This window comes from Apodemus sylvaticus, chromosome 16, assembly GCF_947179515.1.
Source record: "Apodemus sylvaticus chromosome 16, mApoSyl1.1, whole genome shotgun sequence".
Taxonomy (NCBI): domain Eukaryota; kingdom Metazoa; phylum Chordata; class Mammalia; order Rodentia; family Muridae; genus Apodemus; species Apodemus sylvaticus.
This window is the reverse complement of record NC_067487.1, coordinates 44,224,110-44,512,467: the sequence shown is the minus strand read 5'-3', so window position 1 is coordinate 44,512,467 and position 288,358 is coordinate 44,224,110.

The window sequence follows — 288,358 nt, the reverse complement described above, 5'->3', positions numbered from 1 at the left end:
TCAGTCTGGCGATTCCTCTGAAAACTGGGCACCTCACTTCCAGAAGATCCTGCTATACCACTCTTGGGCATATACCCAAAAGATTCCCCAGCATGTAATAAGGATACATGTTCTACTATGTTCATAGCAGCCCTATTTATAATTGCCAGAAGTTGGAAAGAACCCAGGTATCCCTCAACAGAACTGTGGATGCAAAAAAATGTGGTATATCTACACAATGGAGTACTATTCAGCCATTAGAAACAATGAATTCATGAAATTCTTAGGCAAATGGATGGAGCTGGAGAACATCATACTAAGTGAGGTAACCCAGACTCAAAAGATGAATCATGGTATGCACTCACTAATAAGTGGATATTAACCTAGAAAACTGGAATACCCAAAACATAATCCACACATCAAATGAGGTACAAGAAGAAAGGAGGAGTGGCCCCCTGTTCTGGAAAGACTCAGTGAAGCAGTATTCGGCAAAACCAGAATGGGGAAGTTGGAAGGGGTGGGTGGGAGGACAGGGGGAGAGAAGGGGGCTTAAGGGACTTTCAGGGAGTGGGGGTCCAGAAAAGGGGAAATCATTTGAAATGTAAATAAATATATCAATAAATTAAAAAAATTAACCTTTCTAATTTTCTCCAATCATTCTTTATTTCATTATCTAAATATTGGATACTCTTAGCTCTAAAACATCCATACAATGCATTTTCCTCCAAAAAGCATCTTAGCAACACTAACCTTTCTTAGACTCAAATGAAGAATGGAAGTGAGTCTTCATTGCTGGAAGGCAACCCTGGCATTACTGATAAATCATTCATGAGCACTGTTATTTCCTTTCCTCTAAATACAATAATAAACATAGTACCAAGTGAAGAAAACTCATCATTAAGATTTATATATAATAAAACAAAGGTACAAAAATGTGGGGCAAGGTGGAGATAAAACTTCGAAGACTTACCTATGGAACAATTTTATAAAATGCATACACACAGACCACAGACCTCCCACTACATACACACACACACACACACACACACACACAAACACATACACAAAACACAAGAGAAACAGAGATAACAGCACCTCTAAATTTTCAAAGCCCTCAATAATAGGCAACAAAATAAAGAGACAATTGAAGTACTAAAGATAGACTTCAGATTCCCACTTTGAAAGACCATAGAAAGGACTCAAATACCAAGAGAAACCAGGACAGGAAATCAATTTAGGACCTAGATAAGAAAATTACAAAGGTGAGTGTAAAAATGAGGTCAATAACTTGGAGTACAAATTCAATACTTGGAAGGGACTCATTAAAGAAGCTAGACTTTGATAAATAACCAAACAGAAATGATGGAAAGACTTATAAAGGCCAATAAAAAGTATAGTAGGAAGCATTATCAACAGACAAGATATAGCAGAAGGAGGAAACTTAGCAATGTAGGTCAAGGTGACAATGATCACATATTCTGGTATATATAAAAGAATACAATTATGGAAATTAGAAATTTAATGTCAATAAAATGTTCAGGTTAGAGCGTCACAAATAAAATGGATTTCATTCTTAATATTCCTGTACATATGTAATAAACATTAGTCTGTGACAACATATTGACTAATTTCTTATTTTACGTATATATGTCCAAACTATTGAACATATTTTAAGGAAATTATCAAAATGCAATGGTCAAGCTTCCAGTTTTGACGTCACACTGTCAGTACTTGAGCTTTATTTTGATCAATTTCTTTTTCTTTTTTTTTTCCGAGACAGGGTTTCTCTGTGTAGCCCTGGCTGTCCTGGAACTCACTCTGTAGACCAGACTGGCCTCGAACTCAGAAATCTGCCTGCCTCTGCCTCCCAGAGTGCTGGGTTTACAGGCGTGCGCCACCACCACCTGGCCTGACCAATTTCTTTTTGTCTTAATTTTCTTCAGTATAACAGTGTGACTTTGATGTACTTCGTATGTCTGTCCTCATTTATAGCTTGATAAACATTCCATTTTTTCATAGTGAAAACATCTAAATGATAGATTATGTAGCAATTATTACCAAAAGCATGTAAGGAAGAAGAAATAGAGTGGGAATTTCAGAAATTAAAAGTGTTTTATCTGATACCTTTATCACATTAGCCAGTCAAGAAAATTTGTAATATTCTTGTGTATTTTTCCATCTGAAAGATTGAAATAGCATCTTCATTTACAACAATATAATTCAGATGTGTTTGGTTGGCAGAAAATAAAATTAGAATTGCAAAATTTTGCAATAATTCCTAGGAAATTCATAATAAATATACAATTTAATGCTAAACATTTTGACTGAAGTTTACATGCCAGGAACTTCCCTTCCTGTTATGATTTTTATTCAAATATTTAATGTATTATATATCATTGTCCAAAATATAAACAGAAGGTCACATATTTTGGGCTGTGGATGCTCCTCAGACTCCAATTTATGCAGATAAAGTTCTTTCTAGACTAAATCATCGACATTGGATAGTTTCTGTTATAACACCATCATTTCATTTGCATAATGCATATATTTATTCTGAGTTTACTCCATTTTATTAGCATATGAAAATGGATTCTGGAAAGCTTTACAATGTACATTATTCCCTTAAGAAATCCGAGATAGAAAAGTGCAAAAACATCCACTTATCACAAGATAAGTACATATTGTGTAACTTTCTGATTATAATTCTAAAACATTGTTCCCAGATTCATGTACATATTTATATAAAATAGCCAAACATTTATTATGTATATCTTAAATGGGAGAAATACCATTACAGTACATGGAGTAAATATGTAGTTAAATTATTTATCCAGAAATCTCAAGAGCTCTTAAGTTGTTTCATCTGTCAGTTAAATTTGTTTTAGTGGTATAAGTAATAGTTATCTGATCTTATTGTGTAAAATAGCCATGGAAGTATGTGCAATTTGCTTTCAGGCATGATCAAATAAATAAAGATATACGTGTATATACTGTCTTGATCAACACCTATAACTTCATAATAATCAGATGTTTCTTTATTTTGACAGTACACTATTTATTCATTTCTAAAAAGTAAATTGCCTGTCATATTTTTAATGATTAATATATTTACACATTGCATTTAAGGGAAACAAGGCACCTGAAACAAATTATTGTTAATGCATGGTAAAAAATGCTACGATAATCTAAAGATAATCTATTAATTTCTTACAGCACACCAAAAAATAAAATATAGAGAAGTCATGTAGTACCAATGTTTTAAGAATAAAGAAACAACTATTTTTTCTTTAGTCAGCATATCTACTTAATAATAGTTCTAAAATTAGTGTTTTAAATATATTTTCCTCCTGAAATATATTTCCAGAATAACCTAGGTTATACAGAAAAACCCTGTCTCAAAAAATCAAAAGCTACAACAACAACAACAACAAAAACAACAAAAGAAATATATTTCCCTTTTAAAGATACAAAATTAGGGAATACTAAATAAAAACCTAATACTTTTTCTATAGGCATGTTACAAATATGTTACAAAATGACCTAAATATTTTCCAATGTAAAAGTTTTCCACTAAATAAGATGTATTGGACATACAGTTGCCCCAAACTAAACACTGGTTATAACAATATGATGGATTTTAAAATATTTAAGGACATGCAATTTAGCGAAATTAGCTATAATTAACAATCAGAGGTCAGATTGTATTTTACCTAAATAACTGAAGAGAGTATAAAAGAGGAATAAAATTTGGAAGGGTAGAAGATGGAAGTCAGAATTGACTTGAGCTACTATTTGGGTGGCTCACAGACACGCTGTAAAAATAAAACAATAGGGAGTAGACTCTGAGACAAAAAAAAAAAAAGGGAAATAATGACACACTGGCACCCAAGCAAACACGAATTATTTCAAAGGCCGAGGAATATCACTGTTAGGTAGTCATGAAAGGCTGAGGAAGATGTATGAATAGAAAACTGGGATCTAACAAGATGGGACTCAGTAATAAAATTGACAAGATCAATTCCAACAGAAGCGAAGACTATAGAAATACAAATAGTGTGGCTGCCTGGCTGGTATGAAATACATATCAGACATAAATTAAATGTTCTATAGGATGCAGTATACAATTGACTTTTGTGAGTTATTTTTACCTGATTAAGTAAAACTACATGCACTATATTTTTAGGGATGCCATCAACGAAACTTTCCGGCCTGTGTAGTTTTAGATCACAGGAATTTGTTCTAACACTTTTGCAATCTTAGATTGCTTAGATCTAAAAAGATTAGATCAAACTGTTGGGAAGGTTTTTTTTTCATCTTCTGATGCTTCTCTCTTTGACTAGCCACAAAAGCTTTTTCCAATTTCATCAAAAGGTTATAAGCTTCTCATCTCTGTTCAAATAAATAAATAAATAAATAAATAAATAAATAAATAAATAAAAACTTGATGTAAAAAGCTTAAGTAGAAAAAGTAATTTTATTAGCACATGGTCTCAGAGCTTCAAGTCTATATATTTCAGTCCCAGACACTTGGGTAGAACATTATGACTGCAAGTGAACAGTGTCATGGAAGACCGAGAAACAGGAGTGGTCCAGGAGTCAAATAGCCAAAGAATCGTTCTCAGTGAGGAAGATCCACCAGGTAGAACGTGCCTTCTAATGTGTATGTGGCTCCACAGAGCAGCTAAGGACCAAGAGTCAAACATGAGCCTGGGGAGAGGCAGTGCTATTTAGATTCAAACAATAATGCCTGTCTTTTTCAGGTTTCATTAAGCTAAAACAACAAGTTTTAGGAAAATGTGTAGAGGACATGACTGACAACTGAAACAGAAGAGTGGAGCAGAGACTGAAGGAAAGGCCATCCAGAAATTGTCCCACCTAGGGATCCATCCCATATTCAGACACCAAATCCAGACACTATTGCTGATGTGAAGAAGTGCTAGTTGACAGGTGCCTGGTATAGTTGTCTCTTCAGAGGCTCTTACAGAACCTGACCAACACAGATGCAGATGTATGCAGCCTAATATTGGACTGAGCATGAGGACAGCAATTGAGGATATAGTTCAAGGACTATAGGAGCTAAAGGGGATTGCAACCCCATAGGAAGAACAACAATATTAACCAACCAGAGCCCCAGAGCTCCCAGAAACTAAACCACCAATTAAAGAGTACACATAGAGGGGACCATGGTTCCAGCTGTATATGCAGCGGAGGATTGTCTAATTGGCATCCATGGGAGGGGAGACCCTAGATCATGTGGTGGCTCGATGCACCAGTGTAGGGGACTACAAGGGCGGTGTGGCATGTGTGGGTGGATGGGTGTGTGGGAAAGCATCCTCATAGAAGCAGGAGGGAGGAAGGAGAGGATGGTGGTTTGCACAGGGGAAATTGGGAAGGAGGGTAATATTTGAAATGTAAATAAATTAAATAACCTATAAAAAAACAAAAGCAAATATAACCAGTCAACTTGAAAATGTTTCATCTTTATAACCATCATTATATTAGCTTGAGTTTGTGGAAACACTATAGGTCTTTCTCTGGAGCATTGTTTCATACTCCCCAATATTGCTTTTGTTATATTGTATTTGTTGCAGCCCCATCTCTTCAATTTCTCAGGTTTTCTTAATCTCATAAACCACCCTGTTTATCAAGAAGTGGAATGGTGTTTTTGCTGTGCTTTAGTTTGTTTTTGTACTTTGTTTTGTTGTTTTGTTATTTAGAATTCATAATTTTCATTTTTCCTTTTCCTTTTTTGTATACCTTGTGGTCTTAAAAGAAGGCAAAGATTTTTGTTATTTGTTGACATGTAATTCTAATTATTTATTTCTTCTTCAACATCTTCTTTTCCCCCCTCCTCCTCTTCCTCTTCCTCCTCCTTTTCTTCCTCCTCTTATTCCACCTATTCCGTTTCTCTGTCTCCTCCTCTTTCTCCTTCTCTTCTTCCTTATCTTCATAAGTATTCATATAGCTTCTGAAATCTGCAGTTTGCAATCTAATATCTGTCATCATTTTGGAGATTGATGTATGTAACTGCAAGTGGGTTTGTAGTCCTAGCTATTCTTAGTCAGTGTAAGTTTCTGGGGTCAGAGATCTTACTTATGGTGTTTATGATTTTAATCATTTGGAATTTCTAATACCTTCCTGGGGGGTTCTAGATTGTTTGTTTGGAATTAAATCCTCAAGAGTTCCCAAGAAATGTCATCAATAATTTCCCCCTATGTATAAAGATACTAGTTAGACATTAAGTTTTGACTAGAATATGTGGAGAAGTATAACATTATCATAGGACATGTGATGACTCATCAGATGTTTCTGGTTCAAGTAACAGACTCAAAACAGTTCTATGGTCAGTCTTCTTGTTCTTTAGTTTGGTTCTAACACTCTCAGCATCCAAAGCATCCCCTAGAATATTAGCATCTCTGCAGTCACACCTTATGTTGTGCTATGAATAGTTCCTTTCCTCTAAGTGCTCCCCAGACCAAGCTCTACCATTAGTGTAGTTTCACAGACATGTTTAGCGCTTTTCTACAATTGAGTTCTGGCCCCACTGTTCTCTTTCATTTTAGGGCACTGTCAGCTTGCGAAAGTCTGCAGGCTCATATGCTAGAGCGTTTTATGTTTCTCCCAATGAAGCAATGTGAACATCTCAGCATCTAGACATAAAGGGAAAGTACCAAATTTCAAAACACAAGTGACATGAACATCCGTTTCCTTGATATTTTCTTAGGGGACTACCAACCAGCTATACTAGGTTGAATGTGACAGCGTTGATTGTCAATTTCATGTAGAGAGTAAAGTACCCTGTTTTTATTTCTGTCTTGCAAACAGTCCTTTAATATTTCAGTAACTTTTGCCCAAGCCTGTTTCATTGTTTTGGTTTTGCTTGTTTATTACCTAGTCCATGTGTTCCTTCTTAAAGTTTTTCAGAGTTGGAGAGGGGATAATTTAATAGCATTCCAGCTCAAGTAGATGTCTGCTTTCACTCTCTTCATCTTGTGTTTTTCTGCTGGCCAGCTTAAAATAATCTTTTATTTTTCTCTGGTAAGTGGAAGTCAAATCAAGTCCTTGTGATGAAAACAGAAAGAAAAAAAGTCTGTTCTTTCCAGTGCTTTAGACTTGTTCCATACGCCAGTGACTTTCTGTTCCTTAAATTATTTTGTACTCTGTAGATTTTTCCCATTAGACTAAAGAACCCTGGTACAAAGGTCTTTCTCGAGAAGCTATTGAAGTGTATTAGACCAAGTAGGATGCTCAACTTCACTCACATGGTTTTTTAAATCTTACATTGTCAAGATCCACAGTTTTGTGCACTTGAGATATTTTTTGCTTATTCCATTCTTTCAATTTTTCATTCAAAAAGAAAACAAAGGAAATAAGAATAAAGGAAGCATATCACCTTGACCCACTCTTTACAAGAATTCTATCTTCACTTAACATTTATCCATCCTCTCACCTTGTATAGCTGCTATCTCTGCATCTGTAGAACTACCATGCTCATGTCTGCATATGTGTGTTAATGATCATGTTAACATTTTCTACTGCTAGGATGAGGAGACTACCACTAGTCACTAGTAAATAAAGGACTCTTCTCTGATTGACAATGCTCACTGCTGGATAGATTTTAGACTCACTTATGTGACAATGACGTGGTTTGGACCTCACCTTCACTCCACCCACCATTAAGATGATTTGTCCTTTGTCCTTTCATTTCATTTAATGATTTATTAGTTATGTTTTGTAAGATGTAGTATTACCAACTACTAATGAGAAGGCAAAATTATTTATTTTTAAGATGAGTTCTAAATATGTGGCTGGATTTTTAACTTAGCAGATATGCTTTCTCCTTTGACTGTCTTTACCCACACATATCTTGTTGTCCATGAACATAGTACTGGCACGCGCTTCTGCTGTTTGCAATATGTCAGGACTCTTACATTCATTTCTTCAAATTTGGAGTTCATTGGTCAATTTTCCTCATTTGGGTATTTTATGTTATACATATTTTTCTTTTGATTTGATTATGATGGAGAGATTTTTTTCTCCATATCAGAGTCATTTGTTTTACTATTGTATAAGTGTCTGGAGAGAGAGAAAAGCCAACAAAAATGCTTGGCATTATCTGCAGGGTTGTAAGTGCTTAAACAAAAGAAGAAATTATGCACTTTTCTTCATAAAGCTCAATAAGAATTGTGACTGCTGAAGTATTGAACAAGAGGATACAAAGCCTTTGTAGGTGATAAGATTGCCTGTTCCTTATTTATACCTAAATGACAGAGATGTGGCAGAAGAGTGTTACCTCACTGAGACCTTTTTCAGAAAAATGTATCACAGAATTATTAAAATATCATGGGAATAGCACAATCCCTTATACCAAACATTAGAGTTGTTAATAACTAAACCCAAGGGCAGTATTCCTACTGGTGCATTGTAAGGAAAAAAAAAACTTCTTTGTGTTTAGAAGCAAATATTCATAATGCCATAAGTGAATTTTTTAAGTAGCTACCTTAAAATCGATTGCATAAAGAATAGGAAGGTTAGCATATTTGTGCTGAACAACAAACACTTACACATTTGTGATATTAGTGTTGAAGATGCCCTATGTAAACTTAAAGCTATTATTATCTGCTTGTGTCAGATTGAAGCTTAAGAATCCAATGAACATACAATGAGTTATAATAAAACCTTGATAAACAAGAGCCTGATGCATGAACTTTTAGTACAAAACTATAACCAGGACTTTCATTGTTTCATAGAATGAGATTATTATTCTCCCAAAACACTTACCTTTTCCACTATTCCATTTCACCTCTATGGCTTCTATTCAAATTAAATGGAAAAACAGTCACTCATATTTTTCTTTTGCAAGTCTACTAATTGTTTAATAAGGACAGGTGGTAGTTTCTTTGTGGAGATAATTGACTGTCTTGCTGTGAACACAGAACTGCACTGTAGTAACAAGTTATCGATAAACAATGGCAGTTCTTTAAGTGTCTCCAAGTGTACTTTCAAATGATGCTGGCACATATTAAAAATTATGCAATGTATAGTCTCACCTGCTCTTTAAAATGTTAAATGCATGTTCAGGAAACATTACTATACAGTGTCTTAGAGTAAGGCTAGCACATGGTATTATAATTTATTTAAATATACTTTTAATATTCAATTTATATTTGGATTCAGAAAATAAGAGTCATGGTCAAGAAAAATATAACAATTAATACAGTAAATTTTAGAAATGATAACCTGACTAACATAACTTATCTACTAAGATTTTTTCACTGTGTATAAGTAGTGGTGTTATATTTGCCATAAGACATGAGCTACAAAGGAATATAGATAATGGAATATGGAAGTTGGGGAATTGTTTAGCAATTACTGTGAACACTATTTTATTTATTTTTTTTATTTTTTTATAGTCCAGTCATTGTTCCCCTCTAGGTCTGCCCTCTGACAGTTCCTCTTCCCTCTGTCCCAAGAAGATGTCATTCCCCAACCTGATCAAATGCCCAGACCCCCTGGGGCCTCAAAGCTCTTGAGGGTTAGGCACATCTCTCACTGAGGCCAAATTAGGCAGTCCCCTGCTGTTGCGCATCTCAGGGGAAAACTGGAGATGAAGACTATATTTTATTCAGGTAAAAAAAAGCATATTTAACAATGTTTCATTTAAAAAAATTGAAAAACCAAGGACATAAAGAATTTGGCCTATTTGGAATGCTTACTAGGATGAATATCTTGATGCTAGATGCATCTACCTTCCTCAACAGGATAAATATGAGACTACAAGCACAACGTGATTGTCACTAGGTAAGTATCTAGAGAAAGAATTTGAAATTAAGCATTTTTATGTTATTTAAACTTTACAAAAATATAAATGATTAGCAAGTACAGTTCAGAATGTATGTAATTATTTGAAGACAATACAGATAGATAACTAAATGTACTTAACAAAAATTGCTTGCTAGTATACACACACACATATGTCTCTTAGTAATGCTGTACAATTTTAATGCTAATGTTAAATCAGAAATAAAAATAACTCCATTGTTCTTATGCACATCAGGGGAACAACTTGTTAATGTTTGTAGGCTTAGATTTTTTTCAAACTCTACTTTTTAAATAAGGGTTTTCAAATGCTTCAATCCCCCTTCTACCTTTCCACCCAAAGGTAAGGGAGAAAAGGTTATAAATAGACAATGGGCCTGTTCAGATGTAATTCTTTTGTGTGATTCCAATATCCATTTGTTAGGATACCAGCAGTCAAGTTCAGTAGTCTTAGTGATGGCGCAACTGAGCAGAAACCACCAGGCCTTTGCCAAATCAGCCTGAACCAGCCAGAATGCCAGGAGTATGCTGTTGTGCCTCTCTCAAGATCAGTGAAGAAGAAAGATCAATGAAATGTTGCACAGCTAGCTATGAAAATGTCCTGTCACTGTCTGTTGATACCTATTTCTACTCTCTCCAAATATAAAGTATCCTCTCAGGGGTCTTGCCTCAGCAAAATATCACGTAAGTCTGCTTCAGGAAAAAAATTTATGAATCTGCCTCATTACCGATGGACTTGTGATTTTGTGCTGGAATGACAATGCTGTCCTCCTTTCTGAATCTTCAGAGATCCAAAGCTTTACAGAATGCTTCCTCATTATTAACCTCCAGCATGTTGGAGACTCTCACATGTACTGTGATTCTCATGTGTGAAATATAGTATCTAATCTGTATAAATGCTGCATTCAGTCTTCCAAATGCAATATCTGAACTTTTTTATATTAATGTTCTCTTTGTCAAGGAATGGAAGAATATCATAAACTGTTAACAAATATTATGGTAGCTTTCTCCAGGTTATGTCTCTCAATATTTATTTTGCATTTACCTTGAGAACATCAGAGGCTTAAATCCTCTTATGGCAAGCTTAAAGCAGTGTCTGAGCCAAATAATTTATCTTAGCATATTTTGAAAATTATTTACTTAAAAATTTAAAAAAACCCATTGTTAAGAGCAAGCCATTTCTTGAGGAAGAACTTTCTTTCTTTCTTTCTTTCTTTCTTTCTTTCTTTCTATACTCTTTGTTTACATTCCGAATGCTTTCCTCTTTCCCTGTTCCCCCCTCCCCATCGGTCTCATAAGCCCTCTTCCCTCTGCCCATTTCCCAATCACCCCTCCCATTTCCCTGTCTTGGTACTCCCCTACAATGCTGGACCAACTCTTTTCAGAACCAGGGCCCTCTCTTTCCCTCTTCTTGGGTATCATTTGAATGCTAACTTTGTCTGGAGAATTCAGAGCATCTGGGCTAATTAATATCCACTTATCAGTGATTGCATTTCATGTGTATTCTTTTGTGGTTGGGTTACCTCACTTAGGAAGATATTTTCCAGTTCCAAACTTTTGCCTACGAATTTCATGAATTCATTGTTTCTAATGGCTGAATAGTACTCCATTGTGTAAATATACCACATTTTCTGTATCCATTCCTCCATTGAGGGACATCTGGGTTCTTTCAAGCTTCTGGCTATTATAAATAAGGCTGCTATGAACATAGTGGAGCATGTGCGCCTATTGCACGCCGGGGAATCCTCTGGGTATATGCCCAGGAGAGGTATAGCAGGGTCCTCTAGAAGTGTCATGTCCAGTTTTCTGAGGAACTGCCAGACTGATTTCCAAAGTGGTTGTACCAGCTTGCAATCCCACCAGCAGTGGAGGAGTGTTCCTCTTTCTCCACATCCTTGCCAATACCTGCTGTCTCCTGAGTTTTTAACCTTAGCCATTCTGACTGGTGTGAGGTGAAATCTCAGGGTTGTTTTGATTTGCATTTTCCTAATGATTAATGATGTTGAACATTTCTTAAGGTGCTTCTCAGCCATCTGAAGTTCTTCAGGTAAAAATTCTTTGTTTAGCTCTGTACCCCATTTTTAATAGGATTATTTGGTTCTCTAGGGTCTAACTTCTTGAGTTCTTTGTATATATTGGATATTAGCCCTCTGTTGGATTTAGGGTTCGTGAAGATCCATGGCCAATATGTTGGTTGTTGCTTTGTCCTTTTGACAGTGTCCCTTGCCTTACAAAAACTTTGTGCTTTTATGAGGTCCCATTTGTCAATTCTTGATCTCAGAGCATAAGCTATTGGTGTTCTGTTCAGGAACTTTCCCCCTGTGCCCATGTCCTCCAGGGTCTTCCCCAGTTTCTTTTCTATTAGTTTCAGTGTGTCTGGTTTTATGTGGAGGTCCTTGATCCACTTGGAGTTGAGCTTAGAACTAGGAGATAAGAATGGGTCAATTCACATTCTTCTGCATGCTGACCTCTAGTTGAACCAGGACCATTTGTTGAAAAGACTATCTTTTTTCCACTGGATGCTTTCAGCTCCTTTGTCGAAGATCAAGTGACCCTAGGTGTGTGGGTTCATTTCTGGGTCTTCAATCCTATTCCATTGATCCACGTGCCTGTCGGTATACCAATACCATGCAGGTTTTTTTTTTTTTTATCACTATTGCTCTGTAGTAATGTTTGAGGTCTGTGATACTGATTCCCCCAGAATTTCTGTTAACTGTTGAGAATAGTTTTAGCTATCCTGGGTTTTTTGTTATTCCAGATGAATTTGAGAATTGCTCTTTCTAACTCAATGAAGAACTGAGTTGGTGTTTTGATGGGAGTTGCGTTGAATCTGTAGATTGCTTTTGGCAAGATGGCCATTTTAACTATATTGATCCTGCCAATCCACAAGCATGGAAGATTTTTCCATTTTCTGAGGTCTTCTTCGATTTCCTTCTTCAGAGATCTGATGTTCTTGTCATAGAGGTCTTTCACTTGTTTGGTTAAAGTCACCCCAAGATACTTTATGCTGTTTGTGGCTATTGTGAAGGGTGTCATTTCCCTAATTTCTTTCTCAGCCTATTTATCCTTTGAGTATAGAAAGGCTACTGATTTGTTTGAGTGGACTTTGTAACCAGCCACTTTGCTGAAGTTGTTATCAGCTGTAGGAGTTCTCTGGTAGAGTTTTTGGGTCACTTAAGTATACTATCATAGCATGTGCAAATAGTGATAGTTTGACTTCCTCCTTTCCAATTTGTATCCCTTTGACTACCTTATGTTGTCTAATTGCTTTAGCTAGAATTTCAAGAACTATATTGAAAAGATATGGAGAGAGGGGGTAGCCTTGTCTAGTTCCTCATTTTAGTGGGATTGCTTCAAGTTTCTCTTCATTTAGTTTGATGTTGGCTACTGGTTTGCGGTATATTGCTTTTACTATGCTTAGATATGGGCCTTGAATTCCTGTTCTTTCCAAGAGTTTTAGCATGAAAGGATTCTGAATTTTGTCAAATGCTTTTCAGCATCTAATGAAATGATCATGTGTTTTTTCCCTTTGAGGTTGTTTATGTAGTGGATAGCATTGATGGTTTTCCATATATTGAACCAACCCTGCATCCCTGGGATGAAGCCTACTTGATCATGGTGGATGATCACTTTAATGTGTTATTGGATTCAGTGGGCAAGAATTTTATCGAGTATTTTTGCATCGATATTCATAAGGAAGATTGGCCTGAAGTTCTCTTTCTTTGTTGGATCTTGTATGGTTTTAGTATCAACGTAATTGAGGCTTCGTAGAATGAGTTGAGTAGTTTTGCTTCTGTTTCTATTTTGTGGAATAGTTATTGGGAGAATCACATGAAGACCAAGCTATGCTTTTGCTAAATATGTGAGGGAAGTGGACCCAGGTCCAGCACATGCTTGCTCTTTGGTTGGTGGTTCAGTCTCAGGGAGCCCCCAAGTGTCTAGGCTAATTTATTCTGTTGGTGTTTCCTTGGAATCCCTGAAGCCAAAGCCATACAATAGAAAAGGAAGAGTATCTTCAACAAATGGTGCTGGTCTAACTGGATGTCTACATGTAGAAGAATGCAAATAGATCCATATTTATCACCTGAAGATGAAACTGGGGTTTTTTTTTGTTTGTTTGTTTTTTGTTTTTTGAGATTCAGTTGTATCATGTGATGGTTTGTTTTTTGTTTTGGGTTTTTTATTCCTGTGAACTGTCTTGTGATAGGGTGTTTTTGCTGAAGCAGACATGTGAGAGGATGGTTTTGCTGAGCCAGATATGTGGTAGAATATTTTACTGAGAACAGACATATAGTGTTTTTTTGGGAAGTTGCCTGGAAAAAGAGCATGTGATGTTTTACTGGAGCAGATACATGAGAGAACATGTGATGTCTAGAAAGGGTATAAATATAACCAAGACAACAGTAGGCAGTGCTGTGGCATTGCTTCTCCTTGCCTTCTTTGCTGATCATCATTTCTCTTAATTTAATAGAGAGTTAAATGTACCAAAGAACTTCACATGATATTCTGACCTTGTTTTTTGACACTTTTGAGCTGACTTAGGCCAATTGGCAGATTGGCAGGGCCTCATATAATTTGGAGTTGTTTTTGTTTGTTTTATTAAATATTGCCAATTGGTGAATGGTGCTTATAAGTGTATCAACTTACTCCTGTGGATTTGTATAAACGTATCTGCTCATATACTGACAATAAAGATTGAAATCACTGCAAAGAACTATTCTAAACAGGTCAACATTCTCAGTTTTCCTATTAACCTTTGCTTTTCACTACCTCTGGTTGGTGATGGACTAGAAGGGGAGTTAAAATGTTTAAGAGCCATTATTAAAGTAGGTTTTGACTAATATATGCCTCCAATCGCTCCATGCAAACCTCAAGTCCAAGTGTATCAAAGACCTCACCTTAAAACCAGATTCACTATATGTAATAGAGCAAGGTATGGGGAATAGCCTTGAACTCATTGGTGCATGAGACAAAGTTAGCCTTGAACTCATTGTTATAGGAGACAAAGTCATCAGCCGAACACCAGTGTTCAGGCACTAATCTCAACAACTAATGAGTGGGACCTCAGGAACTAAACAATTTCTGTAGGGCAAATGAAACCTTCAGTCGACAGGACAAAAATGACAGACTACAGATTAGGGAAAGATCTTCGCCAACCCTACATCTGACAGAGGGCTAATATACATAATATATAAAGAAATCAAGAAGTTGCACACCAACAACTCAAACAACCCAATAAAAATATGAGGTTCAGAGCTAAACAAAGAATTTTAAGCAGGCAAATCTCAAATGACTGAGAAGCACTTTAAAAAAAGCTGAATATACTTATTCATCAGGAAAATATAAATCACCTTATATCCAACAGAATGGCTAAAATAAAAATGTCAAGAAAAACACATGCTGGCAGGGGTGTAGAGCAAGGGGAACACTCCTATACTGCTGATGGGATTGTAAACTGGTACAATTGCTCTAACTTATATTTGTAAATTCAATGGTGATAGCGCTTTTTAAAATGTATCATTTAGACCCCATAAGATATGCCCCCTTAACTCCTACAATCTCTCAATATATTTCTTTCTATTAGTCTCTTTTGTTTGCTTAAGATACAGAAGTTTAGAATAAGGTAAAATCTAATCATTTGAGCCTATAAAAAACCAAAGAAGATTTCTTCTTTTTCAATTTGTATCACTTTGACCTCATTTTGTTGTCTAATTGCTCTGTCTAGGACTTTGACTACTATATTGAATAGACAGGGAGAGAGTGGGCAGCCTTGTCTAATCCCTGATTTTAGTGGGATTGCTTCAAGTTTCTCTCCATTTAGATTGACATTGGCTACTGCTTTGCTGTATATTGCTTTTAGTATGTTAGGTATGCACCTTGAATTCCAGATCTTTCCAAAGTGTTTATCATAAAGGGGTGTTGGATGTATATCAAATGATTTCTCAGCATCTAATGAAATGAACATGTGGCTTTTGTCTTTGAGTTTGTTTATATAGTGGATTATCTTATTGGATTGGTGTATATTGCGCCATCCCTGCATTCCTCAGATGAAGGCTATTTGATCACAATGGATGATTGTTTCTATGTGTTCTTAAATTCCGTTTGTGAGAATTTTATTGAGTATTTTTGCATTGATATTCATAAGGGAAATTAGTTTGAAGTTCTCTTTCTTTGTGGGGTCCTTGAGTGGCTTAGGTGTAAGCATAATTGTGGCTTCACAGAACAAATTGGGTAGTGTTCTCTCATTTGTATTTTGAAGAATAGTTTCAAGAAGTATTTTGAGAAGTATTGGTATTAGGTCTTCTTTGAAAGTCTGATAAAATTCTGTACTAAGCCTATCTTGTTCTGGGCTTTTTTTTTGTTGGGAAACTGTTAATGACTGCTCTTTATCATGAAGTGGTGTTGGATGTATTTAAAATGATTTCTCATCATCTAATGAAGTGATCATGTGGCTTTTGTCTTTGAGTTTCTTTATATAGGGATATGGGACTGTTTAGATGGTCTATCTGATCCTGATTTAACTTTGGTCATGAAATTTTTAGGCAAATGGTTGGAACTGGAAAATATCATCCTAAGTGAGGTAACTCATTCACAAAATAGCATACATGGAATGCAGTCACTGATAAGCTGATATTAGCCCAGAAGCTCTGAAACCCAAGACACAACTCACATATTAAATCATTCTCAAGAAGATGGAAGGAGAGGTCCCTGATCTGGGAAAGGCTTGATCCCACGTTGTAGGAGAGTACCAGGACAGAGAAAATGGAGGGAGGTGATTGGAGAATGGGTGGAGAGAAGAAGGCTTATGGGACATATAGGGAGGGGGGAACCAGGAAATGGGAAATTATTTGGAATGTAAACAAAGAATATAGAAAATAAAAAAAGAAAAGAAAAGAAAATAGTTGGAAAAGCTAAAAAAAAAAAAAAAAGGAGTTGGGGTATCTGAAGACTGCTTTGCCATCAGACATGTTGATGCAGAGTTTGGACTTTTCCCAGCTGGGTTCCTGTCTTGGTTGGGGAATTACGTTAAGTGACTGAATGAATATCAGAAGAGATCTTGAACTTTGGACTTTTACCACTTGAGACTGCAATAGACTACAGGGACTTTTGAAGTTGGACTAAATGTATTTTGCATTATGCTATGTTTAAGTATGGCCCCCATAGACTCATGTTTGAAAAAGCCTATGAGGGCCAGGGAATGGAATGTGATGGTTCGTATATGATTAACCCAGGAAGTGACCCTATTAGGAGGTGTGGCCTTGTTGGAGTAGGTGTGTCACTGAGGGTGTGGGCTTAAGACCCTTATCCTAGCTGCCTGAAAACCAGTATTCTGCTAGCAGCCTTCAGATGAAGATGTAGAACTCTCAGCTCTTCCTGCACCATATCTGCCTGGATGCTGCCATGTTTCTGCCTTGATGACAATGGACTGAACCTCTGAGCCTGTAAACCAGTCCCAATTAAATGTTGTTGTTTATATAAAAAACCTTTGGTATTTGATATCTGTCTAGAAAATTGTCCATTTCATCCAGATTTCCCTGTTTTGTTGAGAATGAGATTTTGTAGTAGGATCTGATTATTTTCTGGATTTCTTCAGTTTCTGTTGTTATGTCTCCCTTTTCATTTCTGATATTGTTTATTTGGATACTTTCTCTGTGCCCTCTGGCTAGGCTGGCTAAGGATTTATCCATCTTGTTCATTTTCTCAGAGAACTCTCTCCTGGTTTTGTTGACTCTTTGTATAGTTCTTTTTATTTCAACTTGATTTATTTCAGGCCTGATTTTGATTATTTCCTACTATCTACTCTTCTTGGGTATATTTGCTTCTTTTTTCTAAAGCTTTCAGATGTGCTGTCAAGCTACTAGTATTTTCTCTCTCCAGTTTCTTTTTGGAGGCACACAGAGCTATGAGTTTTCCTCTTAGCATGGTTTTCATTGCATCCCATAAGTTTGGGAATGCATTTACACTGAATTCTAAAAAGGTTTTATTTTATTTCTTCCTTGACCAAGCTATAATTGAGTACAATGCTGTTCAGCTTTCAAGTGTACATGGGCTTCCTATTGTTTTTATTGTTATTGAAAACCATCCTTAGCCTATAGTGATATGATAGGATGCATTGGGTTATTGCAATCTTCTTGTATCTCTTGAGGCCTGTTTTGTGACTTGTTATATGGTCAATTGGAAAAAGTACCATGATGTGCTGAGAAGAATGAATCTTTTTTGTTTTAGAATGAAATGCTCTATAGATATCTGTTAAATCCATTTGGTTCATAGGCGTCTGTTAGTTTCTCTGTGTGTCTGTTTAGTTTCTGTTTCCATCATCTGATCATTAATGAGAGTGGAGTATTGAAGTTTCCCACTATTATTATGTGAAGTGCAATGTATGCTTTGAGCTTTAGTAAAGTTTCTCTTATGAGTGAGGTTGTTCTTGCATTTGGAGCATAGATGTTCAGAAGTGAGAGATCATCTTGGTATATTTTACCTTTGATGAGTATCAAGTGTCCTTCCTTATCTTTTTTGATAACTTTTGGCTGAGAGTTGATTTTATTCGACATTAAAATGGATATTCCAGCTTGTTTCCTGGGACCCTGATGTAGTGTCTGTCTTTGTTACTGATGCCATTTTATTGGGGAATTGAGTTCATGGATATTAAGAGATATTATGGAAAAGTTATTGTTGCTTCCATTATTTTTGTTGCTAGAGGTGGAATTATGTTCATGTGGCTATCTTCTTTTGGGTTTGTTAAAAGAAGATTTATTTTCTTGCTTTTTCTAGGGCATAGTTTCAATTGTTGTGTTGGAGTTTTCCATTTTTTATCCTTTGTAGGACTGGATTTGTGGAAATATATTATGTAAATGTGTTTTTGTAATGGAATATTTTGATTTCTCCATCTGTGGTAACTGAGAGTTATGCTGGGTATAATAGCATGGTCTGGCATTTGTGTTCTCTCAGGTTCCATATGAAATCTGCCTAGGATCTTCTGGCTGTTATAGTCTGTGGTGGGAAAGAAGTCTGGTGTAATTCAGATAGGTATGGCTTTATGTATTATTTTACGTTTTCCCCTTACTGTTTTTAATACTCTTTCTTTGCTTTGTGCATTTGGTGTTTTGATTATTATGTGACAAGAGGAATTTCTTTCCTGTTCCAATCTATGTGAGTTCTGTTGGCTTCTTACATATTCATGGACATCTCTTTCATTAGCTTAAGGAAGTTTTCTTCTATAATTTTGTTGAAGGTATTTATTGGCACATTAGGTTGGGAATCTCTACTCTCTTCTCTACCTATTATCCTTAGGTTTGGTCTTCTAATTGTGTTCTGTACTTGCTGTATGTTTTGGGTTAGGAGCTTTTTACATTTTACATTTTCTCTGACAGCTTCATCACTGTTTTATATGGTATTTTCTGCCCCTGAGATTCTCTCTTCTATCACTTGTTTTCTGTTGCTGATGCTTGCATCTGTGACTCCTGATCTCTTTCTTAGTTTTTTTCAATCTCAAAGCATGTCAGTGAAAATATCACTATTTGCAGATGACATGATAGTATACTTAAGTGACCCCAAAAATTCTGCCAGAGAACTCTTAAATCTGGTAATCAATTTCAGCAAAGTAGCTGGATATAAAATTAACTCAAACATATCATTAACCTTCGTCTACTCAAAACGATAAACAGACTGAGAAAGAAATTAGGGCAATAACACCCTTCCCAATAGTCACAAGTAATATAAAATACTTTGGTGTGACTCTTACAAAGCAAGTGAAAGAGCTATATGACAAGAATGTATAGTCTATGAAGAAAGAAATCCCCAATGCTCATGGATTGGCATGATTAATATAGTAAAAATAGCCATCTTGACAGATACAATCCCCATCAAAATTCCAACTCAATTCTTCATAGAGTTGCACATTTATCTGCAATAACAAAACAACAACAACAAAAACAAAGATAGCAAAATCTATACTCAACAATAAAAGAACTTCTGGTGGAATCACCATCCTTGACCTCAACCTGTACTACAGATCAGTCATAATAAAAACTGCATGGTATTGGTACAGTGACAGGCAGGTAGATCAATGGAATAGAATTGTGGATGCATAAATGAATCCACACACCTCTGGTCACTTGATTTTTGACAAAGGGGCTAAAACCATCTAGTGGAAAAAAGACAGCATTTTCAACAAATGGTGCTGGTTCACCTGGAAGTCAGCAATTGTACAAAGCTCAAGCTCAACTACCTTCACATAAAACCATATACACTGAAACTTATAGAAGTGAACGTGGAGAAGAGCCGTGGACACATGTGCATAGGGGAAATTTTCCTGAACAGAACACCAATGGCTTATGCTCTAAGATCAAGAATTGACAAATGGGACCTCATAAAATTGGAAAGCTTCTATCAGTCAAAGGACACTGTCAATAGGACAAAATAGCAACTAACAGGGTGGGAAAGATATTGACCAATCCTACATCTGATAGAGGGATAATATCCAATATGTACAAGGAATTCAAGATGTTCAACTCCAGAGAGCCAAATGACCCTATTAAAAATGAGGAACAGAGCTAAACAAAATTCTCAACAGAGGAAAATCGGATGGCTGAGAAGCACCTAAAGAAATGTTCAACATCCTTAGTTATCAGGGAAATTCAAATCTAAACAACACTGAGATTCCACCTCACACCAGTCAGAATGGGTAAGATAAAAAACTCAGGTGACAGCAGATGCTGGCGAGGATGCAGAGGAAAAGGAACACTTCTTCATTGTTGGTGGGATTGCATTCTGTAAATCAGTCTGGTGGATCCTTAGAAAATTGCATATAATATTACCTGAGGATCCAGCTATACCATTCCTGGGCATATACCCAAAAGGTACTCCTAAATATAAGAAGGACACATGCTCCACTATGTTTGTAGCAGCCTTATTTATAATAGCCAGAAGTTGAAAAGAACCTAGATGTCCCTCAACAGAAGAATGGATACAGAAAATTTGGAACCTTTACCCAACAATGTAATTGATATAAAAATGAAAAACCCATTAAATTTTTTAGGCCAATGGATGGAACTAGAAAATGTGATTTAGGTAGCCCAATCACAAAAGAACACACATGGTATGCACTCACTGATAAGGGTATATTAGCCCCAAAGCTCGAAATACCCAAGATAACAATACATAGATCACATGAAGCTCAAGAAGAAGCAAGGCCAAAGTGTGGATACTTTGGTCCTTCTTAGAAGGTGGAAGAAATTACCCACAGGAGTAGATAGATACAAAGTGTGGAGCATAGACTGAAGGAAAGACCATCCATGAACTGCTGTACCTAGGAATTCCTCCCATATACAGTTACCAAAGGCAGACACAATTGTTCATACCAAGAAGCACTTGCTGACAGGAGGCTGATATTGCTGTCTCCTGAGAGGCCCTGCCAGAGCATGACAAGTACAGAGGTATATGCTCACAGCCAACCACTGGACTGAGCACAGGGTTCTCAACAGAGGAGTTAGAGAAAGGACTGAAGGAGCTGAAGGATTTTGTACTCCCATACGAGGAACAATAATATGAATCAAACAGTTCCAGGGACTGAACTCCCAACCAATTTGTACTCAGGAACAGACCTATGGCTCTAGCCTCATATGTAGCAGAGGATGGTCTTATTGGACACCAAGGGAGCACCTTGGTCCTGTGAAGGTTGGATACAGCAGTGTAAGGAAATACCAATACAGGGGAGCAGAAGTAGGTGGATGAGTAGGGAAAGCCCTCATAGAAACAGGGGGAGGGGAGATGTGATGGGGGTTTTGAAGGGAAATCTGGAAAAGGGAGAACATTTAAAATATAAGTAAAGAAATACCTAATAAAAATTTCAAACAAAACAAAACAAAAAGGAAAACTGAAGGAGAGAAGTATTAAAGAACACATCATACTTTTGCTGACTCAATAGATATGGATTTTCATGTGACAAAACAGTTCAAGTTGGCAAAATTCACCCTTAGCTGGGGGTCTTTTGTCTATTGCAAGCTGCAGAGAAAGGGGAAGTACATTTTCTCTAAGAGTGTTGCTCTAGGTAGGCAAACCAGGCTCTGCCATATGCATGAAGATACGGGCAACACAAAATGGACTTCATGACTTTACAAAAAAGGAAAGGAAGAAAGGAAGAAAGGGAAAAAGGAATGTTAAAGAAAATAAAGGAAAAGAAAAGAAAGCAATTAAAAGAGGACATAAAGAAAGTATGGCAGGTAGAGGGAGCCCCATGATCTGAGGTCGCCACCATCTTGACTCCTGTGACCAAGCAGCCAGCTCAGCCAGGTATGCAGGGAACAACAGAGTGAACAATCACTCTAGATACAGTCTGCCTGGGTTCCTTCTGCACATAGGAGCTGGGCAGCTCTACAGCTGTCTGGGCACATATCCTGCAAGGGAGCATCTGACCTGCAGGGAGTCCAGCAGTTAGAGGGAGTCCTGCTCTCAGAGTCCTGTGCCACATCCGACACTAGGAAGATCCCACTTCCTGATACTCTCTAGAGAACTGGCAGAAGCAGGTTAATCACCACTGCCTCATCCATTGGATGTGATAGACCTGTGCCACATCTGACATGGGGAAGATCCTGCTTCCTGATACTCTCTGGAGAACTGGCAGGAGCCGGTTATTTGACCTGTGCCCCTTAAGACACAGCCTACTTCCTGATACTCTCTAGAGAACGGTCAGGAGCAAGGCCTTCAAGAACTTGCAGGAACAGGTCATTCAAGAACTGGCACCAGAAGGTGCATTTGAACTGGTAGAAGCGGGACATTTGAGAACTGGCATCAGCTGAAATCTGGCAGCAGCAGAACATTTGAGAAATAGCAGCCTGCAGGGCATTTGGCCCTTGACAAGTCTGCCACAGGAGAGACCCCATCACCTGTTACTTCCTCGAGAACCAGCTATTTGCAGGGCATTAGTAAGAAAAGAAATCCCACGAGTACAGAAACACAGGCCAGCAGGACAGAGAAGATAGGACAGCAAGACCAGCTAACATGAGATGGCCAAAGGCAAACTCAGAGGATGGAAAGATCTCCCATGTTCATGGATTAGCAGGATCAATATAGTAAAAATGGCCATCTTGCTGAAAGCAATCTACAAATTCAATGCAATCCCCATCAAAATCCCAAATTAATTCTTCATAGATCTAGAAAAAGCAATTCTCAAATTCATCTGGAATAACAAAAAAAAAAAAAAAAAAAAAAAAACCATAGCAAAAACTATTCTCCACAACAGAAGATCTTCTGGGGAAATCACCATCCCTGACCTCAAGCTCTACTACAGAGAAGTAGTTATAAAAACTCATTGGTATTGGTAGGCAGACAGGCAGGAAAATCAATGGAATAGAATTGAAGACCCAGAAATGAACCCACACATGTACAGTCACTTGATATTTGACAAAGGAGCTAAAAACATCCAGTGGAAAAAAGATAGCATTTTTAACAAACAGTGCTGGATCAGCTGGAGATCTGCATGCAGAAAAATGCAAATTGACCCATTCTTATCTCCTTGTACAAAGCTCAAGTCTAAGTCGATTAAGGATCTACACATAAAACCAGACACACTGAAGCTTATAGAGGAGAAAGTGGGGATGAATCTTGAACACGTGGGCACAGGGAAAAAGTTCCTGAACAGAACACCAGTGGCTTTTGCTCTAAGAACGAGATTTGACAAATGAGACCTCATAAGGAAGGGGAAGGGGGATATCTGGAAAGGTTTTACCATTGGCAATGTAAATGAAGACAATATTCAACAAAAAATGAAAGTATGGCAGATCAGGGAGGAGCAAGATGCTGGTGAATATGAACAAAATACATTGGATAAAATCCTCGAAGATCTAATAAAAATAAGGAAAAATTCTAACCGGTAGATATAAAATGAGCAAACATCAAAAGTCTTAGGTGTAGCTTACTCTAAAGCAATAATAATAATAATAATAATAATTAATAATAATAATAGTGAACTGCTATAAGATACATCCACCCTTTTAATTATCATTAACAACTATGATATTCTTTTGGAAGCTGGATGATCTGTTGAGCAAGGGTCAACCATACCAAAAAAACATTGTGAAGGAGAAAAATAGCAGATGCATTTCAAAGCACTAAATAATAATATTATAAGGATCTTCCACTGCTGACCACAAAGTGATATGAGAAAAGGGAAAAAGACATAATGCAATGTCAAGAAAAGAAATAAAACACTACAGCCTGTCAAAAGTACTCAGAAATTCACAGTGTGAAAGAGGCAGCCTCTATTGAAGCAAACAATCTATTAGAACTGTGGCCTTAGGACAGTCATCTTATCTATGTGACATAAAAAAATTAAATTATATCTCTAATTCCTATCACACATATAAATTAGTTGAGGCATTTCAAAGATCTAAATATCTAATGAACTTCAAACTCTGAACTGAAATTATAAACTGAAATAGCTACCTATGCAAAAGGGTGGGTTTATCAAAGAACAGTATGAAATACTGCAAGTAAAAACTGAAAAACAAATAATTGTATCAACAATAAAATGATTCATGTTCTAAGATTTCAAAAACAGGGTTTTAAATAAAAATTATCAAGGTAAATGCAAATTTTACCTTCTAAAATGTACAAAGACCTTCCACAAATAAAGAAGGAAAAGATTACAGACAATCTAGAAAATAGCAATATGGCAAAAATAAAAAAACAAACACAAGTAGAAAAGGCTCTAATGGCTAAAGCCAGGAAAATATAATCAACCTTCCTAGAAAGCAAATAGATTTAGACATACCATATTTTCAACCAACACTCGTACAAAAATACATAGTCTAAAATAATATAGTTGAATGCAATAGAGCATTGTTAAGGCTCTTGAGGGGCCAGTAGAATCAACTGTCTTTGACATTGGAGATGATATCAGGGAATAATATTTAAAGACTTACTTGACAATGTTCAGCATGTCTGAACACAGGATGTATCCTTCATCTCGTTCACAGAAGAGGCTGTAAGGTAAAAGCTTCATAGATGTTGCACATAGAAATTATATTTAAAAAATTCTTACTATTTTCTAAAGACCTATCAATTATTTCATGTATGAATAAGATATGATATGAAACATTTAAAAACACAATAATGGAATCACCTACATATATTTCTAGGTATTTTTAGAATAGTAGTAGACAATATATTTTTTCATGTTTAGGGTAATAAAACATAAAACATATGCTATCAAAGTATTGCTTTGAATTGCAGCAAGCCAAATTCAACATCGTGCTGCCTTTTCAAAGAAAAGGAAATATAAAACCTTGTGAAAATATGGGTTCTATTGCTGTTATTACATGGCTTAGATTTGACTTTTTATAAAAGTGTCTAAGGATATCTGGTGAACATATACCATATCTTTGATTATTTTGTAGATAGTTGTTTTCACATTACTATTATTGTATTTTTTCCACATTAACAGTAGAGTCATTTTTGCACCATTTTTTTTTTCAGTAAAATATGCTTGAAGTGAAGTTTGTTGCTTCCATTGGACAGTTGAAGGATTGCTTACAGGCAGTTTTTTTTGTTTGCTTGCTTGCTTGTTTTGTTTTGTTGTTTTTTTTTTAAACAGTGATAACTAGGTAATACACAAAAATTGTGAGGCAGCCACAGTTTCAACTAGAATATAAAGACTGTGGAACTTAAATAAGTGTGGACCCATACATACCTTCAGATAGGAGGTCAGTGGACATACAATTCTCTCTACAGACGCACGCCAGGGTTATGAAGACATACCGTGATTTGCATTAAGAAAAGAATCACCACCATTCTTGGAGGCAGAAAGCAAGTCACATCAGCTACCTTTATGCAACTGACAGGAACTCGATAATACACACCAACACTCTAGTAATTAGCTCAGGCTGAGGGAGCACCATAGATGGGATAAAGGTTTTTATTCCACACCAATCAAGAAGCAGTATGCCCCACAGTGAAGGGAGAATTGCACTGTCAGATTTGTAGGTTCTTGAGAAAGGATCCAAATGTATGTCCTTGGAGAATTCCAAGCCCTTTATCCTACCTTTTCTTTCACTGACACCAGAATGCTGTCTTTGTCCCAATTTCAATCTGAATAATTATGAATGAATTTCAGGCCAAAGTGGCGGTGGAATTTCTGATTTATTGAATTCTAAAAGAACCCAATACTCTGTCATAGTACTGAATAGGCAAGAAATTAATTCTTTGATGAATAGAATGGCTGTTTAGGGCTTTGTTTTTCCTTAAAATATAACCTAAATTGGAGTAATTATCATTGGAAGTCAGGAACCTAAAGTAGCCTCAATTAAATTTCTTGTTCAATTCAGTAATTGTACTTGTATTAATAACAGCATTTGTCTGCAGAGCTCCAGACATTTCAGTTTGTTAGGAATTGTTTAAGCTAATCACGTCATTAATGCATGCACCAAAACAAAAGGGTAAAGACTTTTTGAACAGAAGGATCAAATGGGAGAGATTCAGGAGAAAACAATTCCACAGATTCTTTGAAGAAAATGTAATGAGGGAAATGAGTTATTGTTTTTGTTTTGTTTTTAACCCAATTTTGGCTTCCTCTTCATTCTGAAAAAATAATCCGCAGAACTTTTTCACTAACACTCTATACCATATGATTTCGCATGTAATTTCTTTTATATTTCTGAAACAAGCTCAGCTGACATATGGAAGTGTGACCCACAGAAAGGTCTGGCAGCTTCTTGGCTGATGTGTGTAATTAAAAAAAAAGGAAAAAAAGAAATAAAAGCAATGAAATACTGTTGAGTTCAGAACCACAGATTTTCTCCTGTGCTGAGAAATCCTTTGCTTCCCTCTCATTACTTCAGTCAACATACAAATTTTAAAGGTGTATGTTTACAAATATTTTGTTGTGTTTCTCATGCTATTAGTGTTCTCAAGCCCTCTCCTTCCAGGTTTCTATGGCAACCAGGGTACCACACATTCATTAGAAAGAAGTTCTGTTTAATTGATCTACTAATGTGTTGCTTAATAGTAACTGTTTAGCAGTCTTTTGTTTCCAGGTCATATTTAGGGTTCACGTATTTGCATAAAGACATTTCATTAGCTCAAACCAATTATTAATAGTAATTTTCTCTCTTTAGTTTTAAATAACCAAATGCTCATGGGGTTGCTGAATAGCAAATATTTGTAGCTTTCAGACTACTTGCTATATTAGGCTTGGCTTGCTTTGTTTCTGTGAGCAATAAGAAAATTATACAGCTTGAAATGTTTGATCTGAGAGAAAAAATAAAGTGTCTCTCATTGCAAGTTAAATTTAGACAAGCAGGAAATCCATTCTAGGTCATAATGTGCATTTTACAACAACAGTAGTTAGATGTTGCTTCAATGGCAAAGTAGATGGGATGCAAATATTAAATTCCTACTAGAACATTTTTAGTTCTCAAAAGAGATTCTGGTACTCTCTCTCTCTCTCTCTCTCTCTCTCTCTCTCTCTCTCTCTCTCTGTCTCTCTTTCTTTCTTCTCTCTCTTTATATATATAAAGAGAGAGTGTGTATTATATATATATATATACATATATATATTTGAGAAATTATAGTTAACTATGAAACTATTTTTAAGTGAAATAAAAATATCATTCCATTTAAGTTTGTGTGATAATTTATCTTATAAATGCATGGCAGAGCACTTAGAAATGATAATATTCTTTGAATTTAATGTGGTTACAGTGTTTTGTGCATGACCTCATATATATGGGAATGACTGTATACATATACAGCTTTTAAACGTATGGACTTGTTTATATGTTAAGTAATTTAATATACATAGTCTATATCTCTAGCAAATATTAATTCTAATGCCTTTAATGAAAATTCATTCTTAATACATTTATTACTGCTATAATTTTTTAAAATAAATATTTGCTATTAGAAATAAAATGGAGAAAAAAATGAATACTAAATATTCACATTGTTGGCCAAAGCCCTTCTTCAATATACGAATCCAGTTTAATTATATTAATTTCAAAATTTCAAGTCTATAAATATGGTCCTTTAAATTTACTTTTGGCTCACTTACATCCAGCTCAATTCTTGAATCTTATATGCAAATCACCCTTTTAACAAGGTCACATGCTTATAAATACCACATAGCACACTTTACAAAAAACATTCACATCATCCTATCAAACTCCAAAAAAAAAACCGTAATAAATATTTACTTTATCTTTCTTTCTCCCCGAATCCTTGACCTCTGTGTATCTTTGCAGAAACATTAATAGCATCAACGTTATGCTGTGATTAAAAATCTGTATGTAACAACAATGCTGCTTGACAAGATATTTTTACAATTCTTTTTGATGTCAATTCAGTTAAGGATGAATATCCTCTGAGCTTTTGCAAATTCAAGGAATGTTCATTGGCTGCATTTTTCTATCAACATTCTCTTAGAGACATCTGATAGCTGTCTCTGTTATACAGGGTGAAACATTAGTTTAAATTCGTACCACTATACCTATAATTTTGCTAAGTAATCATCATGCACTTATTGCAAAGACTTCAAAGTTAATTTAGAAAGTAAAAAGAAAATATATCTGAAAGGCATGAAAGTTACATTTTAGATTTTTTTTGCAGATGATGGCAGCAAACCTGATTAATGAAGAATGCAACATCTTTTTCACTCTGCTTGATTAAAAATATTTTGATACATAACCATCTGACATAGCTGAATAAATGAAAACAAAAATATTAGTTACTAATTATATTAAATGCAAAATATAAATCCTCTAAACCTGGAGGTGCATTGTCATATGTGAATATGTACAAGGTAAAAATGGCATAAGTATAACTTAATGTGGAATACTGAGCATAGTCTTAGTATCACTTGGGAACATTTTCACTTGTGGAAAACAAATGCTGAGCTTGATAAGATTCAAAATTTGAATTTGAATCATAATTACTACTTAGCTTATCATAGTTAGGGTTAGCTAACTGCATAGTATTAATAGAAAATAACACACATTGAATATTTATGACTTTGAGATTCACAGTTCTGAATGATTTATGATCTTTGTAATTGATCATTTATTTTTATCTGAAAAATTGCTTTCAGTACATATTAACTTGATGTGTAGGTGAGAGGGGAAGGGATAATCTAAAGGAAGCATGTATGAAAAAATATATGTAAAGATAGTATTTTCCACCTAGTTAAAAATATAATACTTTAAAAAATATTACTTTACTTATTCCTCCAATGTGGTGGGAAAGAGGAGTTAGGAGAGATTGAAAGTTAAAATATCAAACAGGAATTGGTACAATGGAAAAGGAAGAGGGAGAGAGAGGGAATTTGTGGGAACAAAGAATGTATGAAACACATCATGGGAATCCATTAGTTTTGAAGCTAATTTCAAAATATAATTTTTAAAAGTTTGAACTATCATGAGTGGATAATGCTATTCTCTGAAAACATAGGTTATTAAACAGAAATCATTGTCAGGCATGGGATCCCTTCTTATAGATTATTGGTTAGTGAGGTACCAGAGATCTCAAAACAACACAGACTATTACCATTGCTGTTACTGCCCACTATAACGACAGGGTAAGACCCTATTGCTGAAGACACCACACACTTAGGCTGCAGAATATAGAGAAATCAATCTTGAACTGGCGGGGAAACTTCCGTGATGGTTAGCTTTCACAATTCTCCAAGGTATTATAGGGCTGCCGGAGGGGAAAAGACACAAAATTTCTTACCTAGCTCTAAACCTGTATACTACCATACTGGCTAGACAATCAAGATGTGCCCAATAGTGCAAAGGTAATATGAGTGTTATGAGATAACCAACTACTTTCTGATTGGGTTTGAGAACTGTTCCACAGGATAGAATTTTATGCCCATTACAATCGTCCTGATCAAAAGCTGAGGCTGGGGAGATCACAGGCCAATGGACGAGTCTACTATTGTTCTGCTAAATAAACAGGTAGGATTCTCAATCCGTTCATACTCAAAGAACTTAGATGCCATCACTTTTGTCAGATTATATTTTTTCAGAGATTCATAACTGGCCAAAGTGGTAAGACTAAGCAACTGTGAGTTCTCAGACCTAAGTGGGGCAGATATCAACTACTCTGCAAACCGAAAACACATCACAGAAGGAGAGGCAGAAAGAATACAAAAGTCAGAAGTTGGAAAAATATGCTGCAAAAAAAAGGCATAGTTGTTTCAGAATATCCGGTGGCTATTGCTCTCATATGCTCATATCATCAATCCAGTCAAAATTCTAGCTCTGTGAGGGAAGAGATGGGGCCATTGAGGCCCCATGCCTTTGGAAGGAGATGTTGGCTTTGAGGGGATAGTGCTATAAACAAGGGACTAATTCTTCCAGGGTTTTGTCTTTAGTAGGTCTTCCTTTTGCAGTGGATGGGCTGAAGTCTATGCACATATAGACAGCACTACTTAGTAGGTTATTTAAAAACAATAATAAGCGATAAAAATTGTGAAAATATATAAAGTTTTAAATATTAAAAATATAAGTTCAAAACTATAAACTAAAAAAAAGAAATCTGTTCATACTATGAAACAAGTTAATTTTATAGGTAGCTAAATTTTTATAAAAGTTAAAGCATAGAACAAAGAGACTTAAGTAGTCTTAGCTTTATGATTCACCTTTTTGTAAAATTCTACATCTTCTCACTTTACAACTAGTTATTAAGCCATATTATGCATCGAGTATTGCCATAAATATAGAAATGAACCTCCACACAGAAATATACATCCCCTCGTTGATGTTTTGATGGTTACTAGCTTAACCGAGGTTTGCAAGCCTGAAACCAACTAACCCTCTGCTTGAAATTTATCATCTGGATTTTTGATCATTTTATTTCATAGACCAATGTGGAGCTATGCTCGTTACAAAGCTTCACTGAGCATTACAAGAGTATTTAGCTCTCAGTGCACCATCTCTAAGCAGTGCAGAAAGCCAGCAATACACCCAGCAGCCAGTGAGGAAGAGACAGCCCGCACAGCCTGCATCCAGAACTGATTGGGGCCACAGAGGAACATATCAAAATTCAACTACAAGAGAGTGGGTCTCAGCTGTCATCTTTGCTTCTGTGACTGTGCAACAGATTGGTAGGCAGGTTTCACCAGAGTAGAGGATCACTTGGAACACACTGCACCAGGACTCCACCTGCACCCAAGAACTCTGCAGCAACACAGCAATTTGTGCCAAGAGAAATCAGCTCACCCAAGGTTGCTGAGATAGGCCTACAGGCAGACACACACAGGAGGGGCAAGCTCCTGCCAGTGACAGCAGGCCCAACTAACACCAGAGACAACCAGTTGGCAAAAGGCAAAGGTGGGAACGTTAACAGAAATCAAGGCAATATGGCACCATCTCAACCCAATTCTCCCACAACAGCAAGTCCCAGGTAGCCCAACACACCAGGAAAGCAAGATTTAGATTTAAAATCACAGGTCATGATGCTGATGGATGGCACCATGGAGGGCTTCAAGAAGGACATAAATAACTCCCTTAAACAAATACAAGAGAACACAAGTAAACAGCAAGAAGCTCTTGAAGAACTAAGGGAAAACACAACAAAACAGGTGAAGGAATTAAACAAAGCCATCCAGTATCTAAAGAAGGAGGCAGAAACAATAATGAAATCACAAAGGGAGACAACTCGGGAAATAGAGAACTTAGGACAGAAGTCAGGAGTCATGGATCCAAGCATCAACAACACAAGACAAGAGATGGAAGAGAGAATCTCAGATGCAGAAGATACCATAGAAAGCACTGATACAAAAGTCAAAGAAAATGAAAAATGCAAAAAGCTCCTGACCCAAAATATTCAGGAAATCCAGGGCAAAAGGAGAAGGACAAACCTATGGATTATAGGCATAGAAGAGAGTGAAGATCTCCAACTGAAAGGGCCAGTAAATGTCTTCAACAAAATTATAGAAAAGAACTTCCCTAACCTAAAGAAAGACATGCCCATGAGCATACAAGAAGCCTACAAAACTCCAAATAGATTTGACCAGAAAAGAAATTCATCCCGTTATATAATAATTAAAACATCAAATGTACTAAACAAAGAAAGGATATTAAAAGCAGTAAGGGAAAAGGTCAAGTAACATATAAAGGTAGACCTATCAGAATTACACCGGATTTCTCATCAGAGACTATGAAAGTCAGAAGAGCCTGGACTGATGTCATGCAGACCCTAAGGGAACAAAAATGCCAACCCAAACTGCTATATCCAGCAAATCTCTCAATTACCATAAATGGAGAAAACAGGTTTTTTCATGACAAAAACAAATTTACACTGTATCTTTCCACAAATCCAGCCCTTCAAAGGAACTTTGAATGAATGGAAAACACCAACAAACGGAGGGAAACTACACACAAGAAAAAGCAAGAAAGTAATCTCTTTTCAACAAACCCAAAAGAAGATAACCGCAAAAACATAAAAAATATATCAAAAACAGCATGAAGCAACAATCACTATTCCTTAATATCTCATAACATTAATGGATTCAATTACTCAATAAAAAGACATAGACTAACAGACTGGATTTGTAAATAAGACCCAACAATTTGCTGCACAGAGGAAATGCATCTCAGTGTCAAAACCTAAGAGTAAAAGGCTGGAAAACATTCCTCCAAGCAAGTAGTCCCAGGAAAAAAAAGATGGATTAGCCATTCTAATATCAGATAAAATAGACTTTCAACAAAAAGTCATCAAAAAAGATATAGAAGGCCACTTTATACTCATCTAAGGAAAAATCTTCCAGGAAGAACTCTCAATTTTGAGCATCTATGCCCCAAGTACAAGGGCATCTGCATTCATAAAGGAAACCTTACTAAAGCTTAAAGCACACATCACACCCCACACAATAATTGTGGGGGACTTAAACACCCCACTCTCATCAATGGACAGATCAATGAAACACAAACTAAACGGAGTCACAGTGAAACTAACAGAAGTTTTGGAGCAAATGGACTTAATAGATATCTATAGAACATTTCATCCTAAATCAAAGGGATATACCTTCTTCTCAGAACTTCATGGTACCTTCTCCAAAATTGACCATATAATTGGTCACAAAACACTCCTCGACATATATAAGATGATAGACCTAATTCCATGCCTCTTATCAGATCACTATGGAATAAGTCTTCAATAGCAACAAAAACAACAAAAAGCCCACATACACATGGAAGCTGAACAATTCTGTACTCAATGATACCTTGGTCAAGGAAGAAATAAGGAAAGAAATCAAAGACCTTTTAGAATTTAATGAAAATGAAGGCACAACATACCCAAATTTATTGGTCACAATGAAAGCAGTGCTAAGAGGAAAACTCATAGCTCTGAGTGCCTACAAAAAGAAGCTGGAGAGAGCATACACTAGCAGTTTAACAGAACACCTGAAAGCTTTAGAACAAAAAGAAGCTAATACACCCAAGAGGAGTAGAAGGCAGGAAATCATGAAACTCAGGGCTGAAATCAACCAAGTTGAAATAAAAAGAACTATACAAAGAATCAACAAAAGTAGGAGCTGGTTCTTTGAGAAAATCAGGGTTGAAATCAACCAAGTTGAAACAAAAAGAACTATACAAAGAATCAACAAAAGTAGGAGCTGGTTCTTTGAGAAAATCAACAAGATAGATAAACCTTTAGCCAGACTAAGCAGAGGGCACAGAGACAGTACCCAAATTAACAAAATCAGAAATGAAAACTGTGATATAACAGTTTTCAACAAAAACTGAGGAAATCCATAAAATTATCATATCCTACTATAAAAGCCTATACTCAACAAAATTGGAAAATCTGAAGGAAATGGACAATTTCCTAGACAGATACCAACTACCAAAATTTAATCAGGATCAGATAGACCATCTAAACGGACCTATAATCCCTAAAGAAATAGAAGGAGTCATTGACAGTCTCCCAACCAAAAAATAGCACAGGACCAGATGGCTTTAGTCCAGAATTCTATCAGACATTCAAAGGAGACCTAATGCCAATACTCTTCAAGCAGTTCCACAAAATAGAAACAGAAGGAACATTACCCAACTCATTCTATGAAGCCACAATTTAGCTAATACCAAAACCACACAAAGATCCAACAAAAAAAGAGAACCTTAGAACAATTTCCCTTATGAATATCAATGCAAAAACACTCAATAAAATTCTTGCCAAACAAATCCAAGAACACATCAAAACAATCATTCACCATGGTCAGGTAGGCTTTATCCCAGGGATGCAGGGATGGTCAATATATGGAAATGCATCAATGTAATCCACTACATAAACAAACTCAAAGAAAAAAACCACATGGTCATTTCATTAGATGCTGAAAAAGCATTTGACAAAATTCAGCATCCTTTCATGTTAAAGGTCTTGGAAAGAACAGGAATTCAAGGCCCATACCTAAACAAATTAAAAGAAATATACAGCAAACCAGTAGCCAACATCAGACTAAATGGAGAGAAACTTGAAGCAATCACACTAAAATCAGGGACTAGACAAGGCTGCCCTCTCTCTCCATATTTATTCAATATAGTACTTGATGTTCTAACTAGAGCAATTAGACAACACAAGGAGGTCAAAGGGACACAAATTGGAAAGGAAGAAGCAAAACTATCACTATTTGCAGATGATATGATAGTCTACTTAGGTGACCCAAAAAACTCCACCAGAGAACTCCTACAGCTGATAAACAACTTCAGCAAAGTGGCAGGTTATAAAGTCAACTCAAGCAAATCAGTAGCCTTCCTATACTCAAAGGATAAACAGGCTGAGAAAGAAATTAGGGAAATGACTCCCTTCACAATAGCCACAAACAATATAAAGTATCTTGGTGTGACTCTAACCAAACAAGTGAAAAATCTGTATGACAGGAACTTCAAGTCTTTGAAGAAAGAAATCGAAGAAGACCTCAGAAGATGGAAAAATCTTCCTTGCTCTTGGATTGGCAGGATTAATATAGTAAAAATTGCCATCTTGCCAAAAGCAATCTACAGATTCAATGCAATCCCAACTCAAAATTCCAACTCAATTCTTCATAGACATAGAAAGAGCAATTCTCAAATTTATCTGGAATAACAAAAAACCCATGATAACTATAACTAGGCTCTGTCCATGTGTACTCTTTGACTGATGTCTAAGTCCCTGGGAACTCTGGGTGATCTGGTTGGTTGATACTGTTGTTCTTCCTATGGGGTTGCAAACCCTATCACCTCCTTCAGTCATTTCTCTAATTCCTCCATTGGGGACCCTGTACTCAGTCCAATGATTGGCTACAAGCATCTATCTCTGTATTTATCTGCTCTGGCAGAGCCTCTCAGGAGACTGCTATAACAGGCTCCTGTCAGTGAGCACTTCTTGGCATCTACAATAGTGTGTGGGTTTGGTGTCTGTATATGAGATGGATCCCCAGGTATGGCCTTCCCTTCCGTCTCTGCTTTATACTTTGTCCCCATATTTCCTTTAGACAAGAGCCCTCCTGGGTTTAGAATTTGGAGATGAGAAAGATTTAAGTCTTAAGCTCCTTAAGTCGAGCTTACAGATAAAAACATGGTCAGAAGAATAGAGAGTGAACAGGATAAATAATAAGAGTCTTTCAACCATGTGATCTCTATGCAAGTAGACATGTTTATTCAATAGTGAGAAAATATGAACCATGACGATGTTCAGCTATTTCCCTTCCAGTGAACAGATCTCATTCCCATCATTGAACAGTAGTGATGAAGATCCGTCTCAGATGATTATTCTGTCATTGCAAGTGTTGATTAGGTAGTGGTGGTTTCTCCTGTTGTGCTTCCTGAGATGCAGCCTTATTTATAACAGCCAGAAGCTGGAAAGAACCCAGATGTCCATCAGTGGAGGAATGGATACAGAAAATGTGGTATATTTACACAATGGAATACTACCCAGCAATTAAAAACAATGAATTCATGAAATTTTTAGGCAAATGGGTGGAACTGGAAAATATCATCCTAAGTGAGGTAACCCAATCACAAAAGAACACACATGGAATGTAGTTACTGATAAGTGGATATTAACTAGCTCAGAAGCTCTGTATACTCAAGACACAACTGGCATATCAAATGATTCCCAAGAAGAATGAAGGAGAGGGCCCTGGTCCTGGAAAGGCTTGATCCAGCATGGTAGGGGAGTACTGGGACAGAGAAATGGGAGGGGTGATTGGGCAATGGGCAGAGGGAAGAGGGCTTAAGGGACTTATGGGGTGAGGGGATCCAGGAAAGGGGAAGTCATTTGGAATGTAAACAAAGAATATAGAAAAAAAAAGAATTCTGTTCCAATTCATGTGCCAAACATTCCCAAATTTCTCTGAATCCCCTATCTTTCCCTCCCTCTTTCCCTCCCTCCTTCCCTCCCTCCCTCTCTTCCTTCTTCCTTTCTCTCCCCCTTCTCTCTGTTCCTTACTGTCTGTCTATATCTCTTTATGTGCATCTATGTGTATATCTGTGTCTTTCTGTGTCTCTGTCTTTCCATCTCTGACTCTTTGTGTTTCTCTCGGTCTGTCTTTCTCTGTCTGTCTGTCTGTCTGTCTGTCTGTCTCTCCTTCCCTTTCTCTTGACCTCATTATTCCCTCTTTCCCTCTCCACTGTGTTTCATCTTGATGACTCTGAGTAAGTCATTTGTTAGGAGGAGTTTCAGTCAACTATCACACCTTTTGCACTGAACAAAATCTTTATCTTGGGAAATATCTTAATTCACTCAGAGGTGGTAACAAGCCTTGTAGGAACATTACCATAAACTTGATTATTCTTCAAAGACTACATTCTCATTAGCATGTGCTAGTCACCCACAATCTGAACGTTAATTTCTATTGGCTAATGTCAATAATTGGGTGCCATTTCCTACTTCACAAGTAGGTACTACAAACATTCACTTTCAGACATGTTTGCATATCAGTCCTTTTTACTTGATTTCCTTTGTTTTTTTCTAGCAATATTTATTCAGTGTAGACAACAATAACGAATTCTAGATCTCAATATTTTTCTAAATCTTACACAAAACCTTATAAGAACTTTAACTGGTCAGGTGGTGGTGGCACACTCCTGCAATCCCTGCACTCTGGGAGGCAGGGGCAGGAGGATTTCTGAGTTCGAGGCCAGCCTGTTCTACAGAGTAAGTTCCAGGACAGCCAGGGCTATACAGAGAAACTGTGTCTGGCAAAAACCAAATCCAAGAAACAAAACAAAACAAAACAAAACAAAACAAAACAAAACAAAAGAACTTTAACTGTCTTTCAGGTAATCACAAGTGGTAAAGTTGCCAATACTTCAAGATAACATAGCATGAAGGATTAATTTACTGTCATATTTCTCTCGACATATCTTACTACCTTAACGCCTTTGGTACACATTTTATCTTTTACCCCCTCCTAAATATATTCCCTTATGCTTCGTTATAGGCTGGATGTATTGTGATATCAAATAACTCAAAAGCTTATATATGCAATGTCATTTATCACCTATCATTCATGCATGGACTTACCAAGGTGGCTGAGTTTAATTAGAACAAACAATTTTTTCTTTGTTCTCATGGCCATCCTCTCACTCTGGTGCATGAATTGAATCTTAATTTGTTCATACAAATAAACCAAACATGCTATATCTCAAAGATTTTGCTTTGAAATAATCTACATCTCTTTTCATGATACTTCAGGAAATCAAGTTACAAAGCCAGACTAATTACAGTAAAATAGAGAAGTTTGTTATTTACTTTGCGACCAGAATGAAGGAAGTATGTTTTGAATAGCTTTAGCAATAAGGGAGAATTTGTTTTTCAATCCTATTTTTTATACAATGAATGTCTTTTCTTATCTTGTTGCGTTTTGTGTTTCCTATTTACTTATTGCTAATCAAAACTGTAGCAGAATTGTTGGATGTCTAGATTTCTAAACTTTTAGGATGTATCCTACTGATTTTATTTTCTTCTCAAAACTTCCTCAGGAGCCAATAATGCTCCAGTTTGCATGTTACTTTTACTATTATTATGACTAACTGATCTGGAAGTCTTTTGGCATTATTACTATTTTTTTGTTCTTTATTTCTTGGGTTCACATAATTCTTATTCTTTGTTGGCTTTCTTGTTTTCTTGATCTTGTCCAATAGGAAGATGGTACATATGAAGAAATTATTGAGGTAGGACAAGTATGAAAATATCTTTGTTCTATCATCAGTCATGATTGTTATTTAGTTAGTTTTACAATTTTAGGGTTGAAGATCTTTTGTTTTAGACTATTGAAGTATTGTCTCAGTGGATTTTATTTTTTCTTTTTATTGTATTTTTTTAAAGTCTGACATCAATATAACTTCTTATTCTAAAAAGTGTTGAAAGTTCTCCCCATTACATCTTGGTGCTATGAATTCATTGTATACACTTCCAATCTAGAAACATAAGTTTGTTTTTTATTTTTATTTTTGTGAAAACAAATTTTCTTCTATGATCTCCTTTTGGGGCCTAATTGCTCTGGGGAAACCAGGAAAGGGCGATATCATTTGAACTGTAAACAAATAAAATTATTTAAAAAATGAAAAAAAAAGAAATAAGTAAATAAATAAAAATAAAAACAAACTCTATCAATGTGCCACCATCAATTTACATATTATTTCTTTAGAAATTCTTATTATATATTTATTAGGTTTTCTAAAGTTCTTTTTCTGTGTCTTTTTTTATTCGATATATTTTTTATTTGCATTTCAAATGATTTCCCATTTTCTGGCTCCCCACTCCCCAAAAAGTCACATAATCCCACTTCCTTCCCCCTGTTCTCCCATCCACCCCTTCCCACTTCCCTGTTCTGATTCAGCCCTATACTGCTACACTGAGTCTTTCCAGAACCAGGGGCCACTCCTCCGTTCTTCTTGTACCTCATTTGATGTGTGGATTAGGTTTTGGGTATTCCAATTTTCTAGGCTAATATTCACTTATTAGTAAGTGCATACCATGATTGATCTTTTGAGACTGGGTTACCTCACTTAGTATGATGTTTTCCAGCTCCATCCATTTGTCTAAGAAATTCATGAATTCATTGTTTCTAATGGCTGAATAGAACCCCACTGTGTTTATATACCACATTTTTTGCATCCATTCTTCCATTGAGGGATACCTGGGTTCTTTCCAGCTTCTGGCTATTATAAATAGGGCTTCTATGAACATAGTGGAGCATGTATCCTTATTACATGCTGGGGAATCCTCTGGGTATATGCCCAGGAGTGGTATAGCAGGATCCTCCCGAAGTGACTTGCCCAGTTTTCTGCTTTCCAGAGTGCTTGCACCAATTTGCAACCCCACCAGCAGTGGAGGAGTGTTCCCCTTTCTCTAAATCCTCACCAACACCTGCTGTCTGCTGAATTTTTAATCTTAGTCATTCTGATTGGTGTAAGGTGAAATTTCAGGGTTGTTTTGATTTGCATTTCCCTGATGACTAATGAAGTCCCGCATTTTTTAAGATGCTTCTCAGCCATCTGAAGTTCTTCAGGTGAAAATTCTTTGTTTAGCTCTGTACCCCATTTTTAATAGGGTTATTTGGTTTTCTGGGGTCTAAGTTCTTTGTATATATTGGATATTAGCCCTCTATCTGATGTAGGGTTGTTGAAGATCTTTCCCCAATTTGTTGGTTGCCAATTTGTCCTTTTGATGGTGTCAGAAACTTTGCTTTACAGAAACTTTGTAATTTTATGAGGTCCCATTTGTCGATTCTTGATCTTAGAGCATACACTATTGATTCTGTTCAGGAACTTTCCCCCTATACTGATGTCCTCAAGGGTCTTCCCCAGTTTCTTTTATATTAGTTTCAGAGTGTCTGGCTTTATGTGGAGGCCCTTGATCCATTTGGAGTTGAGCTTAGTACAAGGAGAAAAGGATGGATCAATTCTCATTCTTCTGCATGTTCATCCAGTTGAACTAGCACCATTTGTTGAAAAGGCTATCTTTTTTCCATTGGATGTTTTGAGCTCCTTTGTTGAGGATCAAGTGGGCATATGTGTATGGGTTCATTTCTGGATCTTCAATCCTGTTGCATTGATCCACCTGCCTGTCACTGTACCAATACCATGCAGTTTTTAACACTATTGCTCTGTAGTATTGCTTGAGGTCAGGGATACTGATTTCCCCAGAATTTGTTTTGTTGTTGAGAATAGTTTTAGCTATCCTGGGTTTTTTGTTATTCCAGATGAATTTGAGAATTGCTCTTTCTAGCTCTATAAAGAACTGAGTTGGGATTTTGATGGGTATTGCATTGAATTTGTATATTGCTTTTGGCAAAATGGCCATTTTAACTATATTAATCCTGCCGATCCATGACCATGGGGGATTTTTCTATTTTTTGAGGTCTTCTTCCATTTTTTTCTTCAGAGTCTTGAAGTTCTTTTCATATAAATCTTTCACATGTTTAGTAAGAGTCACTGCCAGGTACTTTATACTGTTTGTGGCTATTGTGAAGGGTGTCATTTCACGAAGAAGTCAAACTATCACTATTTGCAGTTGATATGATAGTCTACCTAAGTGACCCAAAAAACTCCACTAGAGAACTCCTACAGCTGATAAACAGCTTCAGTAAAGTGGCAGGTTATAAAATCAACTCAAGCAAATCGGTTGCCTTCCTATACTCAAAGGATAAGCAGGCTGAGAAAGAAATTAGGGAAATAACACCCTTCACAATAGCCACAAACAGTATAAAGTACCTGGGGGTGACTCTCACTAAAGTTTTTTTTTTTAACTGTCTTACCTAAAACTTTTCTATTAGGCATTTAAAAATTACTTGTATTATTATTAAGTGTGTGTGTGTGTGTGTGTGTGTGTGTGTGTGTGTTCTGTGTCTGTGTGTGTGTTTGTGTGTGTAGGTGCTTAGAGAGGCTAGAGGTAATGAAATCCCTTGGAAGTAAAGTTACAGGCAAAAGTATCATATGGTTGTGAATAGGTAGATATGGATGACGAGAACTGCTCTCAGCTCCTCTGAGGAAAAGTGTATATTCTTTTCCTTTTGTTTTCTTTTATTCAAGGACTGGTTTTCTCATGGGGTGGGACTAGTCATTACTTGGCCATTCCCTAGATCTCTGTTCCATATGTATCTTTGCATTACTTGTAAGCAGGATATATTTTGTGGGCAGATTATTGTCCCCCTACTCTAGTAAAAGTTGTGCCTGGCTACAGGCCCCTTGTGTCTCCATATCCCCTGCTGGTAGAAGTCTCAGATGAGGTCAGTCCCTTAGCTCCTGGAAGCCTCCCTTGTCCCAGGGATGCCTGCCCTGCACAGATTCCTGTTCCCTCTCTCCTCCTTCCTCCATACCCACTCCTTATCCCCATGCCTGTTCCCCTCTGAGTTTTCCCCAACTATCCTATTAAATCATTAAAACTTATACAACTATTTTAAGACTACTTTTTCTTTTAATTGCCATATACATGTTATATACACATATGATACTTGTTACTCGTACTTATATTCTCTAATATTTATAAGTTTTTCAAATAAAGGAGTACATTGTTATTTAAAGAACTTATGAGGAGGTTGCTATTTTGATGGCATTTATGATGCAAATAACAATACTCAGTATGGGTCTTTCTTTGAACTCAGGCATATCTTTCAATACATAAAGGAAAAATGACAAATAATGTGGAATTGAAAAGTAGCATCTGGGACATATCAGATAGTCTTCCTAGCTTTACCTACACTGAGGTAATATTCAAGGCCACATTCTATTAGTGAGAAACAGTTTTCAGATAGCTTTAAATCATCTGTCAGTTAATATTGCTAACAGAGTGGTTATATTTCTAATTTAAGTAGAAACAATTTTCTCTCCTGTGTTTTTACTTTAGATCCTTGCAAAATCCTCACCAAACATGCCCATATCTTCCCATTCTCAAGTTGTTAGATTCATACACACACAAACATGCACACACACACACAGACACACACCACAATAAATACAACTGGCTGGGTCCATTTTGCTGTTTGTGTATGTTTCACTTCAGGACTGACCACTCTGAAATTGGGCAACAAATATGTGGGCTCATACACTGGACTCTTCTCATGAAGATGGTAGAGGACTTTAAGAAGGACATAAATAACTTCCTTAAAGAAACACGGGAGAACACAGGTAAACAGGTAGAAGCCCTTAAAAAGGAAACGCAAAATCACTTAAAGAAATATAGGAAAACACGACCTAACAGAGGAAAAAAATTGAACAAAACCACCCAGGATCTAAAAATGGAAATAGAAAAAATAAAGACAAACACTATCAATTTAACAGCACATCTGAAAGCTCTAGAACAAAAAGAAGCAAATATACTCAAGAGGACTAGACAGCAGAAAATCATCAAAATCAGGGCTGAAATCAACTAAGTAGAAACAGAAGAACTATACAAAGAATCTATAGAACCAGGAGCTCGTTCTTAGAGAAAATCAACAAGATAGATAAAACCTTAGTTTGACTAACCAGAGGAGACAGAGACAGGATCCAAATTAACAAAATCAGAAATGAAAAGGGAGACATAACAACTGAAACTGAGAAAATCATCATATCCTGCTACCACAAAAGCCTATACTCAACAAAACTGGAAAATCTGGATGAAATGGACAATCAGGATCAGATAAACTATCTAAACCATACCCTAACCTCTGAAGAAATAAAAATCAGTCATTAAAAATCTCCCAACCAAGAAAAGCCCAGAATCCAGGGTTTAATGCAGCTTTCTATCAGGCGTTCAAAGAAGACCTAATACAAATACTCTTTGCACTATTTTACAGAATAGAAACAGAAGGAACACTGCCTAATTCATTCTATGAAGCCACTATTACACTTATACCTAAACCACACAAAGACACAAGAAAGAAAAAAGAACTTCAGACCAATTTTCTTTATGTATATTGATGCAAAAATACTCAATAAAATTCTCAAAAACTGAATCCAAGGATACATCAAAATGATCATTCACCAGAAGCAAGTAGGCTTCATCCCAGGGATGCAGAGATGGTTCAATATCTGGATATCCATCAACATAATCCATTATATAAACAAACTCAAAGAAAAAAAAACTACATAGTCATTTCATTAGATGCTGAGAAATCGTTTGGCAAAATTCAATATCCCTGCATGATATAAGTCTTGGAAAGATCAGGAATTCAAGGCCCATACCTAAACATAGTAAAAGTAATATACACCAAGCCAGTAGCCAACATCAAACTAAATGGAGAGAAAATTGAAACACTCCACCCTAAAATCAGGGAATAAACAAGGCTGCCCACTCTGTCCCAACCTTTTCAATATAGTTCTCAAAGTCTTTGCCAGAGCAATTAGACAACAAAAGGAGTGCAAAGGGATACAAATTGGAAATAAAGGAGTCAATATACCACTATTTGCAGATAATATAATAGTATACTTAAGTGACTCCAAAAATTCTACCAGAGAACTACTAAGCATGATAAACAACTTCTGGAAAGGGGGTGGATATAAAATTAACTCAACCAAATCAATAGCCTTCCTCTACTCAAATGATAAACAAGCTGAGAAAGAAAGTAGGGAAAAGACAGCCTTCAAGATACTCACAAATAATATTAAATACCTTGGTATGACTCTAACTAAGAAAGTGAAAGATCTGTATGATAAGAACTTCAAGTCTCTAAAGAAAGAAATCGAAGAAGATATCAGAAGACAGAGATTTCCCATACTCACTGATTGGCAGGATTAATATAGTAAAAATGGCCATCTTTCTGAAAGCAATCTACAGATTCAATGAAATTCCCATCGAAGTTCCAACACAATTCTTCATAGTTAGAAGGAACAATTTGCCAATACATTTGGAATAACCAAAAATACAAGATAGCAAAAAATATTCTCAACTCTAAAAGAACTTCTAGGAGAATCACCGATCCTGGCCCCAAGCTATATTATAGAACATTAGTGATTAAAACTGTATGGTATTGGTACAGAGACAGGCAGGTAGAAAAATGTAACAGAACTGAAGACCCAGAAATGAATCCTCACACCTCTGATCACTTGATCTTTGACAAAGGAGCTAAAACCACCCAATGGAAAAAAGACAACATTTTTCACCAATTGTTGATGATTCAGCTGATGGTCAGCATGTGGAAGAATGCAAATCAATCCATTCTTATCTCCTTGTACAAAGCTCAATTTTATGTGGATCAAGGACTTTCACATATAACCACATACACTGAAACTAATAGAAGTGAAAGAAGGGAAGAGCCTCAAACACACAGGCACAGGGGAAATTTTCCTGAACAGAACAACAATGGCTTATCAAGAATTGACAAATGGGACCTCACAAAATGGCCAAGCTTCTGTAAGGTAAGAGACACTGTCAAGAGACAAAATGACAACCAATATATTGGGAAAAGATCTTTAGCAACCCTACATCCAACTAACCTCAAACAATGAATGGCAACTAAGGAAATAACTTTGACTAACCTGACCAAAATCCAAAAGGAGGATTCTTGTACCTAATACTAAGGTTTTGTAAATCTATGATTTTTGAAGGGAGCATTGTTAGCTCTAGTGATTTATTTTCAGTGCATACACACACATACTTGTATATGCGTTATGTATAATGTTAGGTAAATATAAAATAATGACTCCCTTGAAGATTGATCAAACAACCTATTCTTACTCAAATTATTTTAAAACTATTTTGATGTGTATTTTTAAATTTTGTTTCATTAAATAAATATTCTATCTCTTCCACAGTTTTGTTTTTCTTCATGTTTGTCGTATTTAACATCCATTAGTTCATGGTTGCTATCTCTTTCTTTTAGTATCCTCCCTTATAGTTGTGAGCTTTTTTTGTTTTCAGGTAAATGGCTGTGCTTTGGTAATATTGCAGAATGTGAAGTATAAAAACAAATTAAAACCTCTGACCAAATAGGTGAGAGTTCTTAAGTCTCCATCTGAACCCTCTGCATCAGAACTAATGAACAATTAATCACATGAAACTTACAAGCTCTTAGGTTAGTAAGCGAATGCCAAACCATTTTCTGTATACCAGCAATAAACAGTAGAAAATAAAATTAATAAAAAGTAGAAAATAAAATTAATATACAATGTGATTTATATTGGAATCTAAAATGAAATATTAGGGCATAAGTCTATCTAATCAATTAGTACAAGATTATATACTAGAAAGCTTTGAGGAAAGATGGCCACATTCCTTATGCTTGAAGAAGGGTAAGTCACAGTTCTGCCTTCAGTTTTTCCCAACATTATCTATAGAAACATTATAATCTTAAGGGAAATCTCAAAAGGTTCATAAATACAACAAATTAATATGTTTATGCATAAAGAAAGAAAAAATAACAACTAACTAACTAAAAACAGAACAGCTAAATCTAAACAGAAGTAGAAAGCAAGGCTAAGCAGCAGAAACTTCTGTTAGGTCATCACTCCAATTTGCTAATGGTGTTTACTGCTAGATCTTCAGATAAGAAAATGATGACAATAAGTGATGGAAAGTGAACCAGAAGCTCTGGGCAGGGCCGTAAAATCAGATTATTCATAAATGTTCTTGGTTTCTGGCCATGAGTGCAAAAAAGCAGCTCTATTTCAGACTACCTATGAGGCTAGAGACTTGAACCCCAACCCAGATATTAATTCCTTCTAGTAAACAGCCCTGGAAGTACCCTTCTATACTTTCATGCTGAAAGTGGCTTATGTCTAGTCATTGATTTTTGGGGTTGCCATTTTGGCTTGGAAGAACGATGCCCCTCATGTAATCTCAGACATGGATGGAGACCTTTATTTCTAATCTGGAAGAGAGAATGACCTGTTTAAGAGAACACCCACAAGAACGAAGGATCACAGTAAGTTACAGTATATGAAAGACAAATAGTGTGCTATACATTTAACTAGATAAGATACTTTCCTCCTTTAGAATCCTACCCTCCTCACACAGTCCTATAAACTACAAGCATGTTAATCAATCTGCCTGCTTTTTTGATTATGCAAAAAAAAAAAAACCCTGTCACTTTCCATTTTCCTGTCTGTACTCAGCATTATTCTCCTAGCAGTGGGATTCCTCGACTGTTCTCCAAAGCTCTTCTCTGTCACATAGCTCTTGGCTACCATGTGTTTGAGCTCCATGCCAATCTAACTCAAAGGATTTATCTTTTTTCTATCTCCCATTTTTTCTCCTCATGGTGGCTGCATTTTTAGGGAACACCCTTGCCATCCTTTTATTGCTATGCTCAGAAAACACTTTTTTTCATTTAGTTATTTTAAATTGTTTTAATTCGAATAATCAATTGATAATCTACTTCCTTTCTAATGTCAATTGCATCAACTTTCTGGTGAAAATATGGTTTATAAAAAGGTGACTCTGGTCAACTGTGCTGTATCTTAGGTAGAATTAAAAATACAAGCCTACACTGAATGCATCTCTTTTCTTTTCATACTATAATTTATACCGTATTTGTAAAGAAGTACCATTGGTTTACTTATTTAATTAGAACAATATCATTCAATAGTAGTTAAATGAGAAGTAACCTCAACAGGCTTTTACTTGTCTAACTGCAAACCAATCTGAAAACCTCAATAAAGTAATAGTCATGTGGCCCCCCAGTTCCCTCCCTTCATCTGCCTCTAATGATTATTTTATTCCCCCTTCTAAGTGAATTAAAGACTCCTCAGTTAATGTGGGAAGAGAGGAATGGGGAGGTCAAGATGTGAGGAGAGACAGAAAGGATGGCCAGATGGCCATGAGAAATCTGCAATGATGGGGGTAGGATGGCAAGAGGCCTTTCCCAGGAGAGAGAGAGAGAGAGAGAGAGAGAGAGAGAGAGAGAGAGAGAGAGAGAGAGAGAGATGAATTATGGGAGTTACCTAAGAAACAAGGGGGTGTACTTTGCTGTAACTCACAGCACTGTGGTTATGGAACCTGAAGAGGCCACCTCCTGCAGCTAGGCCGGAACCTCAATGGAGCAATAGGAACACCCCAACCACATAAAAATGTATCCTGTCTGCAGTAATGCAGAGAGGAGAATGGAGCAGAGACTGAGGGAATAGCCAACCAATAACAGGCCCAGCTTGAGACCCATCCAATGGGCAAGCACTAATACATGACACTGTTAATGATACTCTGTTATGCTTGCAGACAAGAGTCTAGCAAGGCTGTCCTCTGAGAGGCTCCACCCAGTAGCTGAATGAGATAGATGAAGATACCCATAACCAAACAATGGATGGAGCTTGAGAACTATTATGGAAGAATGTGAGGAAGATTGTGGCCTCTAAGGGGATAGAAACTCCACAGAAATATCAACAAAGTCAGCTAATCTGGACCCTTGGGGATCTCAGAGGCTGAACCACCAACTAAAGAACATACACGGACTGGGCCTAGGCCTGCCAACACATACATAGCAGCTGTGTAACTTGGTCTTCATGCGAGTCCTGAACAACTGGAGTGGGCCCTTTCCTAAAAGCTGTTGCCTGCCTGTGGGGTATGTTCTTTTACCTGGGTTGCCTTGGATGGCCTCAGTAGGAGAGGATGCACCTATCCTCACAGAGATTAGATGTGACAGGTTTGGAGGGATACCCAGGGGACATGCACCATCTCAAGGAGAAGGGGAGGAGGGATGGAGGGAAGATTGTAGGTTAGGGTGACCAGGAGGTTGGCAATGAGTGGGATGTAAAATGAATAATAAAATAATAAATAAATAAATATATAAATCAATAATAAAAAGCAGTCTTGCCTAGACAGTTTGCATCTTTTCTCAATTATTCAGAATATTTCAACATTCATAGTCTAAACCAAGAAAAATCAGAACTAGACATATCTGTAGAGAGATAAATAACAGTAGATGAATTTTACAAATATTTTTTGAAACATTTAAGATGGTTCGATTGTCTTAATTATTAAATGAATTAGAATACATCATATGGCATTAATGTCACTTAATAAGCCCAGGGGATTAATCCTATGAAATTCTCATCCTGTTCTTTGCTTTGAATACACTCCTTTCCATGATAATCATAAATGAGCAGAATTAAAATAGAGGACTGTATTCGTCTACTCCACAAGGCTACATCTCTTTCAACCACCTTAGTTCCTAACCTGAGGACCCCAAGAATGAAATGGTTGTTATGAAAAGAATCTTTTTATACCTTCTTTGCATATCATTCTCTCTTCATCTCCCAGTACTTCAAAAGTTCCATCCCTTGAGATATGTGTTGTTTATTTATTCTTTTAAAAAATACAACCTAGGAAAGATATAAGAAATGGAAAGATGTCTTTTCTGTAATTTAACGTTAAGGTAAACTTTCACCAAGCTATTATTAACCTTATATTAGTATACCCAAAGGTAGAATCATATTAAAGAAATCTGATTGCTTTGGTCAGCTTAGTTTGCATTAATTAATAGTTGCCATACATAAAAGTTTAAGATACAGGAAGGTATGCAAGATTGCAAGAGCCAAAATAAAATTCATAAAACAGTTTTGGAAACATTCCAGAAGATTCTCAAGTCTTGCTTTTAGTAAGTTGGTTGGATGCTTAGTTAGTTAGTTGTTTGGGTGGTTGCTTGGCTTGTTAGTTGGTTCGCTTGTTAGTTTATTAGTTTGTTTCTTTATCTTAGAATATAAACCAAGCTAATGTACGTGCATTAGTTACTTTTTCATAACTGACAAAAAGCAATTTAAGAAAGGAAAGGGCTATTTTAGCTCACAGTTGGAAACATTATCCATCATAGCAACAGGCATGAGAACTGGCCCATGTATCTAGACAGGAGCAGAGAGATGAATGTTAATACTCAGCTTTCAGTCTGTGCTTTATATTTCATCACTGTAGCCCATAAGATAGAGCCCTTCTTCTCTTCCCAAATGCTATTCTAAATGACAGAGAAGAAAAAAAATATATATGTGCATATATGTATATATATAAATAGTGTGTGTGTGTGTGTGTACATGCTCATGTGTGTGTGTGTGTGTATGTGTGTGTGTGTGTGTTTGTGTGAAAGAAAAATACCAACAACATTATCCCATATTGTTATCCCATATCCATATCCCAGAACATTAATGAGTTCCTGAATAGGGTGTGGTACCGGCCTGGTAGAGAGACTGCACAGAACTGGGTGACTTACAGCCATGAGCAGAGAGCACATAAAGCCTCTCAGTAAATGGTGGTTCACAGCAAACAGATCGGGAACTACTCTGAGCAGTGAAGGGCAGGAACCGAGCTAGAGATCAACAAGGCAGCTCTCTGTTAAGAGCACATCTAAAGGCAGGGGAGCAGCTGCACAGAGATCTGTTTTCATGGTGGCTCTCATGGCATTTTCCTCAGAACCTGAGTCACAGATTTCCTCAAAAACAGTGGGGGATCTGCTGAGCAAAACTTGCAAAACTTGTCTAAGGGCAAAAAGGAAAGCAGAAGGGAATCAGCCATATTTATCTGCAGAGCTTCAAAAATCCCGGCTTTTATGATCAAAACCATTCACAGAGTGGTTGAGTATTCCTCTAAAATACTGTCCAGCCAACGGGAATAATTAATCTATTTAGAAGGAGAAATACACCAACACAGCAAATATAACCTTTTTAGGAGCATGTTGCCTGAATAAATGGAGGTCACCTCAAGCAAATAGTTTATAAAATTCACCAATATAGGTGTGGAATTTAGAATTATAATAGTCATAGCATAAAACAACTTAACAGTAACTAAAATCAAGCTGTCTGAAATCTCCATGCAAAATAATAAAGTCAGAGCAAATCTGAAACTTTAACGTTGCTATTCTAAAATACCTGAAGCAATTAACTTACTAAGACTAGAGTCCACAGTGAAATTTTCAAACTACTCCATCTATGATCATGTGATCTTATCATTTTGGGTCTCTGTTCAGAACATCACATCATGGTGGGGATATGTGGTGATACAGAGAAGCCAGGGTCCCACAGTCCTCAAATGCGTCACCCAAATGATCCAAGGATATTCTCACTCATCTAAATCACACTGGCAAAAAAGGAGAAATAGTGAGAATGATAACAATAATATTTATTATAAAATTATTAATAATAAAAGCATCACATGGAGGCACAACATAGGAAAATCCATATTAATATGATTGCTGAAATAAAAACCTCCAAAATTTGTTGAATAGCAAATCAATGACCTGACTGAATGGAAAGAATTGTTTTGATGACCATTATGACAGGCTCAGCTATCTGGGAGCTTTTCAGAGTGATCTATTTCCCCAGCTTGTAGCTGGTAACATGTAGCTACGAACACTGTTGTCTAGTATGTTCACAAAAGAAATGAAGTAGATCAGGGAACTCCAGGTAATGGAGGTAATAGAAGACAGGGAGTTCCTCATCCACTCAGCACAGTCCAGACACAAATGTATAGTTGTCCTCAAACTAGCAACAGATTTTTAATGCAAGAAGAGGGTGTTCTGGCAGTGCTGGAGGTTCTGATCCACCAACCCTTATGCAGTACCGAAGAGCCACTGTGCTCATAGCATTGTGGTATCATAGAACTAAGTTTTTCAGGATTACCGTTCTTTTTGTATGCAATTCTGAGAGACAAACCAGAGCTTTTTTTTCCCTCCTTTTTATTAGATATTTTCTTTATTTACATATCAAATGTTATTTCATTTCCTTATTGCTCCTCCAAACCCCCCTACCCCAACCCTCTTCCCCTTCTCACTAACCCACCCAATGCTGCTTCCCTGTCCTGGCATTCCCCTATACTGGGGCATTGAGCGTTCACAGGTCCAAGGGCCTCTCCTCTCATTGATGTACCACAAGTCCATCCTCTGCTACATATGTGGTTGAACCATGGGTCCTTTCATGTGTACTCTTTGGTTGGTGGTTTAGTCCCTGAGGGCTCTGGTGGTACTGGTTGGTTCATATTGTTCCTCCTATGGGGCTGCAACCTCCTTCAGCTACTTGGAACTCAGCTTTTAAGCAACATCTCGACCACTGATCTGCCACCTTACCATTGAGTGATTTGAGCAAAGTCACTGTAGCCCAAGCTAGCCTCAAATGGATGATTCAGATAATCTCATTCTTCAGAGTCAGAAATTCTTTTATAAATCCTTTCACTAAATAAGTTCAAGAGGAAAGAAACAGTCCTGTGTAATCCTCCACAAATGCCACAGCCTCGGTGCTTAGAAGAAGCAGTCCACTTTCTCTGAGCAGACGTGACCTACTGGCGGTTTCATAGAGAACTGGAAAACTGACTAATCCACTAGGTCGCCTCAGTTGTCCTGATGGTGATGCTGATGTGAAAGAAGGAGAATGCCAATCAGAGATTTGTATCTAGAGGAGCATGGGAACCACTAGGACATGGACTCCTACCAGAGTGTTCATGAAAATATCCCACACTAACTAGTTCCTCAGACACCTGCACCTGCCTTTGCACTCCTCAAAAAGAATTTTTGAGAGTTTCAAATGAAAACAAAATAAAATTTGAGAATAAAACTCACAGTTCTACACTTTAAAAAAGTAGAAATTTAATTTGAGTGATTATGTTAATATTTGGAAGATGTAAATATTCAGAATCAAACAATCTCTCTGTCTTGAATGTTCTTTATGTCTGTCTCTTTCTCAGCATCCCCCTTCCTCTTCTTACTCTCTTTTTTCTCCTTTCTCATCCACTCATCCTATCTGTCAGATTATTTCTTCTCTAAATTCACCTTCACTCTGCTTTTGGTTTATTCGGCCAAGCTCGATTTTCAGCTTGTATAAGAATATAAACAATTTAATATGCATAATAGAGTAATCAGCTTCCTAAATTTTGAGTAAGGAAATGTAGTAACAGACTTGCAGACAGAAAAAAAAATCTATTTGTTCATTCCACCTGTGAACACATTTTAAGAAAAGAAAATCACTTTAGACATGTCTTAATTTTAACTTAATTTCATTTTAACATCTTGTGTTTGCAAACATTTCTGAGATTCTTTCTGTAACGATTGGTTTCCATCAAATTTACCAGCAAAATGAGTGTGAAGACTTCGATTGCAGGTTCTGATTGAATCTGCATTTAGTTCACTGCACTAATTGACTGCAGATTAGAGTCAAGGCATTTTTGGGATGTGTTGTATTGCATCCATGGAGACATAGTATCAACTGACACTCTCTGTCAGGGTCCACCACACTTACAGAACACAATCTGACTGTGGAAAAGCAAAACATGATTTTGACAGTTGAAACACCTAAATATATTCATGTTCTTTAAGATCTAAATTCTCCAGGTGGGTCATTAGAAACAATACTTCAAAATCGAGACTGACAAGCCAAGGAATAGTAAGTATCACTTCATTGTTAAAGCTCAATATAGCTTCCATACCATTAAAAAATGGGGGTTTTAATCTGCTAACAAAGTGACGTTTTGATTTTTACTGTCTGTTCTCCAACTCACCTCACCTTGACAATTTGTAGCAAAGAAAGAACAAATCATGCAGATAATTTGAATATTGGCTTTTGTCTTCCTTTCTGTCTGCCTCTTCTAAAGAGATAAACTGACAAGGGATGCCTTGGTTTATCCAATCTCAACAATTTATCTTTCACTTGGCATCCTTCACAAGCTCATTTATGTTAGATACAGACCGTTTCTCTAGTTCCATTTTATATGAGACGAATACATTGTAATTAAAATGAAGCAAAGTAATGGTGATACCAAATCCTTTCTAGTTTCTTTATACTTTAAACAGCTGTGCTTTTATATTTTTAATTAAACTATGATATATAAATTTTCTTCTACAGAAATTCCTTCTCCCATAAATTACCAGTTATTTTTTTTTCTGGGTATGATTCTTTTTTTTTAAGTAGTTTTCAGTAGTATCTATGACCCCTTTATCATCCCTTTTATTGTTATTCTGCCCTTTAAATTTTTATTTGATAACTTTTTGATGTATATGTATCAAATATATATCTTTATAATAATAGTTAATATTTAGTTCCTCGTTTTAAATGAATATTCAAATTACTGGAAATTATGCCTTCATTATTGCACATTCCAGATGTTTCAAGTTTTTCTTTTTGATTTCAATATTCACCCCTGAGCATGCGCGAGCGCATGAACGCACACACACACACACACACACACACACACACACACACACACATGTATATGTATATGTATACATGTGTGGTTATTAATAAGAGTGCATTGTACTGTGTTTTTCAATTTTCCCAACCAAATTAAAAAAACTGCAACAAAGTAATGTTATTAACTTGAATAATCAAACTAAGTTAGTAGGAAAATACCTAAATATGGAGGATTTGCTGTTGAGGCCAAAGATGGGCAATCAAAGCAGTCAAGTCTGGTTCTGTTTATGCTGAGGTAGGTTGGAAAGCTTCTATGAGATGATTTCTGATCCTTCTTCCCCATGAGGAAGAATCCTGCTACTTTATTATTTACTATTTTATCTCAAAGATGAAAAAGTACAAGGTCTATATGACAGCGTCTCAAATGGAAAACAGATAAGGTAAAATCAACTGTACAGATATTCTGTCTCCTCATGCTCTCCTATGATATGTTAAAAAGATTTTTCTACCTGACCTAGTTGGTTCCATTACAGGCATGCAAGTCAATTTATTCAGTACACACAAATCAATAATATAACTCATCACAAATATAGATTTAACATCACTGATCAAGTGATCATCTTAATTGATGTGGAAAAATTCTTCTTAAAGTCTAACACCTGTTAATGGTATAAATATTGGGAAAAGACACTGTTAAAAGAACAAAACGGCAACCATCAAATTGGGAAAAGATATTCACCAACCCTACATCTAATAGCAGGCTAATATCCAATATATACAAAGAACTCAAGAAGTTAGACCCCAGGGAACCAAATAACCCTCTTAAAAAATGGGGTACAGATCTAAACAAAGAATTTTCACTCGAAGAAATTCAGATGGCCAAGAGGCACCTTAAGAAGTGCTCAACATCATTAGTCATTAGGGAAATGCAAATCAAAACAGCCCTGAGAGTTCACCTTACACCAGTCAGAATGGCTAAGGTCAAAAACTCAGGAGATAGCAGGTGTTGGCGAGGATGTGGAGAAAGAGGAACTGCTGGTGGGGCTGTAAGATGGTACAACCACTTTGGAAATCAGTCTGGCGGCTACTCAGAAAACTGGACATGACACTTCCGGAGGACCCTGCTATACCTCTCCTGGGCATATACCCAAAGGATTCGCCGGCATGCAATAAAGACACATGCTCCATTATGTTCATAGCAGCCTTATTTATAATAGCCAGAAGCTGGAAAGAACCCAGATGTCCCTCAAAGGAGGAACGGATACAGAAAATGTGGTATATTTTCACAATGGAATACTATTCAGCAATTAGAAACAATGAATTCACAAAGTTTTTAGGGAAATGGTTGGATCTGGAAAATATCATCCTCAATGAGGTAACCCAATCACAAAAGAATACACACGGAATGCAATCTCTGATACGTGGATATTAATTAGCCCAGAAGCTCTGAATACACAAGGCACAAATCGTATAACAAATGACTCCCATGAAGAAGTATGGAGAGGGTCTTGATTCTGGAAAGGATTGATCTAGCATTGGAGGAGAATATAAGGACAGAGAAAAAGGAGGGAGGTGGTTGGAGAGTGGGTGGAAAGAAGAAGATTTATGGGACATATGGGGAGGGGGGATCTGGGAAAGGGGAAATCATTTGGAATGTAAACAAAGAATATAGAAAATAAAAGTATTAAAAAAAAAGAGCATGTCATCACAAAATAAGGCTCAATGTGGCAGACCTGTTGTCAATACTCTATTAAAGAAGGAAGTAACATGACCATTTCCTATGTATTCTGCCACAAAACAAGTTTGTCCACTCTCTCCACACTTCCTCTCTATATAGATTGACACCATAGCTAGAATAATTAGATATGTAAATCAAAAGAGTGCCAAAAGTGTATTTCAAATTATTCCTATTTGCAAATCACATTTTCTTAGACCTAAAAGACCATATATGGAGTCCACTTGAAAACTCATGGTGTCCTTAGTCATTGCTTTCACCTACTTTCAGAAAAGTAGAGTAGAAAATCAACGAAGGTCTTCATGTGTGTCCCCTAACATTTGGGGACTGTCCCTGAACTTTTTGCCTGCCTTTGGATCCTCTTTGCTTTGGTGAGTTGCCTTGTCTAGCCTCATTGGGAAAGGCTATGCCTAATCCTGCAGTAGCTTGATTTCTCAGAATGGGTTGGTCCTCATGGGGGGCTTCCCCATCTCTAAGGAGAAGGAGATAGGTTAGTGGGGGAAGGGATTTGTGAGGGTGGGACCAAGAAGAGAAGAAGGGGGGGTGATTGTGATCAGGATCTAAGAAAAAGAAAAAAAAGCAAGCAAGCAAGAAAGGAAGCATGGAAGGAAAGAAAGATAGAAATGAAGAAAAAAAGAAAGAAAGAAAGAGAGAGAGAGAGAGAAAGAAAGAAAGAAAGAAAGAAAGAAAGAAAGAAAGAAAGAAAGAAAGAAAGAAAGAAAGAAAGAGAAAGGTGGAGGATGATAGGAAGGATTGAAGAACCAAACTTGTTAGCATGTATTTGTTCCAAAATCAACCTTACTCAGAAAACAAATGGGCAAGGGATGTCAGTTACAATAACTTCCTTTTTTAAATTACATATGAAAAAAATCACCAACAGACTATTCAGTGGAAAAACTTAAGATACCAATGTAGACACTCAAGTTACCATAGCAATTGTTACCAAAAAGAGAAATCCTGGAGAAATATTGCAATATCTAACTTCAAAACATATTATAGCACAGTACTGTCATAAAGGGCATTTAGAGTATTGTAATAGATTAGAGAATTTAGGAATGAACCACACAGACACAGACACTTATTTCTTAGGGAAAGCTGTCAAAAATACGTACAGCACAAATCATAAGTTCAACAAGTAGTGCTGGAAAAGCTGGATTTTTATGTGGGAACAATGAATCTAGATCCATAACTTTCAGCAAGACTAAAAGTCGATACAAAGTGAATCAAAACTTTAATGAAACACCCAAAACTTTGAGATGATAGAAAAAAATGTGTGTGTTTGTGTGCATGTGTGTGTGTATGCATGAGCATACATACTCACCTGAGTTAATATGTGTATGCATGTATATCTGTGTGTACTTTAGTCATGATACTAGAAAACCGATCATTAGTAAGAAGACCCTAAACAGTGAGGGAAAGTGTAAATACCTGTGAAATGAAAGCAGATGAGAAGCGAGGAAAACAGCCAGAGAAGGCTGGCCAATTTGGGAAGGAGGGCAATAGGAAACTAAATGAAATGGAGCAAAGTATAAAGACAAATATATTTGAAAATGGCTGCAAAAATCCATTAGATTGTAATAACTTAAATAATTAATGTATTCATAACAACAGGGTGTCCTTGCTAAGAAACTCTAGTCTCAATTTTCTCATTTGAAAGAAATTACTTAGACATGTTCAAATGGATAATATGAAGTAATAGTTCAGTACTTATTTCCATGGCTACCTTGAAGTAGTACCAACATTTGAGCTTAGTCTATAATTAGGATCTCAGTACTTATTTTCAATTAAATATTCAATGTACATACAGAACATAAGAGACCATGTAGTCAAGTCAACAAAACCCTCCTTATTTAAAATGACTATAACCTACTGGTAAAAAGGAAACAATAAAAATTTATACCAACAGCAACACTTAACAAGCCATGTACATCTATGGTCACTGTTATAAAAGTAAAAAAAAAATTAGAACCTTTTGCATATGAGTGCCCAGAGCATACAACCAAGAAACATTATCCATGTAAGGACAAGTTCTTGGAGTTTTAAAACGAATAATCATAATATATATATAATATATATTCTCTATATAATAGAATATATATTCTCTATATATACATTGGCATGTATATATATACCTATGTTCTTATATCTTTTACTAAAAATTAATATTCAATTCATCATTATGGTTATATTAATATATTATATAAGTTACACAAATCATCAGTTTAAGGCACACACAATAAATGACTTTAACAGATTCATCTTATGAAAAGGAGTATAGCAAGTGTTTGATACAAATGATAGTTTTCTACTTGACTTTTTTTCTGATAAAAATACCTTAGGGGAACTCCTTGGTGGTAAAGGATATAGAGGCTAAATGAATAAACATCTTAAGCCTATGATTGTGTGATTAGTCATGGAAACCATTTCCTATAAAAGGATTCACAATCCGGTCATGATGTGGGAGATTCTGTTCCCTGGGGGTTATGAGATGCAGAGTTCTCATCAGCATCGTGTCTCAGCCATATGGACACCTTATGGAGTTCCACCTGTTGTTACTTCTGGAATAGGAACTTGACCCCCACACTGCTTGAAGCCTTACATTTTTCCACATCCACCCATTTCTTTTAGTGAGAGGCAGTGTGTGCGTAGTTACAAGTCACCTGAAAAGCTTATTAATTTTAGGAACTACATTGCAGCTTCCCCATTTCTAATCATCATATCTATCTTATAAGTAAGCCCTAATGCATTTTTTAAAAGTATAAAATAAAAGAAATAGATGTCGGGTAGCCACCTGATGAATTTATTATATCTAGTCTCTTGATTGTGTACAAAGAAAGCATGTAGGGGACATATTCTCCCAAAGAGCATATCATACAATAAGAAAATGAGCATTCTACTGTGCTTAAATTCTTCCAAAGCATGGCGAACAACTTTCCAGACAGCTTAGGAGTAAGAGAAACTGAAAGACAATTTTACACGTATAAGTCCACACACATGCCCCCAGGGGACTTCAAAGAACATGACACTAATACTCTTCTGCTTAAGTCATTACAATGTTTCCTAAGAGTTAGTGATTACTTTAAGGTTTCTTTAGTTCTCCTTTTTTTTTTTTCAAGAACCAGAAAAGTCTATTCCACTTTTGTCAAGTGTCTAAGTGAGGTTACAGTTCAGGCCTGAGCTAAGTTATCAAACAATATTCTTTGCTTCCAAAGCACTTTGAATAGATCACTTTTAGAATGTGATCATATTAGTGAGTTTTTGAAGTATCAGTATTCAGGAGCTTAGCTTTATATCATGTAGCACTTGGTGCTCTGAGTGTAACACTTCTGGTTGTCACTTCCTTGGACTCCCTTAGACTGGGATTTAGCCATCCTTATGTCTCCTTCAAGATGATTTTCTGAATATTTTGCATACCTATTTCAATAAAATACCAAGCACTTATTCTTTATCACCAACCAATTTATGCTATCCCTCAAATTGCAGTATAATGAGAACAAAAAGCTTATTCATACTACTAGGAATTAATACAAATTTGATATGTGTTTAATGAAATACAGAATAAATTAGCTAACATTTCATAAACATAAAGGTTACCATGACACATTCAAATGTCTTAATATTACCAGCATAGGAATGCAATGTTCTTTTAAGTAAAATGCAGTTTTTAATTTAAATGAAGTTGAGCCTGTATTGATCTTCAGATTTCTTCTCTAGTGATGTATTTCACTGGGGTCTCAGTGCTCAGTTAATTTTGTTTCATTGCATGAGATGACACTTCCCCTGTGCCAGACATGACACACAATCTGTCGGAGTCAACTCATGTGGCTCTGAGAGCAGTCCTCAGGAAATGTTATTGTTTATCCTCAACCCTCTAAGGAAGAAAGTGGTGCAGAACAAATTCAGGTTTTACCTGTTGCTAATGCTGCAAGTGAGAAGAGCATTCCAGGCTTGCAATGTCTGTATGCAATTCCTGTATGCAATGACCATGCTCTTATACATTGTCGTAGGTTTTCTGCTTTCACAGAGACCTGGATCATCTGCAGGGGGACATTATACCTGAAGAAAAGACGAAGGATTGAGCCACCATTATTTGAAATGAAATCCTTAATGAAAATATTCTGATCAAATATACTATTTTTAATATATTACTAATAATTTCAAAAATGTGACTATACTATGAAAATCTTTAAATTGCTTGAGTGCTATGCTGAGATTTACAAAAAGTACATGTTATTTTATACATTATCTATTTTTTCTTTTGTTTCCTTTTTTTCTCTACTGTGAGAACAAAGGTAAAAGAAAGCTACAATTCCAAGTCATTTTGTTAGTGGTAATTATCATTTCTTACTGAAAGTTAAAGATTCAAGAGGAAGAAAAAGAAAAGACAATCATATGTCACGTGGCAACAACTTTTAAATCTCTAAATGCAGTATCCAAATGATAAGAATACTCAGGACAACTGGAAAAGGTTATATAGTGCACAATTTTAGTGTAATTTAATATGTACCTTTATAAAACCACCTTAGTGTATTTTCATATTCAGGCCATGTGAGAACTGTAATTTTTTCAAAATTATTTCAGTGATTAAATATTCAATCTGACAAATAAGTCATGAGAAATATCTGCAAAAGAATACATCTGTAAAACACTTGATCATGACAGAGAGTCACGTAGTTCAAACACTAGTTTGCATATTGTCTGAGTAGAAACCTACAATGAAATAATGTTTCTTAAACAATTACTTCTAAAGTAAACCCAAATTTCAAAACTCTGTGAAGCATGGCAGTGTCTACTGCTGGAATTTCTACTCCCAAAATTAATACTTTGCAAGTCAAAATTGGTGCAATATTTTTAAAGGATTGAGCTATAAACATGAAAGTTATTACACTCACCCCATCTGTAGCTGCTGCTTTCAGCTCTACAAAGACATGAAAATGAAACATTGAACTAAGCATTAGACTCAGAACATAATCCACACATCAAATGAGGTACAAGAAGAAAGGAGGAGTGGCCCCTGATTCTGGAAAGACTCAGCGAAACAGTATTCGGCAAAACCAGAACAGGGAAGTGGGAAGGGGTGGGTGGGAGGACAGGGGAAGAGAAGGGGGCTTACGGGACTTTTGGGGAGTGGGGGGCTAGAAAAGGGGAAATCATTTGAAATGTAAATAAATTATATCGAATAAAAAAAATTAAAAAAAAAGAAAGAAAGTAATATCAGAAGCTCCTGGGCTGATCATTTTGAGATTTAGAAGTCCTCAAGAGTATAACAAATTCGCTGTAAAATCTTTCCTTTGATGCACACATGTACAAGGATTCATGTGAATTTCCAAAGGGTTCAGGCTATTTGCTGAATATTATACTCTATCAAAATTCATATGTTGAAGCCCAGAACACAACACAACAGTGAGAACTTTGAGAAATACATAGTTGGAATGTGTGTAGTTTTATCCACTTGTGCCAATGCTCAACTTCCATGAAACAGAATCCATTCTGGAAAATTGGTTGAGTAATGAATGATCCAACATCACAACTTGGAGTAATACTCTCATTTAAAAAAAAAATCTCTAAATGAGGCTGTCTTTATATTCTTTCACAAAAATTCCAGTGTTAGGCACATCTGGAATGAGGGGCATACAATATCAACATGAAAGAAGAGAAGAAATCTCAACAACTACTGATCACTCTCACCTTGATCTTGGGCTTTGCATCTGCTCATGAAATAAATGTCAAATATTAATGCTTGCAAAGTCCTGGGTATTTTTCTGAAGTATCAGAAAGAAACTAGTATAAGAGGTAGTTAGGTTTGGAAGAGCTGAGTAGATAAGTGTCCTTGTAAAAATAGGAGGCTAAGAAGACTGGGGAGGTGGCTCAGTCAGTAAAGTGTTTTCATGCGATCACGATGACTCAAGTAAAAGCCACAGTGGTTTGTAAAAAGCTGAGGCGAGACACACTTCAAAATCCAGCCCTCTAGAGGGGGAAGCAGGGGGGATATTTGTGCTCTCTGGTCTGTCAATCTAGACAAATTGATGAGCTCCAGGTTCAGTAAGAGACTTGCAAAAAGTGAGGGGAATGGAATCTGCAACTGTCAGGGATAGGAGTGTTTGGGGAGCATCTTAAGGACAGACCAGAGATCTGGGATGGGAAAGGCTCCTAGCAATCAATGGGGGGTGACCTTAGCTTAGACTCCTGGCAGTGGGGATGTGAGACCTGAGAAGACTACCTCCTGTTAACAGATAGAAATCCCATTAGATTGATAGGGACACAAACCCACCCAAAATACTTTCCACCCAAAATGTATCCTTTATACAAGAAATGAAGGAACATGGATGGAGTATAGACTGAGGGAGTGCATACACGGGCTGGACCTAGGCTCCCTGCATATATGTAACATATGTGCAGACCTGTTTGCCTTCATGTGGGCTTCTCAACAACTGGAGAAAAGGGCTATCTGTAAAGCTGTTGCATATTATAAGATATGTGACCCTAACTGGGCCGTCTTATCTGGCCTCAGTGTGAGAGGATGTGCTTAGTCTTGAAAAGAATGGATGTAGCAGGGCAGAGGGATAGCTAGGGAGTGGTCACTCCACCCTCTCACTGGTGGAGGAGATGGAGGAGTTGGGAGAGGAACTGTGTTCGGCAATTTTAGTCATCAGGTTAATATGAATCACGACAACTCTGAGAGTCTATCTTTCTTAGACAGGGTTTGTATTCCTGAACAAACCAGCATAAATAAGAAGCAAGTGGGGGCGGAGAGCTTGGGGAAACCTGTGGAAGAAGGGAGGAAGAATTGAAGGAGCCACAGTGGTCAAAGACACCAAGGAAAATCCACAGAATCAACCAACCTAGGCACAGGGGTTCACAGGGACAGAACCAACTAGAGGACATGCATGGAACAGATGGAGGCACTCTGCACATATGTAAAAAGCCATGCAGCTTGGTCTTCATGTGAAAATCCTAACAATAGGATCTGGGGTTGTTCCTACCTTTGGGACACTTTCCCCCAACTGGGCTGCCTTACCTAGACTCAGGAGAAGAAGATGCTCCTAGTCTTACTGCAACTTCATATACCAAGGGTAATTGGTATCCAGAGAAGGCCTCCCCTTTTCTGATAGGAAGGCAAGGATGGGCTCATGGGGGAGGAAGGTGAAATGGGAGATGCTGGGCAGAAAGGAGAGAGGGTCAACTGAAACTTCAGTCAGAATATAATGTAAATAAGTAATTCAATTAATAAAAACACATAAAAGGCCCTCGAAGTAGGAAGGGGAAAAGGGGGCTTCAGGAAGAGAGGTTGGGAATGAGAATGTACAATAAAGGCTGAAAATGAGCAGTGTTCAGTAAGTATGTGTACATGTGTGTGTGAATCATCAAGAGTGAGACAGAGTATAAAGTATGTTTAAACAATAAAAAACTATATCGCCGTTCTTTTCCATATGTTCTGAAAAACAAATATGTTAAAACTGATTGATGAGTAGTTAATAATGTTTGAGGTTTATTACTTTTAAACACATATGATATGGAAACCTTTGTTTGACCTTGTGCAGTGATTCTTTTGTAAAATGACATTCCTATATTTAATTTTTATTTCCTATATCATTTGCTAAAAGCAATGCTTGTCTAAAGACAGAAAAAACTGATTCTCAAGGCCAAATACAATTTACCTCAACTCTGACAGCAGACTTAGAAGGGAAAAGTTCTTGTTTCCATATTTCAGAGTCCCATGGTTTAAGTACAGAATGGTGTAAATAGATCTCATTAGTATTTTTAATAAAACACGTTTTGTGCCACAATGTGGAACAGATTAAATGTTAATGTTCTCCTTAATTTATAAAACTCCAGTTTATACATTGTGCATCCCAAATAAGTTCACAGCATGACAAAACATATAAATATGCCAAGTGTCATATGATAGACTATTATTGCCACTGGAAATATTACTTTAGAAGTATTCATTTCCACATGATTTTTGATAAAGAAACCAAAACTGTTCAATGGAAAAAGGAGAGAATCTTCAACAAATGGTGCTGGTCTACCTGGATCTGGATCTGCATGTAGAAAAATAAAAATATATCCATAGTTATCACCCTGCACAAAGCTAAAGTGAAGAAGGACCAAAAACCTCAACATAACACCAGACATACTTAATCTAATTGAACAGAAAGTAGGGAATAGCCTTGAAGCCCTCAGTACAGGAGACAACTCCCTGAATAGAACAACAAAGGCTCAGTTACTAAGGTAAAGAATCAAGGGGGATAGGTGGGAGTGGGTTGGGTGGAGGGCCCTCTTCTTGGAGGCAGGGTGAGGGAGGATGGGTTGGGGTTTTTCTGGAAGGTGGAAAACAAGGAAAGGGTATAACGTTTGAAATATAAATGAGGAATATATTCAATTAAGAAAAAGAATTGATAAATGGTACCTCATGAAACTGAAAGGCTTCTGTGAGTCAAAAGACACTGTCATTAGGACAAAGCAACAGCTTATAGATTGGGAAAAGATCTTCCCTAACCCTACACTTATAGATAGATAGATAGGTAGGTAGATAGATAGATAGATAGATAGATAGATAGATAGATAGATAGATAGATAGATACATAGATACATAGATACATAGATACATAGATACATAGATAGATACATAGATACATAGATACATAGATACATAGATACATAGATACATAGATACATAGATACATAGATACATAGATACATAGATACATAGATACATAGATACATAGATACATAGATAGAGATGTAGATATGGATATTTAGAACTCAATAAGTTAGGCACCAATAACCCAAATAGCCCAATTAAAAAATTGTGTACAGAGCTAAACAGAGAATTCTCAGCAGAGAAACCTCTAATGGCCATGCAATACCTAAAGAAAATTTCAAAGTCCTTAAAGTCCTTAATGACACTTTAGTTATGCTGGATAGCAGATGGAGCAAGCCAGTGAGAAAGAGACAGCACTTCCTCTGGCTACTTGAGATCCAATGAGATGCTGGGAGAGGGGTATAAAGATCCAGAAGACCCTGCTATACCACTCCTGGGCATATACCCAGAAGATTCCCCAGCATGTAATAAGGATACATGTTCCACTATGTTCACAGCAGCCCTATTTATAATTGCCAGAAGTTGGAAAGAACCCAGGTATCCCTCAACAAAAGAGTGGATGCAAAAAATATGGTATATCTACACAATGGAGTACTATTCAGCCATTAGAAACAATGAATTCATGAAATTCTTAGACAAATGGATGGAGCTAGAGAACATCATACTAAGTGAGGTAACCCAGACTCAAAAGATCAATCATGGTATGCACTCACTAATAAGTGGATATTAACCTAGAAAACTGGAATACCAAAACCATAATCCACACATCAAATGAGGTACAAGAAGAATGGAGGAGTGGCCCCTTGTTCTGGAAAGATTCAGTGAAGCAGTATAGGGCAAAACCAGAACAGGGAAGTGGAAAGGGTTGGGTGGGAAAACAGGGGGAGGGAAGAGGGCTGATGGGACTTTTGGGGAGTGGGGATCTAGAAAAGAGGAAATCATTTGAAATGTAAATAAAAAATATATCAAATTAAAAAAAAGAAAAAAAAAGATTTGCCCAGTTCCTGCAATAAACAAGTCTGCTTTTCCCACTCATCTGACTCACAGAGTCTGTGTCATTGACTCTGCACCTTCTTACCTCCACGGCCAAGGGTCTTGGTTAAGGTCACTAACAACGGTTCAATTAATTAGAAAATGTGTACAGTTAAAATTTTCACAATAATAATTCTAATCCATTGAGTACTCACTACATGAAGGGAGACACACTTGTTTGGTTGTTTGGGTTACCACATTTTTTTCTCACATAACATAACACAAATATGATGGTAATATATTTTACAATCCTCAGAAGATGCTGCAGTAGAGGGTTGGGAAGATGGCTTGCTGAGCATATGTGAAAACTTTAGTTCAGGGCCTCAGCACTCACACATAAAATCCAGACATAAAGTTCAAATCTCTTTTGTGAGATAGAAGGAACAAAGACAATGGGATCCTTGCAGCTCAGGGCTGTCTGCACTAGCTGAAAAAGTGAGTTTCAATGAGAGAAATGCCTCACAATTCAAGCTTGAGAGGTGATTGAGGAGGACATCATAATTTCAACCTCTGGCACTCAATGTCTGGCCTCTTCGCACTCTCATGCAATGACATACATGTGCATACATGAATATAACACATGCAAGCACATACCCATGTTATCATTCAGTTAATAATCTGAACTGAAGTCTTCAGTTTAAGTAGTTTTAAGAGTTACTGCATTATGGTGATTAGGCGGCTGGCCTCCATAGCTTTACACACCCACAGCTGTGTTTCATTCGTATCTGCATTATAGCAATGGAAATTTTATAGAAATGTTCTAAGCCACAGTAGTTTAACATTCCTGTGCCTCAGTTTCCCCTCTAAAAGTTAGGGGTAGTACCAATTCATGAGTTTCTCTGAGTTACAAATGATCTATTACACTCGAGCACTTAAAATCATCTCCTGTCTCACTGTAAGCCCTGCCTGAGTGTTAGCATTTTTATGATCATAGATCACGTTCATAGGACAGTACACATTTAGCATTGTAAATTTCTATTGCCTAATTTACCACCTTGCTTTCAGTCGCAGAGTGCAGTGCATTGCGGGCTTGCTCTATGGTTCCCACTCTGCACTGTTTTCAGGGGCTCTAGTCACTTTCCCTTGAGATAAAAATCCCTTTATGTAACAAAGCTCAGGTCAAAACTGAGCAAGACCTTGCAGGTGTAACTTTGTGCTACCTAAATAAAATGGGTGAATAGAGGAGGTGCCTGGTTATTTCTAGGCAGAAACAGAATTAAAGAAATGAATGACCACAGGCATCATATGTCACACTATTACAAGGGCAATTTGTTAGTCTCCTAAACATGGTAGAATATTGGGTTTTGCGCAAACAAAGGAAATGATAAAGTAGCATTGACTAATTCTCTGCAAGCACTGCATTTATTGGGTTTAACACAGATTTAAATAATAGGATGCAAAGGGGGAAGGGGACACAGAGTTACATTTCAATGACATTGAATAGTAGCTCTGTTTGGGGAAGGTTATTTTATCTTTTAATGGTGCCAGGTGTAAGATACAAGGAAGGCATTCCTGAAGGACATTTCAAGAAACAATGGCAAGTCTCAAACAGAGAAATCTCTTGAACACCAGAAATAACCAGAATGATTTGTTGCCTTTCACTATACAATATCCATTTGTTAGCTACGAGGAAGAATCAGTTCCACCAGTAATTAGTGCAATAGCTTCCACTAATCGCGATCTGTCACACCCTACTCACTGCTCTTAATATCAAATAAAATATTAAAATGTGTGACTTTTTTATATCATCAGCCTTAAAAATCTCGCTAAGCTATTTTAATCAATATACTTGTTTTAAGTAAAAGCCATTTACTCTCCTGACTTCTACATTAACCTTCCATTAAGTATTGGTGAAGAAGTTAAATGTACCTTAGTCAATAATGCTAATGCAGGAGCTGTTGTATTACCTATGGAGAAATGCGTATTCATATTATGTTAAAGTGGCTGTTCTTAACGAGTAGCCATTATGTGTCAGGAAACTGATAATAAATTTGAAATATTCCATGAGACAATGAATTATAATGTTGAAACTAAGTTCTCTGTACTGTAATAATTTTGAAATGAGGTCATCTGCTTCTTCTGGTCAGTGCCTTTTAAGGCAATGATATTGAAGTGATGAAGACACCCTTGGTGACACTTGAACTTCACCTTGCAGTTTCACATCTTGGTGGGTAATAAATGGGTCTGCTAATTGAAACAGAGGAGCATGAATCTACTGTGCAGCAGAGTTTTTACAAGCACCCCTTTTAAGTAATGTGCCGTATCTCTGAGTTGCTTATGCTAATGTAGAAATTCTTCTACTTTGACACCTTGCTAAATATCTTTGCTTATCCAACCATCATGGAATGATATCCATTTTGAATTCCCTATTCCTGAATGATCTCATATGCCACGAAGATTCTGCAGATATCCTCTTAATTAAAGTGTTACTATAAAAGCAAAATTAGCAAAGTGAATTCTAATTGACTTGTAAAATCTTGCAATTGTATTTCATCTTCAGCGAAGGAAAACTAAAAACACAAAGCAACATCATAAAACCAGATGCTTAAAAGTCAAGCAAAACAAACAAAGAAAAAAGTGCTATGCAGTCTTTCTATAAAGTGATTTCTAAGCATCTCCTTCACTGTTGTAAAATGTCGTTATTCATTCCTGATCAGGCCGAATTATTTAAAAATATCCCTCCATGTTTGTAGGAGGAAATGTGGCAAAAACAGATTGAGAAAAGAGATGAATGTTAGGAGCCTGTCACAGGCCACGACTACTGAAAGGACTACATTTGTCTCTTCCAAGTGCATGCATGCTTACCCTATTTAAAATGTAGCATTTTAATATATGAATGCACAAATGTGTATGTCACATGTGTGTATGTATTTTTCACATATATGTTAGGTTCAAGAAAAAGTCTATATACTCCTAAATTTCCACAAAAAACATTAAAATTCTTGTGAACAGCCTTTGATTTGTTAGCATCATTCAAAAAAAAAAAAAAACAGACATTAATGCCTAACCTGACAGTTAATAAAATGTTCTAAATTCCATGGCATACATTTCTGCCAAACAAACCATATGAAATTCTCCTTTCCTGGTGCTGCTATTGACACAAAGGTAGTCTGATTCTACATGTTAACTCCTCAGATTCTCAGTTTGTAAGGTAAAGCGTGATGCCCATGCATCAGCTAAAGAAAAACATTGGTTTTAGTTACACTCTGCATGTTTTTAGCACTTGTTTGCTATATATTGTAATAAACATTACTCCATTATTCATATGTATTATTAAATCTAGACTCATTTTCTTTTTGGTTTTTTTGGATTTGGTTTTTTTGAGACAGGGTTTTTCTGTATATCCCTGGCTGTCCTAGAACTCACTCTGTAGACCAGGCTGGCCTTGAACTCAGATATCCGCCTGCCTCTGCCTCCCAGAGTGCTGGGATTACAGGTGTGTGCCACCACCACCTGGCTCCAAAATATTTTTATAATGCCAACACTCAGGATACTGAAGCAAGAGGATTGCTTCAAGCTTAGTGCCAGTTCTGGGCTAAATAGTGAGTATCAGGCTGTCTAAAGTTACATAGAAAGACTCTGTTTCTGTCTCTTACTCTGTCTCTCTCTCACACACACCCCTCCACACACACACACACACACACACATACACACACCTCTTTTTTATTGATTTTTTTGGATTCTCACATCATGAATACTAATTGTGATAGCTCACCTCCCAATTCTCCCATATACTTATCCCTCTCTGTTGATCCCCTCTCCTGTCCAAAGAAGAAGAAGAAGAAGAAGAAGAAGAAGAAGAAGAAGAAGAAGAAGAAGAAGAAGAAGAAGAAGAAGAAGAGGAGGAGGAGGAGGAGGAGGAGGAGGAGGAGGAGGAGGAGGAGGAGGAGGAGGAGGAGGAGGAAGAAAACGAAGGAGAAGATGAAGAAGAAGACAGGAGGAGGAGGAGGAGGAGGAGGAGGAGGAGGAGGAGGAGGAGGAGGAGGAGAAAGAGGAGGAGGAAAAGGAGGAGGAGGAGGAGGAGGAGGAGGAAGAGGAAGAGGAAGAGGAAGAGGAAGAAGAAGAGGAGGAGGAGGAAGAAGCGGAGGAGGAGGAAGAGGAAGAGGAAGAAGAGGAAGAAGAGGAAGAAGAAAAGGAAGAAGAAAAGGAAGAAGAACAAGAAGAAGAAGAAGAGGAGGAGGAGGAAGAAGAGGAGGAGGAGGAAGAGGAAGAGGAAGAAGAGGAAGAAGAGGAAGAAGAAAAGGAAGAAGAAAAGGAAGAAGAAAAGGAAGAAGAACAAGAAGAAGAAGAAGAAGAAGAAAAAGAAGAAGAAGGAAAAAATAAGAAAAAGAAAAGGTTAAAAAGAAAAGTCCATTTTGAGTTGTTCATAGTGCCCACGGGAGCATCCTAAGGGAAGGTGAGTCTTTCTCCACAGGCAGCCTTGCCAGACGCCATAATCTGAGGACAGCCTTGACACTAAGCTGGAAAGGGAGTGGGGTTAAGCTCTCCCATGCTCAAGCTACTACCACTGCTACTGTGCTATGGGGATGGCAAGGGGCAGAGCCAACTCTGGCTTACCCACTGATGTCAATACATGGCTTCAAGCTGCAGTCCACACCACAGACATCTTACATGGAAGCACAGGCCACACACATCAACACAGTCCCTGGCCATATAAGGACTACCAATGCTCATGGCCATCAGAAGCTGTAAGGACCAAGAGCCTCAACTTGGCCTCAGGTGGCTAAATGTGCCACTCATATGAACGTACCCCTCCCCCCACCACCGCCAGGCATCAAAGCCTGTGAATGATCACGAAGGCTTCAATCAGTGAATGGCACAGACTGCATTCCACGTGGATCTCAGATTTCATCACAGCCTGGACCACAGACAACAACATGGCCTCTGGTGGCATTTCAGACAACTGTGGTCCTTCCAGGAGGTCCAATACAGAAGGTGAGCCATTGCCCGTGGAATCCCATGGCACACCATCCTTTTAACCCTACCGAGCAATGAAAGCTTGTTGACCCCACCTGTCTCCCACCTGTCACCACCATCAAATCTCTGGCCGTGCCTCTTCACATAGTACACCCTCCTGCTCTAGTTTTCTCTCTTCTCCACCTCTCCATCTCATATTTGTTCATTGTGGTGGCACTGTGAGTCATGAGTCAGAGGCAGGCCTGGGGTCTCTTATGCCTGCCAGCATCACCATAAAAATTGTGTGGTATTATTTTGTTTTATAAGATGTGTATGAATGAACAAAGAATATATTTAAGGGAAATAATTTTCATCTCATTGTACTCATCAGTAAAACTGCTCTGAAAGACAAAGTTTCAAAAAAAGCAAATATTATTGCACTCTTCAAAAATGAAATGAGAAACCTGCCAGGATTTTTGGACCGATCAGGAAAACAGAAACTAAACAGGGACACAATGAAACTAATTGAAGCTTTGGACCAATTAGATTTAACAGATATATATAGAACATTCTATCCTAAAGCAAAAGAGTATACCTTTTTCTCAGCACCTCATGGTACCTTCTCCAAAATCGACCATATAATTGGTCACAAGACAGACCTCAACAAATATAAGAAGATTGAACTAATCCCATGCCTCGTATCAGATCACTATGCAGTAAAAGTGGTCTTCAATAGCAACAAAAACAACAGAAAACCCACATACACGTGGAAACTGAACAATATGATACCTTGGTCAAGGAAGAAATAAAGAAAGAAATTAAAGACTTTTTAGAACACAATGAAAATGAAGACACAACATACCCAAACCTATGGGACACAATGAAAGCAGTGCTAAGAGGAAAACTCATAGCCCTGAGTGCCTCCAAAAAGAAAATGGAGAGAGCATACATTACCAGCTTAATGACACACATGAAAGCCCTGGAACAAAAAGAAGCTATTTCACTCAGGAGGAGTAGAAGGCAGGAAATCATCAAACTCAGGGCCAAAATCAATCAAGTAGAAACAAAGAGAACCATACAAAGAATCAATAAAACCAGGAGCTGGTTCTTTGAGAAAATGAACAAGATAGATAAACCCTTAGCCAGACTGACCAAAGGGCACAAAGAAAGAATCCAAATTAACAAACCTAGAAATGAAAAGGGAGATATGACAACAGAAACTGGGGAAATCCAAAAAATCATCAGATCCTACTACAAGAGCCTGTACTCAACACAACTGGAGAATCTGGAGGAAATGGACAATTTCCTTGACAGATACCAAATACCAAAATTAAATCAGGAACAAATAGATCATCTAAGCAGTCCCATAACGCCAAAAGAAATAGAAGGAGTCATAGAAAGTCTTCCAACCAAAAAAAGCACAGGACCAGATGGTTTCAGTGCAGAATTCTATCAGACCTTCAAAGAAGAGTTAACACCAACACTCTTCAAACTATTCCACAAAATAGAAACAGAAGGAACACTACCCAATTCCTTCTACAAAGCCACAATTACGCTGATACCAAAACCACGCAAAGATCCAACAAAGAAAGAGAACTTCACCAATTTCACTTATGAACATCGATGCAAAAATACTCAATAAAATTCTTGCCAACCGAATCCAAGAACACATCAAAACGATCATCCACCATGATCAAGAAGGCTTTATCCCGGGAATGCAGGGTTGGTTCAATATACAGAAATCCATCAATGAAATCCACTACATAAAAAAACTCAAAGAAAAACACCACATGGTCATTTCATTGGATGCTGAAACGGCATTTGACAAAATTCAGCATCCTTTCATGCTTAAAGTCTTGGAAAGAACAGGAATTCAAGGCCCATACCTAAACATAGTAAAAGCAATATACAGCAAACCGGTAGCCAGCATCAAACTAAATGGAGAGAAACTTGAAGCAATCCCACTAAAATCAGGGACTAGACAGGGATGCCCCCTTTCTCCTTATCTTTTCAATATTGTACTTGAGGTACTAGCTCGAGCAATTCGACAGCATAAAGAGGTCAAAGGGATACAAATTTGAAAGGAAAAAGTCAAACTATCATTATTTGCAGATGACATGATAGTCTACCTAAGTGACCCAAAAAACTCCACTAGAGAACTCCTACAGCTGATAAACAACTTCAGCAAAGTGACAGGTTATAAAATCAACACAAGCAAATCAGTTGCCTTCCTATACTCAAAGGATAAGAAGGCTGAGAAAGAAATTGGGGAAATGACCCCCTTCACAATAGCCACAAACAGTATAAAGTATCTTGGGGTGACTCTTACCAAACATGTGAAAGATCTGTATGACAAGAACTTCAAGACTCTGAAGAAGGAAATGGAAGAAGACCTCAAAAAATGGGAAAACCTCCCATGCTCATGGATCTGGGAATCAATATAGTTAAAATGGCCATTTTGCCTAAAGCAATATACAGATTCAATGCAATACCCATCAAAATTCCAACTCAATTCTTCACAGAGTTAGAAAGAGCAATTATCAAATTCATCTGGAATAACAAAAAACCCAGGATAGCTAAAACTATTCTCAGCAACAAAAGAAAGTCTGGGGGAATCAGTATCCCTGACCTCAAGCAATACTACAGAGCAATAGTGTTAAAAACTGCATGATATTGGTATAGTGACAGGCAGGAGGATCAATGGAACAGGATTGAAGATCCAGAAATGAACCCACACACCTATGGCCACTTGATCCTCGACAAAGAGACTGAAAACATCCAATGGAAAAAAGATAGCCTTTTCAACAAATGGTGCTGGTTCAACTGGAGTTCAGCAAGCAGAAGAATGCGAATTGATCCATCCTTGTCTCCTTGTACTAAGCTCAAATCCAAATGGATCAAGGACCTCTACGTAAAGCCAGACACTCTGAAGCTAATAGAAAAGAAACTGGGGAAGAACCTTGATGACATCGGTACAGGGAGAAAGTTTCTGAACAGAACACCAATAGCGTATGCTCTAAGAGCAAGAATTGACAAATGGGACCTCATAAAATTACAAAGTTTCTGTAAGGCAAAGGATACCATCAAGAGGACAAATCGGCAACCAACAAATTAGGAAAAGTTCTTCACCAATCCTACATCAGATAGAGGGCTAATATCCAATATATATAAAGAACTCAAGAAGTTAGACTCCAGAAAACCAAGCAACCCTATTAAAAAATGGGGTACAGAGTTAAACAAAGAATTCTCACCTGAATAACTTCAGATGGCAGAGAAACACCTTAAAAAATGCTCAACTTCATTAGTCATTAGGGAAATGCAAATCAAAACAACCCTAAGATTTCACTTTACACCAGTCAGAATGGCTAAGATTAAAAATTCAGGAGACAGCAGGTGTTGGAGAGGGTGTGGAGAAAGAGGAACACTCCTCCACTGCTGGTGGGGCTACAAATTGGTACAACCACTCTGTAAATCAGTCTGGCGGTTCCTCCGAAAACTGGGCACCTCACTTCCAGAAGATCCTGCTATACCACTTCTGGGCATATACCCAGAGGATTCCCCACCATGTAATAAGGATACATGCTCTACTATGTTCATAACAGCCCTATTTATAATTGCCACATGCTGGAAAGAACCCAGGTATCCCTCAACAGAAGAGTGGATGCAAAAAATGTGGTATATCTACACAATGGAGTACTATTCAGCCATTAGAAACAATGAATTCATGAAATTCTTAGGCAAATGGATGGAGCTAGAGAACATCATACTAAGTGAGGTAACCCAGACTCAAAAGGTGAATCATGGTATGCACTCACTAATAAGTGATTGTTAACCTAGAAAACTGGAATACCCAAAACATAATCCACACATCAAATGAGGTACAAGAAGAAAGGAGGAGTGGCCCCTTGTTCTGGAAAGACTCAGTGAAGCAGTATTCGGCAAAACCAGAACGGGGAAGTGAGAAGGGGTGGGTGGGAGGACAGGGGGAGAGAAGGGGGCTTAAGGGACTTTCGGGGAGTGGGGGGCTAGAAAAGGGGAAATCATTTGAGTTATTACTAAAAGCTAAAGTAAAATTATCTCAAGTGTAAATACTTTTGTATTCATTTATTTTCATGAGGAATTGCTCACACAAGGGTCAATGCATGTATGTATATGGGACTGTGAAGGAAACTCACAACTTAGAAAAATATAAAATCATTTTCAGCAAAGAGCCACATAGGAATAGCTCATATTCTGGATAATACTTTTCAAAACACACATTCACCAAAAGGTCCTGAGAATGGAGTACCAGAGACTTTCTATTCCACAATGTCTTACTTGTCTCCTAATCACTCTGTGGTAGAAACCATAGTGTGGGTCCTGTCAGACAAGGGCTGCAAACTGATATATGGATGTAAGATAGACCAGAGTGCTTTACTTCTTTTCTATTGAATTTAAAAGATATAATGGATGTAAATCCTTTAAAACTTCTCTGGCAGAGTCAGCCTTCAATACTGGAAGAAGCTGTATATCATGAAGTTTAACTGCAGAGGTTCTGCAGCCAGACTGCCAGACTGTGAATCCCCCTTCTCCCACATTTCCTCATGTTGTTTGGCGCAAGTGTGCAACGTCTTTGTGTCTGCTGTGTTGAGGTTTCCATTTGTGAAGTGAGGATAGCAATCAGGTGACTTCACAGAGTAGGTGGGAAGAATAAAACAAGAAAGTCCTGTTGTGTATTCAGAACAGAACTACAAATGAGGCCTTGAATAATGTCAGTTGTTATCATCAACAATATATATGGTGCTTAATAAATATTAGCCACTTCCCTCACCTTTCCTCTTCTGGTTCTTACAAAGAGGTCTCACTTAATCATTTCTTGTCTTCTATTTTGAAATGTACTTGATATCATTTTTTTCTTTTTCATATACTGAACTTTTGTCTTATTACAATTAATACTATACTACTGTTATAATTAATATTTGAAAGAATAGTTAAAACTCCCTGTCTTTAAAAAAGAAACCTTTCAGGGTTTTAAGGAATGGATTTGCTTTTGAAATGACTTCTGCTTAGGGATGATGACATAGAGAATTCATTTTGAGCCTTTAGAGAATAAACAAAGGCACGATTCAAGTTTCATAAATTCTTTTAGCACACCAGATGTAAAATCAATTAGCTATAGTAGAAACACAGACTCATATTTTAAGTGCTATATGATTAGAATTGGCTGGTCTGCAGGTTTTGAAATATTAATATGAGGGGTGTGGCTCAAAACACTTTGCTGTTGCTGTTTATATTTTTTCTTTAAAATTTTTCTCTTTAATTTTTAACATTTCCCCCAGATAAATGCAGTGAAACACTCTTTTAGAAACTTTATAACATAACATTTTCATTTTCAAACTAATGTGTCAGAAAATTTGTTGTCAGGAAAACACCTAATTTACCCATTGTTGTCAGATAAACAACTAATTTACCCATTTACCATTAATCTCAGAAATGGGTTCATACATGCTGAGATTTCTTAAATTGGATGACATAAAACATACTGTGTATCCTGTCAGTGGCAAAAGAGAAGTGTACAGTGTGAAAAACTCTTGAAGATGAGACCAGGAAGAGGGACAGCACTTGGAATGTAAATAAATAAAACAATTAAAAAAAGATTCTATGGGCTGAATGTTTTTAATTATATATTTGTAAAAGAGAAAAGGAATAGAAAATGCTAAGCTTAGTTCCAAACTATAATACCAAGATAATAGACAGAAAAAAAATTCCAGAGGCCAATTCATGACTTTTGAGAGATGAGGTTAGCAGGCTTTACTTAATTTAGTTCCACATGTCAAGACTATGTGGTCCACAATCATATTGTAAGGAAATAAAATCTAGGGAAATTCCCTGAAGTATTTTGATTACTTGCAATCGAGTATTAGCAGAGTGTTCTAATGGGTAGCACTGTCAGCACAGGCTTCATTTTCGGTGTAATCATGTGCTGAAAATGTTTCCCACTGTTGGCCCTTTATCTATATATGTAATCTGGATAAAAAAGTAGGACATTAATTTTCCTCATTAAATTGTCTAATTTTATGTCAAATTTATTTGAAATTTTCTCTTTATGTGTTTTTAGGAATAGAATGTGATCAATATAGATCATTGATCTTATAATCAAAAGCATAAGTATAACATATATATGTATATATGTGAACTAAAATTTGTAAACCAGAGCATTTGTTTTGGAGGACATTTGAGATTGTTCATTTATAAAGAAGTTATTGTGGATTTATGATAGAAAAGAAGAAATTAAAAATTGTACCAGAAAAAGTATAATTTATATTTAATTATATTAGATTTATTTATTTATTTAGTAATAAGTGATATGTGATTGTACTTTATATTTCAGTACCCATTTTATTGACAGTAAGGACATATACCTGCCAAAAGAATTACGTTTGCATCTCTAAATGCTCTGAAAAGTCAATAGATGTGTTAGAAATGCTGGAAACACAACTCTTGAAAACAATAGACTATTTGCTTTACATGGTTATGACAAGATACTTAACATAAATAAGGCTAAGATTACGTAAGACAGCTGCTTTAGTAGAAAATTATTTAAATGGGTGAAATTAAGAACATAGGAAACATTGATACTGGAACCCTCATAAAATATAACCAAGATGCAATATTAGCAGACAAGCTATCATATTAATTTATAAATATGTTAAAGAATATCCAGAACAAAATAATTATAGTCTTTAATGAGATGGAGGGGCTTCTGAGAAGATGTAAAAATTACATAATAAAATAAAATGAAGATGCTGAAACTGGACAAAAGTACCATTTTGCTATGCAAGCATAAGGTCTGAAGTGTGATAGCCAGAACCCTTGTTAGAAAATTTAGGAACCCAATGTATATATTGATACTCCCAACACCCTGACACTCAGAGATGGAAATTCTTGAGGCTTAGACACAAAACAACCTCAGTCAATCAATGTTTCAAAAGATGCAGTGGCACAGCTCCTGAGAAATACCTCTGAAATTGATTTGTGACCTCCACACACATATGAACATTCATGCACACAAATTACAAATACTGTACCCATGTGGAAACATACATAGTATCACAACATATCATCTATCATTCTCAGTATGCCATCCAAATCTAGCAGCCAGAAACCAAAGTAATATATACTTATACAAATAGAAGAAATACAAAGATATTAAGCAGATATGATGAAAAAAGCAACTCTACAAAGAACACTGTATTTATAATTCTAAAAATATAGACCAATGTATGACTGTTGAAGGCTCCATCAGAAAAAAAAAAAAAAGAACAAACCAAAATTATCAAACAACCAAACAAAAAACATGTTGCATAAACAAAAGAAAAACCCATTAGGATAACAATTGTTACTTCAAAGAATACATTGGAAGGCAGAAGATTCTGGAATATCTCTCCAAATTCTAAAAGACCATGAGAGCCTAAATGGACTAATATACACAGCACAACTCTTTAACATATTTGAAGGAGAAATGCTTTCTAAAAGTATTCATGTCCACCACACCAGATTTAAACAAAAACACAAGAAACAAACCAACAAAACCCTAACTACTTGAAGCAATACTTTGTCCAAAAAAGAAGACTATGCACAGCCCAGGGTCTCTAAAGAGAAAACAAACTGAGCTACAATTACTGAAACACAAAGTATGATTAAGAACACAAAGAGAAAAAGTTAAAATTACATAACTACAAACATCATGTGTCTTTAAGTAATAACTTTAAATATTAATCACTTTAACTATGTAATCAAATGTCACAGTTTGGTTAAAATACTTTAAGAAATAGTATCCATTTCTGTGGTCTACAAAAATATCTCCTTATATATTTAAAGACAGGAAGCACGTTAAAGTGAAAGAAAAGAAAAAAAAAACATTTCAAGCAAAGGAAACAGAAAACAAGCAGGCATTGCTATTGCAGCATATGAAAAAGTCAACTTCAAATGAAAATTAATAAGTAGAGGAATAGAACACTTCATTCAAACCAAGCTAATCAAGAAAAATAATTAATTGAGAAGACATTACTTTCTTACATACATTTGGTACAAATACTGGTGCACCTAATATTGTGCAAGCATATTGATGGAGTTAAAGACACAGGTTAATATTCACAAATTAAGCATTGAACACGTTTCCAATACAAAGGTTATCTGCACAAAAAGAGAGAGAGAGAGACTAAATTAATAAATTAGAAATGAAGACAGAAACATTACCATCAAAATTCTGAATACTTTAAGGAAATTAATTGAATTAGAAATTCTCAAAAGAAATAGATGACTGTACAGATTCATTCAAACCATCCAAATTAAACTAAGAAAAGATCAACAATCCTATCAGACCCACAGCAATGTAGGAGAGTAGAACAGTAATAAAAAACCTTGAGACCAAAAAACAGTCCAGGGCCAGATGAATTCACAAAAGAATTCTAGAATGTATTCAATGAGGAGCTAGAGCCAATATTTAACTTAATTGTTTATAATGAAATAACAGGAAACAAATCCAAATTCTTCTTACAAAGTGAATTGAATGCTTACAAAGTGAGCATTACTTTGTAATCAAAAACCAAGGAAAGCCACAACAACAACAAAACAAACAAAACCAAAATTATAGATTAAAAGTCCAATATCTCTTTATGATATTGATTCTCATGGAGTTACTAATAACTCCTCATAATAATAGTTATTATTATTTTATATTTTGTATCATATATCATATCACATATATATCATAAGTCACACATATATCATACATTATACATCACATATCATTTATCATTCATACATCATATATTATTTATATAATTCATATTTATGTTTATATTAGTATATATTATAATAATTATTATTATCAGGTTAAGTATAGGAAAAAATCAAACTATTCCTTGTAAAATCTAGAATAAGACAAAGTCTCATGCTCCCAATGCCTATTCAATAGTGCTTGCAGCTAGAGCAGTAGGACAACAGAGTACCAGAAAGGGACACATCAGGAGAAGAGGAAATATATACATGCTGCAAATTACCTGATTCTATAAGGGACATGAAAGACTCTAGCACTATCCTAGAGCTGATAAACACTTTCAGCATAGTAACAAGATATATTAACACACAGAAGTCAGTAGCCTTCCTATATATGAATAACAAACATGAAAATGAAACCATTGTTGCTGTTCTTCACCAAAGAGTTTGTAAGACAATTCAGTGTGTCCCATGACTCTGGGGGTAGAAAAAGTAAGACCTGTTGTGAAGACCTTCAAGGCGGAAGAAGCTCACACACATGAGGAACAGGAGAGCAAACTTGACTCGAGAGCATGAGGGAAGGTGGAGAGAAAGTATTTAGTGGGGGCACAAATGTCGGTTTGGGTCAATCCAGGGATAGGAGGAGCTAGGAATTGTTTTTTTGTGTACAACAGAAATGGCTAAAAGCTTTTAATAAACGATTTGGTAACTGTTTACTATGCCATTCCATGCCATAATTTTTATCCTGTATTGGGTGCAGTAAGGGTATAGGAGAAGAAAATAGAAATATAAACCTGTTTATCAGACAGAATAAATGGGAATAAATTTATGTTGGGAAATAAAGAAAAACGAGGGTTAAAGGCTATATTTATGGATAGGATTAAGCACTTATGAGACAACAGATATAATTGAGATAGAGGCAACTGTGGATAAATCACTGGGCATAAAGGGAAGAGCTTTGGCTTTAACATGTTAAACGAAAGACATTCTATTCCAGGTTAAAAAAAAGATGAATCAAAAGACAGGAAGTGAATGAACAAACACCGCTGTTAGGAAGATGAGAAGAAACTGTGTCTCAGACCTAGTAGAGAAGACTGTTTGGCAGGGCATTCACAGGTATAATCACACAGCCCCTTAGCAGGATGAAAGTATAGAATCTAGGGTTGGTGGGAGTAGAAAGCTTGGGGAATAAAATGATAGCTTCTCCCATGAAAGCGAGCCCTTGTTTTGAGTTTACAAATATTCCTATTAGATGTCAGTTATTTTTTCCTTGGGTTTAAACTCAAGAAAAAAAGGAACACAACTCTAATTTTTTAAAAAAATGTATCTGCCTCATTATTCAGGTAGCAAAACATTAATGAAATTAGACATTTGTAGTAGCAGATACTTGCATCTAGATGTCAAAGTAGATCCTAATCAAAAAAGATTTTAGAATATTATCATATTTTAAAGCCTTCAATTTAATGAGTTTAACAAAGGGAGTCAATATGGCACTTACAATTTTAGAATTAAATCCTTTAGGAAATCTCAACTATCAACAGCAAGTAGAAAAACTTGAACTTTATAACATATAATGGTAACTAACACAACTCTTGCACATTCTGACTTATGTGGTTATAACTTCAAACACAAAAGGAAAAAAATCCACTAAGCTAGTAAGATATGAAACTATGGCAATGAGAGTAATAGTAATAGTAATTAGTAATAGTTCTTGTCAGCTTTCTGATGCTATATAAATAACTGAAGGTTTATTTTTCCTCATGAGGCTGGATGTCCATGTCTATGACTGATTGGCACCATTGCTTTAGACTGTCTTTGGTCAACAACAGGAGGAAAGGAAGGAAGAAGAAGCAGTTTTCCCCATGGTAAGGGAACAAAATAAAGGTAAGTAGCCAGGGTCCAACATTCTCCGTTAACATAGTTTCTGAATGAGCAACACCAAGACACCATCCCTCGATGTCTTCCACTCCATCATCTCCCATAAGTGTCTTGGGATCAGGACCAAATTTTTGACACCTGAGTCCTTGGGGTGTACTTTCAACCCAAACTCTGCCTTAATTATGTTTTTTTTCTTTTATTTGACTGGTTTTATTGGCTGTTGTTTTTATTTTTATTGGTTATTTTATTTATTTACATTTTAAATGTTGTCCCTTTCCCAGTTTTCCCCTTCACAAGCCCCCCATCCAAGCCCCCATCCCTACTGCCTATATTCAGGTGTCCTCCCATCCTCCCATCCATTCCTGCCTTGCTACTCTAGCATACACCTACACTGGGGTACCAAGCCTCCAGAGGACCAAGGGCCTCCTCTCCCATAAATGCCAGACTAGCCAATCTTCTGCTACATATGCATCTGGAGCCATGGGTCCCTCCTTGTGTACACTTTGGTTGATGATTTAGTCCCTGAATGCTCTGGGTGGTCCTCTTAGTTGAAATTGTTGTTTTTCCTATGGGGTTGCAATCCTATTCATCTCCTTCAGTCGTTCCATTGGGGTCCCTAGGCCCAGCCCAATGGTTTGCTGTGAGTATCTGCATCTGTGTTGGTCAGGTGCTGGTAAAGCCTTTCACTGGATGGCTAGCTATACCAAGCTCCTGTCAGCAAGCACTTCTTGGCATTAGTAATAGTATCTGGATTTGGTCTGAAGATGTGATGGATTACTAGGTGGGGAGTCTCTGAATGTTCTGTCCTTCAGTCTCTGGCTCCATTCTTTGTCCCTGCATTCCCTTGAGATAAGAACAATTCTGGGTGAAAATTTTGAGAAGGGTGGGTGGCCTCAACCCTCAACTGGGGACTGTGCCTATCTACTGGAGATGGTCTCTACAGGTTATATCTCCCCTATTATTGATGATGTCATCCCTGCTGTGTCCTGGGAAATTCTTGCTTCCCTGGAATCTGAGAATTTCTAGTGGCTACCCCCAGTTCCTCATCCCCCACTGCTACACGTTTCTGTTCAATTTTTCAATCATATTAACCAAGAAATTTTAGAGAAAAGATTTGAAGCTGGATGTTAGAATATTAGGGGCTGATAAGAAGTGGAGAAATGTAGTGACACTGGGATGACTCTATTCCAAGAATATGGACTGTCCACAGAGAAAATCAGAAAGTTAGATTGAATATTAGAAATGGACATAATGCCCTATGGCTTTATACAGTTTAAAGGTAGTAAGTGAAGCAGGTATATTCGCTATGCGCAAAGTATAAAGCTGTGTTTTGTAGCTGTAGAAGAGAAAACAATCAGAGAAACTGTGGACTATTAGAATACAGAGGTATGACAGTGACAGAAATTAACAGAACAAATCTAAGACAAATAAATATATTCACTTAGGAAATTTCATTTAAATTCAATGTTTTTAATATGTGAGGCAATGAAATTCAGAATACATGGAACAACAATATTAACTTAGACATCTATAAATTTGAAATACTCAATGAGATTGTGCTATAAAGGAAATAATTTTTTTTAGAAAATTTTTATTTTACAGCTGAAAATTCCTCCTCAAAATATAGCCTCCAGCACCTCTGTGTTGACACCTGAGTATCTTTTAAAGGAGTATGTGAACAGTTCAAGTCACATGATGAACCATGGGCTATCAGGAAATAAAATTGGCTCCTATGTAAACAAGTGACATCTTAATGGAGTTAAATCATAAGGAAAGAAGTTAGGGGTCTAAGGCTCTTACTGTTTGATTGGTTTTTGTTGTGTTAGGGGTGATAGACAAGTACTGTCCCACCCAACTGCATTCACAAACCTTACCACTTCCCTTGTAATATAATGAATGCTAGGGTTTGTAGAGTGACTAGCTTGTGAGAGATGACCTCGTGATTGACCTCATGTCCATGTATCTATGAGCAGGAATATTCAAACGCAGTGAGTGAATAAGTAAATAAATAAATATTAAACTATGAAGTTAAAGCAAGAGGTCTTAGGGAGATTGGAGAAGAGTAGGATGCATATAAGCTAGACTCAAAGCGTAGATGACATTTTAAAGGAATAAAGTAGAAACATATTTTTAAATCATATCAAATTAATGATTTTTCTGGTTTAAATCTAAAATACCTTAGACAGAATAATAGCCCAGACAATGCAAACAAAATATAGGCTTTTGATTAAGACTTTCATGATGTTCCTCTCGAACACTGAGGTAAATGTCATTTGATGAGTGATATATCTAGAAGAATTGGTTTCAAGTAACTGCCTGATATGGGTAGAATCAAATCCCTTAGTAGATTATTGAAGAGTGCCATTTACAAACCTGCTTACTGAGAACTTTTATCAATGAATTGGATCATATATCTATATCTATATCTATATCTATATCTATATCTATATCTATATCTAGATATATATCTATATCTATATATATATAATATGCATGTGTATATGCATATGCATAACTATATGTATATATAAAGTGTTTGTGTTTATGAAGAGGGGACAAATTATAAAATGTGTTAGTGTGTGTATAAAGAGAAATGAAGGAAGGAGGAAAAAGGGGGAAGAAGACAAAAGGACAATGACAGGTATGTCTAAATAAGGACATAGATAAAATCTGTGTGCACATCCTTACACTTCATCCACATGGCTATCATATGTATAACAGGGGCACAGCACCACCATTTTGTCCATATTCTATATCTAATATTTACAGTGTAACAATGCAGAGAAAATTAAGTTCGGATAGTAAATAGAAATAGGATGATAGTACCCAGTGATTGTGTGCCAATAGTCTGGATTCATGTACACATAATAGCCCTTGCCAATGACATATATGAACTTATAAACTTATATTTAGACTCTCAATTTACTATGCATGTGACTAGGTTCCCTTAATATTTCTGGGTCTCATTTTTCTCCTTTGTGTGTGATGGTTGTATCATTGAAACATCAGGATCAATACTATCTATATGTTTGTGTGTCACCCATACATAGACAATTTGTTCCTATTTGGGGAAATAGGAGGGGGGATGTGGGATAGGGGTGGGGTGTTGGTGGAGGCGGGTAACCAGGAAGTGGGATATCACTTGAGATGTAAACAAATAGAATGGGTAATAAAAATTGATATTATAGATAAATACCCACACACTTGTCATTAGCTTTGAAGGGAGAAATAATAACAGATAAGATAAATGTTAGTAACAATTATTCTAACACTTGAATACTTGCTATTTCAAATAACACATTTAAAACTTCACATATAAAAATCTTGATTGAGGTAAATGCTACTAGTCTGCAATAATGGTTGATATATCGCAAAATGAAGATACAGTATCACCTGAAAATTAGCTACCAACTAGAATTATGTGAACATAAGCATGCTGTCTAGGAAAAGCGTGAGGAGAAGATGGAAAACAGTGTGACCATGGTTCAGATTCTGATGAACAGAGTGAGAGACAGGGTGAGAGGTTATGGAATTATAATCTATAGCTTAATGCTTTTAAAAAAATGATTCTACAACTTTTGTAAAATTCTTCCCATTAATGTTAGAGCTTAAAATTTAAATTATTTTAGGCTCAAAATAATTGTGATATGGCTATGAATCTTAAATAAATTGACTGTGGGTGAGAACTGTGATTTAAACAAGGAACTTGAGTGAATCTTACTTTTTAGTTATTTTCTTATAGAGATATATTCAAACATATACATATTAAAGGAACTGTGTAACCTATTTGACACCTATAACTTCAGGAAGGAACGGGCTATTCATTGTATTACTAATAAAGTGACTTAACAAGCTTGGCTGTATTTTGTTTTTAGAAAAGCATTAAAATTAGCATTTATTTATGGTAGCTCTATATAGTCTTATCATCTGAATTTGACTAAATGCATCAAAGAAAACTTCTTTTGTTATTAGCTGGTAAATATGTATATCAATGAAAAATACCTACTCGTTTCTGTTTTGCTTTTTCCTAAAACATCATTGGTCTAAACTGGAAAACACTTCCATGCTCAGTATTTCTGCTGACTGAACTCTAAGTGAAAATTGTGTGCATTTCTTTTCCAAACTAAAGAGTAGAGAATCTATAGTTGTTTTCCTTCTGCTTCCCACCTCTCTTTTAGGACCAGATTATAGATAATAACCAAAGCATATGCAATATTTAAATGTTTTCAAAAGGTCGTCATATTTATATTATTTATGGATGCCACTGTTCATGGTGATTTAAAACTACATTAAAGTCAAACCTGGGAGGACATCATAAACAGCTCTTGTTTAAAGGGCATTGTGAAGGAGAGCCTTTAATCTGATTGATGAAATAAATGGAAAGTAATCTATCCTCTATTCAACAGCTTGTTGATGATATGAAAGAATTCCTACTCGAGCAAGCAAGGCTTTAAAGAGAAAGACCTCTTTCATCCTGTCAGCCTCTCATTTTTAGAAAAAAGTTAAGTTTTTCATCATGGTTCAGGGGAGTCCTTGTAAAACGTTCATTGAAAATTTAAGAGCAATTACAGTGTCAGACAGCGAGAAAAATTGCTTTTACTGAGTGAGAGTTCTCTGACAGATGCATTGTGGGAGAATTGATTCTTTCTAAGGGATAAGTGAATTGTCATTGTTAGGCTCTTCTGGTGACATCTAGCTAGATGGCATCTGCTTTGTAACAGAAGATTTGAATCAGACAACTGTACTCAACACTAGACAGTGTCTAGATTAGTTCTGCAAAGAAATGAGGTTTTGCTCTGCATGGCATCCACTGAGCTTTTAAAGATTACAGATGAGCAAGGGTTTCAAAAAAAAAGTTAGAAAAATCAAAAACAAAGCTTTATAGCCACTTCAGAAAGCCTGGATGTTTAACCTGTAAGGAAGTCTGTCAAATCCTGTGGAAACCACATAGAGTAAAGATCAATAGCATGACTACTGGCTCCATTAGCTTGGTGTGAAGGGGGGAGAGGGAACCTGCTCTTCTGCAAGAGAAACGACATTATTCCAGGGATTATGCGGGGATCAGTTCACTTTGCAGAGAAGAAGAAGAGAAAGTGAATGAAGATTCTTGGTGGGCCAAGACTGGAGAGAAAGGGCTTGCCAGGTAATATAGCTGGAGATAAGAAAGTGGCTGATTGACTGGGAGGTGTCACTAATTAGATGTTCATTTGCATAGGGGAATGTGTCAGTGCTAATCTGGAAGGAGGCATGAGAAAAGCAATTCAGAGAAAGAGATTCACAGAAACTGCTGTCACTCAAATCTGCTGCAAGCCCAGCTAACAGTTAATACTGGTGTACTGTTTATCCCTTTAGAGTGAAAGCATATTCTTGCCTGGGAAAAACTTGCATTTTAATCAAGAAACCCACTCCACGTCTCATAAACCTTTACAGCCATATCTGCACTAACTGCAGAAATAGTGCTAAGCATGTTGTTATGTATTATAATTGGTATTATAATTGGGAGACATTTGTAATCAATATTGTAGAAAGATTAATTTATAATATGAAATTACCTTTCTTATTTTATATTTGTTGTTTAGCATCGCTTTTGAAGGATCTAACATGAAAAACTGTTCACAAAATTAGTTTTTGAACATTTTTAGTTAAATTCAACACTGGGAAAAAAAACCTGTTAGACATGGGAAACAGTGAATAATTTCAGTTTAAACAAGGGGGTTTAAACTGTCCCAAATATATCTGGTATTGACGGAGTAGCACAAAAATTTTGTGTTATTTAATAATTGTGTTTGAAATTTGCAATAAAAGCTATATTCATAATAGTATATCGTAAATGCCAGCACGATCTTTGTAGGAAAGCATGTGTTCCCAAGAGTGTGGGCTTTATCCTGATACCTGCTCTGAGCATCCTTTTCAGGCCCGTGGAGCCCTTTATCACCATTTGCATGAATCCTGAAGTGAATTGACAGTGACTCAGAAAGGTAAATTTGAATCGCGCCAGTAGAGTGCAGATAAAATTAAACAACACATGAATCTCACTGCTTTCACTTCTGATACTTTTAATATCCATACACATTTGTTTCCCCCAGGTTAGCAAAAGTGCATTTAAGTACTTTCCTAGCAACTGAGTTATTCCATGCCTCTCTGCCATAAGAAGCAATACCTGACGGTGATTTTCACATGGGAAGAAAGTATAACCTAATCAAGGAGTTATAACTTAAAATGTTCAACATCATAAATATTACTATATACATTAAGTTTAAAAGAACTTACTTGATTGCGGAGAATTGCATAGCTATGAGTATTACCAGAGAGATTGATGCAGCTAAACTGGATGCAAAAAGAACAAAAATGCCACATCTTTCAGGTATTTAAAAGCTAATGGGCAAGAAAAATCAGGTCTTTTTGTAGCACAGGGGCATGGCTATGACTATTAGTGCAATAAGGTCTCTCTCTATTGGCATATGGAAACATCTTTAAAAAGTATTTTATAATGCATTATAAAAAGGCAAAACTCAAAATATCTAAATTGAGTCACTGTGCACAAATGCTTGTTTCTCTTTGTTTGTAAGCATTGCAAAGTATTCTCGATTGCAAAGCAAAGGCATTTGAGACACAGCGGGGGAAATGTGGTATCAGTGGTCTGAGCACACCTCAACACAGTGAAATATGAAATAATTGAGAGGCAGTTTCACTCGTCAACTCCTGTGAGAAGAAACGCATGGAATCATAAAATCTATCTAATGAGCACAGGGGTGAAGCAGGGTGCACACTTGGATTGTGCTAAATAAAATCTAGATAAGAGTTCTATTTTACATGTAGTCTCATTTTACCTAAAATCCATTATTTGACTACATAAATTTATATTTAACATTTGATAACATAGAAATGTATTTATATCATTATTAATATACATCTAAATATTGCCCCTTTAAGGTACATTTAGTAACATAAATATAAGGAAAACATAGGCATATTCAAAATGAAGTGATGATTTTAATAACCATAATTAAGTACTAAGGAACATGAGGGTCATCACTCCATAAAAAGAAAGAACCAGTTAAGTCTGGATGATAGAGTCCTGCTTCATGACTCATGCCCTCCAATAGCTACCATGGCCATCACAGCTGCTGCATGTTACCCTCCCACAATCACTAACCACCCATAGCATTCATATACGAAGGAGATTCTAAAATCCGCAAGAGAAACTAAAATGTCAAAAAATGATTCTGGTGACTACGGTGAATTCATATTTATGAGAGAGATGGAAATTAGCATGTGGTACTTATGTGGTTCTGAATGAAGGCTTTCCTCCCTCTCCAATTCTGTCACCTGAGTGGATCATTAAAAAAGACATGCAAATCTGTTTGTGTGACTTTGCCATCTGTGGCACCGTGCACTATCCAGTGATACTCTATGAAAGCTGTAGTATAACAGGCTCTTTTCTTTCCAATACACGCAGAAGAATTACTTTAATCTTTTCCCTCTGTGAGAAAAGATAAACGCTATCTGCTGTATATACCTGATGAGACACTTATCTATTTTGATAATGAATGAGTCCATTTTAAACACATGCTATACTATCCATCATTTGTGGTTCAAAAATGGATGACAGTATGATTATGTCTTCATAAGATAAGCAAATGTGTATATTCTTAGATCCTCTGGCTTTTAAAACACCAGCAAAGTACAACTGTGCAAATTAGTCATTTTTCCTAATGTTGACTTTAAATCTGGTAGTCTTTCTATCTTATTGAATGCTGTGTCACAGTTAATTTTAAGGAGATTACGTTACACTAGAGTAGAATATACTAATAATTTATCATACTTTTATGTAATCATTTTGTAAACTATGTACCATAAAACATTTCCATGACCAGGGTTGCCATAGATTGGAGAAAAATTTTAACAGCCTAATTTATTGGTCTGAGACCAGTGTTAAGGATGTGAGACACATAGGTTCCTCATATGCCATCTGGGCCACAAATTTTAACAAAGAATTATCACCATCCAGATATTTAAGAACACAGTCAACCAAGCAAATAGAACTAAAACTTCGAACTTAAGAAGCACAGGAAATGGTAACAGATAAGACATATTTTGTCCTGAAATTTAGAAAATTTAAAGATATTTTTAGGCTTATTTAATTTAATATATTTGGAGCATGTAGAAATATGCATGCTTAGGTACTAGAAGCTTAGTAATTACCTTCCTAACATATTAGCTAATCATGTCATATTAAGCACTGTCCTTTCTGAAGGACCCTTTCTGTGTCCATGAGGATCTGTCACTCTCCCATACATTGCCCTCTACCTGAAGATCTGGAGCTGCCAACAAGCAAAAGTACAGGATGTGACAAGTAAGCCTATGTCAAACACAACTCCAGACACCAAGATCTAAACAGCTTTTATTTCAATATGCCTTCACAAATTTAACTTTTCCTCACCTTCTATTTTACTGCATATTTAAAAAATTGACATTGCGTGGACCCAAACATACTGTAAGACCATCTGACTGTATCTGGTCACAGTGTATCATTCATCTAAACAGGTTGAAGGAAGAGACAAAAGGCAAAACACCCATGTTACTAGTGAACTTATAATAAAAACGGAAGCTGCAAAGACCTCTTATCAAAACATATTTTGTATAGGGAAGGGGAGAGGAGAAAATTCCTTAAAATACTCAGAGAATGACTCAATGTATTTTTTTTTTCACTTTTTCTGGTGAACATTAATTCTGTGGTTTAATTTTACCTAAAACAATGCATTCTTTCTCCTGGAAACTCTAGCCCCTGTTTGAGAATGGACTGGGAGATGATCAGACCAAAAATAGTTTAAACTTTGAGCTTTTATTTCACTCAAGTAGTTTTGTTATCATTGTGTGCTGGGACGGCATGCCACCAGGGGGATTTGCCTTCTCAAAGTGACTAAAGAAATGGGAAGATAGCGGACTGTGACTGGTAACACTGGTGATAACAGGGTGTCTCCATGAGTTATATTTAAAGTTGTGATGACACTGAATTGCTCCCTCAAAAGTACATTGTTCTCTGTGACATGCCTCGTACAGTAAAAGATTGACAAATTATGTGTAATGCTGAGAATTTTGAATTAATCTTTTTTCAATGAAGACATATTTAATTAGTGACAGTCTCTACACTTAAAATGATATACATTCTCACATTAGAGAAAGTCAACTATGTTTACGTGCTGATTCATAAAACCTGAGATTATTAAGAATTTCTCAGTCATTTTCCAATCCATAGTCAGTCTTTAATTCCATAGTTCAATTAAAATTATGTTGGAAAATGCTTTGTATTTTATTAGCAAATAAAAAAGTCTGTATTCAGAAACAAATTATATCCATGCAAATACATTATAGACAAAACCACCAAAGCATTATATTATCACTCAGATGGCTTTAAACATTTTACTTAGAAAATCAAAACAAAAGTTATTTCCAAGTTCTACAACCTACCATAGGAATGTTGTTACCAGGTTAGTTTTGAACAAGCTGGCGAGCGAAGTTTAATTTGAGTATCAAGAATTTCCTTAACACTGCTTCTCCCCCTGCTTCTACCTTCTTTCTCTTTATTACAAATTTAGCCCCATTTTTTAAAATACTGCATTTACCTTCATTTGTTCTCTCATTGAAAGTTATTTACCTCATATAATAGTTTCTGGGACTATTACTTTAAGTTAACATATAGTGAAAGAATCAAACTATTAATGAAGATCATACAACACCTTGGAAAACAGCAATTGGTGCCTTCTGAAAATCTTTCCTGATGAAACACGACAAGTCAAGCATATAAATTTTGAATTAAAGGCATGTCACAGTGAGGAACATGTTCAAGGCTATGTCTGGCAAGGAAGTAAGGACATATACTAAATTAGTGTCACAGTGTAACTACACTGTAGAGTTCCGAAGGTTCATGTTTCACTTACCAAAATCTGACTGGTGAAAACTGATGTTGACAATGAATGAAATGTCTTTACTCAATCTGTTGCCAAGTCCGCACGTGCTCAATATATTTCACGTTCTACATTAAAGAGATAGTAAACACATGTCTATTACATTCTTTTTCTTGTTGCCAGGGACAAAACACACAATAAAGGGATTCTTGACTCTCAAGTATATTAACACCTTGTCTGTTTTAAAACTATACTTTTCAATAGCCTTCACTAATGCAATCCAAAGCATTTTGCAAATTGAAGCATGAAAAGTATATTTCGGTAATATTTACTAGGAGAGATGTACAGAATGTTTTGTCTCTGAAATTGGTGTTGAAAAAGAATTTCCTTCATTAACACTTTTAAATAGCCTGTATGTTCTTCTCCTTGCTTGAGATGTTCTTGACGAACTATTTCTATCTTAGCATTGTGCCATTTTAGAATCACAGTAATATTTAATGAGCTATTGACAATTATATTGTGATAAATGAGGTATATCAATTAAGGTGGGTTGTTGTTTTTATTAATCAATGTAAATACATTTATACTTGAATAGTTTTCTAGTGCAGAGTGGTCAGACTTGAAACCATATACACACAAACAACAAAACTGAACTCAGCAGATTCTATTTCTATGACATAATAAATATGTAACAATAATAACCAAAGAATAGGAGGCTATCAAATGAGAATGAGATCATGAGAGGGACATGAGAGAGGATATCCAGAGGGACTGGAGGAACAAAAGAGAGGGGAAAGTGATCTCATGTATTTTAATAAAAATTATAATTTTAAGTCAGGAAAATCTCTGAATTTCCTTATTCTTGTATTATCATGCTCATCATTTACTACACAATCCTGTGTACAGATATGCACACATACATGTACACACACAGGCACACATACAAGCACACACATAGGCACACACATATGCACACACATACTTCTTGCTGTCTAATCTAGAAATTCTGCCAGGTTTCAAAAATTTGTCTTCTAAAATAACCCGAGTACTAAAGAATCCATTTGGCCTCCATCCCCAATAATTACAATAGAAATTCAGAAATGACCATATGACAGAGGCTGAATTTCATAAATTGAGATATATTTTGTATGGAATGATGGAGAACCTTACCTTAGATAATATATAGTTTAAGACAGAAGCTTCAACAAGCAGAAAACTAATGAAATTGTGGGGTGAGTAAGAGTTGAGACCCTGTAGTGGTAGCACTGACCACCATAACCATTATTTATTCTAGGGTCTATTGCAACAACTGTTTCTTATTCTAACCGGCACCAACAGTGACTTACAATGAGGACCATAAAACTGTTGATATGATATAAAGACACAACAGCTTGGCATTAACCTAGATAAGCAAATGCTGTGGACAAAATAAACTACAACCTAGTATGGAGTCCCTAGAGTCTTCTATGAGTCATCTGCAGGCCTTCCACTAACTTTAATCTCTGAGTCGTGAGATTCCTGTTCCTGTGGTCAAAGCAGCATGGTATTTTGCAACACAGTCCTGAATTTTGGAATTGGTTTAATATTTTTAAAACTGTACAAGAAGCATACACAGTTCTTTTTCTATATCTGTAACTAAAAAATAATAATGATGATGAGAATTACAGCTAGCACCTTGCAGATATTGATGGGAGCTTCAATTTCATTTAGGGGCTTAACAAAGTTTGAGTACCTAAAGTTTAGCTAACACTGAGGAAGGTGACTCTTGGAAAGACACACAAACTCTCGTCTAATTTAGAAGACAAATTTGACCTTTCTGAAGGCATCTCTTTAGTCAAGTGTATTTGAAGAATGACTTTGTTTCATTTGATGAAAACAAATTGACTGCCTCAAAAAAGATAGTTATTTTTTCCTATAGAAGGCATTTTTCCTACAGTATTTTAGAAATCACTAAGTACATATGTATTCTGCTCTTAGATGTGTTTTCTACCATTGAGAAGAACCAAAAACTGACAATAAAAATTCCAGCATGTGGTGATAGCACAGACAGTTGGGGGAGTTACATGATTTTTACAATATATCAGTTGACTATGGCTCCACAGAATGAAGAAACTGATGAATCTTTAACACTCTGTCTCATTGTGTACATACATGAAGTAATATTCTGTTGAGGTTTTAGACTCTACACCTGCTGCTTATAAAGAAAGGCCCTGTAATTTACATATCATTGTTAATAGGCTTATATAATACTTAAACTAGGCTCTACAGACTGGGCTAGCGTGGATGAATCATCTTAGGATTTTCTACTTTCTCAGGTATATCCCAAATATTCTTAGTAACATCATACAAGGACATCTTATTATGTCACTCTACTTTCATATCTTATGGAGATGACAAAGGATCCAGCAGGAGTGCATCACCTACATGCATGTCTTGCGCTGGTCTTTGTGGCTCTCCACACATCATGCATGCATGTGCTACACTGCTGTACTCAGTTACTGTCCAAGTGTCAGAGTTTCCCAGCACCATGGTAGAACTGCAAAACACATGCAGTTTTGTTTTCCTAGAATTCTCTTTCTCAACTATACTTCCTTTAAATCCCATTATACTCAGGTGCTATGTTCCCATTGATCTACAGTCCACATGTTCTTGACTTTAATTGAGATACCTACACCATATGCAGTATTTGTTTTGTGAAATAAATGTCTGTGAAAGAGCAAATCAAAAATATCTCCCTGTGAATGTAGTAATATTCCTTCATTTTTTATAATTTTAACACAATTTCTAAAACAAGTTCACATGGAAATTGCTGTCTAAATTTTGTATTTTATTTTATTTCTTTTTCTTTTTTTTATTCGATATATTTTTATTTATATTTCCAATGGTTTCCCCTTTTCTAGCCCCCCACTCCCCAAAAGTCCCATAAGCCCCCTTCTCTCCTGCTGTCCTCCCACCCACCCCTTCCCACTTCCCCGTTCTGCTTTTGCCCTATACTGCTTCACTAAGAAGTTTAGCAGATATTGTCTGAGGCTTTGCATGCACTCTCCTGTGTATCATATCAAATTCTCATTTTCAAAACTGTAATGGAGGTTCAAAGAGATGATTTCTGGTCTTTTCAGGGAGATCAGTGCTCATAATTCTGGGGAAACATACATTATATACACAAAAACAATCATGGCAAAAGAAATATAAAAATGTTTAATTATCTTAACCTTACAGTTAGCTCCTAATGAAGTAACTGATTTAAATAGTTGCATATACCTATACATCATTTTCTCTATTAAAATGATCTTTTAATGGGAAAGCATAATATCATATGCAGTCAAAAGTAGTAAAAAAAATAGCATTTACATGATTTTTGAATACTAATGGTACCAATTATTTTGGTAGATATCAAAATAATATGGCTTACTTTTGATGACACTTAAAAATAATTTTAATTTTTTAATTTTGACACAGATATATTACTTTACAATCAGTACTAAGAAAAAATGTGTATTGATATTTGAAATAATACTTTTAAACACTGAGGGGGAGCAAGACACACAGGCTTAGTGGAAGGCAGAAAGTGGAGTATATTCCATTTGCATAGCTATTACAAATTATTATAGAGTAGAGCAGGAGATTTCTGCAGACTTACTGTACCAGAATTCTTGCAATACATTTCCCCAAATCCATGAAGCTCTCTTCTTGGTCTCAAGCTATTTTGTGGTCTTGATGGCACAACACTTAAAAGGTTGAAAGTAGAACCATACTAAAATAGTGCTATTTGCAGTCATTCTCAGCATGGAGAATGTTATTTTATAAGAATCCATAATCAAACATGTCTACTCATAATCTTGGAATTGAGTTTAATGAGGTCCATTAATTTTCATTTCTGACACAACTTGTAACAATAAATTTGATATAAATTATATATATATATATAACATATATATACATTATATATATAATATTCTTCAATCTGAGAGGATAATGTTTGTGTGTAAGTAACAGGTATAAGAATAATGCTAACCATAGTAGCAGCCATGGAATTTTTCCTGATAGCTGTGACAACCACACATAGGCCATTTCTCATTTCCCATAAGAAATGAAAAGTCAGAGTCACTGTTAAATTTAATTCACATAACAAGAGCATTTTGGAAGTTATCTGAGTTTCCCTGGAACACACTGAGAGTGAGTCAGGATTTAAACACAGGAAGCCATGACTCAGACAGGACAATCAGGCTCAACTGGTGAACCCAAGCTGCACAGGCAGGGCAATTAGAGAAAATCAAAGCTGTTCAAGAAGGAATTCACTGTTGGCTCCAAGTAGGAAAAAATTTCGTGCCAGTAATCAGTTTGATACACTGGTCTTGTCTTTGCTGTCTATGATTTGATGAAGGAAAAAAAAATTGTCATAAGAAATAAAAGTGAACAAGATATATACTTGAGTAAAGCTGATCTCATTAGAAAGTCCTTTAACCTAAGCAGCTTAAAGGAAAAATGCTTAAGGAAAAGCTAACTAGAGGGCTTCATTGTAACTCAGTTGTGCATCAGTTGGTAGAGTGTTTCCCTAGTGTGCATATTTCCAGTCCTCAGCACTGCCAAAGCTAAAGGTGTGGTGACATGCCTGTGATCCTCCTCGCACTGGGACATTCACAGAGGGAGGATCAGAAGTCAAGCTCACCCTCTTTTATGCAGAGTTTGAGGCGAGCCTGGGGTATGTGGGACTTTGTTGGAAGAAAGAAAAGAAAAGAAAAGAAAAGAAAAGAAAAAGAAAAGAAAAGAAAGTGGGTTAGTGGGTGATAAAGGAGCCAAGAAATAGAAAGAAAAAATTAGCATAGCTAATGTCTGAAAACAAGAACATGAGGACGCATATGGAAGGTTTTCCCAAAGTTCTCAGCTTATGTTTCCAAGTAAACAATATGATCATTTGCATGCCTGCCTGACTAGTTCAGTGTCCAAAGAACAGACTTCACACTACTTGTGTATGGACTTCATCTGGTATGATACTAAAACCAATTTGAAAATAAATTGGCATTTCCTGCCAGCTACTGCACTATGGGGTAATAATAACCAAGGGTCCATATGTAGTCAGCACTATTTATGAAATACTTTTTGCTAGAAGTGTGAAAATAAAGAACAAGAATGTACTCCTAACTTGTAACCAACACACACACACACACACACTCATTCACATGCATGTATACACATACACATATACACATACAGGAACAAGGATCTAGCTAGTTTTTATGTGAATTTAATACAGGTCAAAGTCATTTGGAAAGAGGGAACCATAGCTGAGAAAATAGCCCCAACAGATTGGCCTTTGCAGTAGCTTGTGGGGCATTTTCTTAACAAATGACTCATGTTACTGGGCCTGCCTCATTGTAGATGGTGCCAGTCCTAGATGTGTGATCCTAGAGAGCACTGAATGATACAAGAAATCAGTCTGAGCAAACTTCCCTGGTTTCTGCTTTAATACACAGCACAGGGCAGCCTCCAACTCTCAATCTAGAAGATCTGAAAACTTCATTTGATCTCCACGAACACTTGTTCACATGTATGTATGCCTTGCTTCCAAAGAAGCACACGCAATGCACATTTTCACTCACAGAAACACATGAATGTATACATACCCAACTTGAAACACATGTACATACAAAAATAGAAATCATAAAAATAAATCACACAGAGTAGGGAACACCGAGAAAGATTGAAAATACTTTCAATGTCTATCTTAGGGGAAAAGTACTTAAAATGGGACACAGGCAATGAAGATCTCTAGGTCAACAAAATTAAATAAGAGAACATTCTAAAAAATTGCAAAACATGAAAAATATTTACCACTTAGAAAAAAAAGAAAAAGATATCTGCTGAGTTTTATGTTCTCATATGTTCCCAATTCAGCTGCATTTTACTTCGCTGCTGTTTAATATGAATTTGTTATACAGTTCACTGGAGAGTGCACACTCAGTGTGTCACTCGCCATCATGAAACGCTTTTGGCCAATCCCCATTTTTAGTTCAGTGACAACTTCTACGACTCACAATTAAACAATTAAATCAAACACAAAGGAAAATATTCTCTGGTATTTCCTACTTTGAGACGATACACACACACACACACACACACACACACACACATACACATATGTCATTTCCAGAGCCTCCATACTCCAGAAAGATGATTTCTACCTAGAAAATACCAGCGACTAGCCCAAAGTGGGATCCAGCTCAAGGGGAGGCCCCAAGACCTGACACTATTACAGAGGCTATGGAATGCTCACAAAATGGGATCTAGCATGACCCCCCCCCCCAAAGACCTAATATGTAGCTGAAAGAGTCAGATGCAGGTATTTGCACCCAACCAATGGAAAGAAGCTGCTGACCTCTGTGGTTGTGTTAGCGGAAAGCTAGAAGAAGCTGAGGAGGAGGGCGACCCTGTAGGAAAACCAGCAGTCTCAGATAACCTGGACCCATGAGATCTCTCAGACACTGGACCATCAACCAGACAGCATACACCATTGATATGAGGCCCCCAACACATATACAGCAGAGGACTGCCAGGTCTTTGTTTAGTCAGAGATGATGCACAAATATCTCAAGAATGGAGACCCCAGGGAGATTAGAGGTCTGGTGGGGTGGAGGTTGGGGTTGGGGACATCCTTGTGGAGGCAGGGTACAGGGAGGAGGTATGGGATGTGAACAATTAGAGGGTAGACTGAGAGGGGAATAAAATCTGGAGAAATAAATAAATTAAGACTATAAAAAAGAAATAAACTGGCTATATTCGGGAAATAAATCCTAGCAACTGAGTGTAATATACATATATTATATATATGTATTGTATATATATTATACATACACACACACACATGCACACACACACACACACACACACACACACACACACACATATATATATATATATATATATATATATATATATAAATTGTAAAAAGACCTATAGCCTTTATGAGATGCACATATCTCATCCTCTCTCTAGGAGCAAATTACAAAGTTTTTCAAAATTATACAATTTGAATTTCTAGGCCGTGAAACAATTCCACTCCACTCACTCTTGAGAGAGTGGAAAATCCCACTAGATCATAAATTCTGATAGCTCCAGCTACCATGACTACACACGGCTAGGAGATGTTCCTCCCTGTGTCTAAGCAAACAGGTTTCAATTGGCCATCTTCCAGAAAGTCTTGCCAAGACAGGACTGATCACACTCAAGTCGGAACAGGGAATCCTAAGACCCACTATAAGTTGCTCACAAGAAACCATTATCTGATATTGGCCACAGGAAGGTGAGTTTGGCTGGAAATGATCTACAGAGGAGGGTATTAGGGACTTGTACACATACAAGAAGACAGGACCATACCATGCATTAGAAAGGTTGTCTAGAGATCACTAGAAAGTCTTTCAATTGTGAAACAAGAGGTCAAATGAGTTTAAATGTAATCCTGAAGAGAAAAGGAACCTTAATATCACAGCTCCTAGAAGCAGAGAGAAAGGGAAGTCACTCCAAAGACAAGGATTCAAGACTTGCATTTTAAAATACAGACACATTGCTTAATTTTGTAAATAAGCTGAATCCTCTTGCTTATGAGCTTTTCCCTTTAGCTTGTTGAGTTCTGTGTACTAAATCTCTGGAATATTATCTTCTCTGGAATACTGACCATTCTTCTCTGTGTTCTGATGGAGCCATCTGGTCATATGCTTTGGGTTGTTACAGCCTTCCTCACAGAGCCTTTTTGAGCTTGCTTCCATCTAAGTTGATGGATGCTCTTCCATAGTCCCTGGATATCCTTCATCAAAGTACCTAGCCCTACTTATGAACTTCTGTACACCTGTGTTACACCATGACTCAAAATTGCAGGGACAGGGTCCAATTTGTTCAGTCTGAAACTCCACTCAAGAAAATAATACCCTGTATATGAGAACAGCCATAAATAGTAAAGAAAACAAATTGATGTAAATGCTATATTTCAATCCAAAAATAGCCATTAGTTGTTCTGTAAATGATAACTCACTGTAAATTTCATTGAGTTCTAAGTTCGCAACTGCACTGATTAAGCAATATGAAGTCAAACACTATCTGATTTAGTTCTGGTATAACGAAAATGAAGATTTAGAGAGTTAGCTAAAGTTCCTATCAACACAAAGTTAATAAGCCAGATAGGCTTATTTGGGCTTAGGTGTAGAAGCTTCCATTGCCTAGAATTTTATACCACATGTTCAGTGATTTTTCTGTTAGGTTTTATACCCACTAACAAAATCAAGCTATTATTGAAAACAAACTGCACTTAGGAGTGCTTCATGTGATTTTAATCCAGCAGTAACTACTGACTTTATGATCAATGAGGCTTTGCAATTATAACTACACACACACACACACACACACACACACACACACACACACAAAACGATGTATCCAGGCCACATGATTAGGGCACAGTGGAGGAATTAATACATACAAACTCTTATTCAGTGAAATGTAGTTTGTGATTGAATGTATGCATCACTTGAGGATCAGATTCTGAGCACCACATGTAGTGTTTGTCAAAGTTCTCTTTATAGCAGTGGAGTAGAAACCAATCTGGAGTCACATGGTAAACCAAACCAAACCAAACAAAACAAAACCTGGAACTCAGTCTGATGTACTCCTCGTTTTCGTATAAGAAAGAGAGCATATATGCTGGGACCAAGCATGTCACAGAAGTAGCGCTCTAGCTAGAGGTGACAGCATGGGGAAAGTAGAATTCAATGACTCATCGACCAGCTGTTGCCAGGTAGAGTTGGTGATAGCAATAGCCTTGGACTTGATTACTCACCCTACTTCATGGGGAGTATTGGAAACAGAACTCTATTCTTGTCTTCACAAAGAAATCTATTCTGAGGTTACTCATGGAGGCACTAAGGAAAAGCTTAGGTGTTGCAGCTTCTGAAGAAATCTTCAGAGATGAATGAAGCAGGCTAGGGAATAAGTACTGTGCCAGGGAACCTCAGAGGAAAAGTCTCCTCAATCTAATCCTAAGGAGTCCGGTATTAGAATGTGCACAGCTCTGCTATCCAGTACAACAGCCTCTAATCCAGCTATTGAAATCCTGATACATGGCTTGTCTTCAGTGAAATGTACTTCAAGTGCAAAAACGTTGGATTCCAAAGAGACATATGCTAAAAGAAGGTAAAGGGTTTCATGAAAGTCTATGGTACCTTTTATGCCTATTGAAATAATAGTTTTAAGTATAGAGTATAAAATGAAATGTATGATCAGAACAAATTTCACATGCTTTATCTTTTAATTTTAAAATATAAAGGAGAAAAAATTTAAATCTATACAAAAAGATTTTCTTTACAGCTTATGTTTTTTTAAATTTGTTTTGACTAACATGAATACATTTTATATATCAATAGAGCTCAGTGTAATATTTCAACATATACATATATAATGCCCAGGTTAAATCTAGACTCCTTAAACTCATTTACTTGTAATCTCCAATAGCCACCACTGTATATTCAAGTGATTTTTTTAAAATATAGTTTAACTTCAGTGTATACTATATAGAAATATTTTATAGTACATTTTTCTGGTCACCACTTCCATTTTTATTCTCATTTTAAAAAAAAAAATCCTTTCATACAATATATCCTGAGTACAACCTCCCCTCCCTCCACTCCTCCAATTCCACTGCTAACTCCCTTCTCCCCTGATCCACACTTCTCCATTTTACTTCAGAAAGAGCAGGCCTCCTAGTAATAACTGAACTCAGCATAAAAAGATGCAATAATGCTAGGCATAAACTTTCATATCAAGGCTGGACAATGCAACTGAGTAGTAGGGAAAAGGTCCCAGGAGCAGACAAAAGAATCAGGGACACCCCCTGTCCTATTGTTAGGAGTACCACAAAACTCAAAGTTAAACAACTACAGCATGTATGTGGGGTGCCTGGGGTAGATCCATGTAGGCTCTGTGATTGATGCTCCAGTCTCTACTCCCACTGAGCTCTAAGCAGGGCCTCTGTGGGCTGTGTTCTTGTCTCCTACAGTTCTTCCCCAAGCTCCATCTAATATTTGACTACGGGTCTCTGTATCTACTCCAGTCAGTTGCTGGAGGAAGACTCTGTAATGAAGGCTACACTAGGCAATGATCATATGAGTTTAGCAGAATATTTAGGAATAACTTCATTGACTTTTTTTAGTCACTTCTTCAGTTTCATCTATATCTAAGAAAGATGTAGAGTCTACATTAGCAAAGACATTACAAATAAAGTTAAAAATCTATATTTTGGAGGTTTAAATTGGCAGATATTATTGGTAAACACATACTCTGTATTCATTTTGTATAGCTATATAATTGTGTAGTTCTCAGCAGGATAGTTACCATTCCTGTCACTTCAAGCACTTATTCTATCTGTTGTAAATATTAAAACTAATATTTAAATTATAAAAATTATTTATTTATTGCAGTTATTTAACTCAGTTTAACTTGTAAAAATTCATCAGAACATTTATGAACCAGACTAACATTTTGGCAGCAATCTGAAATAACTGGAGAAGAATGGCCCTTAACTGGCAGCAGTTTGTACAAAGTTTTTTTTTTTTTTAAGTATACAAAATAAAATCAAGATGGACCAAAGAGAAATCTATTCAATTAAATCTCAATGTCTTCTTGACCACCATTTTCTCATGACATATCTATATCCCCAGAGACACACAGTTCCAACTATTTCACAGTCAGAAACAGTTCTGAGACTCATGTGAGGTGCACTGAGGTAAAATTATACACACAGTTAACATATTCTTAATATGTTTAATATTTTAAATTCCAGTATTATCATCTTAATATTCTTGCTGTTTGGTTTGTTGTTCTGTTTTCAGTTCTGCAATATCTGAGCCCTTTTTGAAGCAGAATTTCCCTTTGATATTTCAAATAGAGATCAAATAAAGTGATTGGCTGGGTTTAAGAATAAAATCAGCTGCTAGTATATGCTCTCTCCTGTTTCTTTTTGGAGGCACTCAGGGCTATGAGTTTTCCTCTTAGCACTGCTTTCATTGTGTCCCATAAATGTGGGTATGCTGTACCTTCATTTTCATTAAAAAGTCTTTGATTTATTTCTTTATTTTTTCCTTGACCAAGGTGTCATGAGTATTGTTCAGCCTCCATGTATATGTGTGCTTTCTGTTGTTTTGTTGCTATTGAAGACCACTCTTACTCCATAGTGATCATGATAGGAGACATGGGATTAGTGCGATCTTCTTATATCTGTTGAGGTCTGTTTTGTGACCAATTATATGGTTGATTTTGGAGAAAGTACCATGAGGTGCTGAGAAAAAGGTATATTCTTTTGCTTTAGGATGAAATGTTCTATATATATATTTGTTAAATCCAATGGGTCCAAAGCTTCAATTAGTTTCACTGTGTCCTTGTTTGGTTTCTGTTTTCCTGATAGGTCCATTGAGGAGAGTGGAGTGTTGAAGTCACCCACAATTATTGTGTTAGGTGCAATGTGTGCTTTGAGCATTAGTAAAGTTTATTTTACTAATGAGGGTACCCTTTTATTTGGAGCATAGTTGTTCAGAATTTAGAGTTCTTTTTGGTGTATTTTTTTTCTTTGACCAGTAAGAAGTGTCCTTCCATGTCTCTTTAGATGACTTTAGGTTGAAAGTCAATGTTATCTGATATTAGAATGGCTAAAAAATTAAGAATAAAATAAAATGATTAACAGTCCAGCAAGAGGAAGCTCTCACCATTACTGCCACATGAAACAAGAAAATCACATACTTTTACTATAGTGAAAACAATCTACATGCTAAGACCAGAAGACTTCTGAGCTATCTGAATTCAGAGAAACCTTCAGCATGGAGCAGGAAGATGGCAGAAATGGATCCTTTCATCTTATCTTATTGACTCTGCTCTACTGGGAGCCCACTATCTTGTACAAGGAATTAGAACAGATATAGAAAGCCTGTGGGGTCACAATATAGTAAGGAATAGTCACCATACTCACGATCCTTTCTGTACCCATGATTATTATGTGTAAGAGCTAAATAGGCATAGTAAGAAATTGGAAAGATTAAGTGCCACAGTACAATCAAAAGGAAATATGGTCAGTTCAGCAAAACATGTCACATCAGCATGACAACTTCAGTATAAAAAGAGACTATGTGCGGGAAATGGAAATTTCATAGTCGCAAAGGGTTACAGTGAAGTAAAAGAGGAAACAATATTGCAAGTAAAACTCAAGTTATTCTTAATTTTAGAAAGAAAATCTATAATATAATACAAAGAACAAGAGCTAAATTAGAAAACAATGAGTTCTCAATTAGAAAGATGTTTCAGTGAATAAAGAACTCTTTCTATAGCAGCAAAGGGCTGTGATTCTGGTCACATGGCACCCACATAGCATGATCCCAGCACTGGAAGGGTAGAAACAGAGGCTGGCTCTCTAGCCAGTATCACTGCAACAGCAAGTTCCAGCATCAGTGACATGCCCTGTTTCTGAGGAAAAAGGAAAGGAGCAAAAAAGGAAATTATCCGTGTCAATCACTAGCCCCTGCATCCACACAAATATGCACACACATACATATATCACACATATAAGATTCTCAGTCCTTAATCATATATTTATCAGATTTATATAAAATATAATTTTAATTAATTATTTATTTACATCCCAAATGTTGTCCCCCTCCTGGCCCCCCCATGGAGAGTTCCTCCATCATCCATCCTTCCCTTCTCCTCTAAGAGGGTATCATGCTGCCTCCCTCACTGCATCCTCCCTCCCCCAGGTATGACACCTCCCTGGTGCATGAAGTCTGCAGGAATAGGAGCATCCTCTCCCACTGAGTGCAGACAAAGCAGTCCCTTGCTCAGCCAGTGTATGCCCTTTGGTTGTTGGCTCAGTCTCTGGGAACTCCCAGGGGTCCAGGTTAGTTGACACTGTTGGTCTTCCTGGGGGATTGCCATTTCCTTGAGGGCCTTCAATTCTTCCCCTACAGGTGGACAAGAAAGAGGGCACAGTGGCATGGAGGTTGCTGGCAGTTGGCAGAGCCAGCCACTGGGGGTGGATAATTAGTGTAGAGCAATCACTATTTCCAGTGCTTGTGGGAAAAGCTTTAGGTAGCCAGGGGAGCTGCCTAGGCAACAGGAAGCTGCTGATTCCAGAGCCTAGCCAGCGCAATCATGCCAATTGTTTAAATTATGCGCAACAGACTCCAACAAACCAAATAACCAAATTAAAAAAATGGGGTACAGAGAGCTCAACAGGGAATTCTCAACACAGGAATCTGGAATGGCTGAGAAGCACTTAAAGAAATGCTTGAAGTTCTTTGTCATCAGAAAAAATGCACAACTAAATGACCCTGAGTTTTGCCCCTTATATGAGTCAGAATAACTAAGAGCAAGTGAATTTTGAATGTTGAAATTAAACAGCCGCTTTGCTGAAGTATTAATTAAATCTAAGTTTTCTGATTAAGTCCAAGGGATCCTTTAAATACAAGTTCATCTTATTTTCGAATATATTTTACTTTTGCCTTTTTGCTCTTAATAGCACCCATTGTAAAGGCTTTGCAATCAATTATTAATTCATATCAGTGGCTCCATTAATTCGTTTCTACATGACTACACCGTGTTTTACTTCCCCATTCCATTATCCCTAGATTACCTACTCTTATAGCACGATAAGAAAAAAAAAGTGATATTTCTTGTAAAATAACACAGAATATTCAGCGAAGCGATCCCTTAAGTGGAGAAGTCTAAAGAAATCTACTCATAGTACACAACACTCAGCAATGTGTCAGTTATTCTAACTTAAAGCAATCCTCTGGACCACACAATTCCACTACATTCTTAATAAAATTTACACAGATGAAATAAAATTTGCTAATATTTTCACTCCTATAAGGGATTGATATATATTTTCAAAATTATATTACTTATATGTGGTTACTGGTTAAAAAAAATTCTGGACTTAACATTTGTCAAATTATAAAAAGTCAGCCATGATTGGGAAATAATTATTATATGTTATGAGAAAACTAAAAATATTTAAAAATGTTTGAATTAAGTAACTGCTATGTATTTGTAATATTATTTATAATTAATTGCATTATTATTTATAAAAATATATAAATTTTAGTCATTTTTCACAAATGAGGAAAAGAAGGCCCTAAAATTTAAGTAACAATCTAAACTCTAATATTAGAACATTAGTGAAAAAAAGGCAATTTCTGAATACTATACTGCATTCCTACTTGAGAAAAGGAAAATTGTAACAAACTAATTTGCACATAGCACCAAACAAAGAAACAAGTTTCCTAAACTCTTTTCCCCTGACCAGTTGTTTTTATTATCTAACCATTGGAATTCTGTGACTTGAGTTACTTATACAAATGTGTAGTCTGTGTCTAGAAATCTGGCAGCCTGTATGTCTTCTCTTTTAAATTCAGTTATCAGGGCAAACCTGCAGCTGATCTCACAGATGCTGAGTACCCTTTAGGAAGTGACACTGTGGGGAAAAGGCAGGCTTAAATTGTTTCTTAAGAAAAGTCTTGCAATGCATTTCTTGATAAAAATAAGAAAATCCCCAGGGTTGATAATCAAATCAATGAATTTCCACCTATCAAGGATGTGTAGAAACACCAGAAAGAAGCCACATGGTTTAAATATATTTACTATCAGTTGTTAAAATCCCTGTGCTTTTCAAATATTGCTATTGTACAGAAGCAACCACTTTCTCCTCAAAAAGTAAACAGAAAAACAAATGAAAAATAAATTTGATAAAATTTTGACTTGTCAACAAAACTACTTTCAAAATCATAGTGTTGCTAATGTAGTCTCATATTCTTTCTATCTCAGTCTGAGTCCAAACCCCCTCTGTTTGTGTGTCCAAAACTTCAGAATTCATTACAATTACACAAAAAAAGACACACAAACACAGGTGTACACACAGACACAGGTATACACACAGACGTACACACACAGAGACTTACATGAACACAAGAATGGATGGACATTATAAAACTAAGCTATAAAAGAATATTTGGGGTGTGTAATATCAAACAATTCAATTTCAAAATAAAAATTTCCCTAATAATGGGCTTTGAATTCAACCCACAATACTGTCTCAACACTGCAACAAATATGCAAACAAAAAAATGGATACTATTGTACAGTGGACTATTTAAGAAGAGAAAGAACAGGAAAAGGGAAGTATGAAAAGCAAAAATTGTGACATGTGTGTGTGTGTAGAATTCCAATCTCTATAAAATTGCTTAAAAATTGAACAAGAAAAAATTCAGTTGATTTTTTTTCATACTTATTATATACCTTATACCTTATTTATTAGGGAAAATTCAATAACATTTTAATAGTTGATAGTAAGGAAAATGTCTTAAGAATTGAAATTTCTGATGTCATTTATCCTAAAAAAAATAAGATTTCTAAAGATATAACTGAAGATACATCATGTAGGAAAAAACTGGTAGTATAACTTGGTTTGTTTTGATTTTTATTAGATATTTTATTTACATTTCAAGTGATCTCCCCTTTCCTGGTTTCCCCCTCCCAGAAAAGCCCATATTCTTTTTTCTTTCCTTTCCTTCCTTCCTTCCTTCCTTCCTTCCTTCCTTCCTTCCTTCCTTCCTTCCTTCCTTCCTTCCTTCCTTTCTTCCTTCCTTCCTTCCTTCCTTTTTCTTTTTCTTGTTTTCAGCATTATTATTTTTGTTGTTTGAATTTGTCTTTGCTTTGATTTTCAAACAGGGTTTCTCTGTGTAGCCCAGGTTTCTTGGAACTTACTTTTAGACTATGCTAGCCTTGAAAGATTTGCCTGTCTCCTGAATGCTAGAATCAAAGGCTTGTGCAAGCACTGCCTGAATTTGATATTAATAACTTTAAATAACTTTTCATGCATGTGAGTGTGTGTGTGTGTGTGTGTGTGTGTGTGTGTTTTGCTGAATACTGAGTCTATATTACCATTCATGCTAGGGAAAATGTTACCAGTTTCAGTCTATTTAGGCCATTCACTCCTTTAAAAAAGAAGTTATAGGGAGAAACAAAAATGAAAGTTGGATACAAAACAACTGGAAAAAGAGCAAGTGCAAAGTTGTCCATACTAACTTTTGTTGTAATATCCAATGCTCAAAGTTTTCCTCCACTCCAGTAATAGTTACATGCATTATTCACAATGCTATTCCTTTATGTTATCTTGTGTTGAATAAAAAGTTTTATCTAATTTTCCAACTATAAAAGACATAGTACAATACTAATTTTATGACTGCATACTTAAAGTACATAATGGTTTGCTCCATTATATCTTTATATATGTGTAATAGTTCCATTATATCTTTATATATGTGTGTCATTGCACTGTGCTCATATTCATACGCACACATTCCTCTTGCTTACTACTCAAGTTCCAACAGTTCTTTTCTTTGGGTCTACTTCCTTTGCCCAATAAGTATCTCTAGTCTAATTGTCTTTCTTTCTTTTTGTTTGTTTGTTTGTTTGTTTTAAATATCATGGATTGAACTCAGAGCTCCATGTATGGCAGGTGAGATCTTTATTACTAAGCTACATCCTCAAAACCACTCATTCATTCGTTCATTTGTTCATTTATTTTTTTTGTCTTTATTTTAGTTTATTGAATAGCATTTGCTGAGTTCCTAGCCTAGAGTGCAGCCTCTTATGTATCCCAGGCCAGTAAGGAGCTGCAGCTTTCCTGTCTGTGTCACGTAGATGAGATAACAGGTGCTGTCACGTCTCTCATCTCCATAGCATTTTTAAGAAATCTGGATTCTACGTACTGTAGAAAGTCTCACATTTGTCTCTCTGCTTCTGCCTTATGTTTCTTAATCTAGAAATCTCCAATTCTTGAGTTCTTTATATATATTGGATATTAGCCCTCTATCTGATGTAGGATTGGTGAAGATCTTTTCCCAATTTGTTGGCTGCCGATCTGTCCTCTCGATGGTGTCCTTTGCCTTACAGAAACTCTGTAACCTTATGAGGTCCCATTTGTCAATTCTTGCTCTTAGAGCATACGCTATTGGTGTTCTGTTCAGAAACTTTCTCCCTGTACCGATGTCCTCAAGGGTCTTCCCCAGTTTCTTTTCTATTAGCTTCAGAGTGTCTGGCTTTATGTGGAGGTCCTTGATCCATTTGGAGTTGAGCTTAGTACAAGGAGACAAGGATGGATCAATTCGCATTCTTCTGCATGCTGACCTCCAGTTGAACCAGCACCATTTGTTGAAAAGGCTATCTTTTTTCCATTGGATGTTTTCAGCCTCTTTGTCGAGGATCAAGTGGCCATAGGTGTGTGGGTTCATTTCTGGATCTTCAATCCTGTTCCATTGATCCTCCTGTCTGTCACTGTACCAATACCATGCAGTTTTTAACACTATTGCTCTGTAGTATTGCTTGAGGTCAGGGATACTGATTCCCCCAGATTTTCTTTTGTTGCTGAGACTAGTTTTAGCTATCCTGGGTTTTTTGTTGTTCCAGATGAATTTGATAATTGCTCTTTCTAACTCTGTGAAGAATTGAGTTGGGATTTTGATGGGTATTGCATTGAATCTGTATAGTGCTTTAGGCAAAATGGCCATTTTAACTATATTGATTCTACCGATCCATGAGCATGGGAGGTTTTCCCATTTTTTGAGGTCTTCTTCCATTTCCTTCTTCAGAGTCTTGAAGTTCTTGTCATACAGATCTTTCACATGTTTGGTAAGAGTCACCCCAAGATACTTTATACTGTTTGAGGCTATTGTGAAGGGGGTCATTTCCCTAATTTCTTTCTCAGCCTAAAACCAAACAACCCTATTAAAAAATGGGGTACAGAGTTAAACAAAGAATTCTCACCTGAAGAACTTCGGATGGCGGAGAAGCATCTTAAAAAATGCTCAACTTCATTAGTCATTAGGGAAATGCAAATCAAAACAACACTAAGATTTCATCTTACACCAGTCAGAATGGCTAAGATTAAAAATTCAGGAGACAGCAGGTGTTGGAGAGGGTGTGGAGAAAGAGGAACACTCCTCCACTGTTGGTGGGGTTGCAAATTGGTACAACCACTCTGGAAATCAGTCTGGCGGTTCCTCCGAAAACTGGGCACCTCACTTCCAGAAGATCCTGCTATACCACTCCTGGGCATATACCCAGAAGACTCCCCACCATGTAATAAGGATACATGTTCTACTATGTTCATAGCAGCCCTATTTATAATTGCCAGATGTTGGAAAGAACCCAGGTATCCCTCAACAGAAGAGTGGATGCAAAAAATGTGGTATATCTACACAATGGAGTACTATTCAGCCATTAGAAACAACGAATTCATGAAATTCTTAGGCAAATGGATGGAGCTAGAGAATATCATACTCAGTGAGGTAACCCAGACTCAAAAGGTGAATCATGGTATGCACTCACTAATTAGTGGATATTAACCTAGAAAACTGGAATACCCAAAACATAATCCGCACATCAAATGAGGTACAAGAAGAAAGGAGGAGTGGCCCCTGGTTCTGGAAAGACTCAGTGAAACAGTATTCAGCAAAACCAGAACGGGGAAGTGGGAAGGGGTGGGTGGGAGGACAGGGGAAGAGAAGGGGGCTTACGGGACTTTCGGGGAGTGGGGGGGCTAGAAAAGGGGAAATCATTTGAAATGTAAATAAATTATATCGAATAAAAAAAATTAAAAAAAAAAAAGAAAAGAAATCTCCAATTCCAGCTATACCTGCAAATGACCTCCCTGTAATTACAGTCTTGGTGGAAGACTATGTCATATGTTGCATATCTGTGTATTTGCTGTTGGCTATCTAAGCTTATTCCTAATTTGATGGTTATGAATATTTTTGGATATACTTCTCTGTGTTTTCCTTGCTTAGATTCCCTTAGCTGGGTGGTATTGCAGTTTCATTTCTCAGGTTCTGCTTAACTACTGCCCTGATTTCTATAGACACAGGTGCTAATTTTATTACTGTATTTGAGGCTAGGAAGTGTGTAAAAACATACTTTCAGGAATGCCTGTAGGCAACTGAGACATGCTAACAAAGTGATTTCCCTTTATATATAAAGCATTGAAACTAATAATTTTTGTTCAATGATCTTATTTTTATAAATACATCATTAACATCTCAGGTAAAGATGTACAAATAAAATGTGCTATTAAAAATGCTGTATAATGTCAAAGAAAAAACGAATTTTAGCAAATACAGTAGTTACAACACTTACAGTAAACAGTCAATGACACAGTATTAATAAGCAATATTTTCACTATATGTAAAATGAACTCACTATGACACAGGGGACAAGAAACAAGCAGAATCAATAACAAATACTTTCTTTTATGTGAATAAAAATTTGTATTGTATATTATTAGAAATGGATGCTGCCCCATTATTTCTTGCATAGCACATTTTTGAGCTTCACAAAGGCTAAAGTTTAAGATTTCTAAAACGTTCCACCTTCCAAACTATTGCTTTTTTAAAATTTTTATTGGTTATTTTAATTATTTACATTTGAAATGTTATCCCCCTTCCCAGTTAAACCTCCTCTTCCCCATCTTCCCCTGCTTCTGTGGGTATTCTCCCACCTACCCATCTCCTCCCAAACTATTGATTTTTATATCCCTCTCTTGTATCATTCATTTCTCATCATAATGTTCAAAGAGACAAAGAAAAAGATTCCTAAGAAAAGCTAACTCTACGCTATGCTGGATTTCATTTTCTGCAGACATTGAAATCACTAATATGTAATTGATATTATGATCCACACAAATTGAGAAAGGATCTCGCTAAAAATAATGTAGAAAAATGATGTAATTCTGTTCTTATAGTGTGTCAGGTGATGCCCAACTTCCATTGTGAAAGATAAGCCATTACTCTGAACTACAAGTTACCTATATTTTCATTCGCATTATTCGCTTGAAAACTAAATTCTGACTCTTGTCTCCCTGTATCTTTAGAATATAAATTTAAACTCTACCATCTTTCTAGCTATGGTTCTCTTCAGTAAAGCTTATTTCTTAGTAGCCCATATACTCATTTCTGACCAAAGTAATGCATATAAATAATCCAAACTAATTTCATAATGTTTAGAAAGTAAAAGTAATGAATCAAAATGTTGAAAACTGTCAAAAACTTATTACAGACACAAAAGCATCTCTAGAGACAGAATCTCCTTTACTTGACATAGTCAAATTTTTTTAAGAAACAGATAATGCCTCCGCTATAAAAATTACTGAAAAACATTGGTAGTATAAAAGACGATTGCAAAAATCACTTTATAACATAATAATGACTCTGAAAATAAAACCTGACAAAAAACACAGAAACTGACTCTGTGTATCCAAGTCTTTATGGCCACAGAGAGGCCAAAACCTAAACAGACTACATCAAAATGGTCTTTCTTCCCAGAGTCAAGCCATTAATCAAGATGAGATCCTGTAATAAAATGTGCCACATGGCAAAGTTAAAGAAAAATACTATATAATCTTTTCCATTAGATTCCCCCAAAAGACTCCAACAAAATCCATGAATCATTAGGTAGCCTAAAGTTTTTAATACAGCTAAATGAAGGCACTTCCTCAACACAATGAGAAGCATCCATTCTGATTCAAAAGACAATGTGGGCCCTTGACCTACAGTCACAGAAAGACACTGTTATCATCAAACACTAGTTTAAGACTAGCTTAGTGAAACTTGGAGAGGAAAAGACAAAATAATTATTTGCAGATGATATGATGTTACATCTGCAAAATCCAAATGTTTACAGGGTGGAGAGAACACAACATTTAAACTTCATGAAAATTAATCACACACATAGCAGACCTAGCATACAGAGGGTATCATTGGCAGTAGAATTATTATTATTTATTTTTTCCTACTTTAATTGAGAAATTTTTTGATGCATGCCTACTACCTTAATAATGTATGCAAAAATATGGAACAATATCTGAAAATGAAGGAACTAGATTATAAATAGGAAAAAATCATTCTTGCTATGCCAAAAAATCTTAACAAACTTGCATGTATATTTTCATGCTTGTGTTTAACACACACACACACACAGCATTACATTAAACACATCTCTTGTGTGTGTATTAGCTACATTTTCTAAGTTGTAAGATTGTTGACCTCATGCATCACAGACATTATTTAATATTAATACATAATTTTGTCCCAATATTGTCAATAATCAAATTCAAAGTATCTTATACGTTTACTATAATTCTGTCAACTGCTTCCTAACAAAATTTCAACTATTTCAGAATTTAATTTTGACAGATAAACCTTCGTAGATGTTACACTTTGCATGAGCATGGATATTATATTGCTCAATAACAGTCTCAAGAAGTCTAAAAGAGCTTAAACTACAATTAGGCTTAAAAACTATGTAAGTTCATTGACCCTTTTATGTGTAGACATATTGAAAATAGATGATCCTGTGACACAACCTCCGAATATGATATTTTTGTTTTGTCTCTCCAAAATCACACTCCCTACCAACATAGAACATAAACACCCCCTCTCTCTTTCTGTCTGTCTGTCTCTCTGTCTCTCTGTCTCTCTCTAACACACACACACACACACACACACACACACACACACACACCACTAGCAACACACCACATCACAAACACACACTTAGAGAAGCTTACATATGTATCTCTTTAGGAACAATAAACAATATCTGAGAGCTCAGTCTTCCCTGCAGCCTGTTGCTCTTGTTTTCCTGCTTTCTGAACAAATATTTACGGCATATTTTAAGTTTTCTTGTGTTATTTTCCATTCAATGAAGTAAAAGCTTCCTCTCTCCTTCCACTTCCCTTACTCTCTCAAACCAACTAAAACTTTTATTGATTTGTTTCTATTTGTGACCATTCATTCATTTGGCTTCCTACAGTGCTTTAAGTAAAAAATGCTGCTACATTGAAAAATACCTCTTTTCAAAAAATTGGTATAAGTAAGTTTCTGAGTAACTTGATAGAAATTATTCTTTCAGAATAATTTTGTTGGGTAGCAAGATGACTCAGTTGATAAAGGCATATGTCATCAAACCTGATGACCTGATCTTGATCCCTATAACACATGTTGGAATGACAGAATTCTTACTCCCTCCTGAGACCTCCATATACATGATCACAACGCGCACACGCGCGCGCGCACACACACACACACACACACACATCCATGCACACAAAAATAAAAAATGTAGAAGTTCATAATTTCTTAAATGTAAAAAGAACTCTTGTTAACATCTTTGCCAAACAACGTAGTCTATTTCCTCTTTATTAAGGAACAAATAGCAATACTAAAATCCAGGAAAGGGCTGGAAACTGTCATAGAAAGGACAGAGCTCCTCAGGATCTATAAACAGAAAATTTTTTTATATGTATAACTCATAAAACTCCAGCAGAAATTTTTAATGTAGTTCATAGTATGTTTAAGGTCAATCATTGAGCCATTGTATCATAAAATAAAATGCAACGTTAGTTGTATTATATAATAATTAGAACTATGATGAAACAATTATTGTCTCTGCTTGTACAATCAGTTGAGGTCACATAATTCATGTATATATTTTCATATTTTCTTCTTTTTTCTCAAAGCATATGAGCATAAACAATTTCCTTAGATAAAAAATGCCATCTACCTGAATAACATACATAATCTAAATATTTCATTGAGAAATTATTTCTTTCTTAAGATTCTACTTAAAAATGGCTTATTCTAAAGTGGATATTGTTACCTAAACAAGTTAGGATTTAGTGGCCTCGAGAAAGGATAGAAATCCTATTCAAGGATTCTGTGCCTTTATCTCCCAACTTCACAATTCTTATCTATTTTTGTTGTCATCACAGATATTGCTTCATGGGAGAAAGCAGTTGATTTGGCTCCAATCCTTGTATTATGCTTATAGCTTTAAAAAGTAAAGTATGAAGTATTGATTGGAAATACTCACTTGCATAAGACATAGGAGGCCATGAATCGAAATTCATGTACCATCGAAAAGCAAAATAAAGCAAAAACATGACTAGAGAATGAACTGATGTTATTTTCTTCCATACAACAGCAAAACCATCTTAAGAGTTCTATGTATTGGCTGGTTTTTTTTGTGTGTCGACTTGACACAAACCGGAATTATCACCTAGAAAGGAACCTCCCTTTAAGAAATGCCTCCATGAGATCCAGCTGTAAGGCATTTTCTCAATTAGTGCTTAAGGGTGGAGTTAGTGACATCTATGGGCTGATAGTTCTGGGTTCTAGAAGAAAGCTAGCTGAGCAAGCCAGGGGAAGCAATCCAGTAAGCAGTTCCCCATGGCCTCTGCATCAGTTCCGGCCTCCATGTTCCTGCCCTGTGTGAGTTCCAGTTCTGAATTTCTTTGGTGATGAACAGCAATGTGGAGGTATAAGCTGAATAATCCCTTTCCTCCCTAACGTGCTTCTTGGTCATGTTTTCTGCAGGAATACAAACCTTGACTAAAATAGTCAGGTTTGCCATTACTCATGATTTGTCACCTTTGCTCTCAAGGAAGACTGCAAAATATATTACATGGGACTGAGAGTACCTGACACTTGTGAGTCAGGCAAAGAAGAAATAAATCGGATATGACTTTCTAGTCATGAAGCAATTCTGCCATAAACAACAAAATAAAATGTGGGTTGAATCATGGGATTAGGGAGATGAACCACACTGAATAGCACTTCCAAAAGAGGAACAAGAAATAGTTGTAGATGATATGAGATTGACCCAATTCCTCACGCAGGTATTCATTCTCACTCCCCTGGTCTGTCCCTTTCTATACATAGATCTAGATATGATTAGATAGATAGATAGATAGATAGATAGATAGGTAGATAGATGATAGATACATGATAGATAGATAGATGATAGATAGATAGATAGATAGATAGATAGATGATAGATAGATAGATAGATGATAGATAGATAGATAGATAGATAGATAGATGATAGATAGATAGATAGATGATAGATAGATAGATAGATGATAGATAGATAGATAGATAGATAGATAGATAGATAGATGATAGATAGATAGATAGATAGATAGATAGATAGATAGATAGATGATAGATAGATACATAATACATATATTACTCGATTGGTAGATAAATTGATAGTTTGATAGACATCCCTGTCTCTATCTCTCCTTTTCTTCTCCCACTTATAGCTTCACTTACTGCACGGCAAACATTTTCTCTTGCAATTTATTTACTCTTTGTTTGGAGTAAAGGACAATGAAAGTTCTCAGACAGTGGAATATCAAGAAAGAGACACAGAAAAGGTAAGTGAGAGACAGGGTGAGGTGATGGAGGAAAAGCAGCAGGAGAGACAGGGAGAGAACAAGGAAGAGGGCGAGAACATTTTACAGACCTAAAGGTAGAGTCAAGGTTGAAAATTTGGCTCTTGTGCTAATTATGAATTTGGGCTTCTCCATTAAATTCAAGTCTTATATTTGATTTGGTAATGGGACAAGTATTTCCTTTTGGCTATATTTTATTATTTCATTATGATTTTATTATGGAGTAATCAAAATTATTAACTTATATTCCTAACCTGGTCCTCTCCACAATCTTTCTCTCTGTGAGCACTGGCTGAGAGGCAATGTGCTACATACTGTAAACTAGGCTGTCAAATAGTATTTTCTTCTCATTGAGTGTGTCAATGTTAAGATTAGAAATTGTCCCAAATTCCTTTAAAATCTATGGGAATGTGACTGGCAAAAAAAAACAAACAAAAAAAAAAAGTCAGTGAAATGATTTTCTGCTATACTTATAGATCAGTGCCTTGCACTGTCATCCTCTTGAAGGCTTCCTCCTGCAGCAGAGAGGAGCTTGTATGGTAACCCACAGCCAGGCTTTTGGTAAAGAAATTATCTAAACTGGAAGTCTCTCTTGGTCCTAGAAGACTGGAGCCTGCAGAGAATAGAAAGAAACGATTTTGAGAGTCAGGAGGCATGGTGGACTCTTCTCAGCATCTATATTATGACTTAGCTTGGTGGTTTTGTAGGACACCTAACTCTGAAATTGTGTGTCTCACACTTCTACCTGCTTTTGAGCTTCTTTTCCTCTTGTTGGGTTGCCTTGCCCAGCCTCAAATTGAGGAGTTTTGCCTTCTCTTATTGTATTTTTCTTTGTCTTGTTTGGTTGTCCTATCTTGGACGTCTGCTCTTTTCTGAAGAGGAAAATGAGGGGGAGAAACTCTTGGAAAGAGAGGAGAAGCTGGGAGGATTGGAAGGAGAGGAGGCTATGCTCTAACATGCTGTGTGAGAGCAAAACCTATTTTCAATACAAAAGAAAATTAAACAAACAAACAATTCTACAGGGCCGCAAATCAGACACGGTCACACTCAATTCCAGAGTTTGAGTTCTTCCACTGTATCATTGATAAATTGCAGAAAATATCAAAGAGTAATGAGAAGTATTTTTCATAAAATACTCTTAATTCAAATCTTACCAGAACAGGAAGATAAAAACACATACAATTTGAAGAGAATGAGGCATGTCCAAGATCTGTATTTACTTTAAAAAATATGTCAGCATTCTGGATGGATCCAGAGCAAACAACTTACTTCTGGGGAAGCTAATCATTGATGAGCATAAATCACACCACTATTTTGATCATTTCAAACTCCAATATCAGAGCAATAAGGCAGAAGAGTAGCAGGACAGCTTGTGATAAGATAAAATAATGGCAGGATTTGTTATATTCCCCTCAAGCACTAAGTCAATTAAAAGGTAGCTCTGGTCAGGGCAGAATGATATGCAGAGAATCAGATGAAGCAGATATGACAGGAAGCTTGTAATAGCCCGAGGTTGAGAAAGAAATGGGTCCTCTGCCAATGCAAACTCTTGCCAATGAAACTTCTGCACAAAATGGGTTGGCAGCCAGCCCACAGTTTTCTGATTCGAGCCAGACTCCCATGAGGGATGGTGTCAACCTGCTAGGAGCATGCTTAGAAAGTAAAAGGCATGCTTTTATTTATCCTCCTTTTTTTTTCTTTTGTTGCTACAACTGAACGGGAAAATATTTTCTTTCTCTTTAGTCATGACTCTTGGAAAGGTGTTCTACACAGCTGTGCAAGGATTGTTCTATCTGTAGAAAATGAAATCAATCTCAGCGCGGGCATGAATGCTGAAATGGATAAAATTTTATCCATGGCTTAGTGACAATTTGAGGGGAATATATTGTTGAGAGAGGGACTCAGGAAAGGCTTCCAAATCAACTGTCCCCAGATGAAGTAAGACCCCAGTCTTACCAAGAAAATCAGAAGAACAATTTGTGAATTTGTGCAAAACAAAGTCTAGATTGGCAATTGTTGATATTTTCCACTTGAAAAATATGTTTTAAAGATATTATAACACATAGCAGGTAGAAATATAGCAGTAAGAACCATTTACACTTTAGCTTATCACTAATGTGCTAGTACTTTAAAGAAGAACAAAGCCTTACTGAAGGTGAAATTAAAAATAGGAAAACAAGCAGATACTGCGAACTAGTTCTTCAGAAACATGGAAACAATGGAGATTCTATCAGTGCCACTGCTCAAAGACATGTCTAATTTCAGTGTTTCCCTTCTAGAATTAAGTGGCCATGGTTTACCATGAAAGGTGGCAGCACCTGGATGCCATGAATAATCAGACTAGAAGACAGAATGAAGAAAAGGATGCAAACTGATGAGACAGACCGTGTTCTTCGGTGTTGCTTCTCGATAGCAGGGTCCTGTGCATGCTTGTTTGCTTGTAATTTCGTAGTTGAATACAGATCTGTAAAATGAGTTAATGTTAATTGACTCGATTTAAGCATTGTATAGCATAACTATGCATAATTGATCAGTTAAAATTAAAAATAAGAAATTAAGACATTAGGATTAAAGAAGAAATGAATCAATAGAGCCTACTTATTGCCACTTCCTTACAGTGATAGATATTGGTGTCTCCAGCCCCATTGCTGGTTCAAAAGTTTCAGGATGGAGCTGAGCAGGTGAGAAAGTCTCTGTTTTGAAGCCCACAGTGTTACTGTGGGGTCAGAATACTGCAAAGCTGATGCAATGCTGGTGACTCACATTGGAGTGGCCTTACAACAACTTTTCCTCAAATGGAAATTCTACAAACCAGGATTGCACAAAAAATTTCCAGTGCTCCTTAAGTTTTAACAACGTGCATTGACATTTTCACATACTTTTGATTTACAACCTTGCTGTGAAATGGAGGTCATTTCTTTTTCAAATAGTAAACCAATACATTTTAAAATGATGCTGAGATCATTAGATTGTTTCCACTATTAGGCACTTTTTTGGCATTGTGAAAATGATCCCAGGTCTCCTTTCTATTGGAATGTTTCCACTGGAGACCAAAAAACTGGAACGGATTTTACCATGTATAAATATTCTCCTAAAGGATTGAAAGAATGACCTGAAGATTCCCCCCAAATGCACACGTGACCTTCTGTAGTGCATGGTCAGACCCCATTGTAAATTACTCCATCAAATGGCCTCTTGCAAGGCAACTACTATCCCTCAAATCAGTAGTCTTAGTATGAAAGTGGACGTTACTCTGTTATTCTGTCCCTAAAAGGTGAGTACAGAATCAGAAGACCATACCCTAGCAAACATCACAGAGTAGCACAATAGAATTGCATATAATTTGTCTACACTCCCTCTTTACTCCTCCAGATTACAATAAAGGAACCTACCAGATATTGTTACCCAAGAAGAAATAAAAATCTGTACTTTGTAGTACATTTTCCACTGGATGCACAGGGATTTTGAATTTTAAAATTAAGTCAATTTAAAATTTTGAAAAAAAATCAGATCAAACCATAAGCCAGTGACTCTCACATAGCCATGATACAATACCAAGACAGAGCAGGAGTAGCAGGACGAATAGAGAGAGTGAAATGGATGGTGGATAACTCAGGGCACTAGATGTGGTCAGGCAAAACATAAATTGGAGAAATTATGTCCCCTGTCCTATACGATCAAAATACAGTTGTGTGCCAAATGGCACAATTATTAATAATATAAGTGAAATACATAATAAAGATGTGTATTAGTATGGAGAAAAATTTTAAATAGTAGCAAGCCATCAAGACAAAAATTATTAAACTACATGCTGATAAAACCAAATGACCTTGGTGATTATGCATGTATATCTCATCAGGCACCTTTTCTTACTGAGAACATTGTCATCTTTTGCACTTGTCTTCCTTCTGAGAACTACTCTATTTTCCCACTTCATCACCAGGGTTATCATCAGAAACCATAAGAAGTTTTCTTATTCTATCCATTTGCCTAAGAATTTCATGAATTCATTGTTTAATAGCTGACTAGTATTTCATTGTGCATATTCTGTATCCATTTGTCTGTTGAGGGACATCTGGGTTCTTTCAGCTTCTTGCTATTATAAATAAGACTGCTATGAGCATAGTGGAGCATGTGTCCTTATTACATGCTGAAGAATCCTCTGGGTATATGCCCAGGAGTGGTATAGCAGGTTTCTCCAGTAGTATTATGCCCAGTTTTCTGAGGAACCACCAAACTGATTTCCAGAGTGGTTGTACCAGTTTGCAATCCCACAAGCAGTGGAGGAGTGTTCCTCTTTCTCTGCATCCTCCTCAGCACCTGCTGTCTCCTGAGTTTTTTTGATCTTAGCCATTCTGACTGGTGTAAGGTGAAATCTCGGGGTTGTTTTGATTTGCATTTCCCTGATGCCTAAGGATGTTGAACATTTCTTTAGGTGTTTCTCAGCCATTAGATATTCCTCAGTGGAAAATTGGTTTTTTAGCTCTGTACCCCATTTTTAATAGGGTTATTTGATTCTTTAGAGTCTAACTTCTTGAATTCTTTGTATTCTTTGTATTCTTTACCAACCCTCTGTTGGATGTAGGGTTGGTAAAGATCTTTTCCCAATTTGTTGGTTGCTGTTTTGTCCTATTGCGAGTGTCCTTTGCCTTACAGAAGCTTTGTATGAGGTCCCATTTGTCAGTTCTTGATCTTAAAACAGAAGCTATGTGGTACATTTACACAATAGAATACTACTCAGCTACTATAAACAATAAATTCATGAAATTCTTAGGCAAATGGGTGGAACTAGAAAATCACAATCACAAAAAGAACACAAACGTGGTATGCACTCACTGACAATTGGATATTACCCAGAAGCTTGGAATACCCAAGATACAATTCACAGACCAAATGAAGTTCAAGAAGAAGAAAGAATAAAGTGTGAATACTCTGGTCCTTCTTAGAAGAGGGAACAAAATACCCACAGGAGGAGATACAGAGACAAAGTATGGAGCAGAGACTGAAGAAAGACCATCCAGAGACTGCCCTACCTAGGGATCCATCCCATATACAGTTACAAAACCAAGACACTCTTGTGGATACTGTGGATATAGTTATAAAACCAAGATACTATTGTGGATACAAGTGCTTGCTGTCATCTGGGAGGCTCTGCCAATGCATGACAAATACAGAGTGGGACACTCTTAGCCACCCATTGAACTGGGCACAGGATCCCCAGTGGAGGAGCTAGAGAAAGGACCTGAAGAGCTGAAGGGGTTTACTGTGCCATAGGAGGAACAATAGTTGCAACAACCCAGTACCCCCAGAGCTTCTAGGGACTAAACCACCAACCAAAGAGTATATGTGGAGGAACCCATGGCTCCAGATGCATGTGCATCAGAGGATGGCCTTGTTGGAAATCTAAGAGAAAAGAGACCCTTGGTCCTGAGAAGGCTAGATACCCCAGTATAGGGGAATGCCAGCACAGGGAAGCAGGAGTGGGCAGATTGGTGAGGGGGTGGGGGATGGGTTAGGGGTTTTCGGGGGGGGGGGCTAGGAAAGGGGATAACATTTGAAATGTAAATAAATAATACATCTAATAAAAAGAAGAAACCATAAGAAAAGTATTCAGGTACTAAACACACTGTATGCCTACTAAATATAAGATTTCTTTATGATATATATTGAATCTCTATATTGTTAAAATGTTACTAGCCTCCATTTTCTACTTAAATGCACAAGATCAAAAAATTCAAAATAGAAGTTGAAGTTTTTCTCATTTGTTTATTACATTCATTTTCAATAAGTCAAATGTTGGAAACATAATTGTTTGATCAAAATTTTTTAAGTTAATTATGATAGTATACTAATTTGACAAAAGTGTGTGTGATGAATGTAGACAGGGCAAGGCTATCAACTGAGAAATGCCAATAAGTACAATAAATATCTACTGTCAATAACCACTTTTACTTTTATTTTCATTCTATTAGAGGATGAAAACTAGAAGAAATATATAAAGTATATTCAGAAACCCATCTATACTTGCTCCAACTACCCACTTAAAGAAGATAAAAACAGTTCATGCATTCTTTACCTTTGAGATTCTGTACTCAAAATCTCGTGCCAATGAATTCCAAGATAATATTTGAATAGAGGAAATATGTATTACTCACAATTGCTATACTGGAGTCCCTCAACCAGTGCTTAGTTGCCACCTAAAGAATGTCATGACAAGAGTTTCTCATCTTCAGTGTTAAGACCTTTGTTAGTAAGATATCTGTTCTTCCTTTAGCAAATTCACAAGGAGCAGACAATCCTTAATATTTTTGTACATTACAAAACATTCCTGGCTTTTATAACCATATGTGCTTTTTAAACTTTGTTAGAGCTCACAGACCTGGAGTCTTCAAATTTAATTTCTCAGGGAAGGCAAGCAGTGAGTGAAGAAAAGATCCACAGTAGACTCAAGTTCATGGCTTTTAGGGGAAAAGTGCTTGGTAAGTATAATGAGAGCCCTGAGCCTATCAGTCTCACAGAAGTACAAATTGGCAAAGATAAACCAACAAAAACAGAGAACTGTGTTTCTGAATAACCAAAGTTCTGAATTGGATTTATTATGTAGCAGTGTTTGAAGAATATAGATGGATTTATATCTGATAGGAAATAAGAAAGAGATATATAAGCAAAAAATGAATAGATTATTTCAATAAATTACCAGGAATCCAATGAGTGTTTAATACTCATTGTTAGCTAACGTCCTCTTTCCACAGGCCCCTGTTACTATTCTACCACAAATATGACTAAAGTTAAAACCTGGACAGTAAAGGAAAGTTCAGGTATATCAGAAAGAGAGAATCTTCAGAAAAAGAATGCCCACGTTGATTTCTTTGGTTCATAACCAGAAGAAGTTTTGAATTAGGTCATAAACTAAATATTATATAGTGATGATGCAAACTAATTTAGCAGATGAAGCTAGTATAGTAAAGAGTTATGCTTCCCTGTTTCAACCTGTAAACTAGGGTTCCTTCACCCAGAGTAGAGTTTGTCACCAACCAATGGCCAAAAAAATCTTCTGACATAGCAATGCCCTGAGTAGAATTTTTCAGGAATACCAAGAGTTTGTGAAAACAGTATTCAGATCAACAAATAGAAGAGAAGCACTGTAAGATCATAGTTTCTGTACACTGACTGCAAACTTCAAAGCATAGCTCTACCTTAGGATCATAGCGGTTTGATCAGAAACAAGTTAATAGATACCTTGGTGCCTCAGTTTCCTCATCTATAGAATAGTTCATTGTCATCATAAGAACTAAAATATAACAGGTAAAATAATGAAGATATTTGAGGCTAGATATATATGAGCTCTTGGTATAATTTATTATCCATTTTGTGGCTAACAAGAATAGAAAATAAATCCTTATGAATTCTTTGTATTAGACTAACCAATACTCTGACCCCAAATCAGTATCTTAGAATCGCCCAATCCTATGAACATTACTACAATGCCATAGAAGCCTTCATAGATGGGACTGAATTACAGTTCTTGAGATGGAGGTTATGTTCTTGAGACACAGAAGTCCTAATTTAAAAAGCACATGATATGATGGTATGTGCAGAAACTATAATAATATTCTTGAGGAATGGGCCCCAAACTGAAAAACAGACAGAGGAGTTGACATTTTAATGACCCTGATACTAAAGTATGTCTGACAAGTATTATTATACCCATTCTATAGAAGAAATAATTAATTCAAAGAAAGTTTCTAATTTGCTCAAAATTATATGTCATTTAAATAAGGAGTAGGCATAACCACGATCTGTGTGATTTGAAACACCATAGTCTTTATGCCTCTGCATATTTCCTATTTATGATTCTGCCTCAGCTGCTGTTTCATGAAAAGAGGTTTCTCCTTAGAACATATTAGCACACCATTACATCAACACTACTCACTGTTAACTTTCAAATTCCAGCTCACTCTCACCAAATAATAAAAAAGAAATAATAGCTAAAGAAATCAACTTATCAAAAAATGCATTTATGTCACCAGGGAGCAAAAGAAAATGACCAAATCTAAGTTATAAAGACAGAGATTTGCTTCCCTGATCAACCCCACCTTACTACGCAACCAAGGATAAATCATTCAATTTACTTTGGTTTAAAATGCAACCAAGGCTAAATCATTCTCTTTACTTTTGTTTAAACCTCTTCATTGGTATAATTATCTTACAGAGTTTCATGGAAGATTAAATGATATGCTTTCTATTTCTCTTTATCAAGGGTGTATTATGTGTCCAATTCTGTTCTAATCATATTGGAAGAATTAGCCTTCTTGGCACATAATCATGGGCTAAGAGTGTTATAGTGACTTCAAGTATGAATTCACATGCCAAACTATGGGTATAAACATGATAACCAATGTCCAAAGTTCCTCAGCTCTATCCCATAGAAAACAGTGGCCCCAATTCTTTCCATCAAAGATATAGGGAAATAACCCAGTTCTGAGATAAAAGTATCCTGTGTTTTCTTTTTAGTTTTCTAAAACCATGTTCTTTTCTTTTTACCAAAAGTTCTCCTTGAAAAGGAAAAAAAATCCAAAAATTACAAATGCATCTGTACTTTGCTAGCTTTGCTCTGTGATGCTATGCTGTGTTTCAAATGTGCTCAACCAAGATAAAGAACTGATGAAAGGCCAAAGTAAGGTTACCAGAAAATAAACCAATGGGGTTTACTTATATAAATATTGATGAGGAATAACTTACAGGAACAGAAGTGACTCAAAGACAGTTACATCACCACAAGCATGACAGCCCTCCCAACCTGAAACCCTGGTGAAATGTGCAACCTTCTGGTGGATGAACAGGAGGAAGTGTGTCCTTTCTTGGCAGGCTAGCTGTTGTCTGCCTCTTCTTAATGGTCCACACTTCTGAGTCTCTTCCCGGCAGCTCAGTTTGTCTGAAAATGTCTCTCAGCATGCCTTACTGCTCATATGCTTGGGGAGGGAAAGACTTAATGACTCCAGTTAGTTTCAGGGACTTGCTGAAACTTTTGAGTTGTTTATTTCCTTAGTTTAATGAGCTGCTAAATACAATAGAATGTTTCACCTTCCTTTAGAACATCCTATGACTTAGTGAACTTTGCTCTACAATGGAAACTTATGTTTCATTGGAAGTCAATGTATGATAATTTTCATTGGTTTTAAACTATAATTATCCTAAATTGTTATTTGAATCATATTTTGTGGTAATATCAGGTAAGATGCAGTAGTTTTAAGTATTTTATTTTCAGAATTTTTAATTCTAATATATATGTGTATATTACATATGTGTATATATACTCATATATATTAGAAGTTTCCCAGATGTGTTTACAATGCTATCCACAAAAGATATTGCGTAGGTTATACCATGCATGCAAAACTGTGTTTTGAGTAATTGGTCAGACTTGTCCAAAAAACTCCCAAAGAAGTATAGGTTGTTGCCTCTTCTCTTTGTTGGTCCTCAGAGTTGTAAGGCAAGACCCTAGTGATGAAACCATGTGCACTTCTGAAAGGGCCCAGAATACAGAGCCGGTTCTGAGCTGAATGTCTCTCTGCCCAGATGTTACAAAGGTACCATGAAAGCTTCCAAAGGAGAGGAGCAAATATTAGTCCTATCTAGGTGTATTACCTATGTACTTCAGTGACAAGCATAACAAAATAACCTTAAGAGTACAACATGCTATGCATAGGATGATGGTAAACAACAGTTCTTTAGCTGGGTTTAACCTGCTCAAAAAAGGGAAATCATTTTTGTTATGGAAGTCTAGCCAGCTACCCAGGGCTACTAACATCTTGGATGTTTTCTCCAATCACCACTTTACAATGCTGACTCCATTCCTAAATACATTCTATATATGCATTCTTATATCCATATGTACATTCACTTCTTACGTCACCAAAAAATCTTCTGTTTGCAACAGAGAGAAACCATCAAAGAGAACCAGAGCAGACTGAAAGGAAGAGCTGTAATCTTTCTTTGCAATCCTTTCTCCTCTGCTATTAGGAATGCCACAGATATGCACATTCTTATTACAGGGCTCTCTTCTGCCTTTCCTCATCTCAGAGTGGTGTCACATTCCTCATACCATCTCATAATAGTTTCCTTAATTCTGTCAACTGGTCAAAGGCTTCCACACTATACCAGCAGGTAACTGAAAGAGTTGCTGAGAAGCAGTCAATTGTCTGCTTACTTTATTATCCTGCCCAAGTTTCTCTTCAGTTCACTAACTACTTATTGGTAGAAAAATTGCCAAGGACTACCGTGTTCTCCTTTCTTGTTTTTTTTTTTGTTTGTTTTTTTTAACCTTCTTTTGGCTTAGGACTGTTTGTTTGTTTGTTTAGGTTATGGTGGGAGTTTTTGGTTTACTCTTCCTGACAGCCATGACTATCTCGTCTGATTTCTTTTGTTCATTTTATGCCCAATTCTCACCCTCTCTTTCTGTCTATACCCCCTGCATTCCTCCAAGCTCTTTATCAATAGTTAAGTGTTCAAGATGGAGAATTAACCAACAGAACTTTCAACAACAAATTTGTTATCCACAATGGGACTAGCCTTGGAAATAAAGTTCAAGAAGCATTGTAAACACTTGCATGTCATCTGAGTGCCACATAGAACCTCAGAAAAGCAAAGCTGCACGTACTTCCATGACACAGTGGAGAAGTATCAATGATATATTGTCTTATTTCTTTAGAATTTCTATTCTCAATTATGAAAGTGGAAAGAAAAGGTAAATTATATGAAGTCATTGCAGACTATTAAGAAAAGAATGGCATTTCATTAGGCAACCAACCGGGAAGAGTTAATCTGCTAAGAATCAGATCTGGTCATGTGGAGGTGTAATGTCAGCTTTGCTCAGATGTACCAGATCTTCTGAATGCTTAAGAAAGACACAGAGGAGTGGCCCCTGGTTCTGGAAAGACTCAGTGCAGCAGTATAAGGGAATACCAGAACAGGGAAGTGGGAAGGGGTGGATGGGGGAATAGGGGGAGGGAAGAGGGCTTATGGGACTTTCGGGGAGTGGGGAGCCAGAACAGGGGAAATCATTTGAAATGTAAATAAAAAATATATCAAACAAAAAAGGAAAAAAAAAGAAAGACACAGTCTGGGATGTGGTGATATTTTCATACAGGTACCAAGTTATATTTATGAAAAAGTGACATGTTGTTACTTTGTTGACTCACCCAGTACAACATTTCCTTTTAATGTAACCAGAAACCTATAGGTGAGGCTAAAATGTGTATTTTAGATAATTCGACTGTAATAAATTTATTATCAGTTTGGCTCAAGTTCTCAATCTAGAGTGAGTACTTATTGTAACTAAAAACTGAGTGGTCCATTAAATAAGTCCCAAGACTTTTTTTGTTTTTTGAAGGCTAAACAAAAAGCAAACACAGAGGAAGACAAATCAATAGAGGGGCATTTTAGCAAAAAGGTTAGCAGAATTGAAAACAACATTACCTAAAAAGCACTAACCTCTAGATAAAAAAACAATAGTCAATAAAAAGTGTGATGAATAGCTAGTTTTTAAATTGATTACAACACAGTGATTTAAAAAATATCAAATAATTATAAACAATAAAAACCTTTAAATGGTAGTTAAATGGAAATTATGAAGTGATTAGTCTCCACAGGGCCATATCTAAGCAAACATTAAATTCATGACGAAGACAACCTTAAACATATATTTTAATATATATGTAGAAAAAGTGTGTGTTTATACACATAGAGATAAATTAGTAAAATAATAACTTTAAAAGTAATAATAATCTTCTATACTGTAGTACAAAAGAAAAGTATATCTTAATTGGAGGTTATCTACCTAAATCTTCATATTTTGAACTTGTGATTAAGAGCTAAAGAAGAACTTAATCCAATGAAGTAGACATCTACATGAAAATACAGCCTTTTAAAAAGTGTGAAAAGTAGGATTGGAAATTTGCAAACGTGTCTTAACCTTTCAAAAGGTACAGATGCCAAGAAAATATAAATGCAGACTTCCTCTAGACTGCAAAAGGCTGATTTTTAAAAAAGTGTCTGAGAAGGTGCATAGCTATTTTTCTTTTCTTCTTAAAGCAGATTAACTACTTTGAGAATTTCCTTTTCCTTTTTCTCTCGCTCTCTCTTTTTTTTTTTTTTTTTGTACACAAGCTTAGAAGGTTCAAATTATATCTGGCCAAGTGAATAGGTAATGATATATGCCTCATTCACCAAAGAAACAAATGTTTTGTTTCCCAACTCTAATTCTGTATTTTGTCGTAATCTGGGGTGATATAATACACACTAGCGTTATTGTAAAACAAGCGTTTATTACTTGGCTAAGTAAGCTGATCTGCGGAGAAGTGTACAACTGCTTTGAAATAAAATAAAAACTACTTAATCCAATCTTCTCTCATACAATTCCTCTCAAGGTGAACAGACACAGCCTGTTAAAATAACAAAGAATGCAGAGTTTCCATTCCTGGACAAAGTGTCCTCATTCAAACTTGCCCTCTACAGCTTCCTTGCATCTCTTCTCAGCTTTCTTTGCTGTAGGGAAATGTGATTCCCTGAAACCTCCTGGATTTTGTTTTATGTTAACTGGCAGAGCTTTTCACGTCTCACAGACCTGGTGACACCTAAATGACACACACTTTGGATTGTCTTGTTGTGCAGAAACTGGAGAGAAATCGGGGAGGAGAAATTTAAAACAGGTGTGTAAGGGCAAGGTGACACTCACAAGCATTCTGAAGATCAGGGCCAACCTTAGGATCACGAGGGAGAGAAAGCCATCCCTCCAGTGAAACGATTTCAGGAGGAGTGTCCAATTACAAACCCAGACTTGAACAGTCTTCAACCTAGCAGCCCTACAATGGGACTTTGCAAATGGAGATGTTAAATCTTCACCTTAACCAACATTTTATCAGAGACTAACACAATTTAAATTTATTATTCGACCAATGCTGGCTTTGAAATAACCGCAGATACAGAAGAATGGGTGTAAAATGCCGTCTCCAAACATACTAAAAATGAATGTATAATTTTTCAAAAAAAATAAAGATCTATTTAGTATTATATCTGTATCATGATTAGGTTGCATTTATGGTAATATATCAACTATTTGTATTAATTGAATGAGATTATAAGTGATGCTTGGTTCCAGTTTTAGAGTACTTAGAGCAATAGATTTCCCTATTGGCTTTCCCCCATGGCTTTCCAACTTTATTGCAATGTGTTTTAAATGCATTCCTTCCCCCAAAGACTTTCACAAAGTGTATGTAGATAGAAAACCCAGGAAGGTTGAGATGAGATTTCCACAAGACGACAAAATGTAAAACAAATGTCAAAGGGAAAATTTGCAATTGCTTTTGATGACAGCATTTTATGTTCAACAACATTGTAGGAAATTCTAAAACCAGCATTTTTTTTTTTAGCTAAACATAACCTCCTTTGAACCTAACCACATTTCTTTTCTCTTTCTGTCTGTCAGTTCCTTGTACTTCTCTTGAAATACTATTTGTAAGGCAGGCCCCTGGCCTGAAAGCATTTGTTGAGCCAGCTGCCTTTGTAAGAGAACCTTTCTGAGGGCTGGGTTGGTCTTCTACAGTCAGAAGATTTGTTTTATGAGACTCCTTGTTTCCACCTTCAAGGTAAGCATCTTACAACTCCTCGAAAGAAAGAAAGAAAGAAAGAAAGAAAGAAAGAAAGAAAGAAAGAAAGAAAGAAAGAAAGAAAGAAAGAAAGAAAGAAAGAAAGAAAGAAAGAAAAGTGTGAATAAAGGCTACAGCCCTTAGCCTTCATAGTCAATGAGAGTATTTGTTTCTCTCTCTGGAAGTTCAGTGGTGGCTAGAATTACTAATGGGACTGATCATTACCAAAAAACCGTATCTGTATCATTGGCTGTATATTTCTGCCCAATTCTGAACACGATTCTATTCAAGTACTACAATAAAGCGCTTCCTTTCAGCTAATGAGTTCAAAACTGAATCTAATCTTGAGGGTTATATGAGTAAGTGCCGCAACTCATTCCCACTGAGGAGAGCTGTTCTCTGTGTCACAAAGGAGGCCAGGTGGAAGGAAAACGCCTATCTCCTCCATCTCCTTTTCAATATCAGCTCCTGGAAAGCCTGGGCTCCATGAAGTTTCACTCAATCTGCTGCTGATTTGACATCATGATTACACACGTAAAGTTATAACTTTGTTTATCAAACACCAGAGATCACACAAGGATTGTAATTTTGAACTTGGTCTATTTGTGCCAAATTGCCTGAAAATAATAATTAGAGACAATTTAACATAATGAGTACAGTAGTTCCAGATAAATTACCCCTACAGAACATTAATTGTATTCATTAAACAGAAAGGGATAAAAGTCTAAGGTCACAACTATTATAGGATTGTTTTTAGACATCATCATTACTTCCCTTCTCCTTGATTTAGGGAGAATAATGTCATTTAACCAGTAAAACTGTGGCATTAGAACGTTAGTTTTTAATTTAAAATTCTACTTAAAGTCAGTTTAATAAAACATTCAAGCTTTGTTTCTGATAATGTTTTGAGGGTTCAGGGTCTTTTTTTATCATGACTGTGAGTTTTCAATCTCTTTAGTATCAAAATAATAAAAGACTTTATAATTCAAGTTGGTTTACAGTTGCAACATTTATTGCTACCTGAAATAGTGACTGCCTAATAGTTTGTTGTAATATGTATATGCGCGTGTCTGTGTGTGTATGCAAGCATGCACATGATGCACACACTCTTGTGTGAAGACACGTATGCACGCATATGGGGAGGTCTGAGGCTGGTATAGCATTTCTTCCTCAGTTACTCTCCACCTTAGTTGTTGAGCACCATCTCTCATGAAGCTGAAGCTTATCAACTAAATAGGATAGCTGACCAGCAAGCCCTGTTCCTCTTGTCTGTCTCCCACCACTGAGTTTATTGGTATGTGTCATAGCACTAGGATTGCCTATGGAAATAGTAGGAAACATGAGCGTCTTACTAGAGGATGCTCATGTTTACACAGAAAGCATCTTACCAGCACTTGGCTTGTTTTGGGTTGAGAGATGGCTTTCAGGCCTATGAGAGCAGGACCTTAGTGTGCCTCTTTCTCCAGCAGAGCCTGTTAAACAGTATAAGTGTTAATGAATATCACTTAATGAACACAAGAACACTACATAGGTGATTAAGAATCAGATTTACAAACAAATGACATTGCATGACATTCATGGTGTTTCGTATGTCTACAATAAAATTGCTCATAATAAAAGGGAATGCAAGGATTGATTTGTATGTAATGTTTTGAACAAACAGGACCAAGAGACACAGTGTCAGTTGGTTTGATTTCAATCCTGGCTGAGTCTCAAGAACTATTGTTGTGAATTTGGTCTAATGCTTGTATTAAGTTAATTGGGTCCCAAAAATTTCATGAGAATACACATGTCTGCCCCTAAGAAACTTAGAGTCCCTGTCCCCAGTTGGTTTTGATTGGTAAATAAAATTGCAGGTATCCAAAGGTTGGGCAGAGAAATGGAGGCAGGACTTTGAGGAATCCTGGGCAAGGGACTGAGGAAGGAGCAGGAGGAGAGAGATGCCGTGTTTTAGACACGTTAAAATACAAGGCTGTGTATGTGTGTGTCTTTCATTTGAGAACTTAGAATATTAGGACAATATTAGGAAACAAGAAAAATGCTTCCACAGCTTGCAGGACAATTTGAATAGTTATTTGGACTCAGCAACAAACTATGATTTGTTTAACAAACCTGCATTGGTTAAACAGAATCTTGAAAAAGATCTACTAAGCTGTCTTTGAAAATCTACTTCAATTACCTTCTCTTAAGTAAAACCAATGATATTGTACAATATTATTTACTGATTGGAATAGCAATGGGTTGGAACTGTATGTGTAATCAAGAGATGTTTTTGTTTTGATGTGCTTTTTAGGACTTTAATCCCTAAACACAAATTTTATCATACTAAATTTTAGCTTGCATCTCAACTTACATACATTAGAATCTTGTAATTAATAAATAAATAAATTTCTTTCTCAGCCTGCTTATCCTTTGAGTGTAGGAAGGCTACTGATTTGCTTGAGTTGATTTTATAACCTGCCACTTTGCTGAAGTTGTTTATCAGCTGTAGGAGTTCTCTAGTGGAGTTTTTTGGGTCACTTAGGTAGACTATCATATCATCTGCAAACAATGATAGTTTGACTTCTTCCTTTCCAATCTGTATCCCTTCAACCTCCATATGTTGTCTAATTGCCCAAGCTAGTACCTCAAGTACAATATTGAAAAGATAAGGAGAAAGGGGGCATCCCTGTCTAGTCCCTGATTTTAGTGGTATTGCTTCAAGTTTCTCTCCATTTAGTTTGATGTTGGCTACCAGTTTGCTATATATTGCTTTTACTATGTTTAGGTATGGGCCTTGAATTGCTGTTCTTTCCATGACTTTAAGCATGAAAGGATGCTGAATTTTGTCAAATGCTTTTTCAGCATGCAATGAAATGACCATGTGGGTTTTTCTCTGAGTTTGTTTATGTAGTGGATTACATTGATGGATTTCCGTATATTAAACCAACTCTGCATCCCTGGGATAAAGCCTACTTGATCATGGTGGGTGATCGTTTTTATGTGTTCTTGGATTCGGTTGGCAAGAATTTTATTGAGTATTTTTGCATCGATGTTCATAAGGGAAATTGGTCTGAAGTTCTCTTTCTTTGTTGGATCTTCGTGTGGTTTTGGTAAGCAGGCTGAGAAAGAAATTAGGGAAATGACACCCTTCACAATAGCCACAAACAGTATAAAGTACCTTGGGGTGACTCTTACCAAACATGTGAAAGATCTATATGACAGGAACTTCAAGACTCTGAAGAAGGAAATAGAGGAAGACCTCAAAAAATGGAAAAACCTCCCATGCTCATGGATAGGCGGGATTAATATAGTTAAAATGGCCATTTTGCCAAAAGCAATATACAGATTCAATGCAATACCCATCAAAATCCCAACTCAATTCTTTATAGAGTTAGAAAGAGCAATTCTCAAATTCATCTGGAATAACAAAAAACCCAGGATAGCTAAAACTATTCTCAACAACAAAAGAAATTCTGGGGGAATCAGTATCCCTGACCTCATGCAATATTACCAAGCAATAGTGTTAAAAACTGCATAGTATTGGTACAGTGACAGTCAGGAGGATCAATGGAACAGGATTGAAGATCCAGAAATGAACCCACACACCTATGGCCACTTGATCCTCGACAAAGAGGCTGAAAACATCCAATGGAAAAAAGATAGCCTTTTCAACAAATGGTGCTGGTTCAACTGGAGGTCAGCATGCAGAAGAATGCGAATTGATCCATCCTTGTCTCCTCTTACTAAGCTGAAATTCAAATGGATCAAGGACCTCCATATAAAGCCAGACACTCTGAAGCTAATAGAAAAGAAACTGGGGAAGACCCTTGAGGACATCGGTACAGGGGGAAAGTTCCTGAACAGAACACCAATAGCTTATGCTCTAAGATCAAGAATTGACAAATGGGACCTCATAAAATTACAAAGTTTCTGTAAGGCAAAGGACACCATCAAAAGGACAAATCGGCAACCAACAAATTGGGAAAAGATCTTCACCAACCCTACATCAGATAGAGGGCTAATATCCAATATATACAAAGAACTCAAGACGTTAGACCCCAGAAAACCAGATAACCCTATTAAAAATGGGGTACAGAGTTATACAAAGAATTCTCACCTGAAGAACTTTGGATGGCGGAGAAACATCTTAAAAAATGCTCAACTTCACTAGTCATCAGGGAAATGCAAATCAAAACAACCCTGAGATTTCACCTTACACCAGTCAGAATGGCTAAGATTAAAAACTCAGGAGACAGCAGATGTTGGCAAGGATGTGGAGAAAGAGAAACACTCCTCCACTGCTGATGGGGTTGCAAATTAGTACAACTACTCTGGAAATCAGTCTGGCAGTCCCTCAGAAAACTGGGCATGTCACTTCCGAAAGATCCTGCTATACCACTCCTGGGCATATACCCAGAGGATTCCCTAGCATGTAATAAGGATACATGTTCCACTATGTTCATAGCATCCCTATTTATAATAGCCAGAAGCTGGAAAGAACACAGGTATCCCTCAACAGAAGAATGGATGCAAAAAATGTGGTATATCTACACAATGGAGTACTATTCAGCCATTAGAAACAATGAATTCACGAAATTCTTAGGCAAATGGATGGAGCTGGAGAACATCATACTAAGTGAGGTAACCCAGTCTCAAAAGGTCAATCATGGTATGCTCTCACTAATAAGTGGATATTAGCTTGGAAACCTGGAATATGCAAAACATAATCCACACTTCAAATGAGGTACAAGAAGAACGGAGGAGTGGCCCCTAGTTCTGGAAAGACCCAGTGTAACAGTATAAGACAAAACCAGAACAGGGAAGTGGGAAGGAATGGGTGGGAGAACAGGGGGAGGAAAGGGGGCTTATGGGACTTTCGGGGAGTGGGGAACCAGAAAAGGGGAAATCATTTGAAATGTAAATAAAAATATATCAAATAAAATTTAAAATAAATAAATAAATAATATTGGTATTAAATTATACATTAATCATTTATATACTTATTTATATCATTCAATTATTCTATTATATACTTATTATTTAACTATTTTAAGATTTTATACCAAGATAGAATGGTGTTCAAAATGATGGATTACCTTGAAAACAAGATTATCTTGGTTGATTATCTTGAAAACAAGACTGAAGATCAGCTACATGCAGATAAATCTTTTTTTCTTTTTTTTTCTATCTTTCATTTATAAGTAGTTAAAAGTAAGTTAGCAGTGCAAATGCTTCTACAAAGGGTCAAAAGATTAAAAAAATACACAATAAAGATCACAACCTTAACAACAAATATGTCCTTCTTAATGATCTAAAAGAGATGTCACCAGTTGTTGGTTTAAAATTCAGCATATTCCAGTCTACCCTCTGACTGTTACACATCCAATAGCTCCTCCCCACTTCTCCAAGAGGATGTCCCCACCCCCCAACCTCACTCCACCAGAACTTCTCACTCCCTGGGGTCTCAAGTCCCTTGAGGGTTAGGTGCGCCTTCAGTGACTGAGTCTAGACCTGGCAGTCCTCTACTGTATATGTGTTGGAGGCCTCAGATCAGCTGATGTATGTTGCCTGGTTGGTGGCTTAGTGTCTAAGAGTTCTTCGGGATCCAGGTTAGTTGAGACTGCTAGTCTTCCTATAGGGTCACCTTCCTCTTCAGCTTCTTCCAGCTTCTCCCTAATTCAAGCACAGGGGTCCTTTCATTGGGTGTAAATATTGGTATCTGACTCTTTCAGCTGCTTGTGGAGTCTTTCAGAGAGCAATTATGCTAGGTCCCTTTGCGATTGCTCCATAGACTCAGTGTCAGATCTTGGGGCCTCCTCTTTAGCTGGATCCCAATTTGGGCCTGTCACTGGACCTCCTTTTCCTGAGGCTCTTCTCCATCTTTGTCTCTGCAGTTCTTTCAGAGAGGAAGTCTGGACTGCAAAAAAAGAAAAGAAAGAGAGAGAGAGAGAGAGAAAGAAAGAAAGAAAGAAAGAAAGAAAGAAAGAAAGAAAGAAACAAACAAACAAACAAACAAACAAACAATTTAAAAAATAATAAAAAAATATAGAGTCTGGTCCTGAGGAGCTAGAAGGAGGAGCAAAGCAAGTTGCTAATGTGGACACCATTGCCCCCTGTGCTACACTTCTTGTAGCAAGGAGACCGTAGGGTAGGAATGAGACCCTGCCACCACAAGGTGACCTATGACGTCCTCCTCCTGTATTTATTATATGTGAAAAGACTAAATCAAACACATGTGCAATGCTCTTTGCAACTCCTAACACATGGGTGTCTACTAATACATTATCATTATTTTTCATAACATTTATTTTCTCATTAGATGTTTCCATAGATCAACAGTGAATATTATCCCAATGGAAAAAGCAAACAGATTAGCCACCCTGCTTTCTGGTACCTCTGTGTGGTTTATTTAATCATTTTGAAAGGTTAAATAAACTCTCTACATACTCTTCAAATTAAAAAAATTTAATAAAATTCAACATATCTTTAAGCTTACCATGAAAGGGCCACTGTACCAATCTCATGATACTACTGAGGTAAAAAAAAATGGCTCTATACATTATTAGATGTGATATAGAAAAAAGTTTCATGATTCTAAAAACAAATGCTTTGCAAAGTTGAAGTCACATAAAGAAGGCAATAGACTGCTTTTTAGGGCTTATTTAATAGCACATTGTGAATTCAAAATAAAGCAGTTCCCCACCTCATAATGTTCACACCTGGTGGTGTAAAAAATCCATAAAATTTCATGGACTATGGATATAAATGCTTCTCTAATTTTCTGTCATGCACTGTTAATGTTGTTTTATATAATTTAAAAATAATTTACATATCATTGAATAAAATTTTATTTTACTGAACTTTTTCTTTTAGCCTCTCATCTTCTTTTACTTCCCTTGTTGGTAATTTCTAATAAAATTTCATGTAAAAAGCAGCAAAAGAAAGTGAAGAGGAATTCAAGAATCCCTAGGGGGACAAGAATCCAGCAGTGCTCTAGTTGATCTGATTATGAAGTGATCATATCAGTTAGTGTGATTTCAGAAAAATTTAGAAGTTAGACTGAATATCAGAAAGATGGGATACATAGAAAAATAGATATTGACTGCTAGTTCATATTCCCTTATTAAAAAAGTAAAAGAATATAAAGAAAGTACATCTTCCTCATCTTCTGAACACTGAATGATGTACCATATTCTTAGAATTGTAATAAATTAGAAAATAACCTTATACTCAAACAATTTTTGAATATTCCAACACTGGTTAATATATACATGTGAGATTTCTGACATTATTTTCATATGTTTGAATGTTTATATGTAGAACAAGGACATATGTGAGAGATTATGCATCCTATATCTTATAAGGAAGTCAGACCACACATGTTATAGTGCCTTTAATGGCATTGCCTAATAGTATCTTCTACATTTTTCATGTATAATTCAATAATTCATATCTTGTGTCTATCATATAGTTTAAACAAATAATTTTGAGAAAAGTAATAGATTTGCCAATAAAGGGAAGCTGCATGGGTCTGACCTAGGTCCTCTGTGTAGATGTTATGATTGTGTAGCTTGTCTTCTTGTTGGGACCCCTAGCAGTGGGAGCAGGGGCTGTCTCTGATTATTTTGCCAGCTTTTGAAATTCTTTTCCTCCTAATTGGTTGCCTCATCCAGCCTTCATATGAGGGGAGGTGCCTAGTATTATTGCAACATAATATGCCATGTTTGGTTGATAGCACTGGGAAGCCTGCCTTTTCTGAACTGAAATAGAGGAGTAGATGGGTTGGGGGGAGGGAAGGTAGGAGAAGGGACTAAGAGGAGGGCTGGGAAGGGAAGCTACTTCTAGTACATAATATATTCTGAGAGGATATAATATATTCTCTCTATATATAAAATATATGTATATAATAGTATACAATGTAAAATAATATATACTGAGAAGAATAAATATTTTTTAAAAAGAAGTAACAGGTTTTATAAGCAATTTTTGTCTTGAATGTTTGATTATATATTGTAATAAAGTTATGACCAACCAAATCATGATGTTTGTTGTACTGAATCAAAGAGATGTGGAAATGCATTGTACCTACTCAACCAAAACATTTGAACTACACAGGGAAAAATAGAAGAAACATTTGACAAAAGCGATACCACATCTGTTTATGTGTTTTAAACTGTTTCTGGAAAAGTTAATTTTACACAAAGATCCTCCAATGGAATTGAATTAATTGTTCCTTTGGATACCATATGAGATGTTCGCCAGGCTACTTATGTTGTCTTCTAGATGCTTACAATAAAAGATGATCAATTAACACTTGGGCTAAACATTTACACTTGTCAAGGTTAGCCTGATTTTCAACCATCCTAATAAAAGGACATCTGCCTTGCTTTAATGTCATGTTCAATAAATATCTACCCATAAGAACTGATTTTCTATCATGTTGCAGTGTTAGAAACAAAGACACAGTACGTACTGATTAAGGCAGTGTGTGAACTGAAAGTCAAAACAGAAGCAAGGTGAGCCACGTGAGCTTATTCACCAAGGAACTCCCAGATTCAATCTCACTCCATGCACAACACTCTTTGTAAGTAAAAAGAAAATTAATTCACAGATTGTTAATATATTGTCCCCTAAAAAGCGTGCCTGCATTACCAATATGAGAAGTCCAAGAATAAAATACAAGAGAAATTCCATCTTGATGCAGAATAAATCAAGTATAAGATGAGATATCCAGTTTGTAATCCTTTATTTACTGGATCTATTTCTCACTCTTCATTTCCTATTTAAGAGTTTTTTCAAAGATGGCAGAGAATACACCGAGATGGTTCAGGATCACTTTGGCATGGATGTCTTTAGCTGGGAAATAATTACTGTTATTGTCCATAATCGTCCAGCTGCTCTCATCACGGTAGCAACATTTGTAGAAGGGATGCTCAGGACAAGAATCATAAACGCAGTGTAGATAAGAAAGGTTTGCATGTACTTGGGGTGGCAAAATGGGATTAGGTCATTCCCATTGAATACGTGATGACTAGAAAAGAGGAGAGGAGCCTCAGAGCCAATGATTACTCAGCTCGAGTGATGACAATTCATTACTATAGGCTGCTTTATGGTTCACTGGGAGCTTTAAAGATATGAAAACAGGAAATGGATCTCACATGTCATAGACGGATTTATTCAAGATGGATGGCAGATACTATTAAAGTCTGAGTTTCCTTCCGGGGAAGTGCATAAAAGCATACTGAATAGTTACTTGTAGTAGTATTTTTATAACCTCTTTCCTGGCTAATTCCACTTCCTACATCGTGATTTCTCTCCTTGCTAAAATTCTTCACAATCTAGCTAGTAATTCTTACATCTGAATCTTAGAGAATCCTTCACTATCAAAAGAAACTCCCAGCTTTATGTGAGAGTTGAAATATCACTCACATTTTTCTGGTCAAATATGGAGAGGAGAAATATGAAATAGATATTTTTATATAATTTCAAAGTTTTTTAAAAAAGTAAATATCATCATGATTTAAAAGTATTAAAGTTTTAAATGAAATATAACTACATTACTTTTCTTTCTCCCTTTCCTCTCTCTAGATCCTTCCAGTTACACTCCCTCATATCCCTCCAATGCCTCTCATTCTCAATTTGACAGCTTCTTTTCCTTTGACTGTGGTTACATAATGTATAACTACATGTGTTTAGATGTATATATGCATGCATGTATGATGTATGTGTGATGTATGTATATATGTATATATTATATATATGCATATTTACAAATATATAAATACCACCGGATGAATACATTATTGCTTTTGTGTGTATATGGTGTGGAGACTGACCACTCTGTATTTGCCAACCAAAGAGTAGGGTCACCCCAGGAAAAGACTAATAACCCTTTCACAGCAGTCATTCATCACTGTGCTTCTTTGTCTAGAGACAGGACTCCACAGAGATTTCCCTTTCCACAGTAGCATATCCATTCAATCTCACCATTCTTAATAGTAGCGTCCAGACTCAATGCTTCCTAAAATTATGTCAGTTACTTGTATTGAAAATATTAAGTAATATTTTAGTTTATTTAAGAAATGTCCATGCATCATATATTATTTTAATCTTAGATCAAAAATAACAGCAGATGATGATAAATCTCAAAATCATTTTTTCATCTTTTTATTTCATTCGAGCTTTCTCTTTCTTTCTTTCTTTCTTTCTTTCTTTATTTATTTATTTGTTTATTTATTTATTTAAACTCCAGATTTTATTCCCCCTCTGCTCCACCTTCTGATTGTTCCGCATCCCATACTTCCTCCCTTCTCCCCTGTCTCCATGTCTCCATTAGCCACCCCCACCCCACCAGACCTCTAAACACCCTGGGGCCTCCAGTCTCTTGAGGGTTAGGTGCATCCTCTCTGACTAAACCCAGACCCGGCAGTCTTCTGCTGTATAAGTGTTGGGGGCCTCACACTGGTGGTGTATGCTACCATGTTGGTGTTCCAGTATCTGAGAGATCTTGGGGATCAGGTTAAATGAGACTGCTGGTCCTCCTATAGGGTCACCCTCTTCATGAATCAATTTTTATTTTGTACTTTTTATTTCCATTTAAAATATTTTAACAGTGTTTGAGAATTGTTTATATTGTGTTTTGATCCTATTCATCCCCCTGCTACAGATCTTCCCAGATTGTCCCATCCATTCACACTCAACCATGCATTCACATTTTTTTAGTTCATCAAGTCCCATTAGGACTGCTGATACACTGTTGGGTGTGTGGCCATGCACTATAGCATGTTAGCCCTACCAGGAACCACACCTTTAATGAAAGCTACCTCTCCCTGTCCTGACTATTAGTTATCAACATTGTTTTTCATGTAGGGGTGAGATTTTCATTTCTGCCTTTACTGTCCATGCTGGCGTTGTTGGCTGACTTGAGTTTGTACAAATCTTGTGCATGGCATCACAACCAGAGTAAGTTTATATATATACTGCCCTATTTTGTCCAGAAAATACTTTTTCTAGCACCTCTGGCTCCTACATTCCTTTCTGGTTTAAAAAAAAAACACATAGAAACCCTTGTGTAAAGGACTAAAGAAAGTAGGTAAAAATACTGAATAATCTACAGACGCTGAGATTGTCTTCAGATGCTGCCTGGCTGGTAAAGCTAGGCCAGTATCATCTCACACATCCTTCAGAGTCCAATAGCTGCTCACATGTTTATGCACATCTGCAAGCTGTTAATCATCAATGTAGTTGTCAGAGGATTTCATCCAGAGTTTGAATCAATGCTCCTTTGTAAGGTTGATGTATTTGTTGTGAATATAGGAACAAGGCCAATCTTGCTATTTTTGTGCTTTTTATAGCAAGTCAGATGGTAGACCATAAACATTGAGTGTCTTGACCATCCATAAATAAAGTGTATTTCATCTGCAGTCCTTATGATTCAATGACAATTAATGTCTATTTTTCACTAATAATGAGATGGAAGTACAGAAAGATTGGGTGGGTCATTATCTAGAGAATTATTTGTAGAAGATTAGATAGACTGGAGAGAAGAAGTAGTTGATTTATAAGGTAGTCTCACAACATAGACCTCAGTGTAGGTATTAGTACTGATAGCTGAGATAGCACTCCAGGGGTGTCAACCCTTAAAGTCAGCCTTTCTATTTTATCATATTCCAGCAAATGTTCCAAATGTAATCTGACTCCATCAAATGAAGAGTGAATGTAGATAATCATTTCTTTAGCAAACACTCATTCTTGGAGGACATAGCTAAGAACTGTTGATCACTGAAATGTCTACCAACCAATAACAATGATGGCAATGATGATGATGATGATCATGATCATGATGATAATCGTGCCATTGCTAAGGGACCAGGTAGTACACTGTTTCATCGCATTAGCAATTCATAACATCTGTTTTCCTGTTTCATGATCACATTTCTCTTTATCTGCTTAGAGTTTTTCCCAATTCATTGATTATTTCCTTCCAAGCTTTAAAATTATCCTTAATTTCAAATTTACTTGCTAGAACTCCAAGCAATCTATTTTTTGTCTATAGCTTATAATCAATTCTTAATCCTAGAGCATGAGTCATTGGCATTCTGTTTAGGAAATTCTGCCTTGTGCCAATGAGTTCAAGGCTCTTTCCCATTTTTCTCTTCTATTAGATTCAGTGTATCTAGTTTTATGTTGAAGTCCTTGATCCACTTGGACTTGAGCATTCTGCAAGGTGACAAATATGGGTCTATTTTCATTTTTATACATACAGATAGCCAGTTAGACCAACACCAATTATTCAAGATGCTTTCTTTTTTCCATTGTATATTTTTTGGCTTCTTTGTCATTTGTATGTTACTGTGTATCCATTTCCTTAGATTCAAAAATATTTATCTCCCTATTAAAAAAGGTCCTTGATTTCAGTTGTGTCAATCCAGGTAATTCAATTAGATTTATTTCAGATAAGAAAAAGCTGAGGCCTGTCAAAGAAAAATGAACACTAAAATTGAAAATACCCCTTTGGGATTGGGAGGGTGATTTTTCCTCAGTTTTTTATACAATTAATTTATTTTTTATTTTATATGTATAGATATTTTACTTTACTGAGTAACACTTGTATATCTGGTGCTTATGTAATCTAAAAGAGGATTTTGGAGCTCCTAGAGCTGTCTCCCCCCAAAAAATATTCATATGCATTTTATAGCATGCTTACTGATTTTTTGAAATATGTTTATCCACTAACTTCATAACTGAGTATCTTAATTAGGGTTTTACTACTGTGAACAGACACCATGACCAAAGCAACTCTTTTAATTGGGGCTGGCATACAGGTTCAGAGGTTCAGTCCATATAATCAGTATAAGAACATGGCAGCATCCAGGACGATATAGCACAGTAGGAGCTGAGAATGCTAAGTCTTCATCTGAAGGTTACTAGCAGAATACTCCCTTCCAGGCAGCTAGGTCTAGGGTATTAAAGCCCACACCTACAGTGACACACCCACGCCAACAAGGCTCCACCTCCTAATAGTGCCACTCCTTGACCCAAGCATATACAAACCAAGTAAATATATCATGAAAAAGATTATTCACTTTTGGTTCTGTCTGTAATTGATGCTAGTTTCTAACTTTATTCTGTCCCACTCATACTTCTCACACTGCTATTGTAAGATTCCCCCCTCTTGCAGTCTGAATTCTGGGTGATGGGTGCATGCCACATTAATATCTTCTACTTGTTCACAGTTCCAAATGATGTTATTATCTCTAAATATATACTAGATTTTGGGGGTGGGGGGGCTGGATGTTTGTCTCAATTATCCCAAAGAAAGCATGTGAGAATGTGGCAGTTTTAAAAATACAAGTCAATAATGTTTTACTGATGGTTTTAAAAATTGTCTTTTATTAAGACTGGTATTATTATGTGATATTGTCAATACCTAAACATTATTTTTTCTCCCTATGAGTTATTCATAGTAAGAACTTGACACCAGAATCTCTATACATTTTAAGTATCTATGTCATCCCTGCATTCCAGTTTTTATGGCTCCTCTTTTCTAACCAGTGACTATTCTTTATTTACAACTATTTTTTAATTCTTCAATATATAATCATGACCGTGAGATATTTTAAATTTCTGAAATATACTCTTAAGGTATTTATTTTAAATTTTGAATGCTATTTAAATTATACTTTTGGAAAATAGCTTTCACAATGTATTTTTTAGATAATAATTTGATTTTCAGTGCCAAGGAATGAAGCAAATACCAACCTAAATATTTGTGTTCAGGTTTAGGACTTCAAAACACATTCACAAGGTTATTGGCTACACACACACACAGTATAACCTCTTCTGGACTATAATACAAAATTGAACAGTATGCATATAATCCACAAGCTGTGTAAGTTAAAGTAATATTTAAGATGTAAATTGGATATTTGTAAGTGCTCAGAGATAAATAAACTAGAAAGTACTGTTGTGCTAAGTGATGTGATCCTATACAGGATCCGTGTCTTAGTTCATATTTCAGCTACAAACTCTATAGACAATGACAAACAAAGGTTTATTCTCTACAGTTCTGGATGCTAAAAAAAAGTCCAATATTGAGGCATCAATAGAGTTTCTATCTGTTGAGGACCCTCTACCTGGTATGCAAGTGACCTCTTTTCAATGTATTCTTGCAGATTGTTATGATCGACAAATCCAGCCACTTAGTGCTTTGCTCCTGTGAGAGATTACACTCTAATCATCTCACCTTCAAACATATGCAGAATGTAGTTAAGTTTCAGCTTATGAATGAGGGGCAAGGACACACATAAATTCTATCTGTAGATGTTGAATATATCAAAATGATGATTAATGGGTGATCTGAGAAAATTGAGGAAGAATACTGTAAACATAGGGTACATATTTCTGAAGATCCCAGTTATGCACTTTATTAAGGAGGTACACACTATATACCTTTATTGCAACAAGCTTGGATGAAGTAACAGGGCACTCATGTTCAATGTTAACATGAATACAATCCATTGTGAGATGCTCTCACAGGACACAGCAGAACTGCGTGGGTTTGTTTGGAGTGTCATCTGACTTTGATCCACGTATACCATAATAAAGAAACAAAGAAATCAGTCCAACTTGAGTCTTATACACTGGAGCTTTAAAAATCACTGGGTTGAAGCAATGAAGGTTGTCTATTCTTGGAGAAAGCTTAGAATAATCCAGGAAATAGATAAAGGTAGCTAGAGCAATATCAACAGTGGCAGTGTTCTGAACATTAACCTGAGAAGACTGACAAACTTAGAAATGTATAAATAAGAGAAAATGAAAATGAAAACTCAAGCGAGTGGCACTAATTAGACGACGATAATAGGATAGAGACTGTTAAAGGCAAAAGAGAGGGTAGTGAGGAGGGGGAGAGGTTAGACAGACAGCAGAAGTTTGGATCTGGACACATTTTAATTAAGATTATTTCTTGAAAGATGTATTTTTAGTTGTGTGTATGGGAGACGTGTGTGTGTGGATGTGGGTGTGGGTGCCTATAAAGGACAGAATAGGGTGTCAGATCTCCGGAAACTGAGGATTATAGGTGGTTGCGAGCCATCTGATGGAAAAGCTGGGAATTGAACTGGGATCCTCTGGAAGAGCAGCACAAGTGTTCCACATCATTGAGTCCTTCCTGCACCCCCTCGGTTTATATTCTTGTCTTAGTCTTCCATAGGTGATGGGTTGTAGGTAGTCAAGCACTTGCTTTTGTGAGTGAAGGTAAAATTCAGAGAAGTGTGGAGCCTTGGGAGATGTTTCATGTGTAAAGGTCTTCATTGTACAGGCACCAGGACCTGACTTAAATACCCAGCACCCAAGTAAACTCCAAGTGACAATAACACACCTACAACACCAGCACAGGACGAGTAAATGAAGGCAGATTGCAAATCTACCCTAAGTTGTGAGGCCTGGGTCATGAATTGTCGTAAATGATTCTGACTCCCAAGAAATGGTTAAGAACTGTAGACAAAGACACACCCACATTGTGGGAGTGGAGAGGCTGAAACTCAAGGCAGTAGAGATTAAGGCATATTGGGTTGTGAATTGTATTGGGCATGCAATTTTGCGTGATTTAAATACACCACCTCTGAAATAAGAGTAAAATGTCAGTAAAAACAATTTGAAATAAGATGCAGAAAAGAATAAAGTCAACTGCTGGTTGCTTGGAGGAAGAGAGGGAGTGGCCAGCTTTCTCCCTGTAGGGAAAAGGACAAGTTGGCGATGAGCACTTTTAACTTATCATGAAATTTAGACTTTCAAAGAGACCTGAAGATACCATATTTTATCTTTCTAAAAAAATATTTCAAAATGTTTTTATGCATTCCCTTCTCAGTGAAGATGTTCTGTTATAGTGTTATACAAACGGCATATTTGTTTGGCATAATTTTTTTTAACTCTCAGACAAAGTAGTTGCTTCTCCACCAATGTACCTGTAAATTTCTAATTTCAGCATCTTTTATAAAAATTGCTACAGAATAATTTATATTAAATATCTGAATATTTATGTAAAAGACCCATATTTTAATTATTGTGAAATTTCTCTTTGATAACGTATAGGTAAATGGAAAGTCTAGAAAGCTTCAAGGACTGTTAGGCAGAACAAAATGTTACTGAATTCAGAAATCAAATTGTGGTAAATTTACATCAAAATTAGAAAATGCAATTCATTTCAGAATATCCTTGAAAATCAAGGAAGTTACATTTTTATAAGACAGCTCTGAGCACCACTGAATGTAATCTAGCACACCAAGAGAATCCTTTTGTGACAAAAAAAAAATCTCTTCTTTATTTTGTTGGTCCTGTAAATGTTTAAAGATCGATGGCTATCATGTTCCTGCAAGCATTTTGTGGTCCCATCACTCTTTCCTTTGCAGACTAAACATTCCAGTTTTTTCTAAACATTCCTTATGTGACACCGTGTCTAGCACTTTTACTATCTTGGTTGCCCTGTGTATTAGCTCCAATTTGTCAATGTCTCTCCAAAAGAATGGCAAACTGAAACCAAATGCAGACTCCAAGAATACTTCAGATCACTGGACACTGGAAGGAAATTTTTTACTCTGGTATTAACACAATTAAAATTGGTAAAAGTGGCCTAAGATTACAAGTACTACTGGCATGTGAACACCTTCTCATTGAGTGACTTCATTGTGTTATGGTCAACTAATAAAATAAGCATTACTCATCATAAAAAATATTTCATTTTTAGAAAGAGGTGAAAGAATAGACACTTTTACACATTTTGTATCTCCCTCTATTTCTTTAGTACATTGTGGTATTTAATAACATAGATAGTTCAACTAAAATTCTGTAAGTTGAAAATATAAAAAGAATTGTAAGCATGTATTAGTAGAATATCAAACTACCTGAAAAAAATGATTCTTAAATATATAACACCAAGAACTGATTGAGAAGCCATTTCGTAAAGAGATAAAAAGCTTTATAAATGATGAGATATGAAGCTTATAGTTTGGGTAAAAAACTATAATTCAAGTGCAAAAATCTTTCAGGTAAAGAATACTGAAGTAAAAGAACATAAAAATATCCAAAATCCTTGCTTTCAAGTGAACAACTTAAAATTGATATTTATATAAATCCATTATATAAGTTTGAGTGCTTAAATATAAAACAATACAGAATTCTCAAATTTCGCTAAAAATTTTTAAACTGTAAACTTACTATGGTTATCTTACAGCAAAATATAGTGGAAAAAACCTCTGCCAAGGAAATTGATTGGACATCCACATTAAACAATCATATTTAAATTGAGAAATCTAATTAGGCATAGTGGCATAAATTTTAATCCCATCATTTTGGAGGCAGAGGCAGGAGAATGTTTGTAAACTGAAGGTCAGCCTGGCCTATATAGTGAGAAAGTTACATAGTGAGAACTTGTCACAATAAATAAAAAAACAAACAAACTGAGCAATATATATATATATATATATATATATATATATATATATGGAACAGATTTGTTATAAAATAAGATACACAAAAAGAAGCCAAACAACATATATCCCATTATTATTCAGCACATAATTGAAATTTATGAAAGTGCATAATACTACAACATACTCAGAAGAATGGCTAAGATTAAGTAAATAAAATAAGTACTGCTAAATACGTACTGTCAAAAATGTAGAGAAATTGGTCTGAATGGAAAAAATAAGGGAACTTTAGTTAGGGGATGGCAGAAAATGAGAGAAGGTGGTGAAAGAACAAAAAAGACATGTGAAAAAGTCATCGGGGATGATATTATAACTATCTACCTATAAATAAATAAATAAATAAATAAATAAATAAATAAATAAATAAATAAATAAATAAAACTGGTGCAAATAACTAATTTTTTTCTGCTGGACTGACAATATTCCCTCAAAGTCATATACCATCTAACAAAAACTCAACACTAACAGTGAAAAGCCCTCTTTCGGGTTGTTTGCCAGGGTTATGCAAGAGATTGCCAAACATTATGGTCTATTGCTATTGGCCTTGTTTGTCCTCTTAAAAATGGAAAGTACATTGTTATTGCTGGGAAAACAATGTATTTCAGGCACAGGATCCAGAATACCCTTAGCTTTATCAATTCTGAATATCTCCTCTTTGAGGACTGGTTTTCATAATATCAGAAAGAACATGTAAGCCTCCAAAGAACAAGTGATACTACCTACCTAATTATAATACCTAAGAAACACATCAATGGCCAGCACAGCCTTATAACCCTAAGGGTGCAGCAGTGATACACATTAAACTTCAGACCTGATCACCATGAGGAAATTATTTCCGAGTACTCGAAACGTTGCCAACTACCTAAGAATAGTGACATCATGGACCTTGGAAGAAAACCTACAATTGATATTTCACTGAGTCAGCATAGTCCCCAAGTACATTCTAAATATCTGTCTCTATACAAGTAAATGTAGTTCTCAGTTCTTATCAAGAAAAATGGTCTCTGCAATAGACAAAGACCATCAAGGAAAAATGCAACTAGTCAAATTACAGTGTTGTTGAACTCTTCTTCCACTCATACATCTACATCAAAACTGTTGAACCTAAGGCTCAGGAACCATTGTGGAAGAGAAGGCAAAAAGATTATATGAGCCAAACGTTTGCTGTGAGATTGTATCTCATGGAAATGTAAGAAAAAAACATATCCATGAAGTCTCACCAACATGGCCACCTTGACATGATCTGGACAAGAACAACACCAATCCATTAGCTATGTTAATGTGTAAGTGGGGGAAACTCAGGAGTCCTAAACCCTAAGCAAAGAATGACAAGAAAGCTAAGGTTGATGAGAGTGGATAATAAAGCATTCCTCAGGGAAGAATAAACCCATTTACTGGTTATACAAAACAAAATGGTCAGCCTTGAAAATACATATAAAAGCACAGACTCATGTTGAGTGAGACGGCTGTATTAATATATTAGAGATATACACACAAGGAAGTGCACACACACAAGGACAGTCACCTACAAAAGTTGAAGAAAATGAGGCCAAGATTTGAAAGAGATCAAGGAGGATATATGGAAGGCATTGGAAGGAGGAAGGGTAGAGGATAACTGATGTAATTAATTATATTGTAATCTCAAAATAATTATTTAAAATAAAGAGAATCTTGAAGATATATTGGTGATGAGTTTGCAATATGTCATAACACTGCAATCTTATGTCCATGTAGGGTTCCGATCATGAAGCAAGACAAAGCTTTCTAAGCCTTCAATAATGATGGTGCACATTCTTCACTTAATTGATTTAAGACACATCTATAGTAAAACCAATACATAATCACATAGGAGAATTTATACAGCCATCAAAACTGCAAGCAATTGAGTCATTTTTCAACAGATAAATTTGTTAAAAGCAAACAAGCATTAAGACATACAGACCAGTGAAAGATTTTCTAATTTTTAAAATTATATTATTGCCATTGTTTTTAGTGAGGGTTTCACTCTGCTACTCAGTCTATCCTGATTACTCTGTGACCCTCAAACTTGCTGTCCTCAAACTTGCTATGATCCTCTGTCTCTCCCATGCAGAACTTATACACATATGCTTCCATGCCTGGATTTAATGTGATTTAAGGGATAATGCTGAATGGATTTTCACACAATGACAACAAGGATAGATTTTTAATGTTTTAAATACATATGTTGGTATAAAATCAAACATATAAACAAACACTCTTCTGCTTTTCTATTTATTTGACATTCTGAAAGACAAACAACTGAAGTTGCTTGACAAATTAGTGTAGATGATTGAAAAATATGGTATGAAAAATTGTTAAGGTGTTGTAACTATTCTATATGTAATTGTGATAACACATCCATGACTATATAGCTTTTCAAGTCATATAGAAGTATACAGCATAAAGTAATAGCTTCAATACATGATAAATTTGAGTATTTATAAGATCAAATGGTATAGGCAATGCAAAGTTTATTAAACTAGTCATATATTACAAAATGTTGACAAAAACTCACTGAAGTAGGAAAGGTGCTGGTCTGAGTCACTCTGCAGCAATGGAAATGGTTAGTCTAAGGAATCAGAGAAAACCATACGAGAACTACGTTAAAGATTCATTATGAAATCACTTTACCAAAATCTACTAATTAGATCGACTATGTAAAATGGTTAGACCCATTATTCTTAGTGTTTGTCCTGGATTTTCCATATAACAATGGAAATTCTAAGAATAAGTTTTATGTTAACAGCTTAAGTGCAGGGGACATAATATTAAATCATATGTCATTTCACATACAGATGATTACATGTAGAATTAGTATAGCCATCTGAATATACAGGTGACAAAAATAAAAATCATAGGAGTCTGAAGTAGAGATATAAGGTCCAGATAAAAGGCAGCTCAGTCTCCAAGGCTGTATGAATATGAACAAGCTTATGCAATATTAGGTAATAACACAAATTATGCCACAAATAATCATAAGCCCAAGATGATATAATTACATATTAACCATCCTGTGGGGAACAAGAGACTAAATGTATTATATAGAAGCCCCCCTCTGAAATAGTTGGATCATAAGAAATTGCTACCTATTACATGGAAACTATACAAAAGATTTTGAATTCTACTGGAGTATGAGGCTTAGAACATAGGCAAATGAGCATTATTGAAAATAAAGCCAAAAAAGAAGGCTAGCCATAGTAATTTGCAATGTAAAAGTTGCACTGGTGGGGGTGATGAAGCTAAATTAGAAAAGGAAGAAAAAACCCTAAACAATTAAAATAATGAAAACAAAGTTTATATCATTATCCAGTAGGTAAAAAAATGACTCCCCAATATTTGAGAATTATTTCTTCATCCTCAAAACTTGTACATATATTATACAATGTAGAAAAGAAGAATTAATATTATAAGTAGAATCTATGAAAAACAAAAAGATTTCAGTGAAGAACATAAAGAAATGTAAATTTTATATAAAGAAATCCTATAAATGTTCTCTCAGCTAGATAACTAACAATAAAGTCACACTAATAATGGTACCTATATATGGTGACAGTTGAACCATTATCTTCATGGTCTTTCTTCCCCAGACAAAATATTCAATAGTATACTCTTTAGAAAACCTCAAGCAACAACAAAATTGGGATGACATTTTATAAACAAAACTAGATGACAAAAACTTTTCACAATAACCAATGTCAATATGGAGTATGGAAAACTAACAGTCTAGAGAAGACCAGGAAGATACCATCTATAGAAGTATAGCAAACTGGATGGATCATAGATCAGTTAATAAATAAAACATTTAAAATATGAATAAAGCATAGACTTATACAATAAGCTACCAATATTGATTTTGTTCATCTCTTATAGGAAAAATTTCCATATTAGTGTATAACATTAATAGGAGAAGGAACTTGGTGTTCAGTATATGAAAATTCTTACACAATTTACTTTCTTGTAATTTAAAGCTTTCCTAAAATGAAATTTGATTCAAAAATCTCTGTGAATACTCAGTGCAGCTTTATTCATTAATGCCCAACTGAAAACAGCTCCATTGTCCTATAACTGGTAGGGGGTTAAGCTGGCGCACATACAAACAATGGAATGCTATTCACCAGCACAAAAGGAACAATCTATATGCATTACTACATGCCTGGTCTCAAAGCATTATCTGGGTACAAGGACAATTCCTCAAAAGGCAAGTTACCATATTAAGTCACATTACATCCAGTGTTTGTAGGACAAAACTTCAGTAAGAGAAAATAGGTCACTCATTAACAGGATTTGCAGTTAGGAAATGATTAACTATAAAGCAATAGAAAGAAGGTATCTTTTTCAGATGGCTAAAATGTTCTGAACCTTGAACATGGCAATATTTACACAGCTTTACATATATGTATAATCTCATAGAGCTGTACTCCAGGAACAGAACATTTTGTTATGCATAATGCCTCAGAACTTTTTTAAAAAGAACAACTATTAATCATATGGTGGTGCATGCCTGTAATTGTAATTTCAATATACAGAAGGCTGAGGCAAAAGGTTGCTTTGAACTTGGACCTGCCCTAGACAACATAGTTAGTTTCAAAATAGCAGGGGATACAGCGCGAGACCATCTCTCAAAAACCCAAGAAGAAAACAATGACCACTAGATTAACAAAGTAATGGATAGTTTCAAAATAAAAGAGAAAAACAGCAAGAACAAATAGAACATTTCCCTATAGGACAATTTTTTTATTCATTAAAAAGGAGCTGCATTATTTGCTGTCTTAGCATTTTCAGACTACTATCACAAAAGACTCCATACGAGAATACCTTAAAAGCTAGAAATGTGTTATCTTGCACTTCTTTATGCTAGGAGTCCAAAGTTGAATATCTGTAGGATTACTTTTTCTCAAAACTATGAAGACTAAGACTATTAATTCTTTTCACCTAGTTCCCACTAGTCTTGAAATTCTTTGAATTGTAAATGGAGATTTTTATGTATTTTTCTGTTATCATCCCTAACACGAATCTGCTTCTCTTAAAAATTTTCATTTTTTAAGACTGTAATGTAAGGACAGAAGCATATTGAACACTTCAATGGTGTCAGGTTAACTTGTTCACACCAAAGACCTTGTCTCCAAATCAGGACACACCCAGAAGAGAAAGATGAAAGCAGGAAAAGAGAAAGCAAAAAGCAAGAAAATAAACCACACAACTCTGCAAACCATGCTGCTAATAACATGTTCCTGTGTGTTACTCTACTGACAAATGCTTCCAGCATAGTTAGGGTCAAAATCTTTAACACATAAACCTTTGGGAGATGTCTCATGTTAAAAGGTGAGTCTCCCCCTCTGTCTTTCCTAATGCAAAACACATTTAGTCTATCCTGGAGATGGTCTAAGATTCCCCAAAGTTTAAACTTTGAAACTGTAAGAGCAGCTTCACCTGTGACTCAATACACACTTTTCAAACAAGCCAAAGTTATCTGAGAGAAAGCCACACTAAGACCAACAATCAGGAAGTGGGACCTCATAAAACTGAAACAGTTCTGCACAGCAAAAGATATGATCAATCAGAAAACATAGCAGCCTAATACCATCCAAAAGATACAAAGACCTCAAATAGCCCAATTTAAAAGTGGTGTACATGTCTAATCAGAGAATGACTTCATTAGAAGTCAAAAGGCTGAGAAACACATAAAGAAATGTACAATGTCCTTCAAAACTACTTTGATATTTCCCCTCACACCCATCAGAATGGCTAAGATCAGTAAAACACATGACAGCTCATGCTTGGGAGGATGTGGATTACAGAGAATACTCACCCATTTCTGGTGGGGTTCCAAATGTGTACAGCTACTGCAGAAATCAAGGTGGCAATTCCTTAGATAGATGGGAGTCAACCTACCTCAAGATCCAGCTATACCACACTTAAGAATATATACAAAGGACATTCAATCCTACAAAAAGACACTTGCCCAACCACGCTTTTTGTAGTTCTATTGATATTAGGCAGAAATTGGAACCAGCATAAATACCTGTGTGAAGTTGAATGGATAAGAAAAGTGTAGCAAATTTACGGAAATGCAATATTATCCAGTTTTTTCCTTAAATCCTGAAAATCACAGATAAATGAATTAAAGTAGAAAAAATCATCCTGATTGAGGTAACTCTGAGTTAAATAATCCAAACCCAACATCACAAAATCAGTGTGCATTCAGTTATAAATGTAGATACTAGTTACTGATAACCAAGGTGCAATCCATAGAAATAACTGTACAAGGTAAGGCACTAGGTGAGACATATATATGTATAAGAACATATATATGTATAAGAAAGGCAATAACATAAAGAGTATGGAAGGATGGGGACCAGAACAAAGGCATCAGGAGAGGGGAAGAAGGAGGTGGAAATGCAAACTGGAACAGCCACTGTAGGACTCAGTGGGGAAGGACCTTAAGAAGCTAGGGTCTACCTTAAGAATCAACCAAACTACTGTGCTGGCTAGTTTTTTTTTTTTGTTGTTTTGTTTTTTTTTTTTTGTCTGTGGGGGGGGGATTTTATATTTTTTTCTTTTTTGTTTTTGTCTTTTTTTAATTCGATATTTTTTATTTACATTTCAAATGATTTCCCCTTTTCTAGCCCCCCACTCCCCGAAAGTCCCATAAGCCCCCTTTTCTCCCCCTGTCCTCCCACCCACCCCTTCCCACTTCCCCGTTCTGGTTTTGCCCTATACTTCTTCACTGAGTCTTTCTAGAACAAGGGGCCACTCCTCCTTTCTTCTTGTACCTCATTTGATGTATGGATTATGTTTGGGGTATTCCAGTTTTCTAGGTTAATATCCACTTATTAATGAGTGCATACCATGAGTCACCTTTTGAGTCTGGGTTACCTCACTTAGTATGATGTTTTCTAGCTCCATCCATTTGCCTAAGAATTTCATGAATTCATTGTTTCTAATGGCTGAATAGTACTCCATTGTGTAGATATACCACATTTTTTGCATCCACTCTTCTGTTGAGGGATACCTGGGTTCTTTCCAGCATCTGGCAATTATAAATAGGGCTGCTATGAACATAGTAGAGCATGTATCCTTATTACATGGTGGGGAATCCTCTGGGTATATGCCCAGGAGTGGTATAGCAGGATCTTCTGGAAGTGAGGTGCCCAGTTTTCGGAGGAACCGCCAGACTGATTTCCAGAGTGGTTGTACCAATTTGCAACCCCACCTGTGCTGGCTAGTTTTATATCAACTTGACACAAGGTACAGTCATCAGAGAGGAGGGAGCCTCAGTTGAAAACATGCCTATATAAAATTGGGCCATATGCAATCATGTCAGGGACTTTATTAATTAGTGATTGATGAGGGAGGGCCAAATCAATATTGGTAGTACTACCCTGTGTTGGTCATCCTGGGTTCTATAAATAAACAGGCTGAACATTGATGAGGAACAAGCCAGTAATAAGCATTCCTCTGTGGCTAACAGATGGTAATGGATGGAGCAAGAAACAGTTATACTGGGGTGAGGGAGCCCAACCACAAAAGAAGAATACTATGTTTTCTTTTATATTTGGATATTAGTTTTTAATATTTCAATGTGTCTTATAATATAAATAACCATGGTTGTTAGGTACCTAGTAAGAGACCAGGATATAGACGAGAACCTCTCAATGAAGGAGAATTAGAATATAGTGTTACAAGGAAATAAAAGGGGAAACTACAATGGGAAATTAAGTAGAAAGAGATTGGAGGGAAGAGTAAGGGATGGAATATGAATATTAACTCTAGTTACCTATTTAAAGTCATATGGAAAAACAATACAGAAGAAGAAGTTTCCAAAATACATAACTATATAAAAGGTAACTAGATGGAACCATCATATACTGGGGGAGACAATGCCCCAATTAGACATCTCATGCTACCAAACAAAATCCTCTGTGCTCAAAATAGGTCAAATCATGTTGAGATTTAATCAAAGGGGTCCCAAGGAAGTCCCAAACTTCTCAGGCTACTGTTTCCTCCCCACAGTCTGATGGTAAGGCCCAATTGCTATGAATAATTATTACTTATGTCATCAAACACAGAAAAATTTAGCTGGTGACATACTAGGAGCTTAACTTCTTCTGATGAATCATCCTGGTACTATAATTGTCTGCACTTTACAAAGGAGAAAGGTAATAATATCACCTACACCAAACACTGCAACCTCTACTAGTACCCTGTCTCAAGATACACTAGGACAAGATCTCACAGCAAATTTTCTTGCACTGGTTCTTAAAAGCTTTTTGCTTCTGATCTGTGAAGCCTATACTCATGTTGGTTGAATGAGCTAAAATAATAAAGAGAAGAATATTGGTAAGTCAAATGATTCAGATTTTCAGTTGAGCCAGTAACAGATTCATAAGCAATAAGTGATCCTTAATTGATGAAGAGTTAGTATAATTCTTATACAACTTTTTAAAAATTTTTTCTTATACAATTTAATATGTTAATTTCCATTCTAAAAACATCATTCTACTTCATCACTGCATTGTCACATACGGCATTTATAAATTCATGTACTTCTAAATATTCTGAAATATTTAGTTGAAATATCAACTGCTGTGGAATTTATGAAATTATTATACATTTCAGTTGTGTCACCTTTTATAAAATGTTACATAACATTAATGCTACTAGTGCTAACTTTTGTATTTATATACCATATGCAATATAAATATTATTTATTATATATTATTAATATTTATTTAATATTTGAGAATTTTACTTATGTAAAACAATCATTTTTATGTGATTACCATGGTAATAGACTTCATTTCAAACCATCCAGATAGCTTCTACTATTATGTGGTAAACTCTGAAAAGCATGGAGCAGAAGAACAATGTCTGACAGGATTATTAGTCTCATTTAACTCACTTTTGAAATGAGTGTCTAGATCACTCCCATAGAATACTGGAACTCCCTGACTCATTGAATAGTATATTCCACATGACCTTATGATAATGTAAGCACAGATGCACATTTTGTAATTGGTATAATAATATCCAGCAAATAATTTCTTCATTTATATAACGGTTTAGGCTAGAAAGAAATACACATAGAATAGTTTCTTGTCTGGCCCATAACACTTTAACCTACACTGTGACACGGAGTCATGGACACCTATACAGGCATCAGGGCTGTGTCAGTGAATGGGGGTCTGCTGCAGTACAGGCAGGGGAAATGGCTTTTCTCCAAGCGACAAAGTTCCTTGAAACATATTCTCTCAGAGTACATTAAAAAGAACTAGAATGTCTGGATAGTGTTTAGGTCACTTTATAAGATCTCACATGTAGGCTGCCAGTTGTAGCCAATAGTAGCTCCACAGTAAACCCACTGGAGATTTTCGTCTTGCCTACACTCGTTGTTTGTCTGTCACTCACAAAAGCTCATGTGATTGTATTGTAGAATCTCCTTTCAGAGAGAGCTCACAGGGGTGGGTGAGCATTTCCATTCAAAACCAGGAATATCTTTGACAAAATTCACTTGTTTTGAATCCTTAAAAATACATTATTGTTAACTGTCAAACATAAAGCTCTCCAGATTTATTTTTTCTCAGCTGTAATTTGTCATAAATTTAAAATATTTTCTAAAACATATTTACATATAAATATTATAAATACTCTAAACAGCCAAAGCACATTTTGGTACAAAGCAACATAAAGAAACCATTTGAAATGGTAAATATATCTACACCAATCTGATAACATGTTTTCTTTCTCCAACCATGAGAACAATTATAATCTTTTCAAATCAACGGTTAATAAGTTTTTCTGTTCCTCAGGAGAAACCTGAGTAAGGAATTGCCATATAAATTTGAATCATCTGTAAATATGAATCTGATTCCACTGGGTTTCATCCAAACCTACAAATATTCAGAGTTCTTGTGTCACCACATTTTAACGGGAGTTGGGAATTCCAGCCAGGATCAGCAGGAAGACAAGAGCTAAGTGACTTACAGTGTCTAATAGTTATTGCTCTGGGAAGCACTGATGGCAGAGTCAGGCCTGGAGCCAGGCAGCTTTTACACACTAGCATTATGGATACAAATCATGTCCAAGTTTCAGAATAGGATATAGGATAGAGATTATTGCTTACAGATAACTACAGATCTCCCATAGAGATCCAAATTAACCGAGGCTTATCTCTAAGTAAACCACTCTATCTCATTTTTCATTTTCCACAGAATTTAGGAAATTATGTATTTCTATTATCTCTAAAAGTCCTAATGTTATACATGAAAAAGGAAGATACTTTTCATTCAAGCCAATTACAATCCATAAAATTATTTATATTAGAATTTTTATTTAAAATGCCTGCATGTATTCTTTTTCAAATAGAAATACTAGTTCAATGTCAGGTACTTACAACTTGGATTCTAATGCAATTATTACTTTATGAAGAAAATACTTCATATTTGCTGTGTAAGACACAAACACACAGCCCTTATAAGACATGTCCCCGAGTGTTACTACATGTGGTAGTTCACATATGCAATCATGGCCCTTGAAAAGATGAGAGAAAGGATTTTCAAAATTCTCAGTGTCTATATCAAACAGATTATAACAACCTATAACCTCAGATCTGGAGGAAACGATACTATCTCTAAGAGTCTGTGAGCACACTTGCACATACACACACACACATACACACGTACACACACACACACACACACACACACAAGTTAGGGTGAGATGAAGAAAAATGAATTAAAAATAAATTTTTTAAAAATAATTTATAAATAATGTTTGCTGAACAAAATATTTCTTTTGACAAATATTTCTTCAATCCTTAGTTAAAGAATATAAAGAAAAAAATGAATCAATACTAGGTATGTTAATCAAAATGTTCCTGGATTTTAGTTGCTAAAAGTGTAAAAACATAGTGGAACGCATGCCACTGTGGCCTGGTGGGGCGTCTCTGTTCATAGCAGCCTTATTTGTGATAGCCAGAAGCTGGAAACAACCCGGATAACTCAAGAGTGGATACAGAAAATGTGGTTCATTTACACAATGGAATACTACTCAGCTATTAAGAATGAGGACATCCTGAGTTTTGCAGGTAAATGGATGGAAGTAGAAAAATATCGCCCTGCATGAGATAACTCAAACCCAAGAGGACATGAGAAGTACGTACTTATTAATAAGTGGATATTAGACCAAAAACTGTACAGAATACCCAGGATACAATTCACAGAACTCAAGGTTAAGAAGCAGAAGGGCCAAGGTGAGGATGTGTCAATCCCACTTGGAATGGAGAAGAAAGCAATGGGGGGGGATCAGGAGAGAGGGATATTGGAGGAGAGCAGAGGAAGAGGGGAAAGGGGAACATGATCAGGTTTGGGGGGCAGGGAGGCTAGTGCAGATACAAAGCCATGAGGGCCAGCAGACAGAATGGAAACAGGCAACCTTGGGAGGTAGGAGTTTGGGGGAACCCTCTAGAATGTACCAGAGACCTGGGAGTTGAGAGACTCTTAAGACTCCAAGGGTTGGACTTTAGATGCACAACAGTATGGAGAGGGAACTTGTAGAGTCCACCTTCAGTGGCAAGACAAATGGAGGGGTGGGGTTGCCATCACACAATCAAAACACTGACCCAGAATTGTTCTTGTCTAAAACAACTGCAGGGAGAAAAATGGAGAAGAGACTGAGGGAAAGGCTGTGCAATGACTGGCTCAACTTGGGATCCATCTCAAAGGGAGGCTCCAAGGCCTGACACAATTACTGATGCTATGGTGTGCTTACAGACGGGAGCCTAGCATGGCTACTCCGAGAGGGCCAACAAGCAGCTGAAAGAGTCAGACACAGATACTTACACCCAACCAATGGGCTGAAGTAGGAGATCCCTGTTGTTGAATTAGAGAAAGGCTAGAAAACACTGAGGAGAAAGGGGACCCCATAGGAAGACCAGCAGTGTCAACTAACCTGAGATATCTCAGACACTGAGACAGCAACCAGGCAGCAAACAGCAGCTGGCATGTGACCCTGACACATATAAAGCAGAGGACTTCCTGGTCTGGCCTCAGTGAGAGAAGACACACCTTACCCTTGAGAGACTTGAGACTCCATGCAGTGAGGCAGCCTGGTGGGGTAGGGTGGAGAGGACATCATTTTGGAGACAGGTGGCATGGGGGTTCAGGAGAAAAGAGAGGAGGAACTGTGGGGAGGGCAGGCTAAGAGAGGGATAATGACTAGTCTGATAAAAAGATTAAAGATAATAATAATACTAATAATAATAATAATAATAATAATAATAATTTTTTAAAATGGTTTCCCTGAATTCCATGATCTACTCTAACAAATCTAACAAACCAAAAAGAGGCTCTAGGAATCCTGGTTTGTAGGCACTTTTCTGGTTCTAAGTCATAGTGTACTTAGGTAGATTATGTGCCTGAACATTCAATGAGATATGAGACTATCCCCAGTAAACAATGTCAGAACTGAATAAGGAGGATGGTCATAGGTGTGTACTGAAAAAACCATTTGGCGTATGGAAAAACCCAATGAATATGTGATTAAAGAAAATATTTTGTTATTAAGCTTAAGGACAGAGAGGAGAATGAAGATACTTCCCCTCCCCCCCAAACCATGCAGTTAGAAGACTATAGCAATAATGATGTTTACTTTATAAACAAACAAAACAGGGTGAATACAAATAAGACTGGGTACCTTAAATAATATATGATTTTAGAATTTTTCCCTCGCTATTTATACTTAAATAAGTTTTTTGGACTCTGCACAACACTATTTATCACCTAAATTTATTGTTTATATTCTTTCAATCTTTTCTGGTTCTGAGATGCTGGAATTTTAGTGGTAGACATAGAAAAAGGAATTACAAGATATGTTACTTTCTGTTAAATAAATTAACTATAAATGTTAATGGGGGTATAATATGAAATTTCAAAATCATACACAATCTGTGTCTTAGGGTTTCTATTCCTACACAAACATCATGACCAAGAAGCAAGTTGGAGAGGAAAGGGTTTATTCAGCTTACACCTTCCACATTGCTGTTCATCACCAAAGGAAGTCAGGACAGGAACTCAAGCAGGTCAGGAAGCAGGAGCTGATGTAGAGGCCACAGAGGGATGTTACTTATCGACTTATTTCCTCTGCCTTTCTCAGCCTGTTTTCTTATAGAACCCAAGAATACCAGCCCAGGGATGGTCCCACCCAAAATGGACCCTCCCCTCTTGATCACTAATTGAGAAAATGCCCCACAGCTGGAACTCATGGAGGCATTTCTTCAATTGAAACTCCTTTCTCTGTGGTAACTCCAGCCTGTGTCAAGTTGACACAAAAAACCAGCCAGTACAATTTGTATCAATTAATCAAATAAAGAGCATTATAATTTGTTATTTTTATTTGTGATTAAAGTCTTTGAAAAGTAATCCTTTAGCTCTTCATTAAATATCTCTTGGTCACCCCCTCACATAATGCTTCCTCTGCTCCCCAGATGTAATGTAAGTTTCAAAAAGAAATTAAATACACTAACAAAAATCCAATTTTCCAAAACAACAAATATTAGCTCACTGGTCAGTATAGTCAGGCATCATGCTGTAGAACACAGAAACTTACTCTTTCTATCTAATTATGCTTTAATGCCTATAAACTCTCATAATATTCCTACATTCACCCTTCCTGGTTCTATTAAATACTATCTTACATTATATTCTAAATAAAATGTTCAATATATATTCCTACATCTGCTTGTTTAACTTATCTGTTTTGTGGCAACTGACAGAATTTCATTTTTCTACATTTATGAATAATATTCCATTATATATAAATGTATATATATATATGTGTGTGTGTGTGTGTGTGTGTGTGAAAGTTTTACATATGTATTTGTACATATGATGCTTTTTCTATATTAGGTGCTTAGATGAGAACTTTCTGAATAGGAATTGAATAGCTCAGAAAATAATAAGAAAAATAAAAAAATAAGTATTGCATAAAATTAAAATGTTATGCATGAGAGAAGAATAATATCAAGAGACTGATAGAAGACCTAAGAAATGTGAGAAAATACAGTCATCAGAAAAAGAATTATTTTCAAGAATATGTTTAATGAAACTAAAAATTAATATCTTAAATTATAGTGACATAATTAATTGTCAAAAATTTCACCATTACAAGTTATAAATGATGACATTTTGAGATTCCATCTCACCCCAGTCAGATAATTATCATTAAGAAAATATAAATAATAAATATTGGTAGAGACACAAGAAGAAAGTAATCCTTCTATACTAGTGCTGAAAAATTACTCAAGATGTAAATCAGTACCGAGGATACTTAAAAAATTAAAAATAATTTCATAATAAGATTCATGGTAGTACATAGCATATAACAGAAATTACCCAAATTAGCATTCAATGGACATATTTGCACACCATGTTTCTTGTAACACTATTCACAATTTCCAAGTTATAGGATCATCATTAGTTCCCAAGAATTCATTAATTAATAAAAAGTGTGACACTTATGTATTTTCAATAATAAAATTTATAATTATGTCTTATGCACCCCTAAGGAAGAATGAAATCATCTGAAAGTTATTGAGAGCACTGTACAGTGAACAAGAATGATCAGGAATTGGTTTGAATGTTTTCTTCCATATATAGAAGTAAAAAGAGGGAGAACAAAAGGAGAATACCACAGGCAAAGTATGGGAACAGAAAGCAGAAGGCTGGGGATGGGAAGAGGAATGAAATTAGGAAAGGAAAGGGGACAATGAGGAGTTGTTACTAAAGCATGTTACAGACATACATTTCCCATCTTCTAGACAGGTCATACCTCCTCGTTTCTCCAGGACTACCTAAAAGAGTGCCATTCACTAAAAAACAAGCACTAGAACTTTGAGCCTGGTGTGGCAGTTTAACAATCTACCTGCAATATTCCGCCTCTAGCCTCTAAAGGGTAATGATCATCTCATAAATCAAAATATATCTCACACATCTTAAAAGTCCTCAAAGTTCCACCATTTTTCAAAATTGTTTAAAACTATTCGTTCAGAAATTTTTGAGTTTTTTGTTCTGAATATATTTGACTCTAATGTATTTCTTAGGGTTGATATGTGCACTATTCCCCATAGATTTATGCCTGAACTGCCCTATCTCCAGCTATGAGTTGATAAAAAAATTCAAACCAATGTATAATGTAAACTTTCCAGTGCCACAGGGAAGAATTGTAGCATGTAAAGAAATAAAGATACCAAAGAAAGACTGAAGCACCACAAGAAAACATGAAATCCTATAACACTATCTCTGCCCCTCTGGACAATTGTCCTCATGACATGAGAGTCAAAAGACTTGAGCAATCTCCAGGCCTGATTCTTTGCTATTTGCTAATTATTAGGTCCATTTATTAATAGAAATTCCACAATCTTGGCATTTCTGACATCTTGGAATCTCCAGTGTAACTAAGGTATTATCTTTACATATCAACCAGCCACCCATAGGATCCTGACCCTGATGCATAGTATATAACCTCAGAACTTCTTTGAAATCCTCATTTCAAATTAAGATTTCCATGATCAAAAACCTCTTCTATACTGTATAACTACAGTTTATCATCATGTCCAACTCACCATAGTCTCTGCAACCAGTTTGATTGGAGTTTCTTAGATCATAGATGCAGCAACCTCGATTATCTAAGCAATTGAAGCTAAGAAATAACCCTTTAGGCTATTCACTGTGAACAGGAAACTAAAGAGTTCTTTCTTCAAAAGCAAAATTGTATCAAAGGAATTTATACCTTTATACACCAGACCCTATGAGTGAGGTGGAGCTATTTCCTTAGGATGCCATTAGGACATACTTCCTATTTTCTCAATTCAAAAAGTTTGTCATTTTTCAGTGGCTTTTGTCTCTCTATGCATTTATCTTACTACCTTAAGTAGATACTTTTTCTGACTCAGCATTGGTGTTTGAAATATTTCTTCTCTATAAGTTTGCAGGCCATAATAACCAGGTCATAGCATGAATGCTAAGTTGTCTTGAAACCTCCTGAGCTAAATTAAATGATTTATTATTTATTATTCAACTTCATCCAGAGTTTCAGAGCACAAACAAAACATAGAGAAACACTTTGCCAGAGTGTAACATAAATGGCCTCCAACCTAGTTCCCAGCAGAGTTCTTGTGCTCAAATGTAAGCTTGTATGCGTAGCCATTGATATTTGCATTTCCGTGTAAGCTTGTATGCATAGCCATTGTTTCATTTCTATGTACATAACAGCCTTCTCATCTCTCTTTGGAATCGAGCTCTGTTTATTCCATTCTAGGGCACCTCTAACCTACATCTGTATATTTTTTTGAATTTTTTTCTTAAAACAAGTTTCAGAGCCTAAGAATTCCACGGTCAGCTTCCATCACCATGGTTTTACTTTTGGCATCTATTTTTTTTAAAATAAACTAGACTTTTATGTCATTGAGACGAAATATCTACATGAGAGAACTATTTACCTAGTAAAAATGCATTATGATTCATAGTTTCAAAGGCGTTTGGATGTCTCTGTGCCCTTGGGCAGACAGGAGATGAATGTTCCAGAATCTAGCCTTCCCTTTAAGAGCCCAGGTACTGAAAGCCTGACAAAAGAAGTTATCAGATTCTGGAATAACAAAAATCCAGGATAGCTAAAACTATTCTCAACAGTAAAAGAACTTCAGTGGGATTCAGTATCCCAGACCTCAAACTTTACTACAGAGCAATAGTGATAAAAACTGCATGGTATTGGTACAATGTCGAGCAAGCGGATCAATGCATTAGGATTGAAGACCCAGAAATGAACCAACACACCTATGGTCACTTGACCTTTGACAAAGGAGCTGAAAGCATCCAGTGGAAAAAAGATAGTCTTTTCAACAAATGGTGCTGGTTCAATTGGAGGTCAACATGCAGAAGAATGCGAATCGATCCATTCTTATCTCCTTGTACTAAGCTCAACTCCAAATGGATCAAGGACCTCCACATAAAACCTGACACACTGAAACTAATAGAAAAAAAAACTGGGGAAGACCCTTGAGGACATGGGCACAGGGGAAAAGTTCCTGAATAGAACACCAATAGCTTACGCTGTAAGATCAAGAATTGACAAATGGGACCTCATAAAACTACAAAGTTTCTGTAAGGCAAAGGACACTGTCAAAAGGACAAAACGTCAACCAACAGATTGGGAAAGGATCTTCACCAACCCTAAATCCGACAGAGGGCTAATATCTAATATATACAAAGAACTCAAGAAGGTAGAACCCAGAGAACCAAATAACCCCATTAAAAAGTGTGGTACTGAGATAAACAAAGAATTTTCACATGAAGAGCTTCAGAGGGCTGAGAAACACCTTAAGAAATGTTCAACATCATTAATCCTTAGGGAAATGCAAATCAAAACAACCCTGATATTTCACCTCACACCAGTCAGAATGGCTGAGGTCAAAAACTCAGGAGAGAGCAGGTGTTGGCGAGGATGTGGAGAAAGAGAAACACTCCTCCACTGCTGGTGGGATTGCAAGATGGTGCAACCACTTTGGAAATCATTCTGGCGGTTTCTCAGAAAACTGGGCATGACACTTCCTGAGGACCCTGCTATACCTCTCCTGGGCATATACCCAGAGGATTCTTCAGCATACAATAAGGACACATGCTCCACTATGTTCATAGCAGCCCTGTTTGTAGTAGCCAGAAGCTGGAAAGAACCCAGGTGTCCCTCAATGGAGGAATGGATACAAAAAATGTGGTGTATTTACACAATGGAGTACTATTCAACCATTAGAAACAATGAATTCATGAAATTCTTAGACAAATGGATGGAGCTGGAGAACATCATACTAAGTGAGGTAACCCAGTCTCAAAAGATCAATCATGGTATGCACTCACTGATAAGTGGATATTAGCCTAGAAACTTTAAATACCCAAGACATAATCCACATATTAAATGAGGTTCAAAAAGAGTGGAGGAGTGGCCCCTGGCTCTGGAAAGACTCAGTGCAACAGTATAGGGGAATACCAGAATGGGGAAGCAGGAAGGGGTAGATGGAGGAACAGGGGGAGGGAAGAGGGGGCTTATGGGCTTATTTCTCTCAAACCTACCCAGCTTGTCTACTCTTTCTGGTTGACTCCACTTCCTATGTTCCCAAAACTTCGCAAAATAATCTCAACAGGTGAAGAGAAGGACAAGAAAACATGACTGCATATCAAATGCTTTATTCAATAGCAGAATGTCAGCAATTGAAGACATACATCACACAGATTGCACAGATTGTATTTGCATATTTAGGGACACACAAACACACAGAAAAGGAGAGAGTGGGAGAGAGAGACCAAGAGACAGAGAGAGAGACATATAGATAGGTAGATAGAGATGGAGATTGAGATAGAGATATGCAAAAGAATTCATGAATTCAAAAGAGACCAAGGGGTGAAAGATAAATTAAAATTCATAAAGAGAAAAGAGAAGGGTAATTGATGATATAATTATTTTGTAATATCAAATACATATTTGAAAATATTAGCCTGTCGAGACACCTTATCTTCAAACCATAATTAGGTAAGAAAAATAGCTTCTTTTAAAAATATTCTACATCTTCTGAACATTACTTGTCTTGGCATATACATGAGTCAGCACAGCTATGAGGAGGCACTGAGCCATGCAAGATGGAGTCTTCATATTCTATTGATAATATAGTCACAGAAACAAATGAGGATAAGAGATCTTTGAATTAAGTAATAATGATCTGGGTTAGAATGCCACCTCTTATTCTTACCAGACAGCTTAAAAAAGTGAAGCCACTTTTTTCTTAGCCAAAACAAACAATTACTTACTAGTACATCATCTATATTGAGAACCTGATCACCTTACTTTTCACATCAAGTATATTGGGATGATTTAATTTTATTAAGATTGTTGATGAAGCACTTTATATGATCTCTGATACACAAATCACATGCCATGTATGATAGCAATTGTAATTGGACCAGTGTGTACAAAGAGATTCGTCCTTCTTGAAGTCATAAATGTTATTTATAGCATCTCCATAGAACCTCCTCCTTTGACTCATAAACTACCAAGACTTGTCTTTTGGGCATAATATATCAAGACATTTAAAATTATTCTGTTTAAGTCTATTGTGTCTTATTGTTCAATGAATCTATACAATTATTTTTGGCCTCAAATATTTAGTTCTTTATATTCCACCAGAGTGTAGCTATATGTTTAAAATGATAGAATGCGAAGTCAAAAGGCTTTTCTTATTGAATCATGTGCATCAAGTATGTCATGCTTATCTGAACATTCATGTGTTTTAGACAAGGACTCGGAGAATTGAAATTGCCTTTGGTTTTGTATACATTTATAGCAAAACTCTAGACAGTGAGAAGTATCTTCTAAGGCCCAGTAGTTTTGAGTTCTCTTATGCTCATTCATAGACACACTTAGTGTACTTTGATGATAAGCATAAACCCTGAGCCAAGGCCAAAACAGTGTTACAAAGTGTCAAACACTGCCATTTGTAAGAATGACCTATGTCACGTGTTTAAGTGGCATGTCAACCATCATATACTAAAACAGTTCTCACACCAGAAAGCTCAACTGGAGTACGAACCCTCCATTGTACAGCTGTGCCCTTTTTTTGTGTGAATTCTCGTAACAACTTGGAGTTATTCGGCACTATTGTACTCTCAATTCCACAAGGGAGAAGACTGAGATCACTCACCCAGCAACACAAAACACATAGCTGGCAGATCCATGACTCAAATTAAGGATATCCAATTCACAGGAATTCATAACTGTTATCTCACACACCCTCTGTACTGGCTGGATTTGTGTGCCAACTTGACACAGGCCAGAGGTATCACAGAGAAAAGAGCTTCAGGTGAGGAAATGCCTCCATGAGATCCAGCTGTATGGCAATTTCTCAATTAGTGGTCAAGGGTGGGAGGGCTGGTAGTATTGGGTTCTATAAAAAAAGCAAGGATCTGAAGGTTCTTGCAGCCCCGTAGGAGGAACAACAATTTGAACCAACCAGTACCCCCAGAGCTCCCAGTGACTAAACTACCAACCAAAGAGTACACATGGAGGAACCCATGGCTCCAGCTGCATATGTAGCAGAGGATGGCCTTGATGGACATCAAAGGGAGGAGAGGCCTTTAGTCCTGAGAAGGCTCACCCCAGTATAGGAGAATACCAGGACAGGGAAGCAGGAGTGAGTGGGTTGGTAAGCAGGGGCAGAGAGGATGGGATAGGGTGTTTGGGGAGAAGAAACCAGGAAAGGGGATAACATTTGAAATGTAAATAAAGAAAATATCCAATAAAATAATTTATAAGAAGAGGAAGAAGAAGAAGAAGAGGAAGAAGAAGGAGGAGGAGGAGAAGGAGGAGGAAGAAGAAGAAGAAGAAGGAGGAGGAGGAGGAGGAAGAGGAGGAGGAGGAGGAGGAGTAGGAGGAGGAGGAGGAGGAGGAGGAGGAGAAGGAGAAGGAGAAGGAGAAGGAGAAGGAGAAGGAGAAGGAGAAGGAGAAGGAGAAGGAGAAGGAGAAGGAGAAGGAGAAGGAGAAGGAGAAGGAGAAGGAGAAGGAGAAGGAAGAAGAAGGCGGCTGAGCAAGTGAGCAAGCCTGGGGAAGCAAGCCAGTAGAAACATCCCTCCATGGCCTCTGCATCAGCTCCTCTTCGTGACCTGCTTGAGTTCCAGTCCTGACTTCGTTTGGTGATAAACAGCACTGTAGAAGTGTAATCTCAATAAACCCTTTCCTAGACAACTTGCCTCTTGGCCATGATGTTTGTGCAGGAATAGAAACCCTGACTAAGATGCCCTCATACTCAAAAGGGAAAAAATGTAGTTAGAGAAAGCTCTTGTAACCTCACAGATTTATGATTTGACCATTGAAAAAGAATTGAAGGGAAATTTAAACTAATATGAAATAACAATGGACAATTATTGAAGGAAGGTGAAGTAAAAGTCATTATAATTTTTAGGTTGTCAGTTTTAATATGACAAAAAGAAAGAAAAATATGCTTCTATTGGTAGGTTTATTTTGCTCTCAGCCTTGTTTAGAGAAGCATTTTACTTCAATGGTACATGTTTAATGTGAGAATCATAACTATTCAAAGTTCTAAGAATAATGACTGAATGCACAGCCGTAGATCAAGTATCTCAATCTATCCCTGCCTGTCTCTGAGGCTCTGGAAACACCACAAAAAAAAAAAAAAACGGCTAAAAGCTAACCCTGTGTGTGAAGCAATGCTGAGAAATTCTGTCCTGTAGCCATCAGATAATTGTTGCACATATGAACTTACAGCAGTTATGGAAAGCTCTGGAAGAACAGAAAAGATCAGATAAGAAACTTGAAATTATGAAAATTGCACGAAACAGGTAGAGCTAGAAACAACCATCCTGTGTATAGTAAACCAGACCCAGAAAGCCACATAATCTCGAATGTGTGGATGCTAGCTTTATATATGTGTCTTTCCTTTAGGATACCATGAATTACATAGCCAGAAAGGGAAGCAAGGAGGAAATCTTCTAAAGAAAGAAAATAGTGTTTCAAAGAATAAAGGTAAAATTGGCACCTGTGGATTAAAGAGGTTGAGGGTGGGAGAGAAGAGAGAATTTGAGTAGAAATAATTTACAATAAAGGCATTCACAAAGTCGCCTGGAAACTTACATCTGCATGCAGACAAAACCCCAACTTGACAACATACGCTACCAAATAAAGTAGCCAGTACCAGGCATGGGTTATATTGTTTTGAATTGTTGGTCAATGGTCTCTCATAGAATGCCATAGAGACCCCTCAGACATTAGGGGTTAATGTCAATACTATTGGCTGTACTCTACAACTTGATGGTAAAACTGTGTTGCTGAAGCACCACATGCTTACATCATAGAACATGGAGAAACATTACTGCTACTCATTTGAAAAATGGAAATATGACTTATTCACTTGTGGTAATTGTCTCCAAGGCTTATTGCCTCTGTGTGCTAACCTGGGCATAGTTCTGGAAGCTTCTAGCCTCTGTGCAATCTATGTCAACAATGTTTTCCGCCTTTGAGACTTACTGCTGAATAAGCTCACCTTTCTAGTTCTTTCTGAATTCTGTCTCACTGGCTGAACTCAGCTGGTCGGGCTCACACTTCTCTCCACTCTAATTCATTCTGGTTTTTCTCAGTTCCTGACTGAATTGCTATGCTTGGCCTCATACTAACTTTGACAATATGTTCTAATCTTCTGGCTTCTTAGTCTTTGGTTTAATCTGTGTTCAGTCTTTATCTGTATCTAGGTTGGTCTTTCTCTGTTACCTGACTCTGTATAACTGTCACAATAAAATTGCAACACCTCCTCCTCCTCCTCCTCCTCCTCCTCCTCCTCCTCCTCCTCCTCCTCCTCCTCCTCCTTCTTCCTTCTTCCTTCTTCTTCTTCTTCTTCTTCTTCTTCTTCTTCTTCTTCTTCTTCTTCTTCTTCTTCTTCTTCTTCTTCTTCTTCTTCTTCTTCTTCTTCTTCTTCTCTCTCTCTCTCTCTCTCTCTCTCTCTCTCTCTCTCTCTCTCTCTCTCTCTCTCTCTCTCTCTCTCTCTCTCCCCCCCCCTGCTGCTCTCTTAGGTTGCTTCTTCCTGTCCTCATGATGGGGACATCCTAACTCTGACTTCTGACTCACTCTGTAACTTCTTCCTCTGAGTTGTCACTTTATAATTGTCTGCCTTCAACTGCATGTCACTTTCAGACATGACTGCTTCCTTCTATGAATAAGTTTTACCGACATTGTTTTGAATTAAAGTGCATGCTTAAGGCATGTCTGTATTCCAGCCAGAGAGATTAAAGGTCTGTTATTCCAGCTAGATCACAGAGACCTAGAAAGTCTTTGAATGTGATCCCTTCCCAGAAAAGCTATGTTGCTAGATTAAAAGTGCTCTACATGGAAACGTTATCTCTACTACATTCATAGTGGTGGACAGGGCTATACATGCTAATGAAGTAATGTAATTATTAATCTCTCCCAACTACAAAACCTGCAACCTATATTGAACCTGCTTGCAAGATATGTCCACTAGTGCAGCAGAAGAACAAGAGAAAGGGCAGTAAGAAAATATGTTTTCCTTGGATTTAAGGACCACTCTATGAGATTGAATGCATCTGACACTGTTTTGAATGCAAAGAACCTGAGACTAGATACATGGCAACTAAATGAAAACTTAATGAACTTCACAATGAAAATATTCCTAACATTGCCACACACATTAATCAGTGCATCATTCAGTGCTCATCAGAGAAAGTGTTTTGCTAGTAGTAGTTGGTACTTAACACAATACTTCATGTCTGGTTAGCATGAAGAGAATAAGAGATTTTGGAAAGATCAGCCCTAAATGGATATCTTTATCAAATATCTCTTCTCAAGTCTCAGGAACCTACGGAGAAGAGGAAGTAGAAAGGTTGTAAGATCTAGAAGTGGTATATGGTTTTAAGGAAATCTCATTTTTCTAGACACAAGGCCACTGCACATACAAACTCAGAGTCTATGATAGCATGTATAAAAAAACTGAATTGGCTCAAATCACAGACAAAATTCCAACATAGAGGGGAAGGTCATTGGGTACAAAGTCCTACTCCTAGTCACTATTCACAGTAGACAATGTGAAAAATAAAGGATTTTTATCCCAATGAAATGATACTGACTGTATCAAATACACACCAACACAGGCCCCATGTAGGAGTAATTGGCCAACACAAATTTGACTCAATTTTATTTATATTTTTAATAAAAAGAAATGACATGAAATTTGGTTTGATTAAGAAGTGGAAGAGGATCTCAGAGGAGTTTTGGAGAGGAAAGAATATGGCCAAATTTCTCAAAGAATAAACAAAATATTACTAAAAATTATTAGTATGCTGGGCGGTAGGAAACCTGAGCCCCCACTCTTTCAGAGTAACTATTAGCACTTGATGGCTTCAAGGGGGGGCAAGTCAAGTTTCTTTTGTATTTGGCTACTAGAATTTTGTGTCTGCCCCCCAATGAATGGCCTCACTACCACTTACATATGAGCAACATTAATTGGACTCATGGGTTGTGATAGATATTCTTGGTTGTCAACTTGACCACATCTGGAATTAACTAAAACCCCAAAGGGGAACACCTGTGAGGAATGTTTGCTAAATTTAAGAAGGGAATATGAATCTCTGAGATGAGAAGACACACCTTTAATTTGGGACTTTGAGATGGGAGAACATGCCTTTGATCTAAATCCTTTGAGGTAGGAAGACCCACTTCTAATCTCGGCCATACCTTCTGCTCGGAGCCTATATAACTTGTTCTCAACCTTCCTAATACTACAGCCCTTTAATACAGTTCCTCATGCTGCGGTGATGCCTAACCACAACTTTATTATTATTTCTATCTCATGACTGTTGGTTTTCTAGTGTTGTGAATTATAATGCAAATTATCTGTGTTGTCTGATAGTTTTAAGTGAGTCTTGTAAATGAGTTTGGTCCCCAAAGGGTTTGAGACACAGAGGTTGAGAATGTGGAAGAAGGAAGATGAAAAAAGGAAATGTTTCTCTTTGCCTGCTTGCTCTCACCTTGCTAGAGAGTCCATTCCTTCTTTGGGATTCCAATACCTATTGAAGACGTGCTGGAACATCCAAACTTGTGAACTAATCAATACAAGATTTGTAGACCCTCATTCATAGGTTGACATTGTTGAATTGGCTAGACCATGGTCTAAAAGTTGTGTGTGTGTGTGTGTGTGTCTGTGTGTGTGTGTGTGTGTGTGTGTGTGTGTTCTATAAGTTTCTGTTCCTCTAGAGGACCCTGACTAATACAAGGGTTATTTTTATTATTCTTAAAAAAGAACACATGAAGCTGGTAGGAACATATATTAGAAAAGAAACCCAGGGGAATAAAGAGGGGGAAGTGAGGGAGGATAGATATGATTAAATGCATTGTGTGTTTCTATGACTTTTTCAAATAAAAAAGTATCCCTCCTCATCCTTCCACTTCTACTCTCAAATATCCAGCTTTATTTGTACCATGATACTAAACACTGCCCTGCTTTCTTAGCTCCTAGATTATCTCTAACATCATTATTAAGAGTATGAATGCCCCCCTTTTAACAGTAATATATGTGATCATAATAACCAGTCTCATAATGATTCCTCTTTTTCTTCTATTCTTGTTTTCAAAGATTTAAGTTTTAGGTTTAAGTCTCTCTCTCTCTCTCTCTCTCTCTCTCTCTCTCTCTCTCTCTCTCTCTCTCTCTCTGCTTGTGTGTGTGTGTGTGTGTGTGTGTGTGTGTGTGTGGTGTGTAGAACAGAAGAGGACTTTGGATTCCCATGAGGCTGGAGCTACAGATTAGTTGTGAGCTCTCCATCATAGACGATGGGAATTATGGGAATTAAACTCAATCCATCTGTAAAAGCAATATGAGCTCCTAATGTCTGAACCTTCACTCTAAATTCCTTTGTATTCTATAGAAAACCCTTTATTGGTCCTGGATACCTTAAATTATCACTCCTTTGTCTCTATAACATGCATACAGTGAAAGAATCTTGAGTCAATATAGTCTCCTAATGAAAGAATTATAGAAAAATCTAATGAGATGTTAATTTCAATTACCTAAAATCAACAGGACAATATATGTCAATCTCTTCTTGTTCCCTCTCACTATAGTTTAGTGCAATCACATACTCAAACTAGAACAAAGAGAAATATATGTTCTCCATGATACTTTGTAATTGCCCAACTTTTGCTCCAGTGGAGATGAGCAGCATATAGACTAATCTTCAAAGTGACTCCATTCAGAAAGCATTTTAAGACCCCTAAATATATTGATGACAAGTGAATCCTCTTAGATACTAAGTCCCTCTACATCACACACAGAGACAAGAACCTCCATTTAAAAGTATTTAACAGAGAGTTAAATATCACAAAACAAATAGAGTATCACTTTCAGGGATTAAACTGTTATAAAGCAAACGCAGGTAAACTTGATTTACTACCTTATGTCTGAAAGCTTTTACAGGCCACTCACATATTTTTTAAGTGGAAGTACCCAGGACCATGTCATATGCTTGAAATACTCCTGAACATAGAGCCAAGCTACACAGTGAGAAATATATGTCTTCATAACCACATAGGTTCCTATGCTGAAAAGACATGCTCACACTTAATCTCCCTTATTCCTATAAAAACAAAGAAGCTAATTTTTATAGTCTTTTGTGAATTATTCTGTTATATTGTCCTACTTCAGACTTATTGGCAACTTTTATAAAATTATAAAAACAATTCTAGGACATATACCTTAGATAATTTAGAGCAATAGAATCATCAGATTTATCTAAAACTTGTGCATTTGGCACTTAAGTGTTTAATTCTTTCATCACTTTAATGAATACAAATTATTATTTCTTGGTGCTGAAAGTATAAATCAATTATAATAAATCATTTTTAATTTTGATTAGTGTATTCCCATTTAGGAATTGCTTCATTCTTCCCTCTACTACTCAACATGTACTTAAACACTTTTAAAAGTTAATAAGGAATTAATTTCATATTAATTAATTATGTATTTATCAATAACTGTGACAATCAAAATTTAAACATATGTGTATTATTGGCTATGTAATGTGTTTTGGTAAAATTGAACATTTTTTATTCCATGTGAGTTTGCTTCTATCAAAATTTATGCTTTTTTTAAAAATGATTTCCTTATCTAATATGTGTGTGTGTGTGTGTGTGTGTGTGTGTGGAGGAGGAGGAGGAGGAGGATGGAGGACAGGATATGTGCATGCTGTGGTACATATGTATAGATCACAGAACAGGTATCAGGTGGCATCTCCCAATTTCTACTAAACTTGGCCATCTTGGATTGAACACTGCTCACTAGACTTGGCAAAAAGTATCTTTCTCTTCTGAGTTATCTCAATGGCCTTGGAATTTATATCTATTGATGCATTATTTACTACTATAGGAATAAATATGAGGTATTAGAAAATCAATGAAGATGTTTTGAGTTGCTCTCTTATTTTTGTAAGTCTTCATCAGACTACTTAGTTTATAATGACAAAAATGTTCATGTGTTTTCAAGAGTTCTGCTTAGTTTTTATGGCAACTTGACATATCTGGATCAATTTGGAAAGAATGAGTCTTAAGTGAAAACACCACAATAGAGTTGACCCATAGACAAGTCCGTACAGCATTTTCTCTATTGTTAATTGTTTTGGGAAGGTCCAGCTCAGTGTAGGTGGTGGCACCTGTCGGGAGGAGGTCCTAGAATTCATAAGAAATGATGTTGAGCAAGATCTGAAGACGAACAAGCCACTAAGCAGTTTTTATCCACGGACTCTGCTTTAGTTCCTACTTCTAAATTCCCTCACTTTTGTTACTGCCCTGATTAACTTCAGCAACAGAGTATAACCTAAGAGTAGTAAGTTAAAATAAACCTTTCTCTCCCTAGGTTTCTTTTGGCCCTGGTGTTTCAGCACACCAATAGACACCTAAGACAGTAATTAAATGGGATTTATAATTCAAAATATTTATAAACAAAAATATTTATTTGTAGATATAACTTAATCTTAATTTTGCATGTAATTTTCCCTCATAAGAACCCTTTTGCTGCTGAGTACAAATTCATTTATATTGCATACAATGACTGAATTATTCAGTATGTACTTTACAGAATACAGCGCAAGCAATTTGGTTAAGATTTCAAAGAACTGCCAGAAACCATGTTAATGACAGTGACCTGTGCTGTTGCTGGCTTCTATGGACAGGGCTGGAAAGCTTCTTTTGAAGTGTTGTTGATAACTGTAGATGCATAATTGAGAATGAGGAATCCTGAAGCCTTCTATGACAACCTTCCCCCTCAAAAGAAAGAGTCCAGTTAGGAAAGTCCTCAAAAATTGTGATAAAGGTAATAAAATGTAGCATTTCTTATTCCAAGTGAGATTGCTCCTACAACAGTTGATGTTCTATAGTGAGTTTGCAGCTACAGTTGATGGCTTCTGACTGTGTTTGGGGTGAGGGTGGGAAAGGGCACAGTTATCTTTAAGGGCTTGACCACTGGGAGTTTGACCATGCTCCAATGAATATATGGACAATAAATACAAATTTGATTTATGTTTTCTTTTAGGGGCGAGTGTGGGGCACACACAGGGTAGGAGCATGGACCTGGAGGAAAGCGAGTGTGATCAGGGTGCACTAACTGGGCATGTCACTTCCAGAGGATCCTGCTATACCACTCCTGGGCATATACTCAGAGGATTCCCCAGCATGTAATAAGGATACGTGCTCCACTATGTTCATAGCAGCCCTATTTATAATAGCCAGAAGCTAGAAAGAACCCAGGTATCCCTCAACAGAGGAATGTATACAAAAAATGTGGTATATATACACAATGGAGTACTATTCAGCCATTAGAAACAATGAATTCATGAAATTCTTAGACAAATGGATGGAGCTGGAGAACATCATACTAAGTGAGTCAGTCTCAAAAGATCAATCATGGTATGCACTCACTAATAAATGGATATTAGCCCAGAAAACTGGAATACCCAAAACATAATCCACACATCAAATGATGTCCAAAAAGAACAGAGGAGTGGCCCCTGGTTCTGGAAAGGTTCAGTGTAGCAGTATAGGGCAAAACCAGAACAGGGAAGTGGGAAGGGGTGGAGGGGGGGTAACAGGGGGAGGGAAGAGGGCTTATGGGACTTTCTAGGAGTGGGAAGCCAGAAAAGGGGATATCATTTTAAATGTAAATAAAAAATATATCGAATAAAAAAAAGAAATTCTCAAATGATTAATAAAAATATTGGTTGGGGAACATGGGAATACAAAGAACTGTTTTCCTGATTGTATTTTCTTTTTATTATATTAAGGGGGAAAATTTACTTTTATAATATCGAGTGCTTGTAACTAATGACATATATTAGAATTAATAAGTTTTTTTAAAGAATTGAAATAATACCATTCAGAAACAAGAAAGAGAATCCAGAGAGTGTATCAAGTCGTAATGAAAAACTAGAAAGCAATAAGCAGAATAATAGACTAAGAAGGAAGAAGAAGTAATGGTCCTGAGATTACATTATAAAAGTAAACTAACTAAGCACTAGTTCATGAAAATGAAGTATCAAGTTAAATTATGTCAGAATCACACTGTGATTCTATGTAATCAATAGGGAAGACAGTATTTGGAAATGCTGTGAGAATACATCGTTTCTTCTACAGTGAAATTATAGGTTTTTAAAAGTATACTACTTGAAATTTTTACTTGAACTGTCGTAGTGTCAACTGATTGACAGTTGCTATATGAACCCAATGCTGTGCATGGTGTGAAGATGTTTTGCAACTGCCTACACTAGGCTGATTCATTTGGAATCATAATATGTAATTCTAAAACGAAATACAGATGCCAAGCTATAACTTTTTGAGAAGCCTTCTAATGTTGTGCATATGATAGGCAAGAATATAAATTAATATTTATTAATTTGCATTAATAATAAACAAGAATACTTTGAATATCAGTATAACCAAAAATGTTAATTTTTCTCCATCCTGTGATAATTACATGTTTCTTTCTTCCTTTTAAATTCAACAACCAAGATTTTTCATCTTCACTCCTATAAGGTTTTCTACATTTATATCTATCTCTACTATATACTGACAATACTGTCTCATAAATACTGTTTTTTTTTTAATTTTCCTATTTCAACAAAAATGAATGGATAACGTGCTCAGTTTGCAGATAATTGCAACCTTAGTAGATATTGATTTCTTCTATCCAGGACCATTAGCTTCTTTCTCCTCACTCTCTAAGGACAATAAAACACAGCAGTTACAAACTAAAAACATGGGAATCCTTTGTTCATAGCAAAAACATTTAATGTGTTCATTCCCAACAACACTGCCTTAGAATTCCCTAAGACAGTAGAGGAACTTCTTAGGAGACAGAACTCTGTTCAGCTCCTAAGCTTCCATTTTCTACTTGTATCTATCTATTTCATATATGATGCTCTCAGATTTTTGCTTCTATTACTGGCAGGCCATGTCCTATTGTTGTCTCAACTAAAAGACGTTTGCTCCTCATTCTATGACATAGCGGACCACCTTCCAAGATGTCTTTCTTTGAGTCCTTAAGCAGCCCACCGTTACAGCCAGGAAGTCTGCAAGTGCTTGCTCCTCATGTTTTAATAATTTTCTGTAATATTTTGGAAGTATCTGTATATATGACAAGAAAATAGAGGAAAATATCTAGGGGTAAAGGTGTTAAGATAGTGATGGCTAAAGAGCATAGAGGTAATGTAAGCAAATTACTTTAGAAATTCTATGAAGATGTTCTTAGGAACCCTGATAAGATAAGCAATGTATATAAAGCAATTCGAAAGAAATGTATCAAGAAATAACTGAATATTATATTAAAAAGAAATAAGTAAATCAGTGAAAATATCTTTAAAGGTACATCTTATTTAAAAGACAAATATTGGTTTTATATATGTATGTATATATATATATATATATATATATATGTGTGTGTGTGTGTGTGTGTGTGTGTGTGTGTGTGTGTGTGTGTGTGCAGGATTATGATATTTACCTTTAAAAGGGAAATTATCGGGAACCTAATAAATGATAAATTTTTAATGCAATCACTATATTTTAAAAGAGCGAACGTTTTTATTCTACTATCTGGTCCCTTCATGGGACCAAATTTACAATTTACCGAGTTAAGTATCTCTGTATGCAGCATGTGGTTGATATGTGTTCTATGAATGTCAACTTGGAAGCCATTCAGCAAAAGCAAAGTCATCCTACTCTAATTGATTCACATTAGCCTTTTCTACCCACAATGAGTCAAATTTAAAATTAAATATATTTCGTCAGAATTGTTTTACTAAAGGCAGCACTAAGTAGAAAATTTTGCTTATGGAAACTAGCATAGCATTTCACTGATAATATAATATTTTAAAGGATAGAGTTAGTCATCAGATAATAACCTCTCTGCTTCTCAAATCCCTACTTCTGTTATAATGCATTCCTGACTAAACAAACAAACTAAAAGATATTTAGGAAACATTTGTTTTTCTTTTCTTTTTTTATTGGATATCTTACATTTTTACATGTCAAATGTTATCTTCTTTCCCAGTTTCCCCTCCAGAACCCCACTCTCCCATCCTCCATCCTCCTGCTTCTATGGAGGGTGTTCCCCTTCCTCCCACCCACTACCACTTCACCCTGCTGGCATTCCCCTCCATTGTGGAATCAAGCCTTCACAGGACCAAGGGCCACTCCTCCTATTAATGCCAGGCAATACCATCCTCTGCTACGTATGCACCTGGAGCCATGGGTTCCTCCATGTGTACTTTTTAGTTGGTGATTTATTCCTGGGAGATCTGGAGGGCTGGTTGGTTGATATTGTTGTTCTTCCTATGGTGTTGCATACCACTTCAGCTCCTTCATTCTTTTCTCTAACTCTTCCATTAGGGTCCCCATGCTCAGTTCAATGGCTGGCTCTGAGCATTTGCCTCTGTATATTTGTCAGGCTCTGGCTGAGCCTCTTATGAGACAGCTATATCAGGCTGCTGTCAGCAAGCACTTCTTGGCATCAGCAATAGTGCTTGCATTTGTTGTCTGTGTGTGAGATGGATTCTCCAAGTGGAGCAGTCTCTGGAAGCCCTGTCCTTCAATCTCTTCTCCATACTTTGTCCCAGTATTTCTTTTAATCCACTCTGGGTTAAAAAATTGGTGATGAGTGAGTTGCCCCATCCCTCAACCAGGGGCCTTGCCTAACCTCTGGATATGGTCTCTAAGGTTCTCCTTCCCCTTTATTGGGCATTTCAGCTAATCTCATCCCCTCTGGGTCACGGGAGCAACTTTCTTTCTTGGCATTTAGGGAACATTTTAAATCAGAGAAATAAACAAATATCAATAACATTTTACTTGTTTTTCAGAGAATATTTTCTAATTGAGACTGTTGAATAACTTGTGCTAATTTCACATCACTCAATTGGTAACCTAGAAAGTTGGAATGTTTAGATCATGGTTTAAATACTTAGTACATGTACAAACTTGAAACAATGGTGGAAATAAAACATTAAATTTGCCATCAAAATATTAAATATTATATATCTAAATAATTAGTATCACTAAAATGAAGAATTTAACAGAATATATGTAGAACTAAATAGAAATTCTCACTTTTGTTTCTTCAACTATGTGAGCTGGTGTATGTGTATGTGGGGGAAATCATTTATCACTCTCTCTGGCCTGACCCTGCTGAAACAACAGGTCTACTGTTCTTTGTGCATTAATCCAAGTACACATTCTCTTTCAATAAACTCACAATCACATTGTTGCTTCATCAATGTTCCAGCTCAAAAAAAATCCTAACACATTGCCTATCATGAAATGAATGTGAAAATAAACCCAATGTTTTATGACTATGGACATGACTAGAAAATATTTAATATATTTTTCATTCAGACTAAGGTCATATGGAATTTGCATATTCAGAATGCAAAACATACATTAATATAAATAATAAAACATAATTAATCATTAATTTGATTCCACAGATGAGGCACAAAATATCCCATGAAGTCAAGACCAACCTAGGATCACACTTAATGTAATTATAAAATTGAAGGAAAAGGTGTCTATTTCATATTAAATGCACTAGTAATAACATGATTTTCTCTACCCCATGAAATGGATGACATCAGAGCTGTTACGATATAGATTATACTGGTCATCTCTTGATGTTGCTTTCATTATGCTAATCATATCTACTCTTTTTAATTGAATATTTTCTTTATTTACATTTAAAATGTTTTCCCCTTTCCATGTCTTCCCTTTGGAAACCCCTAACCCAACTCTCCTTCCCCAGCCTCTAAGAGGGTGTTCCCCAGCCCACCTAACCACTCCCGTCTTTCTTCACTGGCATTCCCCTATACTGGGGAATCAAACACCATCAGGCCGAAGGGCTTTTGCTCCCACTGATGTCCAAGAAGGCCATCCTCTGCCACATATGTAGCCATAGAGGGACATGGGTCCCTCTATGATGTGTATTCTTTGGTTGGTGGTCCAGTTCCCAGGAGCTCCAGGGGGTCTGGCCAATCGACACTGTTGCTCCCTCCATGGGGTTGCAAACTCCCTCAATGGGGCTGCAAACTCCCTCAGTTCCTTCAGTCCCTTCTTCAACTTCTCTATCAGAGACCCTGCCCTCACTCGAATGGTAGGTTGCAAGTATCCAATCACTATATTTGTCAGAATCTGGCAGAGCCTCTCAGGAGACAGCCATATCAGCCTTCCATCTGCAATTACTTCCCAGCATCCACAATAGCGTGGATTCCCAGGTGGGGCAATCTCTGGATGACCTTTCCTTCAGTCTCTACTTGACACTTTGTCTCCATATTTTCTTTTGTGAGTATTTTGTTCGCCCTTCTAAGAAGCACTGAAACATCCACATTTTGGTCTTTCTTCTTCTTGGGCTTTATATGGTCTATGAATTGAATCTTGGACATTCCCAACTTTTGGGTTAATATCCACTCATCAGTGAGTTCATTGTATGTGTGTGGTTTCATGACTGAGTTTTCTCAGAATGATATTTTCAAGTTCCATCCATTTACCAGTGAATCTCATAAAGTGATTATTTTTTTTTTTTTTTTTTTAGGAAGTCTTTTTTTTTTTTTTTTTTACTTTTTTTTTTTGTCTTTTTTTTTATTTGATATAATTTATTTACATTTCAAATGATTTCCCCTTTTCTAGCCCCCCCCACTCCCCGAAAGTCCCGTAAGCCCCCTTCTCTTCCCCTGTCCTCCCTCCCACCCCTTCCCAGTTCCCCGTTCTGGTTTTGCCAAATACTGTTTCACTGAGTCTTTCCAGAACCAGGGACCACTCCTGCTTTCTTCTTGTATCTCATTTGATGTGTGGATTATGTTTTGGGTATTCCAGTTTTCTAGGTTAATAACCACTTATTAGTGAGTGCATACCATGATTCACCTTTTGAGTCTGGGTTACCTCACTTAGTATGATGTTCTCTAGCTCCATCCATTTGCCTAAGAATTTCATGAATTCATTGTTTCTAATGGCTGAATAGTACTCCATTGTGTAGATATACCACATTTTTTGTATCCACTCTTCTGTTGAGGGATACCTGGGTTCTTTCCAGCATCTGGCAATTATAAATAGGGCTGCTATGAACATAGTAGAGCATGTATCCTTATTACATGGTGGGGAATCCTCTGGGTATATGCCCAGGAGTGGTATAGCAGGATCTTCTGGAAGTGAGGTGCCCAGTTTTCGGAGGAACCGCCAGACTGCTTTCCAGAGTGGTTGTACGAATTTGCAACCCCACCAGCAGTGGAGGAGTGTTCCTCTTTCTCCGCACCCTCTCCAACACCTGCTGTAATAACTGATTAGTATTCCATTGTGTAAATGTGTTCCTCTTTCTCCACATCCTTGCCAGAATCTGCTATCACCTGAGTTTTTGATCTTAGCCATTCTGACTGGTGTGAAGTAGAATCTCAGGGTGGTTGTTATTTGCATTTCCCTGATGACTAAGGATGGTCAACATTTCTTTAGGTGCTTCTTAGCCATTCAAGTTACCTTAGTTGAGAATTCTGTTTAGTTCTTTCCCCATTGTTTAATAGGGTTGTTTGGTTCTCTTGAGTCCAACTTGTTTAGTTCTTTGTATATATTGGATATTAGCTCTTTATCAGATGTAGGATTGGTAAAGACCTTTCCCCAATCTGTTGGTTGCCATTTTGTCTTTACAGGTTACTTGACATTTTTCCCTTACTGCTTTTAATATTCTTTGTTTTGTACATTTGGTGTTTTGACTATTAGGTGGTGGGAAGAACTTCTTTTCTGGTCCAGTCTATTTGAAGTTCTGTTGACTTCTTACATATTTGTGGGCATCTCTTTCTTTATCCTGGAGAATTTTTCTTCTATAATTTTTGTTAAAGATATTTACTGGCCCATCAAGTTGAGAATCTTCCCTCTTTTCTATACCTATTATCCTTGGGTTAGGAGCGTTTTGCATTTTTCATTTTCTTTGACTCTTGTGTTAATGTTTTCTATGGTATATTCTGCACTTGAGATTCTTTCTTTTATCTCTTGTATTCTGTTGGTGATACTTAAGTCTATGACTCCTGATTTCTTTCCTAGGTTTTCTGTCTCCAGTGTTATCTACCTTTCCAATTTCTTTATTGTTTCTATTTCCATTTTTAGATCCTGGATGGTTTTGTTCAATTCCTTCACCTCTTTTGTTGTGTTTTCCTGTATTTCTTTAACAGATTTTTGGGATTTTAAATTTAATTAATTTAATTTAATTAATTAAAATCCCTATTTAAGGGATTTTACCTATTTTCCAGTGTTCTATATTTCTTCAAGGAAGTTATTTATATCCTTCTTAAAAGTCCTCTATCATCATCATGAGATATGATTTTAAATCAGAGACTTGCTTTTCTGGTGTTTTGGGGTAACCTTGCCTCTTACCGTCTGGTTATATCTGGTGTTACCTGGTCTTTCTGTCTCTGACTGTGGCTTGTTTCTCCTGCAAGCCTGTGTTGCAGTGCTCCTGGGAGACTAGTTCTCTCTGGTAGGAATTAGGCCATGGATAGCTGTGGCACAGTGTCTGCTCTGGGGTGCAGACAGAAACCAGAAGAATCTTGTCCTAGGCTGTTCCTTGGTTCCTGTGTCCTGATGGCTCTGGGTGGGTCAGTCTTGGGCCAAGAATTTGAACAGAAGTGGTGGTCTTACCTATACTCACAGGTATGTTAGCACTCCTGGGAGACCAGCTCTTTCCTGGTGGTATTTGGGTATATTGGGATAGCTGCACAGATGGAAACTGGAAGGATCCTATCCCAGGCTATACTCCTCAGTTGCTGTGTCTTGAGGGTTCCAGGAAAATCCATCTGAGAGGAAGTAAAGGACTTATCTGTGCTCACAGGTTTATCTGCACTCCTGGAAGACCAGCTCTCTCTTGGCAGTATCTTTATTGACTTTTAAGAAGGAGGGATTCAACATCATATAGCAGCATTACTGTATCTACACTGAATGCCACCAACCAATCAAAGATCTAAGGCAGGAAAGCAGTGAACATTGGCGAGGAGTTTAAAGGAATGTGAAAAGAGCTTCTGACCTTTTACAGCAGAATGTTAATAGCCTGTAGAACTTCAATCTTGACAGCCCTAAAGAGAGTAGCTGTTAATCTCTGTTTGTAATAACCACAGTCAGAGGAAAAAAAATAAATATTTCTTCTTAAGCATGGGACAAGTACTGATTGTCTAAAAATTTCAGGAATGTTCTGTGTTTGAAAATCAGAAAAGAGAAAAAATAATAAATATGTAGTTGATTTAGGGTTATTTATTTATTTATTTATTTATTACCACTCCTAAACTAAAATGCATAATTAAAACAGAATGTGGTCTTCGGAGCCAATCAGTTCAGCAGTCATATTTTATTAAAATGGCTGTATACCATAGAGGCAGGAGGTGGGAGGGGGGTTGGGGGGTCTTTGAACAGGGAGGAATCGGGAAAGGTTTTACCATTGGCAATGTAAATGAAGACCATATTCAATAAAAAAAATGGCTGTATATGTGCTGTGAACAATTTACACGTGAATATTTTGTATCTATATGTAAACAAGGGTTATTCTAAGAATATCATCTTTTTTTCTTTTCCCTCTTTTCAAACTAAATTATAAAAAAAAATCTTTGCTATGGAGGCTGATACTTCAGCTCAAAAATTGAATCTGTTCATTAGTTCTACACTATTCAGGACTATTAAAAGGAGACATTTTAACAATCCAGGCTCAATTAAGCATCAACTGCTATCCTGGCAGAAACCTGGCATGAGTCTTGTGCTCCGGAAGTTTAGATGACATTATTTACAATTTTTTTCTTCAGGGAGTGCCCTTTAAAAATAAAAAAGACTGGATGCCGTCATAACTTACATACTAACCTCATAATTCTCTACCTGGCAGCTCAATTGTACATCCCTCATTTAATTAGATGGCAATACACTGCTGCTTGACTGGCACCCAATCACTATTCTGCTTTCAAGGAACATGGGAAAGGAACATTTGTGAAATCATGCTATTGAAGCATCAACTCTTCCAAGAGGAACACTGTTAAAGGCACAGCAGACAACCGAATAGCTCTAAAAATCTAATTGAAACATGACATTTTCTATACAATAGTTAAATTCACATTTATTTCAAACATAATTCTTATATTGTTGTTTTTACTATTGTCCATTGTTTTACCTTAATACTTAAATTTCCTCCATGGAAACTGTCCTTCCCATTTGCCAAAACAAACATAAAGCCCTAGCTGGCCCTTTGCACCATAAAATATCCCTGCTTTTGTATACTGTATAAGCTAGAATGAAGAGGATTTTAAATTTTAGTTAAATATTGCCAATTATATATGCACCAAATGGCATTTGGGAAAGCTGGCTATGAATACATTTTCACCATCTGATTTTATGGCAGAGAAAAACACAGGGTTAAATTTAGAAACTAGTTAAATTCTTTCTATTTGCGCAGATTCTACTTATTGTTCCCTTCCTTTTAGTCTTACTTTAGTTCATTAGATGCAGGGATATCTCCCTTGTCTGTGACAATTTCCATTAATATCTCAAAGGCAGCTATTAAGTCTCATTACAAGCAAAGATTATAGGAGGATAGTGTGCACGATCACAGTGGAGATAAAGACAATAGTCACATTTTCATTTATTTCTTTGTTCTTCACATGCAAATCAACGGAGAGTTCCTTTTTAGCTTGCTTTTCTCCCTTTATACTTTCAAATCCTTTGCAAAAGGAGAAAACGGCACAGCTAAATAAATTCCAGTGTTTGGATTGTTTCATTTTCAAAAAGCAGAAAAGAAATGTGTCTGCTTTCAGAAATTTACCACGCCTATTATGCTTAAAATCCATTGTCATGAAATTTAGTAAAGCTGTGAGTTTCACCATTTACATAAGTTATTCGTGAGAATTAACTCTAAGCTATAATGAAGCTAATTAGTGGTTGCTACATTGAGGCTTTATAAAGTGTTCATTATTACCAACAATAGTCCATCATTCCATCAAAATACTTAAAACATTAACTACTAGACAATTATCTAAACATTCCCAGGGAAATTGCATTTGAGTAAAATTCAATCAATTCACTATGAAGTAAACTCTTTATGGGTTTTTCAACTAAAATGATGCATTAAAAATAATTACATAGATAAACGAATTGATATCTATTTTCTATTAAGATGTTGATAACTAAATATCAATATCAGATTAATAAATTTCTACTCTTAAAATTCAAATGAAGTATATACATAGGTCATACCCCTACTATCTTTCTATAATTTTTAATTTACCTGAAACATTATAATTTCATTCCGAAGTCCTAGATGGACTGATATGGATAAAGATTTAATTGATATAACTGATTAATGTTATGGCCTATCATTAGTGTAATAAATGGCAGAAACAAAATGTTTTGTTTCGTAGACAAGAGCACTAAGTGTTCCAATGTATATTGTATTTTGCCTAGGAAATTAAATGTTAGCGTGACTCATCAGTCTGCAAGTGTATGATTTACGTGCCTCCTGTTTCTAAATAGTGAGTCTACCTGGCCAACATGGTTAGAGGTCTTCATCTTCGATTCCCTACTTTGTCCTCATATCCAACAGTGCTTTCATACCTTTTCACTCTTATTTTAAATGTAACTTCACTGAAGGATAGTTGGCTGTTAGCTACTTGTCTTCCCAAATACATGGCTCCATCCCTCAAGTGTCAGCTAGTGTGCTTTCATTACTCATCCAAAGATGCTCTCTGAAGGGTCTCCACTTGTGCTTGCATTAACGTGTTCAAAGGCTGCAGCTCAGTATGCGCCTTTGTTCTACAGAACTCGTAGATCATTGTGGAAGGCAGATTAAGACTCAAGTTATTGGAAACATTCACTGCTACTGTTCTTCCTTATTTAATATTTTGTTATATATTTAACAAATCTTCCTACTTCACAAGATTTCCAGCTTACCTTAGATTCTTCCCAGCTTCGGAGCTTCTAGCATTTCACAACCTTCCCAATGCTGTGACCCCTCAATACAATATCTCACGTTGTAGTGATTACTCTCCAACCATAAAATTATCTTACAATACTTTGTAACTTTAATTTTCCTACTGTTATAAATTGTAATTTAAACATTTGATATTCAGGAGATCTTATATGCCACCCCCACATGGGTCATTACCCACAGGTTGAGAACCACTGTCTTAATCCATTCTTGTAACACTATGGCTTCTTTTACTTCTACAGTTGTATTTTAGTTTTGAACTGTCTTTTCTTTCTGTTCCTGCTTCCTTTCCTTTATGCAGCATTTTCAGCATTCTTCACTATTTCTTTAACTTTTGAGATTATAATATATTTATATACATTCCCCTTCACTTTCCTCCTTCCAAGCCTGCTCAGATACCCTTCCTTGTCCTTTCAAATTCATGGTCTTCATTGTTAATTGTTGTATATATGTATACAAAGACATGTTTAATATATAAATGCAAACAGCTCAGTTATATAATACTACTTGCATTATGTTTTTCAGAGATGACCATTAGGTTTTAGATAACCAACTCATGTGTTTTTCCCTGGAGAACACTATTTCCCCAGCTCTCAGCATTCCTTAGCTGCCTGTAGTTTTTTGCACAGGGCTGATGCGTCTGTTATTGCTGTCCTTATTTCATTCATGGTTGGAGGAGGACCTACAACTCTTACTTTGCTAAACAAGCAATTATTTTTCCATAAAGACCTATGCTAGAAAATATATTTAATCTCACATAATATTTTTAGAGTTTAATCTATGTACTCTATTCTGCACATACATTTAACTTGTAAATACAGAACAATTTTTTTTCCTAAAAGTAAACCATATATAAAAAATTTTATTCCTGATGAATTTATATTTTGTTAGTTTTTACAAGTAGTTGCTGAGGTTAAGTGGAAAGCAAGTGGGATTACAAATCCCAAGTGGTAATACAAATGGGAGTGAATCAAAATTCAAGTCAGATGGGGAATTTTATTTTTTCATTGACTTCTTACCATTCTATTTAGGTATAACTGAATTCATGCTGCTGCGGTGTATGAGTGTTGTTTCTATCTTCTAATTTTTGACTTTTCTTGAATTGGTTAGAAATATCTTCAATATATTGTTTTATTCCTAGCTTTTTTTTCTTATTTCAGACAGCAAATATCCTTGGAAAATATCTTAAGGCAAAGACATGTTATCCTTCATGCATGTTTTGTGACAGACATTTTAGAATACATCTATCTCAGAAATATTCCCATATTGCAAAATAATAACAAAGGATATTTTCTTTCATTCAAGCCCTTCAAGTTTTATGTACTGTTTCCTAAAATGATTCATTCTCATAGAACGTATTCAGTATCAAGCCAGAAAAAGAGAGAGAGAGAGAGATGAATATCCTCAATTAGAAATGTTTTTTCTCATGGTGATAAAAAAGTACTATAAAATATATTTAACTGTCACTTATCTGTGACAACTGAGAATGAAAGGCTGCTTGAGTCTATTCTCTTATACTTATTCCCCAGCCTCCTTAGTCCTCCACTGAAATTCTTAAAAGCAAAGAAAAAATAGCAGTTTCCACAATGTTCTCTGGGAGACCATAGAGAAAAATATGTAATGAGAATAAACAATTAAAGTAATTTGGTTGCTATTTTTGTAACAGAAATCCATCTTAAACATCTAGAATAAAGACTTCTTTGTATGTAGCCAACCTCACATTGTACAATACAATTAAGGCCAACATCTGCAGGTACTAGGTACTTCCTCAGTGTAGGTGAGTTCATGTGAGTTGACTTAGAGTACACCAGAATGTCAGTACAGTTATTTTAGTGCCATACTTTAAAAAAACAAACAAAAAACAACAGTATTTTATCTTACTCTAGATCCCTGACCTATCTAGTTATAGGTGCTTGCTCATTTAAGCAGTATCAGGGATGTGTTCTAATCCATGGAGTGGGCCTTGAGTCAAATCAGATGTTGGTTGGTTATTCTAAGAAACCTTATGCCACAATTGTCATAGCATATATTGCAGTGGGGGCACTATTGTAGATTAGGGTGTCTGTGAGTGGGTTGATGTTAGTGTTTCCCTTTGGTAGCACACAGAGTAGCTTCCTGTACGAATATAGAATGTAGGAGTGAAGGTTCTCTGAATACTACTCAATTCTCCATATTCAATGAGTTCTATAGGTATTGCCTTCAGAAATGGAGTCTGGCCATCAGTCTGCATAGAACAACAGCCTGGGTTGAGAGAATACCATGGAACCCTTACAACCAGCAGTTCAATTTGATGTAACCTAATTCCAGTACATAAAAACTGATTTGGTTAAAAGAGATTGCCAGTTGAGGCTCTTTCTCTCTTTTTACATAACAATTTCATTTAGATGACCCTTATATATTTTAGGAAGCTTGTATTTTTATTAGGATTCCAAGAAATTCCTCAAAAAGCCTTTAATCTTAGCTGTCATGTCCATATTTTCTCCCTCCTTTTGGTTCCACTTCCACCTCTCGACATGATCCTCCAAGGACAGCTGCCCTTCAATCCATCCATAACTAACAATTCTATTTCCCTTTCCTAAAATAATCTATTGACCCACCCCAATCTAGTCCCTTTCTTTATATAAAACACCTGTGGATATATAATCTGTAGATTATAACTTGGTTATCATTGACAGAATAGCAAATATCCATCAAAAAGGGAATAATTGCCATATTTGTCTTCCTGGGTCTTGAAACCCCAGGATGATTTTTTTTCTAGCTCCATCAATTTACTTACAACTTTTGTAATTTTATTTTTTAATACATGAGTAATACACTATTGTGTGAATGTACATTTTCTGCTGGGAGACATCAAGGTCATTTCTAATTTCTGGCTACTGTAAATATATTTAACTATATAATGCTGTACAACTGTAAGATGGCCATTTTTATTAGACATTTTCTTTATTTACATTTCAAATGTTATACCCTTTCCTGGTTTCCCCTCTGAAAAACCCTATCCCATCCTTTTTTTCCCTGCTACTAACCCACCCACACCATCTTCCCTGTCCTGACATTCCACTACACTAGAGCATCAAGATTCACAGGACCAAGGGCCTCTCTTCCCATTGATGTCCAACAAGGCCATCCTCTGTTGCATATGTAGCTGGAGCCATGGATCCCTCCATGTGTATTTTTTGGCTGGTGGTTTAGCTCTGGGGATACTGGTTGGTTCATATTGTTGTTCCTCCGGGGGGGTTGCAGGCCTATAGGAAGATGGCCATTTTGCTATATTAATCTTTCTGATCTAGGAGCATGAGAGATCTATAGACGAATTTTAATCCAGCAATATGAATGATCTGGGAAAGTATTACATCCAATGGCCTTCTTGGTCTTTAAGGTCAGGCAAGAATGCAGACATGCCCAAAATTACAATATGATCTGGTGGGATGCAGACATGTCCTCAGTATACCGCTTTAATCCCTAAAGCTTAATTTGTAAAAGGAAACAACCATGTTTGAAAGTGAAGATTAAATTGAAGGATAGACAAGTGATGAATCACAGAAAGATTTGAAATGAATCAAAAATAGAATATGCTCAACTTTTATGAGAACAGTCCAGAAAAGAGATGCTATTTAAGAGTAGTGCAAGGAGAGAGAGTCAGTTACTTGGAAGTCAGTACAGTGAGTTGCATGCAATGGAATCAAGATCATTCATTTCTGAGTTCATACAAATCAGTTCAGGTCAGCACAGGAAGTTGAAAGCAGAGGATAAGAAGAAGTCAGAAAATTAGAACAAATTGCTGGAGTTAGTTTGAGGCCAAGCAGAGCAACTCCACTGAGAAGCTAAGAAAAACCAGATTGAATCAGTTATCTTGGAGAGGAGTCTGAGCTAGAACAGCTGAGGTGAACCAGCCAGCCAGAATTCAAAAGAACTAGAAAGGGTGAGCTTATTAAAAAGTAAGACTTCAAGATGACAATTACATCGCGCATATGAAAGTTAATTTCACTGAGGTTTTACATACAAGTCTTTTATTTGCTTGGTTAAGAGTTACACAAAGGCGTTTTATATTACTTGAGGTTATTGTGTTGTTTCCCTGATTTCTTTCTCAGTCAGTTTGTTATTTGTATATAGGACTATTGATTTTTGTGAGTTAATTTTGTATACAGCTATACCACTGAAGGGATATTAATTGTAGGAATATCCTGGTAGAATTTTTAGGGTTAATTATGTATATAATCATACAGTCAGCAAATTAAGACACTTTGACTTTTTCCTTTCCAATTTATATCTCCTTAATCTTCTTCAGTTTTCTTATTGCTCTAGCTAAGACTTCAAGTCCAATAATGAATAAATATGAAGAGAGCTGGCAATTTTGTATTATTCCAAATTTTAAGAAACATTTTGAGTTTTATTTTGATTTAATGTAGGGTATGATTTTGCTGTAAACTGCCTTTATTTTATTAAGGTGATGGTTTTATATCCCTGATATCTCCAGTATTTTTATCATGAATGGCTGTTGGATTATGTTACAGGGATTTTTCTGTATATGATCATGTGATATATATTCTTGGATTCAGTTTGCAAGTATTTTACTGAGAATGTATATGCATCCACGTTCATTGGGCAATGTACTCTCTTTGTATTGTCTTTATGTGATTTAGGTATCAGGGTAACTGTGGTAAAATGAATTGGATGATGTTCCTTTTGTTTCTATTCCTTAGAATAATTAGAGGGGTATTGGCATTAGGTATTCATTGAATGTCTGGTACAATTTCTGGAATTATACACTAAAGCAATTGGGCCTTTAGGTTTTCAGGGTGGTGTGTGTGTGCATGCGTGCGTGTGTGTGTGTGTGTGTGTATTAATTTTAATTCCTGCTTCCATTTTACCATAAAGGTTTTAGGTAAAAATGTTTAAATATTTTGTAAAATCCATGTTTATATTTTCTAATTTGTTGTAGTATAAGTTTTTAAAATATGTTCTTAATATTCTATGGATTTTGTTGGTGTCTGCTTTTATGTCCAGCTTTTCATTTTTACTTTTCTTAATTTAGATATTTTCTCTTTAATTTTTGGCTTGGTTGGATAAGATTTGATGAATTTTGTTGATTTTCTCCAAGAAACAACTGTTTTCCTTGACTTCATTGTAGATTGTTTTCATATTTTCTTTTATTTCAAAGATGAGTTTATTTCTTACATCTACATCTGTGAGATATGATTTCTTTCTTTTTGTTCTAGACCTTTAAGGTATGCTGTTAAGTTAGTTTTTTAATTAATTAATTTATGTACATCAAATATGCCCTCATGTCCTTTTTCAAAGAGACACACTCCATATCCTACCTGCCCTTTTCCTTTGAGTTGGTGGGACCGAACTGATTATTCCGCCCCCCCCCCCCAATACACACACACAATTGTGCATCAAGACTCTTCTAGGTTAGACCCATTCTCTGAAGCGAGGCAAGGCAGCTCTGTTGGGGAACAGATACTAAAGTCAGGCTATAGCTTCAACAAGAGCTTCTGCTCTGGTTTTTGGGGGACCCACATGGAGACTGAGATGCATGTCTGTTACATTTTTGCAAGGGCCCTCATTCGAGTCCATGTATCTTTTTTAGTTGGTGACTCACTCTCTGAAATTGCCCAGAGGTCCAGGTGAGTTCATTCTGTTGATCTTCCTGCATAATTCCCATCCCTTTCAGAGCCTTCAATCCTTCCCTCAACTCTACCATGGAATCCCTGACCTCCATCAAATGTTTGTCTGTGGGTATCTGTCTCTGTTTCAGTCAGCTGCTGGGTAGAGTCTCTCAGAGGACAGTTATGCCACACTCTTGTTTGAAAGCATAACAGTATCATTAATAATGTCCCATGGGGTTCAAGTTGGGCTGGTTATTAGTTAGTCATTCCATCAGTCTCTGTTTATATTTGTCGCTACATTTTGATTAGAACAAATTTGGGGTCTAAAGTTATGGGTTGGGTGTCAGTATCCTTATCCTTCTACTAGCAATCCTTCCTGGCTATAGGATGAGGTGGCTTCTTAGCATTCCATGTCCCCATTGCTAGTTATATTGGTTTGGGAGCCTCCCCCAACTCATGTTTCTGGGACTTCCTAAGACCTCCCCCATCTCCAGCACCTATAGATTTCCATACATTCTCCTGGCTCTCTTAAATTCTCCCCTGTCTTTCTATATATAACTGACCCTGTCCCCCCATTCCCCTTCCTTTCCCCTCCCTTCCACACTCCCTCTCCTCTCTCTGCCTCTTATGACTATTTTGCTGCCCCTTCTAGAATTCAATGAAAATGAAAGCACAACATACCCAAACTTATGGAACACAATGAAAGCAGCACTATGAGGAAAGTTCATAGCACAAAGTGCCCTTGTAAAGAATAAGTGAAATCCTACTCTAGCGACATAGCAGCACACCTGAGATCTCCAGAACAAATGGAAGCAAACACACCCATTAGGAGTAAACGGCAATAAATAATCAAACTCAGGGCTGAAATCAATCAGCTAGAATCAAAGATAACTATACAAAGAATCAAGAAAACTAAGAACTGGTTCTTTGAGAAAATCAATAGACAAACCCTTACCCAAAATAAATAAAAGGAACAAAAACAGTATCCAAATTAATAAAATTGAAATGAAAAGGGAGATATAACAATAGAAACTGAAGAAATTAAAAACACCATTATGTCATACTTCAAAACCCTATACCACAAAACTGGAAAATCTAAACAAAATGGATGATTATCTAGAGAGATACTACATACCAAAGTTAAATCAAGATCAGATAAATAATCTAAACAATCCCATAATCCCCTAAGGAAATAGAAATAGCCATTAAAACTATCCCAACATCACACTTCCCCAACAATTGCCCAGTGCCAGATAATTTTACCAAGCTTCCAAAGAAGACCAAATATCCATACTCCTCAAACTATTTCATGAAATAGAAACAGAAGGAACACTATCTAAGTTATTCTATGAGGCCACAATTACCATGGCACTTAAACCATACAAAGACTCAATGAAGAAAAAGAACTTCAGGCCAATTTTCATTATGAACATCCAAATAAATATACTCAATAAAATTCTTCCAAATAGAATCCAGAACAACATCAAAAACACAATGATGATGATCAAGTAGACTTCATTCCAAGGATACAGGGATGGTACAATATATGAAAATCCATCAACATAATTCACTATATATACAAATCCAAATTAAAAATCACCTGATCATCTCATTAGATGCCAAAAAGCCTTGAACAAAATCCAAAGCCCAAATCCAAGAAATTCAAAGTCCATTTCTAAACATAAAAAAAGCAATAATCATCAAGCCAATAGCCAACATCAGATTAAATGGAAAGAAACTTGAAGTAATCCCACTAAAAGCAGGAACAAGACAAGGCTATCCACTCTCTCCATATATATATATATATGGAGAGAGAGAGAGAGATCTAAACAATCCCATAATACCCCAAGGAAATAGAAAAGCCATTAAAATGATCCCAGTGCATCCTCCTCCCCGAACAATTGCCCAGTGCCAGATAATTTTACACACACACACACACACACACACACACACACACACACACACACACACACATATATATATATATATATATATATATATATATATATATATATATATATATACATATACATATTACTTGAAGTTCTATTTAGAGCAATAAGACAACAAAAGGAGTTCAAGCGGATACAAATTAGAAAAGAAGAAGTCAAGGTATCACTATTCTCAGATGATACAATATTATGCATAACCTACCTCAAAAAAATTCTACTAAAGAACTCTACAGCTGATAAACAACTTCAGAAAAGTGTCTGGATATAAAACCAACACAAGTAAATCAGTAACTTTTCTTATATACAAATGAAAAACAGGCAGACAAAGAAATTAGGGAAACAACACCTTTAAAAATAGCCACAAATAACATGAAATGTATTGGAGTAACTCTACCCAAGCAAGTGAAAGATCTGTAGGACAAGAACTACAAGTCACTGAAGAAAGAAATTGAAGACAATATCAGAAGACACAAAGATTTCTCTTGCTCATGGATCCATGAGGATGTAGGCTTTCTGATGTTTCTGTTGTTTGAGAAGTTTACCTTTAATCTGTGCTAATCTGATAGAATGCATGGGGTTATTTCGATCTTTTTATGTCTGTTAAGGTTTGTTTTATGTCTAATTTTATGACCAATTTTGGAGAAGATGCAATAAGGTGCTAAAAAGAAGACATACTCTTTTGTTTGGAGGTGAAAGGTTGTGAAGGTTCTATATGTGCTAAATCTGAATCTGTTAAATTCTTTTGCTTCATAACTTCTGTTAGTTTCACTTTTCCTGTTTAGTTTATGTTTTGATGACATGCCCATTGGTGAGAGTGGGTTGTTGCAGTCCCCCACTATTATTGTGTGGGCTTCCATATGTGACTTGAACTTCAGTAAACTTTCTTTTACAGTGTGGATATCCATGCACTTGGAGCATAGACGTTCAGTTTAATGAGTATGAAGTGTCCTTCCCCATATATTCTAATTATTTTTTTTGAAAGTTTATTTTATTATGTATTTGAACAGCTACTCTACCTTGTTAATTGGGTCCATTTTTTGGAAACCTTTTTCCACCCCTTTACTCTGAGGTAGTGTCTATCTTTGTTTCTGAGGTATGTTTTCTGTATGTAGCAGAATGATGGATCCTGTTTAAGTATCCAGTCTATTACCTTGTATCTTTTTCTTGGTGAATTGAGTCCATTGATGTTGAGAAAAAGTAACAACCAATGACCAGTGATTGTTAGTTCCTCTTATTTTGATGCTGGAGATCTCTCTCTCTCTCTCTCTCTCTCTCTCTCTCTCTCTCTCTCTCTCTCTGTGTGTGTGTGTGTGTGTGTGTGTGTGTGTGTCTCACACACACACACATGCACAGATTCTTCTCTTGGTTTTACTATGAGATGATTTATTTCTTGTGTTTAGCTATGCTTTTTGTGTTGATGTTTTCCTGCTAGTATATTCTACAGGACTAGATTAGTAGAAAGATACCATTTAAATCTGGTTTTTGTCATGGAGTATCTTGGTTTCTCCATTTATGGAGATTGAGAGTTTTGCTGGGTATAATGGTTGGGACTGGCATCTGTGACCTCTTCAGGGCTGCAAGACTTATGTCCAGGATCTTCTGGCTTTTAGAGTCTATGTTGAGAAGTCAGATGAAATTCTTATATGTCTGGCTTTGTGTGTTACTTGTCCTTTTACCCTTGTAGCTTTTAATATTCTTTCTTAGGTCTGTACATTTAGTGCTTTGATTATTATATGCCAAAGGTACTTTCTTTCCTGGTCCAATCCAGTTGATGCTCTCTATGCTTCTTGTACTTTGATGTGTATCTCCTTTTTTAGGTTAGAGAAATTTTCTTCTATGGTTTACTGAACGCTAAATTCATCTTCTTTTGACCTTGGTTTCTTCTTCTTTCTCTATTACTATTCTTAGATTTTTGTCTTTTAAAATTGATCCATATTTCCTGGATGTTTTGTACCAGGAGAGTTTTAAATGTAATATTTTTATTCACTGGTATCCATTTCTTGTATTTTGTCTTTGGTGCTTTTGTTTACTGTATTCTGTTGGTGAGTCTTACCTTGGAGGTTGCTGTTTGAGACCCTAAATTTTTAATATTTTTTATTTCTAGATTTTCTTCATTTTCTGTTTTCTTTACTATTACTACCACTATTATTATTACTATTATTATTATTATTAGCAGCTATTATTTATGATTCAGACATTGCCTCCATTCCCAATTCCCTCTCCCATGGTTCCTCATTCCATTCCTCCTTCCCCCTGTCAATGAGAGAATGTCATAGCCATCAGACCTCTCGCTCTCTTGGGGCCTCAATTTTCTCCAGTATTAGGTGTGTCTTCTCCCACTGAGGCCAGACAAGGCAGCTCTCTGCTATATAGGTGTCAGATGGCTCAGACCAACTCATGATGCCCGGTTGTGACACAGTATCTGGGAGCTACTAGGGGTCCAGGTGAGGTGAGAGTGCCGGTCTTCCTATTGGGTCTCCCTCCTCTTCTGCTTCTTCCATGCATCCCTTAATTCAACCATAGAGGTCTCTGACTTCAGTTTAATGATTGTGTTAAGTATTTGTGTCTGTCTCAATCAGCTGCTGGTAGGGTCTCTCAGAGGACAACCATGCTAGACTCCTGTCTATACGCACACCATAGCATCAGTAATAGAGTCAGACCTTGGTGCCTTCCTATGAGATGGATCCAAGTTGGCCTTTCCTTCAAGGTCTTTCTAATTTTTTCACGTAGTTATTTTAGACAGGAAGAATTCTAGGTCAGAATTTTTTACCTTGGGTTGGTAATCCCATTCCTTCATCTAAGATCCTGTCTATCTATTGGAGGTGGATTCTTCGAGTTCCCTCTCCTCACTGTTGGGCATTTCATCTAAGGTCACTTCCACTGAGTCATGAGAGTCTCTCATATCCCATGTCTCTGGTACTTTCTAGAGGGTCTGCCTACCCCCCCCCACCGGCTGCCTATTTCCATTCATCCTCCTGGCCCTCTGGGCTTCTCTCCTGCTTTTCCCACCCCATACCTGATCCTGTTCTCCTTTTCCGCTCCTCCACCCCTCTCCAACCCTGGTTTCTCCCTCGTTCTCACTCTCATGCCTATTTCCTTACACCTTCTAAATGGAATTGAAGCATCCTGAGTTGGACCTTTCTGATTGGTAAACTTCCTAAATCCTGTGGGCTGTAACCTAGGTATTCTGTGCTTTTCTTGTTTTTTAAATCTTTTTTTTTTTTTGATTTGTTTGTTTTGAGACAGGGTTTCTCTGTGTAGCCCTGGCTGTCCTGGAACTCACTCTGTAGACCAGGCTGTCCTTGAACTCAGAAATCTGCCTGACTCTGCCTCCCAGTGTGCTGGGATTACAGGCATGTGCCACCACCGCCTGACCTGTGCTTTTTTGTTAATATCCACACTTAGTGAATATATATCATGCATATCCTTTTACCTCACTCTAAAATATCACAGGATGATATTTTCCTGTTCCATTCATTTGCTTCTGTGTTTGGAAGGAACGTAGTTCTAGATATCTTTTGGCTTTATTATGTGGATGGTTTTTTGTGTGTGTGTGTGTCTTACCCTCTCTGGTTCTTCAGAGAATATAGTGACTGTGTGTTGCCTCATAGAGAATTCTTCTGGGATTGTGATACTTGTGGGCACTGGAGGTTCTTGGTACAATGAGTTTATAAAAATTGGAAGCTGAAATTTAAGGATAGAGATGGGGAGAGGGGATAAAGGTATCCCTAGAAGGAAGGAAAGCAGGATTTGTTTAATACTCAGGAAATATTTCAAATGTAGGAAGAGGCTTCAGCAGGTGGTCTGGTACAGAGCTGTAGATCAGACTAGGGAATTAGACTTGGTAAAATGGAATGAGAGATTCGGAATCGGCCGTTAACTTCCCTGCCTTGCTCAATGGATGCCCTAGGATTTTGCAGAGAATGCTTGTTCTAGTTGTTTGCTTAGATAAAACAATGGGTAGGGGGAGGGAATGGGTTTGGATGAGTATTTCAGTGTGAACAACTGGAGAAGTAGGCCTGGAGTGGCTTGGGAGTGCTGCTGCAGATGTTCTGCTACAATTCTGGAGATGAGAATGGATGGTTGATTTCTGAGGAGCAAAGGGATAAGTGAAGATCTGGAGTTAACCTACCTGTTTCCCTGACCAAAGTGTTTTGTAGGCTCCAGGGAATACCTGCTGTTGCTGGAGACTTGGATAAAGCAGTAGACTGAGGAATGGACATTTGGAGAGAAAGGTCTGTGTTATCTATTGGATGTGGGAGCAGAGAGGATGCGTAAGCCATAGCAGGTAGCATGCTACAGAGCTGGGAATGAGACTCAACTCGGGATTGGACTTGGAGAAAGAGAAAGGTGAAGAGCTGCAGTTAGCTTAACTACTTCCCTGGATGGAGTCAATTGGATTTTCTTCTGGTGATTGCATCCTTAGCAACCACCTAGTGAATGTAGTTATTCCAACAGAAAAATCAGCTAAAAGTCCATGCACCACAAATGTGTCTTTTGATTTGGAAGTAAATACAGTGCAAATTATAACACAATTAAGTGATTTGTATGTATGTTATGCCTGTGTCCTCTGTATGAGAGTAATTCAAAAGTTTTACTAGGGAGCTCACAGCACAGCTCGCTCCTGTGGCAAGGAGCTTAGGTTCCAGTCCTGAGGCCTCTGGCTGGAGCACTCAGATCTCTCCCGCTTCCGGATCCAGATCTGCCTGGGCAGCAACACCACATCTCCAGATCCTGCAAGAGGCAAGAGGGGCTTCTGGGCGGCCAGCTGGGAGAAGTCGGTGTGCTCCGGTGAATCCAGCAGGCCCCGGCAGGAGCCTTCAGGTGTCTGCTTCGGTATCTGAACAGCCTGGGCAACAGCACCCTGACTCCAGGCAGTGCAGGAGGTAAGCTGTGCACCAGAGGCCACCTGGGAAGGGGCAGCTTGTACTGATGAGTCCAGCATTGACAAGACCAACTAACACCAGTGAGAACTAGATGGCAAAAGGCAAACGCAGGAACGTCACTAACAGAAATCAAGGCAATATGGCAACATCTGCACCCAATTCTCCTTTACCAGCATGTCCTGGATACCCCATCATACCAGTAAAACAAGATTTGGATTTAAAATCACTGGTCATGATGCTGGTACAGGAACACATGAAGAACATACTTAAAGAAATTCAGGAGAAAATGGATCAAAAGTTAGAAGCCCTTGCAAGGGAAACACAAATATCATTAAAAGAAATCCAGGAGAATACAAAAGCCAATAATGAGGAAACGCAAAAAACACTTAAAGAAATACAGGAGAACTTTGGTCAACAGGCTAAGGTCATGAAAGAGGAAACACAAAAATCTCTTAAAGAATTACAGGAAAGCACAAAGAAGCAAGTGAAGGAGCTAAGCAAAACCATCCAGGATCTAAAATCAGAAGTAGAAACAACTAAGAAAACTCAAAGGGAGACAACTTTGGAGATAGAAAGCCTTGGGAAGAAATCATGGGACATAGATGCAAATATCAACAACAGAATAGAAGAGATAGAAGAAAGAATCTCAGATGATGAAGATACCATAGAAACCATGGACTCAACAGTTAAATAAAATGCAAAATGCAAAAAGCTTGTAACCCAAAATATCCAGGAAATCCAGGACACAATGAGAAGACCAAACCTAAGGATTATAGGCATAGATGAGAGTGAAGATTTACAACTTAAAGGGCCAGCAAATATCTTCAATAAAATTATAGAAGAAAACTTCCCTAACCTAAAGAGAGAGATGCCCATGAATATACAAGAAGCCTACAGAACTCCAAACAGACTGGACCAGAACAGAAATACTTCCCGTCACATAATAATCAAAACACCAAATGTACTAAACAAAGAAAGAATATTAAAGGAAGTAAGAGAAAAAGGCCAAGTAACATATAAAGGAAGACCTATCAGAATCACAGCAGACTTTTCATCTGAGACTATGAAGGCTAGAAGATCCTGGGCAGATCTCATGCAGACTCTAAGAGAACACAAATGCCAGCCAAAACTACTATATCCAGCAAAACTCTCAATCACCGAAGATGGAGAAATTAAGATATTCCATGACAAAACCAAGTGTACCCAATATCTATCCACAAACCCAGCCCTACAAAGGATAATAGGAGGAAAACACCAATACAAGGAGGGAAACTTCACCCTGGAAAAAGCAAGAGAGTAATCTTTCATCAAACCCAAAAGAAGTTAACCAATCAAATTTAAAAAATAACGTCAAAAATGATAGGAAGTAACAATCACTATTCTTTAATATCTCTTAACATCAATGGACTCAATGCCCCAATAAAAAGACATAGACTAACTGACTGGATACATAACAGGACCCTACATTTTGCTGCTTACAGGAAACACACCTCAGGGTCAAAGACAAACACTACCTTAGAGTAAAAGGCTGGAAGACAATTTTACAAGCAAATGGTCTCAGGAAACAAGCTGGAGTAGCCATTTTAATATCAGATAAAATTGACTTTCAACCCAAAGTCATCAAAAGAGACTCTGAGGGACACTTCTTGCTGGTCAAAGGAAAAATACAACAAGAAGAACTCTCAATCCTGAACATCTATGCTCCAAATGCAAGGGCACCCCCTTTCGTAAAAGAAACTTTATTAAAACTCAAAGTACATATTGTACCTAACACAATAATTGTGGGTGACTTCAACACTGCACTTTCCTCAATGGACCGATCAGGAAAACAGAAACTGAACAGGGACACAATGAAACTAATTGAAGCTTTGGACCAATTAGATTTAACAGATATATATAGAACATTCTATCCTAAAGCAAAAGAATATACCTTTTTCTCAGCACCTCATGGTACCTTCTCCAAAATCGAACATATAATTGGTCACAAGACAGACCTCAACAAATATAAGAAGATCGAACTAATCCCATGCCTCCTATCAGATCACTATGGAGTAAAAGTGGTCTTCAATAGCAACAGAAACAACAGAAAACCCACATACACGTGGAAACTGAACAATATTCTACTCAATGATATATGGCCAAGGAAGAAATAAAGAAAGAAATTAAAAACTTTTTAAAACACAATGAAAATGAAGACACAACATACCCAAATCTATGGGACACAACGAAAGCAGTGCTAAGAGAAAAACTCATAGCCCTGAGTGCCTCCAAAAAGAAAATGGAGAGAGCATACATTACCAGCTTAATGACACACCCGAAAGCCCTGGAACAAAAAGAAGCTATTTCACCCAGGAGGAGTAGAAGGTAGGAAATCATCAAACTCAGGGCCGAAATCAATCAAGTAGAAACAAAGAGAACCATCCAAAGAATCAACAAAACCAGGAGCTGGTTCTTTGAGAAAATCAACAAGATAGATTAAACCCTTAGCCAGACTGACCAAAGGGCACAGAGAAAGAATCCAAATTAACAAACCTAGAAATGAAAAGGGAGATATAACTACAGAAACTGAGGAAATCCAAAAACTCATCAGATCCTACTACAAGAGCCTGTACTCAACACAACTGGAGAACCTGGACGAAATGGACAATTTCCTTGACAGATACCAAATACCAAAATTAAATCAGGACCAAATAGATCATCTAAACAGTCCCATAATGCCTAAAGAAATTGAAGGAGTCATAGAAAGTCTTCCAACCAAAAGAAGCACAGGACCAGATGGTTTCAGTGCAGAATTCTATCAGACCTTCAAAGAAGACCTAACACCAATACTCTTCAAACTATTCCACAAAATAGAAACAGAAGGAACACTACCCAATTCCTTCTACGAAGCCACAATTACGCTGATACCAAAACCACACAAAGATACAACAAAGAAAGAGAACTTCAGACCAATTTCCCTTATGAACATCGATACAAAAATACCCAATAAAATTCTTGCCAACTGAATCCAAGAACACATCAAAATGATCATCCACCATGATCAAGTAGGCTTTATCCCGGGAATGCAGGGTTGGTTCAATACATGAAAATCGAACAATGCAATCCACTACATAAACAAACTCAAAGAACAAAACCACATGGTCATTTCATTGGATGCTGAAAAAGCATTTGACAAAATTCATCATCCTTTCATGCTTAAAGTCTTGGAAAGAACAGGAATTCAAGGCCCATACCTAAACATAGCAAAAGCAATATACAGCAAACCGGTAGCCAGCATCAAACTAAATGGAGAGAAACTTGAAGCAATGCCACTAAAATCAGGGACTACACAGGGCTGCCCCCTTTCTCCTTATCTTTTCAATATTGTACTTGAGGTACTAGCTCGGGCAATTCGACAACATAAGGACGTCAAAGGGATACAAATTGGAAAGGAAGAAGTCAAACTATCATTATTTGCAGATGACATGGTAGTCTACCTAAGTGACCCAAAAGAACTCCACTAGAGAATTCCTACTGCTGATGAACAACTTCAGCAAAGTGGCAGGTTATGAAATCAACTCAAGCAAATCAGTGGCCTTCCTATGCTCAAAGGATAAGCAGGCTGAGAAAGAAATTAGGGAAATGACCCCCTTCACAATAGCCACAAACAGTATAAAGTATCTTGGGGTGACTCTTACCAAACATGTGAAAGATCTATATGACAAGAACTTCAAGACTCTGAAGAAGGAAATGGAAGAAGACCTCAAAAAATGGGAAAACCTCCCATGCTCATGGATCAGTAGAATCAATATAGTTAAAATGGCCATTCTGCCAAAAGCAATCTACAGATTCAAAGCAATACCCATCAAAATCCCAACTCAATTCTTCACAGAGTTAGAAAGAGCAATTATCAAATTCATCTGGAACAACAAAAAACCCAGGATAGCTAAAACTATTCTCAGCAATAAAAGAAAATCTGGGGAAATCTGTATCCCTGACCTCAAGCAATACTACAGAGCAATAGTGTTAAAAACTGCATGGTATTGGTCCAGTGACAGGGAGGAGGATCAATGGAACAGGATTGAAGATCCAGAAATGAACCCACACACCTATGGCCACTTGATCCTCGACAAAGAGTCTGAAAACATCCAATAGAAAAAAGATAGCCTTTTCAACAAATGGTGCTGGTTCAACTGGAAGTCAGCATGCAGAAGAATGCGAATTGATCCATCCTTATCTCCTTGTACTAAGCTCAAATCCAAATGGCCGCATAAAGCCAGACACTCTGAAGCTAATAGAAAAGAAACTGGGGAAGACCCTTGAGGACATCGGTACAGGGAGAACGTTTCTGAACAGAACACCAATAGCGTATGCTCTAAGAGCAAGAATTGACAAAAGGAACCTATAAAATTACAAAGTTTCTGTAAGGCAAAGGACACCATCAAGAGGACAAATGGGCAACGAATAAATTGGGAAAAGATCTTCACCAATCCTACACCAGATAGAGGGCTAATATCCAAATATATATAAAGAACTCAAGAAGTTAGACTCCAGAAAACCAAACAACCCTATTAAAAAATGGGGTACAGAGTTAAACAAAGAATTCTCACCTGAAGAACTTCGGATGGCGGAGAAGCATCTTAAAAAATGCTCAACTTCATTAGTCATTAGGGAAATGCAAATCAAAACAACCCTGAGATTTCACCTTACACCAGTCAGAATGGCTAAGATTAAAAAGTCAGGAGACAACAGGTGTTGGAGAGGATGTGGAGAAAGAGGAACACTCCTCCACTGCTGGTGGGGTTGCAAATTGGTACAACCACTCTGGAAATCAGTCTGGCGGTTCCTCAGAAAACTGGGCAGCTCACTTCCAGAAGATCCTGCTATACCACTCCTGGGCATATACCCAGAGGATTCCCCACCACGTAATAAGGATACATGCTCTACTATGTTCATAGTAGCCCTATTTATAATTGCCAGATGCTGGAAAGAACCCAGGTATCCTTCAACAGAAGAGTGGATGCAAAAAATGTGGTATATATACACAATGGAGTACTATTCAGCCTTTAGAAACAATGAATTCATGAAATTCTTAGGCAAATGGATGGAGCTAGAGAACATCATACTAAGTGAGGAAACCCAGATTCAAAAGGTGAATCATGGTATGCACTCACTAATAAGTGGTTATTAACCTAGAAAACTGGAATACCCAAAACATAATCCACACATCAAATGAGGTACAAAGAAGAAAGGAGGTGTGGTCCCTTGTTCTGGAAAGACTCAGTGAAGCAGTATTCGGCAAAACCAGAACGGGGATGTGGGAAGGGGTGGGTGGGAGGACAGGGGAAGAGAAGGGGGCTTACGGGACTTTCGGGGAGTGGGGGACTAGAAAAGGAGAAACCATTTGAAATGTAAATAAAAAATATATCGAATAAAAAAAAGAGTTGAGAAAGGAGAGAAAAGGAAGGAACCCAGGAACATAAAAACCTAGCCATTCTTAGGAATAATAAAAGCTCTTCCTTTGTGGAAGGAACAGTTAAAAAAAAAGTTATACTAATATAAGATGTTGTAACTCTGAGAATCTTCTTCAGAAATCTTTAAGAAGGCATTAAGGAAATATGGCTCAATGATTGTATTAACAGAGCATGTGTTCACTTGTACATCCATTTCCCATCCCTTTCTTATAATAATACTATTGAAATGCTTAAGTTAAGTTGAAAAAATAAATCATCCGGAATTAATTATGATTAAACCAGGTGGGTATCTGCTCCACTATTTGATTGCCAGGAAAATTTTATCTATTTGGCCTTATGGTGCTGCAAAGGTGAATACATACCGTCAAACAGCCCCTCCTTGAGATTCTTCGGCAAGACACTACACACTAATAGCAACTGGTGGAAGCACAACTATATCTGAGTTGGCATCTGAAGAACATAGGACATAACCTTTGACTTAGCTAACAATGTTTATGAATACAGGCTTGACCTCAGACTAAGCTTTAAAACATTGAAGTCATCTCATTTTTTATTCTTTACACTAAAACATAGAATAGAATTTTAACATTAAATTTTTAAGATAGTATTTTATTGTTTTAAAAGGTAACAGAATAGAAAAGCAGTTAGAAATGTAGGAGTCTTTCAAACTTTAGTTAAAGAATGAAAACATACTTAGTCACCATTCAGTATAGAGGCAGGACATTATAATTGCACCAATATTCTAGTGCATTTCTGAATTGTCTATTGATAATCATGAACACTTAGCTTGACAGGAGAAAAGAGAAAATCCCTTCTTTGTTTTCATGTAAATCCTTTCTTTCACAACTGTAAATCTTAATTTATCAATGATGAACCTGTTAAGAAAATTGTTCAAAATGAGCTTTGCTACCAAAAGCCAGAAGGAGCCACATCCATTCTCAACAACAGTGATACTATCCTGTAGATCATGCTGAGTTATTATCATTTCATATATAATAAGTACCAAAAATCTCATTTCTTGTGATTATATATTACCCTGTTCTATTAATACTCTCCTATATTTTCAGACTTTATTTTTCTATACTGCACTCTCATTCCTGAACAATTAGCTCAACATCAGACTCATCTGATCTACTGTGCAGCATTCATTACATTTATTTAATATTTTAATTATCTTATTCTTATAATTTATATAATTTCTTTGGACTATTTCTCAAATTTCACAGTGAGTCTTTCAGTTTCTTTCGATATAATTTGTAATTTGTCTAAATTTCATAACAGAGTACTCAAAGCAATATAATAGTTTGAAAAATCCAGTATCTAAAAATAATACGTAGGTTTTTACTCGTAGAATTCCTCTTTCTACAAATCTGAATTTAGAAAGGCATCCTTCTCTGAGTTGTTCAGATACTTTAACAATCATAATTGTCTTCAGAGAAGATTCATTACTCCATAAGATACTCGAGTTTACCTTTCCAGTCCCTTGGAGACATTAGTATGAATAGATACATATAAATGTATATGATGAGATAGTTATTTAACCATTCACATGAGCGAAGTGTGGGGTACGTATCCACACAATGTCTATCTAATATTATAGACTCATGTGTAATTTTTCTTGCTTCTCTTTCTGCCCAGAGACCAAAAAAGTTTATTATGTAAAATGATGAGAAGATCTCACCTGGCTTTCATGATTGCAAGTGTGAGACAGCTTTTCTGGGCCTATTTCAACAGAGAACATTAATGACCACTTTGAGTAGGGTCTTCCTTTCTCTAGGATACTTTAGGAAATATACTCTAACCTCTCACACCTTCCTCTGACATCTTAAACATAGGAAAAGTAGAACAGTCTCAACCCTCCTCTTCTCCTTGCACATTTTAGCCTACGTTTATCTTATTATTTTGATATGCGTAAGAATTCTATCAACACTATTGCTCTGAAGTATTGCTTGAAGTCTGGGATACTAATTTCCCCAGAAGTTCTTTTACTGTGGAGAATATTGCTTTAACTCTGTTTAGGTATGTGCCTTGAATTCCTATTCTTTCCAAGACTTTTAGCATGAAAGGATGCAGAGCAATAGTGTTAAAAAACTGCATGGTATTGGCACACGGACAAGCAAGTGGATGAATGGAATAGAATTGAAGACCCAGAAATGAATTCACACACCTATGGTCACTTGATCTTCGACAAAGGAGCTGAAAACATACAGTGGAAAAAGGATAGCCTTTTCAACAAATGGTGCTGGTTCAACTGGATGTCAGCATGCAGGAGAATGCGAATTGATCCATTCTTATCTCCTTGTACTAAGCTCAACTCCAAGTGGATCAAGGACCTTCACATAAAACCAGTAACACTAAAACTCATAGAAAAGAAACTGGGGAAGACCCTTGAGGACATCGGTACAGGGAGAAAGTTTCTGAACAGAACACCAATAGCGTATGCTCTAAGAGCAAGAATTGACAAATGGGACCCCATAAAATTACAAAGTTTCTGTAAGGCAAAGGACACCATCAAGAGGACAAATCGGCAACCAACAAATTGGGAAAAGATCTTCACCAATCCTACATCAGATAGAGGGCTAATATCCAATATATATAAAGAACTCAAGAAGTTAGACTCCAGAAAACCAAACAACCCTATTAAAAAATGGGGTACAGAGTTAAACAAAAAATTCTCACCTGAAGAACTTCAGATGGCGGAGAAGCATCTTAAAAAATGCTCAACTTCATTAGTCATTAGGGAAATGCAAATCAAAACAACCCTAAGATTTCATCTTACACAAGTCAGAATGGCTAAGATTAAAAATTCAGGAGACAGCAGGTGTTGGAGAGGGTGTGGAGAAAGAGGAACACTCCTCCACTGCTGGTGGGGTTGCAAATTGGTACAACCACTCTGGAAATCAGTCTGGCGGTTCCTCCGAAAACTGGGCACCTTACTTCCAGAAGATCCTGCTATACCACTCCTGGGCATATACCCAGAAGACTCCCCACCATGTAATAAGGATACATGTTCTACTATGTTCATAGCAGCCCTATTTGTAATTGCCAGATGCTGGAAAGAACCCAGGTATCCCTCAACAGAAGAGTGGATGCAAAAAATGTGGTATATCTACACAATGGAGTACTATTCAGCCATTAGAAACAATGAATTCATGAAATTCTTAGGCAAATGGATGGAGCTAGAGAATATCATACTAAGTGAGGTAACCCAGACTCAAAAGGTGAATCATGGTATGCACTCACTAATAAGTGGATATTAACCTAGAAAACTGGAATACCCAAAACATAATCCACACATCAAATGAGGTACAAGAAGAAAGGAGGAGTGGCCCCTGGTTCTGGAAAGACTCAGTGAAACAGTATTCAGCAAAACCAGAACGGGGAAGTGGGAAGGGGTGGGTGGGAGGACAGGGGAAGAGAAGGGGGCTTGTGGGACTTTCGGGGAGTGGGGGGGCTAGAAGAGGGGAAATCATTTGAAATGTAAATAAATTATATCGAATAATAAAAAAAATAAGCAAATATCTACATAGGAAAAAAATCTTGAGTATTATAAAGGCTCAAGAGAAGTAACCAGTCTCAGGGTAAGCTATAAACAGCCCAATCCAAGTTATTAGCTATTTAAGTGCATATTTCCCTAACTGATAAGGGAATTTCTCATTCAGACTTACTTGCATCTAAAACCATAGCTTAATGGAATTTACTTGACAACATGTAAACAACTTCTTTCTTATGGATTCTGCAGATTTCACATAACCATGTATGCCTAGAGTTTGCAAATCAAATGAACATCCAGGAGTTGAAAACATTATTTAGCTTAACTTTTTGTATTATCTGCTTTTTGCTAATATCAAATATTTGTAATAATCTAATTGTGTATATCTATTCTGTACTGCATGATTATTGTCAACAATGTAGTTTATTCTTTCTCCACATCGTCAAAAATATCGTTCAATAGACAAATTCATAAATAGATTAATTCATTCATTAACTATGAATGGGTGGGTACTTGAAGACATTAAAAGATATTAATAATACCCTCTGTTCAGTAAGTGTATTTTAAAGAAAAACAAACCTGATACTCTGTAGTGTAGGAATTCTCTGTGTATATGTAATTCTATATACTCATAATTAATAATAAAATAAAGACATTGTTAAATTTCTTGACATTTATTTACTAAATTAAATGTTTGTAAATGAGGTCTAATGGAATTTCTTCAAAAAAGGTGAAATGAATTTAAGAAAAGTTTTAAACTGACTCAAAGAATGAAGGTATTCTTTTAAGCTATGCTTAATTACTATCAGTGTTACGGAGAACAATTATTTTTTTTTCATATATATACATATATATATATATGTATAATTTCTTTTTTTTTCATTCTTTTTTTTATTCGATATAATTTATTTACATTTCAAATGATTTCCCCTTTTCTAGCCCCCCCCCACTCCCCGAAAGTCCTGTAAGCCCCCTTCTCTTCCCTGTCCTCCCTCCCACCCCTTCCCAGTTCCTCGTTCTGGTTTTGCCAAATACTGTTTCACTGAGTCTTTCCAGAACCAGGGACCACTCCTGCTTTCTTCTTGTATCTCATTTGATGTGTGGATTATGTTTTGGGTATTCCAGTTTTCTAGGTTAATAACCACTTATTAGTGAGTGCATACCATGATTCACCTTTTGAGTCTGGGTTACCTCACTTAGTATGATGTTCTCTAGCTCCATCCATTTGCCTAAGAATTTCATGAATTCATTGTTTCTAATGGCTGAATAGTACTCCATTGTGTAGATATACCACATTTTTTGTATCCACTCTTCTGTTGAGGGATACCTGGGTTCTTTCCAGCATCTGGCAATTATAAATAGGGCTGCTATGAACATAGTAGAGCATGTATCCTTATTACATGGTGGGGAATCCTCTGGGAATATGCCCAGGAGTGGTATAGCAGGATCTTCTGGAAGTGAGGTGCCCAGTTTTCGGAGGAACCGCCAGACTGCTTTCCAGAGTGGTTGTACCAATTTGCAACCCCACCAGCAGTGGAGGAGTGTTCCTCTTTCTCCGCACCCTCTCCAACACCTGCTGTCTCCTGAATTTTTAATCTTAGCCATTCTGACTGGTGTAAGATGAAATCTTAGGGTTGTTTTGATTTGCATTTCCCTAATGACTAATGAAGTTGAGCATTTTTTAAGATGCTTCTCCGCCATCCGAAGTTCTTCAGGTGAGAATTCTTTGTTTAACTCTGTACCCCATTTTTTAATAGGGTTGTTCGGTTTTCTGGAGTCTAACTTCTTGAGTTCTTTATATATATTGGATATTAGCCCTCTATCTGATGTAGGATTGGTGAAGATCTTTTCCCAATTTGTTGGTTGCCGATCTGTCCTCTTGATGGTGTCCTTTGCCTTACAGAAACTCTGTAACCTTATGAGGTCCCATTTGTCAATTCTTGCTCTTAGAGCATACGCTATTGGTGTTCTGTTCAGAAACTTTCTCCCTGTACCGATGTCCTCAAGGGTCTTCCCCAGTTTCTTTTCTATTAGCTTCAGAGTGTCTGGCTTTATGTGGAGGTCCTTGATCCATTTGGATTTGAGCTTAGTACAAGGAGACAAGGATGGATCAATTCGCATTCTTCTGCATGCTGACCTCCAGTTGAACCAGCACCATTTGTTGAAAAGGCTATCTTTTTTCCATTGGATGTTTTCAGCCTCTTTGTCGAGGATCAAGTGGCCATAGGTGTGTGGGTTCATTTCTGGATCTTCAATCCTGTTCCATTGATCCTCCTGCCTGTCACTGTACCAATACCATGCAGTTTTTAACACTATTGCTCTGTAGTATTGCTTGTGGTCAGGGATACTGATTCCCCCAGATTTCCTTTTGTTGCTGAGAATAGTTTTAGCTATCCTGGGTTTTTTGTTGTTCCAGATGAATTTGATAATTGCTCTTTCTAACTCTGTGAAGAATTGAGTTGGGATTTTGATGGGTATTGCATTGAATCTGTATAGTGCTTTAGGCAAAATGGCCATTTTAACTATATTGATTCTACCGATCCATGAGCATGGGAGGTTTTCCCATTTTTTGAGGTCTTCTTCCATTTCCTTCTTCAGAGTCTTGAAGTTCTTGTCATACAGATCTTTCGCATGTTTGGTAAGAGTCACCCCAAGATACTTTATACTGTTTGTGGCTATTGTGAAGGGGTCATTTCCCTAATTTCTTTCTCAGCCTGCTTATCCTTTGAGTATAGGAAGGCCACTGATTTGCTTGAGTTGATTTTATAACCTGCCACTTTGCTGAAGTTGTTTATCAGCTGTAGGAGCTCTCTAGTGGAGTTCTTTGGGTCACTTAGGTAGACGATCATGTCGTCTGCAAATAATGATAGTTTGACTTCCTCCTTTCCAATTTGTATCCCTTTGACCTCCTTATGTTGTCGAATTGCCCGAGCTAGTACCTCAAGTACAATATTGAAAAGATAAGGAGAAAGGGGGCAGCCTTGTCTGGTCCCTGATTTCAGTGGGATTGCTTCAAGTTTCTCTCCATTTAGTTTGATGCTGGCTACCGGTTTGCTGTATATTGCTTTTACTATGTTTAGGTATGGGCCTTGAATTCCTGTTCTCTCCAAGACTTTAAGCATGAAAGGATGCTGAATTTTGTCAAATGCTTTTTCAGCATCCAATGAAATGACCATGTGGTTTTGTTCTTTGAGTTTGTTTATGTAGTGGATTGTATTGATGGATTTCCGTATATTGAACCAACCCTGCATTCCCGGGATAAAGCCTACTTGATCATGGTGGATGATCGTTTTGATGTGTTCTTGGATTCGGTTGGCAAGAATTTTATTGAGTATTTTTGCATCGATGTTCATAAGGGAAATTGGTCTGAAGTTCTCTTTCTTTGTTGGATCTTTGTGTGGCTTTGGTATCAGCGTAATTGTGGCTTCGTAGAAGGAATTGGGTAGTGTTCCTTCTGTTTCTATTTTGTGGAATAGTTTGAAGAGTATTGGTGTTAACTCTTCTTTGAAGGTCTGGTAGAATTCTGCACTGAAACCATCTGGTCCTGTGCTTTTTTTGGTTGGAAGACTTTCTATGACTCCTTCTATTTCTTTAGGCTTTATGGGACTGTTCAGATGGTCTAGTTGGTCCTGATTTAATTTTGGTATTTGGTATCTGTCAAGGAAATTGTCCATTTCCTCCAGATTCTCCAGTTGTGTTGAGTACAGGCTCTTGTAGTAGGATCTGATGATTTTTTGGATTTCCTCAGTTTCCGTTGTTATGTCTCCCTTTTCATTTCTAAGTTTGTTAATTTGGATACTTTCTCTGTGCCCTTTGGTCAGTCTGGCTAAGGGTTTATCTATCTTGTTGATTTTCTCAAAGAACCAGCTCCTGGTTTTGTTGATTTTTTGTATGGTTCTCTTTGTTTCTACTTGATTGATTTCGGCCCTGAGTTTGATGATTTCCTGCCTTCTACTCCTCCTGGGTGAAATAGCTTCTTTTTGTTCTAGGGCTTTCAGGTGTGTCATTAAGTTGGTAATGTATGCTCTCTCCATTTTCTTTTTGGAGGCACTCAGGGCTATGAGTTTTCCTCTTAGCACTGCTTTCATTGTGTCCCATAGATTTGGGTATGTTGTGTTTTCATTTTCATTGTGTTCTAAAAAGTCTTTAATTTCTTTCTTTATTGATTTATTCTTGACCAAGGTATCATTGAGTAGAGTATTGTTCAATTTCCACGTGTATGTGGGTTTTCTGTTGTTTCTCTTGCTATTGAAGACCACTTTTATTCCATAGTGATCAGATAGGAGGCATGGGATTAGTTCTATCTTCTTATATTTGTTGAGGTCTGTCTTGTGACCAATTATATGGTCGATTTTGGAGAAGGTACCATGAGGTGCTGAAAAAAAGGTATATTCTTTTGTTTTAGGATAGAATGTTCTATATATATCAGTTAAATCTAATTGGTCCAAAGCTTCAATTAGTTTCATTGTGTCCTTGTTTAGTTTCTGTTTTCCTGATCGGTCCATTGAGGAAAGTGCAGTGTTGAAGTCACCCACAATTATTGTGTTAGGTGCAATGTCTGCTTTGAGTTTTAATAAAGTTTCTTTTATGAAAGAGGGTGCCCTTGCATTTGGAGCATAGATGTTCAGGATTGAGAGTTCTTCTTGTTGTATTTTTCCTTTGACCAGCAAGAAGTGTCCCTCAGAGTCTCTTTTGATGACTTTGGGTTGAAAGTCAATTTTATCTGATATTAAAATGGCTACTTCAGCTTGTTTCCTGAGACCATTTGCTTGTAAAATTGTCTTCCAGCCTTTTACTCTAAGGTAGTGTTTGTCTTTGACCCTGAGGTGTGTTTCCTGTAAGCAGCAAAATGTAGGGTCCTGTTTACGTATCCAGTCAGTTAGTCTGTGTCTTTTTATTGGGGCATTGAGTCCATTGATGTTAAGAGATATTAAGGAATAGTGATTGTTACTTCCTATCATTTTTGACGTTATTTTTTAAATTTGATTGCTTAACTTCTTTTGGGTTTGATGAAAGGTTACTATCTTGCTTTTTTCAGGGTGAAGTTTCCCTCCTTGTATTGGTGTTGTCCTCCTATTATCCTTTTTAGGGCTGGGTTTGTGGATAGATATTGGGTGAACTTGGTTTTGTCGTGAAATATCTTAGTTTCTCCATCTATGGTGATTGAGAGTTTTGCTGGATATAGTAGTTTTGGTTGGCATTTGTGTTCTCTTAGAGTCTGCATGAGATCTGCCCAGGACCTTCTAGCCTTCATAGTCTCAGGTGAAAAGTCTGCTGTGATTCTGATAGGTCTTCCTTTATATGTTACTTGGCCTTTTTCTCTTACTGCCTTTAATATTCTTTCTTTGTTTAGAACATTTGGTGTTTTGATTATTATGTGACGGGAAGTATTTCTGTTCTGGTCCAGTCTGTTTGGAGTTCTGTAGGCTTCTTGTATATTCATGGGCATCTCTCTCTTTAGGTTAGGGAAGTTTTCTTCCATAATTTTATTGAAGATATTTGCTGGCCCTTTAAGTTGTAAATCTTCACTCTCATCTATGCCTATAATCCTTAGGTTTGGTCTTCTCATTGTGTCCTGGATTTCCTGGATATTTTGGGTTACAAGCTTTTTGCATTTTGCATTTTCTTTAACTGTTGAGTCCATGGTTTCTATGGAATCTTCAGCATCTGAGATTCTTTCTTCTATTTCTTGTATTCTGTTGTTGATATTTGCATTTCTGTCCCCTGATTTCTTCCCAAGGCTTTCTATCTCCAAAGTTGTCTCCTTTTGAGTTTTCTTAGTTGTTTCTACTTCTGATTTTAGATCCTGGATGGTTTTGCTTAGCTCCTTCACTTGCTTGTTTGTGCTTTCCTGTAATTCTTTAAGAGATTTTTGTGTTTTTTCTTTCATGACCTCAGCCTGTTGACCAAAGTTCTCCTGTATTTCTTTAAGAGATTTTTGTGTTTCGTCTTTCATGACCTCAGCCTGTTGACCAAAGTTCTCCTGTATTTCTCTAAGTGTTTTTTGCATTTCCTCCTTGTTGGCTTTTGTATTCTCCTGTATTTCTTTCAATGATTTTTGTGTTTCCCTTGCAAAGGCTTCTAACTTTTGATCCATTTTCTCCTGAATGTCCTTCATGTGTTCCTGTACTAGCATCATGACCAGTGATTTTAAATCCAAATCTTGTTTTACTGGTGTGATGGGGTATCCAGGACTTGCTGGTAGAGGAGAATTTGGTTCAGATGTTGCCATATTGCCTTGATTTCTGTTAGTGACGTTCCTGCGTTTGCCTTTTGCCATCTAGCTCTCACTGGTGTTACTTGGTCTTGTCAGTGCTGGACTCACCAGTGCAAGCTGCCCCTTCCCCGTTGGCCTCTGGTGCACAGCTTACACTCTGCACTGCCTGTAGACAGGGTGCTGTTGTCCAGGCTGTTCAGATCCCGAAGCAGGCACCTGAAGGCTCCCGCTGGGGCCCGCAGGATTTATTGGAGCACACCGACTTCTCCCAGCTGGCCGCCCGGAAGCCCCCACTAGCCTCTTGAGGGACCTGGAGATGTGGCGGCCACCCAGGCTGATCTGAAGCGGAGAGAGTTGACCTGAGGGCTTCTGCCTGAGGCCTTGCCCCAGATTGTGTCTGTGGGCCAGATGGAACCCGTGTGCACCCCCAGGGAGCTCCGAAGGTGTATGTTGCTGTGACCTCCCCTGTGTTCCGCTCACTCCGCTGGGCAGCCGATTTCCCCAACCGGGCTGGCTCACACTAGGTTAGCCTTGTCGCCCGGGCCCTGAGTCCAGGCAAAAGCCTGGGAGGCCAAGGTCCGAGCAAAGTTCCCCTAGGGCTATGACTGTTATTTGGGTCCGCCAGGTGACCCGGATGGCGGGCGTGCGCGTCCGCGCTCCCCGAAAGCACCGGGAGAGTCTGTTGTGCTAATAACCTCCTGGGCGGGTTGACACACAGATGGCCCACCAAGCCGCCCAGTTCTTGGGGTCAGTCCTGTGCCTTTTGGGGCCTAGACCCCCGTTTTGTTATCCTCAGGCTACGCTTGTTAGCAGTCTCTGCCCTCCCGAGCACTCTGGCTCCTGTAGGCAAAATGGCGGCGCGTGTGCCGGCCGGGGCAAAAAAAAAAACTCCTGGCTGGGTTGGCGCCCCGATGGCCACTCGAACAGCCCAGGGCCTGGGTGCAGGCCAACGCCTGTCTGGCTCAGACCCCTGCGGTGTTGGGCCTAGGATTATGTTTGTGTACCTCAGTCTGACCGATCTCTGGAGCCCGGGATCAAAATGGAGGTGAGTCTCTCCTGACTGGCGGGAAGCCGAGTTCTGAAGTGGCTTCCGTGCAGCGAAAGGCTCCGCAGAACCGCAGTTGCTTGCCGCCCGGCTGGTCAGCGAAGGTCAGTGGTCATGGGCGCAGGGCCTAACTGGACCCTGTGTCGCCTTGGTTCCACCGCTGATGGCCCTTCAGCTAGAGCAGCCACTGCTACCGCTGCCGCTGCCGCCAATTATTTATTTTTTATTTATTTATGTTTATTCAATACTTTATGGCACAGTCCTTAACTATTAATTAGATGTTTTAAACTAAGGAAAATGATTTTTTGCCTATAGCTGCATACCAGTAATTCTACAAAATCTTTACTTTTATTTGGAAGGAACATTTGAAAGGTAAATATTTGAAAGTGTAAGTCAAAATAAAATCAAAGCATAAAACCTCTCCCTATATTGAAATTATTTTCATGACACGTATTTCCTTCCTGCTCCTACATGTTTGCCCTAACTTTATTTTAAAGTATCCTCATGTCTAAACTGGATTTGCTACTGTTAAAACAAGTACTCCTTCAATATTTAGTGTTTGTGTCAACTTGTAATATATTATAATATATCATGAGTATCATATAAGAAAAGATATCTTTAGAAAGAAATGCAATTGAGAAAAACTCAGTCAAAAAAGAAATGTAATGTTCAAATAAGAAGATTTTAAAGAAAACATCTGAGTATGTTTCTATTTTTGAGTGTCTCTTACTATAAAAGTACACTTAATATTGAATCTTGGAATTTTATTTTCAGATTTAAAAACCTTAGTGTTTATGATTGCTTTTAACAAATTCATAAAGGACAGAGCTAAAATTTTAAAATAACTTGATATCACAGGAAATCGTTTTTTAATTTTGAAAAGTTTTAAATTTACACAAGTCTGAGGAATTATTTTTATCTGAGTATTATGTGACTAGTTTATGTTAACATTCAATTAAAATTTCTAGTATAAAGAAGAAAAGAAAGGGAGTAGCTTTCTCTACACATTCAGTGTTTATCTCCCTTTACTAAGAATTCACACTGGGACTACAATGGCCTAATGGTCACCCAGCACACTGTTCCTGTTTTCTCGGGTGTCTATAACATATTCACAGTTTGTAATATTAGACTTCCAGTATCATGATAAACTAGGAATGTTTCACATATGTGTAACTAATACTTTAGAGAATATTAGGAAATAAAAGAAGCCAGGTCTTTATCAGGCAAGGAGCCTATTAGACATTTTAGACGTAAGCAATTGATTAAGCTTTAGAAGGCTCATTGTATGTGATAGCATTGTTCGCAGGTACTTCTATAAGAGCTTTAGTCTCAAGGTAAAAACAGACAATTTGCTTTGTAGGATGTATATTTTACTCCTAAGAAGGGCCTTCTATAGATCACATTGAAATGATGGAGGTCTTGATTATAACCTTTAATAGGGAGAGAAAAAATGAAGCTGATTTTTCAAGCCAAGAAAGGATCACACTGATGGATGCATGCCTACAGACAGCAGTCAACCTGGCTGGATCTTACTTCAGGATCTCCACACAGACAGGTCTTTGTTATTGTGACTTGTGCCAACTGCTTTTAACTCTTCAGAGGAACGAGGACAGAATCAGTAGCAAAGCAGCCACAACCTATTCTGGGAATTCTCCAAATCGCTACAACTCAGAAGCGTTTCTGTCTGCACACATACACACATCAAAAAAATTAAAAAATAATCCATTCAAGAGAAAAGACTACATAATAATGTATCTGCTATTGGGGGAAAGTTAAATCACTATATAAAAAGCATTGTTCCAGAAACAGGGAAATAATAAAAGGCAAAATACATTTCTTATTTATTTTCAGAAGATACTGCAGTAATTACATTTTCAACAGAACTCTTTTTTGCGTGCCATTATATTTTTTTCTCATTAGAACATGATGTGAATCAGTGATAATAGTACTAGTTTAATGTCATGTCACTATAAAGTCAAGTCCATTTAATAATAGTTCTCTGAGGAACTCAGTTCCTCAGGTAATATTTCAGAGCCACTCTTTAAGGTAAAGACATTGTCTTAGTCAGGGTTTCTATTCCTGCACAAACATCATGACCAAGAAGCAAGTTGGGGAGGAAAGGGTTTATTGAGCTTACACTTCCATGTTGCAGTTCATCACTAAAGGAAGTCAGGACTGGAACTCAAGCAGGTCAGGAAGCAGGAGCTGATGCAGAGGCCATGGAGGGATGTTTCTTACTGGCTTGCTTCCCCTGGCTTGCTCAGCCTGCTTTCTTATAGAACCCAAGAACACCAGCCCAAAGGTGGTACCACCCACAAGGGGCCCTCCCCACCTAATCACTAATTGAGAAAATGCCCCACAGCTGGATCTCACGAAGGCACTTCCCCGACTGAAACTCCTCTCTCTGTGATAACTCCAGCCTGTGTCAAGTTGACACACGAAACTAGCCAGTACAGACATTTTTTATCTTTTTTTTTCAACCAAGGACAATTAATGAAAAAAGAGGTACTTAGTTGGCATCTAGGAAAATTTAATTCAATGGTTTCTTTTGCTTAAAAGCTGAATAACTCTAAACAGGAATGGCTGGGATACCACAGGACAGGCGAGAATATGTGCTGTTATTTGGTTCCATGCATGTGTTGTCAGTGACAAGAGATTTTCAGACATTTTTAGAAAATGACATATGAGAGATTAAGACATTAAAATGATGACTACATTGGCCATTTTTATAGCAAGTAAGCCAGCCTAAATATTCTTCTATACAATGTTACTTATGTGTACATGATATCGAAGTTGACTATTCAGTATTAGATACCTAGTTAGGAGATTTAATTGGGAAAGTGTATTTCTCCCTCTCTCAATATCCCTTAGTTGTCTGTAGTTCTTTGTCAGTGGTTGAGGCCCTATGAAATTTCCTCTGTAAATGTTTAGAATATGTTTAGAGATTGTGCTGGTTCAGTGGCGGTTGACTGCGCTAGCCTTGGATAGTTGACTAGGTTCCCAGTATTAGCATGATACTATTACTGAGTGAACCTTATGCCCATTGAGAAAGATGCTGGTATCCATGCTATAATCACTTCCTTATGGTTATTGTGCCCTGAAGGTGTTCATAATTTTTAGGCACCATAGCTAAGAATGACTATTGATTATTTTGCTCCCTTTGGAAGATTTTATGGCGCCTTTGAGTGTATAAGGGCTAGTCCTCAGGGTGAGGGTTTTCAAATTAGGTCAAGCTCAGAGGCTTGTATCCTATGTTGAAAGTTTCTGGTTATCCTCAGCAATTGAGATTTGTCTTATGTTTCTGTGAGGGCTTCAAAAGCAACACAAATAGCCTATTAACTTTTGGGAAGTTCTTGGAGAATCAGGAGCAAGATCTCAAAAGCGGGGGGGGGGGGCTTCCTCAGGATTGGTGCTGGGATTCTGTTAAATAGTCTAGAACAGAGCCTTGTCAGCATGGGCTTAGCAGATGTAACATAAGCTCTATACGTCTGTTCATTAGACATATATGTTATAATAGGTAATATTCACTAAGTACATTTCTCACCAGTTTTTCATACATCCTTACTATAATTTCCTTTTCCTCCGTCGCTCCTTCTATTTACCACCCTCTCAGTTATTTCATTTTCCACTCCCCCCAAACCCTTTTCCCTTGCTGTTTGTTTATTTCCCACCGCTATATGGACCTTACCCTCATATGACAGCTTACCTGGTTTGCTGGCAGGAGTGTCTTGTGTGATGGGAGGAATCAAACAACCAAGTGGGAGGAGAGAGGTTACAAAGAGATAGACTGAGAATCCAAAGGAATTATGAAAAGAGGGGAAGGAAGACTGCAGCTGGTGTTCTGTTGCAATGTCGGGAATGTGACTTGGGTATTGAATCTGGGAAAACAGGGCTACATCTTCATTACCCCTCCATTAAAGGCCGTTGGTGTTGTTTGTATTCCCTACCTATTGTAAATAGAGATACAATGAACATGGCAGAGGTGTTATCTGTGGGACAGGATGTTGAATCTTTTGGGCATATACCAAAGATTGATATTCCTGGATCATATAGTAGATTGGCTTTTAGCTCATTGAGGATTCTAAGCACTGATTTTCAGAGTAGCTGGATCCAGTATAGTCCCACTAAGAATGAATGAGACATTTTTACCTTTTTAACAGAGGACTTTTAGTAAGCCTAAGACTTAACTTTTCGGCTATGATTGCTGGCCTGTGAAGTCCAGAGATGTACATATATCTGTCCTATAACACTGGGATGAGGACCTGCATTCCTGCCATACATGGTTTTGATATTTTTCCTGAAGATTTGAACCAGGTTTGCTTTCACCATACCTCCTGTTGCCAATTAAGCCATTTCCAAGGCCCATCTTCATTTTATGTGTAAATTTTTTCCTCTCTCCCTCCCCCCTCTGTGTGTGTGTGTGTGTGTGTGTGTGTGTATACAATCCAGGAAATGATACTATTGTGTTTATCCAAATTTGGACGGTGAGATGTTATCAAATGTTTTAATCTCCAAAATTACCATTGTTCACATAAAATGCTGGCATTTGTAAGCTTTGAATCTAACTATTCATAATAAATTAGTCAAAAAAAAAAAAAAAAACAAACCTTCCTGAGCCTCAACCCTAAACAATATAAGACCTAAGAAACATAGGGAGAAAAGAAATAATAGAATCAAAATTTATTGTTTGAAATTCTGAAAGAATGGGAAAAAATGATAAAAAATGAATTGTTTGAAAAACAACAATGCACTTCGTTGATAATAGTTTATGAAAACTCTTTGACAATTAGTCAAAAGAAAATTGAATTCATACTATATACATTGCATATATATGATTTGTAATAATAATTATTAAATCTCAATTGTATGTATTTGTATACTAAAGTCATTTCAAACTGTATATGAACATATCATATGTTATATCACAAATTGTAAATCAAAAATCAAAAATTTTCATGACATTAAGAAAGATCATATATAAATTCAGGCTGTCTATTTAGCTGTATGGGTCAATATGTTTTTTTATGTTTAACTCTTTGGGAAAATTCATACATTGTATTAAGGCTATATCCAATGCCTTTCATGTACTACCAGATTCATTCAAGGACAACCAGCAACGTTAACACATTCTTAAAATTTAAAATATATTTGGAAGCCAATAATATTACTACTTTAAACTCATTCACTTGAATTACTTTTGATAGATTGTTTCTAATACATCAGTCTATCAAATAATACATAACAGTACGATAAATTAAATATATTCATCAAATACATAAAGAAAAAGACATCCAGTATAGTATTCCTATATCAAGAAAAGTCTGTTTTACTGTTGACTTTATACTTCTAAGCTATGTCTTATAAAAGCAATTCTTAAGAAGACTGCACTCCCAGAATGTGTGGATAAAAAGATATGTCCAAATGCATGATCAAGGACCACAGCTTTTCCCTAGAATTTTACTCCATATCAACAAAAAGCAGCAAGAGTTGAGATCAGAAAAAGGCTATGAAGATAAGATTCATAAACTCATAAGCCTGTGTATCTGTAACGTACGTATGTGTAATAAATGTTTCCCAACCGTCACTTACAAAAGACTAATTTTAAAAACAGTAGATAGCCTACATTTCAGTTCACAATGTTTTCTTACAAGTGGTGCTGCCCTAAAAGGGGTTATATACAGTATTACTTACAGACTGTAATGTATGTTTATAAAATAGGATTCTTTCTTCATCTGAACAGACAAGGTGATTATCTGTTATAAAATCATAGTACTTCAGTTTTCACAGTTTTGTTATATATTCTGACAATCAAAAATTTAAAAACTTATTGACATCTCAGAAAAATCAGAATATTATGAAGAATGCTCTGGTTATATAAAGCCTACTTCCTATTCTCCTTGGATGCTCTTTTAAGAGTGTATTTTTCTCTATTAAGATGCACATTTGCCCTTTTATGGAGATTAACCCTCTCCAAACTCTCCTAAACTCTCTGTAAAATCTTGACATGAAAGATCTTAGAGCCACACCCGTGCCTCTCTTTCCCAAACCTAAGTGTTTGAAATCTCCTCGCTCCCACTGTAAGAGTGAGGAAAAACAGAAGAAAATGAACAATGACAAACACGAGGCATTTGGAAAAAATAAATTGTTTCACAAAATGTTAGCAAACTGTCATTGGAAATGAACATTTTTTAAACTGTTTCTGAGTTCTAACCTCAATCAAATACGCTTTGGCTGACTGGTCCATTCTGAGATAAAAATCTCAGCATGTCACCTTGGTTTCATTTAATTATTACAAGCAAATACCTCTGGGAGGTAGTAGTTTTACAAACATCTATTTTCTATATCATGTACACTATTTTCTTCCTTAACAATAGACTGCTTCCTAATAATCTGTTTTGACAGTAGTTACATATAAATACTGTGTTAAATATTTTTAGTCAGGAGAGAGTATGGACACATGGGCACAGTGGTGTGGGTCTTGCCTAATTATATGCATTATACGATTTGCTATTGTTAGAAACCATCTTCTATTCATTTAATAAGGCTTTTGCAAATTGGCAGATAGCATTTGGGCTAAAATACACACAGGATATTTGCAATGAAAAAGATAAAATAGAAAAAAAAATCTCCTCTGCCTTTTCTCTAGTGTAGAGCAATTTGTCAAGTAATTAGCCAACCTAATTAAATTTTTGTAGCACTAATCAAACGAATATGCTAAAATTTTCTTTGCACAGCCAGTTTGCTGTCTGCTTGCATTTAACTTGATGGTTTGAAAGGGGCCCTACTCTGTCTGCCACTCCACTTAATAACCTAATTTGCATTTTATATTGGTAAATCAAATTAAGCACCAGTGGCTTTTAGTATGATTGACTGTGGTCAGGCCTTTTCAGATGGGACTTTTTCACAGAAAATTAGGCACATTTTAATGTGACTAGGGCTGTGCTTTCTGTGTTCAGCAAACTGTATTCACTCAGCTAATTAAAAGTGCCTGCCTCCTCCACCCCTCCGTATGATAGATTTATCCAGCTGGTGTGTCCATTTTCTTTTGTACAATTTCTTGATGGAAGTAGTTTTCGCTTAAATATAAGATTGTCTAAGCAACACTTTAAACCTATTTGCATGAACCATATAAGCAATACTTTGTTATAACGGATTACTTTGAAAAGGAGGAGCAACTGTGTCTAAATGCAGGCAACACAAAAGAGGTGACAGGTTTTAGCTACTAGTGAGCAGCCTCAAACCGGGAAGTCCCTGTCTGTTCTTATCTAGTAATGTCCGATTCTGATTAGTGATTCCTTATGCTAATAATGGAAACTTCTAATATTGTTTATCTATTTACTTAATTAATTGTAAAATATATATATATCATTAATGAAGAAAATGGAATAAGTACAAACTGAAGAACCACTCTTGGGGCTGTGTCAGACTCACCGGTAATTGGTGGAAAAATGACTCCAACAGGTTGTCCTCTCCCTTCCAGGTAGACATTATGACACATAATGCAAATAAATATACACAAATACACATAAATAAATAAATATGTAAATATCTGTATTTCTTAAAGTAGCACAGATATGCATACTGTTTGCAAAAGCATGGATAAAGCTTTCTTGGAAGCTAAGTCAAGCTTGCTTTGAACAGAATATTTTCAAGTATCTGCAAGAAGACAAATAGATTTCTAAACAACACTAGTTTAAACTAAGATAATTAACATGTGACTAACAAAGTCTTCCCACATTTATTTAAAAAAAATCACTATTCATCTTGGCTTGTTTCTTGGTTTGTTTGTTTGTTTGTTTGTTGTTGCTTGATAGCCAACCATGTGGCTATAAGTACCAATCAAAAAGGATGTGACAGAGCCGGGCGGTGGTGGCGCATGCCTGTAATCCCAGCACTCTGGGAGGCAGAGGCAGGTGGATTTCTGAGTTCCAGGCCAGCCTGGTCTACAGAGTGAATTTCATCAGGACAGCCAGGGCTATACAGAGAAACCCTGTCTCAACAAAACCAAAAAACAACAACAACAACAACAACAACAACAAAAAGGATGTGACAGTGTAAGCACGCAGGGTCTTTGATACAGGAGAGGGTAAAATCACATTGGAAAGCCTAAAAGGAAGTGTACCATGTTGATTTACTGATGTCCTGTGCTCTGAGTTTTCTTAACAAAAGTACAAGATGAGTGGACTAAATAGGACCACACTTCAGCTCTCTTAGAACCGATCATTAAAACAAATCATTAATTAAAAAAGAGAATTTAGATTTCAAAAGAGATGATGTCAAATAAGACAACTACCAGAGCAACAGTTGGATTTTGTGTTTTCCTTTAATTAAATTCATGATAAATTTGCTCTGAAACTTCAGCCTAGTCCATAATTTTTTTTCATAATTCTAAAGAAAAAAATAGAGGTTCTATGATGGCAGTGCTCGGCCTGATTGGGCAGGGGCACATTTCAAATCCTGAATTTCTCAGACTTCGGATTTCTCCTGAAGACTGCCATTTGCCTCACCATTGAAGAAGGCTTTCTTTTAAAACTACTTTCCTGGATGAATGCACTGTAGAATTGATCTTATCTGCCACTTACATGAGCTGCACAGCTACAATATGCCTTATTCTGTTTCTCAGACTCCATTATTTTTAGTAACCTTGCACTGATATGAATTGTAACCTAACATCCTGTTTAAATTTCCAGATCAGAACAGAGTACTCAGTCTTATATACTGAATGTATAATGATGAATGGCATCATGACATTGGATGTCAGATGTACGTCTCAGTGTTGCATCACTAAATATGTTAAATAGCAATACAAAGCCATTGTTGCTATTACAACAGTGGTGACACTGCCTCACATTCTGTCCTTAGTGTACTCAAGAGTTGGCAATAACTTTACTCACTTGTATTTTAATATAATATCAATATTCTTTCTCTAGATTATGAGAACAAAATAAATTTCAAAAATTGCTAGCCATTTAAATTTAGTAAATATCCTTTATTTTGTTCATTCTTGTCTTTTATTGTTGTTTGGGGTTTAAAAGACATAAATAAGCCAATGTATTAGAAGAGATAATAACATATTGGTCATTTAAGATTGCTAGTACAGCAAACACATCAAATGATATAGAAAACAGTACATTATGTTTTGTTGTGGTTTTAATTTTATAATTAAAAAAGTACAATTCAGAATTTGGCGCAAGTATCGTGTAAGGGATACCTCCTGTTCTCCATACAGTTTTCTCTGATGAGTAAGCCTTAAAAAATAATAGATTGCTGCATGAGGTGTATATGTGTGTACACATGTAGGGGCATATGCACATATGTATGCATATGTATGTGGAGACTAGAGGCTGATATGAAATGTATTTATTGATTTCCAATTTATTTTTTGAGACAGAGTCTCTGAATCTGGAATTTACCAATTAGATAATCTTATTAAGATGGAAATGAAACCAAGGGATTCCCTTGTCTCCTTGTCCCCTCAGTGTTTGGGTGACAGGACCATAACATCTTTCCATACTTCTACTTATGTTCTTGGGGTCCAAATTCTGTTCCTTAAATTGCAAATGCATGGCAAGCACTACAGTAACTGAGCAATCTCTTTTCAGATTAGTGAATTTTGGAACAGCAAATGATTAATCCTTATGTAGAATATGAAAACTAAGAAATCTACATTAGGAAAATGTGTATTGAGCTTATGACATTTTATTACATGATTAGATTCCTATAAACACAGTCAAGCTATAGGGAAAAGCTGGGCCATGAAGATCAGAGTTGGGACTAATGCTTAGCATGTTTGAGGCCCTGGGCTCAATACACAGAACTAATTATAAAAATAGCCAAAATAACAGTTGTAGTAACAAAATACTAACAATATTCTCTCCCTGAATTCCCCCCATTTACAGTCACAGCCATGTCTATCCTTTATTCTCTATTAGCTGTTAACTGTCATGACCACTAATCTTCTATCTTTTTATCATTTCAAGGATATTATGCAAATGGCATTATTTAGTCTGAATTTTTCAGATTCATATTGTTTTCAGTTGGGAAATAAATTGTGGTATACCGTAACAGCCAATCATTTAAGAAGGTACACATGAAGGAATGTTGCATTTTCTAGACAATTCTTATATGAGAACCTGTATATGTAATGTTTTTAAAAACATGGTTTGAATTCTGGAGTAAATGTCCCAGAATTTAATTAACACGCATTGTTAAAGTGTTAAGAAATTGTTGAACTCTTTTCCAGGATTCACATACCATATTACAATCCCTCAGAATTTTCATACTGGAGAGATTCAGTTTCTCTACATACTCACCAGCATTTGATGGCTTTATTTTATGAAACTGGTGGTTAAATTAATGAATAGTTATGTTATAACTATCATTGTACTGTTACTGTGCCTTTTCCTAAAGACAATACTTTAAGATATCTTATATAGGAGCAGCCTGCTATCCTAGAGGGATTTCTAGTCTCCTGCTGCATCTCCTCTACCTCCATCAGACTCTTAAACCATACAAGTAAGCTTCCCTTCCCCAACCTATCTTTCCTGCTCTCTGAGATGTCTGAGCCAAACTATGCTGTACTGAGCAGCCTGTCATCCCAGGGAGACATCCATTCTCTTGCCACCTTTCTGTCTACCTTCTTCTGATCTGAGGCTCCTGAACTACACAGAACTGCAGGTCAAAAGCATGCAGCAGCACAAGGATATTCATAAGAAGCCTGCCACACCAAATCAATGAAGTTTACCCTCCTCCCAATACTTACTACAAGAACATCCAGGGACCAAAACCATCCATATGGCTAAAGGACCTCCAAATAACACAATTAACAAGAGCCAGGGCAATATGATACCTCCAAAGCACAGCTATACAACTACAACAAGCCCTGGATATTCTAATACAACTGAAACACAAGAGAATGACCTTAAATACACTCTTATTCTCCTGAGGAATATCGAACCGCTGAGAAGCACCAAAAGAAATGTTCAACATTCTTAGTCATTAGGGAAATGAAAATAAAAAAAAAAAAACCTACGATTTCACCTCACACTGGTCAGAATAACTAAGATAACAAACTCAGGAGACAGTAGGTACTGGAAAGGTTAGAGAGAAAGAGAAACACTCCTCCACTCCTGGTGGGATTGCAAGTTGGTAAAACCACTCTGGAAATCAGTTTGGCAGTTCCTCAGAAAACTGGGCATAATACTTCTGGAGGACCCTGCTATACCACTCCTCTACCCAGAGGATTCTCCAGCATGTAATAAGGACACATGCTCCACTATGTTCATAGCAGCACCATTTATAATAGCCAGAAGCTGGAAAAACCACAGATGTCCCTCAGTGGAGGAATGGATACAGAAAATATGGTATATATACACAATGGAGTACTATTTAGCCATTTTAAAACAATGAATTCATGAAATTCTTAGACAAATGGGTGAAACTGGAGAATATGATCCTGAGTGAGGTAACCCAATCACAAAAGAACACTCATGATATGCACTCACTTATAAGTGGTTATTAGCCTAGAAGCTTGGAATACCCAAGACACAATTCACACATTCAAATGATGCCTAAGAAGGAGGAAGAACAAAGTATGGATCCTTGGGTCCTTTGTAGAAAGGGGAAAAAACACCCACAGAAGGAGATACAAAGTCAAAAGTTTGAGCAGAGTTTGAGGGAAAGACTATCCAGAGAATACCCCACCCAGGAATGGATCCTATATATTGTTACAAAACCCAGACACTATTGTGGGTGCCCACAAGTGTTGGCTGACTGGAGCTGGATATAGCTGTCATCTGGGAGGGTCTCCTAGTACATGACAAATACAGAGAAGGGCACTCTCAGCCAGTCATTGAACTGAGCACAGGGTCCCCAATGGGGGAGCTAGAGAAAGAATCCAAGGAGCTGAAGGGGTTTGTAGCACCATAGGAGGAACAACAATGTACTCCAAGTCATTGGAGTCACCAAGTACTCCAAAAGTTCCCAGGAACAAACCATCAACCAAAGAGTACACATGGAATTACCCATGGCCCCAGACACATTGGCAGCAGAGGATGACCTGGTTGAACACCAAATGGGGGAGAGGCCCTTGGTCCTGGAAAGACTTGATGCCCTAGTGTAGAGGAGTGCCAGGACAGGAAAGCAGGGGTGGGTTGATTGGGGAAAGGGAGATGGTTGGTGGGATTTTGGGGGGAGGGAGGAACTAGGAAAAGGAACAATATTTGAAGTGTAAATAAAGAATATACCTAATAAAAAAATAAAGATGATAGAGGCCTTTAAAGATGAAATGAATAAACCTTTTAAAGAAATGCAAGAAATATTTACTTAAGGAGTGGGGGGTGTGGGGGGAGCCCCGTTAAGGAGTGGGGGTGTGGGGGAAACCCCCTCATTGAAGTAGGGGAATGGGGAATAGGATAGGGGGGTTGTGGATTGGAAACCAGGAAAGAGGATAACATTTGAAATGTAAATAAATAAGATAACTAATAAAAAAATAAAGGAAACAAACCCCTAAAAGACATAGAGGAAATACAATTAAAGAGTTGAAGGGAGTAAATAACACTGTGGAAGACATGAAAGTGGAAATAGTGTCAATAAAAAACACAAACCAATGAAATCCTGAAGATTGAAAACCTAGGGAAGAGAACAGGAATAACAGATTTTATCTACTGTTAATTTGCGTTCTTTTTGATACCTGCTTCCACATTTCTTGGGACTCCAATGACAAGAATATTACCTCTTGTCCAGCAGTCTGAGTGAGTCTGGAAGACTTATGATTTTTTATTTCAGCATATTGTCCTCAATATTTAAATGAGAATCTATTTTGTCTTCAAGTGCCCCACTGTTCTGTGTAGGTCCTTTCCATTGTATAATTGAGTTCCTGTGTAGAATTTTTCATTTGAGTGTATTTTTAAGTCACAAAATTTCCAATCAATTCACCAGACTTTCTTTTTATTTCTTAAAAATGTTTATTTCATGTAGTACAAGGAATTGGTTAAAATTTTTTCAAGAGTGCTTTTTAAAATGCATTCCAGATAATTCTGACATTTGTTTTGTCTCAGTACTGATATCTAGTAATTTTTTATTTAGATTTTTGTTGCTTATGATATGATAGATGATTTGCAATTAAAATCTGCAACTTTTGGGGTTCATTATAAATCTCTGGATCATATTTACATATTTAATTTAGCCCTCTCTTGACAGATTTCTGTCATGAAAAAATAGGAAGAATGTTATTGACAGGTGGCAAAGGAATTCAAGACGTCCTTTCAGACATTGTCATTATCCATAAGAACAATGAGGGTCCCTGGCTTCTAATTATGTCTTAACTGAAGCTACCCTATGTAGCAAAAGGAAAAGAATCCCACAAATTTTCAGGCAGCTCCACTGACACCATAGGGAATGCCAACATTCTGGTTGAGTAGAACTCCTGAACAACCACCCAGGGATACTATAGCAATGAAGGAGCATGATAGCTTCTTACATCCCATTTATGTAGAAGCAAAAGATCAGTATGTGTTCTTCGGTGGCAAACATGATATTTGGAATTACAGGCACATGTCTAGACCTGACCTACAGAAGTATTAACATGCTTACATGATATTAGCCAATTCCAAAGGAAACACAGCTGAAATTCTCCAGATTTGCTGTGCTTTATTCTATGACTCTCCTACTTGATCCCTTAGGTCCAGTACCCAAGAGAGGTATTCAGGAGTCGGGGTCTGCTTCTCTTACCCAACATTGTCATAATTAGCATCTTTTGTTCCTATATACTTGTTACTACAAAAAAAAGCATCATTTACAAAACTTTCTTTCAGATAACTACTTAGTAGTCATATGTAGAGTTTTACATCATAGGTGGGATCAAGGATTAATGGGATTCTTTTTATTATTATTATTATTATTATTATTATTATTTGTTAATCCTTTTTTACAGTCAAGTCTTCATCCTCCTCCTGGTCTGCCCACCCCCTTCCAGACTGTTCGCCATCCCATACCTCATCCCCCCCCGCCATCTCCGAGAGAATGTCCCAAACCATCAGCCTTCCCCCCACTCCCTGGGGCCTCAAGTTTCTCCAGGGTTACATGCATCTTTTCTGACTTAGCCCAGACCCTGTAGTCCTCTGCAGTATATGTGTTGGAGAACTCATTTAAGCTCATGTATGCTGCCTAGTTGGTGGTCTAGAGTCTGAGAGATCTCAGGGGTGCAGATCAGTTGAGACTGCTGATCTTCCCAATGGGACACCCTCCTCCTCAGTTTCTTTCAGCTTTTCCCCAATTCAACCAAAGGGGTCCCCAGCTTCTGTCCATTGCTTGAGTTCTATTATTTTCATCTGACTCTTTCAGCTGCTAAATATAAACAATTTACTAATGAAGAATTAGTTCAGTGTGCACCGACATATGTGGGGCATACAACATTGTGCTATCCCATGTCTGGAACAATATTAACACTGAAATAATTTCTAATAATTAGATGAATATAAATATCCTAATGCAGTGTTAATTTTCATCTCATTAGAACTGATATCAGTCTTTTCATGTATTTATGACCTATTTTAATTTTTCTTCTGACAAATTTCTACTCTTCTTGTTTTTCTTCTTATTAATGTATGTGAGTCATATTTAGGTATTAACTAATTTAAATTATAGACAAATGTACATGCTTTCTAATTAATGTTAGTTATGCACTCAATGCTGCATTTTCTTTATAGAAAAGGTATCTTAATAAGTAGGAGTATACTCTGATGACAAAACTGTACTACAGTAAATTTATAAGCCTAATCATTTGCTATTTTAACTGTGTATTCTGCATGTGTGCATGTGTGTGTGTGTGTGTGTGTGTGTGTGTGTGTGTGTGTGTGTGTGTGTCTGTGTCTGTGTGTTTGCATCCACACTTGCAAAATACAGAAGAGGATGTGGTATACCCTGGAATTAGAGATACAGGTAGTTGTGAGGCAACTGACATGGGTACTGGGAACCAAATGAAGGTTGTCAGTAAAGAGCAGTGTGCTCTCTAGAGTTTGGTTTTAATATTAAAAATAAAATCCTCCACAGAAGGTCCTAATCATTCATAGCTTTTTTAACTTTTTTATTCATTCTTTGTGAATTTTGCATCATGAGCCCCATTCACCCTATGCTTTCATATCTGCCCTCGGTACTTGGAACCTCCCTGACAAAAGAAATTTTAAAAAGTCTTGTTGAAGCTGTAGTGTGATAAAAGGTGTCTTAGAGTATTCTTCTGTCTACACTTCTTTACTTGCAAATGTTTATTGCAATGAGCTCCAACCTTGTGCCCTTAGGACAGGCTCACCCCACAGACCCTCCTCCCCCATCCACAATGGCAGGGCCATCTCTATTGTGCCCAGACTAGGTGCAGAGCTCAGTCTGCTGGGTGCAGCAGATGGCAAGAGGCAGGGACAACTCTCCAGCTCTCAGGACCTCGAGGCCAGCTGGTCCACCTGGTGGGAAGGGGCAGTGTGGTGGGGAGGCACACCCCTCTCTTGCTTACAGCATCCTCTGGCATAGAAGCTGCACTGCCAGCTCTCCTTTATGGCTGGTTCCTGTGCCTCTGCCAACAGGGCCAGCTCCATTGTGCTGCCCAGGCTAGATGGACAGTCCACTGTCCTAAGTGCTGCATGGTTCATAGTTTTCCACTCACCTAAAATATGCCTTCTTCTATGTTTAGGAAATTACTTCTTTCTGCATGATCAATTAGCTCTCCACAAATTACCATATATATATATATAATATTTTTAATATATATTAAATACATGGTCAGAAAGAAATAAAAAGTTAAGGACTATTTTAGAAGCAAAACTAAAACTTTTAGTTTTTAGTTTTTAATATATATATATTTAATATATATATTATATATATATAAATTTTTAATAAATATATATTAAATACATGGTCAGAGAGAGAAATAAAAACTTAAGGACTATTTTAGAAGCAAAACTAAAACTAATATATCAGAGTAGCTATATTAATAAATAGAAAACACACTTTATACTTTTCAGAATAGCTAGTAGATAAGTTTGTGTTGTAAGAAGAAAATGTCCTCTTTCTTCTTTGTGCAATTCCAGAAAAGGTGTTTCACTGTATTTTTACATTTTAGAGAAAAAGACATATTCCATAAGAGGAGTGGCTGATTTATTTTAATGTTAATATAAAAATATTTTAAAAAATTCTATTTTTGTATGATCTGTAAGTAACTTAGTTCTGATTTTACTTATTTAAACCCCAAATCCAAGAAAGAAACTTTCGTTTTTATACTTCTATAAAAGTATAATGCCTTAAATATGCTAGACAATAATTAACATTTTACTTTTGAGTCAGTTCTCTGGGTGTATGTTAATACTGACAAGCAGGTAGTGACTTTCACAGACCAAGTATCAAAATCAAAAAGAGCATGAGGTTTAGAATATAAACAATAGGATCTAACTTCATGCACTGTTAGAGAAGGAACTAAGGTAATTCTCCAGATACTCAGTTCTAAAAAGGATTTTTGTCTAAAGCTCACAGAACTGAGGGGGGGAAAGTATCACAGTACAATTATCTGAGTAGCTGGTTCCATTTTCCACTCTACTTTGTAAGTTTAGAATTGTCCTAATACAAAAGAATACATTTATGATAATGGAATTTTGAGCAAAGAAATAGGATTTAAGAGATGTGGGAGAGTAACAATAATTGAGAGATTTCAGTCCCAAAGAGCTACTTTTTTCAGAATCTATGTCTTATTTTTTCTGTAAGCATAAAAAATTTTATTTTACTAGTATTAAGAAAATAAAACCATTCTTAAATTTTAATATAAACTTAACTCAGTACTCCATAAAGTCAAGAGAAAATTTACCCCAAATCGAGTATTCCCTTTAAATTTCACTCTGAGTACAATAACTTCAATCTCTTGATATAGTTTACTAGATAACTGATTAATGACAATTAACCATGCATAAAAACTAAGTGGATGAGGTTAGGGATCTTCCTTGATTTGTTTCTACCTTACTTTATTGAGAATGAGCTTCTCAGTGAACATCAAGTTCATCAATTCAGGTAGACTTGCTGGGAAATCAGGGTGAACTCTGGAGAATTCTCCTGACTTAGCCCCCAACAGTCCAGATGTTGTCAATGTGGACTGTTGTCAAACCTACACCCAGGTTGTTGTTGCTGATGCTGGTGGTGTCTTGTTTTGTTGTTTTTTTGTTTTGTTTTCTTTTGTTTTGCTCTTAATGTGCTGGTTGGGCCTTCATGCCTGTGAGAAAGGTACATTACCAGAAAGCAGTCTTCTTCAACACACACACACACACACACACATATATATATATATATACATACATATATATATATATATATATATATATGTATGTATATATATATATATATACATATGTTGACTGTCTTTTATTGTAGATCTGAATAATAGTAGCAAACAATGACTATTACATAGACTGAAAGCAATCTTATTTTGAAATATTTCTTACCACAAAAGATCATCCATTACTTTTGAACTCATCCTCATTCAGTTTCTCAGGATAATGGTTGAATCAGCCAGATTATTGTTCATATATGCCAATAATTCCCTCTAGCCCAGTTCCACCAGAGTTCACGTTCCTTTTTTTAAAAAACTTTATCCAAAGTTCCTAGACGAACCACCCAGTACAATTAGAGACTTTAGTTTTTCAGAAATATTCAAAGATGGTATTTTCATCTAAGTAACTGTCTTAATTAGAACTTTATTGCTAAGAAGAGGCAGCATAATCACTGTGACACTTATAAAGAAAAACATGCTGACAGCATCTCAGAGGTTTAGTCCACTATAATCATGGCAGGAAGCATGGGAGTGTGGAGGCAGACATGGGGCTGAAGAAAGAGCTGATATTTCTACAGCTTGATACACAGGTAGTCAGAAGAGAATAGACTTGAGCTTCTGAGACATCAATGGCCACTCCTGGGTCACTCACCTCCTCAACAAAGCCTCAGCTATTCCAAGGCCACACCTCATAATAGTGCTACTTCTTATAGGCCTATGGGGGCCATTTTCTTTTAAACCACCATAGACAACAACCTGTTGAAGTTACTAATTTGGAATCACAAAATTCACAAGAACTAAATAAGGATTTGCAAATGCATTTTCACATATTTTTAAAGAGATCATGTTATAGATTACCAATGTTTTCCTAGAGTCTTCAAAAAATGTAGATATAGCAAATTAGAGATCCAACTTAAGAAATCAGCAAAGGGCATTTAGAAATGTTTATCCTTACAATTCCTTTTCTCTAAAACCAAGCCTGATAATAAAACCTTATTAGTCAGGATTTCTCTAGATGAATATAACATGAAAACATGTGTGTATGTTAGAACAGAGGGTTAGGTTGTCTTATGTGATTGGTAGATTAGGATTCCCATAGTATAAACCAGTGCCATCAGTAATCTTGATAGGAGAACACTCTTTAAGAATTCGTCTGTTTCAGAGACCTTAGAAAATAGTCAAAATCATGTCTAAGCATGTAGGTTAGCACAAATGTCTATATCTGTGTCTATCATGTACTCTTACCATGTGAGATTTTCCTCCGTAAGAGCCTTTTTAGTCATTGCCCACTTTGACCATTAGTAATATTTTGTTGTCTTGTAATAAGCTCTGCTTTTCTTTTCTTTTATATTTTATGTTTCATCATAATTGATTTGATGGAGATCATGAGCAATGTCAGGACGAGAATCCAGAAGAAGATCTCAGTAACATCAGCAGTACTGATATACACTTGAAGAACAAAACTGGAGAATTGTTAATATAGTGTTCATGTTGAAAATTTAAAGAACCTAGAATCTCATGGAATTGCGTGAGGGCATCAGAAAAATGGACAATCCCTTAGAAAATAGTGGGGCTTACATACCTGAGCACCCTATTCTCTAGTTCATCCTCATCTAAGTTACCAGCCTGTTGAAGTGTGCAACCCACATTCAGAGAGGATCATTTACCTACCTCACCTGCCTATATAACCACCTACTTTGAAACACCTCCTTAAGACACTCCTCCACTGCTGGTGGGGTCGGAAATTGGTACAGCCACTCTGGGGATCAGTCTGGCTGTTCCTCAGAAAACTGGGCACCTCACTTCCGAAAGATCCTGCTATACCACTCCTGGGCATATACCCAGAGGATTCCCTAGCATGTAATAAGGATACATGCTCTACTATGCTCATAGCAGCCCTATTTATAATTTCCAGATGCTGGAAAGAACCCAGGTATCCCTCAACAGAAGAGTGGATGCAAAAAATGTGGTATATCTACACAATGGAGTACTATTCAGCCATTAGAAACAATTAATTCATGAAATTCTTAGGCAAATGGATGGAGCTGGAGAACATCATACTAAGTGAGATAACCCAGTCTCAAAAGATCAATCATGGTATGCACTCACTAATAAGTGGATATTAGCCTGGAAAACTGGAATACCCAAAACATAATCCACACATCAAATGAGGTACAAGAAGAAAGGAAGAGTGGCCCCTTGTTCTGGAAAGACTCAGTGTAGCAGTATAAGGCAAAATTAGAACAGGGAAGTGGGAAGGGGTTGTTGGGAGGACAGGGGGAGAGAAGGGGACTTACGGGACTTTTGGGGAGTGGGGGGCTAGAAAAGGGGAAATCATTTGAAATGTAAATAAAAAATATATCAAATAAAAAAAAAGAAAGAACACTTTCTTCACTGTTACAGGTTGAATTCTATTCATCTCTCTATCCTCAAAGATATGTGTGATCAACTCCCAGCACCAATGCTTCTGAAGGTGAACAGTTAAAAATGTTGTTAGAAGGTGAACCTAGTTTAAAATGTGGTAATGATTGATAAAAGAAATTAGTAGTAAAAGTTCAAAAGAGGTATAAGGTCATAGTAAACGAGGAAGATCTAGAAAAACTAATGCTTTATGCTAACACTTTTGTTGTTGTTGTTGCTGCTGCTGTTGCTGCTGCTGCTGCTGCTGCTGCTGCTATTGTTTTCAAGATAGGATTTCTCTGTATAGCCTTGGCTGGCCTGGTACTTGCTCTGTAGAGCAGGTTGGCCTTGACTTCAGAGGCATTATTCTTTCTTCTGACTTCACAGTTTATATCTGGTTTTATTCATGAACCTTTTCTTTCTACTGGAAGAATTATCGTTAAGTATCACAGATCTATTGGCAAATTGTTAAAGGTTTCTTAAAGATGGTCTCTTGGTCTATTTTACTTTGAGAAAAAAATAGCATTCCCTTTGATTATTTCTATAGAAGCACACTCTTCTTCAAAATTCTTGGGTTATTTTCTTCCATTTTGGAAAGCAGCTGTAAGACTTAATGGGAATTTAAGCTTGTAGATGATGTTGCTCTCCTGAGAGAGTTTCAGCTTTTCCCTGTGTTAGGCAAAGAGTAATTGGAGAAAGGAGCTGACCATCAATCTTTCACTCAGAAACTAAACTGAACCCAGGCTAAGTTACAATTCTCGAAAGGCTTGATTGACAATCAGCTGAGACTCATTATAGATATCAATGTCCAGTTGCTAGAAAACCTGAATCTCAAACTTTGCTCTACTTCCTGCGTCATGAACAATTCTTTTCATCCCTTTAGAAATTTTGTGAGTTTTTTATTTTCTCACATTAGAAAGTTTAAAATTTAACAAGTTTAAGAAACCATCATATATTTAAGACATTTGAAATATCTACTTTTGTTCATTAGAACCTCATAAGGTAATTAAAGTTTTTTGTTTACATGTAAAAAGAAAACCCATGTGCTTTTCAAAAATGTATTTCTTTGTTGATAGAGCACCTGTAATCCAGCTCTGGAAAGGGCATGATGTCTCTGGCTTAATATTACTTCTCATGTGCCGATCACTAGAACACAACCTGCCCAATCCTTCTTCTCTTTTTCAAGTCTTTACTGACTTTGCAGAGACTATTCCTATATTGAATACAGAATTTCTATTTGTTCCTGAAATTACTATTTTTCTGAAAGAAACTATGTTAACCTACCTGGGAGATCTTGTTCTAATATGTTCACCAATTTTCACTAGTAATGCTCATATTTTTATCGACTCTTCTGAACAGGTTTGAAATACTTCAATAATTTTACTTCCCTAAAATATTTAGAAATATATCCCTAAAATATTTAGAAATATATCTCTAAAATACTTAGACTCCATAACATATAGGTAGACTTTACTACAAAAGGGGTTATAAAAATATTCCTGACTTCAAGGAAGAATAGTTATTATACATCAGACCTTCAACATAGATATCAGAATTTAGAAACAGATGTCTTCTAAAGACCAAACTAGAGAATAGTGGGTGAGAGAAATTCTATTGATATTTCTAAGCCATTTAATTTCTAGTACAGGTAACTAATAAAACATTTAGGGTTAATGTTAGAATTTTTTTAAAACCAACCATCTTCTAACTATTTTATGCCCATTAAGTTTTATGTCCATAAATATGTTCTCAAGATAATGGCCTTACTAATTATTATTGCCTTGCTTAAAGGAAATGTTTCTTTCTGAAAAACATTACTGTATCATTCTCTGCTTCCATTTGCCTATGAATATAGAATTAATTCTTGGAAATGTGCAAGGAGAATTAATAAAGAGCATGCATCTTAGGAGAAATCCAACTCCTTATCTTTTCATGTATGTATGTATTGAACATTTTGAATCTACGGAGTCATTACTTAACTCCAGGTACTATCTGGGACAAAAGGGCCATGGAACTTATATTGCTACACATCTGCTAACAATAATTTCTAAGAAAAAAATTTCACCTGAATTATGTGTGGGCAAAGATAAGGACACCTATCATCTTGGAAACATGTGACATGTTTAGCATAGGTATGTAGCTATCACATAGAGAGTTTTCAAGGTGAGATATTAGAAAGATGGCCTATGTTGAATATAAACATGTATTTCTATTTTGATATAGACATGGATTGGTTCAAGGATCTAGTTCACGGGATTTTAGAAGTTCCAAATTCATAAGATTTCTAGCTGGTGAGACCAAGAAGGGCTGATACTATAGTTAAAATCTAAGACCAAGTTCTAAGGAGCCAGAGAACTAATGATGTAAGTTCAGATCTGTCTCAATCCCAAAGGAACAAACTGATATTCCAACTCAAGGAAGGATAAAACACTGCCTTTATTAGCTTTTTTAAATATTCAGGCATTCAGCAGACTGCATAGAAACCAAAAAGGGAATAGCAGATGGTCTTTTACTTTGCTTAGTTTACTGATGAAATGGATAACATTATGCAAAAAATAAATTCACAAACGCATACAAAATAAAGCTTATTCTAATCTTTAGGTGTCTCAAAACTCAGTCAAGGTGACACATGCAATTAACCATCCTATCTAGATTTTCACAGATATCATTATAAGCAATAATTTTAAAGACAGGCTGGAGAGATGGCTCAGCAGTTAAGAGCACTTACTGTTCTTCTGAAGGTCCTGAGTTCAAATCCCAGCAACCACATCTCATATTGCCTTACTGCCTAAAGACTATTTAAAAATCAAATCAATGCAAACTCAGAGATAACTGCCCAGGTCCTTGACTCTTTTCTATATTACTCATTATTGGAATTAGAATTTCGCAATAGATATGCATTTATTTCTTCTATCATACTTTCGTAAAATATTCACTGTTACTTGGACTTCTGTCATTGTGACAAAAATCAGAGGTAACATTTTAAATCAGCAGTAAAAGATATGTTTAAGCTCATGGTTTCATAGCATTAGGATGCAGCCAATTGAAGGCAGGTTCCAGAAAATCAGGGTAGAATGGTCTAGTGCATCAGTTTAGCATCTCAGAAGGGAAAATGTTTTTCCAAGCATCAGTTGCAATCTGTTATACCATCGTGAAAAACTTCAGTGACCATGCTGCTGAGAGTTCTATATCCAGTCATACAGTGTAAGATGTCTACTATTTGCTAGTTAATGTGTAGGTAGAATGATAAAAAGTGATGAATTTAACATAGTTCTTTATCCTAAAGGACTGAGCTTTAGTTTACAAAATTAGATGCAAAAAAAACCTAACACATGTAAATTAAATTAAACCTACACTTAGCAAACAATGGGTTAAAATACAGAGGGAAAGGCAGATGGTTAAATTAATTATTGGGTTATAGGTCAGATAGCAGAATGCTTGCCTTGTGTGTGTAAATTCTTACATTAAATCCCCAAAACCACATAAACCAGAAGTCAGGCCAAGTACCTGGAATCCCAGACTTCAGAGGTAGAGTCAGGGAGTTCAGAAGTTAAAGGACATCTTGTCTAGGAAGCAAGTTCGAAGCTAGCATAAGAGACATAATAATTTAAATCAAAAATAAAATGAAACAAAACAAAAAATATAAATGAACAATATAGGGAAAATTTCTACTAGGTAGTCAGGGAAACAGTAGCTTTTCTAGTTTCATAAAAATAATATTGGAAAGTATGAATTGAATGGTGTGAATGAACAAGTTATGATGAGGAAGAAAAAGCTATCTGAGATCTGAAGAATTAACTCCCTCAAAGGGAGTAGGAGATGTTTACTGTGATCAAATAAGAGTGTTTTTTAAAACCCAGTTAGAGAGTTTCTTTAATGCTATTGAAGATGCTTTAGAAAGGGAGCAGTTGACCTATGTAAGCAGAGATTTCCTGAGAAAGGAAGGACACTGAAGGACAGAAATTTGAAAACCGTAGCCCATTTTAAAACGCAGCCTGTGGCTGGATTTTAAATATAAAGTTTTAATGGTACTCAAATATTCATTTGTGTCTTCACGCACGGTTCAGGATAGAATCCTGTAGCAGTCACATGGATAGGGATGGTAGGGGTTACAAAGCCTGAAACACTCTCTAGAATTCTACAGAAATCAAAAGGAACAAACGCACAAACCAAAGATTGTAAGCCTTGTGCTAAAGAGAAGAAATCCAGTTTGTATACAGATTATTACAAAGTTGATAAATGAACAAATGTTTGCATAGAAAATAAGAACTGGTATGTTATATGTCTAGGTAATATGAGGCATTTTAAACCTGAGTCTAAATAAACAGATTTTTCAAATAAGAAACTAATCATGAAATGAATTTGTGTATTTAAGTATTACCTTGCACAGTTTTGGATGTGTGTGTGTGTGTGTGTGTGTGTGTGTGTGTGTGTGTAAAGTAGAAGATATAGCTCCTTCCGTGGAAGAATTTTGTTTCAAATGAAAAACACATCTTGTTCTAATAAAAAAAAAGTATATAATAAAATACTGAGAATTTTGTACAAACTGTAAGTGCTGTTGTTATTTTTATAAAGTGTGCTACTAGTACTTAGGTCATCCAGAAAACAAAAATGGGAAATCAGGAAAACTAATTGCTTAAAAATGCTTCAATGTGGCTCACATGTGCCTAAAATGCTTGCTTAGGTCGATTAGCGTAATGTAAATGCTTTAAAGTAGGGTAGGTAAGTCCAAATGACTCAAGAAAATTGTTCCATGTGGAATATTTTGTTTCTTAAGTTTGTATCAACATTTCTAAGTATTTTATATGTCCACTGGGGAAAAAAGCCATCTAAATACAGTAGTTTGCAAGCTGAGGTTGTTTAGTGCTTTGTTTAATGATCCCTTTAATAAGTCCAGTTTCTTCCTGTTCTGGTTTTTGTGCAATAATTTTGAGTATTGGGTAGAATTATGAACTTAATTCAGAATTTCTCATAAATTTTTAACTTTGCTCTATTCATTTGAAATAAAATTTGTCTTACTAGTTTGTTGCTAAGAAACAACTATGAATTTTTCAAATCACTCAGTGGAATTCAGGGAATTCTGCAAAAGTTTATCTCATTGAATAGTTACATAATCAACTTTAATTCCAAAAAGTTACTACTAATTGCACTGATGTACCACACCACCTCTTGATGAACTCTTCATTTTAAGGTAGATGAATTTTCATGAGGCAGATGTAGAAGTTGCATATACCATCATGTTCATGTGTTTGAACATTTTATTATCATGGAAATAGACCAGGAGGTGGGTTAAGGACAATGAGATCTGAGTTATAGGAATTACTTCACATGAAATATGTTTCTTCTTGAGTTTGTGTTAAAGTTTCTTAGTATTTTCTATGTCCACAGGAGAATAATCAAAATTATTGGTAATCAATAATGTTCAATGTAATAATGATAGAGTCTTTAACAAGCAACTGATGGAAGTAGATGCATAGAACCATAACCAAACATTAGGCAGAGCTTTTGGGAATTCTGCGGAAAATGGGGAGGAAAGATTTTTCTGAGCCAAAGGAGTCAACAACACCACAAAAAAAAAAGAAAGAAAGAAAGAAAGAAAAAAGAAAACAAACAAAAAAAACCCTGCAGAATCAACTTACCTGGCCACATAAGGGCTCACAGAGACTGAACTACCAGAGAGAATGCATGGACTGACCTAGGCTCTGCACACATATAACAGTTGTGTAGCTAGGTATTCTCCTAAACCAGGAGTTGTCTGTGACTCTGTTGCCTACCTTTAGGACACTTTCCCTACTAGCAGACCTTGTCTAGCCTCAATATGGGAAGATTCCTATAGTATTACTGAAATTTGATATTCCCAGCAGAGTTAATATCCATCAGAAGCCTCCCCTTTTCTGAAGAGAAAGGAAGGTAGAGAGGATTAGGAACGTAGAGGGAAGGGGTGGGGGAATCACGAGGATAGGAGGGAGAGGAGACTGTGTTCAACATGTAAAGAAAATAAATTAACTATTTAATTAAAAATAATGTAATACTAATAAACAGTCATTAATGTTTAATCAAATATCACTATAAGGCAATAAGTAGAATTCCTTTCTCCTATACCATTCATCTCAAAATCAAAACTAAATGGAAGATACAAATAATAGTAATGCGTATTTTATAATGGGAAAACTATAAATAATCATATCATTGAGAAATTTTCAAAACAAGAGATACAAAACACAAGATGTAGAAAGCACAAACGACTTTAAACATAATATGAAAAATCAAAGACAATTATTTTTCAAGAAGGCAGTAAGGAGGAAAATATAGTACGGACAGATCAACAAGAAAATCTTTAGACAGGACTTCTCATAAACTATGGGTATGAAAAGATTAGATGGTGCAGTGGTTGACATCGAATGTCAGTACTGACAGGATCTTGACCCATGTAGAGTTTTCTCTGACTGTTGCCTGCCTTCAGGACCCTTTACTATGCTGCTTTGTCTAGACTCAATATGAGAAGATGTCCCTAGTCTTACTACAATTTGATATGACCAGCAGAGTTGATACCCATTAAACTTCTAGCACAGGTTATTGGCATGGTAAACACACCCTCAATATGGTTGGGGCTACTCTGTGTGCTTGTGTGTAGGGATAAATATAAAGGGAAACCATGCACCAGCACCAAGTGTTTACTCAGGTGGCAATGATGCAATGTGACCAGCTACATGATGCTCCTGCTGCCCTGTCTTGCCACCCTAATGCATGTATATGTGACCAAAGAATAATAAATAAATAAATAAATAAATAAATAAATAAATAAATAAATAAACTTCCTTTCTTATACCTTCCTTTCATCAGGCCCTTTGTCACAGTAATGAGAAAAGAAACTAATATAGATAAGAGAATATATGTTGAGAGTTGAAATCTATTGACTTAATGTTCTTCACCCAAACACATTATTCTTCAAAAAGGGTGAAATAAACTTTCTCAGATAAATAAAAATTGAAGCTTCGTTATAATACGTCTAAGATATTCATAAACTTTTATAACTATGTTAAAGTACTTGAGACTAGATAAAATGCTTGTCATTGTTTTCTTACATTTTGTCATATATATATATTATTTTAGTATATAATTAATATTTAATTATATGTAGTAAAAATACATATAGTGTTGTGTATATGTACACAACATGTATAGTATGTATGTCTGTGTGTCAGACATACTTGTATCATAGCTGATATGTGGAAATCAGAGAACAACTTATAAGTACCATGTTTCTACCATGCGTGAAGTAAAATGTTCGATAACTGCAAATTAGAAAAATAGTCTTGAATAAATAAGGCAAAATAGTATTGATTTTAGGTACGGATAAGTAAAATGAAAGAAAGTAAGGTAATAAAACATGGATGGAAGAATTTGCAATATGACATATTATTAGTATTAGTGTATGGTACCCTTATTATTCATAAAGAGATATAGTGTTATTTAAAACTGCACTTTGATTAGTTGAATATGTATGGCAAAGTATAGAAATGCCATTTGATGGGTGAATTGGGAACTTGAAAGAAATTACAGACAAAAATAAGAGAAAGATAATGAATTCTTATAAAATGAATATATAAAATGAAAAAATAGGAGGAAATGGAATGAGTGAAAAATAAAACCCATTATTCAATAAATAAGACACACATAAAAAAGTAGATATTTACCCAAGTGGATTAATTAATACTGTACATGTGAATTTTATAACTAAACAAACTAAAGTCTAAAGACTTCCAGAATGCATCATAAAGTAATAAGCAACTGTATATCATCTAAAAGACAAAAACTTACATGTCTTTTATATATCGTTATATATCTATATCAGTTATAAATGTCTTTTATATTATCTGATATATATAATCAGGTTATTTAGATGAAATAATGTTCTATAATATGTTAGCACTAAGAATAATAAATTAGAGAAGCTATAACATTTTAGACAAAGCGCACTTATGAGGAAAAAGTAAACAAAGATAAATAGTGATATATTCTGGGAATAATTGAAAGAAAGAAAAGTCTAGTAATGTCATTGGGAATGTTAACATAATTCAGCGATTTCCAGAAACAGCAGGAAAGTTGTCATTAAGGATGATCTATAATCGAAAGTGTATAATAAATAAATACAGAAAACTTCATCCAACAATGCCAGAACATAGTTGCTTTTGAAGAAACTCTATGAAAAATTCTCTAAGATATATTTATAAGAGGTACTTTTAAAAAAATCTTCAGTTTAAAAAAAATAGAAATCATGCAATGTATATCCTTAGATGATATCAGGATTAAAATAGAAATCCGTGAGCAAAGGTAGTTGGAAGATCATAACAAACTCTAACGTTAAACAAGACTTCTTTTTAAAATATTTTTATCAAATCTTTGAGAATTTCATTCAGTGTATTTTGATCATAGTCACTTACAAGTACTTTGACCCATGACACGTCAAATATCCACCCCTTACTTCCCTACAAATTCCCAATTTCATTACCATTCTCTCTCTCTCTCTCTCTCTCTCTCTCTCTCTCTCCCTCTCTCTCTCTCTGTCTGTCTGCCTGTCTTTCTCTGTCTCTGTCTCTCTCTCTTCCCTCTTTATCATCTAGGACTAATTCGCATTGTTAATTTGTGTTACCAATATACTCATCCGTATGTGAACCTAGGGTAGCCACACACTTAAAGAAATCTGAATCTTCCTCCCTTAGATGCCATCACCTTACTATCAATAGCTCCTCAGTTAGGAGTGAAAGCTCATGATTTCCTCCTGGCTCCATTCTGGAGTGCTTACTAGACTGATCCTGTACCTGTCTTGTTTAGGCAAAACAGCAGCTTTTGTAAATTCTTGAGTGCAGCTGTGTCCAGAAGATGCTGTTTTGCTTCAGTTCTCCCTGACAATCCTTCCATTTCCTATTCTGAGATGGTTCAACTCCTTGTAGGGAAAGAGGTTATACAAATCTCCCATTTGTGACTTAGCACTCTACTGACACTTTGACTTGCTATGATTTTTCTGCATTCACTACTGTCCACTGTAAAGGAAACTTCTCTACATGTGGAGATAAATTTAAGAATAGAGCGATTCTATATCCAATTAGCAGTATAAGAGTAGTAGATTCACTAGTGGGGCATTGGAGGATTACCATTGGGGAAGCACTTGGCACTGGTTTTTGTTATTTGACAAACCTGTGTATGCTTAATGCCTTCTTGGAGGATCAATTTTCCCTGAGTAATATAGCTCCACTTAAACCCTTTACTAAATAATAGGACTTCCATAAGACTTTTTTTCAGCCATCATTAGTACCATCTTTTCTTCCAGTGTCTCCTCTTATCCCAGCCTAAACATTGCCCCTCATTGTTCCCTCTTTCTCTTTCCTCTTACTCATAACAATACATTCTAAATCATAAATTGGTTTAGAAAAATCTCCAAAAAATTTAAAATAGTTGAACTATGTGAAAATCTAAGTTCTGAAAATTTATAAATGAAACAAAAGTGATACTGCAAAACACATTAAAAATAGATCCTAGAGAAAAGGATTGTGCAACATCACTGTCCTTTATTTTATTAAACTAAAAGAAAAATAAATTAAATTTTAAAAAGCAGAAGAGAGAGATGGAAAGACCTAGCTTGAATGTTATAATCATTGCTGTTCTTCCAAAGTATACCAACTTTGCTTCAACAATAAATTCTGGCCTCATGAACACACATATACACACACATTCACCCCCCCACACACACACACACACATACATACACACACATACATACACAAAAAATAGAAAAAGTCCATCTAAAAATATACAGAAGAAAAGTTAAAATTAAATACAATCAAAGATAACCAATATAACCAAAAGGTAAACCTTTAACGTTAAGATGAATTTATAAAATTATGTGCTATTGATAATGAAAAGAAGATATTCACTGTAAATATTAAAGGTGAGGCATCATTCCTAATTCTTTAGACATCAAAGAGGTAAATCAAATATTAGCAATTTCATGTTCATGCATTTCAAATGCCATATAGAATAGCCTAATTTCTTAAAATATTCAAATTACCAAAATTAATACAAGCTGAAATAGATAATTCAAATTGGTCACTACTAAGAAAATGACTTACTAATTGCTAAGTGTGAAAATCAGAAAACATTATATTTAGAAAGGTTCTTTAGGGAAGCTGTTAAATATTTCTGGAAGAAAAATCTCAAGTTTATTTAATTTGTCCAGAGAACAGTCCAAAAGCAAACAGTACTTAGCTCATTCTATGAGGCCACCGTTACCTTAACACCAAAACCAGATAAAGGCATTAAAGGAAAGAAAAAGTACAGACCAATATACCTTATGAACATAGATGTAAAACCTCAACAAATATTAGCAAATTGAATCTAACAAAGAATAAAATTAATTATGCTCCATGACAAAATGAGATGGATTCCAGGTATGCAAGACTGTTCCAACATTTGAAATCAATTAATATAATCCACAACATAAACATTCCAAGAAGAAAAAAATGGACCTAAAAATAGATGCATAAAAATCATTTAACAAAACCCAATTCTGTTCATGATTAAAGAGCTCTCTGTAAACCAGAACTAAGAGGAAACTTCCTCAACTTAGTAAATAATTTGTATGTGGTAGTATCAAAAAGACATCAACATAGGAGACACCAAACATGTCTTTCACATGGAAAAAAAAAGTCAGCAACTATCAACTGTTAAGAACACCTTGGAAAATATTCTATATTCTAAAACTTTAGAATAAGCCTGAAAGAGTAACTGAACCATATTAAACCTGGATGTGAAACCTAAGTACAAGTATCACCTCTTTCTGTCTCTCCCTCCTCTTCTCTCTCCCTCTTATTCTACTTCTCCCTGTATATCTCCCTTGATCCCTATCTATCTCTACTGTTCTTTCCCTCTGCAGAGTTTGCATACCACTAGAGAAAAAATTATATTTAGGAATCCAAAATTTTTGTTGTGGGACAAGAGAATTGAGATGGACTTTCTGCATTCTGGTACTTCTTGGTGTCTCTTCAGGAGTATAGCCTCCCCTTACAAAGAAAACATGATGATAATCTACTAGCTGCCCTGTGATCTAACAGACATTTCTCATTGATGTGTGGCTTGTGGTGATAGATGTGTTGTGTTGGCAATGGATGTACTTAACATATAACCTAAAATGCCAAGCTGGTCACTCAAAAATGCTGAAGAATATTCAGTCTGATTTTATTACCAAGATAGCTGATATTGGGCCTTATTCCAAACCTAAACAGGGGAGAAATACACGTTCTACAGAGAGTATATTGTATAACAGTGTACAAGAGCCAGACATATACCAGTTGGGTGGTCAGAGTAGCCACCGTATTCCAAGAACATGCACTTGGAGTAGGGTAGCATTTTTCATCAAAGATCAGTAGCTCTCCTTGTACTACCAAGGAAGTATTTACATAGTGCCTCATTTCAGTCTTCAGGGAGGGCTAAGCCTCAAGGTGACCACAGTAGCTGCTTGTAATTCACTGCAGGTGAAAAGGCTGAAGAGGCAGATCTAGCCAAGCCTTATAGAACAGAAATGATTCCAATAAGAGTTAGAGATGAGGAATTGAATAACTTTCCTCTTGGATTTCAGCCTCACTTTGATCCTATCTATACTTGCTATGCCCTTATCCTTCCTGTTTGGGATAGGAATGCTTAATATGTCCCATTCAATATTGAAAATAGGATTAAAAAGTTGAACAGATACTCATAGTCAAGAGATTGTCTTGAGTTTCAGAAAAGTCTTCAGACTTTGGACTTATAAAGAGGACTGAAACCCTTGAAAACTATGGGGACTTTTCAAGTTGAAGTAAATATATTTTGCATAATAAGATTACCACAAGGCTCTGGGAGCTAGAGGAAGAATGTTGTAGGCTGTATGTGAATGTTCCCCACAGACATGTGTGTTTGACCTCTTGATCTTTACCTGGTGGCACTTCATTGGAAGTTGAAAAGTTGTTAGTAAACAGAGCCTTGCTAGATGGAATGGGAGTTTAGGAGAAGTCTTTGAGTCTCTCTAATCTGGCATCACCTCTGACTGCTCTACTTCCTCACACTAGTCAAGTTGTTTCTCCTCAAAAATTTGGACACAACAACAGCAAACCATTATAATAATATAAGTAATATCTGAAGTTCATATCAGCAAATTAATGGCAAAGAAATGGCTATAAGTGGAAATAACTGAATTATATATATTAGGTCAGTTTCAGACAGGCAAATATGGCATGGTGTTATTTGATTTGTGAGTCTTGAATTTTACATGATAAACATGTATAATTGATACAAAACATGAGGATAACATAGGGATTGATGAGTTGGGAGGGAAGGAATGGAGGATGCAAGGCATATTAGATGGTCAAATGTTATATGGTTATGAATATGCTTTTATGATACCAAAGACTATGGGCAATCAATACAAAACATTCTTTTTTGGTTCTTTGTGACAAGGTTTCTCTGGTTAATATCAATGATTATCTCAGAACCCACTTTGAAGATCAGGCTGACCTCAAACTCACAGAAAAATGCCTGTCTCTGCCTCCCAAGTTCTGGGATTAAGGTATGTACTACTATATATGTGTTTGTGTGTGTGTGTGTGTATGTATATATATGTATATATGTATGTATATATGTATATATATATGTGTGTGTATGATATATTACATATGATATATGATATATGATGATATATGAAATATGATATGTGATTTGTGATATGTGATATGTGATATATGATATATGATGGTATATGATTGATATATGATATATATATGCACACTATATATGCACACTATATATATACATAAATACATTTATGCACATATATGAATATATAGTTAGTTAACACAACTTGCTTTCAAACATGCACAAAAATGAGTCTATTAAGAGTGGTTTCATGGCTTCAGCTATAGATAACAACATATACAATTGAATGTTGCCTGTCTTAACAGATAGTGAAGTATCTCAACATAATTATCTTCTCCAATATAATTCAGAATGCAGAGTTTCCTTGCATTACAATAGATGCATGTTCCTTTCTGTGAATGATAGAATATGCAGTCAAGGCTGAACCATCTAATGATATTATAGTGTCCTTAAAAAGAATTCCCTGGATGGTCCACATAGTATGTGGTAGGATGCCTCTTTTGTGAATATGATCTTTCATACATGTGTGGGGATTTCCTCCCAATGATTAAAGAACTGAGGACTATATTGTAATTGCTGAAAGAATTATACATGGGATAGTATGGTAACCATGCTGAGGTGAGGTATAACATGTACATAGATGTACAAATGAGGTTAAAGTATCTCATCAGATGGAATTTGCCTATATTAAATAGGACATAGGACTTTCCGGTAGTGGGGAAATCATTTGAAAAGTAAATAAAAAATATATCGAAAAAAAAAAAAAAGAAAGAGATGTCTGGATCCTATTCTCTAAGATATTATCTGAGAGTGGAGAGAAGGTGGTCAAAGGGAAAAATAAGGTAGAGCTATTGGCTTGCTGTTTTTGCAGACAGCAAATAGTAGCAGAGAGTATAAACTAGTTCTGTACTAAGGGTCTTTACTTGGCATCCAAAAACATGGACTCACGGGAAGAATCAAAAAGCAAGTAGAGAATGAGAAAATGATGCAGAAAGGAAATAAAACATTCCCTGTGCCCACCGTTCAAAGCAAAAGAAGGGAAAACACACGATCCAGCATATGAGATGAAATGTCCCAACAGAGGAAACTCTAACAATCAAGAAAGAGCAGCATATAACCTAATTGAATTGTAGAGGACATTGAAATATAAAATGTAAGAGTACCTCACATTCTGTATCATAAGCCCAGAAATAAAGAATACTAGTCTGAGTATTTAGAAACTAAGTGACATCCCTCCTTGAGATACAGATAGACAATCTAAGACAAAGAAGAGAAGCAAGTCTTTCCAGATCAACTCATGCAAGCATTTTGGGAGATGTGATTATATAAGAAAAACAGCAATATACAACTAAGTGTTAACAATATTAAAAACCCAATCTTAAATGGTGGTTAGAGTTTATTTCATTCCATTCATCTTGTCTCTATTGACAAACATCCTACAAATATACAGTGTCTGTATATGTCATAGACACAGATGTATAGTTTAGACATGTTGTCTTGTACAAATGTTATTTTTCTGAAACACTGTTTTGCTATAATGTAAAATTGGACTTGAACTTGATATACTAATATCTCAACATCCTAGATGCCTGGACAATAATTACATCATTCAAGCCCCAGCCTTCCAAATGTTTTAATTGGTTTTATAATAAATTAAGATGAGAAAGGAAGAATATATTTCAGCTGATTTTATTGAGCAATTAGCTTTTTGATGCTTTCCATTTTGTATGTGCATCAATTTGTACCTGATAAAATCACTCTCAGCCTAAAAACTTCATTTAACATTCCTTCTAAACAGTTCTGTTGAAATTAGTTCTCTAGGTTTTAATTAATTATAGAATACTTATTTTGCTATTATTTTGTAAAATAGTGCTAATGGGGAAAAGAGTCTTTGTTGACAAGAAGGAATTCTGTTTGCTTGTGATTTATTTTCTTCCTTCTGAAGCGTTCGCTTATTATCCCATCGATCTGGCGGCCATTGTTTCCTTCGAGACTTCAGCTATTATTATTTCTGATGTGATGATTTCTTTCTTGGTGTAGGTAAAATTAACTCTTCATCTTTGACTTGTAGTACCATAGCTACAATGGAGCTATTTTTTACTCTCATTTTATTTAATATTTCTTTAGAGTTTGCTGATATTCTTGGCTGTATATGCTAGTATTAGATAATCATGTCAGTCATCCCATGTGTGTGTGTGTGTGTGTGTGTGTGTGTGTGCACTCACCTTCAAATGCATATAATGTATGTGCAATGCATATATGTGTGTGTATAGTATATGCACACATGTGTTTCCAGGTGTGTTTGTTTGTGTGGTATCTGTCTATCTGTCTCTGTTTCTCTCTCTCTCTCTCTCTCTCTCTCTCTCTCTCTCTCTCTCTCTCTCTCTCTCTCTCTCTCTGTGTGTGTGTGTGTGTGTGTGTGTGTGTGTGTGTGTGTGTGTGCATAAGCATGTGGAAGTCAGAGAAGAAGTTCAGGTGTCTAGCTATATTACTTCATGCCTTAAACCCTTGAGACAATGTGTCTTTGAATCCATGCTAGGACAATGGTCACCAAATCCCAGTGATCCTTCTGTCACTTTCCTCTCAGTCCTGAGGTTATGTGTGTGCACAAAACCACATCCATATTTGTTTATATAGGTGCTGGGATCTAAACTAAGGTCCTCAAATTTATACATGAAGTGTTCTTACCCACTGAGTCATCACTCCAATACCCTTTGTCTCCTTGGCATATTCTTGCCTCTTCTCTTCTAATAATCATGAATGTATATACGGATGTGATGGATGGTCTCCTGATAACCACGAGATATATTTATCTGATTGATAATCTCTTGTGTCTTTGTGCTTTTACTCAGTTTTATTTATGATTACTTTCATTCTTCAGAGTGTACACTCTACTTCAAGTTTGCTTCTCACAAAATACCATTTAGAAACCTATTCTCTTTTTGATAATTTTCTTGAATTACTTGTCTGAGTATCATGTCCAGACTTTTTTTTTGTTGGAAGAAAGCAGTTTGTAGTTTCCATGCCACTTAAAATTTCCTCTTCACCAGAAATTCATTACTTGGGTACACTGAGGTGAAAAGCTCTTCTTGGTTTGGTCACTTGAGGCTTTTTGACATATTGCTCTTCACTCACTCAATATGTTATTCACCCCTTTCAATGACCATATGTGTTGTTTAGTAGTACAAAAGAGTGATTGTTAGTAACAAGAAAAACTTAGGTACTGTATCTATCCACATACATACATACATAAACACATACATACATACATACATACATACATATGGAATATGTCTTAGTCAGGGTTTTGCTGCTGCGGACAGACATCATGACAAATGCAACTCTTTTTTTAATATTTTTATTTTCTATATTCTTTGTTTACATTCCAAATGATTTCCTCTTTCCCGGACCCTCCCTCCCCATATGTCCCATAAACCTTCTTCTCTCCATCCATTCTCCAATCACCTCCCTCCTTTTTTTCTTTGTCCTTATATTCCCCTCTAATGCTAGATCAATCCTTTCCAGGATCAGGACCTTCTCCATACTTCTTCATGGGAGTTATTTGTTACGCGATTTGTGCCTTGGATATTCAGGGCTTCTGGGCTAATTAATATCCACTTATCAGAGATTGCATTCCATGTGTATTCTTTTGTGACTGGGTTACCTCACTTAGGGTGATATTTTCCAGATCAAACAATTTGCCTAAAAATTTTGAGAATTCATTGTTTCTAAATGCTGAGTAATATTCCATTGTGTAAATATACCACATTTTCTGTATCCATTCCTCCTTTGAGGGGCATCTGGGTTCTTTCCAGCTTCTGGCTATTATAAATAAGGCTGCCATGAACATAATGGAGCATGTGTCTTTATTGCATGCCGGGGAATCCTCTGGGTATATGCCCAGGAGAAGTATAGCAGGGTCCTCCAGAAGTATCATGTCCAGTTTTCTGAGGAACTGCCAGACTGATTTCCAAAGTGGTTGTACCATCTTACAGCCCCACCAGCAGTGGAGGAGTGTTCCTCTTTCTCCACATCCTCTCCAACACCTGCAGTCGCCTGAGTGAGTTTTTGACCTTAGCCATTCTGACTGGTGTAAAGTGAAATCTCAGGGTTGTTTTGATTTGCATTTCCCTGATGACTAATGATGTTGAGCACTTCTTAAGGTGCCTCTCGGCCATCCAAATTTCTTCAGGTGAAAATTCTTTGTTTAGATCTGTAAGGAGGTCAAGGGGATACAAATTGGAAAGGAAGAAGTCAAATTATCACTATTTGCAGATGACAAGATAGTCTATTTAAGTGACCCGAAAACCTCCACCTGAGAACTCCTACAGCTGATAAACAACTTCAGCAAAGTGGCTGGTTATAAAATCAACTCAAGCAAATCAATTGCCTTCCTATACTCAAAGGATAAGCAGGCTGAGAAAGAAGTTAGGGGAATGACACCCTTCACAATAGCCACAAACAATATAAAGTATCTTGGTGTAACTCTAACCAAACAAGTGAAAGATCTATACGACAAGAACTTCAGGTCACTGAAGAAGGAAATCAAAGAAGACCTCAGAAAATGGAAAAATCTGCCACGCTTGTGGAGCGGAAAGATTAATATAGTTAAAATGGACATCTTGCCAAAAGCGATCTAGAGATTCAACGCAATCCCCATCAAAATCCCAACTCAATTCTTCACAGAGTTAGAAAAAGAAATTCTCAAATTCATCTGGAATAACAAAAAAACCAGGATAGCTAAAACTATTCTCAACAACAAAAGAAATTCTGGGGGAATCATTATCCCTGATGTCAATCAATACTACAGAGCAATAGTGTTAAAAACTGCATGGTATTGACACAGTGGCAGACAAGTGGACCAGTGGAATAGAATTGAAGATCCAGAAATGAACCCATACACCTATGGTCACTTGATCTTCAACAAAGGAGCCAAAAATATCCAGTGGAAAAAAGATAGACTTTTCAACAAATGGTGCTCGTTCAATTGGAGGTCAGCATGCAGAAGAATGTGAATTGATCCATTCTTATCTCCATGTACTAAACTTTACTCCAAGTGGATCAAGGACCTCCATGTAAAACCAGACACACTGAAACTAATAGAAAAGAAACTGGGGAAGACCCTAGAGGATATGGGCACGGGGGAAAAGTTCCTGAACAGATCACCAATAGCTTATGCTCTAAGATCAAGAATTGACAAATGGGACCTCATAAAATTACAAAGTTTCTGTAAGGCAAAGGACACTGTTAGAAGGACAAAACGGCAACCATCAAATTGGGAAAGGGTATTCACCAACCCTACATCTGATAGAGGGCTAATATCCAATATATACAAAAAATTCAAGAAGTTAGACCCAGGGAACCAAATAACCCTATTAAAAAATGGGGACCAATGCAACTCTTATATAGACAACATTTAATTGGGGCTGGCTTACAGATTCAGAGGTTCAGCCCATTAACCTTCAGCTCATGTTAATGGGCTCAACCTGAAGCCCATTGCCTTCAGCCAAGGTAGGAACTTGGCAGTGTCCAGGCAGGCATAATGAAGGCAGAGCTGAGAGTTCTATATCCTCATCTGAAGACAGCTAGGAGAAGACTGGTTTCCAGAGAGCAAGAATGAAGGTCTTAAAGACCATGCTCACAGTGGAACACCTTCTCCAAAAGGGCCACACCTCCTAATAGAACCTCTTCCTGGGCCAAGTATATTCAAAACACCACAAATATTGTGGAATATATATGGAATAATATATATATGGAAATATATGTATAGGTATATATGAAATAAATATTCAACTAAAGTACATCCAAGCACCCACATACAATACTATGTTAGCAGTACACTTTGAGCTTGATGCACTGAAAAAAAGACAGTGGTTGAGTGGGTAAATGTGGTGTGTACATCTAAGAACAGTTGGGGAAAATAGGGTGAATATAACCAAAACTTATTTTATAAACTTATCCAAATTTAATGAAAATGAAATTAATTTTATTCCTTTAGACATATTTGTTTAAACATCTGACTTCTCTAGGTATTCAACATGCTAGACTCTAATATTTACTTAAAGGATTAAATCCTAGTTGCAGATTTAAATCAAACACTTAATAAAGATATGTAATCCATGGTTGCTTGCACTACTAACATTCGGTGAGTTATAGCCGTGATGTGTGGCTTAAAAGTAACTAATAGCCTCTGAAAGAAGAATATGCAGCTAGAAAAGATGGTGTCATTATCAAGTCCTATAAAGACAAGTAGAGGAGAAAAGGGGGTTATCTTTCAGTGATAGTAGAAAAGGAAAACTAAAGGGAGAAAGACTAGGGATGCCTTAAAATTAGGGATGCCTTTATGCATTTACCTTTACCATCTCCCACCCTACCCCAGCCACAACAAACATTTTAGTAAAACATTTTGTGAATCTACAAATCATTTTAACAGATCATAGTTAGATGAAAAAGTAGGGGCATAGTTCACACAGGTTTGCTCTTTCTGGGGGAAGTCTCTATTCACTTTCCTTGTTTCTGAGACAAAGCACAGATCCCAGTATGTGCTGGATCATCAATGGAATATTCATAAGTAAATAAGTGAAGTCAAAGATTAATTGCAGAAAAAAAGTTTATTAGAATTTAGTGTAGCTGAAATTGAAATATCAATTACTGAAGCTAGAGATCTGAGAAAGGATTATACTGTTTTAAAAATAATTTAAACAAATATGTCTAAGCAAATAAAACTATTTTGATTTTTTGAGATCTTCATACAATGAGTTTTGATTATGTTCACCCTATCTTCACCAACTGTTCCTAGATCTATGCTCCTCCCTGTCCCAATCAATCTATGTATTTGGGGGGGGGGCAGTAAATGGAACATCAAGCTTAATATGTATTGTTCAAATAATCTTAAATGTGGGTGATTGGATGTAGCAGAGTTGGTTTATAGAGGATTAAGAGGGGCTGACACTCTTACAGAAAATTAACCATTCCTTTCCAAGGAACTAGTAATTGTCAATAGCTCCTTGACTAAATGCGGAACTTCATGCCCAACTGCCCTCTTCATGCTAGAGTTTGGTCAGTCTTAGAGTCATACAGATATTCTCCATGCCATCATAATTGCTATGAGTTCATATGAGCAGATATACTCTGTCCTTGTATTCACCCACCATCTTTATTTTTTGAATGATCCTTATCCTTCTATTTTCTTTTTAAAAAATTATTTATTTATATTTATATGAGACACGGTAGCTGTCTTCAGATACACACCAAAGAGTGTATCAGATCTCATTACAGATGGATGTGAGCAACCATGTAGTACCTGGGAATTGAAATCAGGATCCCTGAAAGAGCAGTCAGTGTTCTTGACTGCTGAGCCATCTCTTCAGCCCCACCCACCATCTTTAAAACATAGTATTTTTTTTCCATTTCTTTGTGAACATGATATAATGTGTTTCGATTATATCTACCCCAAATCCTCTCAGATCCACCCTTGCCCTCCACTTTCTTCTCCCTACTTATCTTCTGGCTCTTATACTCTGACTCCACTTTTACATTAATTTCTGAACCTTTGGAGGAGAGGATATGGCCCGGTTAGGACAGCCTCATGCTCTGCACTTTAGACAGTTGTCAATGTCTGTGTTAGTCATAGCTACTACAAACAGAAACAGAAACTTCTCTCAGGGAAGTTGAGAGGTGCTTTAAACTATAAATATGATGTTAAATCATAAGGAATTGACTTAATATCCTCACTTAACAAAACAGTATTAGATGGTTCATAGGGTCTATGTTTGAGCTAACCATAGTTTCTTAGCCCAATATTGGTATGAGATATGATAAGTTGATATTGTGGAGCTGGCCTTAAGTCCAATCAGAAAGTACTTGGTTTCTCCCATGATTTTCATATCTCTCTTGAACTAGTGGGATGAAATGCCAGCCCAATCAAGATAGTTGCTCACAGGGTTCTCGTTTAGGTAAAACTGATGATCATTTCTTTCTTCTAGTAGTATGCATAGCACCTCCAGCACCATGAAAACTATTTTTTCTTTTTCAGGACAGGATTTTTCTGAGTAGCCCTGGCTGTCCTGGAACTCATTCTGTAGACCAGCTGGCCTCGAACTCAGAAATTCACCTGTCTCTGACTCCCAAGTGCTAGGATTAAAGTTGTGCACCACCACTGCCTGGCAGAAAAGAACTTTTTGAAATTGGCATTTAATGTGAAAGGCTTTAGGGCTGGAAAATAACTCATTGGTATGGTACTTCCCACAATGCACAATGCATTAATTCAATATGCAGCAGCAAAAAAAAAAAATCCACCAACTTTAAAATACATTTTATTGTAGTGTGTACTTAGAAAGGGGGAAAATATTCATTAAAAAATGTACAACCTCTTAAAATTCAATATTTCACTACTTAGACTCTAAAACAATTTGTTATAGTTTTTGAGACTGATTATGTTTTTAAAAACATAGAATTAAGAAAAAAAGCAATGAAATACTATAACCTAATATCCATTGATCAGTACATCTCTTCGGAGAAGTTTCTTGAAGTGGTAGAATAAACACAGAGGCCTTCACTTGGTCAAAATTGGGAATAAGACATGCGGAGTTTTTCAACTCTAATTGGGATATACACATTGTATTCCTCCCTAAAGGCTCAGTAGTCTAAAACAAAGAGAAAGATCAAAGAGCTGAAGGCAGCGGGTTACTAAGAACACTAAGAACTGAAACACTAAGGAACGCGTTTTCTGAACACAGATGAAAGTCGCACATACGATCTCTCATGGCAATTATGATAGCATATACAAAAACTTCACAAGCTCAGGGCAAACTGGATTCTAACACTGAAGAGAGGGAGCTAGGCATGAAACCTCACTGCCAGCTGAGATACTGCTGGTATTTGTTTGCTTCTAGGATAGATATAATCAGTATTTAGTGGTGTGAACCCTCGTAGCTCAACCACACGCCAGGATAGACTTCTCCAAAGAGTAGCTGCACAATACAAATCAGACTCAGTGAATTGTGTTGGTTCTTTCTTTTTAATGTAGAAGACAACTCAAAATTAGGTAAGTAGGGAGAAGAGAATGGAGAGGAAGGGTGGGTCTGAAAGGATTTGGGGTGAATATGATTGAAACACATTATATGATGTTCTCAAAAAATGGGAAAAAAATACTACGTTATAAAGACAGTAGCTCAATAACTAAGAAAACGCTACCTACAACTGCCGATCAGTTGACAAACAAGATGCAAGTAAGTAATTCTCAGACTTACATTGGGCAAGGGAATTCATTGTTCTTTGGTAGTCTGGATTCCTCTACGGCGACCCAGCCACCCCCTCCCCAGTTCTGGCACAACTCTGCTGCCTGCAGCAGACTCACTGTAACCAGAACCCCAATTTGCTCTCACTGGAATGTACTGAAGTAATTCAGGTCTTTCATCTTATTTAACTACTGAGCCCGGGTTTATATAAATTCATAATTGTGATTCTACACTTCATGAAAAACATAAACAAAATTAGAAGCTCTGGACAGCAAAGATAATAAATGTTCAAGCAGTGCCCTACAGATAAATCACATAGATACAGGATTTCAAACATCAGCCAGTGTGTGGTTCCAAGTCCTTTGAAAAGAAGTAAGTTCTCTGTGACAAGCTGATGTTAACATCTTAATTAATGGGAGAAAGTCAAATAAAAAAACTATTATTCTCTATTGCCTTTATCTGAATTAAACCACAGTACTCTTGTGTTTAAATTTTATTTTCCATTAATAAATTCACTTCAAACTATAAATGTAGCCTTCAAAATGTTGATATTTACATCACTCAGTCAAGTATATTCTGAAAATGACACTCTCTAAAGTATAGACTTCTGTAAGCTTTCTGTCAACTGGAATGGTCAAATACCACTCCAAGGTCACAATGCTGCTTTTCATAGAAAGCCCTTTGTTAATCTGCACTTACCATCCAGTTGAGCAAATTCTGTAAAGTATTTTGGTTCATTTCCTGAACATCCCAGTGGCACAAAGTAACCCTTGCTTGATGTATCTTTATTGTTTCTTTGCCACTGTTATGGCTACCAAGAGGTCAGCTGAAGCTTATGGCACCAAAAGGTCACTTTTGTTATTCTAAAGAGAGAAGTTTTGACATATGATATATTGTGAAGAGAACAGAGACCCTCACTGATGTATTGTAACACTAACCATCACATCTTTTCTTTCTTTAAAGGAAAGACAAAAGAAGTGTCTTTTTATCTGTGAATCATTTCAAAACATTCAAAATATAGAAAAAACATATTTTGTACTCCTCTGTCACTCATTTAGCAACGTTTACAATTTAAAAATAGAAATTAGTATCTCCAAGTAACAGCATTTCTGTCCCTCATATCCCTCACATGCTGTTTGCATAATCATCATGTGTATATATCTGCTTATTAATCTAGACATGGCTTATAGAATTAAAAATTTTAATAATAGATTTATTGCCAGAACAAAAGTTGTCAGGTGCCTATTTTTACTGCCATCTTCCTCTTTATAACAGCAAAAATGCTGACAACTGAACTTGGATCACTGAAAGCCAGCCTATATTGACCACAGGGATGTTTGTTACAAACATACTGAATGAGTGTATATTTAGTTGGAGAAAGCACCAAACCTCTAGGCTGGGTTCACTGAAGACACTTGTCTGATTCTTCTTTACAGTGAGGGGAAGATCTTAATTATCCATCTCTGGGTAGATGAGACCCTAAAGAAACTGAGCACAGCAGAAAATGCTCAGCCGTGTTTACATGAACATTTCAGGTCCCGTGCTCGCCATGGTAGATACCCAAATGGAACTGTAGCCCAAATATGAGTTAAGCAATACTAACATTGGAGCCATGATACTGAAGGTAAAAATGCCAGACCCCAAGAATCCTTGCTCACTCAAGAGGGCACATCCTGGAGCAATAATGATGGGATTTATGGCAACCTCATTCCAGCACAAACACTTGGCTAAGTATCTCAACATGGCTTCATAAATTATCTGTAAACATTTCATACATTGTCCTTAATTGTTACGACAACTCTTGAACTCAGCTACTACAGTCGCCATATTTTAAACAAGAACATCAAAGCTGTATCCCTTACATTAATACTTAAAAGAGAACATCTAGAGACTTCTTTTCAAATATATTTATCAGTTGGAACTTTTCCTTTAAAGAAAAATTGACATAGAACTATAAATATTAACCACATAGGAAGTAATTTATTTATACGTATTTATTTCTTAAAATATATATATCTTAATCTTAATATATCTATGTATATGTATATGATGTATATGGTGTATATGACATATATGACATGTGTGACATATGTGATATATGTGAGGTATATGACGTATGTGACATATATATACATATACATATATGTATAATGTATATGTATATGAATGTGATGTGTATGATGATGTGTATGATGTATATGAATGTGTATGTGTACGTGTACATGTATGTGCATATATATATATATATATATATATATATATATATATATATATATATTAGTCTTTCTAGGCAATAGAAGAGAATTGAATTGTTATTTTGAAAACAAAAATCTCTAAGTAGAGATTTTAAATGAGAGAAGGCAGTTTATAGAAGCTTGAACATGTTTTATTTTGGCTTTCATGATATAAAAACAATTCTGTGTTACATAGAACAATTGCAAATGATAACAGTTTTTAAACAACTCATCCTGCAATTTCATGAAGCTCTTCAATTTAACTCATCTGGAAGATGAAAGCAGAAGAGGCAGAAAACGGTTTCAAGGTTGAATTGCTGGCATTATCTAACATCTGCTATCAAACCTTAATTGTTAAATTTTCAAGTTGGAATTAGTTGATGAACAGTTCATCATCCACTGCAAATTATCATTCTCTAGAAAATAGTGTTGTAACATATATTTTATCCAATCTGCGTTCAGCAATGTCAGCTTCTAAAATTAGTCAAATCATGCTGTCTCTACCAAAGTATCAAAACAGTAAATATATGTTCCATTTATTTCAAGACAAATTTTAAAGCTCTGTTTTGAATACTGACACTTTTTTCTACAGTTTTAAGGAAGTTAAATTGTACTATGTCAGTATTGCACTGAAAATATCATCTTTGACTTAATCCAAATAGTAACATGATGCAGAGTGGGAAATTCATGCTATGCCAGAATTAAAGTTGCTTAAGATATACAGAAATATCATCTCTCTATTTTTTGAAAAATGCATATTACAATTTGCTACAAGGCAGTCAACTACTATAAAAGTAATGTGAGGTTTAAAACTCTCTGTTTTCCCAAATGTTACTGCACAGTCAGAAACTGAATCATCAGTCAGGAAACATAGTTATAATGCATGGGGTGTTCATCTAAAAATGTCTACATTCATTTCTGTATCATACAATTAAACAAAACTCAAACAATGTTTTCTATGGCAGCATTTAGAAACTAATGCACAACTAGTGCACTCTTTGACCTTGTTCCTGAGCATAAGCACCAGTAGATCTTGCTCAAGTCCTTAAGTGAAATGCAAACACTTTATCTACTATTTTAGGTATTATATGTTCCCAACTTAACAAATAACTGCATTTCTTGGCCCATGTTATGAATTGAAAAAAAGTAGAAATGCATGCAGTACTTTTGCCCTTACTTGTTTAAGTGCCTGAGATTTCATGTAATATTAAACATCAGTTAAGTGAAGTCTTAGATATGCACTCTTGGAATACTGCTGTAGTCTATGATTAGCCAATAACATTCCCTCACTACCTGTATACATGTTGTCCTTGCTGCAATGTCCTAATAAGCATTTTTCCCTAATCATACATAATTCTCCTTGGATTTTGTTGCATTTCTTTCAAATAATTTAATAAATATGTTTTAATGGGTTTATTTCCTTCATTAATTTTTAATTAAAATACAAAATAATGGTTCTCATGGTGAAATTTCCGTACATCTCTATAATTTCTTGTACATCAGTAAATGCAAGTTGATTAACATAGCTAAACTTTGTTACATACAGTTTTATGACACCATGTTGTTTTATTTAGGCTGTGGTGCAGAATCTCATTCTTGTGCTAGATTTTGTACAGTTCAAATGATTTGGCATGAGGCAGAAAAAAACATCTTATAACATTTTATTTGAAAGACTCCTTGAGAACTTCAGTAAGTTTCATCCTATAAAATGTGATCCTGGATGATAGATGACTCTGAGCCTTCATTTTCTGTGAGTTTTCAGCATATGGCTTTCTTTTAATGTACGCTTGTAAGGAAAGAAGACAATGGCTGTATGATGAGGTGAGGAGCAGAGAGATATGGTTTTGAATGTCATTTTATTTTGAGCACGGAAACTCTCATGTAACTTCCATAATTGCCCTCATTGTTAAACATAAAATTTGAAGGAATGTGGATTCATTTTATCTTGATATCCCAGAGAAATCATAAATTTACAATTAATACAGATAAAGCAAGACATGAAACAAGAAAGACTAAGTTTGTGATAGGCCATAACATATATGGCTTGTATATAACCAAGACTCTAGCCTATCTGTCATAATCCACTGATAAAATAAATATCTATTATGCATCCATCCCAATAGTGACACACTAGTGAATAAAGAAAGCCCATAGCTCTCTCATCATGAAGTCAATTTCAATAAAATGGTTATTCTCTACTGGGGTATATAAATTTCAAGCCTACATTGACTGTACGGTCCTGTCTTTAAACATACATTGTTGATTCCAATGTGTTGCTTAAATAATCAGTTTGGTACCTCAACCTCCTTCCTCCCATAAAACAACAGTATCCTTCAAGGTATTCAATGAAGGTAAAGTGAAAAATCACTACCTTGGGTGGCTTACCTCCCGAACATTTGAGTTGTAGGCTGGCAGATGCCTGCAAAACAAGTACAAGCACAATAAGCCGAGTGAGGTAGTAAATCCCTCATTGAAACTGATATCCCTGCAGCAAAAATATGTTTGTTGATTCATGTACAACTGAAAACTTATTGTAAGTATGGGCATGGGATAAATAAAGGAATGAACTGTAACCTCTTGCTGGAGGTGGCCTAAAAGATGCAAAGGGGAAATGGAAATAATATGTGGTTATAAAGGTCCAGTGGTAGTGATGTGCTAATCCATCATGAACTGGGTAAATTAAATCATTGACCCTGCTGGAGGATTGGTAGAGAAGAATTTGGTTGGTTTGATTTTATTCAGGAGGCTAGTTTTTGTCCTTGGCAACAAGTGAATCAGAGAAACTACAAAAAGTAGAAAATAATGAGTTACCAGGGAAAGAATAAAATCTTGATGAGTAATGAATTTCTTTCAGCTGGGAGGCATACATTTGCTTATCTTCGTAAAGGGAGCTCCAAGTTCTCTGCTATACAGGCACCCTTTTCAATATCCCTATTGCCACATATTATTGACAATTTGCTTGGAATAGAACACTGGAAAATACTGTGCACTGTATTTTGTATAAGGGGTCATACTATACAGAAGACAAAGAATTAAATGCTGTATTAAAGGTAATTTGAATGTATTAATCAATTATATATGATGGAATTATTTCATTTAAAAAGCTGTACTTGTCATTTCAAGGACCAACAAAATTGACACACCTCATTTATAAATGAGGAAAATGTTCATTTCAGAAACATTGTAATTTAAAATGTTACAGATGATAGATAGCATCACTGCCTTCTGGCATGATGTTGAAGCATTTGTAACAAGCATTTTTCTCTTAAATAGCAAAACTTTGATCAATGTATTAAAATATGTTTACCCAAGTCAAACAATTTAAGTAGAATAGAAACTTTAATCCCCTGTATATTACAGATAGTTTTTAAATAAAAATGTTGAAATATTATTATAAATAATTTATGTTGATTTTGATCATTTATAGGATGATCATTTACAGTATGTCCAAAATTTTAATATATCCTCTACCTTGCTGTGTAAATGATAGATAATTAAAATGGATAAAGGAGAGATATAGAATTAAGAGTGTCTAGAAATTTTAGTTGATCCTTTTCTAATTACTCTAAATTTATTTTTTTTAATTGCACCTTGTAGGATGTCCTAGAATCTTTACTTTTGCAGTAAACGTTTTTTATAACACACGTGTTTAGAAGAACTACATATCACATCCTCCAATGTGGAATTTCCACATGGAATCTTGGGAAATCTCCATGAGAGTTTATCTGATATCACTCGAGTACTTAACCTTTATTTGAATCAGTATAGTTTGTGGATATTTGCATTTATATCCTTAGATGTAAATCAGTATTTCCTTTTGTTCCAAATTTTGACAATAAAAATTCTTTTCTTTTCCTAAAAAAAGAGAACAACTCAGAATGTATAATCTTAATATCATTGTTGGACTCTTAAATGATAAATAATGAAAATATTTAATTACTCAATAATAAATATCTTGAATATTTTCACCAGGTATAGATTATGAAATTTCAGTTTGAATAAAGATATTTTAAAAGGTTAAGCATTAAAATATGTTATTCAACACCAGCAATGTAGAACCACATCCATAAATGTGTGTTTTCCAAGTGGCATATAAAAAGAAAAGGAAGAAAGGGCTATGCTGACTTCCACAGTACAGTGAAGGTAACTAGAAGTATTTCTTAAGCATAGGAGTGACTTCCTCCACAAATCAAAAGGATGTCAAGGAGAAGGAAATGTCGGTTTGACTGATAAGACAGGAAGATGTAGGAGCTGAGTGAATACAATCAGGGCAGATTCTCCTCTGCTCCATGATGCTGTGGGATCAGAGAGACTTACAACAACTACACACACATAGATTGAAATCATCCTTAAAACTAGAATCTCTAAGTAACATATTAAGTTTCGCTGTTCCTAAAAGAACATGGGGTTTCATAGGATTGCTGCTCCTTTTGGTTTTGTCAAAAGGAAAGGTGGTCAGGCTTGTCAAGGGAGAACTTGTTTGGTCTCTTTGTGTGGTATTTATAGCCAGGTCTGGTTAATGTCAGTCTTCACTTTATTGGTATTCTCTTAAATCCTGAAATTTTACCCAGACTTTTCCCCCATAAGCCCAATCTTCTCAGCAAACTCTGTAAATTTTCAGCAATATAAAAGTTTCTACTTCTTTCTCTCAAAATATTTTTTCCGGCTTGTCCCTTTATCATGGTATTCATCATAAATTTCATCTAAGACCTCAAGTTCAGCTTGAGTATTTGCTGCTCATATACATCCTCACTACTTCCCTCATGCTTCTGTAATGTAAACAAACAAAAGTCCCTTTTCAGAGTCTCTGAGGCTGAATCTTTTTTCGATCCTCATTGTTAGTAACAGAGGTGGAAAGACCCAATCGATCAACTACCAAAAGATGATGCTTGAAGGTACTAGCATGAAAAATTAAAGAATTATTTTATTCACATTTGAATGTATAAAATTGAATATATTATAGCATATAACATGGAATGTAAGATCATAGTTCCATGAACTTTAACATTTTAAAAAAAATTTATAAAACCCACACCTATTAATCTTCTAATTTCTAGATTCAAGTATTTACTCTTGAGTGTCTTAGAGTAAATGAATGAATGAATAAATGAATAAATAAATTTAATAAAATAAAAAGTTTAAAAATGATGGAATTTTATATTAATGGTAGAAAATATAACTAAGCAATTCAGCCCCAGCCAGAAGACACTGTACATTTCCTAATCTAGTATCAGTAACAAAATATTCTTTTCTCAAAAAATACCAATGCTTGAGTTTTTAAGGATTATCATTAAAAGAGATTAAAGGTTATTTCTTTGATTAATGCTGATGCAACCACCAAAAAAAAAAAATGAATTCTACACTGAGAATTCACATTTGTATGGTTCTTTGGGCTTTTTGTCATCTAAAGTAATAAAAATAAGTATTTGTTTTAAATTAGATCGAAATCAGATGGGAAAGGGTAGATAAAGTTGATGAAAACCATTAATTTAAAAAATTTATTTTTATTTGATTGATTATTATGATAAATAACAATATCTAATCATTTGAACTTTGGAACATTGAAAACTTGAAATAATATTTGTCAAAACTAACAAATACTAAAATGTTTATTTCTTGACCTTATGATAGAGTATTTGTTTGTAGTAGTATGTCAGATGTGATATATATTTTTTTGGTCTTAAGTTTTGCTATAGACGAGCTGTTAATTATCAGTTTTCTGTATTAGTGGTTTCTTGACAGCTGTTTATGTTACATCAGAAAAATGGTTAGAAAGCTTGGAATAAATAAATTGTTATATTTCATATAATGCAATTTTTAAATCATAATTCATCATAAAATACCAATAACTAACCTAACGGAGTGCCAGTCCAATAATTTGTGATTTTTCTTGGACTATAAAAAGGCAGACATTCTTTCTGGAGTCATGATTTTACACAATCATTGAGCACTCTGTATAATTTTTACTATAAATGCCTCAATTTCCTAAAAGTATTGACTAATTTTAACACTTCCTTCACACCTACCCTCAAGTGTCTCATACAGACAAATGAAATATTTATACATTTTTATCTGCTTCATTTAGTTGTCAATTCCATGGTTTATTCTTTTCTGACTAATGCAACTCTGAGGTAAATGCCCTGCGTCTGTCCACAAATATTTTCCCAAAAAAACAAGATTGTTTTTTCAAATATGGCATGTGGAACTATTGTGAAACTACAAATTAATATCTAAATTTTTGATCACATCAGCCTAAATCTATTACATTTACTCTCCTACCAAGCACTCAGTAAATTATTATGAGCATTAAAATTTGCAGATTGCATTCAAGTGTCTTAATACATCATACATACAAGACAATTATTAAATTACCTGCTACATAGTTCATGAAATGTCAAATTGAAAATACACACTATTCACCTCACAAAATCATTACAAAAATATTACAACAAAACTTTTTAATAAAATTTCTATAGCTACATTGTAGCATGACTTACTTTGCAAACAAGAGTAATAACCTTTTCTTTAAAAAAATAACTTTTCAGAGACTTGTCAATAAAACCATATGTATAACTGAAAAGTCTAAGTCGTTAAATAGTATGGAAGGTTTTTTTTTCCACACTAAGAACTTCAGCACTCTGCCAACAAGGCCAAAACAGTAAGCAATACCTAAATCAAATATACTTTTAACACTTATGTACCAAATTCAAAGACTACACTACTCTTCAGAATAGTGACTGAAAAATCTTAGTACATGAGGGTTTCTTAAGAGTCAATGAGACTTTTTTTTAAATTTGATTGTTTTTTATTAGGAAATCATCAGACATCACTGAAAATTCATATTGCAATCTGCCTAATGTTCCTGAAAGCAGAACTTATCTGATGCACAGCACTATTGCTGATCTCCAAGTTCAAAGGTGCTTCTGCAGTAACCCCCCACCCCGCTCTGTTTTGCAAATCCTGCTGGGTGCAGGCAGCCCCAGGGCTCAGCAACATGGATATCATGCTATTCTCGCAATGCATATAAAATATGGGTGCAGGACCTAGTAAACTTGGCCAAAGACCCCTTCCTCAGTCTGAGAGACTCAAGGGAGGTATTTGTTTGTGGGGATATAATTTGTTTTCTTTTCTTTCTTTTATAATTTTCCTAAGTGGTTCAGTAACCCTGTTTTAATTCAGCAGCTACCACAGTTAGCTCTGCAAATTTATCACAGGCCAGATAAAAAGGAAAAGTTAGTGCTCAGTTTTGGCAGAACTCATCGTTGGTCTTGTTTATTTGTTTGTTTGGGGAGGGTTAGGGCTTTTTAGTTTTGTTTTATTTTCTTTTGTTTTTCCTTTTCCTGGTTCTCAGAAGATCTCCTAAGCGAAGCTCTAAGGCAAATTTTCTGACGAGCCTTTAGAATTTTAAGTATAATACTGAAAGAAAATTCTAGAGAAGCACTCCTCCCCAACCCTATTCCTTTGCTTAGTCTTCTGAGCATGTTGCTATTTATTTTCATGACAAAATATTAGATAAGTAAAGCACACACACACACACACATACAATAAAAATAAAAATAAATAAAAAACGACTTAAAATGTAACTGTTGAACAGTTGGCTTACAAAGAAACTTTTACAAAATTCTTTCTCGGGATAATTCTATCCAAATTTTAATTGAGCCTACTTTATGATATAATTTTTAGAGAACACACATGATTAAAAGCTTTTGGTCAATTGAAGTTACACATATATTCAAAATACAGTAGTTAAAAATTAGCAACTGCTATATGGTTTACTTAATTTTTAGCTGCATCCATGGCATTTTTCTATACTAAATGCAGAAGTGAACTTTTAAACAAGGCATACAAGTTAGGTAGACTAACATGATATATAATTTGAACTATACTAAAAAGAAAGATCACTTAATAAATTTTGTTTATCTTCATTTTATGCCCAAGAACAAAAATGCTCAGGACCAGAATTCTGAGTAGTCTTACGAATAATAATCTATTTTCTTACCATAATCACATACCTTGACTCAGCTGATAGTTAATCTTATGTTTAATAACCAAACAGAAAAAAAAGAAAAAGAGAGAAAAAATAACAAAACAGAAACAACATAGGATCTTTTTAAAAATAAATATAGAAACAATATTACAAGTTTAGATATTTTAGCCCATTGGCATACATAAAACAGTGGAGTTACCTAACAAAAGAAACAAGGATTGATACGTTTACTGATATAAAAATATCCTATAAATTCTACATCCTGTATTTAAATACTGTTAGAACTGATTTGAAAACATATCAGCAAATTGATGACATTACATAAAAATTAATAGACACCTTTCTTTTATGTCATCTCCTCCTCCCTTAACTGCATGATCCCTGGCAGTCAGACAGGTGACCTGAGAGGGATAGGTAAGCAGGAATATGGAGCATGATGGAGCGAGCAGGCTGGTATGCTTGGTAAAAAATGGTACACAGGAGACAGGCTTCATTGGCTTCTTTTTATCCAAAGGTCCAAAGTCTTCCACATTTCCCACTAAATACTAAACAAAAACCAAACAAACAAGCAAAAAAAAAAATAATAAAAATAACTGTGGCTGGTTCTTCACAGCAATACCTCACTCTCTGGCACCAAATTTTGCATTAATTACATTTCTGCAGCTTTGGTTAAATATGACGAACAAAAGCAACCTATAGAAGAGAGAGTTTATTTGGGTTTTCTTTCTTTCTTTCTTTCTTTCTTTCTTTCTTTCTTTCTTTCTTTCTTTCTTTCTTTCTTTCTTTTTTAATTTATTTTTTAATTTGTCTTTAATATTTTTATTCGATATATTCTTTATTTACATTTCAATTGATTTTCCCTTTCCTGGATCCCCCCTCCCCGAAAGTCCCATAAGCCCTCTTCCCTCCCCCTGTTGGTTTCCCTTTCAAGTCTCATATGAAGCCATTATGACAGAAAGGCATGCCAACAAGCATCAGGCACGGATCCGTCTGCACACAGAAAACAGAACAAAAAGAACTGAAGTTGAGCAGAGCTCTCCAAGTCCGTCTCCAGGGATTTGCTTCCAGTAGTAACATTACATGTCCTAAAGGTCCCACAACTTTCCCCAAATGTCACTGACAACTGGGAACCACATATTCTAATATTTGAGCCTACAGGAGATATTCCTAAATTAACTCACCAGAGTAAAAATACATTCAGAATTATAATGAGTATATATTCAGCACAGAATATCAGACTGATAATGTGTCAATGTATCAGTTACTCAGTTTCAAATGAGTTAAAAAAAAGAATGCTGGAACAGGTTATCAAGGTACACAAACATAGAATACACAATGTAAATACATTTTTGCCATGCTGGACTTTTTTTTTTAACAAAACTATTACCCAAATTTATATTGCTTTGATGTTAAAAAGTGTGTCACAGCATACTTTTATTGGTATATAGTCATTATGCACAATATAAAGTATAAGATAATGTACTTAATTTATTCCCAGTCCCAAAAGCCAGTCATCGCTATTCTGAATTTGCGATTTTACATTTTGTTCTCAGCCACATAAAGATGCTAGCTAGCAGGATACATGTGTGTATTCCTTTTGTATCACCTAATTACAATTCCAAATTCAACCCCCTTGGTGTGTATAACTAAAGACTGATCTGACTTTGCAAATTGGTTCATTTCCTTTTCAAACTTTCTCTGAGCATGCATTGACCCACAATGTACCACTTACATGTCTCTGTCTTTAGCTTGTTCAACATCACAACTGCTTCCTTTTGATACCAAGAATTTATAGTCTCTGCTCATTTTGTCTGACTCACTATATACTTAAAAACCATAGCAAGGTTTCTGAGAATTCAATACCTTTTCAAATCATACATTTTTCTCTCCTAAAAATATATACTGTTGAAAATTTAAGAGGTCAGCTGGAGTATCTGGAAAAACAACAAGAACAATAAATGTACTGGAACAGAAGCTAAAACCTCAAATGCTCAGCAGATAACAGAGATGAACAAAGTGGGTTCTGTGTGAAGCATTTTGGGAATTGTTTGTACTCTGGATAAGTAGATCACACATATTTCATCCACAGAGTTCATTCTTTTCTACTTCAAGCAGATAACTTCAGTGTAATTAGTTCTAAGCCACTATACATGTGGCCATTTAATCCTATTTAATTTTACCTAAAAGAAAAATAAGTTGATTTAAATTGTTTATCTTGGTTTAACTTTGGTAAATTTAACTTTGGTAAATGATATCTATCAAGAAAATTGTGCATTTCTTTCAGATTTTCCAATTTTGTAAAGTATAGGTTTTTGAAGTAAGACTTAGTGATTCTTTGGACTCTTCCAAAGTCCATTTATGTCCCCTTTTTCATTTCTGATTTTATTAAATCAGAAATATCCCCCTGTCTTTTGGTTAGTTTGGATAAGGATTTATCAATCATGTTGATTTTCTCAAAGAACCAACTCTTTGTTTCATGGATTCTTTGATTCCTACTCTTTATTTCTATTTTATTGATTTCTGCCCTGAGTTTGATTATTTCCGGCCATCTATTCCTCTTGGGTGTGCTTGCTTTTGTACTAGTTTTCAGTTGTGCTATGAAGTCTGTAGTGTGAGATCATACTAATTTCTTTATGAAAGCACTTAGTGCTATGAATTTATCTCAGTACTGCTTTCACAGTGCTCTATAAATTTGGAAATGTGCCTTCCTTTTTACTGAATTCTAGAAAGTCTTTAATTTTTTTTCCTCCTTGACCCAGTGGTTATTCTGTAGAGAGTTGTTCATTTCCATGAGTTTTTAGACTTCCTATTGTTTTTGTTGTTATTGAAGTCCAGCTTTAATCCATGATACTTTAATAAATAGAGGGAATTTTCTATTTATTAAATTTTCATTTCTATTTCATTTCTATTTCAATTTTCATGTATCTGTTGAGACTTGCCTTGTGACCAAGTGTATGGTCAGTTTTTGAGAAGGTTCCATGAGATACTGAGAAGAAGGAATATTCCTTTGTGTATGAGTAAAATGTTCTGTAAATAAGTTAGGTCCACTTGAGTCATAACATGTGAGATTCTATCTTCACTTGACATAATGGCTAAGATAAAAGGAGCAAGTGATAGCCCACTCTGGTAAGACTGGGCAAGGGGAACACTACTCCACTGCTGGTAGGAATGCAAACTTGTACAATCACTTTGGAAATCTATATGATGACTTCTCAAAAAAATTGGGAATTGATCTAATTCAAGATTCAGATATACCTCTTCTGGGCATATATCCAACAGATTCTCCTACAAGGACACTTGCTTGATTATGGTCACTGTGCCTTTATTTGTAATAGCCAGAAAGTGGAAACAAGCTAGATATCCCCCAACTGAAGATTAAATATTGGCTGCATTTACATAATGGAGTATTACTCAGCTGTTAACGAAATGACAGGAAATTTGTAGGCAGATGGATGAAATTAGAAAAGATCATCCTAAGTGAGGTAACCTAGATCCAGAAAGACAAACGTGGTATGTACTCACTTAGAAGTGGATATTAGCCATAAAGTTAAGAATAACCAGGCTACAATGCACAGACCCAAAGAAGCTAAGTAAGAAGGAGGGCTTAAGGAGGAACATGAGAATCTTACTAAGGAATAACAGAATAGATGTTAATGGGTGAAGAGAGAGAGAAGACTGTACAGGTGTGAGGATAAAGATAAGAAGAGAGGGACAATGGAGGAAGAAAGAAATGGAAGAAACAACTGGAATCTGGGGGCATTTCAAGGAAGAACTACAAACCTAGGACAATGAAAACTTCTAGAAATCCATCTGGAAGATTAGCTAAGTGACACTTAGCTAGGTGACTTTGCTAAGACAATTAGCAATGGGGTATACAGAGCCTGAACTGGTCATCTTCTGTAACCAAACAAGACTTCCAGTGGAGGGATTATAACATTAAATTTTCAACCTATAATTTGTCTTTTCTTTTTTTTTAAATTGATATTTTTTTATTTATATTTCAAATGATTTCCCCTTTTCTGGGTCCCCACTCCCCGCAAGTCCCATAAGCCCTCTTCCCTCCCCATGTTCCTCCATCTACCCCTTCCTGCTTCCCTGTTCTGGAATTCCCCTCTACTCTTGCACTGAGTCTTTCTACAACCAGGGGCCACTCCTCCATTTTTTTGGACATCATTTAATTTGTGGATTATGTCTTGGGTATTCAAAGTTTCTAGGCTAATATCCACTTATCAGTGAATGCATACCATGATTGATCTTTTGAGACTGTGTTACCTCACTTAGTATGATGTTCTCCAGCTCCATCCATTTGTCTACGAATTTCATGAATTCATTGTTTCTAATGGCTGAATAGTGCTTCATTGTGTAAATATACCACATTTTTTGTATCCATTCCTCCATTGAAGGACACCTGGGTTCTTTCCAGCTTCTGGCTACTACAAATAGGGCTGCTATGAACATAGTGAAGCATGTGTCCTTATTGCATGCTGAAGAATCCTCTGGATATATGCCCAGAAGTGGTATAATAGGGTCCTCAGGAAGTGACATGCCTAGTTTTCTGAGGAACCGCCAGACTGATTTCCAAAGTGGTTGCACCATCTTGCAATCCCACCAGCAGTGGAGGAGTGTTCCTCTTTTTCCACATCCTCGCCAACACCTGCTGTCTCCTGCGTTTTTTACCTTAGCCATTCTGATTGGTGTGAGGTGAAATATCAGGGTTGTTTTGATTTGCATTTCCCTAATGATTAATGATGTTGAACATTTCTTAAGGTGTTTCTCAGCCCTCCAAAGTTCTTCATGTGAAAATTCTTTGTTTAGCTCCGTACCCCACTTTTTAATGGGGTTATTTGGTTCCCTGGATTCTACCTTCTTGAGTTCTTTGTATATATTAGATATTAGCCCTCTGTCGGATTTAGGGTTGGTGAAAATTCTTTCCCAATCTGTTGGTTGATGTATTGTCCTTTTGACAGTGTCCTTTGCCTTACAGAAACTTTGTAGTTTTATGAGGTCCCATTGGTCAATTCTTGATCTTAGAGCGTAAGCTATTGGTATTCTATTCAGGAACTTTTCCCCTGTGCCCATGTCCTCAAGGGTCTTCCCCAGTTTCTTTTCTATTAGTTTCAGTGTGTCAGGTTTTATGTGGAGGTCCTTGATCCATTTATATGACAAGAACTTCAGATCACTGAAGAAGGAAATTTTAGAAGATCTCAGAAAATTAAAAAAAATCTTCCATGCTCGTGGAATGGCAGGATTAATATAGTTAAAATGGCCATCTTGCCAAAGGCAATCTACAGATTCAATGCTATGAAGAACAACCCAGTTCTTCATAGAGCTAGAAAGAGCAATTCTCAAATTTATCTGGAATAACAAAAAACCCAGGATAGCTAAAACTATTCTCAACAGTAAAAGAACTTCAGGGGGATTCAGTATCCCAGACTTTAAACTTTACTACAGAGCAATAGTGATAAAAACTGCATGGTATTGGTACAATATCAGGCAAGTGGATCAATGGAATAGGATTGAAGACCCAGAAATGAACCAACACACCTATGGTCACTTGATCTTTGACAAAGGAGCTGAAAGCATCCAGTGGAAAAAAGATAGTCTTTTCAACAAATGGTGCTGGTTCAATTGGAGGTCAGCATGCAGAAGAATGTGAATCGATCCATTCTTATCTCCTTGTACTAAGCTCAATTTGTCTTTTCTATATGATATGCTTGGGTAAAGTTAGCACAGAAATTGTGTCATGGTAAACAAATTACTGGCCAAGTTTGAGACCTATGCCAAGAAAAGGAGTCCACCCCTAATACTTCTGGCCAGGAGAGCCAGAAGCCAGAGGCTAGATAGCCCAGAGACCCAAGATAGAAGCAAACAGGAATGACAAAAAATAATTCAATGAAATGATTCCTTGAGATATTCTGCTACACTCATAGACTGGTATTTAGCCCTTTCATCATCAGAGGGGCTTTAACTAGCAACTGATGGAAACTGAAGTAGAAATTCACAATAAAACATCAAACAGAGCTTGGGGAATCCTGAGCAAAAGAGGGAGAAAGGATTGTAGGAGACTGAGGGGTCAAGGACATCACAAGAAACTTTACAGAATCAACTTAGCAGGGCTCATAGGGGCTCACTGAGACTGAATTGCCAACCTGGAAACCTGATGAGTGGGACTGACCTAGGCCCTCCACAAAGGTTACAATTGTGTAGCTTGGTCTCCATGTGAGACTCTTAACCATGGAAACAGGCTCTGACACTGACCATCCCTTAAAGTGTGCATACAAGAAAAATCATACTGATTATGTAGGTTATTTTTATGTATTTAGGATTATGTTTGTGTATGTGTGTGTGTGTGTGTGTGCATGTGCTCACATACATATATACATACATAAAACCTGACACACTGAAATTAATATAAAAGAAACTGGGGAAGACCCTTGAGGACATGGGCACAGGGGAAAAGTTCCTGAACAGAACACCAATAAACTATGCTCTAAGATCAAGAATTGACAAATAGAACCTCGTAAAATTACAAAGTTTCTGTAAGGCAAAGGACACTGTAAAGGGACAAAATGTCAACCAACAGATTGGGAAAGGTTCTTTACCAACCCTAAATCCAACAGAGGGCTAATATGTTAATTTATACAAAGAACTCAAGAAGGTAGACCCCAGAGAACCAAATAACCCTATTAAAAAGTGGGGTACAGAGCTAAAGAAAAAATTTTCACATGAAGAATTTCGGATGTCTGAGAAGCACCTTAAGAAATGTTCAACATCATTAATCATTAGGGAAATGCAAATCAAAAGAACCCTGAGATTTCACCTCACACCAATCAGAATGCTAAGATTAAAAACTCAGGAGACAGCAGGTGTTGGCAAGGATGTGGAGAAAGAGGAACACTCCTACACTGCTGGTGGGATTGTAAGATGGTACAACCACTTTGGAAATCAGTCTGGCCTTTCCTCAGAAATCTGGGCATGACACTTCCAGAGGACCCTTCTATACCACTCCTGGGCATATACCCAGAGGATTCCCCGGCATGCAATAAGGACACATGCTCCACTATGTTCATAGCATCCCTATTTGTAGTAGCCAGAAGCTGGAAAGAACCCAGGTGGCTTTCAACAGAGGAATGGATACAAAAAAGTGGTATATTTACACAATGGAGTACTATTCAGCCATTAGAAACAATGAATTCATGAAATTCGTAGACAAATGGATGGAGCTGGAGAACATCATACTAAGTGAGGTAACACAGTCTCAAAAGATCAATCATGGTATGCACTCACTGATAAGTGGATATTAGTCTAGAAACTTTGAATAGTACCCAAGACATAATCCACATATTAAATGATGTCCAAAAAGAATGGAGGAGTGGCCCCTGGTTCTAGAAAGACTCAGTGCAAGAGTATAGGGTAATGCCAGAACAGGGAAGCGGGAAGGGGTGGATGGGGGAACAGGGAGAGGGAAGAGGGCTTATGGGACTTGCGGGGAGTGGGGACCCAGAAAAGGGGAAATCATTTGAAATGTAAATAAAAAATATATCAATAAAGAAAAAAAGAATTAAATTGACAGATAAATCATCTTTAAAAAAAGAGGGAAAAGGCAAGGAGAAAATGGTATGCTTGTGTTATAATCTCAAAAGTAAAGACATAATAAAAGAAAAGATAGAATTTAAATATTAATACTTTAGAGACCAATGAATCGCAAGTATGAATATAATTTACAAACATAGATATAAGTTGAAAGTGTTTTAAATTAATTAATATTCCCTGACAACAATTAGTGACTTTAATGAGCTAGTAAGATCATTATTCCAGTATTTAAGCTTGACACCTCATCTGGAAGCTGAACAATAATGAAACTTTATAATTAATTGAAACACTTAAACATGTATGGAATCTAACTGTTCAGCTAATTAACTCTCGAACAATACAAATTTCCTTTTTCCTACCACTACGGAAAGAGTACTACAGTGAGAATTCTTCTCACTGATTTTAGAAATATACAAAACCTTGGCATGGTAACAAATATGCTTTATAATTCCTGATGTTCTCAGCATCCTGCTTACCCATATATGTGCAATTCACTTCATCTGGATAAAAAGACCAGACTTTTTTGATAAAATATTTTATCCCCTTTCTTCAGGTTAAAAATATGTGGTAATTTTTAAAAAGTAAGTTAGGATCGCTAAGAAAACTAAAGAAACTCATGAATAGATAGATGTTTAAAATAAAATACAGGTAAACTTTATGGCAAATATTAAAATTCAAGAATCACTTGATCCCAAATTTCTACGAATGTGATCTTAGTTGCAATCCACAACTTCCTCCCAAAATATGTACCAGTGAAGTTCAAACAAGATTAACTCTTCTTAAGCTGAGCATATACCACTACTGGTTAGAACATGGAGTTCGGCAGAGAGCCTACTGAAGTGTCCGATACAAATGGCCTAAAGTGACATTGTATTGCATGGAATCTATATTAGAGATCGTGTATTCAAATCAGAGAGTATATTCCCCTTGGCTTGTGGAAGTCATTAAAGTTAGGAGCAATTTGTAGCTCCTCATTTTATGCAAAATTACTTAAGTCGATTTTGAGTTTCCTGTTTGGCTTATGGAGAACTTCAAAATCAATTCAGATCTCACAAGTTAGAAAAAGCAAACACACACATGTGGAGGGGCATGTACGTGGAGGCAGGGGGAAGGAGGAGGAGGGGTTGGGGGTCTTAGGTGAGGGGGGATATCAGGAAAGGTTTTACCATTCGCAATGTAAATGAAGACGGTATTCAATAGAAAGAAAGAAAGAAAAAAAGAAAGAAAGGAAGGAAGGAAGGAAGGAAGGAAGGAAGGAAGGAAGGAAGGAAGGAAGAAAGAAAGAAAGAAAGAAAGAAAGAAAGAAAGAAAGAAAGAAAGAAAGAAAGAAAGAAAGAAAGAAAGAAAGAAAGAAAGAAAGAAAGAAAGAAAGAAAAAGCACACGTGGTCCAAATTAACAATAAATTATTTTTTTAAGTCTACCAAAGCAATTATGTCACAACTCAAGATTGCCCCTTAGCATTAGATTCTCAGCCCTATTAAAGAAGAAGCCAACATAAGACAGGGACTTCTGGCCTAGGAAATGGGAAGAGAAACTTAAGCTGCTGCAGTAGAAGTGAAGTATATGACTCATTGGAAGCTCAGTGCAGATATGCCACAAAATTTGAACAGTGTTTTGCAGCAGTCATAGGCTTTATAGGAGAAATCACTACTGATGTTCAGCTAACTACACATAGGTTCCAATTGCTTTCTAACTGTTTCTGCTTATACCCTTGAACAAAGGCTATGTAATCTGTCTTAACTAGGGATGTCTAGGTTTGCAGTGAATGGCAATGGATTTAGAGACTCATATCTGCCCAGAATGTTGAGAATACGTAACGGTTGGCAATTCATCTCTAAAAATAAATCATTTATACTACTTCTTGTAAGGCTCACAGAACACCGTAAAAGAGGGAAAAATAAGAATGTGTAGCTGGAAGATGAGAAGAGCTTTAAAATCCCATCTTCTAGACAACACACAACCAACGTGACTACAAGCTCCAAGCAGCTAGAGTTATTTACAGTGTGTCTATGCAAGAAAGGCTTTTTCAGGACTCTTCAGAGGAGCTTCTTCTTGCAGGAGATGACAATAAAGAGACCCTCAAATGGTCAAAGTGCAGAAAATAAGTAACTATGAAGTGCTCAACCATCAATATGAATTATATATCATAGCCCACCTCAGCAGTTGTCATGGAGGAGAAGGCAGGAGGAGTATAAAAGCCAAACATGGCAGATAACTTCAAGGAAACTGTTTTCTAGACAGGAGAGTAATACATATGAACTCACAAATAAATATTTAATAAATTAATGAATTAATCAATGAGTTAATTATATAAAATTTACCTACAAGTGAGATTTAAAAAAAAAGTTGAAAGAAACATTTGGCATGTCTTTACCCCACATCGCTAGTCATTACTTAGCAATCAATCAAGACTGCACTGAGAGTCTATCAGTCCAATCAGAATAGCTATTGTAAATTAATCATAGTAACAAATGCCGCTAGAGTTTAGGGTGGGTGGAAAAGGCAGAGATAAGAAATGTGTGAGGACACACACGCCCAGGTGGGAGATAGTAGGACACAGCAATTGTGCCAAGAAGGTAAGTTAAAAAATAACTCTGTGTGTGTGTGTGTGTGTGTGTGTGGTCTTTTATCTGTGGATTCAAAGGAAGCTGGATGGGAGCTGGTAGCCCGGCCCAGATCCTGGAACAGAGGCAATTAATGCAAAGCTACATGACACACACACACACTCACACACACACAATGAATCAAAAAACCTAAACAACCTATATAAAAAATAGGCCTGGGAAATGAACAGAGAGGTCTCAAAAAAAGAAACGGTTGACTAAGAAATATCTCAGAAAATGTTCATTCTCCCTCTCACCTAGGGAATTCAAGGGAAATTTAAGATCCAACTATCATTTAAAATGTCAGTTTTCAGACACTTTAAAAGTTCAATGTCTCTTTAAATTCGGAAAGTCTCTTGTCTAGGTACCTTTGAATGGAGAAGTGCTGCCCAGTGGTCAATCCAGACTCAAACTGGTTTAGATATAACAGTTCACATTAACCTTTAATTTGATGGGTCATACATGAAGCTTATAATTGTAGAATTTCTTAAGATTAACAAACTTCATAACATACAGAAATAACAAGGTATGTGGTCAGCATGGACCTGCTCTGAATCAAGCTATTTTTCTGCATCAATGACTGGCAGACATATCACAGCAACAATATGAAATAGCTGGTGGACTTCTTCTAGCCTGCTACTTCCCTTCTGATTGGCTCTTCCTCCAACTCCCCTCACACCTTTGTTTTTAACCTGTGGATTTGCAAACAGAAAATTTTAAGTCTAGAATTCACATACTAAAGAAAACATGCGGCGGTTCCTCCGAAAACTGGGCACCTCACTTCCAAAAGATCCTGCTATACCACTCCTGGGCATATACCCAAAAGATTCCCCAGCATGTAATAAGGATACATGTTCTACTATGTTCATAGCAGCCCTATTTATAATTGCCAGAAGTTGGAAAGAACCCAGGTATCCCTCAACAGAAGAGTGGATGCAAAAAATGTGGTATATATACACAATGGAGTACTATTCAGCCATTAGAAACAATGAATTCATGAAATTCTTAGGCAAATGGATGGAGCTGGAGAACATCATACTAAGTGAGGTAACCCAGTCTCAAAAGATGAGTCATGGTATGCACTCACTAATAAGTGGATATTAACCTAGAAAACTGGAATACCAAAAACATAATCCACACATCAAATGAGGTACAAGAAGAACGGAGGAGTTGCCCCTTGTTCTGGAAAGACTCAGTGAAGCAGTATTGAACAAAATCAGAACAGGGAAGTGGGAAGGCTTGGGTGGGAAAACAGGGGGAGGGAAAGGGACTGATGGGACTTTCGGGGAGTGGGGGTCCAGAAAAGGGGAAATCATTTGAAATGTAGATAAATATATCAATAAATTTAAAAAAAAAGAAAACATGCATGTTTGTTTTTCTGAGTCTGAACTACTTTCCTGAACCTAAACTTTCAAGTTTCTGCAAATGTTGTGACTTCATTTTTAATAGAAAAATTAAAATTCCCTTGTCCATTCATCAGGTGACAGTTGTTAAGGTTGATTCCACTCCCTAGGCATTGTGAGTAGAGCGTATGAACACACACATACAAGTGTCCATTAGGGAAATACCAGGTAGTGGCATGCCTGACTCATGCAGACCCTCCATACTGATTTCTGCAGTGACTCCACAGGTTTGCATTTCTTATAGCAGCTCCTCTTTCTCCACATTCTCACCAGCATTTCATTTTTATCATTTGTTTTCATATTGTCAAGCCATTCTGACTCCAGTGAAATTGAATCTTAAAGCCATTTTGTTATGCTTATCTCTGGTGTCTACGGTGTTGGTCAATTTTGAGGTATTTATTAATGAATGCATTTCTTCATTTGAGAACTATTTTTTCAATTCTTTGGCTCATTTAGTAAATGGTAGATTGATTGCTTAGTGGGTGTCTGTTTTTGTTTGTTTCTTTGTTTGGTTGTTTGGATTTGTGGCTTTGCTTTCTTTTTTGAAGGTTTTTTTTTTTGCATTCTTTATATTAGCTCCTGTCTGGCATAGTATATATGTAATTACAGTATATATGTAATATTGACATTAGGGGGATCTTTATGAACTGTATATTGTTGTGGGAAATACTAAAAAAAATGAACCAGCCAACTCCCTGTGGTGCTGAGCCACAGAACTCCCCCAGAGCCATCTCTCTGGTCTGGGGGAGGAGAGTGGGGGTCACATCCAAGTTTCTTTGAATACCATGCAATGACCACTCACCCCACACTCAGCCATCTCAAGACTTAATTATTAATCATGACTCTTACTGCTAAATTAACCAATCGGATTTATATATCAATAATACCACAATTTACAAGTTGCCAATACAATAATTTCAGAGCCAATTGATAATGATAAAAGCTTTATCCCAATGTTTCTTACCTTGTAAAATTATAGCTACCTGTGGCTGGAAAATGCCACACAGGTACCTGTCAGCAGCAGTCTTCCTTCCTCTTCCTACACTGAGATGGTCCTCTCTCCTCAACTCTTAGCTCCACCTCACTTTTCCCTATCCAATCACAGGCCTCCCAATGCCCTGATGTGATTGGACAGGGAAAATACTGCAACAGTACGTAAGATAATGGCCTTGAATATTTTAAAAACTAAATAAAATATTGGGTCATTTCTTATTATAAGTTCATGTGAAAGTACAGAGACTGTAATTCTTCTTAAATAGAATAATAATAAGCTATTGATTCAGCATAAATGAACTGAACTCAATACCAAATCAAGTTTACTTTTTGAGAACAACTTCAAGTTTTCATTGTATATGATGTAAAAATATCAAAATTAATTTTTATGTGCTAATAATAATAATTAGAGTGGTCATGCTTTTAAAACACGTGACTTTAAGGTCTATTTATTGTTTTGTATGTGTGTGTGTGTGTGTGTGTGTGTGTGTGTGCGCGCGCGTGTGTGTGTATACCAGAGTGTATATATTTATCACACTGCATGTGTGAGGGTAGCTTCATAAACCAGAAGAAGATGATCCCAGAATTTTATTACAGGCTGTTTTGAGATGCCTGATATGGGTACTTGTATCCAAGTTTGGGTGCTATAAACAAAAATCAGGTCCTTTGGAAGAGCAACCAAATGCTCTTAACCTTCTCTAGCCAAATATATGGGATTTTTAATATATGATATTATTGAATAGCTTAGCAAAGGACAATTTTTGTTAACTATTTAGGTGTTTATGAGAAAGAGCTATTTCCTTTGCAAAATAAATCCAAAGAATATATTTCTGTGGGTTTATTATTGGGAGTCTAGTAGGTGCAAATGTAATTAGTGACTAAAGCTGTAGACAGCAAGAATCTTCAACAGGAAGAGAGGTTAAGAAGTTAAACCACAGTAACAATGATGCACCAGTGAAAGGCATGTTCCCTTTCATGCCTACAGTTTAAACTAGAAAACCTGTCATTTGAAAGAATAGATGTTCTTTGAGTCATGGGTGGCAGAGTAAGTCACCAGCTTATCCTGACTTTTTAGCCTGAAGCTGAAGTCTTGATTCTCATCCTAACAATTCCCTGCAGCATTCTGGCACACAGCAGTCATACATGCCAGGGGATTATCGAGAGGCAATTACAAACTTTCCTGTGTACAGGTTCCTGATTTTTGGAGACAAGTGACTTATAATTTTAACATTTTCTATTTCAGTCATGAGTCTGAGTTAAGGTGAGATTCACAGTCATCAAAAATTCAAAGTGAGATGGCTTTAGAGCTGAATTTTCAAACCTTTGGTTCTTAGGCACACTGGTAGTTTGCGGTGTGAAGATAAACTTCCTTCTTTGCTTTTCTGCAACAACAGTGTAGCAATTAAGAGGAAGAGATATCAAGGTGATTGAAGGTTGGTTTCGGCAGAATGGAGTTGAAACAGAGGAGTTTGAACTGGATTCAAATCTACTTCAAACTCTGCCTAAAGTGAAAGGGACATAACAATGCATTATGTGAGCCGATGCAAGTGGTAAAGATTGAGGGCAGGAAGTTGGCTGGATGCTAAATTACCAGCCAAAGTCAGCCTACATCCTGGGATTTACTTTTCTTCTTGAGACATGCTTACTTCAAACAAAAAATGAGGCTGGGATACAATACATTCTGGTCAGGCCCATGGCCAAATTGATGGTTCCTCTCTGTTCCCCCAAGTTCTGAGGATCAGTCAGTATGACCGTTTACCCATCTTCTTGCCTCAGCTAGACTATGTGTTTTTGTTCTATTTCAACAGCTCATCCAAACGTTTCTTGGAAACAAGCTCTAGGAACCACTAGGAAAAGCCCACAGGAGCTTACTCTATCAACAGCCATCCATTTGTACCTCAATCTTCATGATACACAAGATGCTCATATGAAGAAAACCCACCTCTACAACCAGACAGCATCTTGCTGTGTCCTGACTCCCCAACCGCAGAAAGAACAGACACTAAATTTTGTTAATGGGCTAAGTAGCCAATTCAAAGCAAGCAGACAATGGTATGTGTCTAATCAATCATTCAAGATATAATTAGGGGACATTAATTCAAGGGTGATTTGGTTTGCATACTTTACACTACTTTAAGGAAATGACATTTAAAATGTCAGCTAAAGTAAGGACTAACCTGGAAGAACATTCCAGCAAAGGAGACAGCCAGTTGGCAATCCTCTGGTGGAAATAGATGTCAGATCAAAGACACAGAAGGCCACTCATTGTCTCCAGAGGACAGGAGCAGGGGACAGAGTGCTGGGGTGCATATGCACTCATAAAACAATATGAAATTAAGTGGTTTTGCAGACCAGAGAAGGGAATTCTAAAAGCAAGAAAATATTCACTATGGTGTTACCATAGCTATGACATATTTTTGTGGGTTTTTTTGTTTTATTTTCCTTTGCTTAAAACTTAAATGATGCTTAAAACTTAAATGATGCTTAAAACTTAGAGTAAAGGACTTAAGTAGCTTCAACAAACAAGCTTAGAAGAAATAAGGTGGAGACATTTCCGAAAGGCAAAACTTAGCTCCTGAATACTCCTGAAAATACAATGTGGCTACCCAAGGCCACCTCTGTCTCCTTCTATCAATATAGTCATCAAGCTAGTAAAAGATCTTGTCAGGTTTTTGTAAATATGTTTTCTAATATATCTGCCCCCATAGTTCTATTTTTCCTTATAATCTAACATTTAAAAAGCATTGTTTTATAATTCTTAGGAAATGTCTCTTTACTCCCAACACTCTCTTTACCATCATGATCAACTCCAAATATTGACAAATATAGTTTATTTTTTAAAAGCTGAATATATTTATGCTTCCAGGATTCTGTTAGGATTTAAAACACCACTAGTGCTCTGGTAGTTTCCTTGTATACCCTCCAAAATACTCTTCAAACAAATATACAAATCTAATTTCAAATACTATGAATTAATTTTATATGGTCACAACATTATAGAAATGTAATCATACAACATAATTTTGTAGCCATGTGATTTATTCAGTTAATGATTGTAGCTCTATAGGATACATTGTCTCTGAGTCAAAAGATTATGCAATCTACTCTAACATTGCCTCATCTGGGTTATTTCTGAAGTTTGAATACTATAAATAGGCTTTATAAATATTATAATATGCTTTACTTCCTTATACCAATTAATTTCTAATGTTGATTATATTTTAAAGCATTAATTGGCCACTTGTGTGTCATTTTCTACAACATGCCTATTAATGTATCTTGACTGTTTTTATCAACTATTATTTTATTAATGAGTTACAAGAACTTGTGTATTATTTTTATTAAAATTCTCTTTTGAATATACCATTAAATTTTTAATTAAGACTTAGCCCTTTAAAGTATTAAATGGAAATAGAATTGAATGGAATTAGTAAAAGATTTTAGGTCTTTACTATATTATTAATCTTGTGTGAGCGTATATGTGTGTATTAGTGTTACTACATGTTACTGCGGAGGACTGACACAGTATCAGACAACCTAATGCTGAACTTACAAGCATTTGTGAACCTCTGTAAATGCAACACACACTCTGGGGTACTGAGCCAGTGCTCCCCCTTAGTAATACTTTTTAAAGCACACTTTTAAAATTCCACAGAATACAATTTATAGCATTTTAGTACAACATGCTAGGGCGTATGGAGGACCTTTGTCTTGTTAGCATTAAGCATAACATCCTAGGCCTGGAGAGATGCTTTGGTGGTTATGAGCACTAGCTTTTCTTTCAGAAGACCTGGGTTCAGTTCCCAATATCCACATTGCACCTCAAGGTCCTCTTAAACTGCAGTTTCAAAGGATATTATACATTCTTCAGGCCTCCGAGAATACCAGAAATACACTCATATACATAAAATAAAAAATGAATAATCCTTTTAAAATATCTTAATGCATAAGACCTACAAACTTAAAACTGACTGACATCTCTAACTTCCTCAGACCCCTCCCATCAAGATACAGATTCCCCTGTAACAAACTTTTACGTTGTTTCTGTTTTTTATGTACTTCCAAGCAATTCAGAAAGGATGGTGTGTTCAAGAAAGCACAGAGAGATACACAATACACGCAAAAATAAAGTCAACAACTTTTGGCCTCATGAGGCCACTGTCTCCTAAGGAAGACAGTCTTCCATCTAAACAGAATATAGTTTAGATGGACTGTCGCTGGCTAGAACTGTGTTTCTGTGCAATTAGAATAAATCTACCCTTAAGTCAAAACACTTTACTCCGATCTGTCAGCATATTGTTTTAATATATGAATCTTCTTAGAACAAAACTCTTTTGTGCCATCTGCCTGAAGTTAGATAAACACCGAAGGAGGATGTCGTGACTGGCTTCAAGCACGTACACATGGCAAATACAATCATCCAAAGAAGGATGCGTGGGCTGATAGTGAGAAGCTCGGGATTATACGTCGAGAAATACTAGAGATGGGCCGAAGTTTTCTAGTTTCTGCAGATTTCAAACTCTGCAGCAGCAGACTGTCTCCAAAATGTTTTAAAGATCACTTGTACTCCTAGCACTTCTTCCTGGTACGTAAAAGAAAATGAAAAAGCACATTCTACAAGGAGGAAAGCTGAATTTAAAGTGACTCAGTGGTTTGTGCAATAGTGTGATATCAATGCCGTCATTTAGATGCTTGTCCACTCCATAACTTACTTCTTTCTCCACTAGGCTCTGCCACTTTCTAACTTTCCTGTATCTTTACAGGAACACAGTTAGTGCGTTGTAGAGAGAAGTCATTGTTCTAGACGGACTTTTCACAACCCTGAAGCCTGTGACCTTCTTCACAGTCTGAAAAGTAGTATTGCATAGTTTCCAATCCCTTCAAGCTGCTACCCTTGCAGGTCCCTGGCAGTGCTTAATTGATTCTGAGAGGACAGGGGACCACAGCCTGAATCTCCCCTCCCCATTGTCCTGATGACTCTAGGAAAAAAGAGGCAAGCACTCTTCAAATGACTGGCAAGCTTATTTTTAGGTAAAAAATTAAGCCTATGTAGTTCTCAGGAATTAAAAGCTGACTTTTCTCAGTGGTAGAGCAAAATTTTAAATTTTAGTAGAAAAGAAAATAAAGGAGAGGTGTCAAGGTATTTGAAGCGGCTCCAGTATCCTCAACTTATCACAGGACTGCCAACATTTACGAACGCTCAGGAGACACAACCCCAGACATAACCGAGAAGCCAGCTACAAAGACACAGATCTCTGAGATCGGTAAAGGAGAACATTTCTTGATTCATTTTTTCAGGTTTATTTCTCTTTGCCTAACCTTGTGGATGAGCGCAGTCTAAAGACAATTGTACGCCAACTGAAAAGGTCCTCCGTCCTCTGCATCTTTCTTTTATGCTTGTTTAAAACAAAAACTCAGCGATGAGGGAAACTTTTTCAGTTTCAGAAGACTTTGCAAGCTGCTCTTTTAAGTACCTTGGCTCCAGCTGTTTCTTTTCTGTAACTTTTCTGAAAGCATAATCAGTCACTTGTTTTTAATTTGTTCACTTCTTCTGTTTATCATTTATATTCTTAAAACAAAAAGCCCTAAGTTTGCCTGCCCCCACTCTGTCCCTCTTTCTCTCTCCCTTTCCCCTTCCTCTACCCTTTCCTCCCTCTCCACATGTATACAGAAATGGCAATATCTGCCTGAGTATTCCAACTGAAGGAGGAAATGTTTTCTTCAAAACTTTAACACATAAATTGTGATAAAGGAACAATATGTCCATGTGATTATCTTCTTTCATCTTTAAATTAATATGGCTAGATCATTTTTTTTTTTTTTTGCTTCTCAATTTCCGAGATAGCACTCATTTCTTGTGTTCTCCCTTTTTGCTGAAAAGTTCTCAAATATTACAAGGTTATCTTTTTGCACATATGATATTTTCTAAGGAATTTCTCTTATTTTCATTTGATCATTTGATAGTAATAAAGTTACACCCGATGCTAAGTACTTTTTGTAAAACATCTCATGGAAATACTTTGTTGTTAAGTCTTAAAAAGGGGTATTGCATTCTTGGTATGTTCAAGAACTCTACCTGGCATCTGGATTAAACCAATAGTTTCACAGTTTCCAGTAAGGCAAGATTCTTATCTCTGATGACAGTTGGATTGGAGCTGATGATATCTTGCCTTTGTGTGTTTGGTGTGTTGTGTTGTTAATAGACAACACTCTGTCTATTAAGCTGTAAGAAACGAAAGAGAATGTTGTGCCTCGAAATGAAGACAAGATTAATATCTGTTCATTGGCTGCCTTGCCAATAAAGGCAGAAAGTCAGCTTTGCCAGAGACTGTTGGCTTCTCTTATAAAGTCAGTTCTTTTTGAAGGTGTGTGTGCAATTTTAAAAGCACTTAAACTATGTTATGCAAGACAACTATCATAGCTGTAGCTGGTTATAAAATGAAATAATTTCATAACTTGTTTGATAATTACTAAGCCTGAAGATGTATCTTATTTGGACACTAAATCAAGAGCATTAACTTGTCATGATTAGATTATCCAAATGCAAGATGTGGACAGTAGTAGTGATCTCTTTTTGAAGATAAACACACACCAAAAGAAAAATATCTGGAGCTTAATGCTTTAAGAAGTTTAACTGAAGTTAGCTTAAAGATAAAATGTCAAGGTAACAACCTAAAAAAGTACTTCAAACTTCTTCATGGTGACAGGGGTTGGATTATAGTTGAATAAAATTAACAATGTTTCAATACAGTGAATTTATTGAAACAAGATAGTACATTAATATCAGTATATCATCTTTGTTTTCTTTAACTGTTTTAACTTCAAAATGAATTTGAAGTATCTATAATTCTCTTGTAACACTAAGATGTTTTTTACTAAAAACCAAATTCTGAGAAATTGATCTCTAGCACACACAGACACATATGACAATATTAAATCATAAGGTCAGTGTAAATGATCTGGGTAAAAATAGAATATGAAAAAAAACTATTTCAAACCTATGAAATTTATTTACACCCAAACTTGTAATGAGAGAGTACATGCACATTAAGAAATAGTTCACATACATTATTTCCCAAGTGGTATGATCAAACAAGATATCACACAAATTAATCTGTATGTTTAAATATTTATAATATTATTCACATATTCAAATAATTGTGTAGCTTAATGGGTATGCTTTCCCTACATGAATATGTGTGAACCACATGAATGTCTGATGTCCATGGAAGTCAGAAGAGGGTCTCAGAGCCATTGGAACTAGAGTTAGAGATGGTTGTGAGCTGCCATTTGCTTGCTGGGAACAGAACTTGAATCCTCTGTAAGACCAATAAATGCTATTAGCCTCTGAACTATCTCTCCAGCCTCAGAGTAATTCACAATGTAAAACAAAAGATGAACCACAATATATTTGATATTTTCCTGTTTATTTCAATGAAAGCCAAGAATTACAAGTGTTAAACAATATTTCATTTCAATAATTTATTATGCATGAATATTAGGTTTTCGGGATAATGTGAGAATATTAAAATTATAGTCAAGTAGATACCCCATAACTATAAATCTCCTAATTTTAAAAAATAAAAATATTACTTGGGAAAAATATAGCATATATAAATTACTTACTGTATTATACTTCATCCTACAAAATGGAATGGAATTATACAACATTAGAGGAGAAATGTTTCAACCTTCCAGCTCCATTGTAAATTTGCCTTTAATTGAGGGAATTTTCTGTGAGTGGTTATCCAACTGAGGAAAGAAATACCTAAATATGTAACTAATCTAAAATGCTACACTTTTTTTTTTAAAAAAAAAAGCTAGTTTATATGTATGTGCTATAATCATTTTAACATAGTTTATTGTCATTAGTCTCCGGGAGAAATATAAGCTCATATCTATTTTTACTTTTGGGGAGTTGAGTTTACAAACAGCATCATAACAGTTAAGTGACTTGACCTTTCTTTTTCAAAGGAACACCTTATATCTCATTTTCTTCTTCCTCAGTTCTGTTCCAAGTCACATGTTTTTCTCTGTCCTTTACCCGGAGTCATAAACTCAAAGAACATTGTGTTACTGTCAATCACTGGGTCAGCAAAAGCAGGACCCTGGTGATCCTTGGCCCAGACATGCATTTGCTCAGCACCTCCACGAGCCAATGAAAACATTAAAGTCTGGCTTCCCCCATGTTCCAGGAGTGAATGTCAACACCATGGCGTTCCTTCGCTTGCCAAACTTTTTGTACAGCCACTGGTTCATGGTCCAGATGCTGTTGACCAACACATTCATGTTTAGAGCTGTGGTTTGGCAGCTGTGAATTTCTTGTGAAGAACAATGCTAAGAGCAGCATTTAATCAGATCTTCATTCATGTTATTTCTTGAGTTCCAGGAACAAGTCTTATCCTACTTTCATGATTTTTTAATATAATTGATCATATTGATATGGTTATCAATATAGATTGTGGTTAAAGCAAGCACATCAGGTGGACTTAATAAAGCTAAATGTGCTAAGTATGGCTACTCTAGATGGCTGGATCCCTGAGCAGCCAATTAAGATACACCCCTGTTTCCTTTTTCATAAAGATAGCCTTCCCTGGAAATCGGTCAGAAAATAAAGCAAGACAGTTTTTGCCCATTGCTGAGGGAGCAACTGGTTTATTCACTGTGATAACTCAAATAAGTTGCATTAAGTGTTGTCATGAATATAATAGTTTCTTAAAAAATTATATTTTTATAACCAGTTCATCAGAGAAGGTAGGATAACCTTGTGAAGTGTCTCATGCGAAAAATGATAAACATTCATGAATAACAACACACAAATGCTAAACTGAAAATTATGTTCCTAAGTTTAATATGTTATACTTTATAAAGCCAATTTTGAATGTTTTGGAGGAATGTCATTTAAAGCTCCCAAATTAAGTGATATGAAAGAAAATAAGCATCAAATATTTTGAAAATAGGTGGTAGATTTCTATTATTTAAATTAGTAACACAAAAATAAATAATTTCATTGCAGAGAAAATGAGCAATCAAGCATTGTTAGTTTGTTCTCATAGGTGAGAGAAATTGTCAGCTCTAGTTACAAGGTGATTATTGCGAAGAGTTAGGGGAAAAATTCATGACAATTACTGGTGCATCCTAATTGAATTGTCCACTTCATTTTGCCCATTCTGTAGTGTAAGCAATAGGGTAAATCCTGTTTCTGGCTATACAGGATAAAAGTCTATTTGAAGTTGTAGTCTATAGCTGGCTTTTCACAGTAAATTGACCTTGTTCCTCACAGCCAATGTCATAATGCTCTGCTTTATCTAGGCTGAGAGAGAAAATCGCAAATTGCTTCTGCATGATTAGTTCTGCCACTTCAAACGTGTTCCTTCCTAGTTGGCTTCCACACTTACTGCTAAAGATATGTGCCACTGGGAAATGCTGATGTGAAGCCCAACTTCTCCCATCCAATAACCCTTTAATTGCTGGTTGGTCTGGATTGGTAAAGCAACAGTAAAAAGAAATCTATCTTTGAATCAGTGTTGGCTCAGATTGGTTTCTTGACAGCGTAAAAGAGAGTTCTTGAGAAACAAACTTCATCTTATACAATATATCCAAATCTGAGTCCCTTCAAAATGTTAGGTGAAATTATAAAAATGCACAGTTGAGGTTGAAAGGCTGGCAAGTGTTGTTTAAATAAATATTATCAAATATGTACAGACTTTTGCTGTTTATTTTTTCAAAGTCTCTAGAGTACTGTAAATATTATTATTGCACACTGAGAAGTTGTTTTTCTTTATGGATAAAAGTTTATCTATCTCTCTCTCTGTTTTAGAAATGATTAATTTAGGTTTTAAATCTTTTGAGTACAATTTAACCTTGCTTCCTCAAGAGAGCCTCATTTCAGCTGGGAGATGGTGGTGCAACCTTTAGTCTCAGCACACAGGAGGCCAGCCTGGTCTACAGAGTGAGTTCAGAGAAAGCCTGTCTCAAAAAAAACAAAACCAAACAAAAAAAAATGAGATTCCTTGTATAGCCTATTGTAAAAATATATGAGATAACAATTTAATCCACTTTGCTAAACAAAAATCCATAGACCTGAATAATGAAGCATTTACATATTCAGTTAGGAAGTGAGAGATAATACTGTAACTCAATCACATTTAGATTGTTAAATGTGGAGGATCTAAACTTCCTAGGAATGAGACATATGTATAAAATTAAAAGCTCTTGGTAACATGTCTTCAGTGAATTAATTAAGTTTTAAAATAACGTTTATTTATTTGAATTAATACAGGCTGATAGTCAACCACAACTACAAGGATTATACAAAGGATTGAAGTTATGTTCCTGAATTTATATAGTTGATAGACTGTATCCATGATTGGCATCTTATGTTGCCTTATTTTTGCTGTTATTTCATAGAGAAAATTATGTCTTTAAAAATTATTTTTAAAGAAAGAGGAGTAAAAGGAGCATGCACAGCTCTCGTGTTGTGTTGTGTTGTGTTGTGTTGTGCTGTGCTGTGCTGCACTGTGAGAAAGCCAAAGCTGCCGATATTAGTAGAAATGCCTCACAGTAGATGGATCCACCCAAAGGTGAAAAGACAGATAGAAACCTGTTGCCTGATAAATAATTCTACATGTGAAAAGACTCTGTGGACTCGTCTGACGTATGAATGATGCATACAGTCAGTGTTGTCTAATCCCTTAACACAGATGACAGTGCCAGGAAACAATCACTTTTATCCTGAACTGGATCTTTGTACAAGTTTCCAGACATTTTTCTAGGTTAATGAGTGTTTGTATTTCTAAGTAGTAAAAAACAAAAGTGATTTTTATTTTTTTAATTAACAACCCAACATGGCAATGTTACAGTAGTAAGCATTTTGTGATATATGAGAAATAGCTTAACCCATCACGAGCCTTTTATATGGCCTTGAAGATCTTGTAACCCAAGTATGTCATGTCTGTGCTGATCCTTGAAGTCACTAAATAAACTTAAAATTTTTAAAGGATACTGTAAAATAAAAGTTGACTGTATTAATTCTTAATATTACAAAAATACATGCTGCTATATGCAACAAAGTTTTAAAAATATTTACTCCTAAGGAAAGCATTAGAAATTCTCTGTTTC